General features: G+C 41.4%; 1 protein-coding gene, 1 non-coding gene and 2 pseudogenes across 4 annotated transcripts; all 4 read right to left on the bottom strand.

The window, feature by feature from the left end:
- Nucleotides 1–11,203: 11,203 nt before the first annotated feature.
- On the bottom strand, nucleotides 11,204–250,586 carry CDK6 (cyclin dependent kinase 6). Of its 3 annotated transcripts, none has more exons than XM_046020621.1 (8): nucleotides 250,489–250,586; nucleotides 247,015–247,620; nucleotides 182,808–182,943; nucleotides 134,667–134,834; nucleotides 81,349–81,458; nucleotides 30,382–30,432; nucleotides 24,082–24,217; nucleotides 11,204–18,085 (listed from the first exon to the last, which is right to left on the bottom strand). In XM_046020621.1, exons 2-8 carry the CDS (start codon nucleotides 247,245–247,247, stop codon nucleotides 17,939–17,941), a joined length of 981 nt encoding a protein of 326 aa, XP_045876577.1. In that variant the 5' UTR covers nucleotides 247,248–247,620; nucleotides 250,489–250,586; the 3' UTR covers nucleotides 11,204–17,938. The 3 variants fall into 3 exon arrangements, with proteins under 3 accessions (XP_045876577.1, XP_045876578.1, XP_045876576.1); XM_046020622.1 differs by lacking the exon at nucleotides 250,489–250,586 and adding an exon at nucleotides 249,008–249,160; XM_046020620.1 differs by lacking the exon at nucleotides 250,489–250,586 and adding an exon at nucleotides 247,732–247,929.
- On the bottom strand, nucleotides 36,071–36,154 carry LOC123952337 (annotated as a pseudogene).
- LOC123951713 lies at nucleotides 188,169–189,199 on the bottom strand (annotated as a pseudogene).
- On the bottom strand, nucleotides 210,308–210,409 carry LOC123952387. Its single transcript, XR_006820637.1, has one exon. It is a non-coding gene; the product is annotated as a U6 spliceosomal RNA (small nuclear RNA).
- Nucleotides 250,587–252,135: the final 1,549 nt, after the last annotated feature.

Here is a 252,135-nt window from a genome sequence, read left to right as displayed (position 1 = left end):
TATATATTTTTAAAGATTTTGGGACTGATGCACTGCCTACTGCGCTAAGGAGGCACCTGTATATTTTTAAAGATTTTGAATCATGAAAACCAAATAGCCATTCACTTTATTTACTTACCTACTTACTTAATAGTCTTGAGTTCTTTTATTTTTTTACACGTATCAGCCATGAATTCACAGGGAATGGGTTCCAGCAGCTCAGTATCCTTTCCACTGGTTCTCACAAAATGTGTTTCTCCAGGTGGAGCAGGCTTAGCACTCTAGACAAACCTAAGGACCTTTCTCTTTGGGTTCCTTCTTTTCCTGCTCCGCTTCAGGAAGCCATTTTGGTTCTTGGAGTACTTAATATGCTCAATACGTACATTAATTCTCAAGGCAAGAATCTTGCCCTTGTTGTTTACAACCATGTCAATACCATGCTGGGTAACACTGCAGACTCTTCAAGTCTTGCCATTGATTAAATTTGTGGGGCATTCCTTTTTTAACAGTGCCATCCCCCTGATGTCTACAGTATCACCTTTCTAATAGATTGGCATATATGTGACCCAAGGAACCACTCTGTGTCTTCTTAAGAGGCCTAGAGAACATAGAGTGGGTGCCTTACCTCTTTCCCTTTGTGTTGGTCATTTTGGCAAATTACTGGAAGATGACAGTTCCGGGCAAAAGGGAGCCATTCACTTAAATTACATTTCCTTTTATAAGACTGTTGCTCAGTGCTATTATTAGGGAGAAGCAGTGGAAGTTACCAAGTACAATGAGTCAGAAAGGAAAATTCCTGATGTTCATTAGACCTTCAACCAAATCAATGCATGATAATTTTACTGTAACTCTTCTCTTGTTCCATCTCTATTGAGGTGACTCACAAGCTATAAAAGTTCTTCTCCAATTATTTCAGGTTGGCTTTTGTTAGCAATGAAAGAGAACACCTTTAATTAAGAAAATTAACTTGCTTGAGGTATAGCTTACATATAATAGAATTCACCAGTTTAAAATGTATAGTTTGTTGAGTTTTGATAAATGCATAGTCATGTAAGTACCACTACAGTCAAAATATAGAACATTTTCATTTCTCTAAAAAAAAATTCCCTTACACTTAGTTTTGTGTTTTCTAGAATTTCATATAAATGCAGTCGAATAAGAAGTATCCTTTCGTGTCTGATTTCTTCCACTTATCATGATACTTTTGAGATTCACCTGTTCTGTGCATAGCAACAATTGTTCCTTTTTATTGCTGTGTAATATTCCACTCATTTATAAATCACAGTTCCCTTCTTCATGGACACTGTGATGGACATTTGGATTGTTTACAGTTTTTGCCTATTATGAATAAAGCTGCTATGAACATTCATTTTTTTTAAAGATTTTATTTATTTATTTGACAGAGTTCACAGGTAGGCAGAGAGGCAAGCAGAGAGAGAGGAAGGGAAGCAGGCTCCCTGCTGAGCAGAGAGCCCGATGCGGGGCTCGATCCCAGGACCCTGAGATCATGACCTGAGCCGAAGGCAGAGGCTTTAACCCACTGAGCCACCCAGGCGCCCCGCTATGAACATTCATATTAAAGTGTTTGTGTGCACATATGTTTTCATTTTCTTTGAGTAAATACCTACCAGTGGGGTTGCTGGATTGAATTGTATGTTTAACTCCCAACTCTTTCTAAAATGGCATCCTGTACTGCTTTGCATTAATTACTGAGATCAACGGTGAAAGTTTCAGTTGTTCCATGTCCTCACCAACACTTGGTGTTGTCAAATTTAAAAATTTTAGCCATTCCAGGAGGTATGTAGTGATATCTCATTGTGGTTTTAATTTGTGTTTCCCGAATGACTAATGTAGTTGTCCATCTTTTCAGGTACTTATTTTTTTTTTTAAGATTTTATTTATTTGACAGATAGAGATCACAAGTAGGGAGAGAGGCAGGCAGGCAGAGAGAGAGAGAGGAGGAAGCAGGCTCCCTGCCAAGCAGAGAGCCCGATGCGGGGCTCGATCCCAGGACCCCGGGATCATGACCTGAGCGAAAGGCAGAGGCTTTAACCCACTGAGCCACCCAGGCGCCCCTCAGGTACTTATTTTTATTTATCTTCTTTGGTGAGGTTTTATTTCAAATCTTTTGCTTATTTAAAAAACTGGATTATTTGCCTGAATACCAATCCTTTGCCAGAATGTTTTGCAATACCCCCCCTCCCCAATCTGTGGTCCGTCTTTTCATTTTCTTAATGATTTCTTTCCAAGGACAAAGTTTAAAAAATTTGAGAGAGAAAGAGAGCATGAGCAGGGGGCTAGGGGCAGGGGCAGAGGGAGAGGGAGAGAGAGAATCCCAAGCAGACTTCCCACTGAGCATGGAGCCTGATGCAGGGCTCCATCCCAGGAAACTGAGATCATGACCTAAGCTGAAATCACAAGACTGATGCTTAATCGACTGGGCCACCCCAGTACTCCTGTTCTGGTAGCTTTTTTTTTTTTTTTGGTAGATTTTTTAGGAGTTTCTCCATAGACTCTCATGTTGTCTGTGAATAAGGACAACTTTGTTTTGCTTTCCAATCTTATGCCTTCTGTCTTCTTGACTATTGTACTACTAGGATCCCTAACACAATATTGAATAGAAGTGCTGAAACCTGACATCTTGGCTTATTCTTGAACCTAAGAGGAAAGTAAGTTGAACTTAAATTCTATTTAGGCTCAACACTGTACCAGGTCTACTTTGTACCTCACACCTTTTACAATACACAAAATCAGAGTACCTCTCATTTTACATCTAACACTTTCCTCATCCATGTACCAACCAATTCTTCCTGAATTCACTCTGAAGGGAATTTTTATCCCTGCACCACTTCATCAGAACTTCTCTTCAAGATCACTCATATTTTCCATATTGCTTAATCAATGGTCATTTCTCAGCCCTCATTTTTTTTACCTACCAGTGGCATTTGTCACAATGATCACTATATTTTCCTCAAAAAATTTTCATCATTCTCCAGACATCATGTTTATCTGACATCATATGTTCCTTCTTAAGGCCATTTAGGGCAAGCCATGGTGGTGGCTCAGTCAGTTAAGTGTCTGACTCTTGATTTCAGCTCAGGTCATGATCTTAGGGTCTTGAGATCAAGCTCCACAACAGGCACTGTGGTGAGTGCAGAGTCTGCTTGTCCCCCTCCCTCCGGTCTTCCCCCTGCTCTCTTCCCCTCTCCAATAAGTAAATAAATAAATAAAATCTTAAAAAAAAGAAAAGGCCATTTAGTCTTTGCTGCTTATTTTTCTTTATCTCCTCCTCTATAAACATCAGGGCTTGGTTCTGATTCTTCTCCTCTCAGTCAATGTTAATTTGATCTTCCCAACTGCTCAAGTCAAAATCCTTAGAGATGTTTTGGCGGCTTCTCTCTCATTGCCTGGAACAGAGTAAAGGTTCAGTAAATGCTGAGTGAGTGAGTGAGTGTGTTTCCAGTGACCGATAGAGGACGTACATCTACCTGACATGCTCAAATGCATTCACAGAGTACTGCTCCTGGAAACAGTATTTCATATACTGAACAAACGGGGTGGGCTGGGGAGAAATGTCTATCAGCAGTGGATCTGCTAAGTAAATTATAGTTCATTTACACAATGGCATACATACTATGCAGTCATACTACAAAGTGATGTAAATTTGTATTTATTGAAATGACAAATCATCCAGGATATTATGTAAAGCAAATAAATGACCCCCAAAGCATAACTTATTGAAGGGTGGGCACAGTTCATTTTTGTGGTATAAAATTATATTCATGTATCTAACATGTGTCTTTGTAAGGCTAGATATGTAGGAATTATTTACCAATATATTAACCATAGTTTTATCTAGGTGGTAGGATTTCAAGTAACACGTTTTCTTTAGTTTTTGTATTTTTAGATATTTTATAGTCAACATTTAAGTTACACATAAATTGTCTGACTCAGTCACTCATTCATTCAACACTATTGAACCTCCACTCAGTTTTAGACTCCTCTAGACCCTAGAGCATCCAATCACATTAAAAAAAAAAAAAATTATTTAAGAGAGACCAACTATGAGCAGGAGGAGGGGCAGAGAGAGAGGAAGGGAGAGAATCTCAAGCAGACACCCCTGTGAGCACAGAGCCCGAGGTAGGGCTCAATCTCATGACCCTGAGATCATGACCTGAGCTGAAATCAAGAGTTGGCTGCTTAACCGACTGAGCCACCCAGGTGCCCCAATCCCATTTCTTTCTTATCTGTTGTGTGCAACCTTGTTTTAGGACTGTCTGAAGCTGACACCACCATCTACTTCTGACTTGGAGAGAACAACTTGAGGAAGTAAGATAGTTTGTATTTGTAGGGCATGTCCGAATATCTGGCACTTGGGGGATGGCTCTTTGAATGTTAATTGCCTCGCATCTCCTCTTCAGAGAGCCATTTTTGCTGCACCCACAGTTAAATAAAACTGTATCACAGAGACACCCTACAAGGAGGGGGAAGGGTCTATTGTCACAAACCATCACTCTGGACACTTTTGCCTCTTTCCATCAGGTGCTGTTTGAAAGCCGAGGCCAGTAGGTGTTGAGTGAATATGAGTAAACTTGACTTTATCAGTTTTCTGAATACCCTGTCATAATAGATGTCATTTTCCAATGAGGAATCCTCGAGATCACAGAAGTACAGGATTTAGAATACCAGACCCCATTCCCAGTGCTCATGTCTCCTCTAAGTACTGCTGATGCAGTACTTCTCGAAGATGTTCTGCAGGAGAGAGAATTGTAACGGGGGTAGTGTCTGGTCATGTGGTGGTTCTGTGCAGTTACTGAAGTCACAAAATGTCTTTGAAGTCCTCGATAGTACTTAAAAAATTTGAATTTTGCATTTATTCCACCATTTATGTACTTAAAAAAGCGTCTTTCTTCAATGAAAACCATTTTTCTCTTTTAAGCAAAATTGATGCTTGAAGAAAGTGATCTTTTTATCTGTGGCTTTGTATTCTCTCCCCCCTGTATATTCCAGGTTTCTGGGAATTCCCATTTGAAAAGCGCAGGCTCCCCTAGCATTGTTTTTACCCACACTTAAATAAGGACACCACTCTTGCACTTAGTTTAGCTTTGCTTTTCTTTCTCTCTTTTCTTTTCTTCTTAAGATTTTATTTATTTATCTGACAGAGGGACAATGAGAGAAGGAACACAAGCAGGGGGAGTGGGAGAGGGAGAAGCAGGCTTCCTGATGAGCAGGGAGCCCGTGCAAGCCTCGATCCCAGGACCCCAGGAACACAACCTGAGCCAAAGGCAGATACCCAATGACTGAGCCACCCAGGCATCCCTGCACTTAGCTTTCCAATAGCTTGAAATTACAGTGCAGAGCAGCTGCCTCAAGCTATAGTACTGGTAGAGGGGAGAGGGAGCTGTACTAGGACTTCTGCTGCAATTTACAGAAATTTCCCCGAGCTACCGAAGTTCAATGGAGGAAAAAAAAAAGAAAAAAGAAGCTAGAGAGAGACTTCATTGTAAGGATATGGGGAGTTCCCAAGCCTGGGGAAGACGAGTCAGAAAGCTGTCTGGATTCAGCCTCTGCACATTACCGTCTCCCTCCCTGGGCCAGCACCTCAGGATCTTCTGTGCACACAGCAAGAAAAACAGCTATCTGCAGCTCTGAGTTTAAAGGTAGCACTTGCAGACATCTAAGAGATGGACACACAGTCTCTTGGTCCCACATTCCATGGGATATGATGGTTGTTCCATTTGCTACATCCAAAAAAGGGGGCATTTGTAGAACAAGTATGACCTTCTGGGACCCATCCCTGCCATGAGTTCTTCCCTAGAGAGCAGGTAAACTGGGCCGACACTTACAAGGGCAAAATTAGTGGCTAAGGCCTTTGGCCTTTTAATGGAATGAAGCTCTAAGTTAAAATAGCAGAGATAGGGGCGCCTGGGTGGCTCAGTGGGTTGAAGGCTCTGCCTTTGGCTCAGGTCATGGTCCCAGGGTCCTGGGATCAAGCCCTGCATCGGGCTCTCTGCTCAGCAGGGAGCCTGCTTCCCCCTCTCTCTCTCTGCCTGCCTCTCTGCCTACTTGTGATCTTTGTCTGTCAAATAAATAAATAAAATCTTAAAAAAAAAAAAAGAATAGCAGAGATAGCTAGGGATCAAGAGAAGGATCGTTCTGTACACTGCTTTGGTGTAAATGGTCTAGTTAAACCTGACTGCAGATGCACACGGTTTGTGGAAATACCTGTAGTTATGCTTTAAACTAAAAGCTTTCAATTTCTTTTTTTAAAAAATTTTTTGAGGTTTTATTTATTGAAGTAATCTCTACATTCCCATGTTGGGCTTGAACTCATGACCCCAAAATCAAGTCACATGCTCTTCCAACTGAGCCAGCCATCATCATCTTCATTTTCTGTATTATCCCCCCTGAATATTTCATGCAAATTTAAAAATGTAATTTAGGGCCTGCTAAGCAAAATTAAGGCAAGTCCTAATGAGAGCTCCTCCAGGGAATTCTGGAGGACTAATTAAAAAATACCTGGTATCGGGGCCCCTGGGTAGCTCCGTCAATGAAACGGCTGACTTCTGATTTCAGCTCAGAGTCCTGGGATGGAGGCCTGTGTTGGGCTCCGCGCTCAGTGGGGAGTCTGCCTGAGACTCTCTCTCTCCCACTGCCCCACCACGCCCTCCCCCACCAGACTTGCATGTGCTCTCTAAAACAAATCTTAAAAAGGTACCTGATATCATACATGAAGACGGGGCCGTTATCAGACGGCAACACTTCTGATTCGTTGTATAGTATCTCAGCTTATCCCCCTGTGTCACTATATACGCAGTTGAACGAAGAGGAACACACATTAATAGAAACGGTCTTCCTCTTTAACACACTGCACTGGTTCCAAATCCCTTTATATGGGATTCCAAAATCCCTTTATATATTCAACCTTTCCAACATCACCTCAAGACCCCTACACATACCCACCTCCCCTTACTAATCGTTCTCAAACATTAAGTCACCGCCTATTAGTGGGGTTGTGAAATCAGTTTAGTGGGTTGCCACCAGTGTTTTCAGAGTGGAGAGTAAAAGAGAAAAGAGAAGTGAGGCACTCAGCATCATTTCGTGAGATCTAAGTTCCCGGTATATACATGTGTGCATCTGCTCGTGTACGTGGCTACCAGATCCTGTGGTGAGACTGGATTTCTTTCTGTAGGTTATGACCCGGATGTTAACAGCCACGGCCCCAGGGGTGGCCTCACCAATCTTACTGCTTGTGCTTATATCACTGCATGCATTGCACACGCACAGTATTTCCGCTTGTATGCTTGGGAGACATTGATTTTCAGTTCTGAGTCCACTCAAGTACCACTTCCAGTGTGAATCCTTTGCCCATCTCCAGGTTATCAGCAGTTGGTTACACAAACCTTTTCATGGTCCCCATCTGGAAGCTTTGGAAAGGCCTGCCCTGACTTAATCAGTTTTACGTTGTCAGAGTTCAGCATAATCAACTAGTAAGAGCTTACATTTGTTACTGCAGCTTTAAACTCAATGAGCCGCTATTTAGTTTTTAAAAACATCTGAAACCTGAAATTGAGTGTCTTACAACAAAAGTTTTAAATGCATTCTGTTAAAACTTGCTATTTAATTATAAGTTACTTTACTCACTGTTAATTGTATTCATTTTACATTAAGTAAAAAGAAAAAGAGCAAAGACAGTAATTCATTCCCAAGAAAGCAGTCTAAGATGGCTGTTTTTATGATTTTTATTTGCTACCAATATTTTTATTTTAAGAAATACAAAAGGTATGACAAATATACAAACCATTCTCTTTTTGCTTCAATTTAGCTTGTGCATATGTGAAAACAACGAACTGGACAGTGACGTTTCAACACTAATTCTTAAAAAACAATGAATTCCATTATCCAACAATAAATACCTAAATTTGCATTCTAGCACCCAGTAAGACATCCAGTTTCCAAAGGATTTGTGATCTGCAACCCTCTCAGTTTTCTGACATGTTACCTTTGCCATTGCAACAGAGTCAACATTGGCAGCTGTCCCTCTCCAAGTGAGTCCTAGAGTAAGGCACATGCTAGAATGACTGCCCCTGACCTCGGGCAGTCCAGGTCATTTAAGCATCTTTGACTTGAGCTACTTTTTAGAACAGATTGCTAGTGATGGGGGATTTAATGTAAGTTTGGGTAGTCCTTGGATTATATATCTTACATGATACAAACAATCTACTTTTCTATTTTCCTCTTCAGGTGGGAAGAGTCTAGATAAATTGACCTGTATTTTTATCTACCTAAAGGGAAAGAAGCAAGATCATTTAGCTCAGGGTGCTATGAAGGGGGTAACTTTACAGAAAAGCTTCTTTCTTTCTTTCTTTCTTTTTTTTTTTTGTCCCAGGAGAGCTTTTTGTATGGAGGAACAGTTGCCAGAGCAAGAGAGCCCCTCCCATTCTGCTCCTATCTACACCCACGGCCACTTTTCTTTGGGGGCTAAATGATCTGGTACATAGGAAGGTCTCTGCTTTCAAAGAGCTGCACACACCCACATTTGGGGAGAGCACAGGGTTTCTGTACTCTGTGAGAAAGGATACCCACATGAACCCAACAGGCCAGTGTGGTAACTCTCAACCTTGCGTACGGAGAAAAGAGCAGAAGCACTATCTATACCAAGCCATCTGCCAACATTCTCGTAAGACTGTGTTCCAGTCATTTCCATACCGCTCCTTTGACCTGCTCAATACAAAGCACCAAAACAGCATTCTGTAGCGATCTGAGCAAACGGAATGAGAGTAATTTTGCACCTTTAAGGAACATGCACCCTTGTAAGTTTGTAACCTGATATTAAAATAGCAGAATGAGTTTCAAGTACGAAGAAATACAGTAAAACTATGGCCTATAGATGGACAGAAAACAGCAGCCTGGAATGTGGTTTATAGTCTTGTTTCATTTCTTTGTACCACAGCCAAAGTTGAATGCTCTGTAGGATGACTTAGTTTTGAAGTTAAGATGCACACAAACATGCCAGAGGGCATTTGGGATTGGTGTTGTGAGCACACTTCGTGCCCAGCCAAAGGTCAAGTAATAGTGGTGGCCAAGCCCGAGCAGGCACACCTGTGATGCCTGAAGCCTCCCTCTCATCATGTCCCGCCGCCCAAAGGGGGGCAGAAGAGGATAAAGAGCACCACGCAGACAGGCCAGATGGGGGCAGGGAGCACCTCAGCGGGAGGGAGGGAGGATGCAGGGGGTGGGAGGACACTGGTTATCCTGGGCTGGTTCACACAGCCTAGATTAGTATCTGACATGCGCATGCACAATCTCTACATCTCCAGAACCGTGATTTCAAACACAGAAACCAACAAGTCAAATGTCCAAATTAAGATTTTTTTTTCTACATTTAACACATTTTCTATTATAAAAGTTCAAAAAAAAAAAAAAAAAAGCTTACTGGGTAGGACAGCCTTGCTGAAAACCTAGACTAAAGCTTTAGCTAAGCCCTATGGGAATGCAGAAACACTACACTAATACATTTTACAGTGAAAACATGCACTGACACATCTCTTACATGGTAATCCTATAAAACCCTCTAGATCTAATCTGCACTCTAGAGGAACCAATATTGTGCTTTTCTTAACACATACTGCTCTTCTATACCAAACACTTGCCAATGAACCTTCAGATCAAAACCTAAAATAACCAGAAATGCCACAAGCTTCTGAGGCGTTGGGGACTGTTGGTTGTTAACACCCACTGTTGACGACTGTCCGTGCAGTCCTTGGGTTTGTTACCAGACTGAACTGCTTCTGTACAAAACCAAGTTGGCTTGCAGCGCAGAAACTTGAATTTCTCCATCTGACACATTCTGGAAGCCCCAAGGCACAAGTTGACAGTTTGCTTCTACAGGAAACTCTCACACTGTTCTCCCTGCAACAGCTACTACCTGTTCCCACTACCGCACAGGACAACCATGAGGGCACGAGCTCGCAGGGAGGAAGCTTCTCGAGGCCAGATGTGAGAAGGCACCAGCCAGGCAGGCACCTGTCTCTGCCTGGCATCTTACTCAGATGGCTGTCTGGCCTCGTTCCCAGATTAAGGCAGTATCGGATGCTTTTCTATCTGGTTTTAATTTTTTTGCTGTATTTTCACACTATACTATATGCGTATCTGACAAAAGAACTACAAAGTCCTTTACTTTATTCCTTTACATAATGGCAAAACACCTAGACGCAAAAATACTACCCCTACAGACTTGAATTCTACTCATCATGTTAAAATGCATGCAGTGCTTTCGGGGCTTCGGCTAATTTTAATTTACTTAGCTCCATCAAGACCATGATAATGAACATTAAATGTAAAACCTAATGCCATCTTCTTTCAGCTGTATTCTCACAGGACTAGTGTGATTCAGAAATAAATAACATACATGAATAATAATAGAAATAATTTATGCAAGTGTAGAACAACTTGAAATAGAAATTCTCCACCTTGTTAAGTGCTGATTTTAGGGGTAGTTGTTGCTATTCATCCCGAGTACTAATTAATGTATTTACTAATGGTCGTAGTAAAACACATGAATACAAAATAAGCGAGAAACTGTAATATTCACGTGGACGTTGTTGCGAACACAGGACCAAACTGAGAAGCTATATAATGTACTTGGTGGGGGGGAGGGCAGTTCAAGAACTGTATTACTGCTGGGAACTATTTTCATTATTCGGACTTCAAGGTTAAATTAGAAGCTGCTGGTGATCACAGAAGTATTGCTAACTAATACATATTATTGCATTTCAAAAAAACTTAAGATTAGAAACTTTCAAGTTAAGGGTATGATGAGTATCTTCAGGACTGTAACCTAAGCATGTCAGCAGAATTTGGCCAGAAACCACAGAGCGTTAGAAATTTAAGTAACTGTGTGTGGCTCTATGCTCGCTCCTTAGTGCTACAGTCATAGGTCCTTACTGCAATATGTACCGTTATGTGCCCCCTTTATCAAGGAAACCTGTATTTGACAATCTGAAGTCCTAAGGTAGAGAAGGAGTTACTTGCTTGATGAAACAATTCATACATAAGGTCCTCTAAACAGGAAAGTCCCCTACTATGTGAGATAATTGGCTTATCTACCCTTAGCTATTTGACACCCCCCTTTCAAAAAAAGGGAAAGTAGAAAGTAGAAACTAGAGAGCGAGGAGCTTTCGCTAAGGCAGAAAATAAACAAATTTTCAAAACAAAACTTTTCCACGCTTATCTTTTGCCACCATATATGTAGAATGCTAGAAAATAAAAAAATAAAAAAATCTTTCCTGTAATTATACATCTTCTCTTTAAAAAAAAAAAAAAAAAAAAAAAGCTGAGCTTAGAGCCTGAGAGATGCCCGGTACATGCTTCACACAGAGCGGCATCTCTTTATTATACCCGAACTTTCAAAGAATTGTGTTGTACTTTATTTATGCACAGAGGACACCCGTTTGCTTCTAGGGACATTTTACTTCCTAGGACTGCAGAACAGATGCCTCTGAGACAGCAGCAGGGCACATGGACCGCGGGCAGTATCCCGCCGGGTGTAGGTTTCAGGCACTAACAGGTGAGCGGCGGGCGGGTCCCAGCCAGCTCCGCCCACTGCCACTCGACTGCCAAAGGGGCGGGGTGACGGCGCGGCGTACCCTCGGGGTTTTCAGGTGGGCGTCTAGTGCTGACCACGAGCAAGTAGAGTTCAGACTGGCCCAAATGGTAACAAATTCGAGGTCTGAATCTGGCTTTCCATTTAGAGGCTTAAACTGGACTCTACTTTGGTGGGATTTTGAGCAGAGGGATGAGGCTGACGAGTCCCCAGAGAGCTCTGGCCAGCCCCTAGTGTGTGTGGTGTTTCCATTTAGAATGTATTAATGAGACTTGCCTGCCGGCTACTCTGCAGGCAAGTTAAGCAAGCACTATGGAGTTTCCGCCACGCAGGAGTAAACTGCCTTTTGTTTTGCCGTGCTAAGGCAACTCTGAAAAGTACTATTAACTGTCTTCCTCCTAAATTTCTGTAACACTTACTGAAGAAAAGGAATTCTAAAATTAACTAAAATCATCTGGGGGATGATCAGTCTCTGAGCAGACCTGTGAATTAAAACACAGGAGTGTATGGGTATATCTCTATATAGATACAGAGAGAACGTTGTCAAAGAACTTCCCAAGTGGAGAAATGAAAGATTTATGTAAATATACTGCTAGGTTATTATGCTCACATGCTTGGACAGGATTTTTATAAAATAGCACTTATTGTGAATTTACACTTGTGATTATACAGATGTAAAAAAAATTACCATGCCTTTTAGTATATAAGGGCTCTGTTTAAGCATGGCCAATTCTTCAGAAAAAAATCGTTTTGTCTATTTAAATACCAATGTTACTTATTTTACTCACCTCATTTCTAAATGAGAATTTAAAATTGTAATCAATGTATAAAGGCCATCATGGTAGGAAATGGGAAAACACCAGGTGGGGGTACAGGTACTTTGGCTGAGGCCACTGGAGTTTTCCACACCTCACAAAACTATTCAGGTCACAGATGAGTGTTGCCTTTTAACTACTAAGCCTGCCCATCTTTGTAAATTCTGCACCTAGAAGAGTGAGGTAATTAGGTACCTCAAAAAAAATGCTTCTTGAAAAATATGTCTTGGCTCTCTTTATGCACATAAATGATCAAAATGGGTGTATTATTCATTCTCAAGTACAACTCCCCTTCAGACAATTGTTCAGAACCTAGCGAACAACTAAAATATCGAGGTCAATCATCCCCCGAAACAAGTGCTAAGCAAGAGTAAAATATGTGCAGAAAAATAAAGTTAGAATGAAGTCTTGAGAAGTACCTCTTTAGCCTTGCTCAGATTTTTTTTTCTCCCCCCAAAAGTGCCACCTTGTGGAATATACTGGAATGAAACAAGAAAGCCTATGTCTTAGGACAGTGTGAAATTTAAAACAGACATTTGCAAGAAAAATCGTTTCCCTTTCCTACCTTACAACCTTCAAATTGCTGTAATAGTCTTTAAGTAGATGCTTGAAAAAAAAAAAGCCTGTATAAATTTTCAAGAGGCTCTTGTTTTCTTCTTGAAGGCCAGAGCACCAGTATCAAAGGAAACATAAATATGTTGATGGAAGTTCATGCATTTATCTAAACTCCCTGGGAATGCTAAGAAATAGAAAACATTTTGAAAAAGCTGATTCATACTTCATTAAGACAAACAAACAACTGAGAAAAAAAAAATTAAAATCAGACCCCTCCTCTTTTACATATCTGCTGTATACAAACATCAGAAGATAGAAAAGGCCAGAGGAATCTTGTGGTTTACTTTCTGAAAAAGTACAAATTACAAATGCTTGAGATATAGGTATGTAACACAAATAGGTTGAAAACTGCATGGATAAGAAATGAAAATGCTGTTTTCTTGTGCTTGTGGAGGAAAACACCACTGTTAATTATCTGGGGGCTCACGTTGCTGGACAGGCTTTTGGGTAGCCTCGAGAAGTTTCTCCATGGTGGGGAAGGAGCACGTAGCTATGTTTCTAGTTATACATCTGAATTGTACTGGATGCACATGATTTGGGCTTCAGTTTTTCAAAAAAATCCTGGTGGCACAGGAAATGTGCCTTTATAAAATTAGTACGTATATATATTTCTTACAACGAACACTCTTAGGCTTGTATAACAAGTGTAGCTTCTCATAGCTGCTTCCTCCCACAAACTAAGAAAGGGGTACGGGTAGTTTAGTTTCTTCAGGCCGACATTTGAAATGGCAACTGCTTTGGAACAGCTTTTCCGTAAGACATGTTTTAGAACATATCGATTTCATAGTTGCCAGGTGACTGTAATATAAATTCTTATAATATATTTGTTAATATCTATCCTTCAAAATATATCTAACTTTGAAACTACCCTTTTTTAAAAACCTTCACTTTTTTCTGAATTTCCTCTACTCATTGTCCACTGTTTTAGGACTTTTAAAGATTTTGAAATCACGTCACATCTTTATTTTTATAAAATAAAGACACTGTTTTTACGTGTCACAATGTAAAACATGCATTCTTCTGAATTCTATCAATACCTCAGAATTTATAATGTTTCAACATTTTCTTTCCAAGGTAAATATTCTATAGTTTCTGTACTAATATAATTAATTACAGTGGCTTATTAACTTTTACTATTACTCTTTCTTAGACCTGATGATGCAACAAAAGCCTGCTTTTGGAAAATGTTAGACACTCTCTTGTGTGCTTATCATACAAATAGTCCAGTTGTCACTTTTAAGAAGCAATTATTTGAAGAGCAGAATTTTAATGTTTATATTAGAAGCTTACATGATTTTAATTTCCATAAAGGAATGAGGATTACATTACTGACTTTAATAGGCACCACTTTTAAGAGAAGCAGCTGTGGTTAAAAGCTCAATTTTAATACATAATTAAAGGTTCACAATGTTTGGTACTATTTAGGTTTTTTTCAAGATGGACAGTACCGCATTCTGGAGCCATCAAACTAAAGATAAAATCTTTAGTAAGGGGTACAAATTCTCTTTATGATAATCCCGTGCATTCTGAAATTTTCATTTTTACTTAAAACTAAAAGGTAGAGATTCTACTCTGAGGTAAATACTTTCAACTATTTTTCCATAAGACACAATGGGCTAAATGAAAAGTGTGCCATTCCTAGTGTGTGATTCCTGAGACAAAATCATGAGAATACAGAGGGATAAAATGGCTCGGAGCTCTTGTCCAAAACAGGTTTTTTGCTTCTTGGGTTCCTGTCCACTTTAAGGGAGAGACAAAAGTGGGAGGCACCAAGTCACTGGGTTCTTAAAAGCTCTTGGAAGTTACGTTTTTAAGGTTAGACGATTAAGGCCTTATTACCTTTGCCACATGATAGCTTATGATGCTGAAACGGACAGGTGTCTCTTTTATTCTTCAATGGGACTGTTAGAATTCCAGCCCACACCACAGTTCCCATAGCGCCTGGACCACCAGAACAACTGTCATGTAGAAACCAGCAGCCACACGCCAGCACCAGTTCTCTTACGAAATGCGAACGTGATTTTCAATCTGACCCCAGATTTTTACTGTTGTAAGCGGCTTCAGTATACCCCTGGGGCAGTGTGGCCTTTGCGGCTAACCATGCCTTCACTTTTGGCAAAGACCTTTGAAACCATATGTCACAGAAGAATAAGCTGTATTCAGTCAGGTCCTATGCTGCTATTCACGTCCAGGTGCCCTAATGCTAAGGGTGCTTGTGTGGGATCTGCATTCGAGAACTGGTAGGCCAGATATACAAGACATAAAGCAAGAGGGTAATCACTCAACTCCCAAGAACTATGCATGGAAGAGCTGGGGTCAGACTCTTAAAGTTCAGAGAGGCCGAGGTGCCTCCTCCTCCTGCCTCTCTGAGGATAATCTGCAAGTATCCAATGCTGAAATTGTTTGTGCTTTTTTTTTTTATAAACAGTACCAAGAAATGAACCAAAAGTGTATGCTAGAAATAAAGTGGGGGCTCTCTACTTGTTTAAAATCCTCAAGAATGCTGAAAAATTCCAGTTTAGAACAGCTGCATTTTTCTCGAAAGAACTTAGGAAAAACTTAAAAAAAGCAGAGTCAAGTTATGTCCACTCTAATAGTGGATGTGAAACAAAAAGCACATGACGAATCAGTGCAGTGAGTTTTAATATTCAATTGTCTAGGTCCCAGCAAAAATGTCTTGGTATTTTGACCTGCCATCAAAGGAAAGGCAGAGCTCACTGTTCCAGAGGAGACATCGCCCCCCGCCCCCATGCTCTGGATTCGTTATATCTCAAGCATTTACAAGGGATAACAAAGCAAAATCAATATTGTGAACAACAAAGAAAGTGTAAAACATTCATATGGCCCATCTTCTCATTTTGTATCCGGTTTTAGACAAATCTTCCTGCCCTTCAAGTTACTGAGTTAGAAAAATGTTAAACAACATATATATTAAAAAGGAGTAATTCCCACCCCAAAAAGCTTTCCAGGAGAAAAGTCTCCTAATTTTTTTCTTGCTCAAGATGGTAGCATAGAAACACTGAGCTGTGAAGAATTCAGGAAGGCTTGACAACATATAAACATCATCTGGAACATTTTCTACTGAGGGAAGCAATGTTCATTTTTTGAAAACCCTAACTCTAAACATAGTCTAACTGTTGCACGCACTCAAATCATGAGTCAGAAAGCAAAGACAGCTAAACTTCCAGAAAGATACTTAATCTCTGTGTCTTTGAGCACTAATCACATACAAGGCAGAGATGACATTGGAACATAAAGAACAGTAGAGAAAACGGCGAGAGAAAAAAATAAAGCTGTTCACAATGCCCAGGTCAGGCTGGCTCTGCAGAGAGCAGGAGTAGGCACAAGGCACTAGAAACAAGCACAGCCTAGGGATGGAGAAAAGATCATTTTATAGAGTAAATATATATTTCTAAAAAATAGTTAAAGACATTCCCTCTGATTCTAACTGACAATATATTCTAAAAAAATTGTAAAACCCTAAGTAACAGTTTAAAGCAATCTATGTGCTGGTGATAAGAGAAGAACCAGTCCTCTACTTCACTGCCTAGATAACAACAACGAATGCCAGGTAGGAAGATTGCATCAGAACAAGGACATACTGGGGGGACCCTGTTAGGATCGTGAAATCGGAGCCATAAGCCACAATCTGAATCTAAGTATTCACAAAAGGTTCACTGAAAGCAAGCAAGCAGGAGGTGTTTAGGAAAAGCGTGGGCAATCTGTTATTAGTTATGTAATGGTAGTAATTTATATTTGAGGTCGGATATATATATTTGAGGGGGATAGATAAGATGGACACTTTGCAAACAAGGCAGTGCGTGGTAGAAAACGTACAGTGTCATAGGGAAACTTAAATGGTATTCCTGTCTCTGGTCAGACAGAACTACTCTCCACACCAAGACAGCAAACAGTTTCTGACAAATTCCTAAAATCAAAAACAAAATAAAGTAACAACAAAACCCAAGAAGGAAATAGATTTCAAACCAGGAAATAAAGGCTTTCTCTAATTTTTTTTTTTTTTGTGTGACAATTTTACCTATTTGAGGTACACTCCCTAAGTCTATAGCAAGTAAGAAAAAGCTTATAGGGTATTTTTCAGAAGAAACAATAAAAGCATATAATACAAGTTAAAATGGACTTATACTGAGTAAATTCAGCTTTTTTTGAAGAGTAACTAGAATGCATGCTTTAAAAAACAGGTCTCTTAAAAGATACCAGTATTTTTTTTTCCTTTTGTTGTGAATATAAACCTTATCTAGATAGTGAACCTTTTAATGCTAGCAAATTTACTGCTTTTGACCATGAAATTCTGAGGACATGGGCTCAACTTTCTAATTCAAGAAGCCCATGCTGATAATCACCTTTAGTCAACAGAAACCTGTTATTTATAGGTTACTTTGAGTCTTTCAAATTCAATTATTCTTGTTGTTTACAGAAAGTAACACTTTAAGAGAACAAGAATCACACACACACACACACACACACACACACACACACACGCACACACTCTCGCTCAAAAGTACCGAATCAGGCTGGGGCAGCTGCAGAGAGATTACATCATAACTCAGCTGTGCCTGGATTGCTCACTTCACACTGGCAGCATTCAAGGTTAGAAAAATGAAATGGCAGCACAATTGGTCAGCAGCTTCTCTTCTTCTGGAATTTTTCCAGGTTCTCGAAACAAACAGACAGACAGACAAACGAATGAACATAAAGCTGCAATCACTCTTGCATTGATTTCAAAACAGTAAACTAAGCGGTTTCCACGGAGAAGCAGAGCCCGTCCAGAAGACGGCGACTAGAAGGTCCCCAGCCAGTGATCCTCAGCAGCTCTGCTGGGGCTTACTCAGGGTGAGGGAGGGGGTGGCATCAGCCACCAAGGGTGTTCTGCAGGTGATCAGCACAAGGCGGCGGCAGGGCCTTAGGCTGTGTTCATGTCTGAGCTGTTCTGGCTGGGTGGCAGACGGGCGTCCAGGTTCTCCTTGCGCCTCTCCAGGTCATGGAAGTATGGGTGAGACAGGGCACTGTAGGCTGATATTCTTTTGGCTGGATTGAATGTTAAGCACTTCTGTGATAAAGAAAGAATCATTGATTGATGTAAAACATGTCCATCTAAATAATAGATATCTAAATAATAATATCTAAATAATAGATATCTAAATAATAATATCTAAATAATATGTTTAGACAGTTATATGTGTATTCACTACATGAATTAAGTGTGTCTAGAAAGAGAACGAGCATCTACTTCAAGGAACACTACGGGGCGCCTGGGGGGCTCAGTTGGTTGAGCGGACGACTCTTGGTTTTGGCTTAGGTCATGATCTCACGGTGGTGAGACGGAGCCCTACATCGGGCTCTATGCGTAGCAGGGAGTCTGCTTGGGATTCTCTCCCCCCACCCCCGCCTCCTGCTCCTGCTCGCTCTTTCCTTCTCTCTCTAAAATAAATAAGGGGGTACCCGGGTGATCAGTTGGTTAAGTGTCTGCCTTCGGCTCAGGTCATGATCTCAGGGTTTTGGGATTGAGTCCTACATTGGGCTCCCTGCTCAGCGGTGAGTCTGATTCTCCCTCTCCCTCCGTGATCTCTCCTGCTTTTGCGCTCTCTCAGATAAAGTCTTAAAAAAAAAAAAATCCTAAAAAAATGGTCACTAAACAAAATATATAGACACAGCCATCTTATATATGGCCTTAAGGTATAAACTGCCCTTCAGGAAAAGGCAATAGCTTTTGCGTTGCCTGTGGACTGTTACCTCCCCAGGCTTTCCCTTCAACCCACCCCGCATCCTTTAAAAAATACTATTATTATTGTAGTATGTATACAACTTTATTTAGATAGTGACTTTTCTAATGCTAGCCAACTTAGTGCTACAGTCAGGACTACGCTTTTAAACTTTTTACCCTCCCCCAAGGTTTACTGATGAGTCAGGAATGGAAGGGGGGTTACCTTGCTCAGGGGTAAAAGGCTAATTAATCATTAACAGTTTCTGACATATTTCTAAAATCAAAACCAAACCAAACCAACAACAGAAGAAATAAAAACAGAAATACATTTTAAACCAGGAAATAAAGATGTTAAGGAGGGGGCACGTAAGGGGCAACACCTACGACCAACTTTTCTCAATCCACCGGCCAGCCATGGATTCTGCCCCAGGGCTGGACCATCCTCCAGGTTCAGTTCTGGTACCGAACTCTATTCTGGGCTGTCAGTCCAAGTGCAGGCAGAAGGTCAAAGCGGGGGAACGCCAGCCTCTGGAGCAGTAATCTTTACTCCCCAACGGCCGATTCACCATCAAGCAGGCAGAGCGCTTCCCTAACCTCAGCTCCATTTCCACTCCAACCCTGGGTGTCCTTCAAATCCTCTTCCTGTCCTTCCACCAACACCTCCACAGCGCCCAGCAGGTGGCCAGCACTAGTGAAGGATGAGTCAGACGCACCCATCACCCAGGAACACACCAGGAGCAGAAAAACCCTACCGGCTTCCCCATCTGTGTGATGCAGTGCACACTGCACTGAGCTGGGGACCTGAAATGTCTATCAGTTTCAGTCCCATCTGTCATCTGAAGACTTCACATTACGTTATGCTGACCTCTTCCATTTAACCTGGGTTTTTGCTCTCGAGGAGCTCAGAGTCTCAGTCAGGTCCTGACTAGATCAGGACCCTCTCTAACATTCTGTTGAACACTACTGACCTGGAAAATTCTATATATAATTCCAGGCAAATTTTTGGGTCTCCTGAAATCTTTTTTTTTTTTTTTAAAGATTTTATTTATTTGACAGACAGAGATCACAAGTACACAGAGAGGCAGGCAGAGAGAGAGGAAGGGAAGCAGGCTCCCCGCTGAGCAAAGAGTCCGATGCGGGGCTCGATCCCAGGACCCTGAGATCATGATCCGAGGTGAAGGCAGAGGCTTAACCCACTGAGCCACCCAGGCGCCCCGGGTCTCCTGAAATCTTGATTAAGCTGAGCTCCCCACCAGTCCGTGGATGGCGGTTTCTCACAATGTCTCCTGAAAACAAAAGAGCCAAAGGGCAAGCAGAGGAAGGAGCTTGTTGCTAGAATGGTCCTACTGTCTCTAATAGCAATAAACATCTAAGAGAAGTTTTACATGGGCTGAATTCCCTCATGACAGAAGAGCAGGGGCAAAATCCTTGAGCCTGAGTTTTCTCTTCCCCAGAGTCCAGGAAGGAGAAAATTAGGTAGTGACATTAGAAAAGGAAGCAGCGAGTTTAATCCCCAGGACATAGGGACAAAGAAAAAAAAAAAGTTGTGGGAACATGTTCAAGATAGAGAGACGTGTCCCTAGAGGACTGTGTGGGAGGAAGCCCATTCCCACAGCTATCCTGATGGCTAAGAGCTGGGAAGAGGATGGAGAGAACTCCTTAGCCTAATGTGGAAGTGTGTGAGAATCTCAAGTTGGAAGTCTCTCTCTTTTTTTTTTTTTAAAGATTTTATTTATTTATTTGACAGAGAGAGAGATCACAAGTAGGCAGAGAGGCAGGCAGAGAGAGAGGAGGAAGCAGGCTCCCTGCGGATTAAGCCGCTGCCTTCGGCTCAGGTCATGGTCTCTCTCTCTTTTTAAACGATTTTATTTATTTGAGAGGGAGGGAGACAGAGAGAGAGAGAGAGCGCATGCCCGCACACACGCACACTGGTCTGGGAGGGGCAGAAGGAGAGGGAGAGGCAGATTCCATGCCAAGTGTGAGCCCAATTCGGGGCTCCACCCCAGGACCCTGGAATCATGACCTGAGCCGAAGGCAGACGCTCAATTGACTGAGCCACCCAGGTGCCCCAAACTGGGAGTCTTGATACTTAAGTCCTAGAAACATTGATAGACATGGTGGCTAAGTTCCATCACTATTCTACCTCCACAGAGCAATTAAGTGACTTGAGAATTCATTCCAAGTCTTGTGTAAGAATATTGTTTCTCCACGAAAATCTAATTTACTTGGCAAATAACTGATAAGATGAACTTCTGGAACTGCTGTTTAGTCAAGAATTGACTACTGTGACGGACTGGATCATTTTTCAACACGTATCCTCCTTCTTCCCACCCCTCCCTTCACGGGAGAAGTATTCTTTCTTCTATTAGAGTTGGCCTTGGCCATGTAACTTACTTTGGCCAATGGAATGTGAACAGAAGCAGCAGGGTGCCTTCCAAGCCTAGGCCACTGGGGCCATCATGTGCTTCTGCTTGCCCTTCTGGGAGCATCCACCTTCTATTATGAGAAAAACAAGCCCCAGCGACCCAAAAACCCTCTTGTTCTGGGGCCCAGAATGAGACACACGGAGAACACTTGTCCTTGACTCACAGGCCGCAACACAGGGGTCTCTGCCAAGCTGCAAACCCGTGAGCAAGAAATAAATGCTTACTGCTGTATGCCAGGGAGATTTTTGGGTTGTACGTTATGCAGCAAAAGCATACTAATCCAAGGAAAACCCTTGTCTCCTAATATGTGCCTCAAGGCTCTGAAAACAGTTTGACAGCAGAAACTTTTTTCAGCAAGAGCTTCATACTTGGAGTAAGTACCCAGCCTCTCAAGTTAACCACGATGAAGGGGACAAAGATGTAAAGATGGGTAGGTTTTGGATGTTAAAAATAATCATCCCCCTGAATGGTCTTATGACTGTGCACTACTTACGTGTGTAAGAGCATTTGTAAACACCAAGGTAGATATCCATCCACACACGGCTGAGACACTAGAGTGTCAGCCTTGTTTTCAGATAAAACAAAGGACAATTCTCAAAGTGCTAAAACTCAAATGCTGTTTCTTAAATGAAACAACTTTCGGAAATACCTTTCCCTCTTTCATTCTTACTAAATCGCTTTGAAAAGAGGCAACAAATATGGCTGGCGTCTCAGCTGCCTCTCTGGTACCGGATGGCTCTCTTTCTTCTGCTCCATAGTCCTCCCCTGTGTCCCTCTAGCAGGAAACAGTGAGATCTTTCAGGGGTTCTAAGCTTTGAGGTCCTGGGCTGTCCTCTCCCGGAATGCCCGTGAATTATAATGTTTTATCCTTATGTTTCTTCTAGTCCTGATGTCACTGGGGCTGCTTCTTGTTCCTTTGTTTTTTCTAATCTCTGCTGACACTCACTGTCACCCTCTGCCTTGTGTCTCTGGTAGTCTCTTTGTGCCTTTTTCTTCTCTGTCTGCTGCTACTTCTCTAGTTGAGCACTCGTGTGTCATCTGACTTGGAAAGCCACCACTAGTGGGAGACACTGAATGAGCCTGGGGCATTGTCTGCTATCTTTACATCCTCTTGGTGATTCCTCCTGATGTTGGAATAAACAGATACTCTGAGCCGTCTCTGGGTGTCCCAGTAGCTGATGGAGTGGGATGCTTCACTACTAAAATTGGCTATCATTGTGATTCTGTGTCCAGAATCTTCTAAGAGGAGCATTCGATTCAAAGTTCTTGCTGAAAAGGAAAGCCCATGGTGGCCGTTTTGTTCTAACACATCGTCCCTACCCCTTCCTGGCAGAGCTGACTGGACCAGGAATGGTGACTGGGCTCTAGGCAGCAACTCTTATCATGGCTTGGCAAAAAGGTGAGGTGTGTCAGCCACATTCTTCCTTTTAGGAATCTGATGTAGGAAATACTAACAGAACAAATGTGAGCAGTGGAGGTTAGAGCTCAAAGCATCCATGAGTTCGCTGAAGTTCTGAAGTCAAAGGGCCAGGCACAGCTAAGGGGAGCAGACAGTACTACCGAAAAGAGGCAGCGAGGGGGAGAAAAGGCCTGCAGGGCAGAGACACGTAGACACCTGGTGATGCTCTTAGCAGGACTGAGAGAGCATTCACACTCTGGGTGGCTTTCCACTGCCAGGCCACATGAAACATTCCATCAAACCCCCTTTTTTCTTTTCTTTCTTTCTTTCTTTTTTTTTTTTTTTTAATATTTTATTTATTTGACAGAGAGAAATCACAACTAGGCAGAGAGGCAGGCAGAGAGAGAGAAGGAAGCAGGCTCCCTGCCAAGCAGAGAGCCCGATGCGGGGCTCGATCCCAGGACCCTGGGATCATGACCTGAGCCGAAGGCAGAGGCTTTAACCCACTGAGCCACCCAGGTGCCCCCAAACCCAGTTTTCTTAAGGTAATGCAAGTACTTGTCTGTTATCTGAAGCCCGGGAAAAATTTTCCTAAATAGCAGGTGAGCCAGCAAGTGTGTCCATACAGTGAGCCTCTGTACAGGAGACTATATTCTCCCTTCTAATAATAATAACTGATTTCCAAGGATGTGAGTCAAAGTCCTTAATGAGTGTCTTAAGAATAAAGCCGTCCTTCTCCGTAACGTGGCGGTGCAGGGAATCCGAGTAAGCGGAAAACAAGCCGCCATCAGGTGAAGATGGAATTAGGGCTGGGAAAGCCCAGGCTCTGCGAACCTGCCCATGAATGGCTGTGTCCACGAAGAGCTGAAGCAGAACATTTCTACCAAAGCCTACAGACTCGTCGGTCTGCATCGGAAATTTAGACTGCTTCGGCAGAACGGAGCCCTGGTGCCTCCAGGTCCAGGAGCGCTTTCTGGGTGAGATATCAAAGGTTGTCAGTAGTAGGCAAAGGATACACTCATTACTCACTGGGTTCTGAACACCAAGAGTAGCTCAACAGGTCCACTCCTCTACCTCTGGTCTGTCCCCCCAGGTACAGGGAAGGATGTGTAAGGCCAAGTATTACGAGTCTGAATCTCAAACAGAACACGAGTCCTTAGTTTCGGTGAGGTATTTTCTACCTGCACGCCGTCTTCACTGCTTATGGAAAGCGCGTGTCTAGATCAATCGAGAGGCTTCTGCAGCTGCGTTCTAATGAACATTTAAAGACGGCCGACTGAAAGTGTGTGGATCAGACTCTTTCTCTTTCTGCAGGAAGCGAAGATATTCCAGAATGAGAGGCCACCAGCTCCCGCAGGTGTAGAAATGAAAGCTGAAGAGAGGTTGTAGCCTCCTGCTCTGCATGGCTACGGTATGTGATGCCAAATGCTGCGCCCACCTCCCTGGGGACTAACTGGCGGACAGGTCACGTCCCTCATCAGCACCACACAGACTGACTCTGCACCGCGTGAACTTACCAGAAGTAGATCTTTGCCTTGTTCATCAATATCTGTTACGAACTTCTCAATCGGCTGAGGAGCTTTTGCGTGAAATGCCTGCCTGGGAAGGGCAACATCTCTAGGCCAGTCTTCTTCTCCTGGGAGTCCAATTACGCTACAAAAGAACCAGGTGTGAACGTTAGCATTACTAGCTGCCGTGCTGAAGCTATTTTCCCACCGAAATCCAGATGATGGTGAAGTCTGAGAGGCAGGCACGGGGTACACAGCGTCCTGGGGGCCCCTCACTGATGTTCCTGGCCAGTCTGTCATCTCTGTCCTCCTGCGATATGGAGATCACAGGGTAGAGGGCCGTCTCAGTGGAGCACTGTAAAATTCACTGGGAGGAGGTAAGAGATTCCTCTGGTGGCACATAGTGAACGTATGAGGGGATGCAGAAAGAGAAAACAGTATTATTACCGTAAGTCCTGACATACTGACAGAGTAGGAGGCCCACACAGGCATTATTTTCCTTTATGCCCAAGAGTGCTTTTTGTGTTCTGACCATACTGACATGCTTTTATGATGCTCATCTAGCAGGACTCATTAACAAATAAAATTTGGTTGCACTTTGGGCTAAAGAATAATTCCCCGAACAGTAATTACATATGTCAGAATCAAAAAGACATAAAAGACCAAAAAGAGGGGCGCCTGGGTGGCTCAGTGGGTTAAAGCCTCTGCCTTTCGCTCAGGTCATGATCCCAGGGTCCTGGGATCGAGCCCCGCATCCGGCTCTCTGCTCGGCAGGGAGCCTGCTTCCTCCTCTCTCTCTCTCTCTCTGCCTGCCTCTCTGCCTACTTGTGATCTCTCTCTGTCAAATAAATAAATAAAATCTTAAAAAAAAAAAAAGACCAAAAAGAGGCTAAAAAGGTATGTTAATCCTGTGCTAGGCAAACACTACCTTATCATTTAATTTCAAATCAATTTAATTTAGTTTACATATATTTTATATTAAAAAAGTAATTTTTTTGTTTTAAAAGATTGTATTTATTTATTTTAGAGAGCAAGCGAGCAAGTGGGGGGAGGAGCAGAGGGAGAGAGACAAGCAGACTCTGGGCTGAGCACAGCCTGACACAGGGCTCGATTTCGCAACCCTGAGATCATGACCTGAGTCAAAATCAATAGCTGGACGATTAACTGACTGAGCCACCCAGGCGCCCCTATGAAACTATTTTATGGTATTCCAAAGTGAGCAAGCAATAAATAAAGGCAGTATCATTTATGTTTCCCCCGAAAATTATTCTGGGGTCAGAAACATGGAGAGAGGATCAAGTGAGACAGAAACAGTACAGGCATTGTATGTCAACTATATTTAAATACGAAAAATAAATTAAAAAAAAAAGCATAGGTTTTGGAAAAGGCAGAACTGGGTCCAAATTCTGAGTACAACTAATTGGTAGGTAAGGACAAATTACTTAACTTCTGTGAGCCTCACAGCTTTCTGTGTCTTTATTTATTAACAATCATAATTTACAGTGATAATTTATATGAAGTGCATAGCACAGTGCCTGACACACAGTACTTGTCAATATCAATACATTACCCATTATTACTTTAAAGATTTTACTGATTTGAGACACAGAGAGAGAGAGCATGAGAAGGGGGAGGGGCAGCGGAAGAAGGAGAAGCAGACTACCCTGATGAGCAAGGAGCCCGACATGGGGCGGCATCCCAGGACTCCAAGATCATAACCTGAGATGAAGGCAGATGCCCAACCAACTGAGCCACCCAGGTGCCCCACCCATTTTTATTATTGTAAGAGGCAAATAATGTTATTAATCTAAAATGCACGGGCAATGTATCACTACCACACTAAAAATAGAAACTACGTAAGTGCTATTCATGTGTGACTTGAGGTTCTTCAGAAATATTATTAGGTCAGTGGCTTTACACAACTTATACACTATGGAGATTTTTTTAGAAGAAGATTTTATTTACTTATTAGAAAGAGATAGCTCACATGAATTGGGGGGCAGTGATAAGCAGACTCCATGTTCAGCACAGAGCCTGATGGGGGACAAAGGGGGGCCACGTCCACCACTCCGAGATCATGACCCACTGGAAACCAAGAGTGGGATGCTCAATGAACTGAGCTACCCACGTGCCCCTGCACCATGGAGATATTATTTAAAGTGGATGTATATAGGGGTGCCTGGGTAAGTCACTTGGTTGAGCATCTGCCTTTGGCTGAGGTCATGATCTCAGGGTCCTGGGATCCAGCCCTGAGTTGAGCTCCCTCCTCACTGGCCAGTCCGCTTCTCCCTCTCCCTCTGTGATCTCTCTGACTTTCACTCTCTCTCAAATAAGTAAGTGAAATCTTAAAAAAATATAAAGTCTATGTATAGATAGTAAGTAGATTTAAACAAGGGAAATCAGGGGGTGCAAGAACTTAGGTATCTCACTTATAGACTCTGATTAACTCCAAACTGAGAAGTCATAATGTACTGGACAGAATATACGGCTATTCAAATTGACCACACTTTTTTTTAAGCTTTTATTTTTAAGTAATCTCTACACCCAATGTGGGGCTTGAACTTACAACCCCGAGATCAAGAGTTGCATGCTCTACCAACTGAGCCAGCCAGGTGCCCCTGACCAAATTATTTTAACTACACTTAGAAATGGTGCTAGCCTGCATCAGAGCCTTCTCCTTGGCCTGCACTCACTGGGACAAAGGTCGAGAAGATGTGTTCTCCCGAATGGATTTCCAGGTTTCAGGAAGATGTGGTGAACATCACAGGCTCTCTGTAAGGCTCTCTTTCCCCTTGCCTTCCCTCAACAGAGCCCAGGTCACAGACCTCACCTGGGAAGAGCAGACACCTGTATTGTAATTGCACCTGTCACTGGGTTCCCGGGAAAAGACACTGTAATCCTACCTCTGTTGGAAATGCTGGGAGAGTTATGATGTTAAGGCAAATAAAGACAGACTCATGGACACAGCTACCAGAACAAGTGAAGGGAAATGACAACTTCGGCAATACACAAATTTGCTTAATAGCAAGATCTAGAGTAAGAATAGGACGAAAAAAGATACCACTATTAATTATGAAAGGACATAAATATACACACACACACACACACACACATATATATGCTTGGAAAGAATGGGATAGGTAGAGGAAGAAGAGAATGCTTATGAAAGAACTTTATTTGCTTCATTTTTAGCTTTTCAGCTATTCTTTTTTTTTTTAAAAAAAGATTTTATTTATTTATTTCACAGACAGAGATCACAAGTAGGCAGAGAGATAGGCAGAGAGAGAAGGGAAGCAGGCTTCCCGCTGAGCAGAGAGCCCGATACGGGACTTGATCCCAGGACCCTGAGATCATGACTTGAGCTGAAGGCAGAGGTTTAAACCACGGGGCCACCCAGGCACCCCAGCTTTTCAGCTATTTTTATATATTTTTTGCATATTATCGCCAGTCATCTAGAAATCAATTAATTTAAAATCTTTTCAAATATATTGAAATAAACCGGGTGATATGGGCAGCTGAAGGCCAAGAGCAAAGCAGATTGCCTCTGTGTGTACATGTATGTGTGGTTACATGTGTAGCTAGCTAGCTATATAACAACTCTCAAAAGTATTTTTAAATCTGTTGCCTCGGGGCGCCTGGGTGGCTCAGTGGGTTAAGCCGCTGCCTTCGGCTCAGGTCATGATCTCAGGATCCTGGGATCGAGTCCCGCATTGGGCTCTCTGCTCAGCGGAGAGCCTGCTTCCCTTCCTCTCTCTCTGCCTGCCTCTCTTGTGATTTCTCTCTGTCAAATAAATAAAATCTTTAAAAAAAAAAAAAAAGCTTTAAAAAATAAATCTGTTGCCTCCTCTGATCCCATAATGACCTCCTGAGACACAAAGGTCATTATTACTTCCTTTTTATGGATATGGAAATGAAGGGATGAGTGAAATGTATCAATCACACACAGTGAGTTCAGCCACAGATCAGGAATGGGAGGGAACCCAACTCTCCTTATTCCAAAGCCAATATTTTGTTTCCATTTAACTATGACTCTGCTCCGAAAAATGCTCTAAAATGTCACGAGCTCACAGCATTCAGTTTCACTTTCAAAGTACTTGCTGTTCTTTGAAGTATAAATCTTTCTAAATGCAGAAACAGTTCTCCCCGTAAGAGAATGTGAATGTGGCTTTCCTTAAAAAAAATAAAAAAAAAAAATCCCTTTAATACCGAGTATGAACTTTAATGGCCCATATACGAATGTTGTGAGACTCTGATAGGTCCATTAAAAAGTGCTTGCATCAAATTTCAGTATTTGGACAGCTGAATATCAGCCTTAAAAGTTGCCATTTGTACTATAAAGACTGACAGCACAAAATCTATAAATGGCAGCGGGGACAGAAATCATTTTTCAAGTCCTTTAGAAATGACACTAGGGTGCAGCATTGTCCCTTTTCTTTATGCCAAAGTAACAAATGCAGAGTAAACAGAACATAATTTCAGCAAACAGTGCCAGAAACCAAGAAGGAAATGCTGAAGGCATAAGGCCTACAGAACTTCACGGCTTCTTATTTGCTGGCAACCTAGGGTCTCAGGCCTTTGCCACAGCGGGGGACTGGCTTACCCTTGGGCGCAAGGTCAAACATGTTTGTCAGAGGTTCTTTTGGGTCCAGCTCCCTGGCTTCAGACATGAAGGGGCACTAACAAGGCTAACAAGTCCGCAGAGCCCAGGGCTAGAGGCGGACAGAACGCTCAGGTGATGTCCGTAAGGGAAAGGTGGTGCCGGATTTAAGGTCTGGCAAGCTGGGTGCCGTCAAGATCACTTTTCCTTTTAACAGAGTCACTGGTGTGTCTGACTTTCCCGGCTCTTGCTTCAAGTTCACACTGCACACAAACTACATTCAACAGTGATGGGGAAGACTTGAGGGGGGTTCATCACTTTATGAGCACAGTAGTTGACATCCAGAAGCAGAGAGAACATGAGTTTTGTCCTGAATCTGTCCATCTTATGAAGTGGCAGGAGGAGGAGGAGGAGGGGGGAGGAGCGGAGTCTTGGCAGCTGCCCTGGGCCAGGGAAGCCCCCCCACAGTAACACCAGCAAATATGTTTCAGGCCTTAAAGCCACGGGGTCTGATTCAGCAGCGGACTGGCATCATCAGAAGTCTGGTGGAGCTTTCCAGTCATTAGAAGAACAAATTGAGGTTCCAGGTTTATTCCAACTGTCTTAAGCAGTCATGCTCCAGGAGACAGTGTTAACATATAGTTTCTTTACGGGTATTTTTTTTTTTTTTACCAGTTTTATGGGCTGAAAATTTCATAAATATCACTGGGATTCCTACAAAAATGTTACAGACCAATGATCGGGGCTACTTTTGGCTCTGGAACTCCCACTTTTTTCTTACTTCACCCCGATTCTGATGGGGCTTGGGAAGTGCACATACTTCATGCTTTCTGAGAGGAAAAGCCCCTTCTTAACATTCTAGAAACATGAAAGCATCCATACTCCCACAGGCACAAACATGTAGACATGAATAGAACTCTGCAAATCATTGAGCTAAGTAACAGACAATTAGATACAAAGAATTTGAGTGCAAGAAAGGATCTTAGAACTTACGTCCAAAGTTTCATTATTCAGGTGAAGAAGTTAACGAACAAAAAGGTTAAACAATTAATGATGAATTATAACCACAGCTACCATTTTAAAAGCATTCACTATGTATCAGGCATCATGTATGCAATTTACACAGCATTTTAAATGACTTTCTCAAGATCGTACAGAATTTAGCAACAAACATACGGTTAGAACCTAGGAGACACATAGGAGTCTCATTTACTGTGTTGGTGCTCCAAAGAAAAATGGCTTGTGGAGCGTACCAACCATCCGAAACAAAACAATGCAAAACCAATCTAGATGACTCAATGGGGATACTCAATGGGGACAGGAAGCCCAGAGGGCAAGAATGGGTTACCAGGCAACCAAGCACCCCACCTCAGACGGTGGATGCACGTGAAATGGCCCCAAGCAGACAATACATCTGAACTCTAGAAATGGAGCTCAGTCAAGTGGAGAAGGAGGATCCTGGAAAAGATCCACGCGAGCAACATAGAACCTTCCAGAGCTTCTGTGTTAGGCCACACATCACAATGGGCTCTGCGTAAAACAGCATGTCTGCCATGTCCTCACTCACCACACAAATAGTAACACCGACTGAGGGGGCAGTATAGGGGAGGAAAGACAAGAGATAAATATTTATTATGAAATTCGTCAGACGAAAGGCACTGCAATTGCTTTAGTGCTACGGATGTTGACGTAAAATTACAGTTACTACTTACTCCAAGATTTTTCCAAGCTGATCGACATCTGAACTTCCCCGAAAAAGAGGCCTACAAGAATAGAGATACATATTAAACAGGGAATTTTCTCAAGTTACCGTTCAATCATACTGGTCATGATACCACTGGTCACAGGAAGCAAAACATTCTTCAAGCGCGAGGAAGGTGTAAAGAAGCCAGACGCCTTTCCTTTGGACAGTCAAGGTTTTTCTTGCATTTGACTTCACGGTAAGGATCTCTCATCTGTATCTGCGGGTCCCTGACTCCCCGGTTTTATCACCGTGGTGGGTATTCTATTCACACTCCCTGCAACAGCAATGCCACTGGGGAGATACAGGCCTCGGTTTCAAAGCCCTACCCAACTTCCTGACAGCGTAGAACACATCACTGTTCTGGTCTGGAGTGTGGGGTACGTGGGCTTCTTAGAAACTGTTTTTGGTCACATTCTTCTCTGAGCATCCTTTCCTCACCTCTCTGCTATCGCAGGACTTCCTCAGGGTGAACCTCTCTCTCCAGGGGTCCTGATCCTGCAGTGGGACACTACCTCAGTACCCATTTTTCTAATTTTATCACCTTCCTTTCTCACGGCATTACGGTACTTAACCATCACTCCGGGCTTCATAGGCGACCGTGACCACACAGCCCTCAGTGTCTACATTGAACATTTAACTGGTAATTAAATGAGCTCACTTGGTGACGTTTTTGGCATTTTCCCAAGTGGATCAAGACCCCTCGAGGGCAAGAACTTCTCTAGGTTTGCCCTTAGCCTTTGGCCTTGTGCTTTACCTAGCGCTTTGCCCCTAATGTTTGGCCTAGTGCTTGGTTAATAAATATTTTATTTAATATATTCCTACGGCACATGTGGAAATGTTTCCTAATGCCCTGATCAATGACTGACCGATATTTTTCAACAATAATGTGCTTTAAAAAATGTCTGTCACCTATTATCAGAGATCATGTTTTTTAAAATGTTATGTATCAATTATAAATATAAATATCAATTTTAGAAAAGCCAAACAATGGAATCTTAACAGCTGTTATTTCTAGAACACTAATGTTGAACCTGACGTGATGCCACGTGCTTCCCAAACATTGTCTCATTTAATTCTCACAAAAATTTCTGGGGCAAGGTAGTATTATTATCACCCCTATTTTCTGATGAGCAGATAGGATTGGAGATGTTTCATGACTTACTGAAGGACAGATAAAACGCAGACTTAAAATTCAAACCAGGTCCGCCTTGCCCCAAAGCTTATCTGCTTCATCATTATATCATAATAAGTTTCTTTTGGTTACTAGTGTTCTCCACACTCACAGACAGCCCCTAGAGCTGAGCCTCTGGGGTGAAACAGTGCAGAGACTGCGTGAAGAGCACTTTATAGAGAACCCGGTGTCTCGCAAGCAGGTGCCTGCTGGGTTCTGTACTCAGACTGCTTTGCCAATGTCCAACTGTCTTTAAATTTTTCCCCTGCTTTAACAAGGAACAAAGCAATTCACCAGACTGATGGAAGTTCTCTATTCTTTCCATATACTTACTGTATTATGGCCCTTCTAAATTTTTTAAATTTAAGTTTTGGGGTTTTTTTTTTTTTGGAAGATTTTATTTTTAAGGAATCTTTATACCCAACACAGGGCTTGATTTACAGCCCTGAGATCAAGCGTTGCACACTCAACTGACTGAGCCGGCTAGATGCCCCTTAATTAGGTTTTTGATTTTAATTCTGGTATAGTCGACACACAGTGTTAGGCCCTTCTAGATTTTTCCATTCTTCCCCCAGTGCACTCTTTTACAACTGTTTTGCTCCCATCTTAATGGATAACACCATTTTTCTTTTCCTTTCCAAAGCACAGAACTTGGCTTGCACAGAAACAACGGTGCCCTTTCTTTTCACACTCCTGTTTCCTTAATATTAAGGTATAAAATTACAAAACTACGTATAACCAGCATTCTGAGGTTTGGACAAACACAAACGACCCCTCTTTGTGTCCCACGTATCTCGGATGGCTTGAGGGATGGGCACGCTGGGTCAGCAGGCACAGAGGGAACCGAGGACACGCCTTTAATCTGACGAGCTGGTGAGGCGGCTTTGTAAACATGACAAGCCCCTCACCCTGCTTGAAGAAGGCTGGTACCCACAGGATCATGGAGCCCCTTAAAAGAAACTGTCCATGGCTATTGGGAAACAAACAAGGCAGGCTACCTTGAGTGGACCTGGCAGAAGCAGCAGCCCTCCTCTTTCCTGAGGTGGGTTCTGGGACCCCAGCCTGAAGCTCAGCTCTGGCGGGGCTGATGCCCTCAACTGGTTTGCTTTGTGGCTCCCTTTTTGTTTTTCTCCCTTGGCAATACTGTAACATTTTTGCTAGCTCCACTGTGCACTGAAGCAAATGCTTGCTATGTTTTATCTTACATTTGCTATGTTTTAGTAGAGGGCTTTCAGATCATGTAGTCCACCATACTTCCAGAGCCTGAAGTCTTGCCTCTCTTGGCTGGAGTTGGCCACACACAATGAAATGTGTGTTTACATCCTTGAGTTAGAATTGGCTCATGAGTCTGGTCTGCTTTCATGAGCATAAGAAGCAGAAAGGTCTGAATCATAACCACTTCTCTGTGACCTTCTGTGGGGAATACTAGAAACTCCGAAGCAACAATTCACTATATGGCTCAGAATGACTTTTGCCACATAGGAAGACCTGGCATGGGACTATGAGGTCTATTACTTGGGCTTGAGGATAGATATGGATTGGCTTGAGTTATACAGGACCACTACATCCTGACTGTATGCAATTAACTCCTCTAAAACAGTTGGGTGCAAAGACACGGTCACAAGGTAATGGCAATGAATCACATGAAGGTGGGGGCCAAGTCTACCTGGAACTGGTAGTCTTAGTTGACCAAGAAGTGGTCATGAATGTGATCAAATTCTTAGGACCATCTATTCAGTTTGGGGCTGAGAAAGTTTAAGTTTGTTTGTGATAGAAGATGCCATGTTCATTGGATGCATGGAGAGCTGACAATGGATTTTGAGGAAAAGATGAAAGTTTTCATCTTGATTACCTCTTCGGGGTACTATAGTGGAATCCAAAATGTAAGAATAAGACTGTCCCAATTCTATGATACAATTTGTCTTTAAATCAGGCTCCATGGTCCAAAGTCTTGGCTGTATCAGGTCTGCGACCTGGATGCATCAGGTACTGAGGACTGTATTTTCACTAAGGTTATTTTGCTATTTCTTCCTTCCTCAGATAAGCTGAGTTAAATACCCTTCAACTCATGTAATTTATGGCATATTTCAGGTGGACAATGATGGACATCTTTGACTATATGCTTTGGTTTAGTGGCAAGGGAGAGTTTAATTTTACTGCCTTGAATAATTTTATAATTGTAGAATGATTCAGCTAAAACACACACATACATGAGTCAAACTTGGCTGGTTCTTTATTACCATGACATAGGGCTGAGCTGGAAGGAAGCAGAAGGCTGAAGGACCAACATGGGGGAGAGCAAGACACAGGAAGACTAAAAGACAGCTGAACTAGAGATGGCCAGACACAGACAATGTGAGGAGGTCCCAAATAACTCTGAACTCTGTTTCTTCCTATTGCCTAAACACTTACCTTTCCTGGAAATCTCAGGGCATATTTATATGGGCCCTTCATGACGACTGAAGATACAAGGGGAATATTTTACTCTGTATCATGAGACAGAGGCTCATAAAATGAAAGTCATACATTTTTAACTCACTGCAGGGAGAGGAACCACTGAGCTATCCTAGAAGCCTCCCATCCCAGGTGACATACTTACTAATTCTTTTAAACTAATTATTTAAAAATAAAATTAACAAAAGAGATATTCTACTGAAAGCAGTAAATCTGAAGCCTGGTTTTATATCTTTTTAAAAACACTTTTTTATATACACATATTGGGGAAGGGGGTTAATCAGCAAAATGGGAAAGATTATACTTACCAAGAACATCCCCAAATAAAACCTGTGCAATTATTTTTTGGATTAATAGACTAAAAAAATCCCTTTATTACACAGGGCATTACTGAAGAACAGTAACTTTTATGTATTTTACTATATCAAAAACTATAATTAATTAATTACTTCAGATGACTTCTTTCAGTAATTTAACCAAATGTTTGGGTAGCGGTGCATAAACATTATCGGTAAAAGACTTTTGTTGAATCTACATTTCACGAATCCATTTCTAATTTTATACATTTCCTTTCTCTTCACCTCAGCTATGATCCTCCTTTTCTGTCTGATTTTCTCCACACTCACTTCTTGGGATGATGACCTTCTTTTGCATAAACCTCCTCCCATCTCTCATGGCCTGCAACTTCTTTTCTATTTTGAATTCCCACATAAACTACACTGGACCCTACTGGAAGACTTGGCCATTCTACTCTTTGAAGTCAATTTATTTGACAAGATAAATAATATTTGGGGGAAAATATCTGAAACTGAACATTGTTACGTTTTTATGAAAGAGAATTTTAGGTTATTTCCAAGTCTTTTCTTCAAATACCTTTCTTCACTATTATGCTTGATAATAGTTAATGCTGATAAGATAAACTTTCTGCAAACAATAAATTTTAATTTATACATATAAGCATTTTTTTAACTAAAAGGAGATTATTGCAAAATACAACGACTAACTGCATTCATTTCAAACCAGAGCAAAGTCAATTTTCTTCTCATATGACCATAGATGCTGCATGCCAAAACAGTATGGTTCTTGGGGTTTTCTTTAGCAAGGATTTTCCCCAAAGCTTTTTTTGAATTTCAGCCCTTAATGCACACCACTCCCATCCCCCCACAATATGTTGATTTTTCTGAATATTTGTCGACCGGGGAAAGGGCAGAGGCTTTGGTGAGGAACTATCCTGGGTGTGAATCGCTACTCAGTCCTTTCTCTCTGAATGTCCTTAGGAAACTCACTTAGCCTCTTTGAACCTTATTTGCTTTTTCTGTAAAATGTCCAGGTTATAGGAGACCTACAGTAAGTGGCAACTAAACACACAAATACTTTCTCACACTCACACATGGTAGACCTCTCTCTTGTTCCTGGCCACTGCTATACACAAATGACAACAAAGTGTTTCACATAGTGAACAAGAAAGGAAAGGGACACTTGTCACCACACAGTGGATGCCCAAATCATAGTAAAGGCTAATAATTACTCCTCTGGGGTCACTATTCTCTACACCTGTTCCAATTCTTACACCTTCACCATCAGGAAAAGAAAGAATGAATGTCAGATTTTCAAATAAGGTTTGATTGACTTGAAACTGGCAAGATCATTTCTTCCTCTGTATGTAGTTTTAGCAACACTCACCGCATCTTTTAAGTGTGAAGTGATTTTTCTTGGGTCAAATTACAAAGGGCACCAAGTTCCAGATCACATGCCTTTTTAAACAAACTTAAAGAACATGTAACTATCATTCATAAGCTCAACAAACAGTGGAAAACATTTAGAAGTAGGGTATGTTTTCTAGCAGATGAGACGTGTATGCTGATATGTCTGTTATGGGAAGGAAATGATTCATGCAGAAGGGAAGATGAAAGGTTTTGTTTAGTTACAATACCTTCATTGTACTAAAAAGACGAGGAAGTCATGGATCACCCTATAGAACACCTCAGTAACCTGCATTTGACCTACAGTTGTGCTGTAGCAGCTATCTTTCTTGATTAGCAGAGGAATTTTCAATTAGCAATAATCGCGCCTCGGATAAACCTCATTGGCTACGATATTGCCACTGTGCAAAGCTGGCAGAGGAATTTTCCATGTCCATAACATGACCTTTTGAAATATACTGCTTACTATTTTATGCTTGCTCCCGTGTTCAGGTATAGAGAGAGCTGTTATCTGTTAAGTTAAAAATGTTAAGTTATCACTTTACAATTACCACCTATTCAAAAAACCAGATTAAGCAGAAAAATCCATTAACTGACTTGCTTCATAAACACTAATTGAGTGATCACCCATTAAGCACACAGGGCTGCATTAGGTGCTAGGAGATAACCCTTCCCCCAAAATATATATTAAATATAAATATTATATAATATACGGTCTTAATATATAATATACATATATTTAACCTATACTACACATTTTAATACAAATATATTAAAATATAAATTTATATTATTTAGAAATATATATATTTGTGTGTGTGTGTATATATATATATATATATCAAACTACCATAATGATCCTTGCCTCTGTGGGAGACATGAGATACAAATGCGGGATCTTGAAATAAAGAAGTTTACCTCATGTTACTTTGGGAGACGAAAGCTCAAGGCAATCATTTAATCTTTACTAGAATGTTGAGAGGTGGTCTGACTGACTGCCTTTTACATATGAGAAGTAAAGAAACTTAACTAAGGAAACTGCTCAGCGAGTGGCTAAGTTGGTCTACCTGACTCCAACGGACAGCAAACAGAAGCAGTGTTTTAGAAAGATTGATTGTGGCAGAGGTTTCCTGAGTCACTCAGAGGGGATGAAGACAGAGCCAGGGAGGCCAACCGGGAGGTCAGGGCATGAATGAGAGAGATCACAAGGACCTAACTCAGAGGGAGAGAGCAGATGGGAAAGGACGCAAAAACATATAAGGGAAGGTGATCTGAATTTGGTAAAAGACTCCAACATGTCTTGGGGGGGAAGCAGCAGCATGGTTTTAAGCTTCCAGGCTGAATGAGAAAATTGACGAGAGGGTGGTGTGGGAAGAAGACCGGAAAATAACTGACTTAATTTTAAACATGTTCCTTTATAATAAAAAATAATGTATAAAACAGCGCTTTGAAATCTGAGAGTGAAAAACATGCAAAAGATTAGTTAAGCATACCTAGATAAATACTGGTAACGTATGTGCACACAAACACTTGGACATGGATGCATGTGGCAGCATTATTCATAACAGCCCCAAAGTGGAAACAACCCAAAGGTCCATCAGTTGACAACGGGATAACAGAACGTCGTATAGCCACACAACGGAGTGTGGTTCAGTCATAACCAGCAATGAAGCAGGGGTGCCGGTGGCTCAGTAGGTTAAGCGCCTGCTTTCGCCTCAGGTCATGATCCCAGGGTCCTAGGATCTAGCCCCACATGGCATCAGGATCCCTGCTCACTGGGGAGTCTGCTTCTCCCTCTTCCTCTGCCCCTCCCCCTGCTCATGCTCACACATTCTCTCTCTCTCTAAGAAATAAATACAATCTTTAAACAAAACAAAACAAAAAAGGAACAAAGCACTACTACGACATGAACAACACTTGAAAACAGTAGGCTAAAGAAGGAGCTGGTCACAAAATACCATGTATTTACTGCATGATTCCATTCATACAGAAGGGGCGAAGCTAGGAAAGTAGATTAATGGAGCCGCCTAAGCCTGCGAGGCTTGGGGGGAATGAGATGTGCCTGTTAAAGGGAATAGAGTTTCTTGCTGGGTTGATGAAGACATTCTAAACTTGATTGTAGTAACAGGTGCCCAACTCTGTGGATATACTAAACTAAAAACCACCGAATTTATATTGGTGAATTGTATAGTAGATGCATTGTAAGTCAATAAAGTGGTTTAAAAAAACAGTTAAGAAACTGTATTTCGAAGCAAACACAATGGATTCAGAAGGATGGTAAAAAACTGCTTTAGGGGACACCTGGGTGGTTCAGTCAGTTAAGCATCTGCCTTTGGCTCAGGTCCTGATCCCAGGGTCTTGGGATTGAGCTCCCTGCTCAGCCAGGAGCCTGCTTCTCCTGCTGCCTGCTGCTTCCTCCCTGCTTGTGCTCTCTCTCTCTCTCTTTGACAAATAAATAAAAATCTTAAAAAAAAAAAATCAAAAACTGTTCTAGGTCCAAATATATAAAAAAGGCGTAAGTACATGGTGTTAGAGTGTAGTGATGTTTATTTTACCATATATTCAGTCAAGCACCCATTTGGAGACACGTGCTCTGGAATTTCTGAGTAACCTACTAAGAAGATCTCAATTTCCCCCCAACACCTGACTTATCAGATTAGAACTAATCTGACAAGCCAAAAAATATAATAAGCCAAAAATAATAATAAGCCAAAAAAGTCTCTGTACAAACAAGGTTTTAACAGAACTATCTTTTGTTTTCCTCTGGATGGCAAGGTTATGGGTGATTTGTTTTTCTTCTTCATTTTTCTATCATTCTTTCCTCAGCATCTTTATGAGCACTAATAACTTTTATAATCAGAAGGAAAAAACCCCCCAGCTCTGTGACTTGCTAGATAGTACCACATGTATGCCTTCTGTTCACCCCACCTCTGCATCCCCTAGTCGTATGTAACTCACTTCTATTCCTCAGTTCCCTGTTGGTCTGTCCCACCAAACTGAAAGCTCTCCGCGGACAGGGCCAGCCCTTACTTGCTTCTCTATCCAGAGCACGCGATTAACTGCCAACTCTGTTCCGGATGGCACTCATTTAATGAACCGGAATGGTTCTGTTCCCTGCACTGAGAAGGCCTTCTCTCCCTTCTTCCCATCAACTTCCATCCCTCCCATCTCAAAATTCGCACCCTTGGTTTGCCTCTGCGTAATTCAAGTGCGAGCCTGTGTATTTGCGTAGATATGTACATACGAACAGATGCATACACATTTAGAGCCCAAACCGATTTGACCGATATTGTTGTATCCATTTATGCTTTAACTGGTCTGTGGCACTAGACAGTACTGTCCTGCAAATAAGGGGTATTTGAAAAGGGGGGGGGGGCTGGTTGACAATTAGTCTCCTACATCTAAAATCTCACCCAAACCTTCAGAGAAGTAGCAAGAGGCATGCAGGAGAGGAACTTTGCCCTCAGGTGCTTTTGTTCACCCAGGTAAGCAGGTCAGGGATGGGCTTCTTGGAAGACAAAGAAAGAGAAGGGTTCGAAGAAGAGTAGGAGGAGGCCAAACGGCGTGAGGGATTAAAGAGGGTGTGGAGGGGAAAGAGGTTCCAGAAGGAAACCAGCCCAGAAAGGAAGGGGCACTGGTGGGAAAGAGCAGGGAGAAAAAAAATTTAAAGCCCAAGACATACATGGCAAGGACGGGGGCAAAAAGAAGAATCTGAGATGAAGTTCTGTCCACGGAGACAGAGACTGACAGGAAAAAACCCTTACCAGGGAAGGGAGATGCTGCTGCCCTATCTGTCCACAGTAGGGGACTCGGAGTCTGGTCGTTTCCTTAGAAATAAATAGCTGGATTAATTTTTCCTTGTTACCAGCTGTGAATAATGTATTTCTCCACAGAGGGCTCATATTTTACTGGGCTATGTGTGAGTAACTTCCTTGAGAACGAGCGAGCACTAAGAGAGGCAGACAGGAAAACCCTACCGTTTTTTCAATTCAAAATTGAGAATTAAAATTAAACCAGACCTCACCAAACCACTGGAGACTCCTGAAACACTCACAAAACTTACAAATTAATATACTTACTGACTTAGTCAATTTTACAGATGACTCAAGAAGCCCAAGTGGTCATTAAGATTAAAAAAAAAAAAGATTTCTAACCACCTCAACAAGTATTATCTGTTGTTTGCCAGAAATAATTATTGCTCTTAAATACTTATTTAATTAAAGAATTGCCTTTCTGTTGTTGCGGTGCTATCTTTTCTTGTCTTAGTCGACTTGGCTGCCCTAACAAGAGACCACAGGCTGGGTGGCTTAAACAACAGAAATTTATTTCCTCTAGTTCCGGAGGCTGGGTGTCTTGGATGAAAGTGCTAATAGGATTGGTGTCTGGTGAGGACTGTCTCCCTTTGCAGATGACCAGTTGTTTGCTGTGTACTCACATGGTAGAGGTAGACCAAGCCCCCTTGGGTCTCTAATAAGGGCACTAATGTCATCATGGGTTCCTCACCCTCCTGACCTAAAGAACCCTAAGTAATCCCAAATAACATCAAAGTTGGGGGGTAGGGCTTCAACACTGAATTTGGTGGCTGTGGTGGTAAGACACACTTTCCTCCTCATGTTACTAAATACAGTATTTTTCCAGCCTTTAAAATTAGAAACAAATTAGCCACCTGGACTCAAGTTGACCCAAATGAATCAAGTCTTCTCTCTCTGAAAATGTTCTTGTCCAAGAGGAGCAACAAACATGATCTGTCTCATTCTGTGTCTGGGATCCAAGTGCTCATTTTATATACTTTCTGGTAAGGTTTTTTTTTTTTTTTTTGCCTAATTATATGTTCATTACTTTCACAGTGCCTTCCTTATTTCTTGTTCTCTGTTCACACTGCTCAAGTGAGTTTTTTTTTTTTTTAATTAACATATAATGTATTATTAGCCCCAGGGGTACAGGTCTGTGAATTGTCAGGTGAGTTCTTTTTATTTAACAGAGAGAGAGAGAAGAGTACAAGCAGGGAGAATACCAGGGAGAGAGGGAGAAACAGACTCTTCACAGAGCAGGGAGCCTGACATGGCGCTCGATCGCAGGACTCTGGGATCCTGACCTGAGCCGAAGGCAGACGCCTAATCAACCGAGCCACCCAGGTACCCTGCTCAGGGAAGTTCTTAAGGCAGTAAAGAAATGTCATACACCGAGTATTTTCTACAGGCTGGGTTCCTCGTTGTATTATTACATTTTCATCCTCACTCTTATCCTAATATCAGACCAACTACTACAACATTTTGCATTTGAAAGAAAGTTTTAGCAGAGGGAAAAGAAATCTGAGTCAAACCTAAGAAGCAGGAACTCGCAAGGGTGAAGTATTTCTATCATCAGACCCCATTTTAAAATTATCTGTCTACCATCCCTAACCTTTCTTTATATTGTGCCTTCCTAGGACAGAAAGAAAAGCTGTAACTGGGAGTTAGTTAGTCCATGAGTGAGAACCTTGGGACCCATGTTCCTCTCTGTACGGGCCATTTGGGTAGGGCATCCAGGAAGAGGGTGACCAACCAGTGCAGTCTGCCCATGATGGCCCTAGTGTTAGCACTGAAAATCCTGTATCCCAGGAAGCCTCTCTGTCCTAGGCAGAAGGGGATCGTTGGCTGCCCTCTACAGGAAACCCAGAACAAGAAGCTAAAGGAAAAGAAATTAAGAGAGAGAGAGAGTAATCTTAAAAAAAAAAAAAAAAAAAAAAAAAATCATGGTTATTTCTAAGGGCTGTTTTGAAAAATCAGATGAGCATCTTTCAAAAACAGTATGAATGAAAGTGGTCCAGACAGGTTTCATTCTTTTTTTTTTTCACTGCCTTTATGTGATAAGGGACTAGATTATCAGTAAGCTCCCTCCTCATACCATAATTAAAGATGCTATGACTCTCTCTCAGCAAATGACTGCGTAAAAATATATACAGTTGACCCCCCAAAAATATATATTATATATATTATATATTATAATATATAAAAATATATACAGTTGAGCAACACAGGTTTGAACTACATGGGCTCACTTACATGTGGGTTTGTGTTTTAACAGTACTGTAAACATATTTTCTCTTGTGATTTTTTAGTAACATTCTCTCTTCTCTACCTTCATTGGAAGGATACAGTATCTAACACATGTAACATACAAACATGTTGACCTATGTCGTCAACAAGGCTTTCAGTCAACAGCAGGTTATTAGTAGTTAAATTCAAGGGGAGCTAAAAGGTATACATCCATTTTCAACTGCTCTGGGGAGGGGTTTGTGCCCTCAATTAACCCTTGTGTTGTTCAAGGGTCAACTGTAGCCTAAGGAAAGAGCACCGCCAATTGACATGGAGGAACAGTTCTAAGGCAAGTGCGCCGCCTAGACAGAGTCACCAAGAGAAATGGGGCGGAGCTACTTATCGAAGACAACAGTAAGTATCTTCATCTTGTCCAATCTAATTCACTGGTAGCAAGAGGCTTCAAGCTGGGCTGAGAAAGGATTCTAAATGCTGCCTAGGTGTAGCAGAATAGGTGCTGAGATTAATCAGCAACACACAGGGAAAACAAAATAGCCACACCGACTCAAGGTGAGGCAAGCGAATCAAGTTTTCTCTCTCTGATGCACTGCCCTCCAAGCAATATAAAAGGAATAAAAGTTAGCAAATGTAAAAGTCAGCCCATCTGATGACGACACACCCTAAGAGCAAATATTACATACATTAGGGGTACAAAAATGTGGCTTTCAAAGCCACTTCTTATATACATTCTAGGAATCCACCAGGCTTTGTCTATGACACAACATGTTCCCACGGAGAGTGTTACAAGCTCTACCGTGGGTGTGCCTTTTAGTATATAATTCTGAGCATCTCTGTGCTCATGCACACACGCTTTCTCTTGCAAACACTCCAATATTGACATCAACCATCTGTCATCGAAATGACGTAATCCAGGGCTGACGGTTTTAATGTTGATTCTGGGGGAAAATAATCACTAGAAATTTTCTCAAATAGAAGTGTCTGTTGGTTGAAGTGGCTTACTTAAAAAAAAAAAAAAAAAGCACTTTTGCTCAAAAAAGAACCAAAAGTATCAACTCAGAGAGTATGACAAATGATCCAAAAATATCCTCAAATTGGATTCAATCTTTGGTTAAAAATACTCCAAATAGCAGAAGACTGATTTTCTCATTTTTCCTTAAAAAAAAAAAAAAAGTCTTCTTAGCACACAAATATGGGTGCTGGCCCTGTGATGCCGTCCCCATGTGACACTAGTATTGAGAGAATAGTGCCGTGATCAGCAAAAGTTAGCGTTTATTTTCTCAGGATAAAATTATTCTGATCCAAGAGCCACCTTAATTTTCTTAAAGGCTTATTTAGTACATTTATATTTTTAATGATGGGTGGGTACTTTAAAAAAAATCACAAGTATCACCTCAATTCTTTTCTCTTTTTATAAACAAACGGATAAAATGGTATCTCTACAGATCTCCCCTCTTTTGCCAGACGAAGGATGGTACCCTCCCTCAGAGCAGGATCTGAATCCGGGCTCCAGAGTCCTTGGTTTGAACCAGAACAAAGAGACAAGAAAGTGGCCAGCAGTCATAACAAAGCTGTGACTGAATATGATTCAAGCCTCTATGAAGACAAGAATCAAGGAGATATTTAAAAAAGAATTATCTGCACACACATTTCTACCTACCCTTTTAGATAGAGTTTTATCTTATGACAAGAAGCAATAATTATCTTTTTTTTTTTTTCCTTTCTGAATGGTACAGACAACTGGTATCCTGTATGAATATAATATTCCTATCCAGCCCATTTTGGGCAGAATCCAATAATGTGTGATAACTCAACAATTTAACACAGGAAGCAAAGCCCACAACATTCCTTAGAAATTTCACAGACTATCTGGACAGAACAGACCCATATGAATGGGATTTTTTCAGTGATATTTGAAGAATGCCATTTTTTAGGGTGGACACCCTGGGTTTGTGACGGATACAAATTCAGATATGAAAAAAACCCCACAATTAAATGATTCAGACTCTTGCGTTGTGTTTCCACAGACCTTATTTCTGCATGGGTCAAACAAAGGAAAGTTGGTGTTTGACAACTCTGGGTGACTCATCAGAGGAAGTTCTTACCATATGGATGTGCTTGCTGAAATAAAGCTGGTTAACAAAGCCAGCCTTTTTTCTCCCTGTGGGCCCGTGAGGGTTTCATTTTAGGAAATGGAAGTGTCAGTGTGGACAAACTGTCCTCAAGTATTTATAGTGTAATGTGTAGTTTCCTTAAACTGTCTCTGAACAAAAATATGTGAATGAAAAATAAGATCGACATTTCTCTCATTCTCTTGGGTTGTCTGAACTGCATTCTGTTTATAAAACCTATTTAGCACTGTGACTTGGGCATAATGGGACAGGAGAGTGGTACAGCTACACTGAGGTATGCTATGGATTTCCCAATACATTTTAAGAGCTCTTTATTCATTAAGGAAATCATGACTTTCTCTTCTTCATTGCATACATACATTTTTCTCCAAGATTACCCAGTCCTTTCTAACTTCGAGGTATTTTAATTTTTTGATGAAGTTTTCAATTTTTATACAGTCAGGTATATTAATATTTTTCTTCCTGACTTAGAAAAAAGAAGATTTACTTTATTTGAGGCAGGGGAGGGGAACAGGGAGAGGCAGAGAAAGTCTTACGCAGGATCTGCGCCGCAGGACCCTGAGATCATGACTAGAGCCGAAACCAAGAGTCGGATGCTTAACTGTCTGTGCCACCCAGGAACCCCCTCTGTGACTTTTTAATGCGCTGAAAGTCTAGTCCATTCTAGGGTCAAAAGTATTTCCTATAGTTTCTTTATCCTTTTACGGTTTCATTTTTAACACTTAACTCTTTTTTTTTTTTTTTAACACTTAACTCTTTTAACTACCTCTTCATTTGCTCCTCCATAAAGAATAAAGACTCCAATGAGATTACCATTTCCCTCCCCTACCCCAACAAGTTGACTAGTTACCCTATCTTATTTGTTAAACAAGCCATTCTGTCCTACAGGTTTTATGATTTGGTAAGTCACATCACTTTCTAAATTGGGGTCTTTTGCTATGATTTCTTCTGCTGGTACTAGATTGCTTTTTTAAAAAACCCTATATATATGTTTTTTTAAAGATTTTATTTATTTGTAAGAGAGAGAGAGAGTATGGAGGGGGGTCAGAGGGACAGGGAGTAGGGAGCCTGATGTAGGGCTTGATCCCAGGATCCTGACATCGTGATCTGAGCCAAAGGCAGACGCACAACCAACTGAGCCACCCAAGTGCCCCTAGATTGTTTTTTATTATTATAGCTGCAATTTAGGGCTTCGGGGTGGAAAACTTCCCTTCATAATTTTTTTTTTTTAATTCTTTGCTATTTTCACTAATTGAACTCTTCAAATGCATTTTAGAAAATCCCACTGGGATCCTGATTGGAGTTGCAAACCCATGAGTTAATTTGGAGAGATCCTGTATCTTTTTCAGGAAAATGTAACATCTTCCTATCATTTAACTATTCTCCGTATCTATGCAGGTATTTTATCCCTCTCAGTCAAACTTAACAGTTTTCTCAATATAGGTCCCACACATTTGTTTACATTAGTCTACATTTTTAAATTTTACTGGGCATGAAATGGAGCTGTTACCAACTGGAGAAACTGTCCTTTGCTGTCTGAGGTCATAATCCTGACTGCTGTCCCAAGTCATGGATTATTTCAGATTTGAAGGATGGTGGACAAAGGAAAAGAGGGTCATGTTGGGGGGAATGGTTTATACTCAGTAGTATGAAGACTGTAAGGCTCCCAGAAAGGCTATAAAAGGTTAAAAAAACATGTAACCCAAAGCACTGAGGGTTAGTAAAAAAGAGAAATAATGTGCTAATAAGCAATCAGAGTGATGACTCATTGCATTGGATCATCCCTGGGAAACCACCTACTAAGCAGAATTAGCAGTTACGGTGTTATTTTTGGTGTAGGATTCATCACTACTTCCTCTTGTGGGAAAACAAAACTTATTAAATCCCAGCTCCCCAGAACACTTTCAAACAATCAGTCACCCTGGCAGACGCTCCTGTCAGGTAACAAGGCTATTTCCAGAACAGGGTCGGTTGTGCTCCCAGTAGAGACTTCTTTAGAACAAGATAGAAGCACTTAGCCACGTGGAATGGAAAGGACCCCGGCTCCAAAGCTGGCTCTGTAACTGATTAACGAATCAGGAGTGCAGGCAGGGGGCCGCTTCACCTCCGCTCCTCGGTGAAGGACAGATAACCAGGGCTTCTGGCCCATTGTATACCCCAGACCTGCCACAGAAATAATCAACTATGTGGATGCAGGAGTTAGAACGGCTGGGAGGTAAACTCGGCTTCTCAGCAGAGAATCAATCAAGGAGCAAACAGAATGAACTCTCACTCCAGAGTCATTCATTTTTGCTTAATACTGTGTTACCCACCCCATCCGCACCCATCTATGGTTTCTCCTCTTTTTCTCACTGTGTCTAAATGTGCAAAGATTCAATGCTGTTGTTCAGGCCATATCTCTGGGCAAAATCTCTGAATTTAATTTACCTGTGATATTCCGCTGGGCTATTCACAAAGATCACTGGCTCAGAAAATTTAGAGATGATGCAGTCAGGAAAATGACAAATATGGGGGGAAATGTGTTTTCTTATCCAGTATCCAGGGCAGTAAAGCTAATTAGTTAGACCATTTCCTCTCTCCCCTTTGATAAGGTAGTAAATGAAATACACTCCCTCTTTTTGAACGCATTAATAAATTGTTAGAATGTGCGTTTCCCCAATTAGCAGTGAGTCTGAACATTTTAATTCTTCTGTTTATTTATCATTCGCAACACTACTGCGAATTTCTACTTCTCAATTCTAACACAGCCATATACATTTTGCTTGATGAAATGGGGTAGGAACTATAGGTAAGATCTATTTTGCTAATGCTTACTGAAGCAAGTCTGAAACCGTCACTACTAGCCTAATTTTATAGGGGAAGAAGCTGGGGCTGGGCCTTTTGTACATTAAACAGACACAGTCATGTATGTGGTTAGTGTAGGGGCTGGAATCAATATTGCTAATCATGATCGCCTATTGATACTATTTTATCATACATTCAATGCAACCTACCGCAGCACATTAAAAAAAATTACGTTACCGAACAAATATTAAAGTCAACCTTTGGCCTCAGCATGAAGTCTTTGTTTTAATTACAAAACAAATGAATTTTTAAGAATGAGGAGGTTGAGGGCATATCACTCTTATGATCTGTTTGCAGTGCACATTCTCTAGTGGGGTACTGGGACAAGAGGTTTTAGGTCAGCCGTACAAATGAAACATTTGGTTAAAAAAAGCACTTTCATGTTGTGTCGACTTCAGTGCCTATGAACACACACACACCTTCGATTAGTTTGGTTTCGCATGCTGAGAAGTCTAAAGGGCATTTAAGTTTTCCTTTATGTGGTAACAGAACAGCTCTCCTCCAATTTACCTGAATATATCTTCAGTATATCTCTGATGTCATTATTTTATTAGCGTGAGTACTATTTCTTTAACTCATGATTACTTTCAAAAGATAAACTGGTCCCTGAGAAGATCCTGACACCAGGCAAGAGTCTGCAGGCTGAGCTTGGACCCGTGGAGCAACATGGCCGCACGGATCCCACAGCCCTGCCACAAACGTCCTACTGTGTCAGGTTTCACCAATCCCCTCATTTCAGGCTGAATTTCCCTGGTATCTCTCCCCACTTGCTTGGAAGTCTTGCTTTGCAGGGCGTGGGCTCTGACAGGTGGCAGGACAACCCACCCCGTGCAGACCCTCCAGGCCAGCCAGGGACTCCAGCCTTGCTCTGTCGCCGGCCAGCTGTGACCCAAGAGGGCGACATGAACTCCGAGCCTCAGTTTGCTTAGTCTACTCCCTGAATGTCCCAGGGAACGTCACTTACATCCTAACTTACAGTAAAAATGTGCACAAATGAAATTTCGCCACTAATGCTTAAAAATGTCTTTTGACCCCCAAAGTTAACCAGCTCTTAGATACTAATGATATGAAGAAAATGACTAACTTCTGCGTTTCGAGCAGAACTACCGTATCTCATCAAATGGAAGATGCTACCAAATCGATCGCCAAGTTGCACACTGATCCAAAAAACATTCAAATATAAAAAAAGTGAACATCTCAGAAACACTGAACTATGGTAGCATAGCTGATAAAACAGTTATTTAATCACTGGAATGTAGTAAAATGTTCCACGTGTCTGTGTTCCAGATTCTCCTCAATATAACTCTGGAACTTATGTTTTCTGTTTTTTTATAGAGCCACTTAATTTTCTGGTTCACCGAGTACAGATATACTTAAGGTTTTTTTTTTTTTTTTTAAAGTATTAAAAAAATTTGGCTCTCTGGTGAAAACACACGGAAAGCCAGCAGTCTAAACTTATTAAAATAAAAACAGCAAATGGGGACGCTGACTGCTAAGCACTTCTCAGTTACAACACACATTTTTCTTCTTCCCCCGCCTTTTTAAAAAAAGATCTGTTTCTTTTAGAGAGAGAGAAAGAGAGAGAGAACCAGGGAGGGGGGGCAGAGAAGGAGAGGGATAGGGCATTCTAAGCAGGTTCCCCACTGAGACAGAGCCTGATGTGGGGCTCGAACTCAGGACCCTGAGATGATGACCTGGGCTGAAACCAAGAGTCTGACTTAACCAACCGTACAACAAGCATTTCTTGATCACTGATCAATGGTAGCAACTTCACTGAGTATTTGTTATACAAAATTCAGTAAAGAGGATAATGGTATAAACTCTTCACACAGTTAGGTGACCACACCTCCAGCTGCCTTTGTATACTAGTGATCTGAGGAGCACGTTAGGAAGCTGATAAAAATAGCTTCAGTTAAGCCCCAGTCATTCTCTTCCTTCAAGAGAAGCTTTCTTGCTCAGTATTACCAGAGAGCTGGGGTCTGGTACTTAAAGCCTTCCTGTTCTCACTGGAAAATTGGGAGTCCGTGCTTGAGCAACCACCATGCTAAGCCTCCTGCCTAGAGATCACACCGGACTGTGCAGGCTTACACTACTTTGTACAATTTCCTTTGACTCCCCCACCTTTTCTCTAATTTTTTGTTGTTGTTGTTGTTGTTTCATTGTTATGGGTAGTGACAGTTTCTGGTTTCTTTCCTTTATCAACGGTTTCCTTTACCACAGCCTCTATTCCTTCTGCTGGAAGCCTGGCACAATTGGAAGCTGGAAGAAAAACCACAACTGAATAGGCTGGCACTTGCTTTAACAGTCATTTCCAACCACAGATTAATACTATTACTGGATCTGACTAACGGCTCTCACTCAGCCCAACTGTCATCACGGGAGAACATGAGAGCCGGTGAAGCCAAAAGGGAAAGTAGAAGCAAGTCCACATCATAGTATAGTTCTACTGATTTCTCATCTTTTGGATCCCAGCGTAGCTCTCTGAATATCTTCTTCTTGGTTCTCCTTTATGATCTGTATCACACATGGATCAGGATGTAACAGTCTCCTGCTCCAACGAGCTGGAAGCTGAAGTCAGCTGGTTAGGGCTGCCGTGGACACCAGCCAGCATGAGAGGGCAAACTGCTCAGTGGCCCACGGGGTTCGTCTCTGCACTGTCCACCTCTGGAAACTGCCCTGGGTGCTGGCGTTCAAGCATGTTAAATTCAAGTGAAGGAAGCCCTCCTGGAGGTTCTGTGTTGACTGTAAAGCTGTTCAATGCTAGCCCATCATAATCAGGAACCTGGTTTTTCTCTCCATCATTTACCTTGGTGTGGCAGACTCCAGCCCCAGGGCAGGTGACCGGGTTTTCCAACAGATACTGAGAGAGGACTGGACGGTATACGATAGGGAATATGACTGGCTCAACAAAAATCAGATTCTGTCCCACCCTGGAACTTTCTGCATTAACAGAAACGCCATTATATGCTTTGGGAAACGGTCAGTGGTCCCTATCTTTTGGCCCTGACAGAATCTATTTGCACACAGAGAGAAATGGACTTGACCGCTATTATTTTCTAACTGACAACTGTAAGGTCCTACTCTGGACGGTGTTTCACACACATTAATCCCAATCTTTCTCCTTAAAAATGTAGTGAAAAGCATGTCCTTTATATACCACTGGAGGGAAAATGCAGTAGGAGAATCTTTCTGGAGGGCAAACTGGTTCCATGCGTCAATTAGGTTTTTGTTTAAGATTTTAATTTATTTGAGAGAGAAATAGAGAGAGAGAGAAAGAGAGAGCACACGCATGAATGGTAGGGAGGTAGAGGGAAAAGTAAACTTCTCGCTGAGCAAGGGACCTGACGATGCGGGGCTCCACCCCAGGACCCTGGGTTCCTGACTTGAGCCAAAGGCAGACACTTAACCCACTGAGCCACCCAGGCACCTTATCAATTAGGTTTTTGAATATTCTTTACCTCACTATTCCACTTCCAGGATGTCTTTAGCAAATAGTCACGGGAATGTGGAAAACATTAGTTACCAGAATAGATACCACAATCTTGCTTTAAAAATCCTAGCAAATTTCATTCATTTAATAAGTATTTACTACATGCTTACTGTGTGTTGGGGAGAATTTAAATACCCATAAATAAGATCAGGATATATTTTTACATGAGAAAAGCAGGTTACAAAAAAGCATGAGCTCATTTTTTGAAGAAAACTGAAACATAATGCATAGGAGAACAGTCAAAAGATACTTGTTAAATCATTAATAATGGTAATCTTCAGGTCAGTGGTTTATGGTTTATTTTTCTTTCTTCTACTTTCTTCTTACCTTCTTAAAAAAGAAAGTATTTTCTGGAGAGCAATTTTGAAATTATGTAAATCTTCTGATCTGTACCAAATGTTACTCAGAGTCTTAGCATTCACTGATGACTTCCTATCAATTCCTTCTGTTATTTATTAGTTAGCATTCCACTATTAAGAAAGAGCTTTCTCTTCCCTTCTGTTTATCTATTTGCATCAGTATGGACTCATGGATTTTGTTTTATTCAGTAAAAGAATTCATTATTTTAATGGGTCATAATCCATTGTAATAATCATGCATTTTTATGTTCAGATGGTCTCAGATTTGTCCAGGGGTCTCTTCAAGCCAACTTCTCTATTCTTTTGTATGTTCCCATTATTTTATTTATTTATTTATTTGAGAGCAAGCAAGAGAGCAGGGGAAGGGGCAGAGGAGCAAGGAGGGGACAGGCAGACTCTGTGCTCAGCACAGAGCCCGAGTGGGGTTTGGTCTCATGGCCCTGAGACCTGAGCCCCAGGACCTGAGCCGAAATCAAGAATCAGACCCTCAACTGACTGAGCCACCCAGGCACCCTCCATTGTTATTTTGAAAACATTTTCTTACCTTCTAGTACAGCAAGATGCTCTAGGCTTCTCTTACATTCTTTACTCATATTTAAAAAAAACTGTTGTACAATAATGTATTACTTTTGTTAAATGAAAGCATATGTATTATTTATAACTAAAACTTACATAGGATGTAAGATTATTTAAAAAGTCAAGGAATGCCTGGTGGCTCAGTCTGTTAAGTGTCTGCCTTTGGCTCAGATCATGATCTGGGGTCCTGGAATTAAGCCGCTCGTTGAGCTCCGTGCCATTGGGGAGCCTGGTTGAGGATCCTCTCCCTTTCCCTCTGTTCCTACCGCTGCTCGTGTTCTCTCTCTCTCAAATAAATAAATCTTAAAACAAAACAAATGGGGATCCTTTCTGAGTTCCAACTGAGATGGGAGAGGGGAGCATCTGCCTTACAAACCAGTCTGAAAGGCCATTATATCCAGTGAGATCCTTAAATGCCTAAGTCATGGCTCTTTTCTTGATTGAAAACAGTGAGGCAGCCACACAACCCCAGATATGAAAGGAAACAGTTAAAGTACATTCTGCTCAATGAATCTCTCATAGCCAAATGTCTCTTTGTCACCCCCCCCCCCCCCCCCCCCGCCTCAGAAAACTGCATTGAAGAAACAGTGAGACAAAATCATTTTCATCTGTGATTGCGTTTCTTCCTGCTGACTGTTTGGAGTTTCCCTATGAGCCGGCATGAGGCACTGCTTCCTGGGGCTCAGAACAAGTCTCCATGAGGGCTGACAGGCCTCGAGGACTGCACTCTGGATTCTGTGAGGCAGCAAGGAAAATAAAACTGGGCCTCCCCACCCCCCCATCCTCCCTTTCAGGGAGAGAGTAGACCCCTCACTGAAGACGGCCCTGCCTGGTTTCTCTCACTTTATTAGATGGGTTTACTGCAACTCATGGTACTCTATGTATGCTCTGCCTCCCGCCAGACGCCAGGATCAGTTTTAGCCTTTGTGGTGATTGTGGTGGGGCGGAGGGGACACAGGGAGCCCTGCGACATATTAGTCATTACTTCAGTATTGAGTCATTTGGCTATACCACCCAGTCAGCTGTGACCTAAGTTCATGCTTTGTGCCCTAGGTGTGAGGTTCTGCCTAGAATCCCCGCACTCCAGGTCCTACCCGGGCTTTCTGACCAACTTCTCCCCATGTCCGGTGTTACTTTTGACAAGAAGTCACCACTTTTTCTGTTCTAGAAAAATGATACACCAAGGTCCTTTAATAACACGAACCATAGTAACAGTGGCTTAAGTTTTCCTCCATAGATGCAAGGAAGGACCGAAAGCTCAGTGCTTACACGCACTCTTTCATTTGACCTCAGATCAACCTGAGGTGGGAAGTCTACGTTAATACCCTCATTTTACAGCTGAGGAAATGAAGGTTGAGAGATTATGGTTAACAATGAGTCACTGTCACCCAGCCGAGAAGTGGCAGAGGCAGAACCCAATGCTCCAAAGCCCGTTCTTGCGATGCTGTCACGGTACCCGCGTCCTTCAGAGATGACTATGGAGCCCTTAGTGGACACGAGTCTCTGTCTGAACAAAAAGTCTGTTTTTTTCAAAAAGAAAAATGAGTGAATGGAAACCACCCGGGTGAGCCTGTTGAGACCAAGTCATGGTCTTCAGCTGAAGCTAAGAAGAGCGGAGATCCTGAGGCACTACGAGTCTGCGGGGAACTTAGGGCCGGTCGGCCACCCTGGCCTTCAGTAGCCCATCGGCTCCTTCTGCACATTTGTGGAACTGGGACGAACTCCTCACTGTGCTGAGCACAGGGACTGCGTGGTCCCTGACCTCGTGGGGCTGACAGTTCAGGGAGGGAGGAAGGAAAAGAACTGTTAGGCACGTAGTGAGTGCTGTGAAGAAAGTAAGAGGCTTCTAGTGACGAAGAACAGAGCAGTGCGGAATGGCCACCTGAGCAGCTGCCATTTAACCTGGAGGATGACCCCAAAGAGGCAGAGCTGATGAGGTCTATTCGAGTCCCTTTCATCTGCAGTGGTAGCTGGAGTTCTCAAGTGCTTTTCAAGAATGCCTTCCTTGGGTTCCATTAAGCAGGTCAACCACTACTTTCCAGTCCATGTGCTTTATCACCAGTGCTTTCTCCAAGTTCAGAACATCCCAGATAAGAGACAACCGAGGTTTTACCATGCCGCCTAGGACTGTCCTCATTTTTTTTTTTTAAATACAGAAAATCACTTCAGAAGCAGGGGTAAGAGAGAAGCTCTTTGCGCTTTGCGGAGTTCATCCAAGTGTACCATTTGTTTCTTCCCTGCGGAATGGTCATATCAGTTCTAGGAAAGATGATGAAAGAAAGAAATGGGTCCGGAGGGTCCTAAGAAAACAAGGCCAAGTGTGCTATTCACGTGGGCCCTGAGGCTGAGACAGGAGAAGGCAGAAAAGCAGGGAAAGGGGCCAGTTTTTTTGGCCATCAGTGCTGTCTGTGTAGTGGTCAGATGCGGCACTCAGAACCCAGAGGCTTTTTCAGTCAGAAATGCTGAGTCCTGACCCAGCTTCTTCCTATTTCTGAAAGCGGTGATTTTATCATCTCACAAGTGGAGATTCTAGAAAGTCTGCTGAAGGAACAGCACTGAAGACACAGGGTCCTTCTTTACTAGAATCTGGCTGCATTTTCTCTGGGAGAAGGGACGTTCCATACAGATAAGGGAACTGGGACCAGAGGCCATATATAACTAAGAAGGGAATATTTTTGATGTTTAGAGAACTCAAATCACCATTATTTCCTTGTATTCCAAGCCTGTAATAAAAATGGTCGGGCGCTCTCTTTGTGAAGCAATTCGATATTCTGGGACCCCCTCCTCCCTGGCTTCCAGAAGTCTATTTTTAACTCCATTATACTACTTCCTCTATGACAAATAATTAACCCTAAGGACTAATCTAGTCTCATAAAACAGAGGCTTGTGAAATCTGCTCCTGAGGCAGATTAAGTGCAGAATTACCCATCAAGTGATGTGTGCAGCCTGAGAAGGCCAAAATTCCTTTCCCAAGGCCTGCCCGACCCCCTCGAACCCCCTCCCCCAGCCAAGAAGAGGGATGAAAGTCTGCACTCCAATGACTGGAGCAGCCATTTTGTTCCACACACGTCCAGGGCCTTCAAGGTTTCTTCCGTCACACAGAAATGACATGGAGTGGCATGCAGTCCCCCCTCTCTGTCTGCCAGTGGAACTCCACACCGACGGGACCGAAGCTGTCAGCACCCGTGGCTGCCAATGTGGGCCCCCAGATTGCGAGGCCACAGGGTCTGATACGTGGCCTGGCGCTGCGCCGGGGCAGGGCTGTGTCTCCAAAGGGGCCGGCAGCCAGGCAGAGCCCTCTCTGCCACGGCCTGGCCCCCTGTCTGCGAGGGAAGACAAATCCGATTTTACGAGGTCTGGCATAGAAAGCAAACTGTCTGCCCCCCATTTCCAAAAGCACTTGAGTGGCAGAAGCCAAGGAGGAGAAGAGCACAGACCCCAGGTGCCAATATCAGAGTGGATCTCTCTGGAGATGAGCCTTCTGGTAAATTAGGTCTGGACTCCACAGTGTTTTCAACTCAGCTCTCTTTCACCTGAAATTGTCCTTCTTTAAGAGAATTCTCTCAATGAAGTCACTCAAAGCCAGAGAAATGGCATCACAGGGCTTTGCCCTTTTCCTGCTTTTTAAAGGCCATCAAAACCATCATTCCCCTCACAGACCCATTCCGGAAGAAAGAGCAGGCTTATCTAGTTTTTAAGGTATCGTGTTACCAGCATTTCAATGGCACAAGGAAGATAAGTAAATGCTTGCAAAATACGGTCTGGCTCAAGCCTCACCTGACAGGCAGTTTCCATCTCACTGTGTGCACTTGATAATAAGATTTCTAACTCATTAGAAACTGCTGCTCCATCCAGAAGCAGGCTTCTGTGACGCGGGGAGGGTTTCTGATTACTTTGCAGGGAAGCCACTGTCACAAACAGGATTTCCTAAAGAGGTCTTAGGGCAAGGAAGCTTCATTCTAACTTCGGCTCTGCCATCTGGGCAGCCCTGCTGCTCCTCCCCTACTGTAAACAGGCAGTTGGAGGGGCCCGGGGAACAGGCGAACACTCTTTCCTATTGTTCTTCATGCCTCTCACTTCCCTTTCATCTCTGGTAATAGCTGGAATTTATGAGGACGCTGGATGACCTTCCAAGTCTTTCCTTTAGAGTTTATTTACTCCGTGGATACTCCTTAGAGTATCTATCTTTTGGCCTCTCTCATCCCAGCTGTATTTGCCCAAAGGTGTGGCTTCGTCGCCATGCACTGTTAAACGTACTGGAAGGAAGCCATAAAGATGGTGTGTGCAGTTCTTATAGTCCAACAGTGATTGTGCATAAAACATACTATTTCCCAGTTTACACCTGACGCTCCAGCCAGAACGTGCTTTTCCCAGAACACAGAGTTATTTCTCTGGCTTGTAGCATGTTTCCTGTTAAAGGTCCAATTGCTCATCTCCAAAATCCAGCTCTGGACTAACTTCACGAAGCCTCTATTTTTCTAGTCCAGTTGAGAGCAGTGCTTAACTTTTCTAAGCTCTTGTAATATTTAAATGCCCCCACACTGGGTGGGAGGTATTATGGAGGGCACGTATTGCATGGAACACTGGGTGTGGTACGTAAACAATGAATTCTGGTACACTGAAAAGAAATTTAAAAAATGCCCCATATAGCTCAGCACTTATGCATGGAGTCATGCACTGCCTACTAATTATTACACACTAACACGTCATGTCCACTTTTCCTATTTGCTCATGTAGGTTATAACCTCCTTAAGGTCCCGGCCACAGACCTTGGTATAAGTAAGTGAGAAGTGGTCTTTCACTGCTTTGCTATCTCCCATAGTGCCCAGAATAATCTTAACCACCTGTTAGGTTTTTCAAAGAAAAACCATAGGAATCCCTGGTTTGGGGGAAGTTTCATTTCCTTATGATGTACATGGGTTGAAAATATATATGTAAGTGTAAACATTAGACTTACCCAGAGGAAAGAATGCTAGAACCAGTAACTATTTAATACGCTTACATCATTTTGGTTAGTAAAATGATGTAACATTCCTAAATTTAAAGTGAAGTGCTTTCTGAGAACACAAAATAAAATCCAAACTTCACTGAAGAAAAATTCTGAGATCGTGTGACTGGGAAGAAATGTGGAAAAATTATTTTGAGGAAGGCAAGGACCGAATACTGCATTTGGCCCAAACTACTCAGAATGACAGGCTCTGAGCTGTAGTCGGCTCATTCAGTGCATTCATGCATTCATTCCTTGTTTAGGCAGGGCCTGCCTATGCCACGCTAATAGATGCTAGGTGTACGGCGGTGAGCAAAACAGATGCCCCCCAGATTCACGGGTGATGAGATAAACAGGTTTCAAAGCAGAAGACACTATAATAAATAGGTCTTTGCGAACTGGGTTAAGTGCTACAAAGGAAAAAAAACATGGTGCTACTGCGGTGAAGATATCACAGGGTTCCGAATTTACTCCACGTGAGCGAAGGCCTGTTTGAGGAGGTAACATTTAAGATGAAACTTGAAGGATGAAATGGAGCAGTGAGGAGGTGAACTGGGGAGTCAGCGGGGAAGGGTTCAGACGAGGACTTCAGGAATCACAGCGAGCAGTCTCTCCAAGGTGCTGATGTAACTGGTGCATCTGCAGGGCAGAACCAAGACACGTATGGATCCCAGGAAAAAGGAGCTAGGACATCCATGGGTGCCTTCAACAGATACTTATGGAACGCTGACTATGAGCGAGATACAGTTCTATGCTCTTGGGCTATCCATGTAAACAAAGCAAATGTCCCTACCCTGTGGAGTTTCACATTCTGTGACAAGACATAAAAGCATTAACTAAAGCATTCATCTAAATACTGCAGGGCTGGCCACAGACCTTGGTATGTATATAATGAAAGCAAAGAACCCTGATATAAGGGATGGAGGAGACAGCTGTTAACAATTCTAGATCTTGTGAGTTAGCTTTGGTCCTGGACTAGATTTTCAAGTGGGCAGTCTTGGAAGATAGAGATGGTGTGTCCTTCTGGAGTACCAGCAGGTCTGTTTACTTTAACAGAATGCATCCCACTGGGGCAAAGGTCAGAAGCGCCAGGTTCCCGAAGACTGGAGGTTGATTTGTGTAACGTAACCCGTTGTGTGTACAGGCATTACCCAAGCCCTCTTCTCATTTCCCTATGGGAGCTGGTGCACATGCTGGTCCTCTGGCTGCTGCAATTGCTGTGAGTAATAAACTGTCTTGTCTCCGACCCAGGAGTCTCGCATCTTCTGCAAACCTCCATGAAGCTGGGGCGGGGTAATCTGTTAGTTTGCAAGGAGGGTAACATCTCAGATGCTTCACAGTTCTTGCGATCAGTCAACGGACAGACTAAAGAACGGGGACTTGTTAGTTTAGAAAGGCAAAACCCAAGAAGGGGGATAAGACTCAAGTCTGTAAAATCAATCAGAGGAAACTTGGTCTGTTCACCAATTCTGAACATCAAATTAAGGGGTCAATCCCTAACATGTGGGAGAGGTTAAGTAGGGGACAAATGATAGGAATTTCTTCACACAGAGGAAACTGACTTTATAGAATTTATCATCCCAATAAATGGCACTGGCTGAAAATGAAAACTGTTCTAAAAAGGCCTCACTCAACTTAGAGATGATAGACCTAGAACAGAATACCCAGTTCTGTATGTATTTGATGACTCAGTCTTGGCCAAGTGGTGGAGCATGTCCCCTAGAACATAATTCTCATTATCTGTCAGGGTAGGACTACTGGGAAAGATAATTAATCTGACCTAGCCAGGGCCACTTTTGATCTACAAAATAAGGATCAGAACTCTTCACTGCTTTATGCAAGTCTAATTTGGATACATATGCAGAGAGACATATATCTGGAATGTCTAACTACGAAATCTCCTTTAGAACAAGATGCAATTCGTAAAAATCTTAATTCATAAATTTGAAATAATCTTGGTAAAATATGCTTATATTTTAGGGCAGTTTTCTCCCAAATGGAGGTGCAGAACACTTCTGGGAAATTTTAACAGGCATATATTGAGAAGAAAGTTCTGTGATAAAATATGTTTGAAGAGCCTTGCACTATATATCCTGGAAATTCCAGTATCTACATTAAGAGCTCTGTGGAGTCCCGAGTAAGGAGGCTTATGTTTACCCCGGAATTTATCCTATTATTTTAGTATTATCCTACCATTTCACAGCACGCCTTATATATCACATCTTATGAAATAGTATTCTTTGAAACAGCAGAGAGAGAGATGTCCTTTAAAGGTGTTAAAAAATAAAGATTTTTATGGTAAGTAATGCACTATAATGGCAAATTATCTATAAAACCTTACGAATTTGAACTGGAAAATAACAGTGGACAAGGACAGAAAAGTCTTCCTGGTTTGGGTAGCTAATACAGGATGGGTAGGGTCATCTCTACTTGGGGGGATCCTGGGGATCTTTTGTTTCTTGGGTCCAAGAAGTCAGAAACCCCCAATTTCAGGAATATTTATATTTTTCAGCAAAGTGTTAACAATCATAATGACAGCTAATATTTATTGCGGCCTATCAATATGCTACGTACTATTCTGAACACTTTAAATTTTCACAATAAATTAGGAGAGAGGTTCTCTTATTATCCATTTCCACAGAAAAGGAAACTGAGGCTCAGGGAGGTTAAGTAACTGGCCCAAGGCTACACAGCTGGTAAGTGAAAGAACTGAGATTACAACCCAGGCTGCCTGGCTCTAGAGGGTCAATCCATATGGTCTTCTACATTTGGAATTATAGCACATATCTGCAAACTTCCATATTACAAGTGCAATTCATATCACACTGTAATTCATCATAACGTCCAGTTGGGTCAAAGTCTTAGGTAAGTATCCTGTAGAACTCTACATTTACTGTTTATTCCACCGGCTTTATCGTTGTTGTGTTGCTATTCTTTTATATGTTGGTGTGTTTGTTGATTTTCTATTGCTGCTTAATATTTCTAATTAATTAATTAGAAAATTAATTATACCACTTAATGTTAATTAATATAATTAATTAATATTTCTATTGCCATAACTTCCATGGCTTAAAACAACACCCACGATTCATCACTGAGTTCTGTAGATCAAACAGTTTAGGGATGGCTTGGCTCAGCTGGTTGGTTCTCTGTTAGGAGCCTTACAAAGCTGAAATTGAGGTGCTGGCTGGGCTATCATCCATTCAGAAGCTTCTGGGAGGACTTGGCTTCCTGTCTCACTCAGGGAATTGGCTGAATTCAGTTCCATACAGTTGATGCACTGAGGTTCCTGCTTTTTTGCCGACTGTCTAGTGGAGGTCACTCTTAGCTCCTGGAGACCTCACTCTGGTTCTTAATGTGGCCTCTACATTGCAGAGGCAGCAACACTGGGTTCAATCCTTCTCATGCTGGGAATCTGTCTGACTCCCCCTTTTGCCCCATCTCTTACCTCTAGCCTGAGAAAGGGCTCCTGTGATTTGATGAAGCCCACCCAGATAATCCAGAATAATCTCCCTATTTTTAGGTTCATAACCTTAATTACATCTGCCAAATTCATAGGGATTAGGGTGTAGACATATTTATGGACCAATGCAGGTACAACTTTTGGTGACTATTTCTGCACCAAGATTGCTAACAGTGGTGAATGATAATGCTACCCCTGATTCTAAAAACAAATGAAACAAAGGAAGAATTTCACAGCTTCATGCTAAATTCCACGTTTTACTGTTTCCAGAAACCTTTAGGTCCCGGAAATGGGGTAAAGATCAACAGCCAGTTCGGGATGGGTGGAAGGTCTTTGACATCAACCGCATAATGAATTGCCCGAGATCAGTAGTTGTTCAAATGGCAGCGGGAAGAAATGACTGCCAGAAGCAAAGGATAACTTTCAGGTACTTAAAGAGAATATAGGGATTGCTGCAAATGTATATTCCTAGGAGCGCTTCTCCACAAACTGATATAATAGTTTTTAAAAAACAAACAAACAAACAACAACAACAAGGATTAACATGAAGGGCAGGACCACTGTCTGGCATGCCAGACAGTGACCCTTTATTTGGATCTTATGGAGGCCTCGGGGATCTTGGAAGAGTGGCAAGCGCATTTAGGAAGCTAGAATACTCTGGGTAGGGGCTTCTGCACCAGTGGTATGGACATATGCCAATATTTTAGCAATGGGTATGCAATACAGTAATACTAACAACTCTAAGATATCCAACAATGTGACTCCTGTTATACTCCTTGTAAGTTATACTGACACACTATTATTTTATTAAGCAATTCCACCAAAGCCGAACATATTGATGGATTCCACTTTTTGTATTAATGTAGATAATCTTTAAATAGAAAAAGTCAGTGTTTAGGAAGAATGAGAAGATGCCAGAAATTATGATATCAGAAGGAACAAATCAGCCATCTGAAAATTTAACCCAGCCTGCCTTTTGTATCATTTCAGCAATTTTCTTAAGTGTCAGTTCAGCTCTCTGTGTCTCCTCGAGGGGACTGTAATTTGGCTACACCTTTTTATGTCTTTATAATTGTTTCTTATCCCATTCATCTCCGTTTCTATTTCATCTTTAGTTTTTCACTTTGACCTACTCTTATTTTTAAAAGATCTTTAGAGACCATTTCTTTCTAGTTATAGATGGGCTAAAATGAAACATAATTTTAGTCACATTTAATTAGACTTTTAAATCTGATGGTACACTCTGCCTGAAGCTTTTTCAGGGGAATTTCTGAAGTCCAATTACAGGGCTCATCTCCTAATAAGGACTATTAATTCATAATGAAATTATTTGCTTTTAAGCTTCATCCAGATCCTGTTGTGAAAAATACACTAACCCAACCACATTCCTATAGGGTCATTAGTATGGCCAGTACAAACAGGTGAGGTCTGCTGAAGTCACAGTTCTCCTCAGAATGTGTGAAGGGTTGGGTGTTGGATCTAGACAGCTCCTCAGGGAATGCCACCAGTCCTTTCATACTGTGGCCTCCCAATTCTTGATGTGCTAATTTTGACACCTCTTTCAGTTAGCTCAAGTTTGCCCAACCTGTATTCAACAAACACACAAACAATTAACTGCATCCTTGCACACAGGAACTTTTCTGTTGCCTTCATCTGTTTAAGACAATTCACCTGAGTACAAAGGTCTTGAGCACAGACTCCCTACCGCCCCAAAGCTAAAGATGTTTCTTTATTATTTTGTGCCTTTTAGTTAAATAAAAGAGAAGTCTGAGGCCAGCCTGATTTCCCTACTTTTTCGTATAGCTTTCAAATAAACGTGTTTGATCCTTGTAGGCTTTTATCTTTCTTCATGAAGTTCAACCATTTGCCAGATGTGTTCGGCGTGGCAGATTCCAGGGGTTGCCTCCCCAGCATCCGTTTTTCCCTTTTACCTTGTAAGAGAACTTGATGTTCTTCAGACCACCATCTATGTGGTCAACAGAATCCATGTCTCTGGTCTCAGTCCCTGGTTCAAGTGTAGGCATATACCAGAAGCAGTCCTAAGGATGAATTTTGGCACCTATCTTGGGAGCCCAGGTAACGAAGAATGTGTTCTTTGTCCGAGTGTCCTGGTGTTGCAGATGTGACACCTGGAACCGCTGTAACCACTTTGCCACGAGGAAGAGAGTCTTCCAAGATGCCAAGACACAGCCAAGGGAATCTTAGAGAAATGGAACTGTAGTTTCTGGATTAAGCCAATCCTGAAGCTTGCTTATCTCTGGAATCACTGTTCATGTGAGCTAGCAAATTCCTTATTCTTTAGTCCATCCAAACTGAATTTTCTGTACTCACAGCCCTGAGTACCCCAACTACTATGCTCTCTTTTTCAATGATTTTCCCCCAAATGTTGTGAGATCTTTTAATCCACATACTCAAATCTTGTCTCTCTTCAGGAATGTGTTTCTGTAATTATGTTTCTGATTACTGCATTTCAAGGTCATCAATTTCTTTCTTTCTTTTTTTTTTTTTTAAGATTTTATCTATTCATTTGACAGACAGAGATCACAAGTAGGCAGAGAAGCAGGCAGAGAGAGAGGAGGAAGCAGGCTCCCTGCCGAGCATAGAGCTCCATGTGGGGCTCGATCCCAGGACCCTGGGACCATGACTCGAGCCAAAGGCAGAGGCTTTAACCCACTGAGCCACCCAGGCGCCCCAAGGTCATCAATTTCTTAAGCCATGTTTCCAATCTTTATCCTTTCTGTTTGTCCTTTTCTCACCACTGCAAACTTCTTGTTCTTTTTCTAAGCGTTGTGTGAGAACATCTCGATACTGTCCTTTAAATCAATGATTCTGTGTTCTGTAGTATTAATCCTACTTTTTACTCCTTCCAACCAGCTTTTCTTTTCTTTCTTTTTTTTTTGAGAGCGCAAGTGGTGTGTGTGTGTGGGGAGGGGCAGAGGGAGAAGCAGCAGGAGACTCCTAAGCAGACTTCACCCTCAGCATGGAGCCCAACTTGGGGCTTGATAACACAACCTTGAGATCATGACCGGCCAGAAACCAAGAGTGGAACGATTAACTGACTGAGCCACTAGGACGCCCCTCCCTCCAACCAGATTTTAATCACGCCCGCGTAGGGGGTTTCCTTACAACCGCCCATAGCATCCACCTCCTTTCCCATCTCAGTTTACATTTCAGGATGCTCAGCGCTTGGGGCCTTTGTTTCTGTTTTAGGAGCATGTCTTCTAGTGTTCTTTTGAGTTAGTCTACTAATTTTTAGAAATTTTCTTCTGATTTTACTAATCCTTTTCAGTTTTACATCTGTTTCTTGGGCTTCTGGATAATGTTACTTGCCTTGATCAGCAGTATTTTTTTCAAAAGCCACAAGGATTGTGTTCTTTTAGTTGGTGTTCTCATTCTGAGAGGGGCGATCAACCTGGACAAGTTGTAGTCAACAAAATGTAGACATTACTTTAAACTCATTTTGTAAACACAGAAATACTCTTTGAGTAGCTCTTAGATCAATTTTAACAGGTACCATGTTTCATCTAATATTGTTCTCACGGGTCTACCTCCTGAATATCCCATTATTCCTAGCTCCCTTGCTTCCTTTCTGCACCTGTTTTTCTGGGATATATACTCATATGAAACAGACATAATGCTGAGGAGATGGGAGGCAAGACACTGCGGAGATCTCAACAGGAACCGTGCTTGGGAACAGACTGATCATTTTTTGAACTGGAGTCAACTTTGTGTTTCTGAAACAAGGGAAGGAGGGAGGGGGGATAAAGATCTATTTTTAAGTACTCATGAACAACACTGAGTCACCAAATGGGTTTTAGATCTAGTTCTGGCTAAATGAGAATTTTTCCAAATAATTTTGATAATTATTTCATGGCCAGTTTGAACTCTGGTGTTGGAGGGTTTGTCTTTTTAGTAGGAACTGAGAGAGGGGCAGCAGGTATCATTTTAAACCAAAAGCTCCTAACATATTTAATGACTTCTCACGGAGGGCTTCCAGACGCAATACAAGAAGCTGTTAGTACACAATCTTTAAAAAGAGGTACCAGTTTAGAGAAAAAAAGTGCAAAATGTCCACATACTCAGTTCACTTCCATTTTTAATCAGGACCATATACCACTAAACTGAGTGCCTTTCAAATTAACTTTACTGCATGCTGATACCTGTAGAATTCAATATATGACTGACCAGCAAAACACACAATAACTGGCTTCCAAGTTATTTCCAAGTATCAAAATATTAGTATGCCACATGATTATTAAATGGTTGGGCAACATAGCGCAGACACATTTGGCAGGCTCCTGATGCCTGACTTCCAAGGTTTTGGATCTTCTCCCAAGTCACGGATTGAGAATGTCCAGCGAACTCGAACTGTGCCAGTGATAGAAGAGCTAGTAGTATCCAATTCAGCTCGTAGTAAAATCTTATTTCTGATGAAAACCTGCCATTCTGAATTGTCCTTTGCATTACTTGAATTAGCAAATAAATGTAGCCCACGTGTCTACAGCTGTCTCTGTCCCACCGTTCTTCCACATATTAAGATTTTGTGACATGTCATAAGAAAACAAGACCCAGAAATAATAAACCAGCTTCCCGCTTCTATAAAAGTACACAGGCACATATACGACACACATGTGTACACACAGGTATACCCCCCAAGCAGCTCTTAGGCCTATCCCGGAATAGATTCTACTCTCTGAAAATTTAACTTAGCCAGCAAAACTGGAACAATAAACCAGAAACTCAGTACTACCATATATTATCAGGGAGGCCATGTTAAATGCCCTCTGTCTCCCATGGTTAAACTGGGGAGAAGGGAAGCTGGAGCGACTCAGAGAGTGGAAGAAAGAAAGAGAGAGAGGGGCAGAAGAGGAGAGAAGTCTGAAGGGAGACAAGAGGCGAAAGGGTGAAAGGAGAGAAAGAAGAAAAACTAGGACACTTCTTAAATTTTTATAAGAAAAAATGTCCAGTGCTTCTCAGCGAAGCCAAATGCTGGGTCTTATCAGACAACGAGCTCCTCCAGTCACCAGGAGAAGGCCAGATGGGAGGCAGAAGCTCAGTGCGAAACAATGGAGCATGGGTATCAGACAGACCAGACCACCCCACAGCACGGGGCCACATGGAATTACTGACAGATTGTCACTACACCCTATCTTTTTAGGACTAAGACAAAATGAATCATTTGTCACATCTTATATTTGTTATCATTTGGTGCCTTAATACTGTTCTGTGGAAAACTATCCAGGTATACAATAAAATCTCCTGAATTTATATTTATCGCAAATACCTTATCTTCTTCATAATGGTGTCTATTGTCCTATCTAGTAAATTTGCATGAACATTATAAAGCAACGAATGTAAACATTATACTTCAAAGAAATTACCAAGGCCACACGCAACTCAGATCAGAGGTCCAAACTCCAGCTAAAGTAGTTCTGCACAGGCCCAGTACTTTCCATCTCGCAGGGCTGGGAGGTACCTCCTATTCATGGGAGCCAGGGGACAAGGAAGACAAGTTTGCCATGGACTGATCAGATTAGACTGGTATGCAGTGTCTCTCACTGTAAAAAATAGCTATTTTCTCTGCTGATGTTTTATAATAAAAAGGGGATGGCTTCGGGGCGCCTGGGTGGCTCAGTGGGTTAGAGCCTCTGCCTTCGGCTCAGGTCATGATCCCAGGGTCCTGGGATCGAGCCCCGCATCGGGCTCTCTGCTCTGCAGGGAGCCTGCTTCCTCCTCTCTCTCTGCCTGCCTCTCTGCCTAGTTGTGATTTCTCTCTGTCAAATAAATAAAATATTAAAAAAAAAAAAAAAAAAAAGGGGATGGCTTCTTGTCTCAAACCAAGTATTTTCATCCAAAGCAATGGTTCAAAGATGTGACCAGGAAGACCTGAGCCTTTATGATGCAGGTAGGACGCAGACTGTGAGAGCGAATGCAAGTGCTTCCGAAACAGACCCAATGGGTAGACCCAGAAGGCAAAATCTGAAGCAAAGATGCCTAAGGTCTGGAGAAGACGATTAAGAAGGGCAAGGTGAGGACAGGGCTATATGTTCCAAGTCCTGCCTGGAAGGAAGATCACAGCTCAGGACACATTATTCTCTAAGCCCAGGCACTCTGGAGCTCTGCAGAATAACCTTCATGCTCTCTGTGCACTGGGAAAAAAAAAAATGAGTCTGAAAAACTGCTTGGGGCTTGAATTTTAAGATAATTTTTTTTTTTTTAACTGACAAAAGGAGGTTGATTCCTTCCCTATCACTACACAACTGATAAAAAGGAAACCCACAGTGAATTTTACAGTTGAAGGAGGTCTCTTATGCTTCAAACCAAGCTTAACACAGCTTTTATAAAATTACCATATTCACTTATATTTCCCTCTTGATATTATTTTTAAATACAGATGGAGGAGATAGCCAGGGCTTACATGAATCCTTGTCTTGTTTTACTTTTTCTTTCTTTTTAAGATTTTATTGATTTATTTGAGAGAGAGAGACAAAGCGTACACACAACCACGGGGCATGGGCGGGGTGAGGGGTGGGGGGGCAGTGAGGGGCAGAGGGAGAGGGAGCTGCAGACTCCCCACTGAGCAGGGAGAGTGATGCAGGGCTCAAGCCCAGGACCCTGGGATCCTGACCTGAGCTGAAGGCAGACGCTTAACTGACTGAGCCATCTAGGTGCCCCTGTCCTGTTTCACTCTTGACAATGCTTCTTAATCTTTGAGAACCTCAATCCTATCTCTCACTTTAAACTTAAAACAGAGTTTAATGAAGCTCTTTGGAGGGCAGTTTGGTTTAGCTGGCAGAATTTTAAATATGCATGTTATCTGACCCTGTAATTTTGCTTCTGGAATTCACCATACAGAAATACTTAGACAAATGTTCCACAAAACAAGCACAGGGATTTTAATGCAGAATTGTTTGCAATAAGACCAAAACCAAATAACCCCTAAATGTCCATCCATGGAAATTATGAAATAAATGAACTGACAATTATTCAGCAGTTTAACCATGAGTTAGCTCTCTATGAACTGATATAATACATTATAACAAAATAAAGCAAATAAGGCAATGTACAGAGTATGGTATATAGAGTAAGCCCATTTCTGTGAGATAAATTTACAGATGTGCATGTGTAAGTATGTATATATTTATTTATAAACACAAACACACACTTTTGAATTTGCAATAAATTGGAAATCTGGAAGATCTGGAAGTATAGCCAGAGGGTTATCTTTGGGAAGTGGATTTTGGATGAGAGCACAGAAAAGATAATATTCACTTTTATACTTCTGTGCCATTTGGCATTTTTTCGCAACCAGACTCTTCTACCTTGTGGCTAAAAGTTTTTCTTAAAAAAAAAAAAAAAAAGCCAATTGTGTCTAGATCTCATTTGTTCCTGCCGTTAGCAATCCTCAATTCTGAAAGTGGCACATGGAGAGATCACAGAGCGGTCGAGGCTCCAGGGGCAAGCAATTTTAGAAGAGAACGCCGTGGGGAGGATCTGGGGGTCTGACAAATCCTCCTGAAGGTTGGTGTTCAAGTGCCACCAATTCAGGGACAAAGGCCAAGCAGCTGCTCTACACCAACTCTCTCAGTTCTACATACAAGGACCCAAACTGGTACAGCTCTGCCAAACTAGAAAAGATGTAGGAGAGAGAATGAGGAACCTCACTGAGGGCACTGACTCACTTTTCCTCCCCTTTCCAATAAACAGCAGTCTGGTTTTTCTTTCTTTTCCTTCTGTTTGATGGTTTAGACCTGTGCAGTCTAGTCCCGTCCTCGAGGCTACTGAGCATTTGAATTTGGCGAGTCTGAACTGACATGGGCTATTAAGTGCAAACACACAGGGGCTCTGAAGACTGATTATGAAGAATGTAAAATATCTCATTCACATTTTTAAATATTCATTACACATTGAAGTAATATTTTGGATATATTGTATTAAATAAAATATATGATTAAACCTAATTTTACCTGTTTCTTGTCACCTTTTTAAAGGGGGCTACTAGAAAATTCTAAGTTACACTGTGGCTCATGTTATATTTCTTTCTTTCTTTCTGAAAGAAAGAGAGAGAGAGAGAATAAAAGAGAGAGCATGAGAGGAGAGATGTCAGCGGGAGAAGTAGACTCCCTGTCCAGTAGGGAGTCTGATGTGGAACTCGATCCTGAGACTCCAGGAATATCACCTGAGCCAAAGGCAGTCATTTAACCAACTGAGCCACCCAAGCACCCTCATGTTATATTTCCTTTTTTTTTTTTTTTTGAAGATTTTATTTATTTATTTGACAGATAGAGGTCACAAGTAGGGAGAGAGGCAGGCAGAGAGAGAGAGAGGAGGAAGCAGGCTCCCTGCCAAGCAGACAGCCTGATGCGAGGCTTGATCCCAGGAGCCCTGGGATCATGACCTGAGCAAAAGGCAGAGGCTTTAACCCACTGAGCCACCCAGGCGCCCCTCATGTTATATTTCTATTGGACAGAGCTGCTTTAGACCTTCTTGGATGGAATATCTGTATATTTAAATGTTTATAGAAGGGAACAGCAGGTTGGAGAGGCAGGCATGAATGAACACACACCCCCACACACCCTGATTGTTATAATGCTACTCTCTATGATCTCGATGCCTCTCTAATTTTTAGTGTTGCTTACTACAGTTCAGGGTACCTGTTACAGGTCTGAGTTGTGTTATAGCTGGTACATAGTTACCTATTATATATACCTGTTATAGCTCTGAGTTCATGCTCTGCCAAGGAACAGATGTGGGATCCTGGGACAAGTCACTTGGGGAGATTTAAACTGAATAATGCATGTCAAGTGTTCTGGATCATATACAAGGATATGTAATAACCTCTGTCTGTCGATAAGCGTTAGTTGTATTAGACATGGGGGAGAGTTCCAGAAATCACCAAATCATGCCTCTACCAGAACCAAACAATACCAGAGTTAGAATGAATCTTGAACAGCATCCACTGGTGTGTGTTAAAACTCTTACAAATCTCAGCAGCCCGATATATAAAAAAGAGGAAATCAAGCTGCTTTGAATGAAACTGAATATGGGAGCAAGAAAGGATGGTAACTCCCGAACTCTGGGTGCGGGAGGTCTGAAGGCCACCGATGTGCTATCTTAACCTGGCCTCTCCCTTTTCTGGATAAAGACACGAAGCTCCAGGTTGATGACTTGCCTTCAGTCACAGAGCTGGCGGGGAGGCAGGGCTAAAGCAGAGCGAAGCAGCGGGTTGCTAAGAAAGAACACTGTGCTGCTGCATCACATCATTCCTGCCCCCAGGGTGGGCAACCTGCGTGCACAGGAAGTGGCCGAGGAAAGTGCCACAAGACAGGGGCAGCCGGAATGCTGAAGGGCCACGGAGGTGTGGGGGAGGGCGGCAGGTCTCTCTCTGAGGAACCAGCTTCAAGGTGCAGCTCTAGAAAATGAAAGAGGGCAGGGGGGCACCCAGGTCAAGAGAAGCGTGTGGGTTCTACAGGAGAAAACCCTCTGAGGCCAATTTTGGGGTCCAAAGGTAGGTCATTTTCATGAACATACAGTTACATCTTGGAGCGGAATATATGCTGAGGCCAGAAGAGAGGTGGGCCTTTTTAAAAGGTCCTGGGAGCCAAGGATCCTACACCAGCTTTCACAAGTCTTTGCAAAGGGGTGACAATAGGAAGATGAACTTATGCTAAATCCATGAACAGGCAGGAGGCAGGAAAGCAGGCTGCCGTGTTTCCACTGTAGGCTGACTGTTAAGGACCAAACTGAGGCGACAGAAGTCCAGATCTAAGGGATCCTGTGGAGACAGGGTCTACAGGACTTGGATATATGAGAAGGATGAGGAGGATCCCAAATGACTTTAGGGACCTAGCTGGATAACTGGGGGGATGTGGGTTCCATTAACGGGGAAAGGGATGGTGAGAGGAATTGCTGGTTTGGGGGTCTGATGAAGGCGGGGTGTCTGTGAGATGGTTGATGGAGTGTCATTCATTCAGAGAACTGAAACGGGGCTCTGAAGCCCATCTGCGTCTGATCTAGACAGAAAGTCTTTGGGAACGTCTAGGTTTGGGAGAGAAAGAAGAAGAGCCGGTAACAGAGATAAAGGCAGTGTGCTCTTTCCCGACAGCAAGGGCAGGGAGGGTGTAATGGAACTAGTGGTCACAAGATTCAGATACCGAAGACACTGAGCAAGAGGAGAACGGAGAAATGGTCCTTATCTGCTCAGAAGGCAGCAGATGGAGTGCCAGGAGAATGGTGCGGTCAAATACGCCTGTGTTCAGAGCCTCTCCTCATCACTCATTAGCTGTGGTACTCTGTACTACTTAACCTTTTCAGACCTCAGTTTTCTTACCTGTAAAATGGGGGACAATAGTATCCCTTAAGGTATTCTGAGATTTAAGCGAAATTATATATATATAAATAAATAAAAGAAAATTATATAAATAAATATATTTTAAAATTATATATGTACATATATATAATTTTAAAATTTTATTTATTTGCTTAACAGAGAGAGACACAGCAAGACAGAGGGAACAGAAGCAGGGGGAGTGGGAGAGGGAGAAGCAGGCTTCCTGCTGAGCAGAGAGCCCTATGTGGGGCTCAATCCCAGGACCCCAGGATCATGACCTGAGCTGAAGGCAGATGCTTAACAACTGAGCCACCCAGGTGCCCCGAAATTATGAATTTTAAGGCACTCAACGTAGCTCATAGCAAGTGCCTGGTAAATATTATCAGTCATTTTTATCAATGGAAGGATTTAAGGAATGGCACATGGTGAAGAAGTGGAGGCTGTGTGTAGAGACCCTGTTCTTTTTAGAAGTTTGGTCATGAAGGGCAGGAGAAAGACTCAGGGCATAAAAGGGGGAGTGAGGTCTTTTCTAGACTGGAGTCATGAAAGCCAGTGGACAGGGAGATTCTGAAATGGCCAATCAGAAGGCGGTAAGGCCTGGTGGGGGAGTCCAGAAGCAGATGCATCAAGAACACAAGTCAAAGGACTTGTCTTGTAAGGGGGAGAATGCAGCCTTCTTCAAAAACGGAGAGAAAGGGGAGAGAAAGGGGGTCCCTGGGTGGTTCGGTCTGTCAAGCACCCAACTCTTGATTTCGGCTCAGGTCACCATCTCAGGGTCTTGAGCCCGGATTCTCTCTCTTGCCCTTCCTCCCCTCCCTCACTTGTGCTCTCTCTCTCTCTCTAAAATAAATAAATCTTAAAAAAAAAAAAAAAAAAAGTGGAGAGAAGGAAGAGAGGGATAAGGAGAGATTTCTGAGCGGAACGAAGGCACAGAGGAACTCACTTTGGATAGCTTCACTCAACTCAATCAAGTGGAGATGTGGCTGTATGTTGGGTTGGGAGAATGGGGACAGACTGGGCTTAAGGACTGTGGGGGATAGAAAGGGAAGGAACTATGCATGGGACCAGGTCTGAGACCAAGGGAGAGAAGATCCAGAGGAGAGGACAGGAACCCAAATGGCAAGTGTCGAAAAGCTTGTGGGCTCTTGTTGCCCTTACTTCTGCCTGTGAGTGGAGCTTTAATGGTGAAACACTTACGAAATGATGAGCCCTAAGGTGCTGTGAGTGCCCCGAGGAGTGAGCAGAGGACACAAGTCCATTAGAAGGTCCCGAATGCTTCAGCACAGGCTAGGGGATAGGGAGACAGTAAGCTGAATGATGCAGTGAAGCCCGTCAGGACCCCCAATCTGCTATTTCCTCCTCTGTGCAAAGCACTTCCATCAACAACAGTTCTTCTTACTCTGGAGTAGCTTTAAGAAACTGGCTATGCTTGGGGCGCCTGGGTGGCTCAGTGGATTAAGCCGCTGCCTTTGGCTCAGGTCATGATCTCAGGGTCCTGGGATCAAGTCCCGCATCGGGTTCTCTGCTCCGCAGCGAGCCTGCTTCCTCCTCTCTCTCTGCCTACCTGCCTCTCTGCCTACTTGTGATCTCTCTCTCTGTCAAATAAATAAATAAAATCTTAAAAAAAAAAAAAAAGAAACTGGCTATGCTTACATAAAAGCTCTATGTTTAAAAAAAAAAAAACAACCCAAAAATCACTGGTTCTCTATGTGACAGGTGATATAATGAAGACAGGGGAGTCAGAAGGGGGAGAGGATGGCAAAAAGGAGCTGGGAGGCTTTGGCAGAACAGTGCCCTCAGCACCAGATGGCCAAAAAAAAATCCTAGTTCTCTTCTCAGGGGAATAGAACATTGACAGAAAAGGGCCTGAAGGAGACTGAGGAAAAGTTCAGTGAAGGGGGGCAATCTGCGGCTCAGAACAGGGATTCCGAAGGACAGAGTGGAAAGGACTAACAGAAGTTGGGGGAGACAGAGAGGAGGAAGCAGGTTGCTCAGAATAGGGATAAGACCATGGGGAGAAGTCACAGACCAGTAACTGTCAGTAAAAGGGAAGCGATGACTTGGGTAGCTGGAGGGAAGAGCATGATGGCAGAATTGGCAGGAAGGGTCCTATTAAGATAAAATCTAGTTTGCAGAGAAGACCACAAAACAGGCAGCCCCAGGGTGCTAGACTGGAGTGGCCCTGGGTTGGGATGCTGGAGTCCCGCAGAGCTGCCCTGACAGGCAAGGGCCACGCCTGACGCCGGCTTCTCAGTACACATCACAAAAACAAATGTATTTTTCAAATTCGTGTTAAAATAAGATACGTATTAAGAATAAGAGAGGGGCACCTGGGTGGCTCAATGGGTTAAAGCACCACATTGGCTCTCTGCTCAGTGGGGAGCCTGCTTCCCCTTGTCTCTGTGCCTGCCTCTCTGCCTACTTATGATCTCTCTCTCTCAAATAAATAAATAAAATCTTAAAAAAAAAAAAAGAATAAGAGAAATAATGGGACACCTAGGTGGCTCAGTTGGTTAAGCATATGCCTTCGGTTGGGGTCAGGATCTTAGGGTCCTAGGGATCAAATCCCGCATGGGACTCCTTGCTTGGTGGGGAGCCTGCTTCTTCTTCTACCTGTGGCTCCCCTTGCTTCTCTCTCTCTCTCTCTGACAAATAATAAATAAATAAATAAAAATCTTTTAAGATTTAAAAAAAAAGAAAGGATAAGAGAAAGCAACATTTATTACCTTAAAAAACACTCATTCATTCTTAGAACTACCCTCATGCATTATTCAACCAAGGTCAGTTCTTTTCCTAAGTACCATCTTGGTATTTCCTTACGCAAGAAAATGCTTCTTTAAGGCTATTCCTATTTGGTTGGTTCTTTAAAGAAAAAAAAAAAAAAGGCCTATGAAAGCATCCAAGAAGAGATAAGAAATCTCAAGGCCCAGCAAAGTGCCCTGGTTTCCATACACGTGTTCTGACCCAACCTGAGGTGACGGGTTTCCACTCACAGGCTAGAGCCTGGGTGCCTTGGTGTTCAGGTCAGTCTGTTAAGGACCTCATTTTACTGATGTCATTTTTTAGAGAGCACTCAAAGAAAGGGAAACGCCAACAGAATAACCAACGGGAAAATTGGCAAGACACTCAGTGACATTTTAAAGACATTTGTTCACAGACCACTCAGCCACAAAGGACGGTTTCACTGTCAGTTTCTCAGTTACTGGGTGTTTAATTCATAGAAATCGATGACGACAAGCCGAGAGAGGCCACCATACATGGGATAATATAACCATGAAGCCTTATTTGTTTCCTTCCAACAGTGACCGTATTTATTATATTGTTCCTGGCGGCATTTGGCATTTCTTAGCTAGGGATCATTAGAGCAGGCAACTCAGAACTTCTAAGAATTACTATCTGTTTACCACAATCTCCATATTCAAAGAACTAGTTTGAGAATTAGTTTTTTTTTTTCAAAGAATTAGCATGTTTTAATTTTTAAACGTGCATTTTCTTTTTATGAGTTTGGTATAACCTGGAAAACCCCATCATTTTCAAACCACTAACAAGAAGTCCGAGCAGGAGCAGAAGATAACCTGGATAGCTAGCAACTGTGAACTTAATTTGCTATGAAGTTAAAACCAATCTATCCTACTCATCCCTCCATCCCTCCATCCCTCCCTCCTATCCCATCGCATGTCATCCTTCAACCTGACTAGTGTTTTTTGGTATTAAAATGTAACTCAATGTGGAGTTCAGATGGACCACCCACAGGCAAAGAGCTAATGGACAAAGATAAAAGACTTTGACTCTTACTCATTTTGTAGCTGCCGCTGTATTGGTGGCAATCACTAAACCCAGATAATAGAGACAGAGAGTATTCAAACTCCTCAGCAACCCTTAATATCATAGGGCATCAGTCAACCTTTCTAATATAGGAAAAACTGGAAATCAAAACTATTAAGCATATGGTTTGCTTCTTGACCTTTCTAAAATGTCATGGCTGCCACACTGTAATAACGCAGAAAACATTCCAGATAAAAATATGACCTAGTAGGTAAAACAGCAAGAACAGAAACATGACAGAGGGGGGTAAAATCAAAGCATACAGTCAGGCAAACCTGAGTTCAAATTTGGCTCGGTATTTAAGAGCTGTGTGCCCATGGTCAAGTTATCTACTCTCCTTGCCGAAGACTCTGTTTCGTCATCTGGAAACTCTGGAGGATAGTCCTCAGAATGTGGGTTTACTGAGGTAACACATGTGAAGGGCCCGGCCCTGAGTTTGTCATATGACAGACAGGTGTTACCTCCCTTTGTTTCTTATTTTTCTCCCCAGGTTATGGAGAATGGTGAGCCTTAACTAATGCAGAAATGATCATTCCTTAACGATTTTTATATAAACAACTAGGATGTGACCTTTAAGGAAGGTTAATACTGACTTCTGGCCTTCCACTGAGAAACCTCTTTCCCTCTCCGGAAACAGTATTCTCCTTATACCTATTCACAGAACCCTTTGCTTCTTCACAGGACTCACCCTGGCTGAGGTTAATCAACTAAATTGTGCATGCAATGCCTCTCTTCCCCACTAGGATTTAATTTCTCTCTCTAGAAATGGGTCTTGCATATAGTGGCCGCGCAGTAAGTTATTTATAGACTAAATGAAATACCTGTTACAAGGTTTCCAGCATGAGACATTTACCACTGGTGGTATGTGAGAAAGATGATTTTAGGGCTTGAACATGGACTAAGTTTCTCAAGAATTTTAATGGTTATATATTTATTTGAGTGTGTACTAGACAAATAACTGGCTCATCAAATCTGTGATTTTATATATTTTTCCTTTGGATGAGGCTAAAAAAAAGTAAATTTGTCCAGAAAACATAAAAAGGAACCAAATGGGGCTGAAGAATACAATAACCGAAATGAAAAATACATTAGAGGGAATCAACAGCAGATTTGAGGATACAGAAGAATCAATTAGTGATAACGACAAGGTAAGTGGAAATTACCCAGCTGGAATAGCAAAAAGAAAAAGGAATGAAAAAAATCAAGATATTTTAAGGGACCTCTGGGGCACCATTAAGTATACTAACATTCATATTATGGGGCTCCTAAAAAAAGAAAAGAGACAGAAAAGGACAAAAAATCTATTTGAAAAAAAATAATGGCTAAAAACTTCCCTAACTTGATGAAGGAAAAGACATCCAACTCCAGGAAGCACACAGAAAGCCCCAAATAAGAGGAACTCAAAGAGATCCACACCAAGACACATTATATTCAATGTGTCAACAGTTAAAGAGAGAATCTTAAAAGCAACAAGAGAAAAACAACCAGTTATGGACATGGGAACCCCCATAAGACCATGAGCTGATTTTTCAGCAGAAACTTTATATGCCAGAAGAGAGTGGCAGGATATATTGAGAGTGCTAAAAGGGAAATATTTACAACCAAGACTACTCTACCCAGCAAGATTATTATTCAGTATAGAAAGAGAGATGAGTTTTGCAGATAAGCAAAAGCTAAAGGAGTTTATCAACACCAAACTGGCCTTATAAGAAATGTTAAAGAGATTTATTTAAATGGAAAAGAAAATGGCAAAAGTCGTAAAATCATCTAGAGCTATAAATAATCAGGCAAGAAATACAAAAAATAGTATGTAGAATATAATGTCAAAAACATAAAACATGGATGGGAGGGATTAAAAATGTAGTGCTTTTAGAATGTGCTTGAACTTCAGCAACCGTCAACTTAAAATAGATGCCTATAATATATAGGATAGGATCTTGTATATGAACCTCATGGTAACCACAAACCAAATAGCTCCGATAGATATGCAAACCTTAAGGAGAAAGAAATATAAACATAACTTTAAGGAAAGTCACCAAGTCACAAGGGAAGAGAACAAAAGAAGGAACCAGAACTATAAAAACAACCAGAAAACAATCAACAAAATGGCAATAAGTACATATCTATCAATAATTACTTTAAAAGTAAATGGACTAAATGCTCCAATCGAAAGACACAGAGTGGTTGAATGGATTAAAAAAACCAATCTATATGTTGCCTACAAGAGACTCACTTCAGATCTAAAGACATACACACACTGAAAATGAAGGGATGGAAAAAGATATTCCATGCAAGTGGAAATGAAAAGAAAGCTAAAGTAGCAATATTCACATCATACAAAACAGATTTTAAAACAAAGACTATAGGGGCACCTGGCCAGCTCAGTCAGTTAAGTGTCTGCCTTCTTTGGCTCAGGTCATAATCTCTGATCCTGGGATGGAGCCCTGCATCAGGCTCCCTGTTCCATGGGAAGCCTGCTTCTCTCCCACCTCTGCCCCTCCCCCTGCTTGTGTCCCTCCCTGAAAAAAAAAAAAAAAATGAATAAATAAATAAAATCTTTTTTTTTTAAAAGCAAAGTCTAATAAGAGACAAAAACATTATATATTCATAAAAGGATCACTCCAACAAGAAGATAAATATCTGTGCACCCAACATGGGGCTCCTAAACATATAAAGCAAATACTAGCAAACACAAAGGGAGAAACTGACAGTAATACAGTAACAGCAGGGGACTTTAACACTCTACTTACACCAATGGTAGATCATTTAGACAGAAATATCAGTAAGGAAGCACTGGCCTAAATGACCCATTAGACCAGATGAACTTCACAAATATTTATAGGATATAACATCTCAAGGCAGCAGAGTACACATTCTTTTCAAGGTCACAGGGAACATTTTCCAGGATAGATCGCACGTTAAGCCACAAACTGTCTTAATAAATTTAAGAATTAAAAGCATATAAAAACATCTTTCAAACCCCAATGGTATGAAACTAAAAATCAATTACAAGAAGAAAACTGGAAGAAACACAAACACATGGAGGCGAAACAAGCTACTGAACAACCCACAGGTCAATGAAAAAAATCCAAGATGAAATCAAAATATGCCTTGAGACAAATGCAAGGTAAACACAACAGTCCAAAATCTAAAAGACACAGCAAAAGCAGTTCTATGACAGAATTTTAGAGTGAGACAGGTCTACCACAAGAAGCAAGCATCTAATCTTACCCCTAAAGGAATAGAAAAAGAACAAAGTCTAAAGTTAGTGAAAGGAAGATAATAATAAAGATGAGAGCAGAAATAAATGAAATACAGCCAAATCTAAGATATTGTAGGTTTGTTTCTAGACCACTCTAATAAAGTGAGTATCAGTAAAGTGAATCAAATGAGGTTTTTGGTTTCCTAGGGCATATAAAAATCATGTTTTTACATACGCTGTTGTCTATTAAGTGTGTACTAGCATTGTCTAAAAAATAAACTCCAACGTATATACCTTAATTAAAAATACTTTATTGCTAAAAAATGCCGACCATCGTGAGTTTTTAGTGAGTTATAATCACTGGTCATAGATCACCATAACAAACATAATAATGAACAAGTCTAAAATATTGCAAGAATTACCAAAGTGTGACAGACACACAAAGTCGTAAGCAAATGCTGTTGGAAAAATGTTGTGGACAGACTTGCTTGAGTCAGGATTGCCACAAACCTTAATCTGTCAAAAAAAAAAAAAATGCAGTATCTGCAAAGCACAATAAAATGAGGTATGGCTGTAGTTAATAATATATAACAACTTTGAATGGTGACAAATAGTAGCTAGATTTAACATGGTGACTGATTTGTAATATACATGAACGTTCAATCACTAGATTGTATACCTGAAACTAATATATTATTGTATGTCAATTATACTTCAATTTAAAAAAGTAAATTGTTTAGGGTAAAAAACTATGTAAGTATAGTTGTTTTAAGAATATGGCAAAGGGGCGCCTGGGTGGCTCAGTGGGTTAAAGCCTCTGCCTTCAGCTCAGGTCATGATCCCAGGGTCCTGGGATAGAGCCCCGCATCAGGCTCTTTGCTCCGCAGGGAGCCTGCTTCCTCCTCTCTCTCTGCCTGCCTCTCTGCCTAGTTGTGATTTCTCTCTGTCAAATAAATAAAATATTAAAAAAAAAAAGAATATGGCAAAAACCATGAAGGTATTAAGAAAGATGACAGCATGTGGGAAAACTGCCATAGTAACAGGTGGGAACCCAGAGTGGACACATGCCACGATTCTCTGATTTAGGGTTATAGCCTAAGGGAATGAGGGAGACTGTTTTCAGAATCTCTGGCTTGCAAATTCTCCACTGGACAATGTAATAGTGTGTCAGCACCGACTCAGGAATCAAGCTAGAGTCAGGTCAAGCTGGCGGTTGGACCCCCAGAACTCATCTGGCATGAGTAAGAAGCATGCACATTCAGATAACTTGGTGTAATCATAAGAAATACCAAACATGAACAGAGCAGGAACAAGGGCCAGATCCCATGGCCAGAATCAAGGTCAAAGTCAAAGCAGCAGGAACTACCTAAGAGAGAGGGCACCCACACCAGGAACTACATGTGGTAGGTCTGGATTCATTCATATGGGCCTGGATTCTGATACTGCTTCCATCTTCAGGCAATTAATTCTCAATTTACTACCTCTACGCAAGGCTCCACGAGAGCGGGTAGCTTTCTTTTGTGACATCTAAAGAGCCAATGGGTCTCTACTCACCATCTCCCTTTCTAAGCAAACTGAAGCCAGCTGTTGCTGCCATCATGAAAGGAGCCTTTCTCTAAGCCTCCAACATTAAGTCCCCCCTTCTGGTGCTGGGGTGAAGGGAAGGGTATCCCTGTCATCCTGGATTGGAACAGAGAATGAATTTTCCCATAGAAAAAACGTCATATGGAGAAAATAGGTTTTGATGGATTAGCACAAATAACATTCCATATATATTCCAGGTTATATAGAATTCTGCAAGCTGGACGGGGCCACTTCAGTGGGAAAATGTTTTAATGCTATAAAATGAAAACTCAGGTTGTAATTGTTCTATAAGTAGTGACCAGCTATACTCAGAAATACCGCAAATTCCTTACTAGTGAATGCTTAATACTACATATCTTAAATTTTATTTATTTTTTAATTTTTTTATTTAGAATCTTTTTTTTTTGTTGTTTTTAAGATTTTATTTATTTGACAGACAGAGATCACAAGTAGGCAGAGAGGCAGGCAGAGAGAGAGGAGGAAGCAGGCTCTCTACAGAGCAGAGAGCCCGATGCGGGGCTCGATCCCAGGACTCTGGGATCATGACCTGAGCTGAAGGCAGGGGCTTTAACCCACTGAGCCACCCAGGCGCTCCTTAAATTTTATTTTTAACATCTTTCAGGAAAATACTGGTTTTCTCATCAAGAGTGGCTGTATTCAAGTCTTATCCTATTGAAAAATAATGAACCACTCTCCTCCCATTACAAAAGAAGGGCTCAATCTTTGTATTTGAGGACAATTCTAGACATATAAATGTAATTCTAATAGACATTTCTCTCATCAGCTCTCAGCTAAATGAACTTATTTATGGGATGAACTAGAATGACTGTCCTCTGACTTCCACCCTGCTTATTTCCTGTTCTGACCATAATCCTTAATTTTTTAAAAAGGTTTTATTTACTTATTTGAGAGAGAGAGAGCACACTTGGGTGCATGCCATCCCAGCCAAGGAGGGAGCCGGCCGCGGAGCTTGAAGTCATGACCTGAGTCCAAATCAAGAGTCGGACGCTTAACTGACCCAGCCGCCCAGGCACCCCTGACCATAATCCTATAACCCCATGTTTTCTACACTTGTCTGATGAAAAGAATTACATGACGTGCTTTTTAAAAACAACAATGCCTGGCCCCATCCCAGTAATGAATCAGAATCTCTAAGGGAGAGGTCTGGAGTTGCACATTCGAAGTCTGCTCATCCCTGGTGATCCTGTCATCCAACCTAGTGGTTCTTGCCCTGGAGGGTGAATTAGCATCACCTTAAGGGCTTGTTCAAACACAGGTTGCTCAGCTCCAGCCCAAGAAGTTCTGATCAGGTGGGTGGGCCGGGGGAGATGGGAATTTGATTTCTATCAAGGTCTTTAGGGATGCTCCAAACCACTTATTCAGCCTGTTTGGCAAACACTAAAGCTGAAATCAACATTATTTTTTCCCTCCCTGCTTGGTACAGAAAAAACACTGGATTAAAACGCACAAGCCTCATTTGGGGCAATACCCCTGGCTCCTTTTTAGCTGCTTGATGTTGGACAAATAAATCTGTCCCTGCATCTCTGTTATCTTCCACGGGGAGGCATAAAAAGTAACAGAAGTGAAGAGGTTTGGTACTGTACTTGGCACACAGTAGGCTAGCATCAAACATCTATGTAAGCTGATTTCTTGGGCATGATCCCCTCCTGTGAGCTGCATTTACGAAAATGCTGAGTTCTAAAAATAAGTCCCAAAATTTATGACATGCACCAAACTTCGTTTGGTTAAAACGAAGCACAGACAGACAGGCAAGGAATGGCCAACCAGTTCTTTTCCTTGTGAGCTACCATGTAACTAACATTTTGAGAATGTAACATGTACAACAGGAATATACTCAGCTTTCCAGCTCACATTTCCCAGGGAAACAAAAATAGAAAGCAAGGAGCTAATAGATTACGATTAGGTTCTCTGCTTCATTTTTGATTTGCTGAATTTAGTTCTCATGTATGGATTATTTTCCAGGCAGATCTTTATTATATTGTTTGCCTAATTCTTGTGACCTGAAAATCAAACAAATGAATCACAGGCTCTCAGAGTCAAAGGTTCCTGGAGGTCCTCTAGCCCACCCACCCACACCCTATTAATGCCACTGAGACACCTCCCATGTGTGGTAGTCCGTTTTCTTCTTGGCACACCCTATGAGAATGCACTATTTTCACGAACCCCTATCTTCTCTTCAGATAACTGTCCAATGTTAGATTTTCCCATGTCTGTGCAAAAACCTTTACTTCTGTCATTTCTCTATCCCTGGTCCCGGTTTTGCTCTGTTGTACCTGAATATGTCTAATCTCTCCTCATTCCGACAGCATTTTCAGTATTCTGAAGTAGTGCTAACATCTTCCTCGCCTTGTCCTTTTCATCCTGAACATTCTGTGTAAGCCACTATGATCACCATCAAAATTTCCATACACGTAATAGCCCTGGTCCTTCTCCTGTGGACAAGGTCCACCTTGAGGATATTTCTAGATTCTATCATCAGTAACAAAAATAAGTTGTAAGAACAATGGCATGTTTCTTTCCAAACAGAGTTTCCAAGAGCTGGAAGCTAGAGTCCTACAAAACTACACTGTTCAGGACTGAGGAGGCGTTTCCAGGACAGGCTTGGACGTGGCAGCCCAAAGCAGGGGGATCGGAATATCTGTGTATCTGTATATATCATGACCTTACTTGCAACAGAAATGCTATGCTGACACTTAAATTATTGAAGACCCAAAAAGTCTTTCCAAGGAAGACAGAATAAAACGAAAGGCATTTCTTACTTTCTACGAAACATTTCTGCAAATATGCAGCCAACACTCCAGAGGTCCACGGGGGTGGCGTAGCTGGACTGAAGCAGGACTTCTGGAGCTCTGTACCACAGCGTGACGACCTGCAAAGGCAAATGGATTGGAGTGTTACTGAGGGAGACGGCTGGTTGCTTCAACTTCTCATCTCAGCCGGTTTAATGCCAGCTCAGCAAGGGTGCCTGGCATCATATGGGGACACTGAGATAGAAGCAGTAAGTAACTCAGACTCATTGCTGACAGGTCAGGAAATGACGTCATCCCCACAACCTGGGTTCCCAGCTCAGACTCTGTTTCTTATGAGGATGGTCAAACAACCAAGTTTCAGGAAGCAAAGCGAAGACTTAAAAAAAACAAAACCCACGGATCTTAACACTGTTATTTTTTTTCTGAAGGGGCTTAAAAAAACAATACACAGCGAACAGGTGTCGGCAAGGATTCCAGCTCAGTTCCTACGTCAGCATTATTAGGAAATCAGAAGAGGATTCCAGTGATTGCTGGGTGTTGACCTTGAAGTATAAAGAGCACCCAAGACAAGTCAAAACTACTCTTATCATGAGACTGTGGGGAATCAAAATAAAGCCCCCTCAATGCCACTCTTTTCAGAAAACAAATTAAGAAACCAAGAACTTAAGAGAGAATGTGTAACTCAGTTGTCTACACCAATGTGTAAAAAAGTCATCCAGAGGATAGGATTCCTCAACAGGAAAAACCTCACTTAATACAAGAGTAGTATCCACCGCTGTGGCTGTATCTGCAAGGCTGAGAGGTCGGGAAACAGACCAGAACCCCTATAAGGGGTTCACGTGCTTCTCTTTTGGGGGGCGCAGAGATTCTACAGATGGCTGAAATAAAGGAATATTCTTTGCCATCACACAGGAATTCAATACATAAATCTATTATATAAGCATTTTATATTATCCAGATTCCCTTTATCCTTACTTACTATTTGGTCTAACTGCACTTTTGTGGACATCTATCAAAATTTCCTACAATTCTCCTTGTATTTTCCTTGTATTTTGACGCTGTAGTACTTGGTGCATTCACATCGCAGTCGCAATTCTCCAGAACATGATTGCCATCTGTTTCCTTCCTTCCTTACAGACACACACTACTCCTCCCAGCAAGAGACACACTACTCCTCCCAGCAAGAGATGGAGGCTGGGGCGCCTTGGGGGCTCAGTTGGGGGAAGAGCTAGGTTCTTGGTTTTGGCTCAAATCATTATTTCATGGTCGTGGGACTGAACCCCAGGTCAGGCTCTGTGCTCAGCGTGGAGTCCGCTTCAGATTCCCTCTCCCTCGCCCTCCCACTCTGCCTCTCAAATAAATAAATTTTAAAAATTGTGTTAAAAAAAAAAAAAGAAGAGAGAGAGAGAGAATTTAAGTCACCTTCTGTTGAAAATGAGTTAGTCTTAGTGAGTTGGTTGACTAAACTAACAGAATGTATCTGAGGCCACCAAAACTAGGTCAGAAGAAGCCTAGTAGTCTGGGTCTTCTTTAAGATTTTATTTTTAAGTACTCTCTACACCCAATGTGGGGCTTGAACTCACAACCCCAAGACCAAGAGTCGCATGCTCCACTGACTGCGCCAGCCAGGTGCCCCATAGTCTTGCTTTTGAATGCTTGATTTTGAGACGCTTTCTCTGGAATCCAAATATCATGTGGTGAGAAGCTCACAAAGATGTTCCAGAGGACAGCCCCAGCTAATTCTCAGCTGAAAGCCATGCAAGTGAGCCATCTTGGACATTCAAGTTGGACTGATCCCCCACACGACTGTGGTCCGCCCGCCCCTGCCAATGTCACAGGGAGCAGCAGAAGGGCCCAGCTGAGTCCAGTCAACTCACAGGATTATAAATGGCAATAAAGTGACTGTTGTTTTAAGTTTGGGTGAAATTATACAGCAATATCTAACTGAAAGAAGATTCTTGACTGGTTCCTCCTCTTCATCTCATTTATTTTGTTTTAAATTCACACAAGAGGTCAAATTTTGTGTAATGGATATCTGGTTGATATCTAACAGAGGAATGGTGGTGATGTAACAGAAATGTAAAAAAAGAAGCAAACAAAAACCAAATGACCGAACAGTTTCACTCAGTTATCACTGGCTCCAATATATCTTTCCAAAAGCATATCCCACAGTATCTCCATAACCCTTCTAGCCTTGTTACATACTAGACCACAGCACTGGGTGTCCACTCTGACTCTGCATCAGAATCATCCACTGGGATTGTAGAAAAATATGGGTCTAGGGGCGCTTGGATGGATCAGTTGGTTAAGAAACTGACTCTTGATTTTGACTCAGGTAATGATCTCAGGGTCGTGGGATCGAGTAGGGAGCCTACTTGAGATTCTCTCCCTCTCCTTGCTCTTGCTTTTTGTCTCTCTCTAAAATAAATAAATAAATCTAGAAAGAAAAAGAAAGAACGAATGGATGAACATGTGTCTTGGCCTTATCTCTCCCTCACTGAATTAGATCTCCATGGTGGGGGGCCTGGAGTTCTTCCTTTACTTTTTTATTTCTTCTCTCTCTCTTTTCTTTTTTTTTAAACAAAGTTCTTCAGGTAACACTAACCCTTGGCTAGGTCTGAGCACCACTCAATGATATAAATATACCCTCCAGCTCCTGCCTCCATACTTTAGTTGGCACTGTTATCATCTGGGAAGCTCTCCCTTCTCCTCTCCACATTTGGAAATTCTACTTATCCTACAAAGCCTAGCTTTGATGCCATCACCTCCCTGAACTCACTGACATTTGAAAATCATTTCCTATAACATAGTTCATAATATGGATCGTTCCAGGCTGCATGGACCCAATTTTATCCAAGGCTACGTCTGTAAATACCCAGCACAGTATCACTCACGTAACAACTGGGTTTTAACAAACACCAAACTGACAACTTTAAGGCAATCACTGCTAGAAGATAACCAGGCAAAATTCAATTATCAGTCATCCCCCAGAAAGAAGGTACTTACTACATTCACTAAAAAGAGCATCCAGTTCTGGGTTCTAGTTTTTACTTCCTTATTATTTTTCTATGCTTTGTCAAACTCTGGAAGAGAACTGAATTTTTGTTTTCCTTCTCCCAGAATCTCCTTGTATTTCTAAGGATTTCTGCCCTATACACATTGGCCTTATTTGGGTAAATAAAATTTATGACAGCAAAAATATTAAGATATAATAATTTAGATGATGACGGACATACGATATAAATACACAAATCCTATATAAGTCAGTTATAAAATATAATGTAAAAAGGATACCATTCACAAAACATCGAAAAAGCAAAATCTATATAAATAAGATGACATACTATTGTTGAAGAATTTAAAAACTAAATAAATGAGACAGACTATGACTAAGATGGGAAAAACATAAAGATAATTGTCATTCCTATATTAGCAAAGTTTAAGACAATGCAATGATTTGGGGCAGGAATTTAACTTCTGACAATATGGGGCTTCTGGCAGAATAATGCTTTAAGAAGAGCCAAAAATAGTTTGAGAAATAAGCATGAAGAGGCTCTGCTCTCTGTTACCAAAACATACTCTAAGGTACAGAAAGCAAAATAGCAGGTGCCAGCAGATTAAAAAGAAAGTCCAGAAAGAGAATGATCTATTTATGGGGTTTAACATTCTTATAGGTGCTGAATGTCATCTTAGTGAGAGAAAAAATGTCCTTCAGGCCCAGACAACTGGCCATCCATTTGGAAGAAAGTAAGTTTGATCCCTACTTCACACCATATATAAAAAGACACCGTATATTCATAAAAAATCTAAGTGTACAAAGCAGAGCTAGAAAAAAATGTATTACAGGAAAATAGGAGAGGACCTTGGGATATGGAGGCCTTTTTCAGCACGAAGGGAAATCTAGAAGCTTGAGATGAAAAGATTAACGAATCCTGCTAGTTCAGACTGCAATTCTCTTTGGCAAACACCATAAAACAAAGACAAACACAAATAACAACCTGGGATGAAACACCGAAAACAAATTACATAAATAAAACAACAGAAAAACGGATGAAGAGTGTAAAGATAGTTGACAAAAAGAAGCACACTATCAAAGATACGTCGCCTCATTAAAAGAAAGCAAGGAATAAAGGCAGAAAATCATCAAAATAAAGGGCTATCCTTTTTGCCTGATGAGCAAAAGTGAACAGAACGACACTATTCCCAGTTGGCCATGGTATGGGGAAACTGTTTCCAACCACAAACCGGCACAACTTCTTTAGAGGACAACTTGACAGTATTTACAAGATGAATAGCACCGATGTCACCGAACCAGAGTTCCACTTGCAGGAATTTATCTGAAATATTCAGTCTAGTACACAAAGAGGTATTCACAAGGATGTTTCACCCACAATAATTTCCAATAGGGGACTCTTATTTGGCCATCAAGCCATCAGAAAGGATGAGCTGCTTCTCATTCCCACTCATCTGTGCTCCCAGAGAAAAGATGTCCGTGATACACTGTTAAGCGAATAAATACGTTTTGGAACAGTGGGAAATATATTCTAATTTTTATTAACAGATTATGTGTGGGGGTAATACAATAATCGTATCCACATATAGGAATGTTGGCCAGGGCTCTCTACGTGGACGTGAAGCTTTCAATGGACGGTTGCCACAAAAACATGGCAAAGCAGGAGGTGGAACGTGGAAAGGAAAAGGGGCTGGAGGATGATTTCAGGGCACAAGATCAGGCAGTTGCTGTCAGTAAGCACATTTGATAGCTGAGAGCACTGAATTTCAGAGGGGCTGAGTCATTTGGCCAGAAACACTGAGCTGAGATGTGGAGGAGCTGGGGTTCTCACCAGGACTGTCTGCTTTCAACTCAGTACTCAGCATCCAACACATTTCATTTCAGGATTCCAAACATCCACAAGTCAACAGGCAAGCACGCAAGTTGTAAACAGATAACCGAGAGGAAAATATTTTAAATTTACACAGAGATATTTTACTGGGAACTTCAAAAGACTTTACAGTTACAGACCTCAAAAATTCAGCTATCCTTTGGGGTTAAATGATTTCTTAAAAAAAAAAAAGGCTTAAGAAAAAGGTTTCAAAATACAGTTCTGAAGAACACCAGTGCTCTGAATGGTAGGACATCTATTTGTCAAATTCCCATTTCAATTAAAAATATATTAAATAATTTCAATTAAAAATAATATTTTTTAATTGAAATCATTAAAAAATATGTTAAAAAATCTCTTTGGTAGTCCTAAGATTTTTGGTTGGTCTATGTGTAAATCATTTTAACAGTGGGAGGAATCAGATTTATTAATTAGGTGTGTGCTTATACTCTATTTGAACTGTTAGCATTTGACTACAGAGACATCTTTTTGGTTTCATTTTTGTGGAATTCAACATGCTTGAATTCTAAAAGAAAGATGAACTGTACAAGACTTACATTTCTATTTAATTCTCAAAAAAAAAAAAAACCAACCCAACAATGTTCAAGGCCTGCATTTAAAAATAACAAATTACACTTTTTGCAATAGATACAAATCTAATAGTTGTTCCCTAGTTTATGTAATATTATCTCACATGTCAGCTGTGTCCCCAGTTTTAATCTGCTAATTTATGTGGCTGTTCCACATTCTCTGATTCAGAGTCCTTCAGTCCTCACTTTACATCACCGTAATTTAAAATATCTCAAATGATGACAATTTCTACAATTTCATGGGATTTAAAATATGTAAGTTCCAAGTTTTTGAGAATAAATTGTAACAATTTTTCCTGACAGTAAAATAAAAATTCTATTTGCTTTGGAATTATTACACTTCTGTGCCTCTATAATTTTCTTATGGAAGACGGCCTAACTTAGAATCAGTTTGTCACATGTAAGCAGATTTATTAAATTTTTACTCCAAAGCTTTTCAAGGAACGGACAAAACTGAAAAAAATGTTTCAAGGTTCTAGTGCATGAAGTAAGGAATGTTCTCAACAATGTAATCAATGCTGCCTGGAAGTTCTCTCTGTTTTATAATTCTATATATTCTTAAAAATAAAATATCACTGGGAGCTTGAATTTAAACACATGTAGAGAGAATCCATGAATGCAGTGTATAAAGATCAACATTTAGAAATCTATCACAAAGGTAGCCTCTTTGATACATGATAACAAGGCAGTTGTCTACTAAGCAAAGACAACAATAGGAGCTCTGGACAGAGTTTAGCGGTTGGAGCCAGCTGGAACCAAAGCAAATACGATGTTTAGTACAATCATTACATGTATTAACAGCCTCTAGAGGTGCTGAATGGATTTGGCAACAGGAGGGGGAGCGGAAGATGGGGGAGGGGGACTTCAAGGATATTTACCCAAGTGGATGTATCTGTTTAAAATGCTTTGATCTCTATTCACCGTTTTTTGAACCAGTCCAATAACAGTGTGAGATAAAGTAGAGCCAAAGCCAACTCTGACTCAAAATATGTAAGAGTAAACCACTCTCACTTAATACTAGGTTCAATAGTCTTTTATTCATGTTCTTTTCACCACGATCCTGAAATTATCTGTAGATGTTATCTGAAGCATCCTCACCATACAGCTGGTACCTGAAGAGGAGAAAAGCACATCACGAACGCTGTGCGGGTCGTTTTCCTTTTGCCACTCTGGATGGTGTCTGCCCGTGGGCGGAGGGGGTGCATCTCTACCCACCCATGTGCCTCCAACTTCTTACTGGATTTGGCCAATAGGAAGCCTAAGCAGGAGTTCAGGCAGGGGGAGAAGGGCGAGGCAGAGTTTCCCCAGTTTCCTCATTGTCTAGAGCTGGCTGCGCCACCACTGTGAAGTCTCTGTCTATCCTGGGCACTACCTGATTCCAGGAACTGCTCCCCCTCTTCCCGCCAAGCTTGGGAATGGTAAAAACTTGGCTGCAAATGAGACCCAAATTCCAGGACCATCCACTGCACTTCCCCTAAACCCCCTTTGTAAATCTTGTCTCTGTAAACAAAACTTCCTTGAATTATTTTGAGTGTGCACCGGGACCCATTTCCCGGTGGGACTTTGGCTAATACATTCAGTTTGCAAATGAAGAAATGAGCATGGAAGGCAAATTCTTGTGTAAGCCCCATTTTCCTGTCAATGAGGGCATTTGGACTAGATGATCTGTAAGGTGACTTCTGTTAGAATTCGAAAAATCCCTACACAATGTGGCAATGGTCATGAAGTCTTAGCAAGGTACATACAGTACAGACCCAAGAATGCTTATCTTTGGACATCCTTGCCTGTCTTTTGGGTTAGGAATTACTTGGGGCGGTATCAGTACAGTGATATTCTCCTTTTGGGGTCGGCTTCAACATCATGCCTTAAATGCAAACACAGATAAGGATTTCTGTGGAATATGGGTACAATGCCAAGGTGAAGGCTTTCCAAACTATGCTCTCAGCTGTTTATTTGCTTCAAATCAATATAAAACTCTCTGGTATGTATGTTTTTTCCTTCCGGAAGACCACTATGGTTTTGTGAAATGAAAATAAAAATTAGTGGCAATTTCATGGACTTTTCATAAAGGGTCTCAAAGTTCAGTCCTTTAAAGTTATATATTTAAATTAATATCATAATCAGAATTCTCATTCTGCCAAGCCAGTTCAATGGAAAACTATTAAGAATTAAATACCAATAAAAGTTAACACACAAAGTACTTTTTAGCAAATAATCAAGGAGTCATCTCCAATAGACTCATTTATAATCTAAGGGCCAGCACAAGATGTTTTGATAGATGAGGTGACAAAAAATTGTCAAGGTCTACACAAAAATGAGATTCTCAGCACCAAGCACTGTGCCAATAATGATCTTGGCCTGTGTTCTCATGTACCCATTATCAGGAGCAAGGCCGTCTGTCCTTCCCAGGACCCAAAGTCGTTCCCCCAGCTCAGAAATGGAGCTTCTGGCTCCCATCAAGATGTGCCAATTTCCAACCACTTAGCCACTGCTTCTGTGCTTCTCTCTGTGGGATATTCTGTCTCTGAGTCTCTGCACGTCTGAATCCTTACATATCATTTTTTCCATGAAGCCCTTCCTGTTCTCCCTTCTGGAAATGATTGCTGTCTCCTCAACTTCAACCACATTTCTCTTTTATTTTATTTTATTTTATTTTTTTTAAAGATTATTTATTTATTTATTTGACAGCAAGAGAGAGAGATCACAAGTAGGCAGAGAGGCAGGCAGAGAGAGAGAGAGAGGGAAGCAGGCTCCCCACCGAGCAGAGAGCCCGATGTGGGACTCGATCCCAGGACCCTGAGATCATGACCTGAGCAGAAGGCAGCGGCTTAACCCACTGAGCCACCCAGGCGCCCTCTTTTATTTTTAAATTAAAAAATTTTTTTTTTGTTTATTTTTAGACTGAGAGAGAGAGGAGGAGGAGCTTGTGCATGCACAAGGGGGAAGGGGCAGAGAGAATCTCAAGCAGACTCTTTGCTGAGTGTGGAGCCCGAGATGGGGCTCCATCCCACGACCCTGAGATCATGACCTGAGCCGAAATAGTCAGATGTTTAACCGACTGAGCCACTCAGGCGCCCCAACCTTCCCGCATTTCTATAGCACTTGAACCTTCTATTTTCCATTACAGTCATTCAACTTATTGGTCACAGTGTACAATCAGTGTCGTGCCTGAAAGGTGCTCAGTAATCATCTGATGGCTGGGTGTATGAATGAAGCACAGGCAACTCTCAGGGGAGGGCTGATGGTGGACAGAGGCACCCGGCTAGCCTGGAGAATATGGAGACAATAATGTCTAATCATCACTGGGTACTTCATCTCTTTCTGAGTCTCATGCCTCTCTTACAACTTTTGCTAATGTTTCAACAGATCAACCTAAAAAAAGGTTTTACTCCAGACTTGAAGGCTTCAAAGTCCACGTGAGCTTCAATTCAACTCATCATGCTAGTGCCACTGGTCAGTCCTCGACAGGGGATCACAAATTAGGGAAGCAGCAAGTCAAAGGAGTTGGCTGAAGAACAAGGGGAGTGGGGAATGGCTGTAGTGATTTAAATGAAGAACGCGAGGGTCCTGTCCTGGAGTCCCTTCCACTTGTAGGTCTCTTCCCCTATCAGTCCCTTAAAATAATTCTTTCCTTTAAGGTTAAGATCCTCAGGCGGTTACTCTTCTTCCGTGATGCATACCCCCGGGGAGCATGATAGGTGGAAGCCCTCCAGGATGACCACAACTCTGTAGCCAGAACTCTGCAGACCCACAGATCCAACAGCCTCTTGGACATCACCACTTAGTTCTCCCAGAGGTATTTCAATTCAAAGTGCATGTGTTGTCTTCCCCCTAAAACTTGCCTCTCCTGTTAGATTCCCTTTCCCTGCAAGCCAAGTCACCACCTACTTAGGTTCTACAGTCGTCTCCACTATCAGCGAGGCTGCCAGATCTGGCAGTTCCACTGTGCACACCTGTGTCATCTCCTGAGGGTCACAACAACTTCCTCTGGGCTCTTCTCCTACCAGTCGATCTCCTCCCACTCTTTCCTCTCTCTACTGCATCTGAAGCCATGCTCATGACACTTCTGCTTAAAATCCATCCACTCTCCAGAGCTTTTAGGGTCAAGTTCAAGTCCAGTTTACCCACAGTGCCCTTATGATCTGGCTCTCGCCCTCTCTGGTTGTATCGCCTGCTCCCCCTTCACACGAAGGCTTTCCTCAACCTGCTCAGAGGCTTTATGGTTGTTCAATATGCGTGCTGTGTCATGCCTCTGGCTTTGCCATATGCTGAGATCTTTCTCTGGAATGTTTTCTCACAATACCGTGCTTGATTCTTGTGAACCATGCCCCACCTAGTCCTTCCTTAGTGACACGTAATCCCAGCACTTATCACAGTGTATCCCATTTGCTGTGTCCTTACTGCCTACAAGACCCAAAGCCAGTCCTTCGCGGGTAGAGACCATTTCTAAGTGCACTTTCCACCCACAGCACCTCCCAGAGCACTGTGTCTAGCTGGCACAAAATAAATGTATATTCCAACCAACGTGTGGGTAGCCAGAACACAGCCGAATGGAGGATTACAGGGGTAGGAGGTCAGGCTTCTGTTGTAGGGCTTCTATTACACCACAAACTTATAAATCATGGTCATGACCCCACACCTACACCAGGTATTGTGAGTGTCCACCAACACCACCTTCGGTCAACACACGACTTTTTAATGAAGTTTAAGGCCATTTTAGTTTCATGAAGTGACGTTTCAAAGTGCCCAAAGGGCCCATGTTTTTCTTCAGGCTGTATTGTTTAAATTTCATCTTGAACTTATGAAACTTAAAATAGTTAGCCCTTGCTAAATGTCTATTATGTTTCAAGCAACAAACCGACTCTCTTTTTCGAAGTACAGTATAGTGTAGTTTTGATTTTGACACTAAACAATCACACACTTCATCTCTCTCTGCCTTCACCATAGAAACCAAGCAAATATTTGTAGACATTCCTTCAACCTTCACAGATAAGTAGAAATGAAATTATTCTGTGCACAGGATATGGCAGGCTGTGGAGCTCATCGTTTCCTTTTGAATGTTGTTTTAACTCAAGAAAATCTATATGCTCCGGGAGGCGACCTAATCACTCAGATTTGTAAGAGAATTTAAACCTGACTTCTTATCATGAAAAGAGTCCAATGTCTCTGAAGCCCATGCCTCCCCTGTAAACCTACTGAATGAGCACTGGGAAAGTTACAAGGTCAGTGCGAGTCACCACGGAAATGGAAAAGCACAGTTTTGAAATCTAAGTTCAGCCTCAAACATTCCCCAACATTTTAAAATTCGGGGGGGGGGGGGACGCTGCCTTCCTTAAATGAGAAGAATTTGGAGATCCTTAGCAGGAAGGAGCTAAAAAGGTAGTGGTTCCTTTTGCAGTCTTCCCGGTCCTGTCGTCTCAGCTGCACATCACCATCTACAAAGGCTCACTAAGATGCATGCAGGAAAAGAAAACCAGCCATGCAACTTCCACCTAATCTGGGCCACCAGGAAAGAACTACCAAGGATTCTGGAGCTCCCACTGTATTTTGTGCTTTCAGCTATTAACTGCAAGAATGAAAGAAAATACGCTTCTCAAGACGAGGTTGTCTCATGCTGCGCATTTAGCAAGAGTACAACTGCAAACAGAAAAGAAGAAGGGCTTGACCGAGAGAAGCAGGGAGCTTGCAGCATTAGGAACAGGGTAGTCAGACAGAAGGAAGTTATTTTCTGACAAGAACGGTTAAATGGTAGATGGATGATTGTGGGATTTTGTGATCCTTCCTCTAAAACCTTTTTACTTTCATCCCCCCTGGGCGCAAAGAAGTGGGCTAGGGAAGGAGGGGAAGAACACGCTGAAGGGGTACAGGAGAGGTGAAGTACTGCGCAGGACTGACTTCCTCTGTTGCCTAACGCAGTCTCACTTTAATGGTATGGGGTGAGTACCCATGAATCTGTCTTTAGCGATGGGGAAGTTGAGACTCAGAGAAGTGAAGCAGGGCTTATCCAACTCAGGATGGTTCTCACAGAGCAGACTGAATGACCTCAGGTCTTCTTCTTGTTTGTCTTAGGCCTAATGAACATTTTTAAAAGCACGTATTTCCAGAACAATCATTTCCACAGCAGTGTAGGTTTAACAGAAAAGCTGACAAGAACGAAAGAAATCATCTTTCTAGAACAATGGCGTCCCAAAGGATTTCACCCAGATGGCCGCCACTTGAGGGATCAAGGTCACGGATGTGCAAATGGCTGGGACTGGGCGCAGGGCAGGGAAAGTCTCCCTAATCCACATGCTCTGCACAGGGACCTGGTCTGGAGCAGTATGCACAGTGTTTCTGCTGACAAACGCTTTCATGGCTGTCTGCTCAGAACATTCCTTCCCTGGAGACCACAACAATGTCCTTCCTCCCGAAGTTGTTCTTCTTTTGTATTCCCTATCTCTGCAAATGACGGCACCATCTAACCAGTTCCCCAAGTCAGACTCTTCCTCAAACTCACCCCTCATCCGTCTATGGAGACCCAGTGTGAAGAGGGCGCTTTCTCATCTCTATAAGAGAGCGAAACACATATTTGACTAGAGTTGTGGAAACAGGAGACTGGAAAATACCATTTGGAGAATCTCCCCATTTTCATCACCCATTTTAAAACACTGTCCCCAAGTCAAAGAAAAAATTCCCCTCACCTGACACAAGAAATTTTCAGGTTTGACCACTCCGTGCAATTGTATGGATGTGACGACATCACTCTAGATTTTACTATTTGATGTCAAAGTTACTAAAAACAAGAAAAGTCACATATAGACATGTGTCCTAGCTCTTGATTTTCCTCCTTTCTTCTATAGATGTTATTCTTTTAATCTTTTTTTATTTTATGGAATTTCCCTCCTCCTTTCTCTTATAAAACACTTTTCTACACTCCCAGGACTTTTAATAACTTTATATCTTCTCTGAGCCAAGGGGAAGGATCATTTTAAAAGCATGCAGCTCTGTTAATTAAATAGGTAATTGTAAGACATACAAATTCATCTTCTCTTGATAAGCTGCAATGCTTGTCTTAAAATTGTCTCAGTTTCTAGGAAGAACCACACTACTACCAAGGACCTTACAGAGTATTTCTAGGTACATCCGCTATTAGGAGAAATACATGTGTGAACATAAAAACCAGCGGAAGGCTTCTCACCTAGGCTTGGGGCTCATGCTGCACATGTGTTTAGGGCAGTGTGGTTGCTGCATGCGAACATGACTTGAAAGGAAAAGTAACCCTCCAGTTTGAGTAAAACTTGGCTTTTACCTCAGAACTAACTGAAAGAAATACTACTTTTCCACTTACAAACATTTCAAAGAATGTTGCTGCTTTCTAGAAATCTGTGGCAGGAAGATTCTTTTATCCTTGAAACTGCTAGGACTTTGAACTCATCTAAAGTGATTATGGTGATATTTAAGAAAACATGTACATCATACAACATCTTTTAATGAGCCTTTAATAACTGAAAAGTAGTCTTAAATGGTTAAATGTAGATGCTTAAAATAGAGAAGACCCTAATTTATGGTAAAAACAAAAAGCAGGGCCCAGCAACCCTTCTGTGAAAGGCTTCCAGAACATTCTCAGCCAGGGAGAATCTGTTCCTTGTTCTACACTTCCATTGCACACAGCTCTTACAGCCTCTGATGATGTGTGGTGTGACCACAAGAAGCTGCTTCCATCTCTATCACCCCCACGAGACTGAATGACAGGGACTGAGACTTAACTATCTTTGGATCTCCAAAGCTTGGCACAGTGTCTGGTACACATCAGGCATTCAATGACTGTTTGTTAAATGCATGACCAGAAGTTCAAATTTGCTCCCAAGCTACAAAATCAAAACAAAAGCAGAAAGGAAAAAAAGAATCCATACATCTTTGAATTATTCCACAGATACAAAAGGTGTTGTGGATTCATAAATATGGCAAGAGAATCCAATTTAGACATAATACCCTAGAGGAAATTCCTTGTAAAGAGCAAATGAGTTGTAGCTACTTACCGGCTTCTATACATACAGATACGTGTATGTATCCATCCACCTACATACCTATCTATTGCTTAAAGCATTCATTCATTTATTTATAGTAAGGTATACACAAATCCTAAAGTGTACAATGTATTTTTACATATGCACACATCTATGTAACCACCACTTACATGAAAGATATAGGCACAGAAGGCCCTCTTACACCTTTCCTAGTCAATAGGAGGAATCCCGTATACTGATACTTTACATTATCAGTAGTTTGTTGCCTTTCACTGTTATGTAGGGTTCCATCGTGTCAAAATGCCAGAATTTATTTAGCCATTTTTGTCTTCTGTTGATGGGTGTTTCTAGTTCTTGGCTATGCTGAATGACCATTCCACCATGAACCTTTCTGTGTATTTCCACTATGGTGGACATATTTGCTAATTTCTCTTGGCTCTCTCTCTCTCTCCCCATCCATCCGAGAGAAAATGAGAGGGAGTAGGCGTATGTTTGGCAGATACTGCAAAATAGTTTTTCCAAGCAGTTGAACCATTTAACAGTCCCACTAGGAACATAGGACACTTCTAGATTGATATGCACAACCGTTCGGGTTAGTGCGTAGTGTCACTTTATGTACTTCTGATTAGCCAATTTATAAGAATATAAGGTTCTAAAGAAATGATAATAGAGTCTGGATTTATTAAAGTACTAATCAGGTTCTCTTTGTAATGATGGACTAAATAGTGGTATCTATCATTTCTGTATAGATGCATGACTCAATAGTTGAAGATAATTTTTAAAATGTCAGGTTTCTCTTCTCACTTTTGCCCTTGCTACATCTGACTTGAAGCAAATTCCCAACCCTCTAAGCAACTGCTTGTTCTCTTTCTGACGTGTACAGACTATATATTTACACAGAATTCTTAGACAATCTGTGCACAGAACAGGGGAACTAAACTGTAAAGTATTTTGAAATGTTGGTGTCCAGATTCTAAGTTACAATATTAATAATGTAAACATTTTAGAAGCAGCTGGATGGTGGTTTTTACTAGGTTTCCTCCATGGTCAAAGTTTGGACACATCATTATGAACGAAATGACAGGACCATACCTGTCAGTATATAGTCCCGTGGTTTAGTTAAGAGGCAAACCCCAAGCTATTAGCCCCTGTTGCCTCATTTCCTTCTGCAGAGATCATGTAGTCACGTTTCCATTTGTGGTGAGCCTGCGTTCACATTCACCCAGGCATGAAATTTAAACATGGGGAACTGCGGCGACAATACTGGGGGTGGGGAGGGCTGCGGGACCTTAATCAGTGTACATGTGGCACTGTTCTCCCTTGTTTAGAAACTTCAACTGACTGTAGAAATTACTTTTCTTCATTTAGTGGATAAACATTTGCAGAGTGCTGGTTGGTGTCTGGCCCTCAATGCTAGTGAATGAACCATGGTTCCTGCCCTGATGGGGCTTCTAGCCTGGCTGACCGCAGAAGTGGAGTGGGAAAGACAGGAAGGAATACTTTGACTCAGCCCCGAAAGTGAAGTTTATTGAGGTAAACCTACAGAATCTATGAGATTCTACATCCAACTTCAAAAAGAAATGGATACAAAAAAATCCCACCAATATTTTCTATTAACAAAGACATTCCCGGGACAAGGCAAATATTGACAGTATCTTGAAGATGTGGGAGGAAGCCATTTGGTTATACCATTAAGTCTTCATTGTCCCACTGAGGACAATAATGCCCAGAGATATTTCATGAGAAACAGTTCTAAATCAAACACATTTAGGAATATGCTGAATCCACTTGTGAAATTCGCATTTTCACCCTGACACATTAAAGGCTCTGAGAAATTCTATAGTCAAAACAGAAACCTATGTAATGTAACATTTGCCAAGCATTGTCCATGGAATGATTCCCACCTGTCCCCCCAAACACCTATTACCACCCTATAGAATTAGACTTCCCCTGGAAAATGCTTTGAAAACCAACAGTCTATGACACTGTACTGAATTAGGAGCACAAATAATCCAAAATAAATTCTGGAATGTATGCATGCATGCAATTCAACATCCTATATCCCAACATCAATTTAAAAATTAAGAGCTGGGAAAAAAAAAGAAAAAAAAAAGAGCTGGGATACCTTGCTTTAGGCAAGCAACATTTAGGAAAATCTGGTTTTGCACTGAAAATGAAGTATAGACTGTAAATAAAAGTTACAACGGTACCTGTCAGGGCTAACGGTATAACGACCGTTAACATCTTTATTTATTTATTTATTTATTTATTTATTTATTTATTTGACAGACAGAGATCACAAGTAGGCAGAGAGGCAGGTAGAGAGACAGGAGGAAGCAGGCTCCCTGCTGAGCAGAGAGCTCCATGCGGGGCTCGATCTCAGGACCCTGAGATCATGACCTGAGCTGAAGGCAGAGGCTTAACCCACTGAGCCACTCAGGTACCCCCGGTTAACATCTTTTATCACTATATAATATTATGGATGTAGATCGTGAAGAAGTCTTGCTACGTCTGTATTATCTATACTCCTTCTGTTAGTACAGACAGGCTCACATTTAGGAAGTGGCTGTTCTGAATAAACACCTCATTTACTTTCAATCACCTCTTTAGGGTAAAAGTACAATGCAGAAAAAATTCTGGTTGCTTCAACTTTCTGTCTCTATGCACCCCATTTGGGAAGAAGTTTATTGTAGTATAATATTGAAGTTAACCAACATTTACGGGGCATCCTAGCATGAAAGAGATTGAGACTATAAAGGCAAATAATAGATAATGCCTGTTCTGGAGGAGTTCATAGTCTAGTGAGGCAAATATAAAAAGAAATAACTAATATAGTGTGGTTGGAACTCTAATAAGGCATGGAGAAAGTGCCATGAAAACACAGATGACTTCATTAAAGAGAATGGGTGATTTATTGCTCCTACAATAAAGTGCACACAATCTGTATACAATAAAAATATGACTGCAATCAAGAAATTAATAAATATTTATTGAGCACCTATTATATACTATAAATCTGTGTGCCAGACTTTCTCAAATGTCAAATTACTACTAAGTCTCATAGAATTTCATACTGTTCTCAAAAGGAATGTAAAATATTTCTCAGATTCTTGGGTGATTTTATATCCAGAATCAGAGGGAGCCAAACTAAAGTTTAATTTTACACTTTGGAAAAAGTCTAAGGCAAAGGACATCATATGCAAGCCAATCCCTGGGATGTGTAATCATTTCGCAGTTAGAGCCAGCAGAGGGAGTCAACCTTGTGGAAGAAAAGCCCAAGTATATACGGAGAAATTTAAGACTTCAGATGCAAAGTAAACATTTGACATAAAAGAAAAGGAGGGCGCAGAGACACATATTTCAAAAGTAGGTAAATAACTTAACTACATTTTAAAAATTCCTGAAACATAATGCCGGAGAGTCATAAGCCATCCCTGAAATAAACTAAGGATGTTATCTTACTACTCTAATGAGACCCACAGAACTAAACATATGAACTCTCCCATCTGAAAGTGATGGCAATCACCAATTTCTGTAAAATGCATCCCGCCGCAAAATCTAACTAATTGGCATTAATAGGAAGGAACTTCAATCGTGCAGTCACTAATTAGCAAGAGCTACCGTCTGCAGAATGCCAGTGTCACTCTCAGGACAAGTCCGTATACACCAATCACAGTACATTTCTGCCTCAACTTCCAAGACTGAGAAGCTGCCACCTGTGAAGAGAATGGAAGCTTTCACCGTAGCATTCCCAAATCCTTTGTGACTGTTAGAACAGATTTATTTTAAAACACAACTACATGGGACTAACCCTTTCTAGGATTTTCCTCATGGGGAGTATTGTGACAAAAAAAGTTTTATTAATGAAGGGCAGGCATTTTTAGCCATTCACCTCTGGTAGATACGTAATATTTTTATCATCGTCACCCTTTACAGGGCACCTCTTGTACCCCTCCAGCTGGTATTTTTCCCACATTTGGCTCACCCACCAAACTACGAACTTCTTTTTTTTTTTTTTTTTTTTAAAGATTTTATTTATTTATTTGATAGAGAGACATCACAAGTAGATAGAGAGGCAGGCAGAGAGAGAGAGAGGGAAGCAGGCTCCCTGCTGAGCAGAGAGCCCGATGCGGGACTCGATCCCAGGACCCTGAGATCATGACCTGAGCCGAAGGCAGCGGCTTAACCCACTGAGCCACCCAGGCGCCCCAAACTACGAACTTCTTAAGCGTATTCTGTGTCTCCTAACACCGCATACCCCCACGACTGAGTTAGCTCCTCATGCCTTACACAAAGGTGAGGTGCGGTCAGTATTGGCCAAGAAGGACTTAAATAAAGGAGTTTGGAAAGTTTTGACCAGTATCTGTCTTGCTCAGTCCCAAACTCTTTTCGGTAGGCTGTATTTTCTCCATTCTCTTGCTTGCGTGAGAATGAATGCCGCACGACGATCCGGGATATCCTCTTTTCTTACCCATGTTAATGGAAAGGGACACACACAGAGGGAGAAATGGGGGCACCGAGTTTGAGGGCTGGTGACAGGCTGAGTTCACAGGAGAAGCCCTGAGGCTCCAGGCTCCAGGTTCCTCTGATCAGCAATTCCCTCCTATTCTATCTGATTCAGTCTTGTAGGTGGCCAGTTCTTTCAAGGGCTCTGCTACCCAGCAGAAGAGCTGAGTGATATGCTCCCTAACTGTATTCTCTTTTTTCTTGATTAGCTTTGTCAGAGAATTGCCTTTGCCATTAGTCTTCATGAGGGACCAATTCTTAGGTTTATTTTTCCATTCTACTCTTATTTTGTTTTCTAATTCATTCATATATATATATGTATATATATATATATTTACTTTTAAAGATTTTATTTATTTATTTGACAGAGAGAGAGATCACAAGTAGGCAGAGAGGCAGGCAGGCAGAGAGAGAAGGGGAAGCAGGCTCCCTGCTGAGCAGAGAGCTCGATGCAGGGCTTGATCCCAGGACCCTGAGATCATGACCTGAGCCAAAGGCAGAGGCTTTAAACCACTGAGCCACCCAGGCGCCCCTATTTATATATTTTTAAAAGATTTATTTTTGAGAGAGAGCACATGCATGTATGGGCATCGGGGGTGGGGTGGGGTGGGGAGGAGGGGCAGAGGGAGAAGCAGACTCCCCACTGAGCAGGGAGCCCAAGGTGGGACTCAATTCCAGGACCCCCGATCAAGACCTGAGTCAAAGGTCAGCCTGACGGATGGAGCCAACCTGGGCTCCCATCGTTCATCTTTATTATTTGTTTAAAGGATTTAATTTATTTATTTGTCAGAGAGCACAAGCAGGGAAAGCAGCAGGCAGAGCAGGCAGAGGAAGAAGCAGGCTTCTCTCTGAGAGGGAGGCTGACGTGGGACTTGGTTCCAGGACCCTGGATCATGACCTGAGCGGAAGGCAGACACTTGACCGACTGAGCCACCCAGGAGCCCCTCATTAATTTATATTTAAAACGTTACTCCTGTCTCCTGATACATAAAGGAACTTCTCTAATTTATCATGATGTTTCATAATGAGTATATATAACATTCGTCTTTAGAAAACAATACTATTCAACAGACGCTTGCGGAAAAGAATTCCTTTTCTTTTATGGTCCTTGGATTGAAGGCTTTTACCTTCATGTTCAATCCTTCTTATCTAGTCATAAAAGCATTTAGCGCTCTCAATTAGCCCATGTGCACGGCTCTGGTGATAGTGTCAGCTTTGACGTGGAGCTCACTGCTACACCGTGAAGTTGCTAGCACTTGAGGACAAGTTAAACAGGCAAGAGAAAAAGAAGATCCTATGGAGATCATGAGAAACTCATTGCAGTGAAATTGAGGTGTGACAAGCTGATGAGCGGAACAGTGGAAACGCCAGTCACCAAATGCCTCGGAAACAAGTAAAGACCGAGACTTCTTGTTACCACCTGCTCAGTGTATGTAACATCTGCTCACTCACTTAGGCGTACTTCTTCCTGCTGAGGTACACCCGAGATGCAAATATCAGATGTCTACTCATCTCGTCATCCATGAACTCCGCATACAGAACAGGGACTCCAGGACTGGAGGGAATACAGGAAAGACTCCTGCATCGAGATCTGGAGCCCTGGGTTTTAGTCTCAGACACACCACTAAATAACCTCTGTGAATTAGCTTGCCAAAAAAAAAAAAAGAAAGTAATTTTATACCACTGGGCCACAGGTGCCCCAACTATAAAATCAAGAGGTCACTTAAGATTATTTCTTTTTTTTTTGGTCTGGCAATTTTTATTATTTATTTATTTATTTTCCCCTAAAAGATTGTATTTATTTGACAGAGAGAGATCACAAGTAGGCAGAGAGGCAGGCAGAGAGAGAGGGGGAAGGAGGCTCCCCACTGAGCAGAGAGCCCGATGTGGGGCTCGATCCCAGAACCCTGAGATCATGACCTGAGCCGAAGGCAGAGGCTTAAACCACTGAGCCACCCAGGTGCCACTTTTGTTTTATTTTTTTTAAAGATTTTATTCATCTACTCGACAGAGACAGATATCACAAGTAGGCAGAGCAGCAGGCAGAGAGAGCAGAGAAAGCAGGCTCCCCATTGAGCAGAGAGCCTGACATGGGGCTCAATTCCAGGACCCCGAGACCATGACCCAAGCTGAAGGCAGAGGCCTAACTCACTGAGCCACCCAGGTGCCCCACGTAAGATTATTTCTGAAGTCTTCAACCCTAGAATCCTAAAATCAAGAACAAAGAATTTCTACATGCTCAGTGACACTCTCTGGACATTGTACTGTGTACCCATTCATCCAGGTCAATGACGCTGTTCAGAGAAACTACATTTAAAGAAATGGACTGTGGATCAAGATGAACATTTAAAGGACATTAATTAGTACCAAATAGAGGTTTGGTTTTTGTTTTTCGTTAAAGATTTTGTTTATTTATTTGATAGAGAGAGAGAGAGCGCAAGTGTGAGCTTGGGCAGGTGGAAGGCGCAGAGTGAAAGGGAAAAGCAGACTCCCCACCGAGCAGCACCCCCCCCCAACCACATGGGGCTCCATCCCAGGACCCGGGGATCACGACCTGAGCCAAAGGCAGACGCTTAACCGACTGAGCCACCCAGGCACCTCCCAATAGAATTTTTGACTCCATAAAGCAAAACTGGAATTCCGAAAGAGACTGTGAAGAACCATAATGAGTCATTACACTGAAAGGTAAAAGGCGAAGGCCTATTATCTCTTATCAACTGCAGTCATAGGCCAGACAGTAGTCATGTCTGCATGTCTGTGCAGTGCGGCAGGGGCTGTTGTCTGTCTTGGATTCTTTTTAGAATCCAGCATCGTTATTCACATAGGAATGCATGGTAACTGGCTGCACGTCAGGCAGGCGAGCATTCACGTTTGTTAAAAAATATGCTCATAATAGCCATTTCAGAAGAAAGAGGTAAGATTTTATAGGTCTGCCTGTGAAGTACAGTCCCTTCTAAACAAAGCCCACAGGAGAAAGGAGTGGTATAGTGTGTACTTTTCCCTCCCCTACCTGCTATAACATATGGATCTCTCAACATGAATTCTCCATTCGTGTCTTTAGAAATTACGGAAAAGTTATTAGATCAAGTGACTGAAATTACTAATAGATGGAAGGGTATGAACCCACACACAACATATTAGGATCAGGAGAGAGAAACTTAAGCTGCCCATGAGAGCTCTGGAAGTTCCATTCTGTTTCCATGCAACTCAATCAATGAAGGTTATTACAGTCAGCTGCATGGATAACAGACTTTTGAGGAATCAGGTATACATGACAGCATAAACCTATGAATCCCCTCTTGGTTTCTTTTAAACATCATGAAGCAATCGCGGTCCGAGGACAAAGACATCTATATGGAAATTTGAAAGAACCCCCACAACTTTTTGCTGGGGCCTGGAGAACTCTGAGTTTTAAAGAACAAAAATAAGAAGCAATGCTCAAGGTAATGAGTGCTTTCATGTTACTAGTTCACATATCCAAGGGCACTGGATCAAGCGAAAGGACAAAGAGATAAGGGCAATATTGCTAGTTACTAACAAATGGCAGATAAAAGAGCTCTTCTGGGTTCTGATTAAGTGACAGCATTCTACACATTCTTTTGACTTGAGAAAGTCAGACCCAGAGAGAGCGGCAGCTCAGTTACACGGGAAACACCACTGAATAAGCCTATCTGTGTGCTTTCACATTCCAGCAGGACAGGATTCCTCCCCTTGCACTGAGCCGAAACACGTTCTCTGTGCTCACAGCAATAACGCGCCTTTGCTTCAGCTTCCATAAAAAAGCATAAATGTATATGCTGAAAGCACAGAGAAGTTCTGTGCTGTGGGACGGGGTGGCTGGGAGCCAATGTTTACAATCCCCTGAGTGGGAAAGGCTCAGGACGGCAGGCTTTAAAAAGTCTTTGCTGTTGCCGCCAGTGACCTTCGCCTCTGTTTTCAAAGCAGCTCTCAGGTTAACCCCTTGGGTTCTGTGTGCACTGGTGCTGCACAAAGGAAATACCTTTCCTGGAAGGACACCTCTCTCACGCACATCGGTTTCTGATTTCAGTCAGGGCAGCTCAGAAACACTGGCTTGAGAGGCATGTATTCAATCTGTGATCGGACCCGCGGGCATGTCAGGGGTACTGGATCTGGATTTCGATGTGAGCCTTGTGCTACAAAGTGAAAGTTTCCAGCTTCAGGCAATGGACTCAAGCTTACAAACCAGGGGACTGTGAAACATGAGCATATTCGGTCTCCAGGGGAGAAGGAAGCATCCAATTTATGCAGAAATGCTCTTTTCCCAGCTAGCCAATGAGAGGCAAGGCTATGAGGGGGGGCTTCCTATAGGGATCTCGGGACGGGAAGAATGGTGCTTAAAATTAAGGACAGGCGAAATTGCTAACAGCCCAACTTAAAAAGCAGCGGAAGAGAAAAAGCCAATTGTAGAAATGAAAAGGGAGTTTTCCAGTTCTTAAGTTAAAGCTGACCACATTTGCCTTATTATTATAGTTGCTGTTATAGTTTCGGTGAGGGAGAGTTAATCATCTTTTACTCCTAATGCTGAGAAGTAAAGATCCCATTAAAAAAAAAAACAAAAAAAAAACTTGCTACATATGTGCATGTTTTATTGCAGTCTTTACTAAATGACTCAAAAGATGTGATTCAACAGGAATATTATTTAAGGCCTCAAAACATTTTCAGGATGTAAGATTTACATTGAGAAAAGTCAGTGGCATGCATTCAGGTCCCTTTTAACAAACGCTCCGGCCTGTGAGATGTTTTGTGGATTTAAAAATGTCTGGGGCCCATACATTCATCATTAATACTGTTGTCCCTTTATTGAAGGGACAGTGCCCTGAATTCCTGGGGTATGGGAATGAATCCCGCAACCCTAACGTTCTGAGTCGACAAGCCCCTCACACAGGTTTAAGGTTAAGGGTTAAGACTTCTAGAGATGCAAATGACCAACAGCAAACACCAGTGTAATTGCTCTGCACGAAAGTCATTAAAATAAGCCCTATGAAAATCATTTAATCAAATATGAGACAGTAATAAGGGAGGATTTTCCCTTAACGTTTGGAGATGAAGTCATGGCCTTTGTACTAGCAGGCAGCTGCCTCTAACATCAGAAAGTATGCGTATCCTGTAGTTAGAAGTCCATTCCCAGAAGAATGACGCTATTTGAGAATACAGCTTTTCAGTTTCCTCAACTAATAACTGAGTCATAATAAGGTCTTATGAAAAGTTACTAAAAATTTCGGCTTCACCAAGAATGCTTAGGAATCATCAAAACACCGCCCCGGTTTTCATTATCCACCCAACGTGTTCCTTGCTGTCCCTGCAGAAGTCAATGGCAATGAAGTACATACATATTCAACTCAAATAGAAATACTGTTTTGAGGATCTATAAGAACTCCCAGAGAAGATGTAATAATAACAGCTGAAGTTTACTGTGGGTTTTCCATATGTCTGCCAATTCACCCAAGACTTCATAAACTTCAAGTCATTTAAATCCTGCAATAACGTGGGGATGGGTACTGCATTTTTTACTTGTATTTGAGATTAAGACACTGATGCTCAGAACATGCTAAGAACTGTAGCAAAGCCCCATGGCCGGCCACGTGTTGGACCTAGAACCAAACCCAGTGTAACTTCAAGGGCTGCAGGTGGAGCCACACAGGCAGAAAGATAACCACCCATGCAAGAGAAACCCCCGGCAGACATACTTCACAGCTCTAACACTGTGGTACAACATGATTATTATTATTATTGGCGACTCCAAGGCTTATCGATCTATCAAGAAGACAGCTGGGTGTAGTTGGGAGTTTTCTCATTCTATTACTGCATTAAAACAGTAACATATGATTTCTCACTGAGCTCCTGAAACTGTAACACTTGATTTCTGCAAGAGATTTGCTAATATGTGTACATTACGTTTGCATTTCAAATGGAATCTCAAAGTAGCAAAGGGGATTAGCCCTATCACAAATTTTTATGTTTTACAAACCAGTTGGGCAATATTTTATGTGCGGGCTACAAAATCTCATCACTTTCAGTCTGGACCTGCTACTCCTATCCCAAGATTGTTTCTTATTTGTCTCCACAAATCAGTCGACTTAAAAAAAAACCAAAAACCAACAACAACTTGTGAAATCGAAGAAAATAATTGTTGCCATCTTTTATACAGTAATGACATGTCACTTAAAAAGGGTTGTCGACTTAAGACTTCGTTTTTGAAGCAGTTTCTAAATAACGAAGATCGTAACAGCCAACCATGAACTTTAATTATTGCAATATAATTATCAGGAACAGCTAGTTACAACTGAGCTTCTCCACACACAGTATAAAGTTAAAACTGTACAAATGAAGCCAAAATATGCACAGCTAAAAGGAATGTTACAGGGGGGCCTCTCTTAGTGAACAAAGCAAGCTCAGTTTGGCTCTTTTTCCCTTGCGCTACCACATCCGCACATCGTTAGTTGGAAAATTCCTGATATATGCTGTAATTTTTTGTGCTTTTTTTCCCCCCAGTACGCTTGGGGCTTTAATGTCCAGATGCCATTTTCCCCCTTATCTGTCCCTGTTTGGTGCTCTGCCAACTATGGTCAACAATTAATACAGCCGAAGAAAAAATACAGTACGCTCCCTGGCAACTGGTACAGCCTCGCAGGAAATACCAAATAAAAACTTGATTATGTATTGTTTAACCATTTTGTTTGCCTGTAGGCCACCCCGTCGTCGGTGTAATTCAGACGAGCATGCTTCATCTGGACGGTCTGTGCGCGGCACCATTGTTCCCAGAGTCTGTCACGCACAATCACCGGCTTCAGCCTGTGGTCCTCTAAATGAAAGGAGCAGATTTGTGGCAGCTTTCCAACCTGCATTCCTTTTAATTAGTCAACTTGTGGCCCAACGTTATAATAGATAAGTAACCTCTTAATATTCATGTAATTAATTAATTTTTTTCTCATTCAGTTATAAGCCTTTGCACGGGGAGGGAAAAAACCAAAAAAACTCTTTCCTATATGGGCTCTGATTTATGAAATAAGCATGCTACTATTACAAAGAACATCGGAGGCCATGTTTCAGGGATTCTCCACAAGCAAGGACAGTTCCAGAAACCGCCAGAGGTCCCTACCTATATTTTAAGCATATTATTCTTACATGTAAAATAGTAGCTGAAATCCTTCTGATTGTGTACATTTGACCTATGCAAGATGAATAATGTTGCTAACTTTAACTGGGAAGCATCCTTTCCATTTTAACTGATAAACGAATTTACCACTGGAAGACGGAAAGCTTACACTTGTTTAAGATCCCTTATAAAGCGGAGCCAATATGTAAAGTGACCGGCAGTTCTCAAAGTACGGGGAAGTCTGTCTGCTCTAGATCTCAATTAAATCAGTAATTAAACTGCCGATGCTGTTAGCTATTAGCACAGGATGAACCCTGTTCATGATAAGTTGTGTCCTGTAAATATTAACAATTTTTGTTGCTCATAGGAATAAAAATGACTTTTATATAAAGCTAAATGTAAGTTTAAACCAAACTCTCCTCAAAGGCAGTAATAACACTTTTACTTCTGTTAGGTCCTCATGGACAAAATACATGGTGGGAGAAACACACGAATGGCTGCACTACCCCTACACACTCTTAGTATCACTTCCCCTGCAGTTGATGAGACATTTACAGTGACACTTCAATGATTCGATTCATTCATTCATTCATTCATTCATGCTCTCATTCATACACATACTAATGTGCCTGCTGAGAGACGCGGTCGAGACCCCAGTTACGGAGATGATACAAAAGGACAGAAGACACAGTATCTGCACTCAAAAGCTCACAGCTGAGCAGGGGAGGACACGTGTAACTACCAACTGCATAAGCTCCTGTGCCAGGTACAGGTGTATGACTTAAGAGGTTCAGGTCCTGGCTCTTTTTTCATGAGCTGCATCACCTTGGCCAAGTATGGCAGCCTCTCTGTGCCTCTGTTTCGTCATCTGCAAAATGGAGAACCATAGCACCTGCTTTACCTAACTGTGGTGGAGGCCTCAGAGAGGAGATGCAAGGCCCTAACTGGCGGGGGGAGAAACTTGAGCACAAAGTTCAGGAGCCTGACCGACATGGACCAGATCACAAAGGATCAGATGATAGAACTGAGAGGTTATACTGAAGGGAAGGGAGGCACTGGAGAGTTTTATGCAGAGGACGGAAGTCACATTTGCACTTTAGAATCGACATTCTGGTAACTGTGCGGGATGAAGCAGGAGGCGACCCTTGAGGCAGAGCGTCATTAAAAGACTGTGACAATCCAGGTGTCCCGGGAAGAGGACCTACAGACCTGGAACAGTGAGGACAGCAGAGGCCAAGAGAAATAATCTGAAATGAGTCAAATGAAGCAGAAGGGGAGAGAAAAGAAATCTAGGATAAGCCCCCGATTTTTGGCCTGGTGTCAGAGTGGATGGTGGGGGTCTGGGGGGCACGGTCAAGACCTGAATGGGAATCCAGAAGGAGAATGACAGGCCACCTTGCTGCTTGTGATGACGTCACAAGTTGGAGATGAGGGTCTGGGGCTCAAGGGAGAGGGCTGAGTTGGGAGTTGGACAGAAGATAAGCTCTCTTCCTTCAGGATCATCTCCAGGAAGCAGAGGAGACTCCTGAGGGAGAGAGCACATCTAGGACAGAACCCATGGGGACAACAGAGGAGGGCATTCAGCGAAAAGCATGAGATAGGGAGGAGCAAAAGCAGGAAACTACGGTGTCAAAGAAGCCAAGGCGCACTTTTACAAGAAATAAAGAACACAGAAGCTGACATGTACCAGCAGCAGATGCTAAGCTAGATGAGGACCTCAGAGTGTTTACTATAGTAACACGGTGGGAGCAGAAGGCTGTCTGCATGAAACCAAAGGGGTATCGGAATCTTGGGTGAGGGCCACTAAGTACAACCTGACAAGGGGAAATGGGATGGGTGGAGGTATGTGTGGGGGACCAGCTGCATTTAAAAAGATGCAATAATCTGCAATTAAAACTGAGACCGTATGAACACACTGTTAGGGCCTTCCCCGTGGCCTTGGTGTGGGCTACGGCTGGAAGTGAGGGGCTCTGAACTGAAAACCTGTTAGGCACAGGACATCCACTTCTGATCATGCGGAGTTCCAGCCGAACTCTACTGAGTAATGAGTAATGACATTTTTTTAAAGTTCTCTTTTTATACTATATAATAATTAATGATACTACTATGCATTTCACACACATACTACAAATCTCAGGATGGGCAAAAACACATTTCACATGTCCTCCCTAATCATTACTGTATCATTTCTGGTTAAGTAAAGAAAGCATAAAATGAGTAGCCTCGATTCTCTGGATAAAAATGTCACATTTCGTGGCACAGATGTGTCACGATAAGACTATATAGTGTTTGTGCTCATGCACGTGAGTACAAACGCGCCAGTAACTGATATTTTAACCCCTTACTTTCGTGGGAAGATGAATAAAGAACTAGATACAACGAAATTCCCCAGAAACCTAAGTTTCTCTTTTTAAGCTCTGAAAATGTATTGTTGTAATCGTTTACATTTTTTCTTGCTTGTTTCCTATTATCAATTATCTTTTCTCCTGCTGTTAGGCTGCCTGTGTTTTTGGACTAGGATACTATCCAAAGCCCTCAGGAGGCTTCCTATAATACTTAAAATCAATTCAAACACTTTCAGTAGTCCCTCTCCCCCTTCAGAGCAGGAACCCCAACTACCTCCCTGACCTCAGCCTTGACCACTGGCCCTCTCACTCACTCTGCCTCAGCCACTCTGACCTTGCTTTCCTTGGGAAGTCCAAACTCCCTCCTGCTGGAATGTTCTTTGCTGGACCTCACCATGCGTCTGCCCCTCAGTTCCATCATGAGAAACCTGTTCTCTGACCACTCTCCCTTTTTTTTTTTTTAAAGATCTTATTTATTTATTTATTTAAAGATAGAGATCACAAGTAGGCAGAGAGGCAGGCAGAGAGAGAGAGGAGGAAGCAGGCTCCCTGCTGAGCAGAGAGCCCGATGTGGGGCTCAATCCCAGGACCCTGGGATCATGACCTGAGCTGAAGGCAGAGGCTTTAACCCACTGAGCCACCCAGGCGCCCCCTACTCTCCCTCTTTAAAAGAGATTCCTGACCTCTCATATTCCACCCCATCAGAATTCATCACTGCCTGAAATGACATGCTAGTTTGTTTCTCTGTTTATCCAATCCACCTTCCCCCCCATACTGAGGGGCAATTTTTATCTATGTCCTCAACTGACACTCTCAATTCAGTGCCTGGCCGGCTGAAACCATAGAGCAAAACTTTAAAAAAAAAAAAAAAAAAAAAAGCCCAAGGGGGTAAGCAAGTGTAAGCCTTTCACGCGATTGCAGCTCCTGGGTGCTGAGAGCCCTTCTCCCTTTCTGTTGGTGTACACTCCGCTCTCCTCCCTTCCTCCCCTGCTTCTTTACCATCTTTACCCCCCGCCCCAACATTCACCCATGTTACTGCCTATAGCTATAGTTCATTCTCATTTTCACTGCTGTATAATTCTACTGTGTGAAGAAACTAGAGTTGACTTAATCATTCTTCTGTCCTTGAACACTGGGGTTGTTTCCGTTTTCTGCTGTTAAGAACAACGGTGCTCTGCATATTCTTTAGCGTGACTCTTGGTGTACATCTGTGCAAACTTTCATGACATATGTAACTGCACGGAACTGCAGGGTTTCATGCTAGGCGCATGGTCAACGACATAGTTAATACCAAATTACTTACCAAGGCAGTGTACTACTTCACATTCCTGCCAGCAGAAGACCAAAAGCTGTTGGTGTTGCTTGAAAAAGCACAAAGTTGGTATTGGGTAAATACTTAAAAAAATCCAATCTAACATTCTCTACCTTTTTTCCTTTTTAAAAAAGATTTATTTATTTATTTGAGAGAGACAGAGAGATCGAGCAGGGCGAGGGGGAGAGGGGAGAGGGGAAGGGAAGAGGAGAGAAACAGAGTTCGCTGAGCACGGAGCCCCAATACAGGGCTCCATCCCAAGACCCTGATATCATGACCTGAGCCGAGATCAAGAGTCAGATGCTCAACCAGCTGAGTCACACCCGTGCCTCCAACCTTCTCTATCTTTTAACTGGTGAGTTCTGTACATTTTACACTTAACGTGATTAACGACAATTTATTGGGACATTTTTACCAATTTATATCCTCATCATTCTTTCTTGCATCTCAGATATTGCTTTTGGGATTAGTTTCATTCTTTTCAAAGCGTGTCCCTTAGAAGTTCCTTTAGTGAAAAGTTGGTGGTAAACTCCCTAGGTTTCAGGTTATCTGAAAATGTCTATCTCGTGAATGTATTCTGTGCTTGGAATTCTACATATACACCGTAAAAGTAACAGAATATCTGGAATAGTGGTGGTATTTCCACTACAATGTCCTATAGGCACCAAGAGAAGAAGAGTATAGAGAAGTAGTCATTTACCAAGCAATCAACCTTCTCCTCAGTCTCCGGCCCACATTAATGATGCTAAGCCAGCATAGCAAACACAAGTCATTGTTCCTGAGCTCAAGGAGCTTTGAGCAGCATGGAAATAAAAATAAATAAATAAATAATTTAAAAAAGAAGAAGAAGAAGTTGTTACAGGAAACTTAAGCAGAGGGCGAAGCTTCATGTCAAGGCTGAACTGGGTGGCTTAAGAAGGGCTCCACAAGTTCAGAGCAGGAAGTGTCTAAAGAGCTGGATTCCAGTCAGGTCATGTTGCAGAAGCTCCTGAATTACATTTCCACACAACACTGTTTCTGTGGCCAAGCCACACCTTTCCCTTGAATCGAAGAAAAGCCCAGAGTACATTTTCTTCAGAGACAGTATCGTGATTTCATCTGAATCCTGAACTGGGCACTCGGTAGGTAACAGCAATATGGAGACAAATGTTCGCATGCAGCTGTACAAAATTCCGCACGCGCATTCCCTGGATGGCAGGCTGGATATGCCACCGAGTTATTAGATTAGTACCAACTCCTTTTGTGAATGGAGGGGGGCATTCCTGAATGGCTTTGTAAAATAAAACAAGACAGTGCAGGTTACCTAAGGGCTGGGCTGAAAGCCTCAGGAATTTCTTTTAACTAATTTTTCTGAAAGGGTAATAGCTGAAGAGTTCTACTGGCAAGCATCTTAAGCAGACTATGGAAAGGAAGCGTACGTTATTTGTGACATTAATTCCTAATCTGGGGTTGGTACAATGAGTCACTTATTGACAAGAGAAGAATCTAACCTCTCTGGGAAATGAAACTTTCTGAATATTAACTACTGAGCACCTACTCCCAAGAGCAAGTGGTCACTGGCGTACAAAATGGTTTAGTCCAGAGATAAGCCCATTTCGACTACCGTAAGGAAAGAAATTTACTTTGGTAACTTTACAACTGTTACTGTTCAGGGCGTCTGGGTGGCTCGGCTGCTTGGGCATCAGGAACTCTTGATTTTGGCTCAGGTCATGAGATCGAGTCCTGCACTGGGCTCTGCACTGAGTATTATGGAGCCTACTTAAGATTCTCTCTCCCTCTCTTTCTTCCCCTTCCCAACTAACCCAGAGAGGGCTCTCTCTCAAAAACAAAACAAAGTTCCTTTTCTGTCACCTACCTTCCTCTCTATAGAGATTAAATACAGAACATGTCCTTCCTGACAAACTTTCTTATCCTTCTAGAGTCTGTCCTGTAGGTGGTAAAGAAGAAAGTAGACTCATGAAGGTTTTTGCTATATAGGGTCAAACTCAGTTTCTCTTTTCCTACCTTCTATTACTGGGTTGAAGCACTGTGTTTCTGGGACTGGGGTCTCACACTGAGAAATGGTGCCTGAAAATTAGTTTATACTGTCCATGAAATTCACCCACCGTAACATCTCACCCATTCTCAGTCTTGTTAGTAAAATTCTACACCTATCTGGATTTGCATATTTGATTTTCGATACCCGAAGACCCAGCTATATGTACACTCTTGGAAAGAATATATTTTGTTTTTCCTAAACTTAGCACTGTTTCAAGAATACTAATACTCATTTCAGAAATACTAGAAAGTCTCCCTTTTGAGAGACACTTAGGTAATAATGAAAAAGGAGAGATGGTCTCCCTGGGAAGCTAGTCATCTGAACTCTAATATGAGTGGTCCCAAGTAACTAGCTAGTAGGAGCAAAGTGATTTAATTAGTTATACTCATTTCTGTACCTTTCTTCACGTTCAGGTGCAAAGATGAATATCACCACTACGTAATTCAGTGATAACACTGTGCTGGGTGCTTACTCTTTTAATGTATTAACTTACTTAATTCCCATAACGATGCTATAATGTAGGTTCAATTATCTTCCCCATGTTAACAAACAAGAAACCCAGAATACAGAATAAAGAATTGACTCAAGCTCACTCAGCTTTTTAAATAACAAGATAAACTTCCAATAAAAAGTCTGGTTCCAGAATCTGTCCTCTTAACCAATCTCCTGGACTCTGCTGTATAGGATGCTGTGCTGTATCGCCTCTTGAATGAAGCAAGATTTTGGGGGAGGGGAACCTCTTTGCTGATAGTTGAAAATGGTAGAAAGAGAAAAAGGAGTATTCCAGGAACACGTGAACAAAATTAAGACTTCAAAAACAATGCTGCCAAGAAGGAAAAGAGAAATAAAGGAAGAAATTCTAAAACAGAATCAATGGAATCACTGTTCAAAGAAAAGAAAGAACTTATTCTCTTGGGAGGGTATGTATTCAACAATAACCTCATGAGATATAAAACACACACACACACACACACACACACACACACACACAGGTAAACCACTGCAGTATCAGAAAAAACACCAGGCATATATAATGTTTTAAATTCTGATGTCTTCCCAAACTTCTCCAACTTAACAACATCTGGCCCCAAGAAAGTGACGTTTTTCTTTTAAGAGAAACGGCTACTATCGAGTGTATCCTATTTGGGAGAGTGGGGGGCGGGAGGGGGTGCTGACGGTGAAACTTCTTAGTTTTTAAAAAATTCTCAAATTCGACAGACTCTTACTGGAATTCTATCCAATATCTAATTTCTAAACTTGATACTCCTTAGGAACAGGGAAGGAAGAAAGATAAAGGTAAGCAGCCCGGAGTCTAACAGAGGGCTGGAAAAATATTTTATACTTTTATTTACTGACATCTTTCTTTCAGAGTTCACTTTGGCTTTCTGACTTCGAAAACTGAAAAACAAATCCACCTTACAATTTTCAAAAAATGGACAAACTGAACCAAGAGGATGGAGAAGGGAATAACCCAAGACTACACAAATCTGCCTATAATGAGGATATATTACTTTGATAATAGACATAAACATCTGAAAAGTACATCATCATTACCAATTACTGTTTGCTGAGCACAATATACGTGATGCCCACAAGGTGCTTATTGTCTAAGGAAGAGAGTAAGTTGTGGCATTTTGAGGCTGTTTACATTGCATAACCTCATTAGGGCTTAGACATATAATGACCACATGTGAGGTATATAATTTGCCAACTTCAGCAAAATCTGGATTATGAGGATGAAAACGGAGAAACAGAAAGACAGGTGGCTAATTAGCTAGAACATAACCGTGTTACAGGGTCTTTAGTCCTAATAAGCTAAAGCATCTAAGTCCTTTTTTTTTTTTTTTTAAGATTTTATTTATTTGACAGAGAGAGAGACAGCGAGAGAGGGAACACAAACAGGGGGAGTGGGAAAGGGAGAAGCAGGATCCTCCCTGAGCAGGGAGCCTGATTTGGGGCTCAATCCCAGGACCCGGGATCATGACCTGAGTGGAAGGCAGACGCTTAATAACTGAGCCAACCAGGCGCCCCTAGAGCATCTAAGTCCTAATGAAAAGACATGTTTTTAGGAAAAGGTTGTGTTTATAATTGGAAAAAAGGTAATTTTCTGATAGACTCATGTTAAGTATAATTGGGATTAAATGTTAAACCATTAGAAAATTTCTGACTGACGCTACTAATTAGGTGTCTTATGCAGACTCCACATTATAAAATCTATTTTGAATGGACCTGTTCATCATACTGAGACATTACTATGTTTATTTATACAACTGCCAATAACAAAACAGTAATGATTACGTCAATTTGTTGCCACTGTGTCCCGAGCATGCTGTCTATGTGATTATCCATGGTAGGGTAATATGAAGAGAATTATGACCATGGATACTTACCCGACTTAAAGCTATGAATTATTTCTTTTTTTATAAGGTAAATTCCTATCAGACTTTGGCATGTGATGAGTTTCCCTCCTTTTCTCCATATCTACACTGAAATATGTTCAATTTCTATCTCCTCTTTCCTGCTTTCATTTTGACCCTCATCCTATATCTCTTTTCAAACAGCCTCCATGCTGCTCCTCCTGCTCGCGATTTCTTAATTTACACCAAACCCTCCTTATCGATCCACACATCACACTGCATTAGAGTGATCCTTCTGGAAAGAAAAAAAAAACGAGAAAGAAAGGAAGAGTCTGATCGTATTCTCTCCCAAGACACCTTGCTCACCAACCCACAGACTTCTGCTTTGTGAACACGCTCTGCCCTTTCTCAATTCTCTTCCCAGGTGCCACACTGCTCCTTTGCCGGGCAGACTCCTCATTCTTGAGGACATGGCTCAACAGTCACCTCCCCTGTGAAGCATTCCCTGACCTCAGGTGTAACAACATTTGCCTCCTGATTCATTGGGTTTATGTGGCCAGACAGAAGATGGACAGGCAACTTCAGACTCATATATACACACATGGTTTAAAAAACACTCTTACTTTATTATTTATTTTTAAAAAGATTATATTTATTTGCCAGAGGAGAGCGAGAGTACAAGGAAGGGGAGGGGCGGGGAGGGGCAGGCAGAGGCAGAGGCAGAGGGAGAAGCAGGCTCCCCGCTGAGCAAGGAAGCTGATGCTAGACTCAATCCCAGGACCCGGAGATCATGACCTGAGCCGAAGGCAGCTGCTTAACCAACTGACACACTCAGGCATCCTCCAAATAGCCTTATTTTAAAAACATATATTAATATATTAGTTGAGTAACAGAAATAGTAATATAGTAATGTATTTAAATAATATATTAGTGAAAGTAAAATCTTTTAGAAAGTAATTCACTTAACAAAATATTTCTTGCTGCTTCGCTGTTCTAAAAACCACCCTTGGCTTCTGATATACCTTACCGAATTTGCATGTGAAGATATTAAACCTGCAGATTACTTGTAGGTTATTAATGTTCCCTAAGTGTATGTTAATTACTGTGACTGAAGAGCAAGCAATCACAGTCCTGGTGGGCACGGTTAAGCATTCACTCTTAGCCTCATTAACATTCCCATAAAATTCTTAAGTTTCTGCTTATTAACATATGTGGAGCACTGTATGTCATAAAATATTTTATTAGGGGTCACTGAATATATCTGTGTACCTCTGAAAGGAACCAACAGCACAAGCTCTTACCTATATAGTGGCCCCAATGCCTTGGGGAATTTTCTGGATCATTGAAGGCCTGTCTTGCTGGGTTGTCTACCAACAGCCATTCCCCCTTTTCCTGTCTAACCTAACCTGATTTTCTTTGGGTAGCAGTATGCTTACCTGCAGTGCGAGTGGTCTACGGGTAGGTAAATGATCCGGTTCTGGGAGGGGAAATGTAAGACAGAGTCTGAAAAGAGCCTTTGGACAAGACTGTCTTCCCCCATCAACCCTCCCTGGCGCCTGCTTCCTTACTCACTGCTTAGACTACAGCTCTGTGAGGAGGTGATACCTGAGGCAGCAGCATCCTGACACCATGAGAGAAAACATGATTCACCGAGGACGGAAGGATGGAACTTTCCCAATGTGGTTACAGGAGTCAAATGGACACCACTTAGGTCGGATTTCAAGATACTTTATTTTTAAATTATTATTACTCAACACAGGTTTGACTGAGTAATTCTGGACTTGTAACCCAAATGAAATGCTGACACAAATGGGTCCAGAAGAAACCCTGAGGATTCTAGCTTTGGTGATAGCTAGGAATAAGGAAAGGAAAATGAAGCAGAATTGCCTGGGGCTGTGACTGGCATAGTCTTGTTTCTGTCACTCGTGGACACGAAGCGGAGATGTAAAGTGAAGGGAAGCAGAATTCATCAACACAAGACACGTCACTTTGGCTAAAGTGACCAAAAGCATGTTACTTGGAACTGAAATTATTTAAACCCAGCAGATTCAGGAAAAGCTCTTTACTTTCCCCTCCACTGCCTACATTTACACTGGAGAAGAGGCCTGCACCAGGAAGAGAATTATCACCAGAGATACCTTTACTGGGGAAACTTTCTGCACAATAGCGGCTACTTCTGCTTTCTCAAGATCTTCTCTGCCTTCCTGGGAATAGCCTTCCTCTCCTCTGTCTCCCCAGACTCCCACCCTTTTCTTCAGTGCATGATAATTATTTAAGCCTCAATGATCTTGCTGGTGCCTTTTGGGTGTCATATTTTTATGGGGTTCCTGTATGTACAAAATTTGTTTTTCTGCTGTTAATCTTTTATCAATTTAAATTATTAGACCAGCCAAAGAACCTAGAAGGGGGGATGAACAGGGAAAATTCTTTCACCCCTACGGTTGGTGACCACGAAAGGATGGACCTTCAGTGGCTGGACAAGGCCGGCTCTGGGTTTGCTTACAGCAGAAAGATCCTGGGACCTCTGACAAGACTGGCAGAAGGTGAGAATCCTTGACCAAGTCAGTCTCCGGAACCTTGCCTGCAGGTTCTGACAGAAGTGAGAGTGGGGGAGAGGCCTCTGCTTTTTTCTCAATTCAGATTAACAAGAGAAAATACTTGGGTGAACTTGTTCCTTGAGTCTAGTGACTCTGGCAAAAATTTGTTACGAGTACTAGCTTTCTACTGATACTTTTACTTCCAGAGCTGGCCACCGTTTTTGTCTTTTGTGTTGTTTGTCATCGAGGAGGAAAATGACAGCGTCTACAATAGCAGGCACAGGTCCTATGAGCCCACTGTCGGAGGTGGCCTCACGGACCCGTGAGTTCCTGGTTCTTAGCAGACAGGCACTGTTTAGACAGACTTGACTGTGAGCTAATAGCACATGAGGTAAAGGCTATTTCTAACTGGAAGCAAAAAGTCACAAAACAGGTGGGCACAGGCTGAGTACTTAGCTGTTAGAGTGCTTGCCACCCAACTCCGAGACTCCCGTGATAGGATCAATGTAGGGGCAGCTGGTGAGTCAGAATCACAGATAACCTGGCCTCCCAACTCCATCTCTTTGCCTGTCATAAGGTGTCCTGATCCGTAAAGGGCCCAAACGGTCTCAGCCTTCACAGTCTCATTCTGGATCCCAGAGGGCTGTATCTTTTCTAGTCTCCTTTGGGTTGCCTCTTGCGTCCACGACTATGCCTTAAGAAGGCTTATTGACTAGAGATGCTATTTAGATTAACCTAAGATCCTACTTGTCAATGGTGGAAATTGGACAATGGATCCTCTGACTTGGCTCCATTTGAAAGAATTTTTTTTTTTTTTGGAGAGCTCTCATCCTAAACAATTGTTTCACTGGTACCTACAGAAAGACCAAGTTGAAGAGTGAACAGTGGAGTATAAAGGCTAGCTGTAGGAACTTCCTTAATATGATGGAAGAACAAAAATTAAAACCCACCATCTAATGTAAATTCCCATTCTCTACCCTCTTAATACAAGCCTTTATCCCCAATTCCCTCTCCCTGACACTCCAGAAGACCTCTGGATCTCTTGGCCCCTACTCTAAGAACCCCATTCTCAAAATCCAGCCTCACTGCTTCAGCCAATTCTCTTGGTCCCTCAAACTCTTCTCACTTCCACAGAAAATCCCTCAAATACCCAGATGCCCATTTGACTTTCTTGTCTTTTTTCTTTTTTTTAAAACAAGATTTGCAGAAAGCAGTCCAGTCTGATCTTCAGACATAGCGTATACAGGTTACTCATATAAATAATAAAAGCCATGAGATAATTTAGCAGAAGTACCAGAGAGGGGTGGTAGGGGTAATGATTCTTCCTACTTTCCAGGGCTGTGCCAGCTTTCGGCCTTCCCATGCAGTGTCCTCTGCAAAGGTACCCTGGACCCTCACCTCAAAGAATTCATGTCCTTTGGAAAAGAGCACATCTTTGAAATTACAAAGCCCCTTTAACCACTACTTTCAGAAGATCCTACCAAATTCATAGAGGAACTGGGGAGATGAGTGGCCATTCACAACCCTACTCACAGGGTCCTTGACTTACTTAAGAGCGAAGGGGTGCTCTTGTCACCCATGATTATACTGCAGGTACTGGGCAAGCGATGGCCTCCTAGGGAAAACCTCCCCTTCACAGAGGAAATAGATGTCGGGAATTTCTCCCAGGCCCTCCTACAAACGATCAGGACATGGAGCAGCCAAGGCCAGTGTTCAGGGGCTGATCCAAGCAACAGTAAATGCATTTTCCCTTAAAGGAATTGGTTCAATGTTGAACTGTGCACTTGGAAAGGAGGCCTCTGTTACACACTTTACACAGACTTTTTGAGATTTACTGCATTAAACCCCGAAGCTCTAGAAATGTCTTGATTTCTTGGCTGGAAATCCCCGATACAAAGAAGCAAGTTTAAGTGGATGGCCCGGTCAATCGCTTGATATTTAGGATACAACCCAGTTTTTTGAGGAATTAGAACCTCTCATCTTGCAAATTTCTACACAGCCAGAAATGCTGCTCTAAGAAGCCATTCAAAGACGACCTATCCTTATGAATCACCAAACCTCTTCTTTCATGCAAAATACAGGTACTGTAAACATTAAACAGAACTGTCCAGCACTTAAGCAAAGGAAAAATTTAAATAGCAATTACCCTAGACTTCTGATAAAAGGCAAATACACTCCAAAAAAATCCTTCCGGGAGAACACCTGGGTATCTTCTTTGTGCCTTTGTGATGTAGATTTTCCACCCTCATTTTCTCTAGGACCTAACAGGCATTCTTTAAAAGGCAAATTTTATGGAGATGCTTCTCTTCCAAAGAAACAAAAAGGTGGGAGGAAGTAGTTGGATATTGTGCAAAGGAAAAAAATCCTCTATGTCCTCTCCACAAATATTTGTAAGAGCTTTAGCCATCTGAGGTGAACTAAAATCATTCCAACTGCCAAAAAAATATGAATTTAACTGTTCTATAAACTAGTGAGTTTTGTATTGTACCCGACTCATGGCTAAAATTTATTTTATTTATTTATTTTAAAGATTTTACCTATTTGAGAGAGAGGGAGAGAGGTGGGGGGTGGGGGAAGAGGGGCAGAGGAAGAAACAGACTCCAGCTGAGCAGGGAGCCTAACTCAGGGCCCCATCCCAGGACTGGGCTCATGACCTGAGCCAAAGGCAGACACTTAACTTACTCAGCCACCCAGGTGCCCCAGGGCTAAAAAAAAATTTTAAAAAAGATTTTATTTATTTATTTAAGAGAGAATGAGAGAGAGAGCAAGCACGAGAAGGGGGAGGGTCAGAGGGAGAAGCAGACTCCCCGCTGAGCAGAGAGCCTGATGCAGGACTGGATCCCAGGACTCCAGGATCATGACCTGAGCCGAAGGCAGTCGCTTAATCAACTGAGCCACCCAAGCACCCCCCCATGGCTAAAATTTTAAAACAAAAGCTGTAAGTCTCTGCATCTGCCTGTATGTTTATATGTGTATGTGTGTTATAGATGTGTGATATATTTCTGTCTCTGGATGGTATTGCCAAAATTAATACTGTAAAGAGCTTTAGTTAACGGACTTAAAATTAAGCACTTATAAATTGAATATTCCCTAATTTTGTCAGAAATATAACAGAAACTAATCCAAATATTTTTAAGGTTTACGTGATCTGAAAATACTAAGTATTAACGCTAGTTTAAGTTGTTTTAATTAAAATAGACATGTCTTTAGAGTTATCAATACTGAATATAATGCAGGCATTTAACTTTTAGTTGACTAGTAAACTCAGGAAGAGTAAGTTCATGTTATATCGATGACAAAAGTCTGTCAGCAAGAGAAATAGCTTGGGGTGATGCCAGACTTTATAATGTCTCATGAAGTTTTTGTGGGGAGTTGAAACAATTGTTTGGGAGCAAGTGATTTAGACAGATGTAAGTGAGATAAAGAGTTTTTCAGGTGAACTTTTTATCATAGTTATGTTTTACGGTATGTATACTTAAAAACAGCTTCCCAAATCTCTTTGTTAACTTGAAACTTTCAAGTTCTGCTAAGTTAAATTAAATGATGGGAAGCTCAATGAATATCTAGATCATTTCCAAATAAAATAAAATAAAATAAAATACTGAACACTAATTACGGAATATTAGTTTATCCACTTTTGTTTTTTGGGTCCGTTTGTAAACATGTCTTGTGTCATAATGAAAGACTGTACTATTCTTTTTTAAAAATATTATTTATTTGAGTGAGCAAGAGCGGGTGGGTGGAGTGGAGGGGCAGAGCAAGAGGGAGAAGCAGACTCCCTCCCTGACCAGCAGAAGCTGGATGCAGGGCTCTATCCTGATCCCAGGGCCTCCGAGATCATGACCTGAGCCAAAGTCAGACACTTAATCAACCGAACCACTCAAGTACCCCTGAAAGACTATACTATTAAAAAGCACATGCTTCTAGAAATCATGAAATGTATTCATAAATCTCCCAATCTAAAGAATGGTGCTGTGAGAGTTCATAACTGCTCACTCACTAGTTTTCACTAGAAAATTAAGGCTTCTAAAGGTCTAAAATTTTAATTAATACATGTAATTAAAGCTACCAGAAATAATAAGCGAAACACCTCTGTCTGTAAGGAAAGTAGCATGTGATTTTGGTTAAAAAAAAAAAAAAGCATACAAGGTATGGAGATTAGTTTGTAAGAGAAAAGAAAGTAAATTTGTCCTAAAAATAAAACTAGGTTGTTTCAGAATAGGGAAGAGGAGAATAAGGGACAGAATGGTATAGAAAGTTGGCAAGAGAAAGAAAGAAGAGAGAGGATTTTACTTGGTGTAACCAAGCTGCCTAAAGCTGAATGGCTATAAAAGTTTTAAAAAATAAGCTTTAATATTAATAGATTGGCACTATCAGATTCTGAAATGGCCATATTCATTAAAGCAACAATGAAATACTACCAAGTACCTATTAGAAGGGCCAAGATTCAAAACACTGACACCACCAAATGCTGATGAAGATGTGGAGCAACAGGAACTCTTGGGGGCGGGGCATGGAAAATGTTACAGCTACTTTAAAAGACAGTTTGGCAGTTTCCTGGGGGCACCTGGGTGGCTCAGTCCACTAAGCCTCTGACTCTTGATCTCAGGGTCATGAGTTCCAGCCCCATTTTGGGCTCTATGCTAGTCATGGAACCTACTTAAAAAAATAAAAATGGCGTCTGGCAGTTTCTTATAAGCAAAACATTAAAAAAAGGGGAAAATGTGCATATTCTTCATCTTTTGGTAATGCAATTTCTTGAAAATTAGCCTACAAAAATATTGGTATTTGGGTGAGAACCTGTAAGCCCAAGGATGCTCACTGCAGCCAAACAAGGAGAAACTACTGCAAGGTTCATCCTAAGAGACCAGGTGAAAAATGTCAGGCACATTCACACAGTGAAGGTGAGGGAACAATAAATAAGTTACAATGTTAGATATGGAAAAATGTGCAAGATAAATTGGAAAAAGTCCACAAAAGACTCTGAACAAACAAAAATAATGTACATGTATACTATAAGCATACTGTCTCCACATGCATAGAACTGCATAAAAATATAAAAAGGGGTGAAAGTTCATTCACCAAATGGTTAACAGTGGCTTTTTCTGGGAGGAAACATTATTGAGAAGCTTCTCTTTACCTTTTTTTTTAAAACCTACCTGGGATGTTTGAATTTTAAAATAACTGCAGCAATTAAAAAAAAATGTAGATTTAAAAAATTGATTGAGGAAGGAAAAGGGTTTAGAGGAGGGTTCTGACTCATGCATACACATGCCACAAAGGCAATGCAGAGGAAACGGCAGAACATGTCTCTGGATTTGGTGAGTTGTGTCTTACAAATAGAGTGGGCCCCCCTTATCTGTGGTTTTGTCTTCTGTGGTTTCAGTTACCAGTGGTCAACTGCGGTCTGGAAGTAGATGATCATTCTGAGGTATCGTCAGAAGGTCAACAGAAGCCTAAAGCTACGTCACAGTCATTCCCCTCATGTCACTGCATCACATAGGCATCTTGGGCCCTCACATCATCACCAACAAAGGGAGGAAAGACAAACATACAGTACAAGATATGCTGAGGGAGACCACATTCACGTAACTTCTACACGTATATTATTACTGTTTTATTTTTATTAGTTATTGTTGTTAATCTCTTAGGGTGCCTAATTTATAAATTAAACTTTATCACAGATATGTATGTATAGGAAGAAACAATAACATAAATAGGGTTGCCAACTGTCGGCAGTTTCAGGATCCACTGGGAGTCTTGAAACGTATCCCCTGTGGATAAGGCAGGGCTAACTCTAATGCTATTTCTCTCTGAAAAATGTCTCCCGTCCTCCCTTTCATATGCATGAACTCTCTCTCTCAAATAAATAAATAGTCTAAACTAAATTCTTTAGAAAGTCTCCTGATATCAAGTTTCTAAAAATAAAATTACAATTTTATTGTAATTTTAATTACAATAATAAAATCTGCTATAAATATCAGATGTTTAAAGCGAATTGATGAATATCATGTGACTAACAATAGTTGTGAACTATAATAAAATACTGGGAAAATTTGATGCCTTTAAAAACAGGAGCACATAAACCACCAATGAAAAAGAAACCTGACGGAAATTACAAATTTGGTGATACTCTAGGTATGGTAGCAGCAACATGCCATTTAGCTCCATGTCCTAAAAACAAAGGGTCCTTTTAGTATATGTGCTGCCGAAGCAAGCACCAAAGGGTCCTTTTAGATGTAAAAGTAAAACAAAAGATATAAAGACGATTATATTCTGACTCGCTATAAAAACTGGTAAAGAAAGTTCACTCCTGAAGAAGCTTTATCACTTCAAGTGGATTGATTATTCAACCTTGTCAAAAATCTTACTTTTTTTTCTTTTTTCTTTTTTTTAGATTTTACTTACTTGACAGAGAGAGACACAGCTAGAGAGGGAACGTAAGGAGCAGAGTGGGAGAGGGAGAAGCAGGCTTCCCGCTAAGCAAGGAACCCAACGTGAGGGTCGATCCCAGGACCCTGGGATCATGACCTGAGCCAAAGGCAGATGCTTAATGACTGAGCCACCTCGCCCCAAAATCTTAAATGTTCTGCTACATTTTTTATCTCAACTTGCCAGTAAAAGGCACGACTGTGGCCAATTTGTGTTTGGGTAAAAGTAGAACATGTGAGTCTTAACACTTTTATTTCATTTTATTTATTTATTTTTTGGTGGGGAAGGGCAGAGGGAGAGCGAGACTCTCAAGCAGGCTCCATGCCCAGCACAGAGCCTGACACAGAGCTTGATCTCATGACCCCAAGATCATGACCTGAGCAGACATCAAGAGTCGGATCGACTTAGCCACCTAGACAACTGCCCTCCCCCCACCTCCATTTAACACCTTTAAACTCCTAATAGACTTTTTGGCTGTACATGCAGTAAGAAACTGAGTGGCCAGACAGAATAAGAAGCTTTACATAATATTTATAATCCTAAAATGGTTTAAGGAAATGCATCTTAATCTATTAAGTTATATATTTTTTAATGATTTGCTTATTTATTTGAGGGAGAGCAAGGGGATCCGTGGGGAGGGGCCAAAAGTATCCACAGCAGACTCCCTGTTAGGGCTGGGGAGCTAGATCTCATGATTCTGAGCCAAAATCAAGAGTTAGTCACTTCACAGAGCGAGCTGTTCAGGAGCCCCTATTCAATTATATTTTAAATTTGCACAGGCTCCTTTTGGAAAACCTTTGCCACAACCCCATCTGCAAAGTACTTGATTATTTATCTATTTTACACATGAGGGTTTTTTTTTCTTTAACTTAACACAGTTCTCTTAAAGCTATATTATGTTTTAGAACACAAGATTTAGTCATTACTGTAACTCCACTAAAAATATTTCCCCAATTTAGGTTATTACTGATAAATTAACTATTTAATGTTAAAAATGGTTATGACCAGATACAGCATCATTGAGATCTAGCATACTCTGATAATACCTAACCAACTACCAGTCATGCATCTGAGCAAAAGCAATCAAGTCTTGGTTTTCCAGAATGCCACTGAAATACAATCACGAGGTTGTAGCAGTTGAGAGTGATCAACAAAACAAGTTTGATTCCTGGTGCTGTAATTTCAAAATGCATGCAGATACAAGTTGTAATGACACTTTTCAGGGAAGCTGACATTTAGGGGAAGCATTGCTTCCCAAATGCACTCAGTATCCCCCAGTGCAGCCTCCTTCCACCTCCCTTACTCTGAAACCTCTTATTTCAGAACACACACACACACACACACATACACACACACGGGCACCCCCTTTTACACTCACAGAGCAGCATAGTGTGCCTGTGTGTTGTTACCCCAAATACTTAAACGGATATGACAGCTACTTATATTAGAGGCAAATCAAAAGTGCACAGGAAAGGAATGTCCAACTTTATCCTAGAAAGTCTGGCTGACTTTAGGGAGGAGACGGCATGTGCACAGTCTTGAAGAATGAGTGGGCATCTGTGAGGCTGAGAAGGGGAAAGGCGGCTATCTAAGTGGAGAGAGAATGCCTAAGGCACGAGGCACAACATCTAATCGCATGCTGTTTCAAGCAGGAGGACAGAGGTCTGGAGTGGCGAGATCACAGGGTGTGCGGACGGGTTTGGGGTAGGTGGGACAGCAGGGATGGAGAGGAACGTTAGGAACAAACCGTTGCAGAGTATCTAGACTTTCTAACCTGTGGGCAGTGGGGAGTCCGTGGCAATTTTTACTCTTTCGTCGTCTCCCCAAGCTTACTGGTTTCCCACAGCGGGTCTACGCGGCCCCTCCCACAGCTTTTTTCTATAAGCCAGTCTTGTCTTTCCAGGAAAAAGCAGCTCTGCTTTCCTGACTGACTGACTGTAATCCTGCTCTTTCATCCACTCTGGAAGGGTGGGATTTTACAGTCATTTAAGGAAATGTTCATGCACATATATGAAGACCATCATTTTTGGAATGTATCTCATCTTCTTCACAGTAACTTTTCCCATTCTTCAGAAAGTTTTAATTGTAATTTTTCTAATCTGCTTTTCCTAAACTAGTAAAAGCTAGTTTTCTGGAACTAGGTTACAGACAGACTTTGGCCCATTTAACAAGGTCAGACTGTTTATTCTTGACAGAATTCTTTCCCACTGTAAAAAGGTACTTTTAAATGCCACATTCCAAGAGCGGTGCCAATAAGCCACTGAAGCATATTTTCCCACAAGAACTGATACCATGTGCGGTCCCCACCTCACTGAAATCACCCGGCGTTACATAAGGTACAGATAGTATTCAATGTCACTGTGAAATCTATCAACCAAAATCTACCAGCAAGCATTCAGAAAACACTTCTTTCCATGCATTTCAAAGCATCGTACCCTTTCAAAAGTAATCAAAACAAAAAGAAGAAAGAAGAACGGGCAGAAGAATAGAAACCTTGTAGTTTTATATAAGTATCCAAATCTAGAAGTGGTAGAGACTTTTTCTCCCTTATTTTGGGGCTTTTATGGCCAAGTTGTTAAATTTACAGCCCCCTTTTAGATTCTGCCAACCTTCAAAATAAATATATGAGCAGCACTAAAGTAAATTCTCCTACGCTTTCCCCTTCTTTCTTTTGGATGTTTCCCTGAGACCTGAAGGTAGATTATTCCTCCACAGTCAACTGTAAAATTCAACATTCAAATTTATGAGGGATTTAAAAATCATCAGTATCCTTACAGACACTCGGGGCAACGATGTCACTCAAACTCTGTGCTTCACTCACTGGAGGACAGGCAAACAGAAAGCGGGAGCAACAAGAGGAATAGTTCAGCCACCCAAAGAGCATCACTCAGAAACAAATGTGCCATCTTAGCAATAAGGTCGATGAACTAGGAAAGATAATCCATCATCACAAAGCAATCATATAAAAGTCTGAGCTTTACTTTTAGAAAGACCTTCACAGATGAACATAAACACGTACCTCATCTACCTCATCTCCGTAAGAACCCAAGTCAACTAAATAAGAAACTACAATGCAGACATTCTCAACATTTTCCGGTAACATCATGGCTGCTCCAAAGATCCCAAGAGATCTTAATTCTTAATTAAAACATACCATACAGAAAATGTTAAGTGTACAAGCGGGGGAGGTGTATGGAGGTTTATGATCTTGAAGAAGGAGGGATGAAGGACAATGATTATCTGAAAGTTAGGAATGGCTGCCCAGACAGACATTCAAAGCACAAATGCTACTTCTCAGGGCTCAAGTTGCTATGAGGAAGTGAAGCACGCAACTGGGAAGATTTGCTAAAAGTCGTGTCTAAAGCAAAACAAAACAAAAAAACAAAACAAAACCCCCAAAAGACCCCCCAAAAAACCCAACCCCAAACAAAAATATCAAAAACAAATAAAACAAAAAACAAAAAAAAACAACCAAAAAAACCCTAACCCAAAACCAAAACAAGCAGAAAACCAAATACAACCACACACACACAAACACAAACACTTTAGATGCTTATAACTGATGATGCAGTGACCCCAGCAGCAACATGGAAAATGTGGTTGGAAATTCATTCACTGATTCACTGGTGAAAGCCGGGAGCTAGGGAAGAACTTAATGAAGTTCAAGGAGTAGTGAGAAATTCAGTGCGGTTAGACAACAGGGAGTAGGCATTTATGTGAATGGGGGTGGTCTCTGAGTGGGAGGGCAGGAGGTTAGGGTTGGGGCTACACTACAAAAAGCCTTTGCATGGCATGCTTACAGGGTTGGCATTCATTCACTCTTTAGACACTGGAGAATCGTGAAGATTCATTTTATTAACTCATCACGTATTTATCAAGTGCCCACCATGTGTCAGGAAGGTGCCGTGGGAAACACTAAAATAGTGTAAGATGTGGATTGAAGGAATAAAAATGGATATATCCAATGTAGCAGAAGTTCAATAACATATCTCAACACAGGAAGGTACACCAGGAGTCTGTCAAAACCTAAGCAAAGTGAGGACACTGCCACCTGTCCTCGCCTGGAAGTAAGTAGTGACGTTTATAAAACACAAGAAGCTCACTTACCCAAAGAATATGTGTAAAAGGAGGTAAAAGTGCAAGTTACAGAAACACTGTTGTACATTCAGTTCCAAGGACTGTTCTGCGCCTTTTACTCCTTTGGATGCACGTGAACATATCCGAGTTAGGCAAATTTGGGGGAAATGAATGAAAGGATCTCATTAAATAGTCTATTCAGACCAGCCCCTGACCAAGCAAAGAAGGCACATTTCCATAAGAACGTTACACATAAGACCCAACAAAACTTCTTCCATCTTCTGGATCCCTGAGAAACCCTTTGCCTGCAAAACCTTTCTATAGTACTTGGTCTTGTCAACCTTAAGCCAGTGCTTGGTCTGGACACTCAGACTGGGCCTCAGGTTCTGAGATCTGAATGGCTTCACACAGGGTGTCTCCATAACAGAATATGAAAAACCAGGTGACAACCAGACCACGTCTATATGGTACCTTGACAGGACACGGTGGCCAAACGGATACACGGAATCAAAGAACATCCTGTCCTTTCTTCGAGTAAAACACCCTTTAGGCAATAGCATTACAGTTAAACTGTTTCCATCCAGAATTAACTGGCAACAGTGACCACTTAGGAAGGAGCTAGAATTAGGTGAGTCAAATGAATGACTATTGTTTATAAACAAGGAAAGCAGTCATTTGATTCACTTCACACGTATACATGGTACAGCTACACACCCACGTGAACAGACATACACCCACACAGCAGCCTTCTGTACAGCATGGAGATGCATCAGCTTCCGACACGGGAGAAATTCTCACCGCAGTCATCAATGCTTGCCTTCACTGGGGAGGCAGAGTTCACCTATCAGATGGTAACTCAAAATGGGTTTTACTGCCACTGAGAATGCGCACCAAAGGACCTGGATGGGTTCGCATGTTTGTGTTGGCTCTGGCATTTTCCACGTACCCAGCCCTGGGAATCCTAAAGAAAACGTGTCCTGTTCCCAGCTCTGTGCACTGCCCCATTGTATTCCACTTCCCTCACTGGTGAAAGTGAAAATGAAACCAGCACAAACACTCCATTGTTCACTATGAAATATGTACTGGCAACTGGAAATGTTCACAAAACAGACCTGGTTGTGTCATGGCAAGGGGATGTGGAGTGGGGAGGGAGTTACAGGAGCCTTTCCGGCTTCAGAGGTGTGTCCCGCACTTTCGCTGAGGTGCTGAGGCGACAGACCTTTGGGTTTTTTCCATTATACTTGACTCAGGCTCCTGGTCTGATTTACTCAGTATGCACTGGCAGCGTCTGCAGGCTTCTGTGGGAGCAGCTCAGCTGCCCGAGCTGAGGCACAGACCTTGCCAGGTCTCCGTAGGAAATACAACACGCACGAAGAGGAAACAAGCATCAACAATTTATTTGCTCCTGTAAAAGATGACATTGTTCTGCCATCTCTGGTCCCACTTCACTTTGTCAACTTGGTGGTGCTGGCGGGGTACTGTGAACTATTCCAAACACAAACAGAGAAAGTGAGCGCAGGCTGTGTGATGTGCATATCCACGGGGCTGCTGCGTTCTGGCAGGTTCCCTCAGGACAATGCTGCTGACCTCTTTCAGCATCTCAGTGCCTTGCAAGGGCGTGCGAGGAGAGCTTCCCTGATCCCCAGCCTACGAGGGTTCCTTGGACACAGGACCCAATCGGACTGTGTCCCTTCCCTTTACTGGACATCAGTTTCTAACTATTCATTTCTTTTTGTGATCATCGTGATGAGAGGATGAACTCCATGAAAGCAAAGACTGTGTCCATTTCTAGTCCACATCATCCCTCAGGTTCACCGACAGTGCTCGGCACACGGAAAGTCAGCAGCAATTATCTGCTGACTGAATGTTACAGTCCATTTCATTACTCTACTCCCTTAGGCTTATCATAAAGTTTTTGAATATGCACTGGTTCTCTAGTGTTTACTAAATGCTACCAAACTAGGGTTAGAGTAGGAAACCATCCATTGCTAAAGGCATGAGAGTGGGATGTGAGGAATTTGAGTTTTTATTATAATTGTGGTATTAAATAAATGAATGATCTTAAATAATTTGGGGAATCACTTACTCTCCAAGTGAATCTTTCTAATTGTAGGGCTGTCAAATGAAGTCTTCCATGTTTACTGTTTATTTGTTGTTTTTTGGTGATTTCTACAGAGAGGAAGATGTTTTCAGAACACAAGTCTCTCTCTCTTTTTTTTAAGATTTTGTTTATTTGAGAGAGAGAGAGAGAGAGCGAGAGAGCGCAAGCATGGGGAGGGGCAGAGAGAAAATTCCAAGCTGACTCTGCGCTGAGCAGGGACCCGGTTGCAGGGCTGGATCCCATGACCCTGAGATCACAATCCAAGCTGAAATCAAGAGCTGGACGCTTAACAGACTGAGCCACCCAGGCAGCCCCATGAGTATCACTTAATAGGATAGATGATATGGAAAAAAAAAAAAAAAAAAAAAGACCCTTGGAGAGGGGAATATAATTCATTTAGTGAGAATTTCATTAAGTCACTACAAAAACGGGAGAACTTCTTACTCTTCCCTTATGGTACAAAGTGGAATTCTCCCCCGAACTGTGTATTACACACAAACACTGGAGGGAAAATGCTTACTGTACCTTTTGTCTAATGGTTGTAGAAAGGCCCTCCAACTGCCCTGAGAAGTCACTGTAAGGCTGTTCACTGCAGAGCAGAGATAGGTGTATGGCAGGCCATTCCTGGACTTGACCTCAGCCCGTGAAGTTACAGAGACACTAAAAGGCACAACCTCACTCTAAAGTATAGACTCCTCTCTCTCCACAGGCAGCTTTCTGGTGACTGTCCTGGGGCAGCGTCTGGGTGTTCTGGCAATGACATCTGGATATAAAACCGTTAACACTGGCATTGCTCTGGACGGTCCTCGAAAAGTCCCATGTTCGGTGAGTGTAGCATGGTGTGTGCACTGCTGTGATTATGCACCTGGGTGATTTTAAGGGGGCAGACACACACAGGAGTGAATCAAGAGAATGCTTGGTTTTTCCTAAGCAACAACCATTTATAAGATGTTCAAGTCTGCACATGTGTGGCAGACGTTTTATTGAGGTCTACATAAAAAAATCAGTGAGCCAGGGGAAGCCTGGGTGGCCCAGTCCCTTGCGCATCCGACTCCTGATTGCGACTCAGGTCTCGATCTCAGGGTCATGAGATTGAGCCCTACTGGGATCTGTGTTGGACATGGAGCCTGCTTGAGATTCTCTCTCCCTCTCCCTTGCCCCTCCCCCTGCTCTCGCTCTCTTTCTCTTAAACAACACGACCACCACTACCAACAAAGGTAATTTAGCCAGGAGGTACAAGTTTATGCCTCAGTGTTCTCTACTGTGTCAAAAACCTGGCATGAGCTAGTTGTTTTTAGTAAGACTTAAAATATATTTAAAAAAATACACTGTTGGAACTTTTGTGAACTCTCTGGATGCTCTTTGTAGGACCCAGTAACTCCACAGAACACAGTCTCACGTCCTCTGACGTACTGGCCTACGGTGTGGAGAGGAGGAAGGGAGCAGGGATGGTAGGTGAGAGCCAGAATATTGATGTTAGATTTCCCCAAGCTGTTCATAGTCTGGTGAATTCAGACACAGCCTGGTCACAAACTGCTTGTCCGAGTCTCAGTTTCCCCACCTGCCAAACGAGGCAGTTGGTAAGGAGTCCTCCAAACACCGCATCCAACGGCAATAGTACCGTGTCACCCTGTGTGCTGCGTAGACCAATTCAGGAAAACAGTAATAAACATTTGATATCACAGAACTATGAAGACTGCTCCCCTCCCTGGGCTGTGGGTCACAGTGCTTCATGATGATCAGAGTCATCATCACACTGCTGGTGATGTCCCAGGTCCTGCTCCTCAGACTCTCCGCAGCAGACCTGTGAGCACAACCAGGTGTGACCAAAACTGCTGGCTGAGTGGTCGGTCGCTCTCTCTTATCCTGACAGACAAAAATGAGTCGCACCATGCACTGCATATGACATGGGAAGTACTTAGAAATGTCGACTTTAGAATGACTCTAAATATCATTTTAGCTAGCCTTGTAGTTATGCCACTGAATAAGCATGTATTACTGAAACACTTCTGTCACCGAGATTATATAACCCATGAGTCATGATTCTTACACACGTCACTTACATGCAATGGAAAGAACCTCCCTGTAACCTACTCTCTTTGTCCACAAACATCACAGTACTTCGATACTGGTCATAGGAATTGATGCTCACGGTTTCAGAGACATTTCTGATAAAAATAACGGCAGGTATTAAGGGTGACGGGGTCCCACCACGCTTCCCAGCCCCAGCTCCTTCCTGCAGCACAATATCTCACACACATAGTTCCGTGCGTCCCAAGCCCAATGTGCCTGCAAACTGTTGCCCTCAGACTTGGGTGAACACACAGGTGGTACAATCTACCGTCGGGAGAAGGACCCATTCGGTCAGGGAACTGCGATACCCTGAGTGTGGCGGGGTGAGGGTGGAGGTCTCGGACTCCAGTTGGAGTATCTCCAGCTGGATTGGATGCTCCACGGACGGAGGCCCAGCTGGCGCAGGGCCAGTGCAGGCTCCCTGCAAGTACGAGATCCAGGCCAGGGGCCCCTCCTGCCTGAGTCTAAGGCATTCACGGTAGCCATTCGCATCTTCATTCTACAATCTTTAAATGAACAGGTCTTTGTTACACAGCCTAAGTCACGCCCCACCCACAGTTACGACTATAGTCCACTCTTATAATAATTGCCCTCAATTTTTTCTCAAAAGACCAATTCCTTCAAGGAGCATACAGCCTGATACAGAGGACCCTAAAAATAATTACAAACAAGCTAGAAAACAGTATTATGAAAGGCACGAATTCGATGTCACTCTGGAAACACTGAGGGAGAAAGGTGGGACTGATTTCTGCAGGGAGTACCAGAAGGGGACATCTGAGTCTGGCTTTGGAAGAAAACAAATGTAGTAGCATTTCTCATGGCTCTAAGATGCCAGTTTCGAATCAGTTAACTTGTAATTCCTTTAACATTCCACAGATTAAGTTGATTCCCAGGTCCTGTATGACATAACCCACTAAAAAATGTTTATTTCCAGGAAGTGGAGTGCAGTCTTTTCTCTTCAAGAAATTCTAAAAATAAATACCAGTTCAGTCTGAAAAACTGATTTTAAGTCTTTATATATCACCACGTATATGTTAACTAATGCATTACTAAACTAAATGGACTTTTCCTTAAAAAGAAAAACAGAAAACAATGGGAAAAATTTTAAATGCAGTACCCTTTAGGAATCATAACCTTTATTACCGACATTAAATTCCAGCTATCATTCTTGCAAATAATGTCCAATTTGTTTCAGTGTCTTTCCCAGTTGCTAGTATTTTTTACTTTCTATCACCACAGGAAATACAGAACATACAGTACAAATTAGACATTGAAAAATCAGGTATTTATGACAATCCTTTCCCTTTTCTCTATGAAATAATTTGTCTACATTTTCCTGTCTGAACATATCAACTTTCAGCAAGAATGGAATGTTAATTGATGTTACGCACAAGCTGGGCTATCATTCCTCAAATTTAGTAAGAAAAAAAAAACCCAAACAAACAAACCCAGAAAACAAACAAAAAATTCCAAAACAAAACCAACTGGGTTTCCTGTTTTTATTTATGGTTTTTTGTGCCCATGCTTCCCTCAATGAAAGTACCCAAGGAGCTCAGCTCCTTCCCTTTGCTCCCCTGATAACCACTGGAACCACAAAGCCTATTTAAGCTTTTCCTCGGGGACTCCAAACACCACGCACAACTATATTCTAGGGAAGACCACAACTTACCTAACCCTTCCCACCAGGGAAACCCCCCACACTCAGCAGTTCGGCTGTGATCATATATGAATACAAGGGCTCACTTCACCCAGCCCAAAGCTGAGGCATATCCTTTAAATACAATCTAGTGCCTTGTTTTCTCAAAAGTATGATTTATCTTTCAACAATGGTGACACACTCCAAGGAAGCCTCTGTAAAAATTCTGATGCCCCAGGTAAAGCATAAAATGCTGAGAAAGTATGTGGTCTTACATGTCCAGGATATAGTATCCGTATTTTGGGGGTGGGGAAATGGAACACTTCTGTAAACTGGACGTTTTCCTAAGACAAGTTATCTCAGTGAATTTCCAACTGCCCTTCTGTCTATTTCTTAGCTAAGGCATTACTGGAATCTGGGTAAACAATTCTTTGGTGGGAAGAGTATCAGCCTCCTGTGGCCACCGCCAACCCTCAAGTCATTAGGATGACCAAAGATGCCGCCATAAATTTCTCAACAGCGCCCTCCAGCCAGGACCGTGCGGATCCTCATTGAGAATTGCTTCAAGGCTAGAGATGAACTGTGTGAAAAATGACATACTGACCCAAGAAGAGTCTTTTTGTTAAGGCTTCATCTAATGCTTTGAGGACAATTTGTATAGTCTTCGTGGACCCAAGGGTATTCTCAGCATCAACCTCCTACCCCAAGGAAGTAGGACAGTAAAGGGACATTCCTTGGCTTTTGGTATCTCTGCCTGAATTCACTGCATGTAAAACAGGTCTTTCAAAGATAAAAGTTATCGGCAGCGGCAGTGTTGGGGGGGTGGGAGAGATGGGTGCTGCTTGTTCATGGGGCATCCTGGTTCACTGTAAATTTAATTTCTTTTTCACAGTCAGCACCAGAACTTCAGAAGAGAGCTTTCATACACCTGCGCAGGCACCTGGCTGTTTCTCAAACCAGGACGCTACAGACAGATCAACATTCCTGGGGCTCTTCCTCCCTAAACCCTTGAGCTGTGTTTCCCCAGACTCTCTGCATGCAGCAAGCATTTGAAAATTTAACTGATTCCTTTCTAGTGGCAACAAAATAACAGACTATTTCTGCAATGGATCCTGTCCATGACAAGCCAAGTCTGGATGTGCCTGTAGTTGTAAGCAAAACCCTTTCTTTCTAGCCCTGCTTTTTAAAGAGCGCAAAGACATTTTGTACCCCAACTGACCAGAGGCAGTAATAATCTCAGGGGCATGGTATGGGAGCAGTACATCATTTAATAGAGGAAATATAAGCTTAACGAAACAACAGCACATTCTCACTCACCACTGAGGTAAGAGCCATCTGGAAACTGTAGATGCGGGCAAGGCCGAAGTCAGCCAGCTTTATTTGTCCACTGCTGGTCACCAGAATGTTCTGCGGTTTTAGGTCACGATGCACTACTCGGTGAGAATGAAGAAAATCTAGACCTCGGAGAAGCTGAAACATCATATCCTGAATAAAATGAAAAAAGAAAAGCAATAAACTGTCAAAACAGAATTCAACATGCAGAATCACTAGCATCAGAAAGCATTTGACAAGTATTTACTGAAGAAATCAATCTGTCTCCCTTCCCACCTCTCCAGTCTCCCATTCTCAAGGTCACTAACAAAAAATTTCACATTGACCTGTATTCTATTAATGAAAGGAAAATTTAAAAATAGTTTCAGGTGGCACTGGGAATATTCTGGAGGATAAATATCAAACTGGTGTCTGTAGTAAACTGGGGAGAGGAAGTAAGCGGTAAGACCGAGACACTTTTTATTTCATGTATTTTTATATGGTTTAATATGTTATTTACACAATTAAAACCAAGTAAATGGTAGTAACATAATGGTAATCCCTATTATTTTTATAGCACCTATTGCTTAGCATTAGGTGTCATGCACTGTTCTAAACACATTCTGTTCAGTAACTGTTCAGTAACTCAATACACAACCCAACACTGGATTAATAATAGCAGTACCCCCATTTTATAGGCCAAGAAACTGATTCACAGGTATATGTAATTAGCCCAAAGTAACACCACTAGCCAAGAAGTCAGTCTTGATTCAAACCATAGTCTAGAAAAAGTGAGTTCAAATCCCCAAAGCACTCCTTTATTAGATCAATGATTGAATAAGTACGTAAAGCCAAGTAAGCCATTTAATGTCCCCAAGCCTCCATTCCCGTCTGTAAAATGGGAAAGCAACAAAACTTACTTCACAGGATCATTGTTTGTAAAGCACTTAGTACAGTAGTAAGCATTCAATAAATGGCAGCTCTTACTGCTATCACTACCAACCAGCATGGATCCGGCAGTAGGGAGAACTTCCAAAAAATAAACCAATGTCCCATCTTTCTCTAACTTCGGAATTGGTAAAATGAGAAGTTTTAGACCTCAGAAACAGTGTGTGAAAGTAGGAATTCAAGATACTGACTATTTGATCTTTTGAAATCTTGGGTTAACCAGACTAACCTACCCTCCCAAATATTGTGCAAATGGTGTATACAAGGGAGGATGGAATTATTTTGTTCATATAAGGATTAGACAAATGGGAAGGCAGCATCATGGCCTTCAGAGCTGGCAGAGGCTGTGAGGACACCCTTGTTCATCAGCTGGACCATATTTGGTTATTAGTTGACAGTACTGGTTTTTCCTTCAGAGCTGGGAGTTCTGTCTTTACGTGACGTCTTATTGAAAACCAAAGCCTCAGTTTTCCAGAAAGCGAAGAGAAGACAGTGCTCACTTTTTGTAATATTATGAAATTACATGAAGTAACATCTGCCAAGGCGGGGGGCCTTTGTGGAACATGGTAAGCATTCAGTCAGTGACAATCACTCAAGTGTCCTGTTTCCCCAGGGAGACAGTCACTAACAACTATAAGAAAATGTGGCCAATGACAAGGTCAGTGAATCTGCTGAATACTTAGCACTGGAAATGCAATGTAAGGTGTTTAGAATCCCTCGGAGATGCCCGTCCATGGACATTCTGAACTAGGAGGGTTTACCTTCTAGGTTTTCAAAGGCAGAACTCTTAGAGAAAACTGCACTGTTGAGGGTCAGTCCTTTAAGACCTGAGAACCACTGCAGGTCACACACCTCACAATGCACACACAATTTCCGGTGTGAAAATGAAGCATGCGATGTTTACAAAAGTAGTGGAGCAGATCATTCATTACTGGAAATGTATGCACATGACTTGTAAGGCCTGGATTTTATTATTATTATTATTATTATTATTTAAGATTTTATTTATTTATTTGACAGATAGAGACCACAAGTAGGCAGAGAGGCAGGCAGAGATAGAGGAGGAAGCAGGCTCTCCACAGAGCAGAGAGCCCAATGCGGGGCTCGATCCCAGGACCCTGGGATCATGACCTGAGCTGAAGGCAGAGGCTTTAATCCACTGAGCCACCCAGACGCCCCTTATTATTATTATTTTTATTTACAGACCGGGATCACAAATAGGCAGAGAGGCAGGCAGAGAGAGAGGGGGAGCAGGCTCCCTGCTGAGCAGAGAGCCCGATATGGGGCTCGATCCCAAGACCCTGAGATCATGACCTGAGCCGAAGGCAGAGGCTTTAACCCACTGAGCCACCCAGGCGCCCCAAGACCTGGATTTTAAACAGCACTATTAACCTAAAGTAATGCCATGCTAGGCTATCATCTTTCCCTTCTTCTACCCTAAACACCACCCATTTAACACTGCACAAAGAATAAATCGGTTTGGTTCATTTTTCAGTGCTCAGATAGTTTAAGCAGACCATTAACAATAAAAATTTTAAAATTTGAACTAATTAATTAACAATAAAGCCCATCTAAAGTTTATAAAAAGCCTGAACCACAGAGTAAAAAAAAAAAAAAAAAAGTGTGTATGGCTTTTATTTGTGAATTTTATACAAGATGTACATCTTTCTTAACTATTAAATCGGTATATGCTTAATGCAGAAATTTTTTAAAAAATCCAGAGGATGGGGGAGCCTGGGTGGCTCAGTTGGTTAAGTATCTAACTCTTTTATTTTTTTTTTTAAAGATTTTATTTATTTATTTGACAGAGAGAGAGAGATCACAAGTAGGCAGAGAGGCAGGCTGAGAGAGTGAGAGGGAAGCAGGCTCCCTGCTGAGCAGAGAGCCCGATGTGGGCCTTGATCCCAGGACTCTGAGATTATGACCTGAGCCAAAGGCAGAGGCTTAACCCACTGAGCCACCCAGGTGACCTAAATATCTAACTCTAGATTTCTGCTCAGGTCATGATCTTAGGGTCATGAGATGGAGTCCCATGTGGGGCTCCATGCTCAGCATAGAGTCTGTTTGTCCCTCTCTGTTCCTCTCCCTGCTCTCTGTTTCTCTCTCAAATATATAAATAAGTTTTTTTTGAAAATCCAGAGGAAGAACATAAATCACTCAAAATCCTACCATTTAGAGAACAGAGAGAACTTCACCATTAAACAATGTTTGTCTTTCTGGTCTTTCAAAAATTACAGATGTTGCTATAGTTATAGGAATAAATATATAGCATTTACACATATATACAACATATAGCACATATAAAGAATATTAATATACATATATTTATAAATAAAAATGATTATTAAATGATAAATAAATATTTATAAATAAAAATGATTATTAAATGATAAATAAAAATGATTCTGTACACATTATTTTGGGGTTGTTTTAAAGGCATTTAACAATTCAATATGAATATTTTTGCCATGTCAACAAAATTCTACTACTATATATATATATATTTTAATAGAACATTATCTTTTAATATTTTATTTATTTGACAGAGATGACAAGTAGGCAGAGAGGCAGGCAGAGAGAGAGAGTAAGGGAAGCAGGCTCCCCTCTGAGCAAGGGCCCAATGCGGGGCTCGATCCCAGGACCCTGGGATCATGACCTGAGCTGAAGGCAGAGGCTTTAACCCACTGAGCCACCCAGGCACCCCTAGAACATGATGTTTAATGGCTGCATGGTTTTCTTCCCTGGGATATGCCATCATCATTATTTGGTTTTAGTTACGTTATTTTGGAACTTCTACCAAGAGTCTAGTCCCCCTTCATTTAAAGGCTGGGGTACATGAGAATGGCTTGTTACCATTATAACTATTACAACCAGCACAGTTTAAGTAGTGTCAACCCATGTAAATGCACTAATGCTGATTCCCTGTAAATGATGCTTATAGATTTATGGGAAGTTGATATTATGTAAGCATTACTATTCTTCAGATTTTGTTAGGCTATTAAATTTTTTTTTTTTTTTTTTTTTTTTGGTGAGCAAACAGGGTTTTCTTTTAATCCTACAATATTCAGCTACAAAAGAGTTTTGAACTCTGTGAGCTTTGAATTAAATGATTTAAAAAATTTTCGCCCAAGTCTCATGATCTTCAGAAATTCAACTGTGATGTAGTTTGAGGCACGTTATAGACTTATAGTAAGTGTGATGTGGGAACCCTCCTCAATCTTTAGTGTCTTTCACTGGAACACCTAATCTCAAAGGGAAAATACACTCAGCTATGTCAGGGACTCCAGTCACAAGGAAGAGTAAGACATGGTCCCAATTCCTGAGAATGATGAACGAATAAAACTGTAACACTAAACATGGCAGGAAAAAACACCTTTTGTTCGGAATCACAAGAAGTGCTTGGATCAAAGACATTTCAAAGGACTCTTAAGCTTATTACCTGTTCGATCTCAGTTTACAGTATTGTGAGAGATACTTTTAAATTAGCTCCTCAAGATTTTAATCTAAATTAATCTATCTTATATGAAACACATATTTCACAGTAATCCTGGTGATATAAGGCAATGAAACTACAAATACTGCCAATTAAGGCTCTTAATTTTAAATCTTTTAACATTACAATGCATAATTCTGTTAGAAAAGGTTTAAACATCTAGTCCTGCTTAGGATAAATAGTCACTTGGGGCCCTCACTCCATCTTTCTGAAGCAGCTGTCGTGGAAGTATGTTTCAACAGGACACCATCATGGAATGAAGTCTGGTTCCCAGTGACTTTGGGTGGGGTTTTGTCCTTGGTGACCCCCTCTTCGAAGATTCTGGACTTTACTCTGAATACTAGAAATCTATAAAGCTGTGTAATCATTTCTTAAAGGTGTTCTAGAGGTTCAGTCCTGTCATTTCTTTAAAAACAAAACAAACAAGCAAACTGAAAACTTACCTCAAGCTTTTCTAATGGGAAATACTTTTATTATTGGGTCTTTTTCCAACTACAAGGTGTAATTAGTACCAAAAGATACTAAAACACCCAATTTAAACCAATGTTTAAATCCAGAGCAGGATTTATATCCAGAGCAGGATATAAAAAAAAAAAACAAAAAAAAAACCCGTAAATCCTAGAAATGACAGCTTTCAACGGACAATTCTGGATTTTTGGCTTTATCTATGTTGACACAGTCATGTCCTCAAGGTTTAAGTGACAAAAATATACATCAACACTAACTACTTAAAAATGAAAAATAAGGCATAAACAACCACAATGATAATCATTTTTGTCCTCCTTATAATGTGTAAATTACAGTATTTTCAAATTTGTTATTCAAGTTTCAAGTATCTTCATAATGATTTGTTGTTTCCTCCAAAGTCCTCCTATCTGGTTTGTTTCATATGAAGCGTATTACAGGAGTCCACAATTTAAAATGGATCACATAGGACAGGAGCATCTGGGTGGCTCAGTGGGTTAAAGCCTCTGCCTTTGGCTTAGGTCATGATCCCAGGGTCCTAGGATCCAGCCCTGCATCAGGCTCTCTGCTCAGCAGGGAGCCTCCCTCCCTCTCTCTCTGCCTGCCTCTGCCTACTTGTAATCTGTCTGTCAAATAAATAAATAAAATCTTAAAAAAAAATTAAAAAATGTATCATATACGACAAAGGTACTATACATTAAACTCGTAACACATTGGTTTAAGGTGGAGGTTATGATTAGGAATAGAAATAAAAGATCACGATCATCTACACATAAAAGGCGATGGTAAAAGCCATAAAGAAAAGAAAAGAAGAGCACTTTAATAATAATGAGGGCTGGTCCTAGAATGTTTTTTTGTTTTTGTGGATCAAGAGTATATATTTTAAAATTCTTAATTGTGGTAAAATACACGTAAACATTAAACTGACCATCTTAACCATTCTTGAGTGCAGAGTTTAGTACTAAGTATATCCACACGGAAGTGCAACCAAGCTCCAGAATTTTTCCATCTTGCAAAACTTAAACTACACCCACTGAACAATTCCCCATTTCTCCGTCCTCTCCGGACCCTGGCAACCACTCTCCTAACTCTCTGTCTCCATGAATTTGACTACTCCAGATACTTCAATGTAACTGGAATCATACTGTATTTGTCTTTTTGTGACTTGCTTACTTCACCTAGCATAACGTCCTCAAGATCCAACCATGTGGTAGCATACGTCAGAATGTCCATCCTTTTTAAGGCCAAATGATATTCCACTGTATGTATTTTCCACATTTTACTTATCCATTCATCTGATGGTGGACCTATGGGTTGTTTCCACCTTTTGGCTACTGTGAATAATGCTGCCATGAGCACGGGTGTCCAAATATTTCTTTGTAACCCTGCTTTGAATTATTTGGGAACACACACACACACACACACACACACACACACACACACACACCTCCATCCAGAAGTGGAACTGCCAGATCTAGTCCCAGCATCTTTTAAAATCACAGTTCTCCCATAAAGTGTGGTACGGTGTTATTACATAAAGCAATGGAGTAGAGACTAACAAAGCCATCTGGGTCGGTTGGCAGGTCATTTCATTCACTCCTATCTCTGTGTCAGGCAGAATCTGCTGTCTCCACATGAAGCTTACTGTGTGGCACACACCTTTATCCTACTTCAAAACTTCACAGAAGTTCCTTCATGCTTCCACTGATCAATTCCCAACAAGAACAATGGGCTGCAAAGACTGCTTTTTAAATAGGTTCCCCCCACTTCTCATTTTGATCAGAAGAACCTAAAGAATGGCCATCCAAAATCACAAAGGGCAAAACAAATTCTGACAAAGCAAAGTGGGGGAGGGTGGTTAAAGGAGGTTTCTTAAAACTTCAGATGACCTGGAAAGTTGTAATTCATGAATTCAAAGCAAGCAATAAGTGGGAAGACCTGGAGAGGAGCTACAAGAGTCCCATGTGAGCTCCCCGGTCAAGCTGTCTGGTCTTCCTGTCACTTCATCACACCGTACACTGGCTGGGCCAGGGTGGGGGTGGGGGGACGGGATAACTGAGTAAGGGCAACACATCGCTGTGGGACTCTTCAGCAGAAACAAAGGCAAGGCCTCTAATTGCAAGTGCTGACTTTCTATTTTTACTGCTTCTAGGCAACTGGATAAAAGCATAATAGAAGTGACTTCGTATGCCAATTTTATTAATAAAATATGTATTCTAAAGAGGGAATGAAAAGAATCCATATATTATTCATTCCTAGAAGTGATGATAATGCCAAAGTAAGAAAAGAATCAGTCTCAACCAACTAGAAATAAGAAAAGAACAACTAATTTTCACCAAACCTGGAAATGTTGGTATTTGAAGGACAATGTCACGACTAAATGGACAGTCTGAAAGAAGGAATCATTACGTCACCATGATGGCTATTATTAACCCACAGTGAAAAGTCATCAGGAATTGAAATTACAAATAGCAATGTTAATTATAACTTTTTTCAGAGCAGGATATAAAAATCAGCATTGCATAAAGAAGAAAATACAAAGCACAAGCGCATAGAGGTTACTATCATGATCTAAATGCTTTTGTCTCTATGCACACTGTTTTGTGATCTTTTTAAAAACATTTAACAACACACTGTGGATATTTCCCCATTTCAACACATATTCTTCATAACAATTTTTTAAAACAATATGCTTTTTAAATAGCTGCATCTGGAAAAATACCTTCTTATCTTTCCCCATTCTTCCTTCTCATTTCCCTCTTTTGAGAATTTTCCCCTCACTTAGTACTTCCCTCCTCTCCAAATGAGGTAATGTGTTACAAAAGTTGGTTTTCTGCTCCAAAGTGGAGCATGTTATTATTTGCCTACTGTAGTAGACATTGTTGGTTGTCAGCCATGACGAACTGGTCCAAGGTAATAATATTCCCATTTGTTAGGAACTGATCCAGGGATGGACACGAGTCCTGGCCAACGAGACATATGGGCAAATTTGCTCTAGAGTTTCGGGAAGAGTTTTTCCCCTTTATAAGAGGACCACAGTAGAAAATTCTTGCTGTACTCCCTCCTCACCTCCCAGCCTCCACCCCACCATCCGTGCATCTTACACTAAGTGCTACTGCTTGAGGATATTAACTTGCAGTTGTAGTGACCATCCTGAAACAGGAAAGAGAGACATCATCTGCTCTCATAGAACGCCTGAGTGTAATGAGGTCAAGGGTCTGGGTTTTTGATGAGATTGTGGAATAGCTGAATCAACTCTGGGGCTGCCCACCTCTGGCCCTGTAGTTACAGCAATAACACCCATATTTAAAGCTATTTTTTCATTGAGTGTTCTATAATTTGCAGTTGAAAATTATTCTAACAGGAGTGCCTGGGTGACTTAGTCGGTTAAGAGTTTGCCTTCGGCTCAAGTCATGATCCTCGAGTTGCAGGATTGAGCCCCATCGGGCTCCCTGCTCAGCGCAGAGTCTGCTTCTCCCTCTTCCACTCCCCCTGTTCATGCTCTCTCTCTGTCTCAAATAAATAAATAAAATCTTTAAGAAAAAAAAAAAGAAAATTATTCTAACAAATCACACTTAACTAAAATTATATTAACTAAAACCTATTAAGGTCACTATCTCTCATTTATAGCCCTCTTTGCCTAACGCCTCCCCCCCATTCCCCCCAAGGGGCTTGTACCAGTATTCTTTTCTTGTTGCCCAATTATCACTTCCAGGTGGTTATCTTTTTCTCTTTGAGACTTATACCTCCTTCGAGTTACTGTCACCACATCCTCTTCCTCGTCGCTATCATTTGTTATCAATCCTCCATATATTCCTCAGGGACTATGGCTCATCCTCTCTACCCTACACTCACCATTTTCCAGCAGGACTTCACCATTATGTAGCTAGGATGCTCCAGGGGGCACCTTAACTTCAGAGACCTTTGACTTCTTTGACCCCATTCCATTATTCGCCATTTATTTCCATGGCTAAAAACCAGGAATGTGTGATCACTCAATTCTGATGTAAAATATTTTTAATTAAAAAATGTTTACACTACTTTAATTACATTTATTGGGATAGCAACACATCACTTAAATTTACATAAGCTCATTAGACTAATTAAATTTGGAGAGCCACTTCTTCATACACCATTTTGCTAGATAAGCCAATTTGCTCATCTCTCTTGTTGGTCATTTTATCTTATCTTCTATACAAAGCTTAATCCTCCATTAGCCCAACCACTCCTTATACCTAGGTTGCAGAGCACTGTTTGCAGGGAGGGGGAAATGATTGTGAATGAGTCCATTATCAGTATGAAGTCAGCCTTCAATCCTGATTATCATAGTGTCACCAGGCAATCCTACTGGTCCCTAGTAAACCCCCCTGCTGTCCTTATAGGACAGTCTGAATTTTTACGGCTGTCTCGCTACCTTATCTTCCTTTCTTCAGTTAGCACTCTGGCCTACACTCCACTACAGGGAGAAACGCAGACCATCAAGGAATGCTATTACCTCCCTTGCGTTCACCTATAAATTTACAAGCACTGGCATCTTGCTCTCTCCTTTATCTTCTGATAGGAAAGATTTCCTGCCTTCTACCCAATATTCACCTTCCCGCTATGCTCTGGGTCTTATTCAATTCAGCTTACTCAAGTCGCTATTGCTCTATTAGTCATCCCGCTACCAAACCTTCTTCCCTCTCTATTGTCCCTTGACCAATAAATGACCCAAGCGAACCCCTTCTTTTTTTCTTTAAGAAATTTACACCTAACGTGGGGCTTGAACTCACCACCTTGAGATCAAGAGTCACATGCTCCACCAACTGAGGCAGCCAGGCATCTCTCCCCTTCGTTTTTCAGACAATGATCTTTACACAGCAATGCATATTTTCCTATTTCTCATCCACATCACATCACTACAGTGAGTGCAGAGGCAGCAGCTCATGCAAGATCACCAACGACCACTCGTCTGCCACAACCAATGGGACATTCTACTCCTAACTTAATCTTGCCATGGCATTTCATACTGGGTCCCTCCCCAGCCTCACTGTTCTCCGAAAGAAAAAAGAACTTCTTCTATGTTTCTGATTAGAAATGTTAACACATATTCACCGTTAACATAAAAAAAATCGAAACACAAGGGAAAACATAAATATCACCCACAGTTCTCCCATCCAAAGATAACCAAAATTAACACACTGGATTATCCTCCCCGAGTATTTCTTACATATATTTTCATATACAAAGTTATTTTCTGTTTTATAAATGGCATATTAGTGTATGTGATTTTGTAACTGCCTTTTTCACATCACAATGTATAATGAAGTCATTTGCATGTCAAGGAATACAGATCTATTGCTCAATTTCTAATGGTTGTGTGCTATTCTTTTATTTGCACACTATCTCTAGCTAAAAGGCTTTTTTAAAAAAGATTTATTTATTTATTTTTAGAGAGAGGGAGAGTGTGAGTGAGAATTGTTGGGGGTGGCGGGGGGGGGGGGCGGGGGAAGAATCTGGAGTGGACTCCCTGCTGAGTGTGGAGCCCAAGGCTGGGCTCCATTTCCTGACCCTGAGATCATGACCTGAGCCAAAATCAAGAGTTGGCTTTTTAACAGACTGAGCCACCCAGGTGCCCTTAGCCTGATCTTTTTAACATACAGACCTGATCCCATCCCATCATTCTCATGCTTGAATGCCCTCAGACAAAGCCCACCTGGATCTCTGGTCTTGGGCTCCTGGGGCCTTCCCTCCATCTTTACTCACTCACTGCTCTATGGCCCCATCTTCTGAAAGAAGGCTCTGCTTTAATCACTCTTCCTTTAGATGTACTAGACTTCCTAGGACACTGTATTAACAGGCTTTTGTAAACCGTTTAAAGGCTTTTCAGAGAGGAGTGAGACCCCAAACTCAACTGGAAATGTCTACGAAATCTATAAAAACCATGAGCTTAAAAAGAACTCACTAACTTTTCCCAAGGAGGAATAGTTTAGCTGATGATAAAACTCTAGGGAAATCAGAAAAAGTTTTGGATTAGGGGACAGGGACCAAAGAGGCATAGCAGAAATCAGTACTCCTACCTGCTAGCCATTAGAGCACCTTCCTACGAGTGTTAAGACTTTTGGTTCATAATTTCAGAAACACAATATCCCTAGGTCTATAATGAACACTGAAGCACGGAGTAAAAACAGGGTTCTTTCTATCTTACCACCTCTATCCAAAATTCTTGCCACCTGACCGTCAAGAGACATTGATTTTAGCACTGTTCCACAGTCAGAGGTATGACTCTAAGTCACTTACCCTCTCTCATCCCTAAGAGGACTATTCTATGGATCAAAGCACTTTGCTTAACATAACCACTTAGGCGCAAAATTAGACCACTGGCTAAATCTCCTAATACCTTAATTTCATATCACCACATCAATGTTTCTCTAAGTGTGGTCTCTTAACCCAGTACTACTGAGTTCCATTTGAAACTGACTAACCAAGGCCCATCTATTCTGAACCTAGTTTTTTTATTCATAAAAATCAGGATGGGGCACCTAGGTGGCTCAGTCAGTTAAGCCTCTGCCTTCGGCTCAGGTTATGATCTCAGGGTCCCGGGATAGGGCCCCGCACTGGGCTCCACGTTCAGTGAGGAGTTTGCTTCTCCCTCTGCTTGTGCTCCTATTCTCTCTCTCTCTCTCTCTCTCTCACTAATAAAATGAGTAAAATCTTAAAAAAAAAAATCAGGGTGTATTCTGCCCTGCCTCCAGAGACATTATTATTATTAATATATATTAGATATTTGATTTGTTTTTTAAATTGTCAAGCGCTGCTGAGCTCGACTGTAAATTTCTTGAGAAATAGGAATGCCGGGCTTGTTTATACTCTCCATGGAATCCGACAAGGCACCTTCCACAGAGGCCTGCTGATTTTACTTGATTTGATGAATTACCTAACAGTGCATAGACAGGAATGAAGATGCAGTATAATGACTTATGCTCTTGGATCCGCGCACAGGAGTTATATAAAACATCCTCACCAATTATGCTGATTCCTGAGTCGTCAGTGAAAAGGCTACAATCTTCCACTGTGGTTTATTGGTTATTCACTAAGAATTTATCGAGTTGTTTGCCAAGTGGAAAGACAGAGGAAATTTCTCTTGTATATAACCTAAGCAAGCCACCTGCATGTGGGATCTAAATTTCCATTTTTGAAGGCAGTATGACTTAAAAAGAAAGCCCACTGAATTTAGAGCTAAAAGCTTGCATCTGAATTTCTGCTTACTAGTTATATAATTTAAGGCAAGTCATTTGCAACAGTTGTGGGCCCTGGTTTTCACATCTATAAAAATGGAAATAACCTTGAGGAGACTTAGTAAGATATTATATATTTATATATAATTATGTATATTGTAATAATACATAATTATGTATAATAAGCAGGACATGAAATATTTAAGTACTTTATATGGTGTAAAGTGCACACAACGCATTGCTACCACTTATTCCAAAGAAGTATGACGTTCCTACTATATGTCAGGCATTTTGTAGGTGACGTTACACACACACACACACACACACACACCCTTGAGACGGAGACTCAGGGCACTGTTGTCTGGGGAGAGAGGATAGAAATCTACACCCATGAGCTTCAAGTCAGTACACGGCAAGGACCACAAATAGCACAGGTGCCATCGGCACTGACTTTAAGCACCGAGAAGAAGCAGTGTGCACACTGACCTTGGAGTACTATCAGGTTTGATGCTGGGGAAGCATCTGCCCGGAAGACCTCAGTAGCAGAGGCTTCAGAGAACAAGTGCCTATGTACATCCGAGGACCAGCAACACCTCTGGACTGCTAAAAGAGATCCCCTTGCAAAGGGGTTAACGGCTGGGCCTGTGTAGGGAGTTTAGAGAGACTTATCTTGGAGTCAGCAGGAAACTAGTGAAACTTTAAAAGAATGGTGTGTTCTTTCGGATGCTTTAGCACACTGAATAGATGGGAGGCGCTGTAAGGAGGCTATTATTCTACTCTAGACCTAAGACAGTAGAGTCTGCACTAGAACATCAGAAGGGGGAAACAAGAGGAAAGTCAAGAGCCAAATGCAGCGTGTGAATGTTTTCATGGGTCAGTCTTAATAGGCCATCTTCTGAGGGCTCCGCTACATCTCCAGGTTACATGCTGGGGGCCCTTGGGCCTGTTATTTAAGCTCCCCTCCCCTAGCATCCAGCCTCAGTCTCCTCATCCATGAAATGGGGATAACACTTTCTTGTAGGGCGGTTGTGAAGATTAAAACTCGTGTGTGAGCCTCCCAGCTTGGGTAACAGTCTCCGGACTGGTGCCACTTAGTCAAGAAGTGGCACCCATCATCAGCAATGGCATCCGGCTAAGTTCAGAGCCATCTAGTTTTCTCCTGTTAGTACATGGACAGCCTCCCATCTCTCCAAACAGTCATCATTAAGATCAACAAACGCTACAGTGTGCATATTAGATGGCACAAACCTTAAAATATTTATTTTAATTAAATCAAATGTTATGCTGCCTGTTCTTTTTTTTTTTTATATTTTATTTTATTTATTTGTCAGAGAGAAGGAGAGAGAGAGAGAGCACACAGGCAGGCAGAGAGGCAGGCAGAGGTGGAGAGAGAAGCAGGCTCCCTGCCGAGCAAGGAGGCCATGCGGGACTCGATCTCCAGGCTCTGGGATCATGACCTGAGCTGAAGGCAGCGGCTTAACCCACTGAGCCACCCAGGCGTCCCTGCTGCCTGTTCTTTATTTTGAAAGCCTAAAGACTATAAGCATCTTAGATCTAGAAGCATCCTTAGAAATTAACTGTTATTATTCACTGAATGCATGACAGGCCTCTTTGTAAATAACCCAACTTTCTAAGGTGGTTTTAAGTTGCTTTTTACCTTGTACCTGAACTGATTTATCTACGAGGCCCCCAACTGGGGAGGTTCCCTCAGTCTGATGGGTTCTTTCATGTGCTCTTAACCATTTACTCTAAGAATGCAACATAATTTTTTACTTCATCAACATATATATTCAGAAGCTACTACTGAGTAGGGAAAAACATTACTAATGAATTTTATTACATAATTAACTTTGGTTGCTTCCCCAGCTTAACAAACAAGAACTAGAATTTGTGATATTATTTCCTTATGTTATCCATTAATGCTGAACTCTGTGCATTCCAATACAGAGAGGGGAAGAGAAGCAAATGAGGACTCTGAAAAGAACACTTAGCTTCATTTGGTCAAAAATGGTCTTTACAAGGGTTTTTATTATAGGTCATAAAACACTGCTTACCACAACGTACCTCTTTCCTTGAAAAAGAAAAGACATCCTTGCAGTGGTGAGAAGCTGGAAACAACACACTGCGTATTCATGCTTCCTTCCCATAAACACATCTGTGCATATTATCTGTTTTGGGTAAAGCTGCATGCACAGCTGTTTATGCGGGCTCAACATTTTTTATTCTGTGTTGTTGCAAAGACTGAATTTTTAAGCTGAGCCTGTTGGGAGAGAGCAAATGCATCTCCAGGGGGAGGAGAACCATATGCTCCTCACTAGTAACTCTTTCCATCTACAGGAAGAAGAGGCTCTGGGTGGTCGTATCTTGTCAGGAAAAGCACGGAGGTCAAGAGCAGAGGGGATCTTTAGGCTGAATGGAACTGAAGAGCTATGCACCAAGGCAAAACTGAACGAGAGGTTAAGAATCTAATGACCGTCTTAGAAGAATTCAGCAAGTTCACATTAAAATAGGCAGTGCAACAGGAATTGTCCAGGGAAAGATGGGCAGCCCTATTGGCTAGAAAACGTTAATATTAAGAGTATCCAGGTGTAGGTATACATAGACACTGAGTGCTGCTCTGATTTAAGGATGTCCCTCCCCCAAACTTCTTGGACTGATCGTTGTCTTAAACAGGCCCCTCTTGCCCTCAAGTCCTTTCCTGGCCCACCCGAAATTCCCAGTCAGTATTTCTGATCATTCTCTTTCCAGGCACCACAAAATCACCTCGCACTTCTCACACCGATCCTCCAAGGCCTCACCCTAGTTAACTGTCTGCCCATCCCCACTCCTACAATTAAATCTGCTGAGAGAAAACCACCACATCACAGTCTCCACTTTCATCTGGGCTTTCAATATTACCTTCTCTGGGTCTCTAGTAAGTTCCCTGTTCTTTTACCTACAGTGGTTACTACAATTGCCATTTGTTTGTATTCCCAATAATGCGTCTCAAAAGTATCTTAAATTCTAAATTCTGCCTTAACCTCCTCACCGTATTCACTTATGGCTCCAACATTTGGTCATATTCTGAGGTATCCCAAGTCATAATGGTGGCAGGGACCGCTCTCTTGAGTTTCAGACATGCAGATTTCAAACCTTCCTATTCATGTTTTCTAGAATATTCCATAGCAACTGCAATCTCAGTTTGTCCCTAAAGAGTGACAATTTTTTCATCTCCATCAAACTCTTTTCTTCAGCCTTTGTATCTTTTTTTTTTTTTTCAGTTCAGCCTTTGTATTTCTTACCTTATGAATGATATCACCCTCCACCTAAATGATCAAGTTAAAATCTGACATTTTAGACTCCCTCTCTTCTTCTGACCACACAGCTAATCAGTCACCAAATCCTGGTAATTCTAGTTCCTAAACTACGTTTCAAATCAGCTCTTCTCTCCCATTTCCATGGTCGTTGTCAAGTTGCCAGTATCTCTTGCCTGGTTGGTTGTAATAGTGTTCCAACACAAGTAAGCCATCTATCTCTGGACTGAAGCATCTTTAATCTTTTCTCCACAGTGCCGACTCAAATATATATCTAAAATATAAGTCTGAATCATACAGAAGTCCTCTACTGTTCACTATAAGACAAAGGCAGAACTTAGCTTGTGACCTAAAGCACTTTAATGTCTGATCTCTAACCACCTCTGGTTTTATTTCTGGTTGTTTCTATGGTCCAAAGGTGATAGACTCTATTATATCTTTTTTAAAAAAAGATTTTATTTATTTATTTGAAAGAGAGACAAAGAGCCCGAAAGAGAGAACATGAGCAGGGGGCGGGGCAGAGGGAGAGGCAGGCTCCCCACTGAGCAGGGAGCTTGACATGGGGCTTGATCCAGGATCCTAAGATCATGACCTGAGCTGAAGGCAGATGCTTAAGCAACTGAGCCACAGGCGCCCCAATATCTTGCCCTTTTCAATGCTGTTTCCTCTGCCTGGGATGTTCCCTCCGTTGCCTTTTTGCCCTAACACACACACATCTGTCTGTCTGGCTCTTTCCAATTTATCTTTGAAGACATACTTTAAGTAGATCTTGGCCAAGTCCTGGGCAATTCTCCTCACACCCTCAAGCTAAGTTAGGCGCCCTCTTCTGTCATCCCAGAGCCCTCTAAGTACGGTTCTATTACAGAACTTACCCTACTTCGCTGTACCATGCTGTCTCCCTCACTAAGTTAGAGGCCCTTATTGCTAAGGGAGGAACGGGAAATGCGGGTGGATGAGAAAAAATAAGCATCCCAGGCACTCTGCAGATGTTGTTTCATTTAACCCCCCTCACAACAAGCCCTTCAGTAAATCCAGAGTCATTCATTCTAAATCAGTGTCACAGGTCACCTTTCCTGGCAAGCGCTGGGCCACACTGGGGAAAAACAACGCCTGGTGTCATGACTCGGACAATGGAGGGGAGGCCGGTTCTGAGAGGTCCAGCACGGTGTCTACACTGACCCATCAGCTCCACTTGGGCTCCTCTTGACCTGTGCTTCAGGCGCACCTAGCCCTCAGCTGCCCACGCTGTGGGCCCTGGTGAATAAGTATAAAGGAACCGAACAATATTTTTAAAATACGCTATGACCTAGTAATTCCACTTCTAGGAATTCACCCTACAGAAGCAACAGCACGAGTCTATAATAAGTCAATACACAGAGGATCAATGGTAGGTTGTTTGAAAGAGTAAAAAAAAAAATGGAAATACCTAAGATGTCTACCAACAGGAGGAGAGAGAGAGATAAATGATGAGTCTACACTGCCAGATGAAGCAGCCATTAGGAAGAACCTTGGTAATTCTGTAAGCTAGCTGAATCCACTGCAAAAGGAATTACATACAGCTTGATCTGAGTCTGATAAAAGGCAAGTTTACACGTTAATGTATGTGTGGCTATGTCTGCATCTGGGTGGCCAGATAAAACACAGAACACTCAGTTAGACTGTAATTTCAGATGAACAACAAAGACTTTTTGAGTTTAACTATGTCCCATGCAATATGTGAGATTATTTATATGGAGAAGAAGTTGTTTATCTGAAATTCAAATTCAACCGAGTGTCTTCATCTGCTAAATCTGATGAAACCTTATCTAAACCTTATCTGAACACATATGAAAATTTTGGGAAGGAGCTACAGTTAAAAGTTGTTACCACTGGAGGTGTGGGTAGGAAGGAGGAACAAAAGGAAGAGACTTCTGCTTTTTTCTGTCAAATGTTTAAATTGGTAGGATTGTGGGTGATTTTTATTTTTTTTGAGAGAGAGAGAGAGAGACCAGGCACATGACCATGGGGGAGAGGGAGGGGGAGGAGAGAATCTTAAGCAGAGCCCCACCTGGGGCTCAAACTCAAGACCTTGAGATCATGACCCCAGCCAAAATCAAGAGTCCACACTTAAACCACTGAGCTGCTCAGATACCCCCAAACCTTTTTCCTTAAGTAGGCTTCATACCCAGTATGGAGCCCAATGCAGTGTTTGAACTCATGACCCTGGGATCAAGACCTGAGGTGAGGTGAAGAGTTGGACACTCAACCAACTGAGCCTGATTTTTACTTTTTGGTGTTCTTCTGAGTTGCCAGTTCAAATTATATATATATAATATCTATATATATATATACACACATATATATACATATATATACACATATATATACATATATATACACATATATATACATATGTATGTATATATATATACACATATTTTTAAAAATATCATTTTATATAATGTAATGATATATAATTTTAATATTTAATACAATTTAATATGAATATACATATAAATGTCCCTTCTGCCAACCACATGTTTAAGTTAATAGGCAGCAATCTTTGGAAAATATAAAAATTAGGGCAATCTGTCAGACACGACACGTGTTGAGGTTTGCCAAGAGGTACTAGATCTGCCAGTGCTTACTGGTGTTTCCTTAATACCTTATACTTGAACGTGATTTACTTTTATTTTATACTATTATACATCTAAGAGCAATATGGTATTTACACCCCCTAACACACACACACACACACACACACACACAATATGTATTTATAAAGCAGAACAGTGGGTAAGCCGAAGGAATTGTTCCTCATACTTACAATTCTTTAAACTCTTCTCATCTGGCATTGTATTTTCAGCATTTTGGGGGTATGTAAAATGCTCACTGGAAAAGTTTCTAACATATAAAAGTCTAGTTATGAGGTTTCACTATCTGTCACATATGTTTAGTTTGTAGTTAAAGATATTTTACTACATACTTAAAATTGTCAAAATAGGCTAAACAAGCATTAGGGAAATGTCCTGCCTCTCTGTATTTTAAAGTGTTTGGATAAGAGGGATGCCAGTGATGATCAAATCATGTTTGATGCACAGAGTGGAGAGGAGAAGGATCCCATTCAAAAATTCCTACACACTGGGTGAAGACTTTAGCGCTGTACATTATCTGGCAAAGGACTTACAAATATACAAAGAGTCCTCAATACACAAAGAACTCCTGGTAATCAATCAGAAAAGGGGCATACAACACAATCTTTAAAAGTGGTGGAAGACGTGACTAGGCACTTCACAAAAGAGGAAACCCAAATGTCCAGAAGTTTATGAAGAGGTGCTTACCCTTATTCGTCACCATGGAATTGAAAATCAAAAGCATAACTAGACACCATTACAATGGCTTAAGTTGACAACACCAAGTGTTGGCAAAGCTATGGAGCAACTGACCCTCTCACAGCACTGGGAGAAATACAAATTAGTTTAAACCACTTAGGCAATCGGCACAACTACCGGTACACAGAAAAATAACTTCTCTCACAGATACGATGTTGAGTAATCAAAGCTATACACAAGAAAGTGCACACTTTTATATGAAAAAGCCAGTGTTGTCATTACCTCTAGGGAGAGGGAAGGGGCATGACGAAGCCTTTAAAAATTTTCTCATTTCTTGATCTGGGTGGTGGTGACATTCAGGTTGCATACACACTTGAGATGAGTGCATTTCTTTATTGTATGCTTCTTTCACCAATTAGAAAACAAATCCCTGACTTTCCAATATCCATCCAAATCTGGGATGTTATCCAGTTCAGTCATGCTTCTCAGGACCTGTCTGGCAGGCTGAATGTTAGAGGCTTCAGGGATTACGCTCTCGATTTTCCTTTGGGATCTGTTCATTCTTCCTTCTTAGCAGTATAATCACTTTGCCTAATTTCCACTTGTATCAGTGTCTTCACTGGTCAATGGGAGGATGACACAGGGTGACACATCCTGTTACATAATCAGGTAATGTGCATGTATGTAAGCGCACTGGAAAGTATCACATGTGTTATATAGATGTAATATTAACCACTGTTTATCTGGCATTTGGAAGACTCAAGGTTTCACCAAATAACGTTAAAGACACAATGTTTTGTTTTGTTTTGTTTTGTTTTAAAGACATGAGATTTTTTATCACTGTCATTTCCCTGACAATTCTCAAATTCTTGAAATGCAGAACAGTAGAAGTTAATTATGAGTAAGGTTAGAAAGTGTCCAATCCTATTCCCTACATGGTTCACCGCAGTGCCTCAGGGAATGGGCTTATGCGGTTCTGACTGTACCTTTCCCACTAGGTGAAACTAGGCATGTTTGTGTATTTCACTGAATCTAAAACTCCACAATCTATTTTAAGACTTACTATTATTTTAATGGACCAGTAAAGGAAGACAACTGCCAATTAAACTGTGACACAACTCTTTCTTATCACATAGAAGCTTTAGTTACACTTTGTAAAAGGATTCCTTAGACTTTTTCAGGTTTGGATTTTTATTATGTATCGTTCTTGAACATACATCACAATTAAAATTTGAGTAAAATAATCAGGTTAAAATTTTTCTCCCTCATAGTTCTGTTCTCTCACATCACTTTTCCATTCAAGAGTTTTTGATGTCTGTGTTTTCCCACATGATTCTGTCCTCTGTGCGATCAAGAGCACCCCTGTATGGGCAAGATTTTCATCCAAGTCACTGACTAATTCAGCAAGTTCTCCAGCACGTGCGCAGTCAGTACCAACTCGGTCATGACTGGAGCCTGTTGGCAGTGAGTGTTCGGTGCACTCCAAATGGACATTTTAGAAGTGATGAAATATGACAGTTACCCTCTTTGAACCCCAGTTTTCTCTTTAATAAAACAAGAGTCATCCTGACAGAATTATTTATTTTTCAGAGAGAGAGAGAGCACAAGCAGGGGGAGGGAGAAGCAGACTCCCCGCTGAGCAAGGAGTCATGATGCAGGACTTGGTCCCAGGACCCTGGGATCATGACCTGAGCCAAATGCAGATGCTTAACCTCTGCTTAACTGACTGAGCCACCCAGGCATTCCTATACTAAACATTTCTGTTGTTTATCTGATACTAGAATTTAACCAGTTACCTTTTTGTAATTTGCTACATCTGTCCAATTTACCACCTATTCTAACCTTAATGCCTTCCAAAGAGATGGCCACTTATCATCAGTTTGTTGCACACTCTTCCAGACTTGGTCTTATAATTATAAGAGATACATACGTATTTCAGAAAAATGGAACCAAGCTGTCCTTGCAGTTCTAAAACTGGCTCTTTTCTCCTTTACCACATTCAACACTATGCTTTAAAGGTAATTCCTTAAAGATTAACAACATGCTTTTTAAATTGTCACACAGAATTCCATATGGTATCACAGTCTATTTGGCCATCACATTACTGATGAGCCCTTAGGTTATTTCTATGTTTTTCCCTTATAGTTAATGTTATAGCAAACTCTCTTATTCATACCTCCTTTGGCACTAGTGTCAGGGTATCTCTGAGAGGTGAAACTGCTTGGTCACTGAATAGATATTCATTTTTAGTTTTAATAGATACTGTCACATTGCCTCCAAAATTCCGTGTCCGTTCATATTCCCACCAACAGTACACCACTGCTACCCTACTAGTAGAGACCTTGATCGTCTCCTTCCTAAACCACGGGAACGACTGTGATTGAACCCCTGCTGTATCTGCTCCTAAATGATACGTCACCACCAAATCAATCCGTTTAAAACACGACAACGACAGAGTCAGCCAGCCACCCAAACGCCTGCCACTATTTCCCGGTGCCTACATGATCACGTTCGTCCCTCTCTTGCTTAACTGACTTCTTGTCCTTATCTCTCGGGATGTGCCCAGCCTCATGTTGTCTTTTCTCAAGTAGAAATGGGCCACTCTTGAGACACGACTCCCCAGTCCTGGCTTCCGGTCCGCCGACGTACCAGACCAGTGAGAGCTTCTTCCTGAAGCCCGTCTTTGTTCTTCCCTACTTGGGAGTTCCTGCAGCACTTCTCATCTGTAACCCTCATGTGGCATTTGTCATGCACTGCTGCCTTATGTGCTGGCTAATTCTCTCTCTAGTTTACTCTCCCTTTCTGGATTTTAGACCACGTATAAATTGTGTTCATATGACATATTCATATTATTTAGCCCAGTGGCTTGATGTTCTGCTACACAAGAGCTTATAGAATAAATTAGATACACAACTGGAATGTATCTTCTGGCTAGAAAGGCTTCCTTGTTTTTGTTTCAACTATAAAATAAAAGGTGCATCTGAGGTATATCAAGTATTAGAATATTTTGTTTTTTTTTTTTAAGATTTTATTTATTTCAGAGAGAGAGAGAGAGAGGGTGTGAGCGAGCAGGGGGAGCAAACGGGAATCAGAAGCAGACTCTGCACTGAGCACAGATCACAGAGCCCGATGTAGGACCTGATCCCAGGACTGGGAGATCATGACCTGAGCCAAAAGCAAGAGTCGGACGCCCAACTGAATGAGCCACCCAGGCACCTGCATCTCAATCTGGTCAGCTGCCATCAGGAAAACATAATTAAAAACTGAGGGAAAACGCACAGATGTGAAATATACTATTCTCAGGCCTTTACCTTTTATGTGTGCCAGAACATAAGAGAAAACTCTTAAAACCGACTCCCCAGTGTGCCATGAGGGCACACTGTGTGTTCTATACTTGGAAATTTCGGAGGTAAGTTTATAGGATTTCATGTTCCAGAGAATCTGAAGATTGTTTTTCGTAGCAATTCAGGAGGTAACTGTTATAGTAGCAGCGAAAAATACAGGGAAGGACATGCAAAAAGGCATTCACAATCAATGAAGGCCCAAACTGAGGGAAGAAAGACCATTAGCAATACCACACAGATCAAGTGATCTTTGTGGGTCACTAAGGCCTCCATGCATCATCTGCTTGGTATCATTTTAGAGAAGCCACTGTCACTGCTGGTCAGATCTTGGTGTAGTGCTATGATCCATCTGGGTCCCTACGTTTGAAAACTACCCATAGGTAACCAGAAAGTTCCCTAGGTGAAAAATCACCACCCCTTCTATGAGTAAGAGGTTGCACCCTTTAAAAATATTTTATGCATTTGTAACTAATTTGACTTGCACATTTTAATCCTTATTTATAGATATGAAAACCGGAGGTTTGGAGAAGTTAAGTAACTTGCTCAGGTCACATGGCCGGTAACCATCTTGTTGCCATGGGACCCTCTTTCTCCACATCAAATAAATAAAATGAAATAAGCGGTGTTTCCTGGGCCTTAAGACCTTCAAGTATTGTAGTACTTCCCCAAATCTAGTTGAGGCGTTGCTTCCTGAGACTCCATAGAAGGCAAAAATATATAACTACTTCTACTCCCCTCCCCTACTTCCCCGTCCACACCTGTAGAATTAATTAATGTTCATGCAAAGTTTGCAAGGTGATTTTTGCAACTTAAAGTCAACTGATTCTAACAAGCTACTTGCAGCTGCTCACAGTACAGTGTTTTTCAGTGAATGGAAGTGATACAAATTCCATAATGTATGTAGTGAAGCCTTCCGAAGGAGCTGTAATAAACATGTCCTTAACAAAGGTTAAAAAAAAAAAAAAAAAAAGTCAACTGATAAATAAAATATATGTCCGTGTCCAAACACAAAACCTGAAACTCCTCATGGCAGGCATGCTAAATTTTCATTCCTTTAACCACGTGTGCACTTTTTAAAGAAGGATTACTTATTAGACAGAGAGGGGAACAGAGGGAGAGGGACAAGCAGACTGTGCCGAGCGCTGAGTCTGATGAGGGGCTCGATCTCACAACCCTGAGCTCAAGAATCGGGCACTGAACTGACTGAGCCACTCAGGTGCCCCACGTGTGCATTTTTGAACCTTCTAGCTTCTATTGCACTTCCTTTCCCTCCTTTATGTATCCCACTGGGACTATCTGATGTTTGGCAGCACTTGTCTTGGGGGCCCTGTGAGATTTTGAGGGCATTCTGCTTTACTTATTTCAGACATCTCTAGTCCTAGTCCTTTGACGGCGCAGTGTTTCGCATACAGTAGATGCACAGTAAAGGTTTCTTGAATTGAATAAAAGCCATGTATTAATCTGACATATATCCTTACTTGACAAATGTGGCGGCAGCTGTGCTAGAAGCTACCAGGGAAAGAGTAAGAAATAACTTCTGCACGAGCATGACTGAAATGAAACAGGTAATACAGAAATCACTACAACTCTTCATGGACCAAAGAGAAGCACATTTGGAATGAGGTTCTAGTTGAAGAGACCAAAAATGCTAAGAATGAAAGTGCTGGCAAAGGAAACATCACAAATTCTGAGGTTAGGTCAGTAAAAACAAGGGCAAAGTTCAAACTAACATTGTTTTTAGAAGAATGTGCAACTAAGTATGGTAATCAATTCCAACCAATAACAAAATGTTTCAAGGATAGGTTATTACAGCAAGTAATTCTATATAAATGAGAACAAAACCACATTCGGAGAGCCCTTGGGAAGTCTACTGGACTAGAATAATAGGACTTGGGTTACTATTCTAGTACTAGTTTATCTAACTACATGACTTTGGGCAGCTCACCCTACTTCTTTGGGACTCATTTCCTTAAATATATTGTGTGGAAATTGGACTAAATACATTCCAAGGCATTTTCCAATTTGAAAATTTTATAATTTCATTAAATTGTGTGTAAATGATGCCTTCAACCCTCTAAAAAGACCCTCCTGAGTAGATTTAAAATGATTCCTCCAGTTTTGCTGAAAATCCTATTAGAGAAACCTGGTCAACTTCTTGAAATTTCAAGTTGAGTTGGTACTATAACATATTTAGAAAATTACCAGGAGTAAGATGGGAATGGTCTGGAGGTACACCCTCTGTAAAGAGTAACACAGAGTCCCGATGACATTTCCGTACTACAACAAGCCATTTCTGAAGAAAAGTAGAACAAAGAAGTAGATTTAGTCACGGGGTAGAAGGTGGACCTTTTTCAACACTCTAGTTGCCTTCGGGGACCTGACGGACCAACTAGATTGCTGCCTAGAAAATCTGTCCTGTTAACATTTGGGATGGAAATTTCAGGTACATTCTAACAGATTTTTACAAAGTGTGCTTTGGTTTAGCACAGCTATCACCACGTAAGAATTGAGCCCGGTGAGGGGTATTAAGGAGGGCACATATTGTATGGAGCACTGGGCATTATACACAAACAATGAATCATGGAACACTACAACAAAAACTAATGATGGGGGCACCTGTGTGGCTCAGTGGGTTAAAGCCTCTGCCTTCAGCTCAGGTCATGATCCCTGTGTCCTGGGATCAATCCCCGTGTCCTGGGATCGAGCCCCACACTGGGCTCTCTGCTCAGCAGGGAACCTGCTTACCCCTCTCTCTCTGCCTTCTTGTGATCTCTTCCTGTCAAAAAACAAACAAACAAACAAAAAAACCAAAACCAAAAACTAATGATGTACTATATGGTGACTAACATAATAATAATAAAAGAATTTAGCTGGCATAAATTAAGATTTTTAAAGAAGCATTTATTGATATTTACTGACAGATTTTACAACAGCTTGTTAAAATAACTCCTAAATTTTGGATCACCAGCGAAAACCAGAGAAAGAACTGTAAGATCTATCTTCTTTAGGAACACTGTATTTGCTCCTTACAAAAGTTGATAGTAAAAATTACAACCTGCGAGGCCTTCCTATTTTTAACAAAGGAAGCAGACACAGACTGTACTACCTACAAGATACTAAATAAACAAAGAAATCCCAGGAGTGGTTTCTGAAACTGCTTGCGGGTGGGGGGAGGGGGGAACAATACAATACAATAATTCCTTCAGAATACGAAGAGTCCATTTTCAGTGGTCTCTCACAATCTTCATTTGTTCTCAAGTAAAGGCATAAAATACTAAGTCACACAAGAAAAACTGCTAAGAACTCTTCAGGTGATAATGACTCTTCTTTTTCAGATGCTCCATTATGACTGATATTTTAAGGAGAAAAGGGGTGGGAGTGGGATAACTTTTTGTCTTGAACTAAGCTGGGCTCTAATTCACAACTATGTTAAAGTTCCCTTGTCATTCTCCTAGAATTTAAAAAAAAGGATAAGGCAGGATTCTTTCACTGGAGAGTAGAAAACTTCACTAGAGATTATCTTCATGTGGATTCTTCTCTGGATAGCAATATGGCAACAGTAACCACAAACGAGTGACACTTTACAGATTTCTGAGGAGGCTCATACAAGTAGTGATCATGTAGGCAGTTCTGCTAAATTTCTACAGGATTCTTATGTTACAGAAACAAGCTGTATCTCTGAAAACATGCTGCGTATTCCTTAATGGTTTAAAAGTAAATCTGCAGAAGTAAGGGGATATTCTCCTTAACTCTGCTCTACTTTTCAAGGTGTTAAACAAAACACAATCTATGAAATGAACAGCCAGTATCCACTGAAAAACTTTTATTTTGGAATCCTATCACTGACACCACTGGGTTTAATAATATTAATAAAATTAAATATATCTGTCTTCATTTTTTATGAATTTATTTTATATACATAGAGGCTTATAATAATTAAAATCATAAAAATAAATTGCCACAATGACCCAGAGGGCACAGAAATACTAAAGCATTTATGTAAATAGGACTTACTCATTAAATAGCACTGACAAAGCTATATAAATTATATTTAATTCTACCATGGTGACTTAGACTAAAACCATCTAGTGGATTGTGCAAGAGTCACAAATCTAACTCCTGGCTTTTTACTTGTGTGAACTTGGGCAAGTCATTAATTAGCTGGTTATTCCATCTGCAAAATGAGAACAGTGCTACTCCTCAACTGCACGAAAATGTCGCAAGCTCAGCTTCAAGAAGCTTCCCCTAGAATTTAAGCCTTTCAAAAAGCCAAATCCAATTAAGATATAAATGTACAAGAAATATTAATTCTCCTTGTATTTGCAGACTAGCTAATGTCTTCCAATGGCATTACTGAAGTTGAACTCTTCAACTGTTCATGAAAATAGTCACACTTACTGATTCCCTAGGCTCGTGTCTACATGAGAAGGCTGAGGGTAAACAGGGGATATGTTCTGGGGAAAAGAATGCAGTGAATCATTAGGACTAGAAGTGAAATGAAACGCTATACCAAATCCTGTTGAAACTTTAGAGCTTAAAATGAGAAATAACTTTTTCCCATGAGAACTCAGTAATTATAATTGTAATGAGTGCTAGGAAAGGTTTTCAAGTTCTTGGCTGACATATAAATATCAGCATTTTCAATGAAATCTGCCATTTTACAAAATATAGCACTATTAATTAATTCCAAAAGCCAGAGAATTTTTATGGAATTACATATTACGGATCCATGACTACCAAAGTGGTTCATCATGATTGATGTTATGATTCTGAATACCATGGGAGTTAGTAATGATTCGGTGACTTCCCATGAAATTCAATCCAGTGTTTTTTTTGGTCAAATTGGCTCATCATTTTTCACCAAATTGGTATTTTCTCTGCTATCCTGTTTCCAATCATCTGGTATTCCTCTGGAGCCTACACAATCTTCAGGTATGGGCTTTAATTAAAGCCTGATATTGTATGACAGACCCTGAAATCAGGCCCAAGAAATAATTTTGACAAAACAATGCTATTTCAACATGAGTATCTAGGGGCACATGGGTGGCTGAGTTGGTTAAGTGTCGGCCTTCGGCTCAGGTCATGATCCCAGGGTCCTAGGATCGAGCCCCACATTGGGCTCCCCGCTAAGTGGGGAGCCTACTTCTCCCTCTCCCTCTGCCTGCCACTCCCACTACTTGTGCTTTCTGTCAAAGAAATAAATAAAATCTTTAAAAAAATGATAAAGTAAACATGAATAATATAACTTAGTTTCTACATGTTTTCCTTTTTAACTGAAATAAAAATCTACTTTGTAGTGAATAAATCCACTTCTGAACATCAAAATGGGACATTAGCTTATTAAATTATATGCTTCCATATTCACCTGAGCTCAAGCAGAAGTCAATTACCGATCATCCCTAAAATCAGAGATCATTAACATGAATAACAGAAAAACTCACATACAGTCTTACTCATCTACAAGACCAGAGATCCCATAGTTAGGGACTGAACATATATTCATGTGAACTCACATTTACATATACTTCACTGATTCTCCTTTACAATCTACTTTGTAAAATATTACAAATACCTAAAGAGGCAAATTTCCCTAGGTCTATGTATTATTTTGACATTAAAACTAAGAAATAGGGATGCCTGGATAGCTCAGTCAGTTAGGCCGCTGCCTTCGGCTCAGGTCATGATCCTGAGGTCCTGGGATCGAGTCCCACATCAGGCTCCTTGTCCAGCGCGGAGCCTGCTTCTCTCTCTGCCTCTGCCTGCAACTGCCTGCTTGTGCTCTCTCTCTGACAATAAATTAATTTTTAAAAATCTTAAAAAAAAACAAACTAAGAAATATTTTTATGTGTTACTAGATACACTTAAAATTGTACAGGAAAACCATCTTTTAAAATTAGTATCCCTTGTACCAACAAGGCCAACTTAAAATGGGTACATGAAATATACAGCCTGACATCATGGCACAAGTTGACTGTGTCCTTACTGAATGAAGAGAGTCACCTCTACCCCAGATTTGTGGTTCCCTCTCACTCCCTGCTGACAACAGGGCAGGGGGACCCTTCTGTTGCAGCTGAGGTTGGCTATGAGTCCTGACGTACTGACTCAGCCTATGGAATGATATGAACAGTTCACCTGTGAAGGAGAGACGTGAGTGCTCTCTGCTCCACTGTGAGCTCTCAGACAAGTCCCTAACCTCTCAAGGACGGTCTTCCAACTAGATGATGCAACAGAATTGGAACAACTCTAACATTCATCAGTCACATCTCCAAGCCGTCCTTAGTGATCATGCCACCACTTCTTCCACAGAAGAAGAGATGAATTTCAGATAAAAATGACACAGTGTTGGGGTGCCTGGGTGGCTCAGTGGGTTAAGCCTCTGCCTTTGGCTCAGGTCATGATCTCAGGGTCCTGGGATTGAGCCCGGCATCAGCTCTCTGCTCAGCAGGGAGCCTGCTTGCCCCTCTCTCTCTGCCTGCCTCTCTGCCTACTTGTGATTTCTCTCTCTGTCAAATAAATAAATAAAATCTTTAAAAAAGAATGACACAGTGTTATTTCTACTCAATTATCCTACTGGTTGCTTCTAGCCCTCACTTAAAGTTATGTTAAATGGTGCCAGGATTTTCCTGAGGAACATGAAGTAAGAACTCAGTGAAAACCAAAGTATGATTATTCCCTCCAGTGTTCTGTCCTCGGTGCAATCACACAGATGACCATGAGCTCATAATCATAGATCATCACTGCCGGTCACTTTCAGAACACCTGTCTGATAAATGTTCATTCCCCTCGAGCAAAACGGTATCTTTTCAGAAGAGAAACATTCCAAGGACACAAATATGAACTCAGTCACCTGTTGGGAGGTTAAAAACTGTACTAAACATTATCTATTTCTCTCTAAACCACTTCTAATGATGAGTTCAGACAAATAAGTTTCCACAAACATAGTTCCACAGGGAACCATCTCATTATCCATCCTTCCATACCGGCAATCAGATCTTCACGAGAGAAAAATCTACCCCAATGCAAAGTATGTGCTTACAAAAAAGGTCAGTCACAGGACTCTATTTGGATAAGAGCACCTTAAGCATTTCCATCTTTCAAGAACTAAAAACAGTTTTTGGAAGCTTCTAAATTATCTCAGAGTTTTCTCATCTTGGATGGCCTGCCTCCTCTAAAATTGGCTCTCATTCCCCAATGTGCTGGTCTGTGTTCTCAAAGCCGCCATAGCTCTTGGTGAAGACGGCCTGACAAAAGTCAGTCACCAAGATGGATCTCTCTGGAAATGAAGGCTGTCTGGAGTCCACCAACTTTAACGACTTCGGTTTGAACTGAAGAGGAGTTTATTGCCCTCCAGCCCCTATCCCCGGGGCAGTAAATTACCCACGATTAAAGGGCCAGTTTCCCCTCACCCTCCTCGCCTCCATCACTCTCCTCTGCTCCAGGCAGAGGCATAAAAAACGCTCCCCAAAGGACAAAACCTGCCACCAAGGCAGCAGCACTGTGGTAATTTCCCAGGGCATTATGATTGATAATGATCAGCAGAGCGTGGGATAATAGCTCCCCTCAATTTACCGGTCCCTTTGAAGGGTTAAAATCTGGCAGATGTTGATAGCTGACACTCCTTGCTAACAGGAAAGACACATTGCTGCGGGGCCCACTTCTAGGCTTTCCCGTCCCTGCAGCTGTCTGTGCAGAGCTAATTGTATCCACTTGTTTAACCTCGGGGAACGTCTGGAGGGGACCCAGTGCCACAAGGGTACCTTTTTTTTTTTTAACGGTCATTTCCTCTCTGGTGTAACTTGCATGACAGTATGTGACAAGCAGAAATTAATGGGGACACTGCTGTGCCAATTCCTCCTGAATTGCTGACACTGGCTACAGGCTGCCTGTTTGCCACCCAGCCAAGACCTCACATGAAACATGGCGAGGGGCCCACAGCTCTATTCACCAACCAGCCAGCTGGTCAGTGATGAGAGGAGCCACAACAATGTAGGGCGCACAAACCAGGAAGAAAATGCTTTACAAACCGCTTCACACCAAGGAGGTAGCATTTGCTGGGAGTTCATACGCCGGTTTATTTTCCCGAGTGACAAACCGCAAGGCTCCCGTGGACAAAGAACTTTCGACAGAAGAAGTATTCCTCTCCCAAGGTCTTCTCAGGTTTGGGGCCGGAACATCATCTGGGCAGAGGGAAGCCGCCCGAGATTCATCTCCAAGGAGGCTTTTCCAGCAGGCGGCTTCCAGGAAGGCCTAGGCGCCAACAGGGTATCTCTTGCCTCTAGCTAACTACCACGCTGCTGTCCAGTTTAAAAATTCTAGGCATGGGGGTCTCTTTCACTCTTTCTCACACACACAGGCACACATACAAAAGGATCTCGAGTTCAAGCCCATTATGTGTCTGCAACGTTTTACAAGGTTGGGGAATCTGCCCCAACCTTGGCAAGATCCACTTTCTCCTCTTAATATAATCAGAAATCAAACTCTGCCGGTGGTCACTTAAAATGGTGGCTCCCTTAGAGATCAGGCCCCGCTGATTTCAGCTCAAACAAATCAAGGCTCATAAATTTAAAAAGCAAAACAAAAGCTGGCATGGGGGAAAAGTCACCTAACCATGATCTTGGGTACAACTCAAAAGTCAAGTTTAGGGGGAGACACGGGAAGCTGTAATAGGAAAATTAGACTAGTTCGTGTTTTTTAACCAACTTGGGAAGCCCTAAGGGCATTTCGAAAAGGCACAACAAAGAGGCTCCTCCATTTTGTGTCTGGACATGGCTCGGGGTGAAATTTTGGTGCTCTGAAGTAGTGGATACTCTCATATAAACAAGAATCTATTCAACTCACTTTTTTCTTCCATCCGAAGTTTTAAAGCGTACTAGATAATACAAAGATGGAGCCAGTTTCTGAGAAAACAAGGAACACTCAGAGCAGCCAGGACATCCAGCAAAATGAACGATGTACAGATTCTGATCTAAGTTAGAGAGGCCTCTCGTTTTTTGGCGGGGGGGGGGGGGGGGGGCAGGAATTAAGGGGAAGAGAACACAAGAGCCTACAGCATCACCAAGCTGACCCTGCAGATTAAGAGGACGTGTGTTTCCATTCCGAGAGGACCTCTCAAAGCCAACATGAGAGTGGGGTCCTCAGGATGGTCATTCCTTGGCCACAAAGAGTTAGCTGCAGGGAAGAGGCATCCTACCTTTCCACCAGCAAATGGAATTAATAAAATTCTCCAACTCACTCTGACAAGAAGCACAAGACCAGAGAGAAAATGAAATAGTATGCGTGCCCCTGTCCACCAAATAGTGGATGGGCTGTTATTTCTGTAAATATAATCTGTGAGAGATCTACTGCATTTATGAAAGGTGTAAAATGTTTCTAACTCAGAACTGGACCACAGGCCTGGAAAAAACGCAGAGGAAGAGGTTATGGAAATGGAAATGCTAATTTCTTAAACAAGCACATTTCCAAAATATACTATATAATGCTATATACTATACTATATATTAATATACTGAGCCTTTTAATTTTTTTAAGATTTATTTATTTATTTTAGAGAGAGAGAGTGTGCAAGCAGGAGGGAGGAACAGAGGAAGAGGGATAAGCAGACTCCCCTGAGCACAGAAACTGACGCAGGGCTCAACCTAGGACCCTGAGATAAGGACTTGAGCCAAAGTCAAGTCAAACCAAGTCAAACACTTAACTGAATGTGCCGTCCAGGCGCCCCTAGAGTACTACACTGAACCTTTTTAAAATAGTCACGGCTGGCATAGTCTTTAAGGACCCCAGCTTTCTCATCAATAAGTGGCATTTTAATTTAAATTCAAACATTCTGAATCCAAAGGATGCTGAGAACATACTGTCTAAATAATAGGTCTTTAAGGCCCAGACCAGTGCCGAAATGTTAACAGACAGGAATCCCATTCGATTTCAGACATTCCCTCTTATGTGACAAGTGGGTGGCATGAATTGGAATCTCTCAGAATCCCTTCCGCAAATGTTACTAAGACCCGTGCAGGTCCTGAGCTCGAGGTGTGATGCCCACAGGCTCTGCTACAGCTCTGTCAGGTGGGGTGCTGTGTGTGTGTGTGTGGGGGGGGGTGCTTCTTACCTTGTTTCCCATTAACTAAAATAATATTTGCATTGATGAATTTAGCTCCAGCTTACATTTCTCAACTCCCAAATTTTTCCAGACTATAAATACCCGATTTAACAATGCCAGGAGGAGTAGAAGAACGCTGCATGTCTAACTTCATCACAGAGACATGTTCTAGAAATGCGTATTTTTAAGTTAAATGGGGGATACCTGTACTTATTAAAATAGCCCCTCTCAGCTCAAATGCCACGTTGCAGTGGTCAAAAAGTTGCACGGCTTGTTAAAGACTATTGGCCCACACACACATTTGATTTGTGAGTTAGGGAACTACAAACCGTATTTTAAAAGGCAATCTAGCAAGCAGCTGGATATAACATTTCCAGGCTTCCCAGCCCTTCTGGATGCTTCGTTAGGCCTCTTATCAGAAGAAGAAGAATAGAGATCTCTGTTATGGCTTTCCTGTGGCAAGGAAAAGACAAGGCGATGATTTTCCAGTCCATTTCCCCTGGTAACATGCTCATCAATCACCAGAGGCTAGGACTTTGTTATTTGGGCTGGAGGAAAGAGCTCAGGGGTTTCTATCCCAGTGGAATGAGGCTCTCTCCTATGCGATGCTTTAGATTACTATCAAGGGTGTGTTGCCTCTACCTTAAGAGTATTTGCCTCTGACGGCTTGCGGCTCACAGGGCTTGGCGGGAACACAGCAATGACTACTGACTGACATCTACTGCTGATTCAGGCTGGGATAAAAGCGGTTTTGGAACAGCTTGCTTGGTGATGCCAGTTTTCCAAATCCAACAAGGGGACTAACAAAGCTGTAGGGATTTCTTGTTCTGAAAATGATGTATCCTTAACAATTTTCATTTACTATCACCCAGGCTGGTCTATGTTCATCTTCATACGTTCAAAAGGACTACAATGGAAAAGGATGACAGACTTTAAAGGAAGGTTCCCCTCTCCGCTCAACATTTAGAAAATAATAAACAAACATACAACCAAATTTTTTTTGGCAGCACTTCCCTCGCTTTAACTTTGAAGAAATACAAGTTGTCCTTAGCGTTATTCATGTTCTCGTGAGGGCAAGTGCATGTTCCAAAGATCACTGTTAGCGTTTCGAGTCTCAGGAAAAGTAGCGTTTCTACTTCAGGAAAAATTGGAAAGACGTCTGACAACCCTTCATTAAATCAATTTTGCATTCATTATATCTTATCCATCTATCTATCTATCTATCTCATCTACTTGGCCTGTATAGGTAATCTCCCTGTACAGGTCAATCCAGGGTTTGAAAGAAATGTTCCATTTTTATTTTTTACTATTTTTTTGCAGGTACAGAATAAATGCAAATATCCAAAAAAGCCTTTCCTTAACTATATAATGCTAGGAACTCATTTTAATAAGAGGGTGAAAAGCTGATCTGAGGTAAAAAAACAATGAAAACATTCAATGTGCACTAAAGAAACCCACGCCTATGCCTGCCACTGTAGTAAAAATAGACTTGTAAATTCATCTATAGAGTATACTACTCAGTAGTAATTACCTCCATTTACAATCAAGTGAAATTCCCCCACAGCCCAATTATTCTATTTAATGGTTATATGACAATAAGATTAAAGGAGACAACCATGGTGTCAGTAAGTCTTATTAGAAAACCAATCATTTTTCTTCTACTCTTTCAATGTTTGTCGTTTTATCATTATCAGCATCAACAGGCATGTACTAAATGCTTTTAATGTATATACATCAATTATTTTACAAAATCCGTCTTACTGTGTTGCCTAACAGCAAAGGAAATGACACTATGTTGATAATTCTTATGCTGGGCCATGAAGAAAAGATTCAGATGTAAGAACTTAAACTTCTCTGTAATAGAGTGTATTCCCCATAAAAAACGATGTCAGATGTTAAGAATATTAGGCTGAATTATAGGAAATTTCTATTTCTGTAGTTCAAAAGCAGTCTACTACTGACAACTCATATGGCCTCGTGCAGTAATAGTACACACTCACTTTAGACTTTAGACTTTTTTTGATTATATATATAAACAACCCGTAATATTGCCACAGAGATACATGTTTTTAGTGTTTTAGTATATTTCCTTCTGGTTTTCAATATATGCACTTGAGATGGGACTTCAAACTTAGGATCATATTGTATAAACAATTTGAAGCTTGTCTTTCTTTACGCAATTATTCAAAATTTTTTTTTGCAAAAATCATTGTTAGATGAATTTTCGTGATTTATTTAATCTTAGTACATCCTCCTTTTTCATGTGTATTTCTCTGATTATCTGTAAGGCTGAGGATTTCCCCTATCTTTCAAACATTCCTTGTAGATGTGTTTCTTCATGACTCCGCACATTCCTCCTCTGTATCTAAATTGGGAAATTTCTTATTGGATTATAAAAGCTTTTTATATGTTAAGGATACTAAACTTGTCATATTTTTGTAAATCATTTTATTTGCCTTTTAGTTTTATTTATAATAATTTAAGTTTAAAATGTTTATAGTCTAATCCACTAATTGTTTCCTTTGTGATAATATCTATAGTGTTTTGCTTAGAAAACTTGACTCCCAGATCTGGTATTTGCTTATATGTTATTCTATTCATTAAAAAAATTAACAGTGACCCCCCCCCATACACACATGCCTTTTGAAACTATAAAGTGTTTATTAGACTTTATACAAAACCATAAAAGAGGGCACTTGCTTGGTATCCAAAGCTGAAAGTGCTGTCTTCAGTCTCCTAACCAGCACTAAATGTTACTAAATCAGGCCTGTTTCTAGCAGAATTTACAAGCAAACTCAGCTGTCTCTTTTCTAAGGAAAATTTCCTGCTGTACAAAGGGTTACCTCTGAACAGTATCTCCATTATTTCACCCATGACTCCATTCCTAATTTTCTGTTTTCTGGCAGCTGCTCTCTGACTTACAAATAATGCGTGTCTTTGTTTAGAGTTCCTTAAAAAAACTGTATATTCTAAATGTGGAAGAAAGCTCAATTTATTTTACTTTGAAACCTGAGAAATCAATAACATGAACCATATGTTAATTATGGAACTTAGTGATAAATAAAGTAAGAAGGTCCTGAGAAACCTTGCTGGTGAAAGTGATGGTAGTATTGAAACAGAAAAGGAAAGAAGTCCTTTCTCTCGGTGGGTGATGCTTTCATAAATCTCTCTGCCTGGGAGGATACCAAAATGCAACTCTTTTCTTAATTCATTCTAATGTAATTTATATTTCACTTTCTTCCGGTTCCTAAGTGTTTTCCATCAAGGCCTTAACAGTAATGATGAGATGATTACCAAGGACCATTAGTACAGGAGCCACGTTTAGAACAGATGATGTTAAAGACAAAACTTAACTGGTATTTTTGTCCTTTCATGTCATTTATTGGCATTATAGAGTTTTTGCAGTGAAGACATGCATCAACCAATCCTTAGTATCTGGTGGAAAATATTAGAGAACTTACTAGGTTTACAAGATAAATTGCTTTGACTGGGGTAATAATCATAATGCGGGAATAAGAGTCATATAATGTTTCAGATATTTACACTCGACATAATCACATGCTTTTTAAAAAAGCTACTTTGGGGGGGTTATTGTGGGTTATAAATATCTTCTTTTTCCCTCGGGCCAATTCAATTAATTGTCTTGCACCACCAACTCATTTCTTCCCTTTCTTGTACCCCGTTCTGCTGAGAGGAATATATTTTCATAGGAGGGGCAGAGAGAAGCAGGGCCCTTGCCTACGGCCTTTACACCAAATTAGTCTCAACAAACACATCGGGTCTTCAGCTATGGGTGATGTGAATTTCTCAGTTCCAGATCTGAACATTAAAACGTCATATATAAGTGAAATTAAAATGTCAACGAAGAGCACTTCAAGCATTCATTCCATACCAGACATAGCCAAAGAACATCTTAGACTGAGGGTAACTGTTTCCAAATCAATCAAAATCTGACTGCTCAATGTAGACTTAATTAACCGGTAACGCTGCAGTTCCCAAACTTAATTCACAGAAGAAAGCTCCTATGCCCTGTGGTCCCCAATTTCCTGCTATGTTCTATTTTAGCTTTCCAATCTAAAAGTGGTATGACTCTACTGGAATAGAATGATAAATATTTCTTTGGTTTGTCCAAGAAAGGAAAAATGAACAAGTATGGTTAAGGACAGCAGAGAGCAATGGTAAATATAAAAATCAACAAAGCTACCAGCTTGTATTTGTTAAAAGCTTCTAATGACATGATCTCAGGGTTCTGGGATCGAGCCCCATGTCGGCGCCATGCCCAGTGGGGAGTCTGCTAGAGATTCCCTCTCTCCACTTCCCTCTGCCCCCCACCCCTGCTCACGTGCACTCTTTCCTTCTCTCTAAAATAGATCTTTTTAAAAAAGAGTTTATAATGACAGCTGGAAGAAATTCTGAGCACTCATTGCTTCAAATATGCGAGTACCTGAATACCATGTTTGGCACTGCTGTCGGTGCTAAAAAAGCTATCACCCACCTAACTTTCACATGAATTTGGTTCCTTACCTGTAAAACAGGGTTAAGAATTCTGAACCAGTTACATTTGCAAGTCTGGTAACAGTTTATTAATTCAAGACCACAGAGAACTGTGAAAACATAAGTGAAATGAAACAAAAAGCGTCTTTCAAAGGTCAAATCGTGATGTGTCATTAAGAATTTTTTTTTAAAGAATAAGATTTCAGAGTGGCTTAAGAATTTCTAGTTAGAGGGGCGCCTGGGTGGCTCAGTGGGTTAAAGCCTCTGCCTTCAGCTTAGGTCATGATCTCAGGGTCCTGGGATCGATCCCTGTGTCCTGGGATCGATCTCCGCATCGGGCTCTCTGCTTAGCAGGGAGCCGACTTCCTCCTCTCTCTTTGCCTGCCTCTCTGCCTACTTGTGATCTCTGTCTGTCAAATAAATAAAATCTTAAAAAAAAAAAAAAAGAATTTCTAGTTAGAATTCTCATATTCCCAAATGTTTTCTTTTTAATTTTTATTAGTGAGTTAGCATTGCCAATAGAACATCTTAAGGAATACAACCTCAGTGTTCCTTTTTTTTTTTTTTAAGACTTTATTTATTTATTTGACACAGAGAGAAAGAGAGAGAGAGAGAGCAAGCCCAAGCAGGGGGAGCAGCAAGAGGGAGAGGGAGCCCGATGTGGGGCTCAATCTCAGGACTCTGGGATCACAACCTGAGCAGAAGGCACATACTTAACTGAGCCACCCAGACACCCCTAAAACCTGGGTGTTATTCAACAGGTGTTGTACGTATGGGTGACTTTAGTTAAAATGCCACACCGGACTTCACCTGGGCTGAGATGTGAACCTTCTGGTGACTGGCATTACTCAGGCACAGCAAGCAAATATTTCAGTGGTTTGAGTCATCTCAGAATGTATTTCATTCCCCATGCCAGTCCTGCCATAAGTCAAACATAAAGATACTGAAGGAGAATATTTTTTAAACTGTGGTGTCTAGGGGCGCCTGGGTGGCTCAGTGGGTTAAAGCCTCTGCCTTCAGGTCAGGTCATGATCTCAGGATCCTGGGATCGAGTTCTGCACTGGGCTCTCTGCTCAGCAGGGAGCCTGCTTTCCCCTCTCTCTGCCTGCCTCTTTGCCTACTTGTGATCTCTCTCTCTCTCTCTGTCAAATAAATAAATAAATAAAATCTTTAAACAAACAAACAAACTGCGGTGTCTATAAGCATCACCAGAGGGTACTTATTAGACACTCCTTCTGAGAGCAGGTTGGAGAATTGGTTACGGCAGGACAACTGTTTTAAAGGAGCACTCAAGGCAGTGGTTATGTAGCTGATTCAGGACCACACTTGGAGAAACAGAACATCATGTTTACCTACCTTCATTAACCCTTTATTCGGTGGAACTCCTTTTTTGCAAAATGTGTTGGGTTTAGTCTATTTTCCAGGCATCTAAATTAAGCTTACCATTGTATGGTAGTAGTGAGAGTTTTTAGAGATTAGATTTATACTTGATTATTTCTAACAGTCCAGAATTATCTTTCACTTCCTAAGACTTCAAGTGTCACCATATCCATATGCTTGGCATCAGCCCCTGATTTACACACAGAGGTCCAAATTCAGGTCAAGTTCTCCTCATTTCATATTCCACTGGAGTCGATCTTTTTTGGAGAATTTTTCTCTTTGAGAATGATGATGAGAAAGAGGAAGAGCAGAATGAGAGGAATCGCAACAACAGTTCATATACTGGAGGTATTTGATTCTCATGACTGCCACTATCGGGTTTTTAAGGGTTCGTTATACAAGTGTTTGTGAAAGCATTATTCATTTGACAAATATTTACTGGAACCAAGAATAATTTTCTTAACTGCAATGAAAGGACTGATTAATCCTTTCCACCTTGCTTAGGAATGAGGAATAAAATGCTATCTTAGATAACTGATGGATACCATCTTTATATGCATTTCACTAATTTAAAATGTAGTGACTGTAAATTGTTAGCAACTGTTCCAGCAGAATGGTGCTATCTTAACTTCCAAACTCCCCAATGCATAGGAGTATCTGTAATTTTGGGGTAAGAAGGATCAAAATGCAAATGAATAAACACAGGAGAGTATTTTCAGTTAGATTTTGTAAAGTAACTTAACTTCAAAGCTGTGACTTCTCCTGGTGGGGATGAGGAGGAACTTTGGACACAATGCTGAATGTATCCTTATGGCAAACTTAGCTTCAAATTTTAAAAAATGTGTAACCCTGAATTATCTTTTAGATATATATCCCTGGGAGACGAGAAGAGGGTCTGCACTTCATAACATCAATTATTCTTTCATTGGACTTGGTTTCCGATCCTCACTATAAAACCTGTTTAACTGAATCCAACATGGAAAGATGGTAATTTCTGGAATTTTGATAAGTCAGTACTACATGAACAGAGAAAACACTTTATAGTTCTAGTGGAGATCAGTTATTGGTTTTAGACTACATCTAAACCAAGCCAATGAAGTGAATCCTTAGTTACAATGTGGATAATCCTGCCCACTGTCAAGAATGTGCAGGCACAAAGTGGCTGTGTTGAGACAGGACGTACTACATGGGCTTATTCTTCTGTGTGTGTGTGGACGCATAATTACATACACAATCTACCCTTGCAAAAGTACAATTTACTAACTTGTACCATGGGTCCATTGATTCCTACATTTCAGAATTAATTAGAGGATTAGTGAGGCAAGCACTTTAGTACAGTGACCAACATCTGTTCATCAACCTAGGAGCGTCCCTTACATTCTAGACAGCACGCTAGTACTGGCGTAAGTGCAATCAACTGCGGTCCTGACCCCAAAGCTCTTACCTTCCAGTTGGGAAAGACAAACACACATAAAAAAATGAATGAGATAACTTCAGCTCAGAGTTATGAAGAAGATAAAACAGAACGACGGGGGAGGGAGAGGTGTGGAACAATCCAAACAGCACTAACAGTCAGTACATTACGCTCCAAGCTGGAAGCATGGCAGGAGAACAGAAAGAAAGCAGGTGTGGCCGAAGAACAGTGGACCAGAGAAGGGGGGAGGCATACTGGAATTTGGAGGGTAGAGGAAGAAAGAGCCCTACGTCATGTAGGACTCCTGATTTTATTCTACGGGTCATGGGAAACCACTGGAGAAGAGTTTTCAATGGGGGAGTAACACTTTATGTTTTAGTAAGGTCCTGCTGGTTGTTATACCGAGGATGATCGATAAAGGGGCAGGAATGGAAGACAGCATATTGGGTTACGAAGCTGGTCTGATGGATTAAGACTAGAGCTTTAGCAATAAAGATACTGAAAAGTAGATGGACCAGGGGTATCTTTGGGGGGAATAAAGCCAGAAGTACTTTCTAATGGACTGGATGAAGACTGTGAAGGAAAGCAAGAAACCAAGAATAATGCCTAGGAGTGGGGCTCAAACAATGGGGGCCCCTGGGGAAGGCTTCAACTGGCAAGAGGATCCTTGGGCAATGTTTTGGTTATGAGATATCATATGGTGCACTGAGAGCATGGGGGAGAGCTCAGGCTGGAGGATATATGATATCTGAAGATTCTGGATGGAATGATATCACCTGGCCAGAAAGTAGAGACAGCAAGAAAAGAGGGCGGAGGGTAAAGCCTTGAATGTTCCAACATGGAGAGGAAGAGAGCCAGAAAAAAGACTATAACCAGGGAGCTCAGGCACATGCTAAATTTAGACAAGGAATATCCCGGTTCTATGCAGAACCTCTCTCTGCTGTGTGTCACCATGGTGAAACACACTGGGTATACACTGCCTGAGACTTTTTAATGGGCTCTATAAACAGATTCAATGCTTAAGGTGAAGAAACATTTTCTAAAGCGATTCCAACTTACCTGTTATTAGCTTGATCAAAGCGTCGTTTGCTTACTTTAGTGAGTCAGTATTTATTTTAAGTGAGTCAGTCTTACAGTACACCTTTAGAAAGACACTAGCTTTTTTTTTTTTTTTAACCCCTATTTCCTGTTAGGAAAAAAAAATCCAAACCAGCAAGTAACTGTTATAATTGTTATTACATTCTTTTAGATAATCATGTATTTGCATAATTCTGTCCTTTTTCTCCTGATGTTTTCAGCTTACTCCAGGGCTTGGGAAACTGTCTAAGGATTTCCTTTTGGGGGAGTCCTCAAAATCTAGATTATCTAAGTATGTTCTTCCTGAAGAAGTTTCTTGATTCACTGAAAGTTACCACACGCTTAGCTCATACACTCTATATTTCCCCCCAAATTTGGGGAAAACTCAGAGTTGACTCATTTCCTTCTGAGGATCTCTCCTCCTGGAGTCAATGGCCAACTGTGGTGCTACGCTGCTGGCTGCTCTTGGACTGGCTGCTTACCTCTTCCTCAGAGCAATGGAGCTGATGTTCCTCTTAAAGACGTCCCCTCCCAAGTCTATGCGTATGTGTCAGGAGAACACATACATAGGGAAGGGTGTGGTCTGTATGCAGAAAACACTGCTGTTGAGTCAAAAGACTATATTTGGAGCTGATTTCCATAGGAAAAAAACTATCATCTAGGTTGCATTCCTGATGGAAAGTCCAGATACCTGTTTTTTTTTTAAAGAATACTTCCGAGCACAATGGTTAATACACTGTGAATGATGTGCCTTTTTAAGATTTATGTATTTATTTTAGGGAGACAGAAAAAGAGAGAGAGCGAGTGAGCGCACTTGCGTAAGCACGGGGGGGGGGGGGGGCAGAGGGAGAGAGAGAATTCCAAGCAGACTTCCTGCTGAGCAGGAAGCCGCACACAGGGCTCAACCCCGAGATCACGACCTGAGCCGAAATCAAGAGTCGGACGCTTAACCAACTGAGCCACCCAGGTGCCCTGAATGATATGCTTCTTCTAGGGCATCATAAGGGTCTAGAACGTGCATATATGGATTAGATAAAACACTGCAACAGCGGGTCCTATCAAGTATTGTTACCTCGATGCGGAAGGGTAGTGGAACTAAAATGAAAGACTCCTAGGATGCAGGCTGGAGAGAGCCCAAAGCCGGGGACAGAAGAGAGGGCTGGTGCAGAGCTATGCAGAGCCCCGTAAAGCTAAGCCTGTGGAGAGTGGGGGTGGTGGTGGGGACAGCGATGGGTGGGAGAAGCAGTGGAGGGAAAGGGTATAGGGAACATAGGATCTTGAGTACTAAGAAGAAAATTAATGGTCTGGGAAACAGCACTGGTGAGCAACGAGCCCTGAGCGATCCAACTGTACCATAGGAGTGAACTATCTGAAGTTAAATTGCTGTACGTTGTGGTCCATCATAGAGTAAAAATCAACACTGGCGTGACTGCCCTATGAGCTACTTTGCCCTGGAACTAGTGTTATTAGGACATTCTACTTTGCTTATTAAAAATTAATTTTATTAAACAGTCTTCTCAGACAGCTTTCCCATAGGCGTTTTCTTTCAAAATTATTTCACGTTACTACAAAAAGCAGCATTAAACACAAGGACAGATGTGTGTGCATACATGTGTGTTTTTAAAAACATGGTCTATTCAATTAGTCCAGCCATGACACTAGATGGAAAAAACTGTCCTTCCAGGATCCTTATCGTTATTGTGGAGTATGTGTTCTTTGAATTTCTTGCCTTGTTTTTGGGATCACCTTATTATGCAACATCTGCTCTGAATTTCCAATGTGATAAACAGAGTATGAGTGTCGGTGGCAGATGGCTAATGACCAGCAGCGACGGGGCATTCAAGCCTGCCTTGTTTTCTGAGAAGCGATATTTTCATGTTAATTTGCTCTGTGTCCTGCAAAGATGAGACAAATCACCTGCTCATAATTCAGGCAAAGTGGAGACCACCAGGAGCCAAGAAGGGGCAATGGCTTGATTCCTTTAGGGGTGAGAGGAGAGAAGGGTCTGGGGGACTTTTCCTCATCCGTGGTGGCAGGGGACCCATCAGTCACTCTGCGTTATGTCAGATGGAGAAAGAAGGCACAGCCCCGGGCATCCCATACTGACACCAGAGCCACTGTTTACTGCAAGCAGATATTATTCATGAAAACAGATATTTCCCAGAGGCAGAAAACAGGTGCTATTAAGAGTGTGTGTCAGTCCCTGAAGTCTGGGTTTTGTAAAATAAACCAAATAGTATATTTTATCTCCTAGGGAAGAGATTACAACCAACAGAAATCTGTAAGAAACATTCAATTGAAGATAAAACGAAATCTAATTCACAGGGAAAATGACCCAAACAGACACATAAACCTTGAGCTTTTGGGCCTTCTCAAGCCCTATAGAACTCATTTATCATAGAAATACATAAGTAAAATGTAATTTTTATTCCAAGATTGAGTCATACAAAGGGGCCATATGGTCCGGAGCTAAAAGAACCCTGTCCTGTTTTGGAGAGGCAGCTGATCTTTTCTGACTGATCTTTCAGTGCCTTGGATTTCTACTTGTGAAATTATACTGCCAATTTCAACAAACATGTTATAGGCACAGAATGTCCAAAGAAGGAGTTTATAAGATGTTGAGAAGCCATTCCATATACTAGGAAATACGTTGTACTATTACAGGCAAGCCTAAGCACCAAATAAGTAGCTCAGTAAAACAGGGCATTTCATTTTAAAACCCTATAAAACAGAAGACTTTACAGGGAAGTCTCTCCTGATACAAAATCTGCCATATAGTTCATTTTCTGGGTAGCAGTTACGATGGTTAAGGAACAAGAAGACAGATTTTATTTACAGGTTCTTTCTGATTCCCTCTCACAGGGCGGCTGATAAAGGCATGAAAGAGGAAAAAAAAATCTGGAAGCCCCTTTTTCTCATAAAGTCCTCATAAATGAAAAGTGCTATCTAAGCACAGAGACTCTAAATTTATCTTGAACCCTAAAAAAAAAAAAGATAATCATTAAGGTGTCAATTATTGTCTCCTAAAGTTTAAGCATGGAAGTCTACGAAGACAATGTCAAATTCAAAGAAACATAAAGATGGCACAGACTCCCCCCATAATCAAGTAAATTGAAAGATAACATTCAGAATTAAAAAGAGGAAAACAAGATACAGCAATGACAAGCCTATGAATATTTGCTGACTTTAAAGTACAACAGGCAGCAGGCTCCTCTAAGCAAACGTCGTCGTCATCACCAACGCACGCGCCTTACGACGTCACGAAGAGGTGATGAAGAGGTGATGAAGACCTCAAGATGAAGTACGCACTAGATGTATGTATGCATTTATTTACTTTTATAGTACAGTGTACTTTAAAATGTTGGGAAGAACCGCCCATGATTTTATTTTATTCTCATGAGCCTCTCAATGGCAAGTTCCCGTTCACACTACCACACTTCACTTACTTTATCAAAGCCCTATGTGAATACCACGTAGTCATTGCAAGCTTTTCCCAGTGAGTTCACCCAACTAGCAACCTTCACAGATACGTAGGGCTCCAGGGTGTTTTTCCCTTTTTCTTGTTTTTGTTGCTGTTGTTGTTAACAAATGGTATTTAAAAGAATTTAAAAAATTGTTATGTGATCTATGTAATAAGCACATCACAGAAGCCCATCCTGGGTTCTTTTCTAACAAATATGTTGATGAAAATACTAAACAAAAAGATTTGACCTCTATCATAGCTAGTTGGAGACCACGGAACATTCCAATTTTATCCAAGTACTGCTCACCTCCTGTAATTTATGTCCTGAGTGAACTTAAGTGGGTAACAGGTAAACAGTGCCCCAGAAAACGTACTAGAGGACAGGGTGTTGAGGAAAACTCCCTTACCCTAAATGATCTTACAGGAGGTCTTGATTTTCTGTTTTATATTTGTTTCATGTTAAGATTTTCTTGCGTATTTATTATTATTTTACAGCATGATATGTTCTGACACTTGTAAGACTATGTCAATACTAATACCCACATTTTTAAAGAACATTTTAGAAAATACTTTGGTGCCATAATACAAAGAATCAGCTGTAGACGGTGCTCATTCATGAGTGAGTCTTGTTTTGTTTTTTTTTTTTTTTCTTTTTACCTGTGAACACTCCCTAAACTATTGAAATAACCATAAGAAAATGTGTACTACATGTTTCTGGGTGTAGAGTAAGCTTCTTGGCTAATTCATTTTTGTTGTTCCCCAAAGGCTGGCACAAAACTCTGTAAATATTCAATAAATATTTGTACCAATATACTCAGAAAAACTCTTACTACAACAAAACATATTATGTAAGAATCCAACTGTGTTCCCAATAGGTTGTTCATAAAAGCAATATTCTCTTGATCTAGTTATCTAGTTATTGAGAGTGCCTATAAATAAGTCTATGTAACGAAATATTTTGTTTTCTGACTGAGTCCTTACCAAACTCAATTAACCAGAACCCCAACTAACCAGAACCTCCTCCTTAGCAGATGTTTATCCTGCATACCAACTCTTTTTTTTTAAAGATTTTATTTATGTATTTATTTGTCAGAGACAAAAAGAAAGAGCAAGCATAAACAGGCGGAGAAGCTGGCAGAGGGAGAAGCCGACTCCCCACTGAGCAGGGAGCCTGATGCAGGACTCAGTCTCAGGACCCTGAGATCACGACCTGAGCCAAAGGCAGACACTTAACTGACTGAGCTACCCAGGCACCCCTATATACCAACTCTTTAAAAAGAAATCAATCACAAGAACAAAAGTGCAAGTTTTTACTAAAAACAATTTTGTATCACTCCCATATAAGGCCTAAAACCATACATCTGATGGTTTGATAGTGCTTTTACCATGATTATTCATGTTTTAAATAATGGCCTTACCAGATCACAAACACTCAAATTACTTTTAAAACTCTTATATTTGATAAGGAAGAAAAGCAGATTAGCACAGTATAGTTCAGAAAATTTTTAAAAAGTTAAAGATGAAGACAAAAGAGATCTTTTGATTAGCCTTTAAGTCAGGAAAATATTCAATTAACCATTGACATCTACATTAACTGCCTGAAGTATTTCATAATTTACTATGAAAGCATCAATATACCATTAAACACTAACCTTAAATAACCAGACCCCCCTAGCCTCCACCTCCACCTCAACCAGCAAACTTGGACCCTATAGGATCAGTGGGGGTATTACCCCCAAAGGCTGAAGAAATTTAAGAGACTCTGGGAGAATTTTCTGTTCAATACAGAATGGTGACATTTCCTTTCCCAGGAGATGGATGAAGAACTTGGAAATACTTTTAACAGTTCACCTTATCAAAACCTTCTGATAACCAACATTATTTTCCCCTCCTGCCCTCCTAAAAATAATTTTGAAATAATTACATCCGAAGAAAGTCTGTCAATGTGTCTTATTTACTGAGTACCTATGTGTAAAAATCTGTGTAGCGACTGACAGGATACAAAGATGAATGAATATTGACATAAATAATCACAATTAAAGGTAGAAAATAGGACCAAAAGGGGGAGATGTGTAAAACAAGCGCTGTTAAGACCAATGAGATTATATCCAGCTGTGAAAGTTGATCAAAAACTATCTGGGGTGGGCCTGGAAGTTCAGCAGATAGTTATTGGGGGGGGGGGCAAAGAAATGACAGTGAGGAGGAGGAGGATGACATAGGTAAGAAATCGTAAACCACACAGAGTCTAACTTGGCAGGTAACAGAGTCCACGAAAAGGGGCTCTGCCTTGTGGGATGAACACAGGGTTTCAGACAAGCTCATAAAGGAAAGCACTGAAGCCACACTGGAATAAAAGTGAGAGTAAAGAGAGATGCAGGGATAGAGGAAAAGAGGGCCAAGACAGGTAAGAAGGATTACCTGCATTTTTTTTTTTTTTTAAGATTTTATTCATTTAGAGAGAGAGAGAGAGAGAGCATGCACGTGAGCGGGGGGAGAGAGGACGAGAGGCAGAGGGAGAGAACTAATCTCAAGCGGATTCCATGCTGAGCACAGGGCTTGATCTCATGACCCTGACATCATGACCTGAGCCAAAATCAAGAATCGGACACTTAACAGACTGAGCCACCCAGGCGCTCCAGGAATTCCTACATGTAAAGGACCTTTAAGTCCCTAAAACTGCTCAGGAAGAGATGAGTGCACACTACTGAGCATCATATTCTTTTATGAAAGCAGATGGGAACATAAATCCTTTATCAACGTAAAACCAAAGGAACAAAGCATTCAGCATCAAGTTCTAAATGTGTCAGCATCTGAAAACACCACCTTACTATCACTAGAAGTCAAGTATTTCCATAAAAGTATTTCCACATAAAGTGTTTCCAGGTATTACTTCTTATCTAAAATGATGCTGAATTTTAGAACCCATTTCTAAACATGGAATGATTAGGTAAGAGGCCTGTTTCATTAAGTCACCTGATACACATAAATGAAAGGGTCATCTTGAATACCTGCCCGCACAGGACACTCACTGATCCAAGAGATATACTGGGAAGTTCCATTAAGCAGGACAGAAGTATGACCAACAAAACTTCCTAAGTAGGTTTTCCCACTAGGGTTGAAGGAAGAAAGGACTTCTGGTCAATCCAGCACACCTAGCTTGATGATCTCTAAGGAGTCTTAACTCATTCCTGCACCCGAAGGGTTTAGGACTGTACCTGGCACTGAGGCTTCCTCTAAGTGTTTCATGAGTGAGAAAAAAAAAATTGGAGAATGAGGGTCTAAGAATGAGTATTTCAGATTTACACAGTATAATTTACGTCCTGGAGTCATTACACAACTACAATATGCAACGTGTTCATGGCGAAGTTTCAAATTATGTCCCTCAGGGTCTGTGAATGATCAGAAAAAGACTGAGCTATATTTACGACACTATACCTTCTAAGATTAGGGCCAGATAATGTACATATAGATACTTTTCAAAAATTTTAATATGTATTAACACTTCAAAGGTTTTTTCACTCAGCTCTGTAATTAATGAGCTAGAATATACCTCATTCTTTGAACATCTCACTTAGCTGGTATATTTAATTATCTACAGAGTTCCAAAAGCTCTAATTCTGGCAATATTTTTTTATAAAGTAAGCTCTACACCCTGAGACCCTGAGATCAAGAGTCACATGTTCCACTGACCGAACCAGCTAGGCACCCCCTGGCAATTTTCATAGGAAAGAAATGTTACTGCATAATGGACTATAATAGTGTGACTATTTTTTTTTTTTTTTTTAAGAAAGGCAGACTGCCACGTGCAGCGCCTCATTTGGATGTGTCTGGAGTCTTGGAAGCTTGACTACCCTACGTTCTCCTACAAATAGACCTTGAGAGCTTGTTTGGAGGTTCTAGCAGGGGAGCGCAGCTACTCATATACCCTTGACCGAAGAACGGTCCTCTCCTCTATCGGGGAAGGTCGTCCTCTTCGACCCAGCGCGCAGCTTCGGGAGGGACGCACATGGAGCGGTGAGGGAGGAAGGGGACCTAGCCAGCCAGATCAGCCGAATCAACCCTGGCAATCAATGGGGTGACAGATGTCGCAGCCAGATCGCCCTCACATCCTAATAGTGTGACTATTTAATCAAGCAGAGAGATGATTCTTGGTACCTTTATGGTTTCAGTGGGCACGCCAGGCTCCGGGACTTTATCCAAGTAAGTGGTCAAGTCTTGATCGACATGTTCGAACACTAATGTCAGTTTGGTTTCTCTGTCTGTTCGTGACACTGTGCATACATCAAACAACCTAAAAGAAAAAAAGAAAGAGATATTAAGTCAGTGACAACAGGCAAAGAAGTAACTTGTACATCTTACATATATCCTGCAATTCGATCATACAATACGAAAAAAAAAAACGGCAGTGTTGATCACTATGATATGTAAGGGTACCTAATGGGATCTGATACTCTAAAAGTAATCTGAGATTCAGGAGGGAAGCACTTGGTTAAGTGATGACAAAATCCACAGCAGCAAAGAGAAAACAACATGACTGGAGCATAGGAATGTTTGCCTGGAGAGTTTCCTTAGTTAAGACCTTACTTACATACAACTTGCCAATGGAGATAGTTTAAAAAACTGCAGCCTAGCAAAAATAGGGTTCTTTTTGGCACACGGTTCAAGAACTATTAAAGGGACAGATTAAGCATTCTTCGGAGATGCTGGACTCTGCGATGAAGATTTTTCTGGAATTTAAGGTGTCACAATCAGGCCTATGAAAATGAGGATGATGAAATACAGAGAAATTTGGATTATTTCTAAGAGAGACTTCTCATTCTGGTGAATCAAATCATCTCCCTGGAAAGGGCATAAATACTTGGTTTAAAAAATTCCAAATAACATGCTGATGAAAACTGAAATTTTAACATTTTCTGCAGGAGAGAGGCAGTATTTGAAACTACATTAGCAAACTACATTACCCGTAAATAATAAAGACTGATTAACAGACTTTATAATTAAGTTTGGATGGGCGAATCTAATGTCTTCCATACAATTCCACAACTAAGTCAAAACTCAAGTTTTAAAAGCAAAGCCGTCACTAGTTGAGAGCATTTTCAAGCCCAAGGACAAATTCTTCTTTACTTTCAACCACAGACAGTACACTATCCAGCACATGAGACGCTCACCACGTCTGAATAATTAAACAAACCACCCGTAAACAAGCTGTAAATAAATCTGACAAGAATGTAATATAAATACTAAGGCTAATAAAATGCTATTCTTAGTCTTTTCTTTCATTTTTAAAAACCGAATAAACACTCTTTCTCTTCAAAGAAACTAACCATAAATGTGCACATAACCCGTCACTAGAATGCAGGGTTGACTCTCAATTATGTACTTTGTATATTACCTCTGTTGAATTCTTAATGCCAACCGGGTTCACCATGTCACCCCACTGCATTTCTGGACTAAATGGGGCCCCACAACATTTGGTACTTCTCTGTGAATTTAAATTAAACTGTGAAATAAACTAAAGAACACTATCATTAAGTCTGGGGGGATGGACACCACCACCGACCACACACACTTCACAGCCAGATCCACGCTACTCTTTAATGATGGGCAGTTGGGAAGAGTTCTACAACTCCACTAAAATCAATCAAGATCATATGAATTTCTTCTCACGTTTATCTACTTCTAAATATTCTGATTTTGGCTCAATTGGTTAAGCAGCTGCCTTTAGCTCAGGTCATGATCCCAGGGTTCTGGGATTGAATCCTACATTGGGCTCCTGGCTCAGCGGGGAGGCTACTTCTTCCTCTCCCTCTGCCTGCCGCTCCCTTGTTTGTGCTCTCTCTTTCTCTCTGACAAATAAATACATAAAATCTTTAAAAAAAAATACTCTGATTTCTAAGTTTTTGTTTTAGATATTTATTTATTTGAGAGAGCACAAGCTGTGTGGAGGGGCAGGGAAAGAGAGAGGCAGATTCCCTGTTGAGCTAGGAGCCCGACGCAGGGCTGGATCCCAGTACCCCCAGGACTATGACCTGAACCAAAGGCAGCTGCTTAGCCGACTGAGCCACCCAGGTGCCCTGATTTCTAAGTTTCAAAGATTTCATCTTAGTATTTATTTGAGAGGGAGAGAGCAAGCGTGCACACAGACCTGGGAGCAGGGGGAGAGGGGCAGGGGGAAAGAGAGGGAGAGAGAATCTTAAGCAGAGTTGAGCCCGACTGGGGTGGATCCCAGGACCGGAAGATGATGACCTGAGCTAAAATCAAGAGTTGGATGCCCAACTGAATGACTCATCCAGATGCCTGATTTCTAAGTTTTATATTAAAAAAAATTTTTTTTAAAAGATTTTATGTAGGCAGAGGGAGAAGCAGACTGCCTGATGATCAGAGATCCCGATGTGGGGACTGATCCCAGGACCCTGGGATCAAGACCTGAGTGGAAGGCAGATGCTTAGTGGACTGAGCCACCCAGGCGCCCTTATTTCTCAGTTTTCATCATCTACTTCCAAACTTGATTTTTTTTGAAATCCCAGAGTCTTCTGATGTCACTAATGTAACTTATTCTGGAAAACTATTCTGATAAAGTAAAAACTCCTACTAAATTTATTGAAGATAATGCCATTAATCATGTGAGGGCCATTCTGTGACAGTGATGACTGCCATCACAGATGAATTCGCCACTTGGGAAGTTTATCAAAATAACTCCATCAGTTTGGTAAAGTGAGGCAACTACCATTTATTCATGGGCTCCTTTGAACCATCTTCCTTCCATTATAAAACCCACATACTTTGCCATCTTCGCCTTTTTCCTTCCTTTTGCAGAAGAAAAAGCAGTTCCACAATCACCAAGCTTCTTTCTATAGGTTACTTCTATTTTTGTAATTAGATAAAACCACAATGAATCAAAAATGACATGTACTAAATTCAAACACAAACACGCAACTGCACCACTACAGCAGTGCTGCTTAAATGTTACTTTTAAAATGTTTCCACTGTAATTAATGCATTTCCTTCATGAAAAAATTATATATTTTTTTACCACTGCCTCAGGGTAACACTGATTTTAGCAATTCCAGTGTTTCCTGCACTTACAGGTTTGAATATATGATATTTCAGTAATTTCCAGAAGAAAAGAAAAAGTTGGACGGGGATGTAACTGTAATATAAAATGATCATAAAACGCTGCTGAACCAGAAGGTCGCCTGCTTCCAAACCGTTGTTGTTACCTAACCGCCGTAGCAGCAGGCTCTGTTGCTTCATTTTACTGTTCATGTGACACAATTCAAGAATAACATCTAGGGGTGCATGGGTGGCTCAGTGGGTTAAAGCCTCTGCCTTTGGCTCGGGTCGTGGTCTCAGAGTCCTGGGATGGAGCCCCACATCAGGCTCTCTGCTCAGCAGGGAGCCTGCTTCCCCCACTCCCCATGCCTGCCTCTCTGCCTACTTGTGATCTCTGTCTGTCAAATAAATAAATAAAATCTTAAAAAAAAAAAAAAAAAGAATAACATCTAACCCACCCAAGCAACTTTCCTCAAAGTTGTATTATTCTCTTCAAAATATGAAGACTCACTGATGATACTTAAGGCAACTGGACTCCACACATGAGATGGGCAGAGGTGAGCTCACGGAAGCCACTGCCCATTGCTCTCAACGATAAGCCATGGAGAAAAGGCACTAATTTTAACTGGCAATTTTTTAAAGATTTTATTTATTTGAGAGACTGAACAAGAGAGAGTGCATACAGGAGCACAGGGCGGGTGAGGGAAAGGAGCCCAATGCGAGGCTCTATCCCAGAACCCTGGAATCATGACCTGAGCAGATGCTTAACTGACTGAGCCACCCAGGTGCCCTAACTGGCCAATTTTTAAAATGTGGAATTTTGGGGCACCTGAGTGGCTCAGTGGGTTAAGCCTCTGCCTTCGGCTCAGTTCATGATCTCAGGGTCCTGGGATCGAGCCCTGCATCGGGCTCTCTGCTCAGCGGGGAGCCTGCTTCCCCCCCTCTCTCTGCCTGCCTCTCTGCCTACTTGTGATCTCTCTCTCTGTCAAGTAAATAAATAAAATCTTAAAAAAAAAAAAAAGAAATAAAATGTGGAACTTTAAAGAGGTATGTGTGACTGTGCATACATAGCATACAACATTCCTGTATAAATTTTAATGTATTTAATTGTTTTATTCTTCAAAGTTACAAAAAAGAATGGTGTTAGGTAGAAGTGGCTCCTGCTGGTTCAAGGAGCCAATTCTTCTGATTTTTTAAGGTGCTATTATTTTGGAGGGTGTACATTCTGAGATCAGATTTTAGAACTTTATTTTACAAGCGGAGATCACAGTTTTCATTTTGTACTAACACTTTTTCCCTACAGATACAATTTGACATTCACATCTTGAAAGCAAAAAAAAAAAAAAAAAAAATGAGAGAGAAAGAAAGAAATCATCAAAATAGAAGATTACCACAGCCTACTGATAAAAAACATTCATGTTTTTTATTGGTCTTCAAACCATTGTTTACCAAGGTTCTCTAACCTTTTATCTGTATGCAACTCCAGAGAAAACCAGTTTACCAATTTATAATTTAGTGCTCATGATCAGGATAAATGACACTTCCAGTGACTAAATACATGTCAGTCACTGCATAGGTAATTTAGGTCTCTTCTATGCCCCCACTAAAGTACTATCGGATTATCTAGGAATCAAATTTAAATGAAATATCCTAAAGGTAGCTCACATGATGGGTATAAACTAAACGATCTTACCCTAAATTTATTCCTTGCTCCTCAATAAAGTACAGCGACTCCAGATACATATTCCACAGGTGCAATCATTTCTTTTCCTCTGCCAGTGCAGAAATATAATTTGTACTTCCTGAAAGTACCCTACTCCATTCTTCTGTGAAGAGAGCTTCCTTTTGTTTGCCTTTGTCTTATTTTGATATAATTCACAGGTTTATAAATGTTTCTAGTAACTTCACTTCAGCATTTACTTCATCAGGAAACATTTGAGAGGATATTTTTATTTTACAGGTTGACTATTTTAAATTCACTGCTAACTAAGTTAATAGTAGTAGACAGTTTTCTTGTAGAGAGTGATTCTACATACAGTGAGTAGATGCCTGGTAGCTCTCATCAACAGGTTGCAGCTCCTGTCCTTTCCCTGTATTTGAAAACCACATACTACTTTATTGCCCATGCCTCAGGTACTAGGCCACAAAGGATTACTGGAAGGAAAAGGAATATGGCATCAAATTGGTCATCTCTTCCCGCCCCTTCGAAAGGGCACAGACATTTTAATGGCGAAGTTTTCAAGCGTTCTTAACTAGAATGAAACATGAGTTTTAGGGGAATTACTGACTTAGTTGAAGGGAGAAAGCAACAAGTAACACAGTATTTTGGAAAAGTGTAACAATTCTGTGAAGACTACGTATCAGTTCATGTTGCCCTAAGCTTTGCCAGTTTTTAAGTGATTTTTTTAAATGGCAAGGGAACGGGCTTAAGCTTGGGAAGTAAAATACAGGTCAGTCCATTATCTACATATTCTTTATCTTGGCCACAGTGTCTTGCAAGGTTTCACCAGAATCTCCCACAGTTACCTCAGGTATAGAACCTTCTTGCTTTCTGGGAATTGTATATGGCAAGGTCAATCCTTCAGGTAAGTCAGGAACTGGGCCTGAATAATTGTGCAATTCCTTTTCTGAAACCTCAGATACCAACTCAATACCTCAACCCTTGTCTTCACCTATCATCTCTTCCTCTTCTTGAACAACCTTCTGTTCTTGTAGTCTTCCTGTTGCTTCCTGCAATTTCTGTCAACACACTAAGGATTTGGTTTCATGGACCCAGAAGGGAAAAGAATCGTGCACTGCATTTTATCCAAGGTAAAAACTCACAGTACCAAAGTTTCACAGAAACTTTTAACACATTTTGCACCAAGATTCCAGCAACCATGCCGACAGTGGCGGGAAGACCGGCTGCACAGCACCATCTCATTTGAAGGTCTTTTCATCGGTATTTACAGCAATTTGGTGGAGCACATGCCAAACAAGCAGATTCTCCAGGAATTATGAGCTGTATATGTCCTGAAGCTGCACTTTCACTGATCCCAGACTCCAGCCACGTTTGCCCAAGTTCATCACAAGCCACGTTTATTGTCATCCAAGCTTCCAAACCGTCCGCACAGCTAAAAACTGGGTCAAGGGGTTTTCCCTCTTCTCACCCGCCATTACTTATTCTTACCCATACAATGCTGAAAGTCTTCTACTGGGGTTATACTGTAGTTGTCTACTTCCTAAAGAACACCAGGGTTAATGTTCCTCAAAGCATATACTGCTGCTTGAACGTCACTTAATCCTGCTTGATTGGAAGGACAGGTTGGAAGAAAGCTCTATTCATACTGGCCAGCTCCTCCTTGTCGTGGTCAAAGAGTAGCAATGTAACGAGGCCACGTCAGCAGTCACACAACTCTGCCAACACCTACTATCACTACAGCAAGGGTACAGATTTCCTCCCCGCAGTCCATTCCAATTCCCATTCAGCTCAGTGCCATCAGGAACCCTGTACGGGTTGGAGTCCACTGCCTCTGGGCCCAGCTTCTTGATGAGAAGGCCGCCCACAGCCCACCGACTTCTCTCCCGGGTGGGTTCCCACTCCAGCTCCTGGGTCCACCGCTGCGACCACTCGCTCCCCAGACTCAGCCGTGGCTGGGACCCTCCCTGGCTGCCGCTTTCCCAGCGCTGAACCCTGGGAAAGTACTCCCAGGCCTTTGCCGCTCCCCCCGGCCTTCCACGCTACCGCCTCCGGTGCCCCGCAGCCATTGCTCCCCGCAGAACAAACCCTCTGAGCCTCCTTCCTCTATCAGGTCTTGAGAGATGGGCCACAGCAGGGCCAGGGTCATCAGTGTCCAGAGCCGGCGACCCTGCTGGGTTGCCTTTCCAGGCAAGGTTAGGATACTGGTATGAATTTCATTAGGAAAATGCAGCGTATTACTTTCTCCTTAGAAATTCCCAAGTGACATCAAGGGAAGGAGAGGTCCTGGGAGGACCCATAGGACACCTGTCTTTTTTGGCTCTAGTGCTGATGGTTAACCCCTTATAGAGCCATGACTCCACCAAAGACATTTTGGGAAATGCTGCTCTACGCTAACGTACAAAATCCAGTTTAACATGTTTAGTGAATACTACCACTGTAAAAAAAATAATAATAATTTATATTAGTCTATATAGTTTACACTATATTATGTGTAGGAAATGCATTCTGAGTCAATGATTACAAATACAGGTATCCCCCAGTCTTTGAAAGTGTACGCCACTACCCTTTTACTTTTTTACCAAAGTCCTACATTAGTACACCTGTTCTCGCTAACTGAAGAAATCTCAGAGGGTTTTTGCTTTTAGGAAAAAAGGAGAAAACTGAAAATAGCACTCAATACGTGAGATTTTACAGAGGCAGCACGCACCGCAAACAGTGAACAGGGGACACCTTCAGACTCCTTCTACACAAGGACACTCATCCTCAGGGCGTCAAGTCACCTTAGCTTTTGGAGGCTCTCTCTGAGCATCTGTGCTTTATCTTGATTTATTTTGTGCACCCGTTAGCAAGATGTGTCCTAAGGTATCAGAAAACCCAAGAGAGGTTCTGGGAACACTCAAAAGACTTTCCATACAAATTAATGGTAATTGCTTCTTCACTTTACACCATTTCAGCCTACAAAAGCTTTCACAGGAACATTCTACTTTCAAATAGCAGGAAAGGCCTGTATTCATCTGAGGAATTTTAGAACATAATATTTATGATGCTTTATTGTCTACAATGACTCCCTCTGGAATTACCCCAAATCAAATAAATAAGTCAATGTGGTGGGCAATAAAGAGAACATAGATGTTTTAATATAACAAATAAGTCTCACATAAAGCAACTGAGCTAAAGCAAGAACTGAAATCCCTGGTATTTGGCAGGAGGTTAACAATCTGTAATATATTTATATAAAATCAATGAGGAATGTGGCCAGGCTGCCTAGAACCCCTACACTTGCAAAACAAAAGAGCCAGACAGGTCTGAACATCTGAACAGAAAGACTGGAAAGTAACATTAACTATGATTCCTTGTGTTGACCGACATCTTGAGACTTTCGAAAACTTTTTTTTTTTTTTTTTGCCATTCAGTAAACTGACAAAAATGCCATTTCAGTGATGACATGACTGCAGTTCCATAGGCAAAATACATTTGCACTGCGTTGAATGTGAACAAAGTATCTCAGATGACTTTCAGAGGAAATCAAAACCACCATTCGATATGCAACCGTGAGAGCTTAGCTTTCTGTGATCCCAGGGAATGGTCAGAAGTGAAAAGTGGTTCTCAGCATTCACTAAGTCTCCAAACCCAGCTGAGCTATGAAAAACGTAATCCAAAAAAGCCAGCTAGGTCATTACCATCTCACAATTAAGCCAGCCAAGCCCCTAACTCTCCCATAAAGTGGAGTTCTCTCCCTGTCTCTATAGTCCTGACCCCTCACAGCCCTCAGCTTTCCAGCTGTCCTAGTGATGTCATTATCTCATAACAAAATATCTCCGTGAATTAACTCTGCATCCTACCCATTGTAATTCTTAATGACTGCTTCCTGTTCATATTTTCCATTTAACTTGCTGTTCTGGATCTTTGTGGCGTAGGCAAGCTGCCTTCATCTAATGGACAGGATTACATCCAACAGGCTTGGGATTTCCAAAGATTACAATTTACAGAGGTCTCCCAAACAACACGCTTTGTAAACACAAGCCCTGCCTTTCTGCTGTGGTTATAATAAAAGGGAAATCTGCATTATTTGCTGTGATTAAACTTTGACCTGTCACAGGAAGTTCTATGAGGATTTTTTTCCTGTCACTTTTTTTTCATAGTCTTGACTGTTTGGACATCAAATAGTTCAAGAGCTGAGAGATGTCTGGCACAGCTGCCTAAGGGCGCTAAACAAAATTTTATTTGAACTACAGCCAGTCTTTGGAATTGAGAAGAATTCTTTTTTATCTTTCTCTATAGTCCACGGAGCACATTCTGTGCCTATAGCTTGCACGTACCCAAGGTTACGTTCACGCATCCTGCTTGCCCTATGCGACTGGATACTGGCCAGGGTGTTCTCCACTTGCTCATTAAATGGGCTGTGTGTGCACTTGTTCTAAACCAACACTGAATGGTGTTAACTCCAGAGGTATTTGCCACCAACAATAATGAAAATGCTCCTAGAAGGAACCTGCCGTTTCCACAGCGTCCATAAACCTTTTTGAGTACCTACCACGTGCAGGTATAGTACTATATGTTTCAGAGATTCTAAAAGATCTAAGATGGGTATAGTCTTTAAGAGCTTTACTATCTAGCTGAGGGAGAGAAGACTGGTACATAAAACCATAAGTAATGCTGTATGGCTGTGTATCAGTTCCAAACAAAATCTATAAACGTAACATGAAACATCAAAGTAAATCCATTCTGCATTCTAATATTCAGTAGACATCTGTGATGTCTGCCTTTCCGACACCTATTCCCTCTTCCGTAAACCATATCCTTGTTTGTTTTTGACGAACCCTTCCTACTTAGTTAATATGGTCGTGGGGACAAGAGTGTGTCATGGCATGTAACCTCCCCTGTAGAGAGTGACATGGGCTGATTCAGGGATGGACAGGACCATGTGAATCAGTCCCAGGATTTTTACTAGAACTTTTGGGAGAGTAGAGCTCTCTTTATTCTGGGATTACCAAACTGGCAACATCTAAGCCTGCAGCTGCCGGTGACTGTCTTTGCCACCACTTTAGTGAGCATACCATGGACTGCAGCCAACAGGGCAGACAGCCAGTGAGGAGAAATGATAGGCAAGAGATTCTGGAGAACAGTGGTTAAGCACTGGCCCCACTTGTGCCGATACAACCGGGATTTATTCGTTACGTTAGCTAGTAACATCACTTTCACACTTACCTAGTTTGAGTTGTGCTTCTCTTACTTACAAAAAAAAAAATCCTAAAACATTTATACGTATCTTGAAATGATTAAAATTACTTTGAAACATCAATATCTGACCTCAAATATGTCTTACATATTAGACAAAATGAATTAAGGTCAAGCATATAAACAGCAGTAGTTTCCTTTAGGTGACTGAACTAGTCCTGACTGGCTGGGAAAATTCCCCTTATATTGTCCCTCTAGGCACGTGTCCACTGGACAAGGGTAACTGACAGCTCCAGAGAAGATGAATTCATCTCTCCTAAGGATTCCTATTTGAGGTTCCTGGTCTGACTGCAGAAGCATTTTGTGGAGAAAAAGCAGAGAAAGGTAGAAGATGACATACAGACGAGTTCACAGCAAATTAGGAATATATAACCTAGAGCAGGAAAGGACTCAGTGGGGTAAGAGGAAGTGAGGAGGCAAGGAGAAGTATTTAAAAACAACATAAAGTTTTAATTTAAAGTTTAATTTAAAGGCTGCATCCCAATGAGATATGTTCTAGAACCCTGATTTACACAACCTCACTCCCTACTGCTGAAAAGGGGACATGCCCAGGGAAGGTGACCCTTGGGCAATGCAGAGCTTAGGGGTGCTGACCTCCCTGTGGTCAAAAATCCACGTGTAACTTTTGATTCCCCCGAAACTCAACTTCTAATAGTCTACTGCTGACTGGATGCCTTACTGAGAACAGAGTTGAGTAACACATATTGTGTGTGTTATATGTATTACATATTGAATTTTTTTAAGTAAAGTAAGCTGGCGTTCGCTTCCGCAGCACATATACTAAAATTGGTCCCCATGCAAGGATGACAGGCAAATCTGTAAAATGGTCCATATTAAAAAAAAAAAAAAAAAGATAGCAAAGAAAATGTTATTAGGAAAATCATAAGGAAGAGAAAATACATTTACAGTACTATACTTACAGGGGGAAATTACTGTATTTACAGGGAAAAATATACATATATGTGGATGAATGCATTCAAACCTATGTTAATCCAAGGGTCAAGTGAAATGTCAAATCATAACTCCAAAGCAGGGAAATCTCTGGTCATGCTGCGAAGTTCAAGGCTACCAACATCTTATGAGGGAATACGAAGTCAGCATCTCTGATTTACTAAATCACTTAGTTCTTTTTTTTTTTAAGATTTTATTTATTTATTTGACAGACAGAGATCACAAGTAGACAGAGAGGCAGGCAGAGAGAGAGGAGGAAGCAGGCTCCCCACTGAGCAGAGAGCCCGATGTGGGGCTCGATCCCAGGACCCTGGGATCATGACCTGAGCCGAAGGCAGAGGCTTTAACCTACTGAGCCACCCAGGCGCCCCCTCACTTAGTTCTTTATAGCCTTAAAGAGAGTGTTCATAAGAAAGTTTCGTGGTTCATCTTCTTCTGGTTCATCTTCAGAGTTTCTACTAATCTGAGTTTCTACTAATTCAGAGTTTCTACTAATTTGGTTCTGGTGAACCAAAAAATGTTTTACAAGTTAAATGGGAATCCCCCAAATTGGGCAAGCTTACAAGATACAGGCTTGCATGACAGTAAATATTTAAAACAGAGCAAACAGTAAAACTCCTATATATGGAAACACACTGCTACCATATGACGGCAGATGACAGGACAAAAGTGGTATACTATTAGTGAGGCCCCAAATAAGCTCGTGGAAGTCCTAATGGGCATATAGGGGGGCCTGCAGACGACTCTGCTCATTTTCAAGATGAATTCCTGAAATAGACATTAAGCAACAGCATCCAAACTTCTTCCCTAATCCTACAGCAAGCACCAGAGGCACTCTTCCATTATCAAACAGTTCTTTGAACTGCTAAGGTATTTTGTCTGAATGAAAGGCAGAGAGAAGAATGAGGTAGTAGCATCACTCTGTTAGGCTAACTGTATGCTATTATAGGAAAAAGGAAACACTACTTCAGAGCTCAAACAAATGAGGAAATCATAAAAACGTATTTGTTCTCTTACAGGGCAGAGAATGGTGGCAGAGGCAAAATAGTCAACACGTGTATTCTAAGTCACCATGCAAATCACTATCCACACAAAGTCAAGAGACAGAAAACACAGGCAGCCAGACAATGCTGAGCTGATTATTTTTGCTGAGTCCAGTACCAACACAAAATAGTTCTGTATGTTCAAAAAAGAAGAAACCTGCAAACTGAAAAAAATTAGGAACTTTTCCATATGGATTAGAATAGACACCACTGGTCACCCCCATGACAGCGCAGGAATGAGCTACTCACTACCCCATTACCTGTTGGGTTCTGCACTGAGACTCAGTCGCCTTAGTTCCACAATAGTCAGCTTCCCTTTGCCTCTTGACATAGATATGTTGGTCAAAACAAGGGCATGACAAGAGTGAAAGGATTAAGAGACCCCCAAACGTATAGCATTTGGTGAGAAATGGGGTTCAGGGGCCCTAAGTCCTAAACCCTCCTGGCAGGTCAGAGTTTGCAGATTAGCAAACTAAAGACACCCTTCAACTGGAAAAGCCTCTCCACACTTTTGTTTACCCTGTTCTTTTAATTCTCCACAGCACCTGGGATAGCAGGTGTTCAAGAAATGTTTACTAAATGAATTAAACTTCTTAGAACTGTAATTCAGGGAGAAGTCAGCAGTGAAGTGAAAGAGAGGATCTTCAGAGATGTCGACAGGAAAGAAAGCATGGCACCCGGAGTAAGCCAAATCCTGTCACTGAGGTGAAGCGAGGACATACACTCATAAATTGCATTTATTAACTAACACTGTTAGTTTGCTCCCTATCTACTCACTACTACTACATTATTTGGACTTTTTCAGTCCTCACAACAACTCTATGAAATGGTGCCCACTTTACGAATAAAGAAACAGATGTACATAAACAAATGTTCCCCACAGCCTCACTCATAATAGCTAAAAATGCAGAAACCACCCACGTGTCCATCAATGGGTGCACGGATAAAGAGAAAGTGGTATATCCACGTAACGGAGTATCATTTGACAATAAAAAGGAATGAAGTACAATACATGGTACAGCATGGATAAATCTTGAAAAGATTACACTAAGTGAAAAGAGCTGGTCACAGAAGGCCATATATTGCATGATTTCTTTTATATGAAAGGTCTGGAGTAGGCAAGTCCACGGAGACTGAAAGTGGGTTGGTGGTTGCCTAGGCCTGAAGGTGCTGGGGCAGGGAGAGGAACAGAAAATGACCACGAATGGGTACCGGGGTATTTTCAGGGTGATAAAATTGTCTAAAATTAGATCATGGTGATGGTTGGACAACTCAGTAAATAGACCAAAAACCACTGAATTGTTTATACAGATAAATTTGATGTAGGTAGTAAAGTGTATCTCAATAAAGCTGTTTAGAAACAAAAGGAGGAAAGAAACAGCCAGAATGAGGTTCAGTACTTTGCCTAACGCATAGGACCATAAGTGGTGGAGACAGGATCTGAAGTCAGGCTGTCTGGTTCCTGAGTGGGTTTTCCTAACCACTGTGCAATCCTGCCTCTGCAGCACGTGGGTCAGAGACCTCTCTGTGGCAGAGGAGGCACACTGGCTGACGGGAGCCGGCCTCATGCCAACCCCCAGAGGCCTCTGGTAAACCTGGACATAGTAGTATATGCTTTTCACGCTGGACTGAAAACAATACATGTTCAGAAAATTCACAGGAAAAATAAAGTGGAAGACTATTGATCCCCTAGGCCCTCTTACATCCTTCCCTTAACTAGTCAGAAAAATGACCCACTTCAGTTCCCCCAACAGAGCCAGAAAAAGATATTCTGATCTCAAAAATACAAGAGTTAAATATCTTTTTGAAAGTAAAGTCAACAGCTCTGGCTTGAGTCAGAGAGAGTGCTGGATTCTGGAAAACTTTCAACATTCAGTTCTGTCTCCATTTCTGACCTGTAAAAGCCCTGTTCTCCAGCTTTGGGCCTCTCTTGAGGAAAAACGACGAATCAGCCCAAACTAGGCAGCTGTCTGTGCTGAAGGCTGTCTGCTGGGTCTTAGAAGAAAGCTAACCAAACTTTACCTACACCATAAGCCAAAAATCTTTCATAATCACATCCTTATGAGGTGAGTAAATTTATCCCAGCACTAAGTCACTCAGGTACTTAGGATTAGGTTTTTATCTAATAAAACCACCACGGGAGTGAGTTCCTTTTAAGGAAACATAAAGGACTGTAAACATATGAGAAAATGTTAAACTATAGTAAAACTTAATGAAACATAAATGAAAACATCAGCAATACAAGTCCCTCAAACTGGTTAAGGAATTTTTAATGATAAAATGGCATAGCATCTGGAAGGTTTGTGAAATGGATCCACATCACTGCGGGAGTACAAATTGGGAAAAACAACACAAAAAACCACAACCAACCAAACAAACAAAAACCTTTCTGGAGAGTAATCTAGCAAGATAGATGGACACATAAATAGATACGTACAGATCATATGGCCTTTAGAAAAATGATTCAGGTTCATATTTACTGAACATGGAAAGGTGTTCATAATATATTAAAAGAAAATGAGGGTTTCAGAAGAATATGTACAGTTTGATTCTGCATGTATGTATACACAATGGTTGAAAGATGAATCAAGATGCTAACAGTGGATATCTCTGGGTGATGAGCTTACTGAGCTGTGTTTCCTGTTATTTGCCCAAATTTTCTACAATGAGAGCATATCGATTGTTAATAATAATAAAAAAATCACCATTTTAAAAACAAGAATTATAAAAACTTCTTTTCTCATTTAAGTTTTCTTTCTCCCATCACTCACATACTTTTCTTCAATCTGCTCCTCTGAGTTACTGACAAAATCCTGCTCCTCAATCCTGAAATGGCAAGTTTTTAAAATTAAATTATGTTAACAACATAAGTTCTTAAATTGGTTCTAGGAGAAAAAAATACTATGTATATATTACTGCCTCAGTGAAGGGATGAGATTTTAATCTTTCTCCAATATGTAGCAACTCCATAAAACAGCTTGTGGAAAAATAAAACTATTTTCTGATCCCTGGCTAAATGTTAAGTCGAATGTAACAGAATTATCATGATATAGAAGAGAAAAAATGACAGCCCATAAATTCTTTAAATTACTCTAATGTTTATCATAGAAGCCAGAGAAAAGTCCTGCATGGCAGGATTATGGAATTTTCAAAGTATGGGGAACTTCAGAGATTATCTGGTTCCATCAACTGTTTTACGGAGAAAGAAGCACAGGCCAAGAGAATGCAGATGGGCAAAGCAACAGAAGTAAGAAACCTGGGTCTCATGACTAAGAATTCAGCGCCCTTTCTAATAGAACAAGGTATAAGCAACCAAAATAACAAAAACATGGTTTTTCTTAAAAAAAAAAAATCCATTATAAAAATTAACATCTAACATCTTACATTCTATTTTTTTAAGTTTTATTTATTTATTTATTAGAGAGAGCGAGCATGCACATGTGCACAGGGGCAGAGGAAGAGGGGGAGAATCCTCAAACAGACTCCCCAGTGAGCACGTACAGAACTGATGTGGGGCTCGATCCCAGGACCCTGAGATCATGACTGAGCCGAAACCAAGAGCTGGCCCCCCCAACCGACTAAACCAATCAGGCCCCTCTAACATCTTACATTCTAAAATTAGATCTATTAAGCAAAATTTCCAAAAACTACTGTGTTAAGAACTGAAAAAAAGGGGCACCTGTGTGGCTGAGTCAGTGAAGTATCTTCCTTTGTCTCAGGTCATGATTCCAGAGTCCTGGGATCAAGCCCCTTATCAGACACCCTCCTCAGTGGGCAGCCTGCTTCTCCCTCTACCTCTGCCTGCCACTCTGTCTACTTATACTCTCTCTGTCTGTCAAATAAATAAATAAAATCTTAAAAAAAAAAAAAACTGAAAAAAATCTATAAATACATTTTAAGGACACCATCAGGAAACTATATTAAAAGATAAGAAAACAGAACGTAGTTGGAAAGGTTAAAAGAACTGACAGCTCTATCAACTGCCAAACTTAGGCATCTGAAATTAGGTTGTTTTGTTCAGATGTAAAAATCTGTAATATTAAGTTATGATTTAGTATGCTTACATATAAATTTTATTTTAAAATTTTAATTTTAAAATTTTAAGAGTTTAATCTTTGTTCTGGGAATATTTCATATAAGGTAAATATTTCATATTGAGAGCAGTTAAAAACTAAAGGAGAAGAATTTGTACATGTAGTCCAACTACATGTCCTCTAAGGAAGAATATTTCTTTTGCAAAGACATAGGAACAACTTATACTTAGACTCTGTAAGGGAATTACCCACATAAGTGAGAATTTTTCATACCTGATTCTTACCCACTATAAGTCCTCAAACAATTTTTAAAAAACGGAAGTTTTTAATGGGATTCTCTGTAGCATGCATTGAACATTTTCTTGGCTTTTTAAGCACAATATGCAGATTGTATTCTACTGATGGATCACTTGTAGTCATTATTGTTATTATGAAATTACAATCATTTAATTTGACTGTATTATTATGATGCTTTGAGTGCTTTCTAGGCACATTAACATGAGGCCAGGAGAGCCACACTGAGACACATTACAAATCAAGCTGTCAAAAAGCAAAAAAGGAATGTGGAAATAGCAAGGATAAGCTACTCACCACCTACAAAGGAAATTCAGTACATTGTTTACGAGCCAACACCTCATCAGAACCACAGAAGATAGGGGCTTAGGTGGCTCAGTCCGTTAAGGGTCTGCCTTTGGCTCAGGTCATGATCCCAGAGTTCTGGGATGGAGCTCTGCATCAGCATCCTTACTCGACCAGGAGCGCCTGCTTCTCCCCTCTGCCTGCCCTTTCCCTGCTTGTGCTCTCTGGCTTCCCCCAATGCCCCACTCCTGCCCTGGTCAAATAAATTAAAAAAAAAAAAAAAAAAAAAAAAGAACCACGGAAGGCAGAGGGCAGTGGATGACATATTTAAAGGCTGAGAGAAAAAACTGTTAACCAAGCATTCTATATCTAGACAAACTATCCTTCAAAAATGAAGGTGAAATTAAGACAAGCTCAGATGAACAAAAACTGAGGGAGTCTGTTGCCAGTAGACCTTCCCTCAAAGAAATGCTACAGGGAGTCCCTCAGGTTGAAATGAAAGGACAGGAGAGTAACTCAAAGCTGCATGAAGAAAGAAAGAACACTGGCAAAGGTAACTAGCTACACAGGTAAAAATTTTAAAAAGCCAGTATTACTGTAGTTTCTTTTTGGAACTATTTTTTCCCTAATATGATTAAAAAGACAAATGCATATGACAGTTAAGTATCAATCTATGGTCGTACAATGTATAAAGATGGAACGTGTGACAATAGCCTAAAAGGGGGTGGACGGAGCTGTATAGGATAAATAGTTTTCATACACTATACAAGCTAAGTTAGTGTTATTTAAAACTAAATTATTTTAGGTTTAAGATGTTAACTATAATCTCCAATGTAATCACTAAGAAAAATTATTTTGAAACTATCTCCAGGTCCTGAGAAATATTTTCATGAATCTTTTCTCTACCATTTATGAGCCCCTAGAGTGAGCCTAGGACCATACCTGAGACTTTTCACATGCAAACTCATTGAATTCCTTTAATATCCCAATTAAGTGGTTATTATTACTTTCATGTGATAGATGGAAACTGTAAGACACTCAACCAGGATTTCAATTAGAACCTTCACATGCTTCTTTCTCCTTGATCTGGACCTCCAGTATCTAGAAGCTCATGGTCCCATTCTTTTCCCACCCAATGTACCACCACCTCTGCGACATAGCCACCAACAGATGATAATTATCTCCCTTGTGGCCAAGACTTTATATAGTACCTACAAGTTGCAGAATCCCCAGCCTCTCTCTCCAAAACAGTTCTTTCCACAAATGCCACACTCAGTCACCTCTTGGACAACCTGAACCAATATTCTCAACAACAACTTCAAAGTGTCTAGAACAGAACTTACCCCCATTGGTGAACCATACCACCAACCAACCAATTTTCTAAGCCCAGAAACCTTCAAGTAATCCTAGGTTCTTCCATGACCTCATACATCTAACCAAGCACCAATTCCACCACCTAAATGTTTCTCTATCCACTGCTACTCCCTGAGTTCAGGTACTCATCACTCTTGCCTAAACTTCTATAGAAGGCCTTTATCCCGTTCCCTGCCTCGTGGAGACTTCTATACTCAGCCCCTCACTCTGGTCCATAAATCTTCCACATTGTACACCCAATCGTAATACCAAACAAATGCTTTTGGCCAACAAACATTTACTTAGTATTTGTTATTTTCTAGCATTGCACGGGGCGTGCTAGGGATAGAAAGATAAAAGGAAGAAAGACATTTTCTTTAGCTGTTCAGAGTCTAGTGGGCAGGCAGACATGAAAAGATGAATTATCAACTAATGTGGAAATGCTGAGGTAGAGAGATATACAAGGTATTTTAAGAGTAATAAAGGGAGCACCTAACTCAGACTTGTAGGAAAGAGTTTACAGAGGAAGTGACAACTGAACTTACACAGGAGTTGCCCAAGAAAGTGGTAAAGAAAGGGTAGGAGACAGTGTGAACAGAGAACAGCAAGAAGTCCCATTAGAGAAAAACCTTGTATGCCATAAGGAACTTTCATCCTGTGGAAAACAGATTACCTACTTCTGATTTTTAAACGGCTCATTCTGATGTGCATGGTAAGAGGGGAACAGTGGCAAGAAGACCAGTCAGGAGACTGTTGCAGTTGTACAGGGAAAATAAAGAGGGCCTGTCCTAAGGAATTGGCAGCAAGGACGGAGAGGAGAGTACAGATTCCAGAAATATTTAGGAGGTTGAATTGGCAGGACTTGCTAAGTGTCTGAATGTGGCGGGGGTGGAGGGATGAGGAAGGAGGAGAAGCCAAGGATGACTCATAGGCTTTTGACTTTGGGGACTTGGTGCCACCCCATGAGATACAGCACTGTTCCCAGACCTTTGGTTTTCAGGGAACTGTAAAAGTTCCAACAAATTTTGGGCTCTGACAGAAAGTTGTCAACCGAAGACATAAATGTACCCTACCATCCACTACCAACATCATTTCATTAGAAAAAGCACATTTTAACACCCAAAATGTAAACAGATTAAGCTTTCTGAAAAATTCACCACAGGGCCCTTATTTTTCTAATTTCATCACAAATGAAAGGAAATTGGTACCAGGCCTCAGACCCAAACTGGGAAGCCCTGAGAGGGAGACAGAGCAGAAGTCCGTTCAGCAGTAAGATGATGAGTTGAAGGCAGAAGAATATAGAGGCCCTGCCCTCACTAACTCACTCGCCCTAAAGAGATGTCTATCTCCTATACATTAAGGGTTACAACAGTTCAGGAGTTATGGAAGCCCTGCAGAAGAGGCACTCTTATGTCCCTAGAGAGGGGTGTAGCTGGGGCACAGGATCTCAAAGGATGATCTGGAATTTGCCAGATAAACAAGGGAAGTTTGGCATGGTCTGCGCAGAAGGAACAGTATGTCCAAAGGTAGGTAGGTATGCAGGAAAATTCATATTTGGGGAATTGTGGGTAGTTTGGCATGATGTGGTGATTATCTTGGAAAATGGCAAGAGAAGAGCTGGAAAAGTACACAGAAGTGAAATTACAAAGGGGTTGGTAATCCAGGCTAGAAGTCTGGAAATTATCTTGGGAACACTGGAGAAGAACCAAAGGATGTTACTTACAGTAGGCAATGCCATGGCCACATTTACCACTTGGAAATACGCTCTGACTGTAGAGCAGAAGTTGGACTGTAGAGGATAAAACTGGAGGTGGGGAAATAAGTTGGAAGAGTCTGCCGAAGCCCAGATTAAGAAATACAGACAGATTAAGGCAAGAGAAGCAGTAAAGAGAGAGAGACCAATACCACCAACAAATACGTACTGAGCTCCTACTCTCTTCCGGGGATATCAATGTCAGTGAGACAAGATCCCTGCTCCCTTGGAGCTTATTTTCTATTGTTGCTCAACAAAAAGAGAATCCCACTTTACATAAATGTTTTGTAATTAAAATATTTCACCAACTATCAGATGCTTTCACAAGTCTCTATATATGCATGTTTACATATGATAAAACCACTTTTAAATTACACTAAATTTGTGACTTATTAAACCATTCCCCTATTCTTCTAACATTGGCTCATTACCTAATGGTAAATTCCTGTAAGCGACATTGCAAAAATCAAAAGTTACATACTTTTCTGAATCAAAATACATGTACTTTAAAAAAGTTCTTGATCCAGGGGTGCCTGGGTGGCACAGTCAGTTAAGTGTCTGATGCTTGGTTTCACCCAGGTGGTGATCTCAGTGTCCTGGGATGAAGCCCCACGCTGGGTTCCACGCCCAGTGTGGAGTCTGCCTGGGATTCTCTCCTGGCTCTCCCTCCATCCCTTTCCCCTGCATGTGTATGCATGCTCTGTTTCTCTCAAATAAATTAATAAATCTTTAAAAAAAAAAGTTCTTGATCCAAATGGCTCTACAGAAGAATTGCATTAATTTATACTCCTATGGTAACATCTAGGAGGTAGAATCCCTAGGATGTAGTGGTCAACCAGGATGTAAAAGCTGAAAGAAGGGAAGATTAGAATGATTTTCAGAGGGCATCACCATAGATAGCGGTGCTATTTCCAAACGGTAGAAGAAAAGAAAAGAGAAAAGAAGATATGAGGAGTAGTTAACAAGTTCATTCCCAAAGAGATGCATTTGAGAGGTTTATGACATTCAGGTGGTCATGTCCAGGGAAGAACTGTAAACACACACTTGCAGCTTTGGATACGGATCCAGTAATAGTTTGGAAAGTCAGAATCCTGGGGACTGTAAGATGCCACAGAAGAGCAGCGCCCCTGAGCGAATCAGAGATGAGCAAGAACGCAGCTGAGAAAATGATGTCACCAAAAAAAGAAAAACAAGGCAATTAAGAAAATAATTTCACTTACAATAGCATCAAAAAAAGAACAAAATAAGAATAAATTTAAGAAAAGAAGTTCACTGCACCACATAAGTGGAAAGACATCTGTATTCACGAGTGAGAGGGACTTGGTGTTAAGAGGCAGTACTCCCAAAATGGATCTGTGGCTTCCATGCAATCCATATCAGAATCCCAGACTGTTAGCAGCAACTGACAACAAGCTGACCCTAAAATTCATGCAGAAATCCGAGGGGCCCACAATAGCTAAAATAATCTTGAGAAAGAAAAAGCTGGAGGACTTCTCAATTTTAAAACTTACTGGACACTATAGAACTCAAGACAGGGTGGTACTGCCATAAAGATACACATATAGAGCAACAGAAGAGAATGAAGAGTCCAGAAATTAACTCTAGTGGGTATGCTCAACTGATTTTCAACAAGCATGCCCAAAAAAGCTGGGGGAAAGGATAGACTCTTTGAGGAACAATGCCAGAATAACTGGACAGACACACACAAAATACTGAAGTTGGATCCGTACCTTACAACATACATAAAAATTAACTCAAAATGGATCACAAACTAACTGTGAGAGCTAAAACTATAAAACTCTTAGAAAACAACGTTAAGAGTAAAGCTTCATGACCTTGAGTTAGGCTATGGTATCTTGGACAGGACACCAAAGGCACTAGCAACAGAAGAATGAATAGGTAAACTGGATTCATCAGATGACAGCCCTTTGTGCTATAAAAGACATCATCAAGAAAATGAAGAGCCAACCCAAAGACAGGGAAAAACTATTTGCAAATCATGTATCTGGTAAGAGACTTGGAACCAGACTATATTTAAAAACTCCTTGCAACTCAAGAATCAAAAGACAACCCAACTTAAAAATGGGCCAACGTTATACCACAATAAAGCTGAAAGTAAAATAAAATAAAAACAGGCAAAGGATTTGAATAGACATTTCAATAAAGAGAGAATAAGGGCCAAAAAGCACAGGAGAAGATGTTTACAACATCATTAGTCACTAGACAAATGCAAAGCAGAACCATGAGATACCACCTCATATATACCAAGACCACTAAAATTAAAAAGATAATAAAAATATTGGCAAAGATGGAGAGAAAGTGGAACCCTCATACGGTGCTATACCAGCGATGTAATTAGGTGCAGCCACTCTGCAGAAACAGTTTGGCAGTTCCTCAAACTCTTAGGCATAGAGTTGCCGTATTAATGCTACTCCTCGATATATGCCTAAGAGAAATGAAAACATATGTCCACACAACAACTAGCACAGGAAAGTTTACAGCTCCATGATTCATAATAACCAACAACTAGAAACAACCCAAGTGGTCTATCAGTGGATGAAGGAATAAATAGAATGTGTAATACACATACAGCGGGGTACCATTCCATTCCAAAGAAGAAGGACCGATACATGCTACAACGTGGGTAACTCCTGAAAACCTTATGCTAAGTGAAAGAAGCCAGTCCTAAAAGACTATGTATTGAATGATTCCATTCACATGAAATGGCCAGAGTAGGCGAATCTATAAGAACAGAAAATAAATTAGAGGTTGCCTAGGGTGAGCGGTAGCAGGGGGACGGAAGAAATGGGGATTGACTGCTAATGGGGATGGTGTTTCTTTTGGGGGAATGAAAATGTTCTAAAATTAGATTATGGTCATAGGTTGCACAACCCTGTGAATATACTAAATCACTGAATCACCCACTTCTAATGGCTGAACTGTATGGCCTATCAACTATGTGTCAAAAAGCTATTTGAAAAAGAAAAAACAAGGGAAGGGACTACCTCAAGAAGAGAGGAATAGTTAATGCTACACAAGGCAAAAAAGTACATTCTGCTCTTTAAAATACTTCCATTATTGTTTCTTGCCCACAGGACAAAGCAGCAGGACAAAAATCTAACATTTACTGAGTATTTACTATACATGTCAGACATGATTAAGAATTTTTTTTTTTTTTTAAAGATTTTATTTATTTAGTTGACAGAGAAAGATCACAAGTAGGCAGAGAGGCAGGCAGAGAGAGAGAGGAGGAAGCAGGCTCCCTGCTGAGCAGAGAGCCCGATGCGGGACCCGATCCCAGGACCCTGAGATCATGACCTGAGCCAAAGGCAGCGGCTTAACCCACTGAGCCACCCAGGCGCCCCATGATTAAGATTTTTATCTGAAAAAAATAAATAAAAAATTTTAAAAAGAACTTTAAAAAAAAAGATTTTATTTATTTAAGGTAGAGAGTGAGAGAAAGAGTGCATAAGCAGGGGGAGCAGCAGGCAGAGGGGGAAGCTGGTTCCCCGCTCAGCATGGAGTCCGACCCAAGGCTCCATCTCAGGACCCTGGGATCATGACGTGAGCAGAAGGCAGACGCTCAACCGACTGAGCCACCCAGGGCCCCTAAAAAAAGAATTTCATCTGTGTCTATGTATTTAAACTTCTTAACCCTATAAAGTAGGCATTATCTCTTTTACAGATGAAAAGAACCAAGGCTGGAAGACTCAGAGATTGCCCAGTGTCATAAAGCTTATAAATGAAGGACCCAGAATTTGAACTCAGATAATCAGGCAGGAGAACCCTCACTCTTAACCACTGTACCTTCCATTCCATGGCTTACTAAGGCTTTCACGATCTCACCCCAATTACCAATGCATTCTCATCATTTTTTAAAAACTTTTATTTATTTGAGAGGAAGAGCAGAGCAAGAGAGGGAACACGCATGAGTGGGGCAGGGGTGGAGAGGGGAGCAGAGAGAGAGGGAGAAGCAGACTCCCCGCTGAGCTGGGAGCCCAACAGAGGGTTTGATCCCAGCACCCTGGGATGATGACCTGAGCTGAAGGCAGCTGTTTAACTGACTGAGCTGCCCAGGCGCCCCTCATTTTCATCTTTTAACTAGATTCTAGCACAAACTGGTATCTCTGTCCATCTGGTAACCTCCTGTTCCTGTGCAAAGACCTGCTCAGGGTATCTTCTCTGATCCTCGCTGATCTTCCTTCTCCCCTCCCATTTCCAGGGTCAGACTCCCATGTGTCACCCCAGAACACCTGACTCACTGAAGGCACTCAGTCTCCATCACTGAGTGAATAAATAAATGAATAAAAATATTTAGTTGTCCTATCAAAAAGCACACTGTACTCTGGAAATAGCCTGAGCCAAGTCTGATAAATTAAGTGGGGGATCAGGCTGAGTAATATTCTTTTGGGTCCAAAAAGAGGTGTGATAATAAAGTAAAGATGTTGATTTTGGGGTTTGGCTCATAAAACAGTTCTGAAGACAATTCCAAAAGAGTATGAGAACGTTTTGCTCAATTAGAACAGAGCTAGAAAAACTGGACTGCCTCCCGTGGGACAAGATTTATTTGGTCATATAAGTTCTAGTATGGCGTTTTTCATTTTTTTTCTTTGTCTCATTATTTTCGAGTCACACGGGATATAAGGCAATTGCACTTTTATTAAATACATTTCATTTCCTAAACAGTAAGCCCCCAAATAAGTTATCCCCATGTCCCCCCTCCTTTCTTTCCTCAGTAACTATCTTGACAAACTAAAGAAATATTTTATCAGCAGAGGGTGATTTTGTTTATTTCCAAAAGAGGGAAACAATTTGCTACTCTAATATAAATCTCCCCTTAACTCCAAGGAATGTCTTGCTCATGAAAGGAAAAACAAGGTCCAGAACCTACTAACTTGTGATCCATCGCCTTCAAAGCAATCCACGTTCGGCATATATTTGAGTTCACGCAGCTATTAGAGCAAAGCCTAAATCCTCTGTGTGTTTGCCAGTACAAAAGTATACTTAAGCCTAAACTAGGTCACAAAATGTTTTAACATGACAACATGTTTCACTCTTCCAATATTTTGAGAAATTTCCCAGGAGATACAGAAAGAGAGCTTCCGGAAACAAACAACTTCAATATCCTAGATTGCATCCGAGATAACCCCTGCCCCAACGTGGGTTCAGAGCACTATGAAAACAATAAAAGACAGCTAACCTGCACCACAGCACACATTCGATCTTTCTGTTTCTTCCAAGTCTCAATCCTGACACACCAATAAATCCATCCATGATTCTGTCCACTTCTCTAACCACACCTACCCATGTATTTTAATGTAACCAGTTTCTCCTATGTCAGAATTTTATAGATTTTTACATTATGCCTATGGAAGCAGTATACACAAAGGTTAGAGCTCAGCACTGGCTGACTGAACACGAATCTGCTAACGTCAGTATAAGCGTTTCCTGGCTGTTAATAGGATATCACTTAAAATATTTCCATTTCGTTGGATAATGAACAATAGTTTTGAAAAATAGGACCTTGGGAGTAGACAATACTTACACAACTTCTAAAAGGTTGCAGACATGTAGATAGTTAATCACTACCCTCTTAGCTCTATTTCTTTGTTAAAAGTAAAACCAAAAAGCAAAACTGGCTACACAGCCCCCTTTACGTAACAGAGAAATGAGCAGGTAACAAGTTGCTCTAGGACATCACAGTTTTTACTGACCTGATCTGACATCCTAGAAGGGTAATTAATACACGAGAGTTCATACAGTCTCTTCTCAGTCCTTCTAGTCATCCTTATTGAATAACCTGAGAGATAATCCTGTTTTGCAAGCGGCGAAATAAATACTGTTTATTTACTGTCTTTTATTGATCCTGACCTCCTCCTTTGATATTTCACTTCTTTTTTCCACATTTTTCAAATGCAGCGTGTATTTCCCTTTCAGAATTAGAACAGCAGTTTCTTAAAGAAAAACTGAGTTGGTAAGAGTAGGACATTCCCCCTTCAATAGATACATCTTATTTTTTAGATACTCGGAAGAAAATCACCCATGGAAATTCTAGAACAGCAAAGTACAGAATTTATACTTTAGTACCTGTTAACCACAGAGGTAAATGAAACACTAGAGAACTCTAAAATACTTCACTTATATACCAGCTGCACATTTTTCAAATGCTACTGTTAAAGGATTTGCCGAGAAGTTATCCGTCGGAGGTTAGTTGTCAGTCAGGGATCTCAGGTGAATGAAGAGACACAACAGTATGCATAAGGGGACAGGAAACATGTTAGCCCCCAAGTCAAACGAAGGAATGACTCTGAGAAGCTGGGAAAATCCAAATATAAGTGACGAGGATGAGATTGCCAACAGCCAAGACCAACCGATGAGGAGCACCTCAAATCTAAGGGACAGGGCTGCGATGGCAACCAACGGAGCGCAGTTCCTCAATCCAACTTACGTCCACAGAAAGCCGGTATTTCATCTTGACAAAAGCCAACTCTGGGAAAGACCCAAGCTGGCAGTGTGGCTCGGACCCTGTCACAGGTGAGGGAGTTTGTGTGACTGACAGAAGTTCCTCCCCTCTAGTCACGATGGCTGCGCTAAGTGCAGGGCTGGGAGGCCCCCAAGACGTCAAGATCCTCAGCCACCTCCCAGCATGGGCTCCACACACCTGGTACAACTGCCCCGCCGTCCTCTGGTTCTGCCACCGATAAGCGCACAGGGAAAGGCAGTGCCTCGGTTGGCAGATCTGAGCACACTTGAGAAGTACAGCTTTTATTGGAAAAGAGTAAATTAACATTTCGGTTCAAGCCTCGGTTTCTTATGAGGCTGGCATGAGTCTGTCATCCCTGGGCTCTCAATCCCTCTAGGTTTACTAATAAAATTGGGCTTCCAGCCTTTAATGCCAGGCAGATCCTGGAACATGGCAACCACACCACAGAATTGGCTCCCTGTCTCTGGGCAGCCAGCCATCATTCTCACTGACTCCTGAAAAGGCAACCGTGGTTACCTTGACCTTGAGACATACTTTTTCTTCACACTGTTAACAGAATGTTTCTGCATTTTGACTTCTAATTCATGCAACTTTTGAACTGTAAAAATAAAGACAGTACCTCGCACATATTCACCCAGGTTTGCTGGAAAAACTTCGAAAGCGACCATCTCTTTGGGCAGCACATAGGAGCACTTCTGAGAAGGCGAATACTTAGACTTAGCTGATACTGAATGAACTGCCTCATGGGGTGAGAAGTGCTGAATGGTGAGGACCAAACAATATAGAATCCCTCGTGGGCCTTGTCGAACATTCTTCCTTTCCCTCCACTGAGAATCAGCCAATTCATCAAGAGTAGGTCCCTGAGCACCTTGGATGTGCCAACACTGGAGATATGCCAATTAGCAAAACTGTCCCCACATTATTGGGTTCACTATCTCGGGCAGCCACTATACCTTAAGAGTCTACTTCCTTACCTGGGTAGGCTGGGGTAGAAGAAGATTGAACATGACTCTTCCCGGCTGAGATTTGACTTTTCAAGTGAATTTTTGCCAATGCGGTTACAGAGAATTTTGTTCCTGGCTTTAAACTATTCAAAACACAAATCTGTTCTATTCGTCTGATGTAAGACTAAACAAAAGCATTCATTAATAAAAAGCAGAGAAGACATAATGCCAAAATCTCTGCATATTTTAGCACATAATACATTTATCTTTTTCTAGGCAAAAGGCAGGCAACTTTTTCTAATTCAAAGAAAGAGAATGTTAAGAACTGTTTACAGCAGAACGATCTTCAATAATTCAGAGCCTGATGATCTAATGAAATTATTCTAAAGTGTCAAATGTCAAAATGCTGTATCAAATCTCTTCTTTTGCATTTCCGCACTTAAGTTAACATTGTGAGGAAAAAGGAATTCAACAAATAGTAGCTGTTTTATGGAAGGCTCACCCAATTTTTACCAAGCCCAATCAAGAGGATTAATTTCTTTGTTAATATGGATCGCTTCACGAATCTACGTGTCATCCTTGTGCAGGGCCATGCTAATCTTTGTATCATTCTGATTATTGTATATGTGCTGCTGAATGAGCATAAATTTTCGCAGACTGGCTACTTAAGAGCTCTTCTATGAAGAGTTCTTACAAATACCTTATATTTTTTATGAAATATGTCACCCTGATTTTTACAAACATCACACCCAATTTTTAAGTGTCTACACATAAGTTAATTAATCTACTCCTCGTATAGGTCAAAAAATGATCTGTGTGTGTGTATGTATACACAATTTATACAATATGGTATACAATGTATACATATATATACAATAAACAAAGACCACAAAACAAGAAACCTACTTACTTTAAGGTAAATTCACCCACACAGCAGAGCTGCTGTAAAGATGAAACCATTCACAACAGGCAAAATCAGGTTTGGGACATGTTTAAGGGTTTAGTTAAAGATTAGTTGTGAGATGGTAATGATGATGATGAACATGACTTATTCTTAGAATTAGTTTTTATTTCATTTATTAGAACAATTTTTTTTTAAGCATAAGGCTTCTCTTGATGCATACATTTAGCACATTATAAAGCCTTCATTTCTAGGCGAATGAAGGACACTCTATGACTTAGGGACTTCAGGGATGTTAATCACTTTCGATTCCTCCACTTGAGCAGGTCCCCTTAGGACAGCCAATTTCTCCACTTCCTTGTCTTCAACATGTGGCTTTTCTTCCTCCATCGTCTTTGCCTGATTCCAGATACTTCCTTCAGCCTTCACTTACCGCTCCCAATTCCTCTCTGCTCTCTGCATATGGTGTTTCCTTGTAACAGAAGAAAATCAAAGCCATTTGCCTGAACCCTGGGTCTTCTGTCTCTCATGTTTCACAGGAAAGCATCCTCCTCGTCAAGAAGAGGTATCCCCCACCAACTGTGCCCTCCACCCTCTCCTACATCCTCATTTCATCAATTTTTACTCTTTTCTAAAAAGATTTATTTATTTCAGAGGGAGGGAGAGAGAGAGCACACAGAGAAGTTAACAGAGAAGCAGACTCCCCACTCCCCACCGAGCAGAGAGCCCCACGCGGGACTCAATCCCAGGACCCTGGGATCATGACCCGAGTTGAAGGCAAACGCTTAACCCTCTAAAGCCACCCAGGTGCCCCTCAATTTTTCTCTTTATCATTGCTCTCCAATCTCTCCTCTGCATCTACAAACACACTCATATTTCCCTTGTATAACCTGGCTGTCATTCTACCAACATTCCATCCCTTCAGTTTATTTAATCATAGTCTACTCTCTGCAGTACATGTTCTTATTCCTTTGTTATCTGTGACCTGCCCCCCCCCCCCACCCCGCTCTTCCAGTATGTCTCTCAAAGACATACTGGTAACTTCCCACTACTAAATGCAATCTCTTCAACCTCTGGACAGTGCTGAAGATACCTGAAAGTAATACCTCCTTCTCCTCGAAACTCTCCCCTCCCAAGACTTTCCTGCGCTCTCTTGCATTTCTCCCTCTACTTCTTTGGTCTCTGCCTTCTCTGACCTTTTTTTCCCCTCAATCCTAAATGCAGGTAATCTCAAGGTTCCATTCTCAGTCTTATTTTTCCCCTCAACATATGGGTGCTCTTGCTCAGTCACTGATTTAATCTGGGGTATCCGATTTGACAGTGACCTTAAGGACCTACTGCAGACAGCAACTGTTTTGAGGCATGACTGGAAAACACCTGTGCCTGTGAAAACTGATGTGTGTTAACAAGTCGTTTTAGCTGGTGACACAAGCCTACTCGTGTGCTCAGTTTCCACATGGGGCGCTTGTGGGTTGCTCCCTGCAGGGGGACACATTATGTGCAGTCCGGTATTCCAAATGTGGGACTCAAAATGTTCTAGGTCTCCCAAACCATAAGAGACTCTTAATCTCAGGAAACAAACTGAAGGTTGTTGGGGGGGTGGAAGGGGAGGATAGGGTGGTTGGGTTATGGACATCAGAGTATGGGTATGGGCTATGGTGAGTGCTGTGAATTGTGTAACACAGAAGATTCACAGATCTGTACCCCTGAAGCAAATAATATATTATATGTTAATTAAAAATTTTAAAAAGATCTAGGTCTCCTTTAAGAATGTCACAGGCTTTCTGGACTCCTCTCTGGAGCTTGCAATTTCCTGTACTTCAACTCTAACTCTGCCTTGGCTACTTCCTGAGAGCACATATAAATCAACATGTTCAAAACAGAACTCACTGGTGTCCCTCAAACCTGCTCCTTCTCCTGGGAGTCCTGTTTCCAACAGGAGAGCCACCATTCTCTCACTCAAGCTAACCACCCCCAATTCATCTTGCTGACACTATGGCCCTGCTCACACCTAACCAGCTACCCAGACGCCAATTCTTACACTCAACTTTCAAACTTAACCCTTCCTCTCATTTCAAGGAAACTATCCCAATTTAGGCCACCATTTTTTCTCTCTCTCCCCTAGAAATGCTCTATCTCCTAACTAGCTTGCTTGTCTCTAGATTCTATTTCAACCTGGTTTATTCTATTATTACTCCCACCTTTTGTGCATTATCTCCACTACTTCCTTTCCCCTCCTGCTCTGGTCAACTCAACACCTCAGACTCAACTGGCATGCATCGTACGCCATTCATCTCCACTTTTGTGATTCTGCTCATTGTCTACCTCTTCTGTGGAGTCTAACTTTCCTGCTGCCACAAGTTAAATAATTTCTTCTTCTGCGGTAGCCTAGAATTGTATATGTGACTGCAAATGGTCCATATTACTTTATTCTTTGTTTATAGTAATTTGCAGGGGTCCCATCTCTTTCCTCCTACTAGGTCATGAACTCACTGAAAATAGGAACCGTTAATTCACCTTTTAATTCCCCAGTGCACATATTACTTATGGTGCTTATGGTAAGTGCCTCGCACTCAGGAGGTGTTTAGTTAACCTCTGCGAGGCGGAAAGTCATCTAAGGCACTATTTTATGACTGTATCCGACATTATACAGTGCTATTCCCTGTAAGCAACGTTAACTCTGGGAATGAGATCCAAACTGTAGCTGGACGCCTTAGCATCTTTGGGTCCATCCAAAAAGCATCTTCAAATCAGGCAATCCTGATACCCAAGTTCTAGAATATGCCCCTGTGGAAACTGGAATAAATATGCCAGAACCAACTTCCCAGTCTCTTCAGAATAAAGAGACACCACAAAAGCAAGCTTCATTTCTTGGGATATTACAACATTCCCAATTTTGTGAGTACCTGAATTGCCACTTTAGGAAAAAGGAGGAAATTTCAAGGTTCCATTTCATTTTCCATGCAACAAATAGGAAAGCTTCATCCTTTCATTCAGAGCCCAATAACCTACTAAATGGTAGACTAAAAACCATAATAAAGCTTTCAAATGTGTTTTACCTCTACAAATAGCAAATTTCTGGAAGCATGGAACTTAACCCTAATTGTGTGAAAAACTCAGCATTTATTAGTACTATTAAAATGTTTTCTTTATATTTAAGTATAAACACATCAAAGAAAATGGGCAAAATTTTCAAAATTAGCTAACAATGCCATCTTAAAATCAGCTGTAAATTTTATTCGACACTTTTTATTTTGTTTGGAGGTGGGGACAACTTTTATTTGTAACAGGAATTCCTTTCTTTCTTCAAACATTGGGAGTGAGCCTTTGTAGAAAGGATTATTTCTTTAGTTTCTAAGAAACAAACTGGAATATTTGATGCCTTCAAAATTTCTCTCATAAAAGACTTTGCACAAACAATCTCTTTTTTTTTTAACTATCTGATATTAAAACTATAGGAACATAGAATTTTAAAGCCAAAGGTCATCAAGTCTTAGTCCTCCTTTTTGAAAATGAGGAAATGGGGGGGGGGGGTGGGAACGGGGAGGCAAGGTTAAGGTGACCTGCCCAGGATCCCTCTGTGAACTGTCCTCCCACTGTATCATTCTGCCACTAAATGCAGCAAAAGTACCTGGCAAAGTTAATTTCAGGAGGGAAAGCATACTATCCTTACACCTTAAAAATTATCAAGTATTCTTCAAGGAAGCTTTAAAAATATCTGAAAAAACAAGGATGCATGCTTCGGTGTTCTAACATTAACTATCAAAACTCTCAGATGAATTCCAGCCTATTAAAAACCTAACTTTCCAAAAATGCAATATCCAAATACATCTTTCTGGGTTAGCAAAGTCCTCTCATTTTCTAAAATCATGGAAAGGTGCATTCCGCCTTCAAAGAATTCTCCCAATTTATCGTCCTCTCCTCCCAAAGTCACGGCCAAACCCGTTTATTACACAAGCAGCTAGCTATCACACAGCTTTTTAACTGTCGGACCATGTTGGTTTATGTATAAAGCTGCAGTTCCCACTGTTCCAGAGTTTGTAACATAGAACTGTTTCTTCCGTATAAAAATAGGCACTGCTTTTTTGCTTGTTCTCATTCCTTTAGGTGGTCAAGGACGCTCATGGTGGTGTCCTCACAAGTCTACAGATTGGGGTGTCTCAAATGGGGCACTATTCATATTTGAGGCCAGACCACGCTGTTGTGGGGAACTGCCCTGGGCATTTAGGGTGTTTAGCTGCATACTTGGCCTCTACCCACTAGATACCAGTAGTATCCCTCCAACTGTCAACCAAAGAGTATCTGCAGACATTGCCAAATGTCCTCTGGGGGCAAAATGTCCCTCGGTTGAGAAACTACTGCTATTCAGGGATAGCGTTCACTTCTGCATATGTTCTGATACTATTTTTAAAACCTACCATTTCCACGTAACCCCATCTTAGGATGGCCGGTTGTAATTAATCTTCTCAAGTTTGGTTTTTGTTTTTTTTTTTTTTTAAACTATCCCATTATTGTGACTGCCTTTGTGCATATTATTTTGATGTAATTTCTACAGAAATAGAATATCTCACACAATCCACTAAACAATAAGCATTTATTAAGCACCTGCAGCACGCTAACCACCAAATGAAGTCGGGAGCTCTATCCACAAAGATCTTTCATTACAGATGAAGGGAAGAAGACATGCACACGTGACACAAGCAAGGGCCCCACAGGACAAGACATAATACAGAGTTAAACCAGGGGGAGCAAACTTAATGACCAGTGGAAGCACTCACGTTTCCAGAAATGCTCTTAACGGAGCTGATGAGACCAGACCCTAACCTTTGAAGATGATTGCATATCAAACAGGTAAACCTCTTGGGCTTGGTGAGTATCAGACCATGTCAAGCAGAAGGGAACCTAATCCTCTAGGTCAAGTCTGGGTGAATATAAAAACAGGTGAAGCCTCAAGCTATCGATGACATCTACTACATTCATAAACTTCAGAATCACTCAATTCATCTTACGAGTTCTTCTCCGCTGGTTATTTAACTTACTCCCCTCATACGGGTTAATAACATTTTATAAATGGAAGCATTGGAAGGAAAACCATAAAACCTGATAGACCAGCCACTGTGGTAAACATAAAGACAATACAGCAGGCAATGAATCCAGAAGCTGGAGGGGGGATCTAATAAGAGGTGTCAATTGTCTGGAACGACCTTAGGCTTTCTTGACTTGAGGATGAGTGTATGAGTGTATCCTCCTGTAAAGAAGTGTACATATCCTTAGCCCTTTTTCAAAAATCTCAGATTCCCTAGCAGGGATAAAATATTCCAGGGATGAAAATTCACTAATGCACCAATTTAACTTCCTGCCCTTCATCCTGGATTCTAGTCCCAAACTACACCCTTAAGGAAATCCCAATTTTTCCAGTTGACCTTAATTCCACCCATCTCAGCCATCTCATCTTGCTTCCAATTAAACAATTTAGGAAGAAGGTTATTCCTACTCTGGGTTTTCCTTTTCTCACCCATGGATGGTAAGAGAAAGTACTAACGTCAGAGTGCAGATTGTGTGAATGTTAATCTTATTAATGCTAAATAGTGTTGGGCCTCTGTGCTTCCCCCAATTCATACCACAAACTTTTGCTATCTTCTGCCTCCCACAAATTGATGTTAGCCAGTGCCTTTCTGTAATGCAGGGCCTTCTGAACATCAGCACTATCAACATTCTGCGTTGTCTTTGCAGTAGGAAGCTGTCCTGTGCCTCGTAGGATATTTAACAGCATCATGAGCTTCACCTATTAGATGCCAGGAGCAACACCCTTCCCCAGCTATGACAAAGAAAATGCATCCAGACTGCTGAATATCCCCCCGAGAGGTAAAACTGCTCCCAGCAGAAGACCACTGCTGTAATGTGATCTTGGGAGAGAACTACCGGTCAAGCAGTGCTTGTACAGATAACCCCAGTTCAAAGACGGAACAAATGAGTACAAGTAGATCCAAAAGTCTATAATTTCTCCAACTCTAAACATATGGCCCCTTCTCTCGATTCAAGGGTGCTTGAAACCCCAATGGAAGAGAGTTCATCACATAACCAGTGCCCCCAAAGCAGGCGCACACAGAGTGGCCGGGCTAAACCTGGGAGGGGTCGGAAGCTGGTCTATGGCGCTGCCCGCCCCTCCAGCATCATTGCCATGTTGCTCCTTCTCTGGGCTCCAGTCGTCCAGGATCAGAAGAGATGCTGCTCATTTGGGTGTGTTGACAAAAGCCATTGGCCAGTGAGTTACTTATACCTAAGGTGTCTCCTATAGCCATCATGAAGCGACACAGCATTTCCACTCCAAGGTTTAAAATTAAAATCCATTTTCTGTAATGATGTTCTAATTTTTCAATCTGAAGAGCAGGACTCTCCTGCCCAAATGAGTAAGCTCTACGCACAGCTGTGGCCAGGAATGGGTTATGCTCACCCGTGCAACTGAGTCTTCGTGAACATCTTCAGTGTTCTCAAGGTGAAACTTCTTCAAGTTTCAAGTTTCTTTTTTTTTTTTTTAAGATTTATTTATTTGACAGATAGAGATTACAAGTAGGCAGAGAGGCAGGCAGAGAGAGAGAGGAGGAGGAAGCAGGCTCCCAGCTAAGCAGAGAGCCCAATGCGGGGCTTGATCCCAGGACCCTGGGATCATGACCCGAGCTGAAGGCAGAAGGTTTTAACCTGCTGAGCCACCCAGGCTCCCCTCTTCAAGTTTCTAAGGCTAAAAACTACTGTCAAGTGTTGGCATGCAATTTTAAACCTGTTAAGGAACACACAAATGGCTTTGAAATGCTTAGTCGAATGTCCAAGTGATATAAGAATTATCCTAAAGCTGCATTTTCATGACATTTGCTTCTTAAAGACTCAGATGTTATCTAGAACAACAAAGAATCAAATGTCAACCAATTTTCTTCACCATGTAAAAACAGGGTAAAAATCCAGTCCTTCCTAGACTGGGGCTTACTTCCCCCACACGGTGCCTCAGACGCTCTGAAATATGAACGAAGAACCAGTGTCTGCATGCTGGTGTGGGGCACCACACCAAAAACCTCACACAGACCCAGAGCTGTGAAGACCACCACAGGCCCCTGGATGTGGAGGTTATGAGGAAGCCCTGGGTATGAAGACACACAGGAAGTAGTGCGGACAAACACTCAGAGGCAACTCCCTGGTGCAAGACAGACCACAGGCACTCCTTATAGGGTTCTGCAGTCCAGAGGCCCTGTCCCAAAAAGACCAACGTGTAAAGATTCTCAAGAAGGGCCTGTGCATTTACATTAACATTCTTCTTTCTTGAGCTAGCTTTAGTGGGTCTCTAGTATCTCTATTCCTAACACCAAGCATGCTGGCTAGATAATGAACTACTCTCATCTGGTGACAAATCTATCTTCTTGGGGTGCCTGGGTGGCTCAGTAGGTTAAGCGTCTGCCTTCGGCTCAGGTCATGATCCCAGCGTCCTGGGATGGAGCCCCGTGTCAGGCTCCCTGCTCAGTGGGGAGACTGCTTCTCCTTCTGCGCCTCCCCTTGTTCGTGCTCACTTGCTGTCTCTCTCTGTCAAATAGATAAAACCTTTAAATAAATAAAAAATAAAATAAAATAAACAAATAAAAATCTATCTTCCTATGAGAGAGGGGGAAATGAAATTCTGGGGCTGGATGGAGGTCATGGGTCCACAATAATGTGGATGTATGTAATGTCACTGAATTGTACACCTGGAAATGGTTAAAATGTTAACTTTTATGTTATGTGTATTTTACTAAAAAGAAAAAAAATTTTAAAAACCTACTTTCTTGAAAAAGTATGATTACAATATCCTATCCATAGAAGCTTCTTATCCTCGACATCAAGTAAAACTAGATAGCTGGAGATTTTCCCCTTACAAAATATATAAAATGTATCTTCCAAGGGCTCCTGGGTGGCTCAGTCAGTTCAGCATCAGACTCTGAATTTCGGCTCAGGTCATGACCTTAGGGTCCTGCGATAGAGCCCTGCCCTGAGCTCTGCACTCAGCACTGAGTCTGCTTGAGCTTCCCTCCCACTGCCCCTGCTGGCCCACATGTGCTTCCTCCCTCTCTCTCAAATAAATAAATCTTTAAAATATATATGTATATGTATCTCTATTCCAAACCCCCACCAAATTTAGCAATGTATTTTGAGAATGTATCTAGGACTGTTTAAAATATATCCCTTTAAAAAAATAAACAACTGTAGACTCTTTTTTTTAAAATAAATTTTTACCCATTTATTATTTGAGAGTGAGTGAGTGAGCGTGGGCATGTGAGAGAGCATGAGCAGGGGGAGCAGCAGGCAGAGGGAGAGGGAGAAGCAGGCGCCCCACTGAGCAGGGAGCCCCATGCGGGGCTTGATCCCAGGACTCCAGGATCATGACAACAGCTGCAGGCAGATGCTTAACCAACTGAGCCATCCAGGTGCCCCTACAATTGTAGACTCATTAGTGGCTGTTTTTTAGTGATCCCCCACCACCACTATTCCTTTATCTTTATCACTACTTACTACTTGATTACTGTCTTTATTAAGTGCAAAATGGATATGCATACGTTCCCACAGGAAGAGTGGCGGGCATGTGAAGGAGAAATGAGGAATCCGATGTCCTAAACTGATTACCACTTGTATGTATGTTTAAAAGAAGTCAGTTCACATTTTAACATCATATGACAAGAGTTTCTCTGTAATTGCGTAACAGCCACAAGATACCACATATAATAATGCCACAGGAATTTTACAACATGTAGAACAGACCAAAAACTCTTATTTGCATGTCAAGTAGAACAACATTTTTATCCATATTTTCCTACTCTAAGACCAAAAGCTGATGAATGCAAGATGAATTTACTTTATGTTTCCCCACCAAAAACATAACATGAAAAGAACAAACAAATGTAGGTTTGGGGTAAGATGTCGACAATTCAAGATAAACCACACTGAAGCTGTAGCTCTTACCAATTCTGGATCCAAACTCATTTTAATTCTTAATTACTTTCTTGTACATTTAGGTGTTTTTTACTTTCCTTCTACTTTTTTCTTTAACATCATTTCTATCCGTTTAGTCTAGGGATACTCTCTCAGAATCTGCCATCCTAAATTTGAGTTTCTCGTGACATTTCAAAGCTTTAAGAAATAATTTATTTAATTCGATCTCTTCTAAATTTTTTGGCCATTCTCTACTTTATTTACCTCTATACATCCAGAATTTTCTTACACGTTTGTCTTGCAGATTATTCTCTACCTAAACTCTCCACTTGCTCTTCACTACTCCCATCTCAGCCTTTCCCTCCATAATCTCTAGATTTAAAAGAGTGAAATTTTAGGGGTGCCCAGGTGGCTCAGTCGGACAAGCATCTGGCTCTTGATCTGGGCTCAGGTCATGATCTCAGGGTGGTGAGATAGAGCCCCACGTGGGGCTCCAAGCTCAGTGTGGAATTAGCTAAAGATTCTCTCTCCCTCTGTCCCTCCCCTCCCTCTCCAGAAAATAAGAATGAAATTTTATATCTAACCAAAACATAACACAATAGGTTTTGTTTCTTCAACAGATAAGATGTAATGCCTCTCCTTTTTCATGGAAAGCCAAGTCATACAGCCAAGTTAACATTTTATCAACTGTAATTCTCTAAATAGCAGGAATAGGCCACATTTATCGTACCTGTGGCTGGGAAGGATAATAATAGAGAGTAAGTCTTAAAGTATTTTCTCAATGATCGATGAAGTATTAAATTACAAGTTTTAGTGTTCAGTGTATTTGTCATATTCTAATTCTTTGAAAATAGGTCTTAACGGTCAGAAAAGATGACAATTTTCAATTAACTAGGTTTTCTTATTAACTGGAGCATGCAATTCCTTAATTAGGCAACTAAACAAAAAGACTTTCCTGTAAATGTAAAAAATTACAAAAATTAGAAATCTCATCTGGTGGGTGCCTGGGTGGCTCCGTCTTAAGTGTCTGCCTTCAGCCTGGTCCTGACCCAGGCTCCTGGGATCGAGCCCAGCACTGGGCTCCAGCCCAACACTCTCCCTCTGCTCCTCCCTCACCCCCCTACTTGTGCTCTCCTTCACTCGAATAAATAAAATCTTAAAAAAAAAAAAGAAAAAAAATCTCATATAGTAGTTTTCTTCTTTAGTGATAAGTACCCAATATGCAGAATGCTCACTAAATCAGCAGATGAGAGAAAATGCAAAAGGAATCGAAATGTCACTTTCTGTACCGTGGGCAGCACCAGAGGCTGGAGTCTAAGCAAATGCTACCAATCCTCAGACTCCCACAGCAGCATCTCCGAGAACATCCAAGAAAAGAAGCGGTTTCATTAGTTTTTGCCCATACTGGTCATAGTTCTCATATTCTTTGTAATGATTTGTGACGCTTCTGAATGCTCTATTCCCTAATGCTAAGTTGCCCAAAGAATCTGGTAGAAATGCTTGTAGACCTGTCTGAAACAAATGACCTCCACACTAAGTACCTTCTAGAAAGTAAATGCTCTTTAAAATAATTTACTGCTGACTGGACAGGTGCTCTGTCTGGCAAAACCTTCTAAATTCTGCTTATTTTCTCCCATTATCTGTTTTTTATTTTAGTCAACTATGGAGTGAAATTCCACGTTCAATTTTGCAATGGTCTGAATCTCTCTGAAAATGTTTGGCTTTGGAATGAAGCACTTCATGTAATTTGTCAAGTATTTTGAGGTTGGGTGGTTAGATGAAACAACCAGAGCATAATTCATTTTCAGCTTGTAGGATAGTCAAATAAACAAAAATATGTTTCTGAATGAAAGACATTCAAAGGAATACATATTCCAGCATATTTTCAGTATGATTATGTAACAAAACACCACTTCAAAGCTAACTTTTCATTTGGATTACATGTGCAAAAAGGTCAGGGCTATGTTTTCTGTAGGAATTTTTACTTTTGCTTACTTGGAAGCAGTTAAGTTCTTGCTATTTAGGGGCCTCTGTAAAGATAAAAACACATAAAGAAGCATTTAATAATAGAAGTCCGCGTTAAATACAGCATTGTTTTTGCTGTAAGTACCTCTTCACTGTAAACTACTGTTTTAAAATTGTCTTCAATAATAAAAATTTATTTCTAGAGAAAGTTTATGTCTGGATAATGTATAAAGTAACTTTAAAACTGCTTCATAAATTTTTAAACAATTTGGCTGTTGACATGGGTAAATTCTGAACCGTGTCCTATAATTAATGTTATAATAGCCCAGGAAAACAGGTAAAAAAATTACAAGGTTTTCTAAAATTTTCAAGGCTTTCTGAAAGGCTTCGGCCTCCAGATGTCTCAATACTAATAGTTTTTTAGTCTAGTAATTTTGACTAATTCTAAATATGAAGCTAATTAGTAAATACAATTTGGTCTCACAGAGGGGGCTGTGCTGGACTATTCAGAGAGCAACAAGGGGGACAATGGAACAGATCACAGTTTCCCTCCCTGCTCCACACCCTGGGTCCCTAAGCCTTGCCTACAATCAATGTAGCAAAGACACTGCAAATGTAGTTTGAACTTTATTTCCTCCCACCTCTGCCCCAGTCATCGGACTGCACAGAAACAATACAGAGACCAAATGAATTCTATATATAGCAGGACAGTCTTACATTGAGAGGTAAGGATGTATTTATTTATTATACTCCAGAGCCAAAGCTACTTCTGATCTAAAGAACAAAAAGCAGGTAATCCGGCACAAAATACAATGGCTCATCCCTAGTCCCATTAATTAATGTGCAACAGAAAGGAAAGAATGATTTCTGATCTCAAATGTCTGATGATGAGGAAACCAAAGGTTCCCTGAAATGCTCAGTCTGGACCAAGGTCATATGGTATTATTAGCCCTAGCACGGCGACAGAGAGAAACCAGGAAGTGCTGAGTCATCAGGAGCATAAGTGACTAGCTCGTCAGCACTTCTGGCGCCAGGTTCAGAGGTGAGTGTACTTCCTTTGACCTGCCACACTCTTCCTTTTCTCACTGGCCTAGGGGAGGCAAGGCCATGGAAAGCGGACTGCTCCCATGTTGAGCAGCAGGAACCCTAACAAATAACTCTATTTAACAGTCCCAATTCAATGAGCATCAGTCTCTATGTAGGACTATTAAAACTAATTATTAGAAAAATCAAAATATAGGTAGCATTTAATATGTCAAAATAAGTGATGATACCCTCAGCTCCTGGTAATGGAAGCCAGTTTCCTCCTTAAATAATCAGTGTTCTCTTGCCAGCATCCAGTTTATTTGCATTCAATTCCCAAATGAAGTCATATCCAAATGATCCCAGCAGGACTAGATCACCTGGAGGACTAGACAGAAAACCCTAAGATGTGGGAAATAACACCTGGAGTCGAGGTGACCTTGAACAGGCCATTTCAATTCTCTGTGTCAGTTTCATTATCTATAAAATGGGAGTAACAATCCCTACCAGCTGTGAGGATAACTCAGTTAGTAGCACTTAAGCAGACAACCGCCAGGCAAAAAAGGAATGAGACTTGTGATTTCTCTCTGTCAAATAAATAAATCAAATCTTAAAAAAAAAAAAAGAAAGAAAGAAAGAAAAACGGAAGAAGGGACACCTGGGTGGCTCAACCGGTTAAGCAGTTAAGCATCTGCCTTGGGCTCAGGTCATGATCCCGGGGTCTTGGGATCAAGCCCCATGTCAGAATCCCTGCTCAGTGGGAAGCCTGCTTTTCCCTCTCCCTCTGCCTGCCACTCTGCCTACTTATGTTCTATCTCTGTCAAATAAATGAATAAAAAATCTTAAAGAAAAAAAAGTTAAAAAATAAAAAAAAAAATAAAAAATGGAATAAAACCAAATCTTGATCTCAGGCTCCAAGCAATTCATTAGACGTGTACGATAATTTCACTGAATAGAATGTTTACGTTGTCACCCAGATTAGAGTCCACACAAGAAGTAAATCTGGAAACACTAACAGTAGAACATGGACAGTATTCAGTAGTACTGGGCTATATAAAAGTATATTTTTAAAAAGGTGATTATATATGAGAAATACCACAATAATACTTTACTAAAGAAAATCTGAAGTGACATCAAAAATTAGCACTCAGCATTTTTTAAAAAAGATTTTATTTATTTATTTGACAGAGAGAGAGGGAACCCAAGCACAGGGAATGGGAGTGGGAGAGGGAGAAGCAGGCCTCCCGCACAGCAGGGAGCCCAACATGGGGGCTCCATCCCAGGACCCTGGGATCATGACCTGAGCCGAAGGCAGAGGCTTAACAACTGAGCCACCCAGGCGCCTCAGCACTCAGCATTTCTCTGCAGAATCTCTACAGGTCTCCAAAAGCATATTCAAATTAAATCAACTTTTCCTCAATCACTGGTAATTAACTTTTTAAAATCTTGTTTAACGTTGTAATTTTGGTAACTGAACAAAACAAACACAGCAAGCATTACTTTTTGCACTATTTTATTGCACTGAGGTAATTTTTTTTCAGTTATATTATGGAACAAAACAGCATTGTGAGCTAGCCAGGGATTCAACTACATGTACCAAGTTGCATCTACTCGGTATCTTGGATTACCACATCCTAGATATAGCAGTGGCCTTTGGACAATTATCTTTGCAGCCCCTCTGCAGTCTCTGTCCACTTAGATGACTCAGACATGACTGAAAAAAGATTTACATTCTCCCGACTATGTGTGAAAACAAAACAGGAAGATTGTCTCTTGGCCTTAACTCTCAAAAGGAAGAACAGGCCAGGGTGACTTCATTAAATCTTGAGATTAAATGTGGAAATGATTTTAGCACCCAGAGATGACACAAGATGGAAAAGAATTCAAGATGACAACATAACTCTACCAAACAGCTAACGTTTGCTGAACAATTAATTTCCATATCCGCTGTGCTCATATCTTAACTAGTACCTGATACAAGGTCTGCCTAGGGCTGCTTACCCATAGGAAAGCTGGGTGGACTTGATGGAGTCTTGCTGGACTTAATAATTTCTGTCCAAGAGAATGAGAGCTGCACATTATACCAGAATTTCAAGAGGACTCTGCTGAGTTCGGCCACATACTGCATGAATAAAACCACTCTCCCTCCAAACATTCCAAGTAGCTGAACGGTGATACCAAGAAGGAGAGGCAGAGGCAGTGAGGTAACTAAGTATTTGCCAAGTGTCAAACACGTAACAGGAACCTAAATTCAGAAACATCATTTAGTATGTGTCCTAATTTTACAAATGAAGATACTAAAGCTCAGACAGGTGAGAAGTACAATGTCGCCAAGTCACACGGTCAGGTGGGAGAATGTGAATGTGAGCACACATCTGACCTTGACTCTTGGGTTATCAATAATATCCAAGGCTCAATTAATAATGTGGTTGTAGTTCCAAGACTCCATGTGCACCCTCATGCTTTTTATTTAAAATTTCACACTCAAACTTTTTAGGATGCCACCACAGGACCTTCCCAAGAACACCACATATTACACTGCTGAACTGTGGTTCATGACATGGTTTACCCTACTAAGCACCTGCTCCACCATTTCCAATAACATGAATGAAGTGGATGCTGACCCACAATCAGCAGAATGTATTTTCAACCGTCATACTGACTGGGTGATCAGACTTTATTCCATTGCAGAAAGATAGGTATGTGAGATAATTAATAACCGTCTAGCACTAGGACTGCAGGCTTCTGACAGTAAGGTTTCTTCTGCGCAACTTTTGACTCAATTCCCAACCTTGGTCTGTGCACACATGGTCGAAAAACTTTTTCAGCCACTCAACGGTGGCCAAGAAAGCATGTCCAATTCACAGTCATTTATGCTTGGGGATTTTCTTTTTATATAAAAATGGGAGAAATTTTTGAGGACCTCCAGTTCCTTCAAATCACATTAAGGTAGAATTCTACCTCTGCCACAGTCAGTTTATTGGAAATGCTAAGGAAAAGCCCATGAAAAGGGGACAGAGGTGAAAATCAAGGTTGTAGAAAATTTGGGAGAGAGAGACAAAGAGAATCAATCGTATAGAACACTGTTAGGCTTAAAAAAAAAGGGGGGGGGGGCAAAAAAACCCCAACAAAACAAAACAAAACAACAAAAACAACTGCAGCAAAGCGGTCTCCATTCGAGCCGTTGGTTTTGTTCCCTGACTGCTCCCCCACATATCTAAGTGCAGTGAGTACATTCCCAACTCCTACTGCCAAGTTAAAATGAAAACGTTCTCAGTCTAGAAATGATTGAGGTGGTTTTCTTTAATCAAATTAGAGCAGCCAAATGTTCCTTTCAAAGGTAACTGTCTACTCTGCAGCTGTATGCAAACTACCACATCAAATGTGAGGGAAAAAATAGCGATAGAATTGTGTCCTTACAGTACAGTGCTGGTCGCAGAGACGGAGAAACAAAAGCATCAGTACAGCTAAGAATTACATTCACAGTGAGCTTCCAGAAATATGCTGACTTCACAAACTGCGAACAATGTCCTGAAACTTCAGTACATAATTAGCTATTTTGGGGAAGGGAGGAGTATGGGGGGAAATTCCCCCTTAAAAACAGCTAAGCAGCAATAGATACCTTGAGTCATTTACCCTAGCGACCAAAGCCTCAATGAGAAACATTAAAAGACTGGCTGAGACTTCATGCACAAAAAAAATCTCATAGACCTTGCTTTTTCACTTCCTGTCTCCATCAGAAACACACCACAGTGAGTAATCTTGAGTATCCAACAAGCTTCAATTAAGCTTGTAATGATTCATTTACATGCAGAATTTATTCTTTTAACTCATCAGACATGGGAAATTCCTGCAAAGAATTAATTCATAGTGGGCTTATTTTTTTCAGTTGGTTTCTCTGAAGAAAAAATCAACTGGCTAACATTCCCACTGTGATGTCAAATTAGTTTACTGCGTGTTACGGGTTTGCACCAGCTGTTGGGATGCCACATGAAAACCTAGAAATGATAGTATGAAAACCAAGAACGACCATGATTGTAGATCACCAGGTGCAACAGGCAACTGGAAGACGGTGACAATGTTCTTTCTACATTCACAGCTCTTCTCCAGAATGTCAGCGAAATTAAGGCATGCCACAAAAATCGGGGAAAAATCCATCTTACATGATTTCCATATGTCTCCAGAGCACATGTTCTACAACGTTTTTTGCTCCTGGTGAAATGGACGGGCTATTCCTTGAGTCACACTACTACTAATCTATCCGAATGTGAAGATTACTACATAAATAAAACCTCCTATAGGTTATAAGCAATTTTCAGGCCACTACCTTTGGCGACACCCTGATGCTCCCACTCAGGAAAGCAAAGTGAACTGCAAGAAATAATGACATTTTAGTTATTTAATGTTTTATTTTAAGAAACAGATTGGATGGGACTTCCACTTCAAAATGGCAGCTGCAAGAGCACCTGGTTGGGTCAATCCGCTAAGTGTCCAACTCTTGATTTTGGCTCAGGTCATGATCTCAGGGTTAAGGGATGAAGCCCTGTCTAGGGCTCCGTGCTGGGCATTGGAGCCTGATTAAGATTTACTCTCTCCCTCTGCTCCTCCCCACTCCCTCTCCAAAACCAGCAACAACAACAACGATAACACAATAAAAATAGTAGAGCAACTGCAAACACTTGCCTCCAATCTTTCTCAATATACTGCTAAAGAAAAAGAAAGACCCATTAAGTAAAGAAAGATGCCATCAAAAAATTGAGAGTTTAGTAGATTTTCTGGATGACTGAAAATAAACAGAACCACGTTGATGGAAGAAACTGACAGAGAAAGTCACCAATAAGACAGTGGTCCCTAGACTGGTGAACATGTAATTCAGGAAACATATTAAGAAAATATCTTTTAATTACAGGCTTTTTAAAAAAATTTCTTCACTTCAAAATCATCATTTTTGTGCATTTTAACATATATATTATGTATTATATATAACATATATATTATTTATATATATTATATATGCATGTGCGTGTGTATATATATCTGTATACAGAGGTAACTTTTGTAAGTCAGTGAGTATCAGGGGAATGCTCAAATATTTCTACTGAAGGGAAGGCCAGTGCCCTAGAACAAGCTATAAGGGCACTGTGGAGGAAGCAGGAGCAGGACTGAGCCAGCAGATGTGATGGACAAAAGGAGAGAGAGATGCAGCCCAAGCAGGGGAGTCAATTGAAGGAAGGTCTGTAACAGGTAACTGCACTGGTCAGCGTCCCCACTGTCATCCCCATACCAAGGACACTGGGATAAAACTGTTCTTATTATGGCATTTGGGGCCTCTTCCTTATCCTGACAGCCAGTTTTCCTACTCACTCAAAAGTAAAGCCATTCACTCACCCCTACTCTAAGTGAGCCTGTCAGAGATACTCCATCCCTGCTCCAAATGGGCCTCCCAGATTTTCTACTCAGAAATGAGATCTTGGGGCACCACGGTGGCTCAGTCGATTAAGCATCTGCCTTCAGCTCAGGTCATGATCTCAGAGTCCCAGAATCAGAATGAGCCCCATATCGGGCTCCCTGCTCAGCTGGGAGTCTGCTTCTCCTTCTCCCTCTGCTCCTCCCCCTGCTTGTGCGCTCTCTCTCTCTCTCTCAAATAAATGAATTTTAAAAAAGAAAAAGAAATGAGATTCAGCAGGGAGGAAAAGTCTTATTTAACAGCCATATCAGCTACCCAGTTTTTATAAAAAAGAACAAAAAAACACTAATAGATATACAAGGCAGTAAGAGAGCGAGAGAGTTCAGACTTACCTGCCACAAACACTAGAACTAGAAAAATATATAAAACAACTGTTTTCAGACACTAGACTCTAGGTAGTATAGAACGGTGATCCCTGAGAGCAGGGAAATCAATGAGGGAAGCCTTAAACTGGCCTTGCGGCTTTCTGTGTGGACACCATTTCCAGACCATAGGCACATGGAGGAGGAACCAGAGTGAGGACTATAGTATCACTGAGTTGAGTAGGAAGATATCAAGAAGCTAAGAAGACAAGGAGGTGAAGGTGACTAAAATTTATAAGACAGAGTACTGAACAAAAAGCCACCCAGAAAAAGAGCTTCAGAAATCTATGTGGTGGGGCGAGGGTTGTCTACTGAGTCCTTTCCTGAATATCAACCTGCACAAACAGCACAAGACCAGGCAAAAACTGCTTCTGAGGAAAGAACGCTGACTAGGAAGTTGTAAACTGAATGATTCCTAGAGCTCACAAAGGGCAAGAAATCTTCAGTTTGTTCCCATCAGCCAGAGAAGAAAAGACTACAAAAGGCTAATGCCTTGGTAGTCAGTCTACACTAGCCCTAAAGTAAAGCCTACACTAGACGCCCTCCTCAAAAACAAAAACTACAAATAAGGGTTGAAGGATCAAACTGAACCACAAGTAACTTTACTGTCCACCAAACAAAGTCCAACACCCTTTAAAAGAAGAAAACAAAATCCAGCAGTCAACAATGTAACATTCATGTTTGGCATCCAATAAAAAGCATTAAACATGCAGACATACAGGAAAATGTAGCCCATAACCAGGAGAAAGTTCAATCAACAGAAATAGACACAGAAAAGACAGAGATTATGGAATACCAAAGGAATCAAAGCAACCCTTATAAATATTATAAATATGCTAGAAGACCTAAAGGAAAATGTGAACACAATGAGGGAGGAAAAGAAAGATGCTTAAAAAGAATCAAATGTAAAATGTACCAAGATCAACTACACAGACCAAAAGAAGTCTTAATAAATTGAAAAAGGATTAAAATCATACAGAGTTGTTCTCTGATCACAACAGAATTTTAGACAGAAAAGAATTTGAAAAATCCTGTACGTGTTTGGAAATTAAAGAACACAAATCTAAATAAGATTTGTCATGAGTCAAAGAAAAATCACCAAAATAAAGTTGAAGTATTTTGAACTGAATGAAAATGGAACCAAAATATACCAAAATTTATGGGAGGAAAATAAAGCAACATAAATGGTTACATTAGAAAAGAAGAAAATTCTAAATGAATGAGCTAAGTTTCTATTTTAGGAAGTAAAAGAGCTAATTAAATGCAAAGTAAATAGGAAAAGGAAATAAAAATAAAAGTAAATATAAACTGGACAAGAGACAAATGATAAAGGAAATTAATGAAACCAAAAACTGATTTATCATCAATAAAACTGCCAAAACTCTACCTGTATGGTTAAGAAAAAAAAAGGAGGGGGGGACATACAAATTACCAATATCAAGAATGAAAAGATTCTGCAGACATTAAAGCTAAAAGAGGATAAAGAATTTATACCAATAAACTAAAAAATCCATGAAACACACACATACCTTGAAAAATACAAATTAAAAAAAGTAATTTTACTACATGGCCTGATGTCCATTAAGGAAATAGAAACTGTAGTTAAAACCTTCCCATAGTGAAATTCTAGGCCCAGATAACTTCCCGGTAAATTCTATTAAAGGTATAAGAAGGAATTAATATTAATGCTACAGAAAATCTGTCAGGGGAGCTGTAAACACTTCCCAACCCATTTTATAAGGCCAGTATTACCACAAAACCAAAATCTAAGACATTATGAAAAAAGAAAATTACAGAATATCCTTCATAAACACAGATGTAAAAATTCCTAGCAAAATTTCAAAAGGCAAAATTGCAAAAAAAAATTTTAAAAACAAGAACAAAATTGGAAAACTTAACACTACCTAATTTCAAGACCTACTGTGAAACTACAGTAAATAAAACGTTATGGCAGTGGCAAAAAGACAGATACACAAATCAATGGAACAGAATGGAGTCCAGAAATAGACCCAAATGTATTTGGTCAACTGATTTTTTACAGAGTTACCAATGTAATCCAAATTGAAGAAAGCACAGACTTTTCAACAAATGGTCCTAGGACAGCTGGGTTCTATACAAGGAGAAAAATGAACTCTTAACTCAAGCCAAACACAAAGATTTAACCTGAACGTTTCACAGACTTAACATAAAAGCAAAAAACTGTAAAATTCTAGAAGTAAACATAAGAAAAAAAATGTATGTTTGTGCTTTTGGGGTATGCAAAGATTTCTTAGATGGCATATAAAAGAAGGACAAACCATCAGAGAAAAAAAATTGTAAGTCAGACTTTTGAAAAAATTAAAATCTTCTGTTTGAGAGACATCATTAAAAAAAAGAAAAAGAAAAAGGCAAGCTATACACCTGAAAAATGTATCTGCGATACATATATCTGGCAAAAGACTTTTCCAGAATATATAAATATCTTTCACATTACAGTAAGATAACCCAGTTTTAAATAATGGTCAAATATTTGAATAGATTATTTCCCAAAGGAAGGTAAGAGACCTGCCAATAAGCAAATGGAATGATGTTCAACAACATCAGTCATTAGGTAAATGCAAATTAAAACCACAATGTAGTATCAGTTCACACCCAATATAGAATGGTTAAAATTAAAAAGACTGACAACATCAAGTGTTGAACAGAATGCAAATCAAATGAAATCTTCGCACATTACTGGTGGAAATACAGACTGGTACAACCAGTTTGGAAAAGTTTGGCAATTTCTTTAAAAATTAAACACATTTGCCATACAAGCCAGAAGACCACATCTAGGTATTCATGCAAATGAAATGAATGCATATGTCATATCAACATAAAGACCTGTATATGAACGTTTACAGCAGCGTTATTCATAATAGCCCCAAACTGGAAGCAAATAACTATCACTAAACACACTAAACACAAATAACTATCAACACGCAGAAGGATATACAAATTGTGGCAAAGCCACATACTGGGGAAGAATGAACTACTGACACAATAAACATGAAAGAATTTCAGAATTAGTGATGAAAGCCAGATACAAAAGAACATAATGCTGTTTGATACCACATATACAGAACCCTAGAAAGGACAAATACAATCTGTAATGACAGAAAGAAGTTTAGTGGTTGGCTGCCAAGGGTCCAGGTAGAGAGAGGAGACCGCAAAGGGGTCTGCGGGAACTTTCAGGGTAATGGCATTGTTTTAGATCTTGATTTTGATGGTGGTTATGTGGGCATATAAATTTTTCAGGACTCATAAAAATATACTCTTAAAATGGATGTCTTTCACTGCATATAAACTCCATCTCAATAAACTTGATTTTTTAAAAACCAAAGGATATTCAAACATCACCAGGCATTGACACAATCCAGCAATAGGAAAACAAAGTTAAAAACTAAACATTTACTAAAACAAAGATAATATGGAGACGTTTTTAAACATTTAGAGCTATTCAAGGACATATTATACCCATGAAACCAGAACGACTTAAAAAAAAAAAAAAAAAAAAAAGCAAGCCGAGAACAAAACAAAACAAAACAAAACAAAAAGATACTCTGAGGTTAAAATATAATTGCCAAGAGTAAATTCAATAGACAGTTGGGAAAATAATAGAGAAGATTTCTTTAGAATACAGAGCAAAACAAAACCAAAGCAAACAGAACAGTTAGAAAATAGAGGAAAAGAAGGCAAGACACACACAGAGATCCAATCTGTAAAACTCAACTTCAAGAGACTTTCCAGGTCCCAACTGAAATATCAAATATCTGACTAGCAGGAGAACCTCAAAAGAAAGAATAGAATAAATACAGAAGTAATTTTTAAAAGTAAAATGAAACAAATCTGCATACAGATCTCACAGAATGCCCAGCAAGTTAAATTCATCAATTAATTTTTTTTATTTTTTGAAGATTTTATTTATTTACTTGACAGACAGAGATCACAAGTAAGCAGAGAGAGAGGGGGAAGCAGGTTCCCCACTGAGCAGAGAGCCTAAAGCAGGGGCAATCTCAGGACCCTGGAATCATGACCCAAGATGAAGGCAGAGGCTTTAACCCACTGAACCACCCAGGTGCCCCTAATTTTTTTATTTTAAAAGATTTATTTATTCATCTCAGAGAGCACAAGTGGAAGGGGCAGAGGGAAAGGGAGAGAGAATCCCAAGTAGACTTCCCACTAAGTGTGGAGCCCAATGCAGTCTTTGATCCAACAATCCTGAGGCCCTGACCAGAGCCAAAACCAGGAGCTGAATGGTCAACCAACTGCGCCACCCAGGCACCCCCCAGCACATTTTTCTTTTTTCTTTTTTTTTTAAATTTATTTGACAGACAGAAATCACAAGTAGGCAGAGAGGCAGGCAGAGAGAGAGGGGGAAGGCAGACTCCCTGCTGAGCAGAGAGCCCGATGTGGGGCTCGATCCTAGGACCCGGAGATCATGACCTGAGCTGAGGGCAGAGGCTTTAACCCACTGAGCCACCCAGGTGCCCCACATTTTTCTTTTAAGATTTTATTTATTTATTTGACACAGAGAGAGAGAGATCACAAGTAGGCAGAGAGGCAGGCAGAGAGAGAGGGGGAAGCAGGCTCCCTGCTGAGCAGAGAGCCTGATGTGGGGCTTGATCCCAGGACCCTGATAGACCATGACCTGAGCGGAAGTCAGAGGCTTAACCTACTGAGCCACCCAGGCACCCCACTCCCAGCAAATTTAATTTAAGAAAGCACCACACATAGAAACATATTTCTGGAGAACACATCTAGTAGTTCCCAGACAGAAAAGTTACTAAAAACTAATTAGAAAATAATACCGGCAGATGATTTCTCATTGGCAACATTGATCAGAGAGAGAACAATGGCTTTCAAGTTCAGCAGTAAAATTTTTCATCCTAGACTTCTAAAAACGGTCAAACTATAATCAAATATGAGGAACAATAAAAATGTTTTCAAACTGGGTGAGGATTCAGAAAGCTTATCTTCCATACACAATTTCTTAGGAAGTTACTTGCAAACATATACTTGCAAAACAAGGGTGTGAACCACTAAAGAGGAAAGGCCAGGATGCAGGAATAAGTGGCTCTAACCCAGAAGGCAGTGAAAAAGTCTCAGGAAGAGAACTGTTCATCAGGGCCAGTAAATAACCAGTCCAGAATAAACCAAAACTTCAGAGAAACTTCAGGAAATGGGCAATTCAACAGAAATGGGTGGTATGATAAAGTGTTTGAAAAAAAAGTTTAGGCTGTGATACAGGCGAACAGTGCATGAAAAAATAGAAAGGCAATTGTAAACTCCAGGAAAAATAAAACAGTATAAAAACGCCCTGGTCTAAACAAGAAGTCTACTAAAATAGGGTACAATTTTTAAAAAAGTGATGCAGAGTAAGAAATGAGAATCCAGATGTCCATGTTTAAGAAGGACTCCTCTGACCTCATGGAATTAAAACACCAGACCCGCAGTTGTGGTTGCAGAACAGAATGCAAATGTTTAACTTCCACAAAGCAGATGATAAAAGTTGTAATGTTAAAACAAATACAAAGGATAGGAGGATAAAATATCCTTCTCTTATTAAATGAAGAATCAAGAGATACTGCCAAAAATGAACAAAAAACTGACTTTTAAGGATAAATTATCTTAAGTTATTATATGAAATAAAAACCAGCCCTAACAAAAGGTGAAGAAAATGAACAGGGAGTAGTATTAATGAGCTAAATCCTCATTTTTCAGAGCAGGAAGTTAACAGGTACCTGAAGTTTAAATATCAAGAAATGGAGCATAGTATTTTATCTAGATTAACAACTACCAGAAGCACCAAAAACAGAGTTAAAAGAAGTTGTATTTGAGTTCGGGATATACAGATAATTGGGGTAGGAGCCTTTTTTTTTTTTTAAATCATAAATCCTTCTGTACTAATCACCAAGTACTAATATCATGATGACAGAAAAAAAAGAGAAAAGAGGAAGACACAAATTCTTTAACACTCTTTCCAATAAAAGACAATATATGTCCCATCCCTTTGTATCTGTAAGGCTTTGAACTCACTTGTCACCAACAGAATGTGGCAGAAATAACACTGCCTGTTCCTAGGGACACTGACTGGCTTTCAGAGCTATGAGCCATCCCTAAGTCCAACTACTCTGAAGCCTTGATGCTGAGAGGGAGCCCAGACCACAAGGAGAGGTAAGGTGGGACTACAGTCCCGGCTCAGGTCCTGTTCTACATCACCCAGCTCATCGGAAGCAACAGATTTGAGGGTAAAGACATCTCCAGCTGACTAAACCCCCTAGCTGCTTCTTTATCCCCACTTCAAGCATTCAGACATCACGAAGCAAGAGATGTAACATTCTCACTGTGCTCTGTCAAAATTCCCACCCACTGAATCTTTGAGCATAAGAAAATGGCTGCTTTAAGCCCCTGAATTTTGGGCCAATTTATTACACAGCAATAAGAACCAGAACAATTAATAGAAAATTTTAATTACTTTAAACAAAAACTGCTAACAAGTCCCCTAGTATTCTACTTCAGTAACAACTCCCAGCAACATACCGGATATTCTATTCTACTCCTCCTTTTCCTTCCTTCTTTCCTTTTTTCCTTCCCTCCCTACCCGTCCCCCTTCTTGTCTCCCTTTTCTTCTTGTCATTATCACTGTTATTCTTTATAGCTGGTCATGACCAAGTAATGTCAGATTCCTTACACGATCACCATAACTGATTTAAGCAGAGAAGGAAGGTGTTTGTAATGGTATTATCAAATAGGAGGGCTGGGTGATGTTCAAGTTGGGACTGGCCACTTGGGCTTCACTACTTGCAAGGACAGCTATAGCCACTTACACAAAGGCTTGCCAGCTATGTTAAATTCTTCAGAAGAGCATGTAGCAACCCTTTTTATAAAACTTGTAATTCAGAGAATCTGAAACTACGTCTTAAAATTTCCACCTAAACATCTAAATCAATTCTGCTACAAATGATATAACCATTTGAGGTATCACTTAAAATTTTTACTTAAAATTATATTTTTATATAAAATTGTAACTCAGAATTTCATATAAAACTATAACTCATAACTAATGAAAACATTAGTGGAAGAATTAGTTTAGAAGGAATATTATCTTAGTATCCAATCTACTTGCTAACCATTAAATTATTTAAGTAACTCCCACTTCCTAAGTCAAAATCCAATTTACTACTGTAATTATTAGAGACCATCTAATGCTGAAGAGTTTTAAGTGCAATACTAATGAATGAATAGAAAAATGACATATCTGCTAAATTTTGGTGTTAATTTACATTTTTGCTATCAATAAAATTACTGGAAAAAGAGTAATCTTTAGTCATACCTTAACTATTCATTCAGTTGGTTCTTCAGCAGACATTTACTGAGCAATGTGCCAGGCACTGTTCTAGATATTGGGAATAAAGCAGTGAACAAAACAAATATTTCTGCCCATATGAAGCTTATGTTCTAATGGGAAGTATGTGTTCTATGTTACATCACACATCACATTCACAAATATTTGAGTGCTAGGCACAAAGGACAATGTAAAGACAATGGAAATAAAGCTCCCAAGAAAAAAGTCATCAGAATATAAAATTCCATATTATTATGGAATGAAAGATTTGAGCAAATACTGCTGGAGGCCTTCCTAAATATGGCAGAACTCTCATCTACTTTCAGATCACTGGGTTTTAGATTCTGAAGTCTAAAAGATCGGATTTACCTAAGCTATCCCAGGTTCTATGACCATATTACATCTTCCCCTCACTCTCTCACTTCTACCTCAATCCCATCTTACCTCATCTTCCACCACACCTTGAAAGCATGAGGTCCTTTCTGATCACAAGATACAGCTCCAGACTGTTCTTTATGTGCTTAATGATGGATTCACCTCTCAATTTTATTTTACCAACTAAGGTGGGGATAAAAGTACCCTTTTCATAAACAATGATATTACTCTTAACTAATTTCAAAAGTCCTGTTTTTCTTGGATTCAGAATTGGTACCACTGTGTCAAGCATGCTTTTTTAAAAAGTTTTTCTATTTATTTGAGAAAGAGAGAGCGTGCAGTGTGTGAGAATACAAGTGGGGAGGCGAAGGGCAGAGGGAGAGGGAGAAGCAGGTTCCTCACTGAGCAGGGTCCTCCTAATCCCGGGACCCTGGGATCATGACCTGAGCTGAAGGCAGACATTTAACCTACTGAGCCACCCAGGTACACCTCAAGCATGCTCTTACATAGTTCTCCTTGAGATGAATCCCATCATTCTGAGTTAGCTGACATTTAAAGGATAGAGAGTAATGCCTCTGAAACAGAAATTTTCTCTTTGCAATACTAACTGGTTTAGCTGAAAACCCAAATAGCATCAACAACCCCAATCTCTAGTCTAATGTACTAGTAGTTGGCTAAATTACCACTGATTAAATCCCATGGGTTTAAAATAATTTATAATGACTAGCAGGCTTTTCATTTGTGTCTTAATGTATAATAGGTGTGTTATTTCAAAGAAAGAATGCTTTCTTTCCTAGTTCTGTAAGTGGACTTCCATAATTTAAATACACATCATTCATGATTAGCACTGGGAGCCCCCTCTAGCCCAATCTTGCAATCTATCTCTTGGTTTCTCAGGGCTCAACAAGAAAACACCCCATTTTTACCCAAGGCTACTTAATAACTACCTTTAAACGATTCTACGTAGTTGGAATGTAGACATTATTTTAAGAACTGGAAACCACTCAGGTAATTTCTTGATTTCCACTAAAAAGTTTTAAAAATGGGGGTGCTTGGGTGGCTCAGTCAGTTGAGTGTTTGACTCTTGATTTCTGCTCAGATCGTGATCTCAGGGTTGCAAGATCGAGCCTCCAGTTGGGCTCCACGCTCAGTGGGGAGTCTGCTTGAGATTCTCCCTTCATCTCCTCTGTCCCTCTCCCTGCTTTCTCTCTCCCTCTCAAACAAAAAAATAAAATCTTTCTTTCTTAAAAGAAAAAGTTTTAGGAGTGCATGAGTGGCTCAGTCAGTTAAGCAACCCACTCTTGGCTTCAGATCATGATCTCAGGGTTGTGAAATGGAGCCCTGTGACAGATCTGCACTCAGCAGGAAGTCTTCTTGGGATTCCCCCTCAAATAAATATATATATATTTTTTAAATGCCAATGTGTGACATAAAAAGAAATAATTTTGTTTGAGATTTGAAATTTAAAGAGAGAAAAGGGGAACCTGGCTGAGTCAGTTGGAAGAGTACGGACTCTTGATATTGGGGTTGTGGGTTCAAACCCCATGTTGGTATAGTTACTTAAAAATAAAATCTTTAGAAAAGAGTGAGAGAGGGCACCTGGGTGACTCAATTGGTTAAGCAACTGCCTTCAGCTCAGGTCATGGTCCTGTAGTCCCAGGATCAAGTTCTGCATTGGGCTCCCTGCTCAGTGGGGAGTCTGGTTCTCTCTCTGACCCTCTCCCCTCTCATGCTCTCCCTCTCTCATTGTCTCTCTCTCAAATACATAAATAAAACCTAAAAAAAAAAAAAGAGCGAGAGAGAAAACAAAGTCAACTTCTTGTTAATCTGAACAGTGAAATACAGAAGAAATCATCAAATTGCCTCCAGTCTGACAGCATGTTCCCAGGAGCACTTTGTCCTCAGATCCTCCTACAATAATCCATTAATGAAAAGGGTACAGCACTGGGTAAACTTGATACCAATTACCAATACTCAGATTAAAGATTGTATTTTACTATAATTACTATAAATCCAATGTGCATCTTTCCAGAAATGACTAGCTCTCTTCATACTTTCAACCTGTAGGATGAAAAAAATGAAAGTACATACTCCCCATCTGTCATACAGAGATCTATGTACATGCTGGTGTCCTCCACAAAATTACAAACTTCTTGAGGGCAGGAATTCATTTTGTTTAACACCTTCTATCTGCGTAACATCTGATCTTCACATACACAACTTCATTTGATCACAGGAACTCTCTAAGCTCAAAAGAATAGCAACAACTCCAAATTTTATAGTGGGAAACCCGTAATGAAGAGACATGAGGAATTTACTCCAGGTCACTCAGCTAATAAGTGGAGGAAGTGAAAAATAGAAGCAAACTATTCTGACCACTATTCCACTGACTAGGAACATTTTTGGAGCTTATGAGGAAAAATTTCAACCATAAACAAATGAAGAGAGAAGAGTACAATGAACTTCTACAGCTTCAACAATGGTCGACTTGTTTCAGCTAGACTCCATTTTCAAACAGCTTCCCGATCTAATACCACTTTTTGGGTAAATATTTCAAGATGTAGGTCAATCATATTGAACAAAATGCTGAATATAACAGATAACCAATAAATACTCGTTTAATGTTACTGATCTCACATATGCTTTCAGACTTATTATCCAATTCTGACTAAAAAAATAAAATCTGAATTCCTAGACAGTACATAATCATTCATTCATTCATTCACAAATATTTATTCTGGGATACAAGATGCCAGTCACCACACGAAATGCTTGGGATACAGCAAACGCAACAAGAAAATACCATTCCTTCTTTCAGGGATCTTGCATTCAACTGTTCTGGATATGCGCGTGCATAGACGTGGGCACGCGCGCGCGCACACACACACACACACACCCACACCACACCCACATGTGTCTTGAGGAACTGGAATTAGTTAGGCTGGAAGACTACTTAACTAAACCTACCAGTTTGTCAAGGTGGAATCCAAATTCTCTGTACACAAATTATGAAACGGAGTAGAAGACTGTTTTAACAGAATTCCAAGTCTTGATGTTCTTTTAGAAACTATCAGGAAGGTTCTACTTAATTTTGCTCCTCCTCAGTTTTTCCAGTAAAGAAAGCCAACAATATTAAGATTAGTGGGAGAAAAAACAAAATAATTCAAGCAATTGATTAAAACGGATTCAGAATACCTTCCACTCTTATATTTAAAGATGTTCCAAACATTTTCAACTTTTACTGAATGTGTGCACATTTCCTAATGTTCATGTCTTCACTACAGTATATAAATCAAGTTCAAGACTGTACAGTTAATGATGGGAATTACTTAAATTTTGAAACTCACTTCAATCTAAGCTATACAGGTTGCAGTAAAACAAAAATGAAATGTTCTCTTTTTTCCAGTATTTTTTTATTATTCCCATAAAACCACGTTAAGTATAATCCTACAAACAGATCCATTTTCCCTTTTTATTTGACACTCCTTAGTAACTCCTTAGTAACCTTAGTAACCTTCATGTGACAGAAATAATCCATTTGGTCCCCTCCTTAATAACTGAACCTCTTTTCCATTATTTTGTTCATTTGTTCTTTTATTCATTTTATTTCCACTGGATATACGATGCAAGTGGACACGACCACAAGATACTCTCTGTCTTAAGGAGCTTACACAATAGGGTGTGGAAAGGTAGAGGGTGGTTGGGATAAGATTAACAGTATATCTTACATAACCGACATAATAATATAAAGGGGCAGACATATACGGGGTGTCACAAAGGAGGTCCAAAGACGTCAGGGTTCAAAAGAAACAGAAATTTTATCCAAATGTAGGTATTCAGGAGCAGACCACACGCACAAAAGGTGGCATTAGGGCTTGGCTCTGAAGCATGGGTAGCATTGCAACAGGTAGAAACAGCAGTACAGGGGAGGGCACCGAGCGCACATTCTGAAATCAGCCCCAACTGAAGTCCCAGAGGTGGACTTGCAAGGAGCAAAGTCAGGATAAAAGAAGTCGTCCGCATGCCTGTAGTCTGTGTGCCGGAGCAAACGCAGAGAAAGACCTTCCAAAGCCAACGCTAGCAGTGAAGACCAAAAAATGGGTATTTGTCTCATTTAAAAATGGATATAAGCATTTGAAAGTTCTTACTAAATAGTCTTGGTGTGCAGATGCATTGCAGTTAACCTCCAGTAATTTCCCAGTGTTTAGCTGGAGGTACTTCCTAACGCTGCATGCAGCTCTAAAAAGATGAAAAGTTCTCATCTCAGGGGTTCATAATTTATTTAATTTATTCGACCTCATTCATTCAGAAAATATACACTGGGAACTAACAGTTATACACACTGTTGTTATTTATAGATATAAGAGATATAATCCTGTACTCAAGTCAGCAACATACAATCCTTAAACTGAAAATAATTTTTAGGGGGCGCCTGGGTGGCTCAGTGGGTTAAAGCCTCTGCCTTCGGCTCAGGTCATGATCCCAGGGTCCTGGGATCGAGCCCCACATCGGGCTCTCTGCTTCGCGGGGAGCCTGCTTCCTCCTCTCTCTCTGCCTGCCTCTCTGCCTAGTTGTGATTTTTCTCTGTCAAATAAATAAAATATTTAAAAAGAAAATAATTTTTAGGTTCCCAAGAGTGTGTTTACTGATACGTAACGACCACTAACATCCTGTCCTGCTAACATTGGCTCTAAACCTGCGTCTGAACCTTGGCCTTCGTCACTTTCTATCATCAATGCATGTAATGGTGGAATAAAAGAGTTGAAAAATAAGACAATTGTTTTACACATTTACAAAAAAATTCCTACAAAGACCAAAAGTTAGACTAGGCTCTACTGAAGATCCCCTCCAATTCAGAAATCCATACGCTGTGATTCTAATTCTACTGCATTAAAGTCGTTGAGGAAGGCCAGATAGTAAGAACTAAGGAATTAAAAGGGTTACTTAAATGACAAAGCCAACAGTTGGTCAAGTGTAGGTAAATTACTAAATGTTTAGTAATTATCCTACCCCACATGGACCTCCAGGACACTGCTGCACACTCCCATGGATCCTGCCACATGCCTTAAGGTTTTGACTTCACCTCTCCGCAAAGAGCTGCCTGTGCAGATGGTGAAACGAAATCAAGTGTGGCAGCAAGCTGGTGATATTCAAAACAACTGCTCAGTGTTTCTTACAAATCTCTTACAAAACTGATTGCTGCCCTACGTGCCCCAGCAGGCTTAGAATCCACAATCCATCACACAAACGTGATGAATTCATGAAGGTGACCTTTATGTAGGCATGCTTGTTACCAATCACCTCCAGTAGCCACTTTCAATGATGCCTCTTGGCCCTTGGACAAAACCCAACACTAAGCATACAACCCTGTCCTGTTACCAAACCTCCTGCACCCAGATTTCGTGTCTGCCATGTTCTATTACACCATGAAGCTCATAATATCCTTCTGAGGAAGACAAGCTCATCTGAACCTCCCTACAAACAGAGCAACAGTGAGGCTAGTTCTTCAGGAAGCATTAGCACTGTATTTGCTTCTGTATGAAGAGGTTGTTATGCTGCCTAATTTTCAAGTATTATGATGTTTGTTTCATTATATGGGTGGTAGATACCAGAGCCCACACTGTGTAACAGTTCATTCATCAGAGAAGCATTTTGATTTTTCCTACTGTTTTATCTAAAATTAATTCATTATTATTACTCAAGGGTATTATTAACCTGTATTATTTTTTTAACTATAGCTGTTTATATGATCACAATTATTACTCAAATTCTTTAAAGGCAGAATTTAATGGATAATCATCATACTTTTTACAGGTAGATTTCAGCACACCGCAGAATTCAGGAATTTCCTGAATTGATATGTCATTTATTCCTGGCAAACCAGCACCTTTGTCTACATATAGCTCATTTTTTCCAAACTAGAAATGTGCTCACTCTTTTAACTTCTTCCAACAAACAAACAAAAAGAATTTTTTTTTTTTAAAATTGGTACTCAGAACAAGTCACCAACTTAAAAACTGCACGATGGACAAGCTGCTTGACCTCTGACCTTATTTCTTTACCTAAAACATAAAAGGGATGAAAGATTTCCAAAGTCCTTCCAACTCTAATAATGCCCATGAGTTTACAATGACACAATTTAAGTATTAGAGGTTTCAATCTGAAAGAACATTCCTAAGGAATCACTGATAGTGAGGCATTTAAAAAAACAACAGATAATTTACTTTTAACAGGGAGTCTGTTTTCAGATATTCACTTGTTCACATCTTAAACATAGGGGAAATACACCAAGAGATATTCAAGTTTATACACATTTCTCTTCTATAAGCCATTTTCCTCCTTAATAGAGAAATTCTAATAATTCCAGGGTGTTAACAGTTATGTAAAAAGGATACAAGTGCAAAGTCAACAATTCAGCATTACCAAGTTCTTCAGCAGGAATAAGGAATGGGCAGAACGTAATTGTGAAAATGTTTATTTCTTAAAGAACCTTGATAAATTGGAAACTTTTCAAGGGACTCTTAAAGAATGAAGAGGCAAACATACTTCTAACATACTGAGACTTAAAAAAAGCAAATTAAACCCCTGTTTATCCCGCTTTCACTAAAACAAGCCCTTAACAGACATTATTATTCGCCCACAAAGTAACACTTTTATTCAGAAGGATTCCCATGAACTAACCCACCTGAGAATTCAGCTTTATGCTGCACCAAATAATATGCCATGTTTCTTCTACCCTGTTAATGATTCGGTTTCCCTAGAGAAAATCACATTATTATTTTCCTTTTATACTATATGTTACTGAGCTCTTTAAAAAGAGAAAATTGTAAAACTCTCCCGGAATACTGATCACTGAAGTGCATGGATTTTTCTGACAGTTTTTCTTAAAGCCATGATTAAATATGCCAACAATAATAATTTAACATATTCAGATATCCTAAGTTTATCCACTGAAATGCCATTAGTTTCCATTTCTTTTTTTCTTTTTTTTATTTTATTTTATTTATTTGACAGAGAGAAATCACAACTAGGCAGAGAAGCAGGCAGAGAGAAAGAGGAAGCAGGCTCCCCGCGGAGCAGAGAGCCCCATGTGGGGCTCGATCCCAGGACCCTGGGATCATGACCTGAGCCGAAGGCAGAGGCTTTAACCCACTGAGCCACCCAGGCGCCCCTTAGTTTCCATTTCTGAACCAGGACTCGATTTGAATTATGCTAATAAATTTAATCCCCGGGGACAATGCTGGTGGTGCTTACCAGTATCTTTGTAATGACACAATATTGCCACGTATCAGGGTTTGGTGATCATCTTACTCGAGTACTTCAAACAAGGGGGGAATTACTTGAGGGAGGTAGGCGTGATTTACCCAAGTATCTTTCCCAGCACCTAACCTCCTGGTAACCAGTAGGTCCTTCTTAAACCCCTTTAGATACATGGAGCCCAAAAGTTCATATCTATTAGTTACATGTCAATAATGTCTTACAAACATCTATCTGTATTTCTCTCCATAATGCTTCAAAAAGCATTTGATTCTGATTAGTGTTTTGGTTATATTAGTTACTCAATCAGTAAATTCCTGATAACCAAATTATCATAAGTATTAGTTGCTCTACACAACTAGTGAGGCTAAATATGGCACAAGTACTTGAAAATAAAGAGAAGTGAATTTTAAAAGAGAAAAAAGAACGACAAACTACAAAGTAAGTTCTAAGAGTATGGAGACTTTTTCTGACCTGTTAATTGATGAATCCCCAGCTTCTAGCAGTGTCTGGTACACAACAAGCCATCATTACCTATTTGGTGAATCAAGAGACTGCTGATAGAACGTATTATTATTTTATCTCCCCATATACAGATTGAGTTCAGAAGGTAACAGAGGAGTCCTTTGTGGAGTGCAGAAGCTCTAACACAGGTTCACACAGAATTCTGGCAAAGGCTCTAGGATTTGGGATTACTGACAATAAAATAAGAGTAAATTTACATCCTAGACATTGACTGGCTGATCAAGCCCAGGCCTGGGATACATCAAGCACAGGGAAACAAGAATTTCAAGTCATTACCCCTGTGCATAAAGGCAGTACAGCAGTAACAAGTCAGCCTTTCTGGCAAATCCATCAAAATAAAATCTCAACTTTTGAAAAATCTAGTATGTTTATTATGTTCCTTCAAGCTTACAGGCTTAACTACCTGTGGGAAGGGCCTATAATTATGACCAATTACTTCTGACTTGAAGGCACTTACAAAGACATCTGTCCTTTTAAGAAGTCTAAAGAACCAGCCATAGCACTGTCTACTGGTCCTGTGGGGCACCAATAAGTCAGGTATGGGGAGGGGGGTCCAACTTTGACAACTCTCCCCTGGAAAGAAAAGAAGTATTGTCCCCTGTCCTTGATTTCTGAACCTACCTGAATAAACATTAACAACCTGCAAAATCTTGAGTTCCTCGTCTAGTTAAGCAAGTCATGGGGACCAATGATTGCCCCAAAGCAGAGGTGGAAGAGAACAGGAAGGAAACAAAATGGAACAGAGATATGTAGCTCGTGAAGACGACATCATCAAGTCACTGAATTTCATGACATGACTCATGGTCTTTTCTGACCATTATATCCAAGCAGTTTCTTGGTTTCAGAGCCTCTAGTGTCTGGGTTTGAGTATGATTTGTTCTACTGAAAACGTAAGGGGAATAGATGCTTTACTGGGAACTTGTATCGAGATGAGGGCCCCACTAATTAGTATGAAAACAAATAATACTTGGACATTTGAAGCATTTTTAAATTTACACAGTGCTTTCACCTACACTATCTCAGCTCTTCCTTGCAACTCCTAAGAGGTAGGCATCATCATCAGCACTTAATCTGTCAAAATAAGGTTTTTAAAAACCTTTAGATAACTTCATCTTGAATTTATTAAGTATAGTCTCCTGAAATTTCTCAGTACAGAATCCAAGTCATGGGTCAGTTAGAAATCTTTAAACACAAATCAATTTCAAGAGGATAAATCAAGAGAATAAGAATGGATTAGCCCAAATCTACCAACACAATGGAAAAAACTATCCTGTTACAGGAGCAGTGCTTTGTAGGAGAGAGCGTTACACAGGGGTGCTTCTATAACACCTCTAGGTTGGAAGGACAGTATTTTATCTATCTACAAGTAAGGGTCCTTAACTGGACACACTCCACCGGCAACAGACAAGAGAACGAAAACTTGGATCCTAAAATTCTAGGGGTAGAATTTATCTTTTGGGAAGTACCTAGGTGATTCCTCCAGGAAGATAACTAGGTTACAGGGGACAAAATGTACTCTCCCCTTTCCCCTCCAATATCACGAAGACTCACAGGAACAGCTTCCCTTGGTTTTTAACAAAGAAAACACACACAAAAGGTAATCTACTGCTGTTACATATAACCCCATCTTCCTTAAAACACTCATTCTCCTGGCCTCATTATCCTTCACCCCTTCTCTTTTACTGGCTAAAGCAGAGGTTTATAATGGGGGTCCTATTTTCATAGCCATTTACTACCTTATTTACGTATTTATGATTCTTTGCAGTCTTCTACCCTTAGTTTAACTGTGTTGGAAACAAAGCACCACACAAATCACACAGGTTAAGAGGAGACAAGTCAAAACCTCCCAGGAAAATTGGTAGACACATGGGCTCTCTGAGTCTCTGGAGGTCTTGGTATTTCAAAGGTCAGTCTCAGGTCTCTTGACTTTGATGACTAATCTTAAATTGTTTGACTTTTTACAAAAATATTTAGCTGTGCTTATTTACATAATTTCATCTACAGCACACACAGTAGGCATGTATTTGTTGAACAGAATCCCCAGATAGATGAGAGGACAGGAAGAACACCCCAAGACTTCCTTTTCCAAACACTCTTTTAAGAGCTGAGATAGGTAAAAATCACACCTGAACTTGTAGACGTTTCTATGCATTCCTTTTCTGCTTAAAACTAAGCATATCTGTTCAAAAAAGAAAAGCATGACACACCACACAATGTCAACCACATAATGGGGAAATTCCAGGATCACTAAGAAAACACCATGATCCTAGTCACACACACTTTAGTTTAATTACTGGCTACAATACAGGAGAGGCTTTAAGAAATGCTGTCTCTCCATCCATTTTCCACATCCCCTCCAGAAAATGCAAAAACAGAACGTTTACCATCTAAAGATTCCACATCTTAGATTCACACATCACGACTTCTGAGTAGCAGTCTTAGGACCACGCTAGCCTAGAAACATTTAGTAATACACACAAACAAGCAATATTCGTGGAAGAAAATGTTCAGGCGACCCTGCTGACACTTATTTATCATTATATAACTTCAGTAAGGAAAACTGGACGTGAATGGCAATAACATTCTTAAGTTGCTATTTAAAACAAAACAAAAACTTTTATTTATACTCGGCTCCACCAGGAAAGTTCTCATCCTACTGATTTTCACCGCACCCTACCACTTCTCTTATTCTCAGCCTCTCAAAAATTCCCCAAAGGCCAGGGAAAATATGCGGGGGCTGGCAGGGCACGTCTCAGATTGGCTCGTTCCCTAAAAGGCCCCCAACTTCCTGGACCCCCTTTCAGGGACAGCAGGGAGAAAACAGAGCACTTGGCACTGCCGCGGGGAAGCCTGCGCAGGTCCCATTTCCTGACTCGTCTTTCTGCTCGCTGCGTGGGAAGGTCGCCGGCTCTGGCTTGCGGCTCGGTCGACCAAACTTACTCTCACTCTGTAAGGGCAACGGGCCATGCCTCCCCAGCCGCCCTCCGGCCTCAAGGGTCCCCGGCCCTCTCCCCGGCGCGCGCGGCCTCCGACGGCGCGGGCGCCGCTCGCCCGCTCACCTGACCACGTTGGGGTGCTCGAAGGTCTCCAGGTGCCTCAGCACCGCCACCTCGCGGATGGTAGAGAGCGGCATGCCCTCCTCGCCCGTCTGCACCCGCACGCGCTTCAGCGCCACGAAACGGCCTCCGTTCTTCAGGTCCCGGGCCTTGAACACCTTCCCATAGGCGCCCTCCCCGATCTCCGCCACGCACTCGTACTGCTGGTCCGCGCGGCTCAGGCCGTCCTTCTCCATGCCGCCCAGACGCCACCCGGCGCGGCACCGCTGGGACGGGCGGGGGGCGCGCTTGGCTCGCTCGCGACCGCCGCTCGCCTCTTCCCGGACTCCCCGGCCCGTTCCCTCGGGCCCCGGAGCTCGGTCTCGCTCTCCCTCGCCCCAGCTGACTACCGCGCTCAGGCGCTCGGGTTCTCGCGGCCGCTGGGGCTGGATGGAGCGACCTCCCCGCGGGCGGGCGCAACGCCGGTGCCGCCGTGAAACTCCGCCTGCCGAGTCGCCAAGGAGCGAGCCGATCCCTCCTCTGCCCTCCCTGAAGCGCAGTCCTCTGCACAGACACCGAAGCGATTACATAGTCTCTGCCCCAGCGCGTCCCAGTCCACAATCCTTCCACCTAAAAAAAGAGACGGGAGGACAAGAAAAAGTGCTATCAGACATCCCAGGCGCCTTCCTCCGGGTTCCCGCAGACTCCCCTCCTCATACTTCATAAAGACCCCAACGCTACCCTCGGCGCGCTCCTGCCCTCTCCCAGGCTGCCTAATCCTTCCTGGTTCCTCCGAGAAGAGCGAAGTTACTTTTCTTTCCCTGCAGAGCTGGAGCTGTCTCCGCGCGGAGAGGTTGCAGGGGCCCCTCGGGGATGAGCGCTCCGAGCGGGACGCAGTGGAACGGGAGGGGGCGTGCCGAGCAGCCCAGAGTGTGCCGGGAGCGCGGGGGAGGGGAGGTGCCGGGCACGTCAATGTCACGGCTTAATATTTATCCCTACATCATTGTGTTGCACTGCTACCCACCCCTCCTCCCCAGGCCTGGACGTGCAGGGAGAGGGGCTCCCGGGGTGCCCTGGGCTTTCAGGGACTGTGCACAAGCTGCCGTGGAGGGACTGTGGGTCCACCCGTGTGGGGCTGCAGAATGTGGGTGGGGGCTCCCAGGACCCTGTAACCCGATGCTGGGAGTGTGCGAGAAGGGGTGGTCAGACATCTGCTAGGAAATTGCTTCCTTTCTTTCTACTTTCAGTTTTTCTATGAGGAGGCATTAAAAAACGACTTGCACACACAAATGGTCTTTTTGGGGTAAAGAAGTCTGGACTGGAAACGGAATTCTTCCTCCGACTCGGAGGACCTCCCTGGTGGAAACCCATGAGGTCGGGGAGGGCTGGGGCTCCCGCTACTCGGGAGTGGAGGAACCGTGGGGCCCTGGAGCGGGGGGGGGGGGGGGGTAGAGGGGTGTGTGGGAGTCGCCCACGGGACCATAAGGGTGGGAGAAAGGGGTATTCGTCGCACTCTACCTTGTCATCTCCTTAAAGAATAACTTCGGGAGGAAGGTAGCAGCATAACCTTGTCTCGCCCTGAAATTCTCAACTAATTTCAACCTCATCAAAACTCACCCTCGTCTTTAAAAGTCTGGGAATGGGAGGAGTAAATGCCAAGCCTCGGGGGTGAGAAAGAGGGGACTGCGCCCTCGGGCCAGGACTCGCGAACCTTTTCCCACTCCCTGGATCTTCTCCAGATCTTCTGGATCTTAAATAGCAGAGGTGGCGGCTCCATTCCTCTTTCGGCTTAAGGCCTGGCTGGTCTCATCAAAAGCCAAACGCGCCACCCCCCTCCCACCCCCGCCCCCGAGTCCGCCGCACAACAAAGTGCGGGGGTGGGGAGGTAGGGTAGGGGCACGCTTTCCTTCACCATACAGTGACCTAGGGAGCCTCCAACCCATGGCCGCCGCGGCCTCGGCCAGACATTCGCCACGCCGGCCGCGTGCCTGGAATCCCCGGGACACCTCGGAATTACCTGCCCCGCAACCGCTGGCCCGCTCGCCTGCTGCCAGGAATTAAAGAAACAAATGGCGCGATCCCCACGGTGTGCTGGCAGAAGGGACCGCAGCGAGCGCAGAGACCCTCACACACACTCCATTCAAAACTCTCCTTAAAAGGTGAAGGCAAATCCTGGGGGAGCCAAGGACTGAGCCCCCCCGAGCCTGCACGAGGGTCTGAGCCAGGCCTAGGGCCACACAGGTAGCGGAGTAGCCGCCGCCGCCTACGCAGCTGGCCCCTCCCGCATCCCCCTCCCGCCCCAGTCCAACCCGAGGCTCAGCAGCTAAAGCAGCGTCGCGGACGTCCCACCCCCGCAGGGAGCTGCGCCCGCGGCCCCGGCCCGGCCCCGCACCGCCCGCCCTGGCTCTCCCCCCCTCGCTCCCCGGACGGTCGGCTCCGGAGTAGAGAAACGGGAGCAACAGTGCCTTTTTCCCCCCTCTCCTCCACTTTTTTTTGTTGTTGTTGTTGCTTTCCCACGCTGGCTGAATGTGACTTGACCCCATTTCAAAAAAGTTTGACATAGTGCTTCAACATTTCCGCATTCCTCCGCGACTACAAAGGCTGCAGCCGCCTCCTTCTGCTTTCTGTCTCTGCTCTCTGTCTTCACACTCAATGAAATCCTTCATGTGCCTCTCCCGAAGCCTGCCAAGCACCGCAAGGGTCGCCACCAGCGCAGCGACAAGAGGCCGCACTGGGACCACGACTCCCGCGTGTGCGCACACGCAGATGCGCCCCACGTGCACACTGCGGGTCTCGCTGCGGGGCCCGGAGCTGCTCACCGCAGGGTGTGCGTTTTAACTGGGATATTTTAAATTATAAAAGTAAACTGGGAAACTAAAGCAAACGTGCGTCCTTGTGGGGCTTCAAGCCTGTGCACGGGCCGCCTCTGCCCTCCTATAAGTGTGCATAACACCCCCGCAGGGGGTGGCAGCAAGAAGCCTGCGTTAACATTTATCTCTTGGTGGAGTAGGTGGAGGCCACACCCACACCTCCGCGAGCCGGAGAGTGAGCTTTAGTGGGGAAATGAATGTGGGGCACGGAAAGACAAAGTCCCGCATGGAGTCCCCAGAGGCAGTGCATTTTAAAGTGTGGATTATTCTATGAGTGTCCGAGTGGAGTTTATATTCCTCTTTAGGAAGCTTCACGAGTGTGTGGGTGTTTGTGCGCATGGCTACTTAGGAGCGGGCACAGGATCTTAGTCTTGGGGGTGTCTCTGCTGTGGGATGTCCTCCTCTTGCCAGATTAGGGGAGACTCCTCTAACTCCCCAAAACTGGTCCCCGTAACGAGCCTGCCTCGGCTCGTAAGGGGTTAACTAAAGCCGATTCTGAAGACGTACACCCCCCACACCACAGTCACCCCCACCCACACTCGCTTCCGACCCTGGCCAAGCTCCCAAATCTCCCTGGGGGACCCCCACCCCACGCCGCAGCCCACCCACCCGAACGCATAGCCCTTACCTGAGGGGCCCGGCAGCTTCGGGCCTCCCGAGGGGGCTGCGAGTGTCTGTTGGAGCTTCGCACGTGTCCACCGCGGCGCAAAGCAGGTAACCAGCTCGAAGGAAGGAGTTACCAGCACTCTCTCCTGCGAAGGGGTGGGCACAGCGGCGGAGGGCGGAGGGAAGGCGGAGGGTGCCGCCCGCGCCGCTCGCTGGGGGCGGACGGGGGCTGCGGGGCTCCGGCTGGGGCTCGGGGCCGAGCCGGGGAAGCAGCGGGGGTGAGGGCGGGGGCCCCGGAGGCCGACTCTGCCGGAGACCCACCCGGCTGCGGCTGCGGGGGTTAGGGGCTCGCTGCGCAGTGGCAAGCAAGTGTGCAAATTAAAGCCTTCCGGAGAGAGGGGAGGCGGCCGAGACCCGGCTGTGCTCTGAGGCTCTCAGCTCCCCAGCTCTCGGCTCCGAGTTGGGGGCGAGAGGGGGGGGGTGTAGTTAAATGAAAATTTCCGGCTTTGACTGCAACTGGAGTGAGGGATCTTGCAGCTAAAATAAGAGGCGTGAGAGGAAGAGTGGGATGTGTCGTCGGGAGTCCGCGGAGTTTCCAAACCCAGGGTCGCCCAGAGTTGGGGGTTTTGACAGAGTGAGGCGGGGGGTGGGGGGGGGGGGTGAGGGAGTGATCAGCAGTCTGTGATGTGGACGGATGGAAAAAACACAAAACAACCAACCATAATTATGAGGGGCCGGTGGGGATGGTAAATACCAACACTTTCCAAGAAACTGAAAAATCAGACCAAAAAATAACTCTTCTCTATTTAAAAAAAAAAAAAAAAAAAAAAAGTCTGGCAGGGCGCCTCGCAGAAAAGAAAATACTAATCTGTCCAAGCACTTTTCACTTTCAGCATGAGCTACATTTGTTTTGTTTTCCTTCGCTTCCTTTCGGCCTCACAAAGCCCTATCTTTTCCTTTTGGACAGTGGAAAGGATTTGGAAATTGTCAGGCACTCTGTGGTTAACGATCTACTTGAAGGGGCTCGCCGGCTCACAATTATTAAGTGGTTAGCAATTGCTGAGGGTTCACTAAGGTATTTCTGGGGAGCTAAAAAGACTAAGATTTAATATAAATATTAGAATTGGAAGATAATAGGCACACATATACACACACAACAAAGAGGAGAGAACGTGATTCAGTGGGCACTCAGTTTAAATGCATTGTTGGAATTCTGAAATTTGAAACCTTGTAAGAATGTATACTTCACCTGCTGAGAAAACCTGAACACAATTATTGCAGGTGAAAATGATTTTGGACTAAAAAAGTTCAAGATCCTACAATGGAGTAAAACAACAACAACAAAAAGCTCCTTTTTTTTTTCTTAAGAATTCAGTGTTCTCTAAAGTCTGTATCTGTAGAATACTTGAAACCCCTTAAAGCAAAGTTAAAAAACATGTATTTATTTCAGAGCTCTATGGAAAAATTGAAATCCAGCAAAATACTGTTTGAATTGGAAATATTACCTCTATAAATCTTTTGACTTTTTGAATTAAACCATGTTGCTAATGTCAGAGTAAATCAAAATTTTGCCCTTATAAAATTTATTATATACTACAGTTGGAAGTAACAGGTTAGGTAAATAAAAATTGTTGCATTTTCATTAGCAAATATTTTGCAATGCATTATA

Source organism: Meles meles, chromosome 10 (assembly GCF_922984935.1).
Source record: "Meles meles chromosome 10, mMelMel3.1 paternal haplotype, whole genome shotgun sequence".
NCBI classification, from domain to species: domain Eukaryota; kingdom Metazoa; phylum Chordata; class Mammalia; order Carnivora; family Mustelidae; genus Meles; species Meles meles.
This window is presented reverse-complemented; position numbering and strand designations above follow the sequence as displayed.

Coding starts and splice junctions, on each gene's coding strand:
- CDK6 (XM_046020621.1), bottom strand. CDS start 247,247: ATGGAGAAGGACGGCCTGAGCCGCGCGGACCAGCAGTACGAGTGCGTG. Junction 182,944..247,014: donor GAGCACCCCAACGTGGTCAG/GTGAGCGGGCGA, acceptor TTTTTCTTTTAG/GTTGTTTGATGTATGCACAG. Junction 18,086..24,081: donor AAGGCAAAGATCTACTTCTG/GTAAGTTCACGC, acceptor TCTTTATCACAG/AAGTGCTTAACATTCAATCC.